Source organism: Prinia subflava, chromosome 1 (genome assembly GCF_021018805.1).
Source record: "Prinia subflava isolate CZ2003 ecotype Zambia chromosome 1, Cam_Psub_1.2, whole genome shotgun sequence".
NCBI classification, from domain to species: domain Eukaryota; kingdom Metazoa; phylum Chordata; class Aves; order Passeriformes; family Cisticolidae; genus Prinia; species Prinia subflava.
In genome coordinates, this window is record NC_086247.1 from 76,750,816 (window position 1) to 77,039,173 (window position 288,358).

The 288,358-nt window shown below is 35.5% G+C and overlaps 1 protein-coding gene across 1 annotated transcript; it reads right to left on the reverse strand.

The window, feature by feature from the left end:
* Nucleotides 1-2,244: 2,244 nt before the first annotated feature.
* On the reverse strand, nt 2,245-164,688 carry CDH18 (cadherin 18). Its single transcript, XM_063400407.1, has 11 exons — nt 163,812-164,688; nt 128,167-128,461; nt 121,673-121,792; nt 64,718-64,885; nt 53,010-53,197; nt 50,423-50,676; nt 37,651-37,787; nt 25,727-25,848; nt 19,146-19,263; nt 8,414-8,665; nt 2,245-7,198 (listed from the first exon to the last, which is right to left on the reverse strand). Exons 1-11 carry the CDS (start codon nt 164,037-164,039, stop codon nt 6,708-6,710), a joined length of 2,373 nt encoding a protein of 790 aa, XP_063256477.1. The 5' UTR covers nt 164,040-164,688; the 3' UTR covers nt 2,245-6,707.
* Nucleotides 164,689-288,358: the final 123,670 nt, after the last annotated feature.

The following is a 288,358-nucleotide window of genomic DNA, read 5'->3' on the forward strand; positions in this document are numbered from 1 at the left end:
TTTCTCAGATGAAAATTTCTGCAGCACAAAGCATTGAAACTATCGTGAAAATGCAAGTTTGATTTAAAAAGTTAATGTAGTTTGTAAGTAGTACAGACTATGAGCCATGTTTACTTCTTTCTGAGAAATCCAAATGTGGTTTACATGACAATCAGGATATGTGTACTTTCATACACTTTTCCCTTCAAGCATAGTTTTTAATCAATAGACCTACACTTACAGAGAAAAAAATAGTTTGCTTAGTAAGAGTGAGCTTTACTTTTCATACACAAGCAGTGTTTGATTTTTGCCCAGCCCAAATCCAATAATGAAATTGGCTGTTAGATGTGTGTGCTCAAGGCTTCAAAACAGGGTTGAATTTTAATTGTAGATGCTTTTTACCCAGATGAGTCCTAGAAGATAAAGGAAAAAATTACTTTTAATCCAAGGATATTAATTCAGATTCAAAGAAACTATGCACAATCTTAAGGTTGAGAGCAATCTAATTTGTTTCAAGACAGTTACTGTGGTAGGTGGATTTGTGTGTAACAACTGCAGAATGTCTCAGAATTGTGTTGACACTGTTAGACAAATGTATTAAAACAGACCCATTCCTGCCTGGAACATAGCAGAAGATTTGGCAGTTCTGATATTTGAGCAGTTCACTTATTGATGTGTACCTGTACTGAGATTTCCATTGAGCTCACCAGATATTTGGGCATTGAACATGCATGATGACAGCATCCACTACGGTGGAAGTTCCTGTGGATCTGATTTTATTCAGCTTTGGCTAGGAATCTATCCCCTTCCAAGGTCTTTGTGTCCTATGATCCTCTAGAGTGCTAATCCCAATGTCTGTTGTTTGCTTTGAGGGTTCTCTGCTAGATGAGAATGTTTCTGCAGATACTGACTTGCCTATCAGTTCTGTTGCATGTACTTCCAGATCAAAATGGATTAAAAGAAAACTAGTGTGGAAATTCTGGTGGATCTTTGGGACTTCCTTGATGGACTTATGAGGAGTTGCAAGAACACATAAATGCTACATGGAATAATGAAATCCACAGAAAAGGTCTGCTATACTCAAAAGCAAAATGTTCTAACTTTTGAAGATTCTCTGTACCTAATTATAAATAATACATTTGCTACATATATACAAGTAGTATGGACTACAAACAAGCTAAAAAAAATTCAGGATAATATAAGATAATGGTAAGTTTTGCTGAGCAAAAGAAAAAAAAAAAAGAAAATTCAGTCTTATATATAAAAGATTATCTAAAGTATTTCTAAAATTTATTTTGAAAGTTTTAAAATTTCAACTGAGGACTAAAACAAATACCATAAAATCTCCCTGAACTTGCATTCAGATTCAGGCTGACAATATTTATCTTGCAAATATTATCTTACCATAATATTTTTTTCTATGGGTCTGTGGTGAGGCACATGAAAATTGCATAGCATGGTGGTACACAATCTAAACTGGCCCATGGACAATAAAGTAGAGTAAGTAGGGTTCAGCAAGAAAATCCTACTTTTGTTTCCTGCCCACCCTAGCTTTATGTTTGAATTTTATGACAGTCTGGGAAAGACAGCCTTGCATGCAATAAGTTTGTTGTGAGCTATGGTATCATTATTTTCTAATATTGCTTGTTGAAAAAGCCTGTTAATTCCTTCGAGTAGGAATGAGTGGTTGCTGTGCACTTTCATTACATGTGCCTGAGCTTGATCATTGTGAATGTTCTTATCTGCTTTTGTCTTCTGTGTCAACTTAGGATAATAACCATGGCTTTTACCACCAATCTGGATTCATGGATATGCAATTCCCCAATTCATTCATCTGGATAATGTATTCATCCAGTAACACTGTATATCCATTTCAGGACAGTGATGGTTGGAGAGGAACAGTTGCCACAAGTAAAAGTACTGAACCATTTAGCAGTTATACTGCAGTTTGTCGTAAAGCATCTTACGGTGTCTCTCTCCAACCCTATCCATCTGTAGCAATAATCATGTGAGACAGTCTTTGAAATAGTGGCACAACCAAGGGACTATACCAGGCATCACAGATCCAGTTCCACTTCCCACACCATTTCTGACACTGGCCCCATTAACACAACTGTGTCACACCTGAGCCACAAAGATGGAGCATCTTTAGATGTTCTGGTTCCTTGGCGAGTATAGAACACAGCAGTGAAGACAAACTAACACGTTCTGGTTGTGATGAGGAATACAATAACCCATCACCATAGCAAAGAGCACATTTTATTTGAAAAATACGAATAAAAGATTTTGTCCCTTTTGTTTATTAAAAGAAAATGTAACAATTTCTGTCAGTAACACTTGCATAAGGAGGTATACTTTACATTACTCTTTTGTTAAAAAAAATATAGATATTTTTGGAGACTTTGGAAAAATAAGAATGGCCCAAAACTTGCAACACACTTCTAATGTTCCTTTGAATGCACTGTGCCATTTATATGTACTGCAAGTACAAGGTCTTAGCACTTCATAATCCACAAAATAGTGCTAGGCAGCATAATTTCATATCCTTCTTTGCATTCAGAATACTCCCTTTGTTAACCTTGCGTGTGCTTATGAGTTTTGTCAATTCCAGACTGGTCCAATGCTTATTTTTTCTAAAGGATGATTTTAAAAAATCTTAGACCACAAACATTTTGTTATTCCTTTTAAATACCAGAAATAATATTTTCCCACAGACATTTTCTTTCAGTATTCACAATTTAAACAACTGCATCAATTGAAACTCAAAATTGTTTGCAGTTATTTTAGTTTTCAAAGAAGAATGCAGAAAAATAAAGTGCATAACAGAGTGAAGTTACTTTCAACTTTTACAGTATTCTATGTGCATGTAATGAAAGGTAACACTGATAAACAAATTATTTTGTTTTCAATGTATGAATCTTAACCCAACACCAGCTGAATTCAAGCTCTTCCTTGTCTTTAAAGTGCATTAAACTACATTTTTGACAGGTTTTATTTTGACAATATAGTTTAATATTTTACAATTCTTATGCTGACCATTCTTTTCAGATTATTTTGACTTTTCAAGATTAGAGCATACCCAGTGCCCTCACCGTTACAAGACAGAGGGTTTATTTGAAGGAATGCAACTAATTATTTTGGTGGAAATGTAGTATTAGTTGAATGGTTGTTGCAGAAATCAAATTGTAAATAGAAAAGCCCTTAAGTATCACTTTGCATGTGCCATTTGACTTTACTCAGAATTTCCAATTTCCAGTTTAAGTCAAATTGGCAGTTTTCAGCATTTAGTTGTTAAGCAGCAACAGGATTACTATTTAGGCTAATAGGAACATATTTGAGAATATGAGTACACAAAAGATCCATGAAAGCTTTAAGCATAGTATATATAATCAGGCTTAACCATAAACTCAGAAAAAGTTTCCCACAATAATTTCACTGAATATATACTTTGTTTAAATCAGTAATGCTACAAAATGATTGTGCCATCCAATGTTAATTTTCTTTCAATTTCAATCTAGGTCAACATAGAATTTCTCAAATATAGTTTGAAGTTGTTTTTAGGACACAAAGGACCAAAGGAAAAAAAAGCGATACTGGGATAATAAAACTCTAAACCTGTTATTTCTGCACTGTGAGGCCTCCTTCTGTGGCCCTGAAGATTTATATTCTGTTATTTGTCATGCAAACAACACGACACTGTGATGTGTATTTGAATAAAACACAGTAAGCATAGCAAGCATGCAGACATATCGTGATAGGAAAGTACATCTGGCGGTCACCGTGGAGAGGACACCAAACAGGACACACCGCAGCGTCACAGAAGCAGCGTCTCAATAACCCTGCAGAGTTTCCAAGGATTCAGGTTTCCTGGGGTACGATGCATGTGCTGTATAGCAGCAAAGAGAGCACCAGGAATGGTGAAAAGGGGATTTATTATTTCTCTGAGATATTACTGACTTCAATGGACCGTTAGTGTAAGGAGTCACTGCACTTGTGTCACTGCACTTCTGTTACCTTTAAGCCTGAACATTCTGTGATATAAATAAAAAAAACAAAACCAAAACAAAACCAAAACCAAAAACCAATGGTACGAACACTGCTTAAAACACAAAACACAATTGATTTTCCCTGCTTTGGTGTAGGGCCAGAGGGAATAGACATAAAGATAACTAATACCTAGTTCTCAAAACTATAATACAACAATGAATGCAATTTTCATGCAGCTGTGATACAAAGTATTATGGTAGTAGTAATGCTGAAACATTTTGTTTTTAACACGCTACTCATACAGTATAAAAATTTAGATGTTGGCATAAAGCAAGTGTGACCTAAATAAAAAGAAAATTTCTCCTAATAAAATCGCACACTACTAATTGCTTTATTTGGGACAAAACTGAAACATATCCTAGTTCTACTCCCAAACAAGACAATAAAAGACAACCATTCTCAGCTTCTGCGTAACTCTTACTGCATCTAACTTCATACTACAGTAAGAATGCCTTCTTAAATGCTTTTCTAAAAGAGTCTGTATTTCATAAAAATATTTAAAAAAACTAACACCAATTATTAAACTACTTTCAAGTCATCAGCAGAGTATCTTAGGGTTCAGGTGTTTTTCCTTACTAAATTTTCTTGTGGGTTCAGATTCTGAAAGATCGAAGAAACATTACAAATTTTAAACAAAATAGTGTACTAAAAAAAAATCCTGGAACTACAGTGCAACTAATACTTTTTAGAGTGTAAAAGTTGCTTACAAAGCTACTTGCTATTTTTTCCAGAAGGTTGTTTAAACCAAAAGCACTCGACTACATCCCAGGAAAAAAAAATCTCCTCAAAGTAAGTTGATCAGAAATTTCATTCCTATTGAGGACCTATCCAACCAGAGAGTAAAGAAAAGAAGGCTTAATGATCTAGTCCACCTATGTGGCCCGCAGTATATCAGCAATAAATATAGACTCTTCTTTACTAACCTGAATGTAAGTGGCACCTAAAATGCAGTGAGAGGAATCTAGTGCATCATACAAATTTGTATCACTCTGCATACCAGACTGGAGAGTAAGAAAAAAGTACAGAGCTTCTATTCTGGACAGTTTTCCAATCAAATGCATACTGGAAGAAGTCCATTTCCCCAAAGTGGAGATACAATTACAAGCAGAGGACTGTTAATAGTGATTGTGAGTATTAGAGGTCATAATCTCTCATGGGATATTATTTTGAATTCCTGGTCCTCTCACAGTATTATCACCAGAAAGACAGAGAAAAGGTTAAAATTTCAAACAAAGGAAAGAAAAAATCAGAATCTGCTAGATGAGGTGCTAAGTAGGCTGCTATGTTAAGCAGAACTGTCTAGCAGCTCTGCTCCTGCAAAGCAAAAAAAAAAAAAAAAAAAGAAAAAAAATGCTGGATTAGGTGTTAAGCAGCCGGCTGTGTTAAGGAGAACTATCATTTCTGCAATGCTACAAAGTTACTAATGTAAGAAATCAATTTACTTAATCCATAGGAACTACAGTAATGGTATATTTCCTTCACTAACTTAAAATGCTCCTGTTTCCATGATGCTTGAAATAGGGAAAAACCATTTTGTTCTCCTGAGATGGCAATTACTCTAAAAGAAATATGTATCAGTACATTGAACTTAAAAGAAGAAAGCATCATCATCTTATTCTCCTTGCTTCAAATTTTGCCATCCCAGTGTCTAACCATCAGCTCTATTTTGCCTTTAGTCACAGAAATAGAGAAACATTACGCTTAAGAACTCTGGGTTTTAAACAGACTGTTGTAGCTTCTGGATTCAGACTAGCAAAAGATTTAAAAAGCCTCAGCTCTTGATGTAAGTGAAGTACAGTGAGCCGAACAACTGCACAGTTTAATGGTGCTGCCATTGCTGTTTTTATTGAAAAAGCCTATGCTTCATCTGCTTCTCTGCATAAAGGGTACTTTGGGCCTATTCCATTTAGATGAATGATGTTCCCATGAAAAGACAAAAAGAAAAAGCACAACACAGGAAACAACAGTTCCTCTAGCACGCAGTAACAGAACAGGTCTGGGGCTATGGGCTAGAGGTGTGTTTGAGCTACGGATAATGATCCCCTCCATCTGTTAGCTGGTTATGGATGACAAGATTATGAAGGACATAATGAAATGACAGCTTGTCAATGCAACCTGCTAAGTCAATAAGATCAATTCATCAAAGGACCATTTATTTAAGAGGACAGGTGTGGCTTATCACCCCTGCAAAGGAAACAGACTGATAGCACTTCTCACACTGATAGTAAACCTCATTGTCTACCTCACATTGGGATCACAAGGCCTAGAGCACAGCTAGAAATGCAACATCACAACCACCTGCAAGAGATTTGATCCTCAGTTAGCTCTCTTCTTAAACAGACATGGCCATAAACTTACTGCAGCTTGGAGCTGTTACACATATTGCAATAAAAATGTCATTTCTTGGCTTTACTTTAGGTATTGTTGCAGATAAGGTACCAGAGACTTTAATGAACAATTTAAAATAATACACAAGGGACAATAGATTCTTTTTTCTGTATTTTCCAAAATTTGTCTTTCTTTCAATTGGAGAACCCAGTTTCAAATATGAAAAGGGCACTTGTTCTACAGCAACTGCATACAACTTACTCAGTTCCAAGTACTGTGTTCACTTTTTTTGTTATCATTGTTGTCATTATCTGTCCAGTTGTTTAGGAATTTCTCTGTTCTGGGAATTACAACTAAGTTGTTCTTTCTGGTTCTACTTCCCCATAGAGTTCAGCTAGCTTCTTGAACTCAGGTCCCCAGTCTCCAAGGTAATTATAATCCTGGTCAGAGTGTGTTGTTGCTGAATCCAGGGAGCTGATAGACCCAGCTTCTGATCTATGACCCTCATAGGCGTATGTCTGCAGGGAGTCATACGGGGGCACACTGGGGTCCAGATCAGCCTCTGCCAGTCTTTGTTTAATGAACTCCTGGACATCTATACTGTCAAGGCTGGAGGAGGGATGATGCCTGGACAGAGGCTTCACTTCAGGACGCACATCCCTCCGGTATTTTAGCTCTTCAGCAGCTGATGGATTCCTCAGTGCTGTGATGTCAAATGCTTCTGTGTCTTCCTCTCCACCGCCCTCATCATCATATGTCACAACATTTTCCCGGACATCTTCTTCTGAAATGATCAAAGGCTCCTTCTTGCTACGTCTTAGGGTGATGAAAAGGACCACAATTGCTAAAGAAAAAACTGCAGATATTAGAGTAGGTTTAAAGTTTACATCTGAATATGCTACAGAAACAGCAGACACTAATACAAAAAAACAGAGGTGTAATATTTTCAGGCTTGTATCTTCAGTATTGATATTTAGGATCATCTGCTACTTAGTTTTTTAGGGATCTCATAAAGGAGATAAATGGAGACAACACTCTTTCAGGTAAATGAAAAATGAGTAACTAAAGTTGGCATTTTTCAGAAGCACAATCCAGAACTTTCAGTCCTTCATTAAAACCAATGTTTAGCATATAAATTGAATTACTATGTAAAAAGGTTTATTTTTTTCTTATGAATATTCAATTTTGTGTAATCAAATACAAAATTACAAGATAAATGTATAGCTACATATTTTAAAACAGCCTTCTGACAAGAAAATACTGAAGTAAGCCGTAAGGAAAGTAGGTCTTAGAAAATGTAGTCTTTGGGAAAAAAAATCCTCAAAATATCCTCTCAGTTACACTGCAATTATTATTGTTTCTTGCCATCTCTACAAGAATGCAGAAAATCATGAGTAGCACAGAGTCATCCATGCAGCAAGTTGTGTCTCTGACAGGAAAAAAACCCAAACTAAAATCAACCAAAATATTAACTAAAGCATAACATTGGAATTGGCCTCAGAAAATAAAAAACCTAAAAAGAGTTGAGGAAATGCACTTGCAATGGCATTCATCTTATGAGTCTGCTTATAATCTCCTGTGTTCCTTGTCCCTGTGGATTATGTTGTGCATTGCTATCAGTTTATTAGAGGTAATTAAGAAATGGCTTTTGTAGGGTGCTAATGATGCTTTTTACAGCATAATGCAAAGCATTGCCCATCTATTTTCTATATTTTTTCACACTGTTCAAGACATGGAATTAGAGTCAGTCTCTTTTTGAAATCTTTCCAAATTACAGAAATAAAGTTCTGCAGTGCTAATTATTTGATAACCTATAAAAAAAAAACCAAAAAAACAAAAACCTACTGGATTCCAGATATTCACAAATGTACTATAAAGGCATTTTTCCCTATTAACTTTAGCTAAACCTTTCCCCTTTAATCACAGCTATGTGTTTCTAATTGACTCCTACTACCAGGCAACCACCGGTTCAAAAGCATACTATGTTGAAACCCAGTGCCCTGCCAGAGTGGGAGAGGCACCGGAGGGATGGCGTTACTTAGTGTTGCCAATGGCTTACCAAGAAGAATGACAATGCAGAGCAGGATGGCGATTAAAGCTCCCGTGCTCAGGCCGGCCGAGGAGAGGAAAGCCTCAGCATGGCAAGTTCTCACTCGCCCGTCTCTCTCACAGGCACAGACGCGGATGGTGAGGGTGCTGCTGCTGCTGAGCGGGGGCACGCCGCCGTCAGAAATCAGAATGGGGAGGTAATAGGTGTCTTGAGTGGTTCGGCTGTATCTCCTTCGTCTCGTCAGGATACTGGCTGTGTTATCTGCAGCATCAAAACCAGAATAACATTTCAGTGAAGTAAAAAATGAAAGGAAAAGAAAAAAGTTATTGACTGCTTGTTTCCCGTCAAATGGAAGCACTGGGCATCTTTAAAACTAGCCAGTCCTGTGGCTAATCTGTGAAAATGCACTATCTAGAATTAAAATTTGTCAGGAAGCCTTTCTGGCCAATAGAGGAAAAAGGAGAGGAGATGGAAAGTAATTAACATTATATAAACAAGAGTATTTAAAACTCTTGTATTTTTTATTGGAATCGAAGTGAACTTTGACAAATATTTTGGGCCCAATTTGCAAGCGTTTTCATCCCATGTTAGCCATTGGTACGCCACATGGACCGTTGTCAATTTGAATACCTGAAATTATGAAGATATCTATTGTGAAACTTTTGTACAACACAAAATCTACTTGATTCTCAGAAGAATATTACAATTTCTTTAGTAAAAGCTAAAATAAGACTTTCGTGTTTTAGTGTTTGCAAAAGGTTTTAAAGTTTAAGTGAGATTTCAGAAAACATCTGAAAGGACAGTGACAAAATATATGCTTTGGAGCTGGAGGAATGGGGAAGGCAAAGGAAAGCAAAGGAAGGGAGAAAAGAGTGAATATTACATGTTCTAAACTAGTAGAGTTCAAAGATAAATGAGAAAGCGAGAGATAGTGACATAAGACTTTGTCACCCTTCCGTTACCTTTGGGTCCATCTGGCATAGACAGACAAGGAAAATCTGTTACTTATTACATACACATTGCAAAAGCCTTCGTAGGCACTAAGGGGGTAGGAGGCTGCCACACATATCCCTTTAAGTCCAAGAAATTAAGAGGCATACAGAGAATGCAGGGGAAGAAATGCTACATCACTATATAGTTATAGCTAATATTCATATGTATAAAATTTATCTTCAGTTTGTTGCCACCACTATGAAATTACCAGCCTCTAAATAAAAGCCGAAGATGAAAAAAAAAAAAGAAAAATGGAGACAGTGACAATTTGAAACACAAGCAGTTAAGGAGAGAGAGAGATGGGAACTGATAAATGGAAAGAGACATTAAAAGAAAAGAGCTTTCTTCTTGTATCGCTTGTCACATGGTTTCCAAATTGTGAGGTTATGAGATTGGAAATTTTGAGCAAACAACAGAAGGGTGATAAGTACTAAATACATCTGCCAGTCTTCTCTTCCCATTAAACACAAACAAGAAATTTTCTTATTTTTCCTTACCACTGTAGCTACAGTATTAATTTGCTTTATCAATCTATGGAAAAATTAAATCCTTGCCACTCTGAAAATCTAGTGCAACAATATAGCCAGTGTGGCATATATTTTCCCATTGGACAGATGCTCGCACATTTGAGTGAAAGAGTTAAGTTTTTGTTTAAACTGGATAAAAGATCTGTTTCAGGTCATTACTCTTCATGCTATACTTTCTGGGAAGCTCTGTGCAAAATTTTAAATCATTCATTTTAACCCACGTTTGTCAATATTTTCTTTTGTATACCATCTGACAGTGATATTTAGAAAACTGGTAATAACATCCCACATCAGCATAATATCATCCCACATCAGCATAATATCATCCCACATCAACGTAATATCACAAGATAATATATTTGGTAACAGGTTTCACACAAGAAATACATATATGAGCTGGGAAGTGATATCATTGCTGCTAAGAACTAAGCACTCAAGTCCTTTAGCTTTACTTCCTCACGTAAGCAACACCCACAACATCCCTCTACAACCCTCCACACTCCCCCATTTTGGAAATATGAAAAAATATCAAATATCCAGCATAGTGAGTTTGCTATAAATCCATTAAGTGCTGTTCTTTTCACTTGGAGTGGGCACAATACAAAGTATTTATTTGTTTGTTTGTTTGTTTGCTGTAGGCCTTGGAGTCCTGATTCTGCTGTTTACATCAAGTTTACTTCTACAAGGTTATGCTTTGATGACTGATGACACCAGTCACTTATTATGCTGTTTATATTCATTCAAGTTACAGAACTTTACTGGAACCAGAATGAGGTGATCATACAGTTCTTTGATCTGAAAAATTGTGACAAAATATAAAAACATCATGTTGGGGAAATCATATTTCCACAAAGACTATAAAGTGTCCTTGATATAACACACTTTGCAAAGTTATTTGTTACACATGCATCCTGCCCCCAAAATATTTTGTATTTTGTCGTTCTGGGCCAACTAGGGCTCTCGTATAGCACCCAAGCACAGTCACTCTTACTAACATACAGCAGTGACCCTTCTCGGGCAGTATGGACAAGAGCGCACCAGGTTTGTTTCCTGCCTCAACCTTATTCCAACAGTATGCTGTTGAGCTGCAATACAACTTCCACATCATTTTGTAAATTCAAAAGAGAAAAAACCCTTAATAATGAAATCTGGGTTCCATTGGGTTCTACACAGAGTCAAGAGGAGGTATAAGGCTGAGTGCCGTGCTTGTTGCCTGTACATAAATGTAAGAAAGAGTGAATGATCCAGATCACAGCTCCAGTAGCAGTGATGAAAATGCTGGCTGACAACAAAAGCATCAGAGACTGAATATAGTGAAGAAAAACTGAGGACTCCTGATCAGGGTTCTTGGAGTAATGATTGAATTTTAGCACAGAGACTATTGGCAAAGATGTAAAGGAAAGAACATCGAAATGTGAGAGTGTATGCTATGAGGATAAATGTGGACAGATGGGAGGAAAAACATATTAAAGCTAAGAGAAAAATAATAAGAGAAAAAAATGAAGAAATGGAAAAATTATACAATTCAATGTTACAGTGAAAAAATGTGAAAAAAGTTATAATTAAACCATGCTTCTCTGTGAGGAAGGCCTTTCCAAACAAAGAACTGATATTTCTATACTGTACATAATAAATACAAGTTAAAAAAATAGACTTTTTTCTTTCAGTGTTGTATTTGTTCATTCAATATGAAATTGTTTTTCTTATATTGTTAACATTATATAACTAAATATAAGATAGAACGAAATATTGGTATAAGTCACAATCAAAGGAAAAAGGGAACCAGTACAACATTTTTAATTTAAAAGAATCGCCATGGTGAATTTTTGTTGTTTGTATTCTCTTGAGTAGTAAGTAGATTTCTGTTGAAACAGATGTTACATGACATACCCAGAAGTTTCTGTAATAACATACCCAGTGATAAGCATTCTCAAAGAAACTGTGTAAAGCTTTCCCTTCAATGAAATTTCAAAAATTTTAACACAAATAAAAACTATGATCTTTCAGACACTGTCTTGGAAGTTTTCTGTTTGAAATATCATCAGAGGTGTTATTTCTCATTATTACTCCATTTAGAGATGGTAACTTAGTGCATTGTGTTTACATAAAAGTAAAATACTGGAAAGTATTTGAACCCTCACATATTATTTTTCTCTCATTAAGTTTCTTAAAATATTTTACAAATACGATATCTGACATTTTTTTGACAAAAGAAAATTTTGTCTGGTTTTCCAAAGGTCACTGAGAATAAAATATAGCAGAAAATTATCAAAGCAAATCACATTGCCATAACAGAGAAATTATGTCTCTGAAGCTCTAGTCAGAGCATCTAGTCAATTCTTGAGGACAATCATATGCAAAGGTATGCCAACAAAATGAATGGATAGAAAAAGTTTAGCCAAACTGCAATATTGACTGCATCCTGAAAACTATTCTGGTGTTCTGAGCTTTCAAATTTTAATTGCTTTTGTTCCTTATCAAAAACCATTATAGCAACACGTTGAGAGAAGAGCTAGAAGGACAGCAACTTTTAAGAGCTTTACCTGGAACAAAAAACCTCACAATCTGTAAAAACCATAGGAAGCCAAGTATAAAGTCTGACACTGATGACTAAGAAAAGAGTTTATTGAAAAGGGGAAAAAAGTTATATCAACAGTGGTAGCTTCAAAGGGAGCCAGAAGTTTATGTACTGACAAATTTCTTTGTTATCAGAAAAAAAATATACGGCAAATAGTCAGGGAAGGCAATCATGTAGGATAGCAGCAATAGCAATAGGATGATAATAACTACAGATCTCATCCTTCTAGGCCTGGAAGGAAAGGCTTTTTTATCTCAATAGATTTAAATGGTTCACTTCACCCCTGAGGAGTATGAAAATAACCAGGACTCACTGGAGATTACTGGATTAAATGCTAAGGAAAACTAACAACTCACACATAGGGAAAAAAATATTTATCTGATATCTTGTGTTGTACATTGATCCATTTCATGATCTAAACCTTCTAATGATCTAAACTTACTCCTGCTTGGGCTGTTCTTTGTAAATATGTCAACTAGAAGTTAAGATTCATCCTAAGTGAGTTTGAGGTTATCCATAGGAAATGCTGCATGGCTGTAACACAGAAACTCTTCACACTCTGAAGATGTCGTAGTTTACTAAGCCAGGCTATACACGGTATACAAGGCTGTTATCACAGCCTTTTTTTCCATCATCTCTGCCTTTTTACCTTGAGCTTCAGAGCTAAATGAAAATCAAGGAAGCAGAGATACAATGATAACACCATGGAAGGTGACTTCTGGAGCACATTAGAAGATGCTCATTTATTATTCACAATTTGAGAATTCCTTTGACACATTACACATTGAAAGCAGAGACAAGAGAAATGGAAGTGAAAAAAAGGAAAGTAAAATCCTGTTTATATCTGCAGGCATATTTCAGTTTTCAGTTCTGCTTGTATCAGCAGTTCAGCTGCTATAAATTTTCTGAGAAGTTATAAACTAATTAAAACCAAAGAAGATATATTGGAATGATTTGCATTTCTTACATTTCTAAAGTTGGAGCCGTTAATTTGTTTATGTGGACTACATGATAGGCATTTCTGTTTCATTTCTTTATTGATAACTCTTGTAAATATTTTTTTCTTTTTTGCTGTCTTCAAAGCTTTTGCCAGTGGGCAAAAAGCTATTATAAGTTTCTAGTTCAGTGGGTAGCAAAACCAAAAAGTAACATAGATCACATTTTTGGCCTGAAATATAGTTATTTGCTTATGGTTGGTTTGTGAATCATCAACACATTGCAGTCCAGAAAAGAAATGCAAGAACCTCTACACTATGCACTAAACTAACTTTACTATCAATCGTACAGGCAACTTTTTAAATCAAAAAATTTTCAAAGATGTTCAGAGCTGTTCAGACAGATGAAGAGGGGAAATGTCTTCCCTCTATTGTAGCTGGTCCCGGTTTTCTGTTATACTCATGGTAGAATTCCTTTTTAACTTCCATATGTTGATTCTGTGATAATACCTACTCAGACATTCAATCCATTTACAGTAACAGTAGACTGTGGACTGTACTTACAGTCACCATGGATGGTGTTAACTTTGTGCTTTCTCAGATACTATTTTTCTCCAGTTACTACTTGTCATCTTTGCAGGATGATATTTTACAGAAGGTCAGCAGTAACTCAGAGTAGCACATAACCAGAACAAGCACGACTCTGTGATGTAAATGAAAGTGGGAGCTATGTGGGTGTTTCCCCCTTTTGATGGGTTGCAAAGTGAGGGCTTCAATCCAACCATTTTAAATACCACTTTAGATGTTTAAGAACAACTAAGACGTGGACTGTTATCTGGCATACTCATTTGCAACTTGAAAGCTCTGAAGTTAATTCACAGAGACATTGTCCAGTATGGCAGGAAATAGGAAGGGCAGAGTGATAAAAAGAAGGTTCTCTAAGAAATTCACACTGGGATGGGATGGGATCAGTTACCCTCTGATTTGCTCTCTATTTGCTCTACATAACAGCAATGATGAGAAAAGTTGATCTCTTTTTTTACTATTTTTTGATCTGCGACACAGGGAAAAAGGTTAATATATATCACAGTCACAATGGATGAATACATTAAAAATTTCATTTTATACAGATGCCGTTGAACTCATTGTACTCTAGATTTTACAGAAAAACATCTCCACTTCTGTGGGTATCAATGGATCTTCTGATATAAAATTAAGAAAATGGAATCTCAAGAATTATAGTATCAGAAAAATGGCATACCTGTATTCCAATTCCAGAATATTCTCCATCACTGAGAATAATCAGAGGGCCAGATCTTTGAGATAAGTGGGCAGAGGGGAAAAATAAATTGGAAATACTTTTGTGATATGAAACCTTTGTCCTGAAGAAATAAAAGAAGAGGAGAACAAATGCTAAGCATTCTCCAAGGAGTTGTTCCTCATTGAAAGTAAGCTAAACTTAGTCTGCTATCAGAAGTCAGCAATCTCAATACATTGAAGTAAGGGAATGCACAGATCTTACTGGCAGTGTTGGGTGAATGTGTGGTAAACTGTGTATCTAGTGATAAAGAATAGCACCAGCAAAGCAGTGCTTTACAGTGCAGAGATTTCTTAAATGTTCTAAGTAAACTGTTTTCTGAGGGTTCAATTTTTTTCATCTCTTGAAAAATATTATGTCAGATCTGAAAGAGAAGTGTGTCTACATATTTATGCTTGGAAATATGATAACAATGACATGTTTATATGAATTTTCCATAAAACTAAAACATTTTGGCAAAAACATCCACAATTCTTTAAGGATCTGGAAAAATATTATTATTTTTAGGGTAAGAAAAAAACCAAAACCAGTACAAGTCTAGAATTCAATACATAGAAACAGATCTATTGGGAGGAACTTGCCACCTTTATTCTGATTTCCCAACGGAAGATGGTTTTACCCCATCTTGTTCTGGGAAGTCTTTATTTGGGATATGCAAAAATAGATATTTCTGATTAGGCAAAGAGTGTAAGTTTATGATATTAGAAAAAGGATTTCAAAATTATCTACAAAAATATCCTAAAAAAGAAAGTGAGGAGATCACAGACAACAATGAAATGAGTTATGTAGAATCTGATCTATATAAAAGCACAGCAAAAAAAATACTTGGCTTCTCAGGTTTTAATATAAATTGTAACCATTTTCTAGGCAGAATAAATTGTAAACAACCCTGTTTTCATTAAAAGACCTTCTTAAGCACAATTCTCAAACAAAAAAAAGAAAGGTTTCTTCTCTGGGTTTTCTCTCTAAAGCTACAGAAAATTATTAAAACTTAATGCATTTTCTTTGTGTAACAAAGAAATTCTATTCCAGCTCTTGTTCTGCCTAGCTTACAGGAGCACAGATACTGCATCATTTTGTTGTCTGTCCTCTTGTTCATACTTGTAAGCCTTTACTCTCTCTGAATAGTATTTCTAAAATATGTAATAAAACTTAAATAGCAACAAAGAATCTCTTGTACCTTAAGAATACAGTAGAGAAAAACTATCATATTCTGTATTTTCCTTCTTTTTTCTTTCAAATGAAAGTTATAGCACAAGCAGACTACAGAAGGGGATCCAAGGAACTCTTAATTTTGCTGGATGTTACATTTGGTATAGCCCTATGACTCCATCCTGACCTACATTTCCCTGTGGGTTTTAAGCTCTGCATTACAAGGGTGAATATTCCAAAAATGGAGATTTAACATTGTATTTTAGAAAATGGACAATTTCAGGCCCAAGAGATAAAAGTTTAACTGGTCAAATGATCAATTATATGGACTGAGGTTTTAATACCTATTTAGTATTAAATAGGTATTAAAATATACCTATTTGCTGAAGCCATTGAATATTATTGAGCTGAATCATACACACACTGGGATTGTACATTGCTGCAGTCTATACAGGTAGATAGTAACAAACTACAAAATCTTATGCTTATACAAGCCTTTGATTTCAGTCGATGTGCATAGATACAAACATAAATATTTTAAGATCCAGTGCACTGCTTTGGAGTATACTGATAATAAATTAATAGGGGTACCTTCATATAAAAGTCTATTTGGGGTCCAAGAAAAAAACACTGCTGTTTTGGGTTATGAAAACAAAGGTGAAAAATGTCTACTGATATTTTAATGAAATGGAACCTTTTTCCTGAAGAAATGAAAAAGAGAGGATGACTGAATCAGAAGGTGACTGCAAGAGAAAGACAGTTTTGTAGAGAGAGATACAGCTACTACTGATTACAATTTTCTATGTGAAATCAAGAATTTGGGTTTTATCATTCTGCAAAACATTATAAAAAAGTCTCTTAAGGCGATTTTTGTAGTTTTTTACTTTAAAAACATAACAAACAAACAAACAAAACCCTCTCAGAATGCCAGCCTTTATAGAACTTGGAAATCCAGAGGTAAAAAGCAGCTGTCCTCTGTTCAGAGCATTTTGATTATTTTTAATGCCTGATGCTCAAAAACATGAGTTTTCAAAAGTGCAAACTTGGCACCGACATAAGAAAAATCTTTTCTGCCCACCTTCTTTCTGCTATTGCCTATAATAGAAAGCAACAAAAATCTGTTTCTGAATAGATGAGAAACATGAAAGTGAAATGCTAGATAGCTGCATATTTTGCATGTACTTCATAGGTGTTTCACTAATATTTTATGTATAGGTTGTGTCACAAAGAAAAGGTCCCAGTAAAAGATAGTGTTTAAACAACAGATTCAAAGTATCTTGTACCAAGCAAAATCATAACTATGAATTTGCTTTTAAGATAAATTTCTTGTTATGGTTTGAGTTAAGCAGTAATTTTTAATTATATAGCCAGTCTGGAAGTTGCATTTTTGGAGTCTCTGCATGTGTGAGAAGTTTTATGCAAGATGCTGAAGGAAGTGCAGAATTTTGTACTTCCTTAGGTGAAATAAAAACATAATGCACTTTTAAGGCTTTTTACCTTAAAAGACACCTTTTTCAGTTACTTATTCTACTTCGCCCCATAAAATCCAACCTAGGGTAGTCCTAACACTCCTTTCAGCTGCTGATTGCTTGCTAAGTCATTGCTCACTGATCTTGGGAAAGTAAAAAAAACCCAAAAAAACAGCAAGTGCTTCCATCCAAATTGAATATTTCTATCCAAAACATCACAATGCTGCATCAAATGCTTGTTAGAAGTTCATGCCCTCTTATAAATCTGTGTAGTTAAATAACTTATGTAGCAGTGAACACACATAATACAGATCAAGCTTTAAATAGGTTCAAAATCATAAAATATCTATTGTGTTACAAACCACAATTTTAGTAGAACTATTCAAAAAAACTTGATATAAATATCTTGTATTGAAATGAACAGGCAAATGATCTTTTGCATGAGATCACAATCTACTGCTCAATGATTTTATTGGAAACATAGACTAAAATACAAAAATTTGTAACAGTATACCTCCTTCATTTCAGGAACAGTCTGTCTTTTTCTATAATGTTCTATCACAATCAGAGTGGGATTGATATATTAATCTTGGAAAGTACTGGAGTCTCACTTAGGGAATATTTTCAAAATATGAATTAGCCCTTCAATATTTATGATTATTTATTAATATTGATCTATATTTATTAACATCTTCTGGAACTTGAATATGAAATCCATTTATGTGTTCCAAATAAATAACATGATTTTTTTTCTGATGTCAGTACAGTTAAATACTGGAAGAGATTCCTTTGGAAGATTAATACAATCTCCTTCTTTGAGTGATTTTACAAACAGATAAAAAAGTCTGTAAAGAATTGTTTCAATATCACTGTATGTACCAAACACACCAATGATGGACTTAATGCATTACAGAGGACTAGCGATGTGTAAGAACTCAAAATGTATTCCACAGCCGTACTACAAATATATAACTGTAAATTAAAACAAATCCCACACACTTCCACACAGGCCCCACAATAGAAAGAAACCCCCACAATACACACATACACAAAATCTCAAGAGGAAAATTTAGACAAACATTTAAAGTTTATTCTTATTTTCATCAGGTTGCAAAGTGTAGACCACAATGTAACATTTGATCAAGAGCAAGGCTGATTTAGGTTTGGGTTTTGGAAAGGTTAGACAGATTTTTCACCCAAGAAATGTTCAGAAACACTTGTTTGAGAGACTCTGAGGGCTGTTTTCCTTCTGGGTCTATCTGTATTAAATTTCTGATTGTAATGTTTAGGTACTTTCTTAGGAATGGCAAGAAGCAATAGACTGTCATGCAGGAACCAAAGAAGGACCTGCTTTTGATGTCCTTCCTATCTGTAAAAGTAAGCATGAATTCCAATTTTTATGCCTCTTAGGGTTTTTTTTATCCTTTAAGCAATAATTGGCAATAAACTTGACAGTACTACACCAAATCAGTGCTAGTCACCTAAAAGTAGGCCAAATTTACATATTTTTCATTAATCCACTTTTCAAAAACATTCCTGAAAGTAGGATGTATAAATGCTGAAATAAAGTGGAATATAAATCCAAAATGCAATATCCTATTCATAGTTTGCAATATATTGTGCACATGTCCTTGATATCCAACAGCTCAGTGATGGCATATTACAGTTTTCTGTTTCTGTCAGGAAATGCATGGAAATTGTTCTGTTCAATTGAGACATCCCAGACAAAATAGAAGCCCATTTCTTTGAGATTTAGGTATTTTATTTACCTTCATTGTTCCTTAGAGTAAAGTTGGGATTCAAAGAAAGCCCTTCATCAAGAGAAAAATGGAATCTTGCACCATTTGCAGAGTTATCTTTGTCAGTAGCAGTGATAGTCTGAATTACCTGAAATAAAAATTAACAGTGAATATGTTGAAACTTGAACTTGAGCCATATAGTACTTGACCTCAGCAGGATGCTAAAGTTTACCTTATTTTAATTTTCTACTTGACCGCTGCTGAATTCAACAGATAAAATGACTCGGTCATGAACTTGATTTCTCTAGCAGGAAATACTTTAGGAACCACACTTCAGAGCCAGGTAAAAGCATCTAAAGAGTCTAAATTTTCTGATGTTTTGATAGAGTCAGGACATGGTGTAGCAATTACCACCATCTGCATTGTATTCTGCTGACTTCCTGAATTACAGTTTTAGCTTAATATCTGTTTTTATGGAGCCAAAAGACTGGCTGAACAGGGATGGTCTATGTGAAGAGTCATCTGCTTGCTGTACTAATAATTAAATGTACTTCAGTATTGATAACAAAAACAATTAATTCAAACATTTCTGTTAACTATATTTCTGCTGAAAAAATCCTCTTAAGAATCAGTTTTAAGTTGCCAGAGAACAGAACAGGAAGAACAGGAGCCACTCCTGTCTTTAGTTTAGTTAGCCCAAAAAGCAACAGAACTGGATGTAGCCAGAACCATGCCTGAGAGAGATATTTCTGAAAGGTAGGACCTTTGCCTTCGAAAGCCCTGGTGTTTTTTTAAATTTACTTTCAACTAAAATTGATCTAAGCGCTTGGAATGTGGGACCAAACAGTATTTCTACCTCTGCTTTCATTTTCGTGCTGGGTCTTGAAACTCAAGTGCTAAAGTGGAATCCAATAAAAGTTGTTCCTGTGATATAGGCAGCAAAGCCCACACAGACTGCTGCACAGAGCTGATAGATATCCTGAGGGAAACATAAAAGGGGGAGGGAAAGTGCTCTTTTCATAAGAATTTTTCTGTTCGGTGTTCAGCTACAGTCTGTCCGGACTGAACCTGAAACATAAACCATACAGACTCCAGTGGCTCAGTCTGTTTTAAAACTGAAATATACCACAGAGTTCTCTACCTCCATTCACATAAGAGAAGCAAAACAAATATATATTTTTAAACCGTGTTCTGATTTGGGCTGGGGTAGAGCCAATTTTCTTCACAGTAGCTGGCATGAGGCTGTGATTTTGATTTGTGCTGGGGAAAGTGTTGGTAACACAGAGATGTATCTGTCATTGCCAAGCAGGGCTTGAACAGTGTCAAGGTCTTTTCTGGTATTTGTACGGCCCCACCTGTGAGGGGGTATGGGTGTAGGAAAAGTTGGGGAGGGGTCACAGCCAGGACAGTTGACCCCAATTGATCAAAAGGATTTTCCATTCCGTATGATGTCATGCTCACTTATAAAGCTGGGGGAAGAAGAAGGAAGGAGGGGATATCTGGAGTGATGGTGTTTGTCTTCCAGAGTCAGCGTTGATACATGTGATGTTGCTCTGCTCTCCCGGAGATGTCTGAACACCTGGCTGCCCATGGGAAGTGGTGATATCCCTGCTATTGTTTGCTTGCACATGCAGCTTTGGCTATACCTATTACACTGTCTCAACCCACAAGCTCTCTCACTTTTACTTTCCTGATTCTCTTCCCCATCCCACTGATGGGGGAGTGAGTGAGTGGCTGTGTGGGGATGAGTTTCCAGCTGGGGTTAAACCATGACAACTCAATAGGGTATAATGCTTATTCCATTTACTATAGGCAGTAAAGTACATTACATTGACTATATACATCTGAGACAATTAACAGTACTTATGATGGTTGCCAATTATATTTTATTAGTTTGTCATAATGCTTTTTGCTGAAGTGGAGCAGAGTAAGATGAATCTGAAAAAAAGCTGAAATATTTATATTCATGCATAAGACTTTTACCAAAGTCATGGCAATATTGGTCAAAAATTTTGGCAAAAGAATTTTTCACTACTGAATTCTGCAAGGTGGCACAACTGTTAGTGAAACTACCATGTCAAACCAGAAATATAGGATTTTCTTAGTTATATATATTTAGTTCATAATGTTGAAACGGTATTTGGCACAGCAGGACAAAAAAAAAGGGCAACGGAAGAATATATTCAAAACTATCAATTTCTGTTATTGTTTAAATACTAAAAATGCTATTAGATACCATACACATCTGTAAAAACTTCAGGTACGACCATAAGAAAAATATATTATTTTATTAAATTCTTTTTCTAAATTTTCATTGTTGTTTCTCAGTGAAATATAAGTCAACTTGCCATGCAGCTTCGGCTTTTATTTGACAGCGTGGTGGATAAATTTTCATCCTGTTTCCCTGTGCTACATAAAACATTCAGTGACATTTTACAGAATGCTACTTCAAGAGCATGACATTCTGCAACAAAAATACCTTTGATCAAGGCCTCGGTGACACATGACTAGTGCAAAAAGTATTTCGTTTTAAGACTAAATTTATAACACAAAATATAGTCTCTATGTTCCCTGATCTCACACATGTAAATTCAAGTATTCCCTGAATTCATTTTACATACATATTTGTATGTAAAAAATATAGCACCACATGGTATCAAATTTATGATTTTCACATAGAAAATAAATATTGTATGTTTAGTAGGATAGGTCAAAACATTTTTAGAGACCTGATTTTAAACAGAAAGTTCACACATTTTCAGAAAACATTTTTAAGACATTCATTCTTCAATGAGAAACAAAAGTATGTGTCATCGTGACATCCAAATGCACTATTAACTCTTTTCTAATTAATTGGCCAAGTACTTAATAGTCTATTAGCAAACATTAGCATGTACCTTGCCAAGCCTGATTAAAATAAATGTGTAGATACATAATCTCAGCTCCAGTAAAGTCCAGCTGACAACACTGATAGGATGAAACTGAAGAGTCATGATATTTTTTAAAGGCAAGACATGATGAGAAAAGAGAATTTCAAGAACTGAGGAGAACTAATTGAAGAGGACAGAGAGCAGGTGTTAAATTCTACTCAGAATTATTTCAGAATTGAATCAATAAACAAGCAAATATATACATGAAAAACACATAACAAAGGCATTCCTTGCCAGCTAACATCGATTTCCTTTTTGGAAGACGGCAAAATGTCATTTTCCTACATTGGCTAAATTTCACAGTAATTCACAAAATCAGTATGTGTTGAGAAGTCAGTATTCTCCAGGTCTGAATGTCATCCAAGATCAAATCATGGCTACTTCATCTACTTTAATATATAATATCAACCAACTTCGCTTGGAATCTGTTCTAGACACTTAGAACACTAGAGAAGTCTATCTTCTCAATTATATGATTACTAAGTGACTAAAGTTAACGCGTCAGTATGGAAATGATTGTCACTTCAAAAGCATTTTCTTTTTGACATGCCTTAGGTTTGGTCATTTAAACTTAAGGCTTAAGCATTAAACAATTGAAGCCTTTTTTTTTTTTTTTTTTTTTTTTTTTTTCCCAAAAAATAGAGCAGTGAAAGGAAAAAAAGCAGGAAACAGGGTCTGAAATTGTATGATTTCACTCCGTGGAAGGGTCTTCTGATAATTAACAACCAAACACAAAAAGTCTTAAGTGACTGTCTACTGGTTAATCTCACACAAAAATTTCAAAAATAGATGTGCTAAGGAAAGAAATAATGAATCTTACAGGACAGTACAAATGGAAGCCCAAGTGAAGCAGACATCCCCAGCAGTACAGAATTTGTAATTTAGGCATAAATCCTATGAAACATTCTTAGAGGATGTTAGATAACTCAAAGTTATACTGTCTTTTCAGTGAACCACCCAACTGGGAACCTTTTCTAGCATATGTAACACTTGTCTTCTTCTGCAATCAGTTTATTTGCCCCTCCCTAATATTTGTTGAACACAATTAACTTTTCTCTTTCATTAGACTAGATGGTAATATCTGAGCAAAAGACATGTACTTTTATGTGTTTTTTTGGCTTTTGCTTAGTGTTACAATTTTTCTGAAATCTTGTTGTGAAATGGAAATAAAAAATGGTTCATAACACATATGTAAAGGAGTTTTTTTAGTTGAAGAACACAGCATCAAGCTGGTCCAGCCTTTGCTATTAAACTACAGCTTGTAGAGTCCCTCATGGTGGCACTAATCCTAGGTGTTAAACTGCAGTGTTGCTGAGGTCAGGAGTCATTCACACGTGCAGCAGTAGCTCAGGGAAAAGTACAAGGCTGACCCAAACAGTGAGCAAATGCTATTGTATCCCTTAAAGACCTTGCCTATAAATTATCATTTGCAAAACTACTATTAGAGAATTAAAAATTCACTACAAAATAATAGCTACTTACCAGCAAAAACAGCCCCATCAAAGAACATTTCTGATACAGCCTCACACTGCATACTTCATCTTATTACTGGTTATAAGAATTTAACATTTATTGTTAAATTATATAATGTTAAAAATAACAGAAAAAGTTGAAATCAGTTGCAATTAATGTTTAAAAGAGTTTTTTCTTACATTAGTTTTTTACAGGTTCTAATTCTCCTATATTTGCCATTATTTGAGGTTTTCAGAACATAATTTTTACTTTAATAAGCATTTAGTTAGAGATATTCAGTTGACAAACAGACTTGCTTGGATTTTCTAGCATCTCAACAAGACCATTGAAGAACACTTTACAGCCATTAGATAAGAGGGAAGGTCCTTGCATACACAATTGCTCTAAAGACAGGAAATAGGATCTGTTCTGTAAATTTTATGTTACACAAGGACAGAAAGCCACAGTGATTTCCTGAGTATGCTGGGCCACTTGTTGATCAGTGTAGTAATAAATGTCTTGTAAAGAGTATGATTATCAGCCCATCAAATCTACTTATGATATTGAATTGTTCAAAGAGGAAGGGCTTCCAATATTCAGTAGACAGGCAATACAAAGATAAATTAAATTTATTATACATAGCCATAAAGTCTTAACTTTACACACATGATGATGATCTCTGATCTATTACCTTTAATGACATTGGTGTCATGGCAGGCATAGTTTTTTGCATTCCATGCTTACTAGTGGTTAAAAAGCAAAGTAATTCTTAGAAATTGCTATGAAAGTACTAAAGATCAAAGCAGAGATTATCATATACTATGAAGCATGAACTATTTTAAGAATTATAAACCATTGCATACTTGCATCTTGAATCTTGATTCTATCTCAAGGTGAGTAGAGAGGGATTGGAGAAAGTTTAAAGGAGGAAAAGATGAATGATCAAAAGCCTGGAAGGGCTTTTTCACCGATTGCCCCAGTTAAGTAGGACTGACTCAGTCTGGACAAAAGACTGCTAAGGAACACCGTGCTAGAGATTTATGCATGTCACAGCGAGAGTAAATAGAGATCAACTGCACTCCCTCTTTCTCTCCCAAGAGAACTGGTAAATATTGATTGAAGACAGGATGGAAAGATTAAAAAAAAGTTTTGGGTCTTATTGACACATGCAATTAAACTACAAAATGTCTTGAGGTAGCAGATACCAAAAATTTATGTTTGTTGTAGGAAAAGTTAGACAGGTTCATATGAGATGGTTATTAAAGGATTATTATAAAATACACAAACCACATTTAGATCAGGAAATTACCTGCAAATGATCTAATACCAGGGGAGTCTTTGTGGTAAGTATCACACACTTGCCCTGTTCCTATGCTGTGCTTTAGGTGCCAGTTTTTGGCTACTGGTGGAGCGAAGATAACTTTGATCAGGCTACAGTCAGATGACATATGGCATTTTTCTAGTCTCAGGTTACAAACAGAAATATGTCACTATGCATTTGTGTACCCTCTTTTAAAAGATCTGATGAAAATAACATTGTTGTTAGTAATATATTCCTTAGGAAAGATATGAGCTCATAATACAACCTGTGTGATATTGCAAAACAAGAACAGTGTTGTGGGTAAAACTCAGTCTATACAGAAAAGCAAAAGAATTTGGCAAAATTGTCAAACCCTGGGCTGCAATGACATGCATTATTCAGAGGAGCAGTGGCTGAAACATGATTCAGCTATTCAGTCACAGTTCTGGCCCTCCCCATGCTCACAGTTGTGAAAAACCCATTCAAGATCTTTTGTGTAATGACACTCCACAGACAAGGGCAACTAACAAAGAAAGAGTGAGGATGTGAGCCATGCTTACCAGCCATTTCAGTGAGCTGCATTTGAAACATTGCTACTGTCTGGCACACAGATGAGAGATGTTAAATCTGCTTCATTCACTTTGTTCAGGATAGTGACTTGTCAAATTTTATCCCTTATCTGACAGGATTAAAGTTTTACCTGTCTTCACAGAATATTGCTTGAGTATATCTTTTGCAGCAACAAGAAAGAGATATTGAAAAGATGCCAACATTTTCTCCATTTTGCCTAATAAAATTAAAATTTCAATCAAATGCAAAATGCTAAAATGAAACCAGAAAGAATTATGGCATGTTCCAAACTTCTGACATATGTGACATTAACAAAGTAATTGTTCTTTATCTCTGGAAGATATAGCTATGAGAGTTACCTGACCAGGCTTTGTATTTTCACAGACGACTACATCATAATCTCTGGCAAGCTCAGGAGGATTGTCATTGACGTCCAGGATTTTAACACCAACTGGAACATGGCTCACTAGCCCAGGATTGTCTGCAAAACACAGGATGATATTAAGCCTTTTGAAATACTCAATATTGCATGCCATCCTCAATTTAAAAGTGGTTTATTAACACAATAACTAGATGAAAACTAGATGCAGCTACAGAAATTTAGGTAACAACATACTAAAATATGTTTGTTGTACTTCATTAACCCTTTTGAAAAAATAGCAATTAATAAGAGTAGGAAGTATGGCATGAGTCTTAAGTCACTTAAATCAAGCTACTCTGGAAATGAACTGGGAGGAAGCTGCTCAACATATACTGTCACACCGTATGCTAAGAAATGATCAATTTCTTGTTCATGAATGTTAAACTGTCATAACAGTATTGAATTAAATCTAATGCAAAAATTATTAAAGCATTTTTCTTTTTCACAGTTCCTAAAGAGTTTAGAAAATAAAATTCAAATATAATAATAAAACGCTTAGGTATATATAATCTTTTCTCAGGCTTGAGTCTTGGTTTCTCACAAGTTACTATGGTATTTCACACAGTAGTTAGTGAGTGTGGCTTTAGCAGAAGAAAAGAAACAAAGTTTAGCAGAAGTGAGTCTGGCTTTTGAACAAAGAAAACAATATTTAAGTATCAATGCCTTAGGCTACGATCTGTACTTTCATGAGAGCTCATCCTCAGAAATATTACACTCTCAAAAAAAACCCCAATATATATAATCCTATCAGTAAGAATACACTTTCCATGATAAAATGGAAAACAAACCAAAAATAATTCTTTCAGTCTGTAACACCCTTGATCTTACCCGTAAGTACTAATGTAATATTACTTTTTGAAAGAATTATGTATTTAAACTTCTTATAATTATCAAATACATGCCTACTGGAGTCCATACAAGTATCAATCAGTTAGATGACAAACTTCATCTTACATTCACCAACTAAATGAGATTATCAGTAGAAGACAGTAAAGTCAGTATTCAAATGGAATAAAATGGGAGAACGGGGTATTATGGATTGACATTTTAAAAGTTCATGTCTCTGGGTGTGTTCAAGAGAATAAGAAAATAAAAAAATAAAAATAATAAAAAAAAATAAAAAAATAAAAATAAAAAAAAAAAAAAATAAAAAAAAAAAAAATAAAAAAAAAAAAAAAAAAAAAAAGAGGAGAGAGAGAGAGAAACACTAGTAGTCCAAGCTTCATTCATGGTGGAATTTCATTCACCATGGTTATTTTGATCATAATTAATCCTTACCATGTTTCTGTTAAAAAGGGTCATTTGTAAAATGCCTTATATTTGTCACACCTTTAATGATCTCTGCTCAAAATTCTGGGAAGCATTGACTAGACACATACTTGGCTTTAAAACCACCAGTGATGTAGGCTCACAATGAAAGAGTATTTGAGAATGTTGAAGTTTATTTGACAAATTGAGAGATCTCCCCTTTTCTGTTTTCACATGGGATACTAGCCAAAGCATCTAGGTCTTAGAAGTTCCCTCAGATTTTTCACATTCTCTTTTTATCTAACATATGTATGTTCACAGAATGACTTTAATTCACTTTTGAAACTTAGTCAATCATTCCCACAAAATGTTAATATAAAGGAGATAAAAAAGTCAACAGAAGATTTAACTAACAGAGGAATGGCATTCTGAATTATAATTACCATTAGAATTTAGAAGAACATGCTCAGAAGACATTTATAGTCTTGAAATATCCATTATCTTGCTAAAATTTTCCTTGAGTGTTTTTTTTTCATCTTTACCTTGACTCTATGAATATCTTTGTAAGAGGTGAACTAAGAGATTAAACTGGTGTATTTATGCAAGAGTGAGGCTTTCTATTGCCATCTAAAAACACCTTTAGTAGAAAACTTTGAAAAGTTTTGAAAAGCCTAGGGATATATAAGTGAGAGAAGAATGACACTTGGCTGTCCACTAAGTATGTGGCAGAAGGAGCCATTTATCTATCTTTGCTGTTTTTTCTGAAGGAAGCAATCTTCTCTCCAGAAGATTTGCAGTTTGAGTATTAATGCAAAAAGATGTTTGTTCCTTTCCTGGGGATAGGTCCAAAGATTGTGCAGAGAAGCACAGGCAGTATAGATTTAACTTTTCTTACTGCTCACTTAAATGTGGTTTGCAACTCATTTAGGTAATATCCTCTATCAGTGTAATCAGTCATTACAAAAAATCAAAGTTTTTAGTTTTTAGTCCAGTGCATGACAAAAAGAGTTAAATAATTCTGTTTGAGTACAATGCTGCAGACCTCTTTGCCCCACCTTGAGTGTCCCTTGTATGGCTGTCACTACTGCCCAGAGCAATCTTACTCAGTCTGTTGGATTTGCAGTAGTTTTACAGAGAGATTTTATGGAGATTCAGAAAGTTTACTTTTATTTCTTTTGCAGCTGTTTCGCAGTATAAATACCTCATCAGTTCGAAAGAGCTCTTTATGCACAAGGTAATATTAGTAACACTCTGGAAGCAGGTACCTCATGGGATCACTGACATTTGCAGGCAAATTTCCATACTGACAGCACTCACTACAAAATGCTAATGGTACAGTATTAACACTGCTTACCAAAACAGTCTTGAACAGTGTGCATACAACATAAATTTGCATGCAAGGCGACAGAGCAGTTTATAATGGGGAAAGAGAATGAGAAGGAATTGAAGGAAAGACAAGGTTTTTACCTTTTTCTTTTTAAGTTTTGATTTTGAGAATCACCATATACTTCAATCTTTTTCAAGAATACAATTCACCTGCAATCTCCAAACCCAGTCTAATAACTGGCACTTTTGATAGCACATTTTTCTTAATTAGACAAATTTCTTGCAGCAGTTTGGCAGATTTCCAGTTTTAAGATAATCGATGCTGACATACATTTCAGGCCTGCAGATTACAAAATATTCTGTGTCCTATTAGCATTATGCCTCAAGAGTCTATTTTTTGAAGTGAATGCTCTCTGTTTTAAGGTGCAACTGAAGTAGAAATATTGCTCTGATTCTCCTATGCTAGCGACTTACTTTCTTATGCTTCAGACCTTTCCCAGAATAAATAGTTTTTCTTCCAGAATACTACACATCTGTAAAGCAAATCAGTTTCATGATCAGATCCTCCATTGGCAAGTCCACTGAATATACAGAAGACCCCAATATACAGAAGCCAGTGTGAAGCCTTGAATCTTCTATTAGTTTCTGTGGGCAAAATTTAAAGCCCCTATATAAGAAGACAGAATTTTAATACTGTTACTGATGTCTGAGACTTACTTTTCACACTAACAAAATTCCCATAGACTTTATGAAAAAAATTCTACCTGAATGACTTTCAGAATCGAAGTCCTGACATCAGCAATCTTTTGTGGGTTTATTTGCTTTTTGCCTTGTTTGTTTATTTGTTTTGTGGTTTTTGGGTTTTTTTGGTTTTTTTAAGTTAGCTAACTGTAGACTGGTTCATAACTGTTTACTATATAAGCCCATTTTGACATCTTTTCAAGACCTTACAATACAAACCAATACTTAGGAAAACCAATACTAGGTCTCTATATCATTACTTTTTAAAGAAAAGTAAAAAGGACTCATCATTTCTCTAATAAAGATTTGTTTTAACACATTAAAAGAATAAACATAGATCCAGGAAGGATAAAAATACACTAGTGAAACACAGCTAAAGTGATGAAAGAATGTCCAACATGCAAATGAGAGTGGCAATATTCACAAAATACTGGGTTTAATTCAGGATGATATACATGTGATAAATTAAATTTTCTGGCAAGAAGAAAATTATGCAGAATCTAAGAATAAGTGTAATGTCCCAGTCTTCTTCTTAAAGGAAGTGAATACTTCTAAATAATGTTACCTGAAGATGGATAGCAAATGTTTTTTTTTTTTTTCTTGTAGCAAAATTTAACTTTATACTGATGAGCACAAAGCTGAAGGCACTGCTCGCTTTTCTTGTCTCACAGTAGTAGTGATAGCACCAGCAACTATAGAAGCAATAGTAATAACCATAGCACTGCAGCAGACCAAAAACATGCAAAGCTTTCAAGCTGGAAACCCTCTCTTGCCTTAATACAAGCAAAATTCTCACATATGATGTTGGTGTTGACTGCAAATGATTAGAACAGGGCACCACTAAATATACTGGTTCTGTGGCCAGAATTGCCCTTTTTGAGATTTCTGCCACAAAGCTTCAAAGGAGGAAATAAATGCTACATGATTCCAAATTCTATCCCTTCTCTGGGGCCCCACCTTGGTAGCTAAGAAGAGCCATACCCTACCCCATTCTCAGATGATAGTGTAGGAATATCTTCATAATAGCTTTTCCCATTAAGAAATGGGAGAAGAAAATCCAACGTGCCTAGAAGCCAATGACTAAACCAATATAAACGGAATAAGCACTGAAATAGGAATTAAAAGCATCATTTCTTGAACAGGATGGAGAACTAACTGCCTTTCAACAACTGTTGGATTGTTTGAATAGCTTTTTTTTGTAGTATTTCCATACTGCATTGATAAGCACATTTAAAAGAACAGCAGATGCTGCTACATCCATACGATTTTTGAAGACTTCCAGGAATTGTTATTCCACCACTTCTCTGGACAGCTTGTTCCAATGCCTGACCACCCTGCCAGTGAAGAAATTTTTCCTAATATCAAGATGAAATCTCCCCGGTACAACTTTAAACCATTTCCTCTAGTCCTCTCACTTGTTAAATCATAGAAGAGACAAACTCCAACCTTGCTGCAACCTCCTCTCAGGCAGTGGTAGAGAGCAATAACATATTTCCTGAGCCTCCTTTTCTCTTCTCCTGGCTAAATGGTTGCATTCAATGATCCTAGAAGTCTTTTCCAACCTTAATAATTAAATGATGCTATAAACATATCGTTGTGATGCATTAGTAGGCAGCTTGCCAAGGCTGAAAGTTAACTGTGTATCCTTGGTGAGTTTGGACAGGGTACCAGTACTGTGCCCAGCTCTCACCAGTAAAAAGGCAGCAGATATCCAGGTCCTTGTCACTACACCATGACCAATACAGTCTCAAAACTCAGACCCTGTAATTTTGTTTCTATAATCTACTTTAATCTCTTCCAGATTTAGGGAAACACTTTTGTGGCAGATTCTGTTTCTTGGAAAAATAAATGTTGCCAATACCAAAAGTCTTTCTGAAACTGAGCTAGCAGGCAGAATGCAAATGAGGTCAAAGATAAAGAATGAATGTGATTTTTTTCCCTTGGTGAAGGTAGGGTTTATAATTTTATTTCTGTTTCTGTAACATATCTATAATCATAAATATATAAAAAATACAAAAGACAATATTTCCCTCTAATGATATTAAAATTTAAATAGTAGTGAATTTCATTGTTTAAGTCTATTCTCTATTGCTACAAAAATATTAGTTTGGAAAAAAAACCAGAGAATAAAAATCACTATGAGGATATTTTATATTTATTGTAAGAAAAAAATTCTTTAAAAAAAAAAACTGAGGCAAAATCTAGCAACAAACTCACTGGTATTAAACAATCATCCTGCTGTTCCCCAGATGCAAATGCTTAGGAGTTTATAAAACTGTAACAGCACTTTTTCTGATTTAGATTACTTCCTTAAAGATATTGTAAAGGAAACATTTTCTAAGAACTAATTATTTGACTCAAGCTGTTAGAGTTATTCTTGGTTATGTGGAAAAATTTAAAATGAGAAAATAAATTGACACAAATCTTTGCTCTTTTCTTTCAGTGTTGCATGCCAGGAAGCTATTCCTCCAAAGACTTATTTCCTTCAGGCAATGCATATGTTTCCTTCATGTATTTCAAAATAAACAGAAAATAAGTGTGTATTTTTGTCTTTTGATTTCACTTTTTGTAAAATAAATCAGCTTAACAGCATTAACATAAATACCATGTATACTTTATATCTCCTTTCTAACTTCAGTTATCCTTCTCCGTAAGACAGCCTCATGTGGTGCTATCAGGAGTAATACATTTTGATACCCTACCCAAATCTTAGTAACTTCTTTTCTGCAAACATAAAATGTGAAAAGGAACTGTCAAATTCTTCTCATAACTTACTGTTTAATGATGGTAATATGGGTAGGAATATGCCTGTGATTCTAAAGAACAGATATAACCACACCTCACCATAACAATACACTTTATCTGTTTATTTGATGTAATTATAGGACTTTCATTATTCAGCATCTCAAGAGGTTTTGTATTTCACTGCTACATATTATTAGTTGTCTCTGTGAATCCTGTTTTCCTCTGAATTATGTAACTATCTTTCTGTTATTGTTGTTACCAATACTTATTAAAAAGTTCTTAGGTTGTAACTAGAAAAGGCACTTCAATGTTTTTTACTCATGTCTCATAAAATAACTGTTCCAAACTTTTATTCTTGTGAGTTATCCCGACTTTTCACCTATTTAAATTCTGAGGAGCGTTTGTTGGCTCTCCATTAAAATGTGTCTAAAAATTATTTCTTTGAGTATTTTTTTGCATTGACTTTTTCCTGGTATCCTTTCCATGGCACATAGGGTATTGCATAGTTTGTCAGTGAAGCACTGTCTACCTCAACATTTTAGTATTTTTTTCCCTGAAGTTCGTATAAGGAATATGCATGGCAAAGTAAATACAGAAGATGTATAAACAAAGACAAATATATATTTTTTGTTGAGGTTTTTTTTCAATATTTGATTTTTTTAAACTCCTTGGAGATTTCTGGGTGTTTTTTTTTTTTTTTTCTGTAGAATCAACTGCATAATTATGTCTCTTCAGTATTTTGATTTCTAATCCATTACAGTTTCAAAGCTCTGTATATACAGTATCCTTTCACGTGATCATTTTTGCTGTCTCTTGATAGGATTTCATTAAGTCTGGGGGATCTGACAGAAGCTGGCATGAAACCCCATTATTTCAGTTGTCCTGTTCTATACAGATTCTCCACAGCTTTACAAATTAAGAACTCTTTATTGACCCTTCAAACATACATTTTTGCACCCACTGTATTCAAGTTGGTCCTTTAAGCAAATACTGGAAAATGGTTTTCCATTTTCAATCACTGCAGAGCATTTTGGAGACACTCAGGAGCACCACAACTCCATCCCCAAACTGTTGATCATCTAATAAACCCAGAAATCCATTCTGTACACTGATATGACAACCAGCTACATAAGAGAAATATGCAAAAACTTCCCCGTAGAAGGCGCTTTTAAAATATTAAAAATATAAGCACCTATCTTGCTTTTAAAAATCACATTTTTAATTAGAAGCACAGTTATTATCCATCTAAATGTCCAGTATTTTTTGAACTCCAATAATAATTTGATGTTAACATCACCTGAAAAACATATCAAAAAGCTGGTTTGCTCTGTTTTCTTCTTTTATTTCTCCTCTACATTAAAAATATAGTTCCCAGTGTCAAAAAAATCACAAAATCATTGATTCTGAAGGTGCCTCCATGGATCTGCAATTTCAACTCCTCTGCTCAAATCTGGATCTACAGTGTACGTTGCTCTGGGCCATGTTCTGTTGGGTTCTGAATGTCTCCAAGACAGAGAATCCACAACCTCTTAATGTGACCAGTTACAACTTTTGAACAATCTCAAAACAAAAACATTTTTCTTATTTGGGTTAAATGGAATTTTCTGTACTTCAGCTTCACACTGCCTCCTGCCATTTTACTGGATACTATGCAGACAAGTCTTTCCTCATGTTGATCATCTTTAGTCACCTCTTACACTCTTCCTAACAGTTCCTTAAGCACACTGATAAGCTATTTCAGAGCCTTCACATCTCCAAGCTGAACAATCTCAGCTTTTTCAGCCCCTCCTCATATGAGAAATACTCTGGTCTTAATGATTTCATGTCCCTTCATTGGACTTAGTCCATTATGTCCATTCTGTACTCAGGAGCCCAGATCTGGGAGCATTCTTTGTGTGGCCTCACCAGGGTTGTATAGAGAGGAAGGGTCACCTCTCTCAGCCTGCTGACAGCAGGTTTTCTCATCCAGTGCAGAATGGCATTGGCCTCCTCTGCCACAAGGGCATATCACTGGCTGATGTCCAGTTTTCAACCACCAGGATCTGCACCACATCCTTCTTTCAAAAGCTGTTCACCTGCCAGCTGGCCCTGCACATGAACTGGTACATAGGATTATTCCTCTCCAAATACTGGACTTGGCATTTGCCGTTATTAAATCTTTCTTCAGGATTTATTTTCCTGTTCTTAAATCTCTCTTCATTTCCTCTTCACCCATTTCTCTAGCCTGCTGAGATCCTTCTTGTTGTCAACATGACAGGCTGATATATCAGCCATTACTGCAGTTTCGTGTCATTTGCAAAGAGGGTGAGAGTGGATGAGACAGCACTCTGATCCACATACCACATCATTAATGAAGAGATGAGAGCATTGTATCCTGCAGAAGCCACTGGCAGTACTTCCTAGTGACTGGACTCCAGCAATTTGGGCTACTGGTTAATAACCCTTTGAACATGCCATTCCAGACAATTTTAAATCCACTTCATCCTTCATTTATCTAGCCCATTCTTCTATGTGTCTTGCTCTTACATGAATCTCTCTCAATCTTCCTTAATTCTTATCAGCTAGGGAGGTAATTTTGGAATTTGAATGACTTCCTATCATTGAGTGCTATCATTATAATGAATTCTAATTGACGGATCCTACCCTAGTCCTTAAAATAGTTCAGCCTTAAGATTTTCCACTTCCAAAGGGACAGACTGTATTCTCAGTATTACTATGTATTCTCAGTATTACTATGACTGTATTTCTTTCCTCTAAATCAGTCTTTCATCTGTTACAAAACATTGTGCATTTGCTTTGTACTTTCCTATTCTCATTACTCCTGTAAAAGACTTGTTCAAAAACCTTGACTAGAGCTAATCAAATTGTATATTCTCCCTCTTTCAAATAGACATTTTAAATTTTTTTCAAAGAATTCTAAGTCAATTAAATGGCAATAATTCTACGTGAATCTGTATTTTAAAGTATTACTACTACTATTAATACTACTACTCCTTCCCCCTGCCCCAGATTTAGCCTCTAGATCGTTCAACACAAACTATATTACTACTTTATCATCTTATTCTGTAATATCACAAAGACTGTTTCAGTACTGAAACAATCAAAGTAGATGCTTCTGGACCTGAAAATTCCACTCTTCCTCCCTGTATGCTGCTGTTTAAGAACAACACATATTAAAGAAAGAAAAGGATTGCCCATACACTCTTACAGTAATGGTGTGCTTTAAGAAGTAACAGCACAAACAGAAAAAAACCTGCTAATTTTTGCATCAGCATTACTCCCACAGAGAAAAGTGGTAGGACTTCCTCAGATTTCAGAGAGGACATTTGACCAATGCAGACAGCATATATCACATGGAGAGATGAAAAGTGAAAGTAAATGTCTTATGAAAGGTTCAGAAAGAATAAGGTTGAAGCATGACGATATCATACAGTTGGGGGTAGAAATATAATGTCAATTCTAAATTTCATTTATATAAAATAAGCCCAGTTACAAACAGTGGCCAAAAGGATGATAGGTAGAAACTGAATTCTATCCATCAGTGAAATGTAGCGCTTAGTTAAGAGAGGAAAACACTTCAAGAAATTAACTACAATCAACACTTCATACCCTCAGAGCATTTCTTCTTGTTGAAGGAATACAATCTTTATGGGCCTTGCATGTTCTGCTGTGTTCTTGGCCAAGGAAATGGTGTCAGAAACTGCAAATGCCTTCTATTATGTCAGGTAAATTTGAGGAATACTACCCTCACAGCTAAATAACACTTTGGTCATAGCCTTTGACTGATATTTCAGCTTTAGTCTTAGTTCTGCAATACCTTGTGCTTGAACTTGAAAGCATAGCACTATAAATTCAATTATTAAGTTCACAGTGGATTTGGAAGAACAACAGTGTTGTAATTTCCAATTTACTGCAGATAAGAAAATGTTTGAGGACGTAGACACAAGGAAAGGCTGTCTGTCATTTAGGCTACCTGTCAGTCTGTCTGTCATCCATCTCTTCTTCACTACTGTCTCTTGCTTTTTTCATAAATGAATTGTTTTTCCAATTGACACTACAGATATACTTATTTTTCCAACCCCAGCTTTAACAGTAACAAAGGCAGTGCAAGAGACAAAAAATCAGATGTCTGTTTTCCTGTAACAAATTGCACCTGAAACAGAGAATTTTAACCAGAGTATCTAAAAACAAAACAAAATAAAACAAAACAAAAAAGGGGGGAAAAAGTATAATTCTTATAATGCATTCCGTTCTGTTTTAGTTATAAACATAATCCTCCTTTTTCATACTATTCTGAGCATGATAAATGGACCAGTACTCTTTTGATTATGTGAAACAAATAATGTGGCGAAAGCTATATTTAAGTTTTATGCAGCTGAGATTTCTTTCTGTAAAATAATTACATTTCAATGGTTTCCAAAAAAGGACTCATGACTACCCCTTTTTTCAGTGTCCCAATGTAGCTTTTAAATAATTTTCTTTTGAATTAACAGTATTCACCTGTTTATGATTATGTTATATTTTATTTCATGCTGAACTGAAATAACACATTCTATATATGACAACACTATCAAGCACACAGGAGTGTTAGTGTTTACTTTTGCGAAGAGCTAATCATAAAATTCTAGATCCTGTTATTTACTATAGAAAAGTACTTAGCCCAAAATGTCAATTTAGTTGTGAATGTAGGTACAATAGTAAGAAACAATTTGTTGTCTTTATGGAATACGTTCATGCTGTCTATTTTGTAGCATGTGCTAGTGCTGTAGTGGCAGAACAGAATAAGTTTTAACCTGGAGATGAAACAGATGATAGTAGGCCTGGCTCAGTGAAGCCAGTGGAACTTGTTAGAGTCTAAACCTGCATTTTATCATTACAAAAAAAAAAAAAGAAAGAAAAACAAAAGAAAGAAAGAAAACAACAAAAAAGGAAAATGAATATACATAAAAGCATTTCACAGTTTTGAACGAAATCAGACACTGAAAAATAGTATCTTGAGTAGTGCTTAGGAGGACTGAATCTATCAATCCAAGGTGGGACCTTTTCTTTCTTCATTTAACTTGTTGAGATTTTAAATTAAAAAATTTTACTGTGGGAAAAATAAAGACCCTGTAATAAAAAGGTTAACTGAACATTCTTTAAACTGTCAATGCATCAAGTAGAAATATTTGTCTCTGACTACTCAGCCAGACGGTTTTTGATCATTGCAGGACTTATCCGAGGCAACGGAAATTCATCAAAGTTAGAGGACTTTCAAATGCACATGTAAGTATTTCTTGTATCTTTACTTGGCAATTTGCCTATTAAAAGGCCAGAGACATAATCAGAAACTACTAGGCATCTGTGAAGCATAAATTAACATTGGCATACAGTCAGCATCCAGTTTGCTAAAATAGTTGATAGTAGATACAAGAAGGAAAGGTTCATTTCTCAGACAGTACTAAATAGTCTTAACTTCTAAGACATATGAGTTGTGAAACACAAGTGGGACAAGCTGTTGATTTTAGGACATTGAATGCTTAGAAATGTTGCTGGGTAACTTGGCAGCATTCTGTGCCATGCAGAGAAATGTGGCAAATTTACACAGGTAGAATCACATAGGCGTGTGGCATTTCTTTAATCGTTCTGTGGAGTTAGAGTATTCACACACACACAGAAAACTCTCCTTTATCCACACTAGCTAAAACCCACTGGTGTTAAAAGGAACATAACATATTAAGGTAGTCTTTCTGAAAATCTGAGAGTGATTATTTTCCTTTCTAATTTTTATTTTTCATACTATGTGCCAAATAAATTATTTACCTATCTCAGATGCAGCCACTGTGATGTTGTACCAAGGTGTCTCCTCTCTGTCAAAGATCTTGGCAGTCTTAATGGTCCCAGTACTAGCATCAATGGTGAAATACCTATCTTCTTCTGTGTTATGATCAATGAAATATCTATGAAGAAATAATAAATATATATTCATTGTAGTATATATAATCCAAAGTAACAGAAAGCTATATAAGAATATTATTTTCAAGCTTTTAAAATCATAGACATATTAAAAAACAAGTTTAAAAAATCAATAATTTGGAGAAACCCAAAGCAACATCATATTTAATTTCTTTCATAATGTTTTATTTTTTTTTGATACATAACAATATTTCCACTGTGAGTCACAAAGCTATAAATTGCTAGCAGGTGGTATTTTGCACAGCAGTATACAACCCTGTCCAAGGAAAGATATAGATGTATTTTGAATAAAAATCATGAAATGGAAAGGCAGAAAAGAAAGCAGATACTAAGATATTATTGTTCAGTTTATTTGCCTGTCACTGCAAACCAGAGTGATCAGCCTCGGTTCCTGCTTTGAAGCCTGCCTCTCTGACATGAGGTCGATGACAAGATGACATAAAAGCCATTTGGAACATAACCATTACAGAGTATGAGAAACATCTGGTTCCCAGAGCAGTCACTGACACTACCCTAGAAGCAAAACTAAACTTCCCTTCTTTACTCCCTTGGGTTCCAGGCCTTTGCTTAGCAGAGAAAGTAAAAGCCTTGAAGTGAGTAATGGCAGCAGAAGGAAAGAACACAAAAGAAGAGATTGACAAGACATTTTTCAGAAAGCTGGGATCATGGCTTTTAACAAATGAAGCAATTACAGAACCCTTCCAAGCCTTCTTAACTAACTCCAGGAAAAAAAAAGAAAATAAAAGGAAAATTATTATTTTATATACCATAACTACTTTCCCTGATAATTTGTCATCCCTGATTTCATTCTGTGAAATTCCATATATATTTAATATATGGAAGGCATATAAAGGTCAAAAATTATTTACTTGTCCCATCTAATTGCTCTTATTTTTACATCACCACATGTGTAATTCCTAGCTAATGAAAAGAGTTGCCAAGCACAAAACAATTAAAAATAAGTTTGATTTATCTCACAATGTACTTATTTATACCAGTTGTGTAAGCCAAAAGCAAACAAACAAACAATTAATTGAATGATATATTAAATGCAGAGATGATGTAAAAAAAGTAGAAGAAAGAAAGCACTTAGCAGGGAGAGTAGAAATCTGCTTTATCTGGGCAAAAGATTGGACACTCAGAAAAGTGTCAGAGGAAAAGCCAGATAAGATTTGGTGACTTAGGTTAGATCTCCCTTACTGAACCAACCTCTCCCACCTGCAAGAAGTATTTACATCTGCCTTACAGTATGCTATCTTGCCTTGTGGAAATCCAGATTTTCTTATTGTGCCTCAAGTATTTTCAGCAGCTAAAGAACCATAATTCAGTCACTGGAAGTCAAAGCAGCCAAAGCTAGGATAGAATATCTTTCTTTTTAACTGTTGTCAATCTTTGAACATCATGAAGAGTGAAAACCCTGCTGTATGACTATGGGAGTTGTTGGAGAGACAGCAGACCCCAGTTCCTACTTATTTTATGTTTCTCTGGAGCAAGGATTGTCCTTGCTGTTTCCCATAAGATAATTCAGAACCTATTGTGCAGTTCATTATTACCAGCATTTTACAATGTGATGATAAAATTTAATTACTTCTCTCCTAGTATAGCTTTGTTTTGACTCTAGGAGTCTCCTGATAGCAACAAGAGTTATTTCCTGAAAAAAAAAGAAATCAGATATTCTTGCTTGACCTATTCTTATGGAATATGTACTGCAAATCCAAATCAGTTTATAATACAAGAGTCTCATTCCTGCAAACATTAAATACTCTGGACAGTGTTTGCTTATTACCAGCATCAGGCACAGTGACTATTCTCTTAGTCATTATTGTGCTGACCACAGAACCATAAAAATAGGCCTATGTATTATTTTTAAACAGTAGCTTTAAAATAAACAGAATTTCATATTGTGGTTCAATGAGAAAAACAAACAAACAACAAAATCCTAAAGCCATATGACCACCCAGCTGATTTTGTGTGTATAAGACTTATTTCACAAGTCACCTCTTCCTCTGAGCAATATAAGTGTAGAACAAAAAAAATATCTGTCCCAAAAATGAAGCTTGTGTAGAAAAACTGATGTTTGATTTTCTGATGAATTGTGATCATCTAATGGTTGATTTTCATAAACATATTGTAAAAGATGGTCTTTTTTTTAACATGAACATATTTTTCTAAATCAGTTTTTTAAGTGTGTTCCACAAAAGCTCAAATCTCTGTTTAAAGAACTTAGCATTGAATGAGTAACTTCCATTGTATTTTCTGTCATTAATTAAAACAAAATAATCCTGTGGTAACTTATTGCACTAACACTTTTACTTCCAGGGATGCTGGAATAACAATTTTTTTTCTAATTTATCCATAGTAGCATTTCTCTTTCATGTGCTAACTTTTGCATATAGTTTGAAATATTCACAGATTGACAATTCTTTTCTTTATCAATTAATAAATGAGTGGTACTTTCTTAGGTTTTCCCATTATTAAAATGTTCAGTTCTCCTCCATTTTTCCAGAGTTTTCCTTAAAATTGTTTTGTGCATCATATCTAAAGCAGCTATTTGCACTTATCTGTTCTCCAACCTTCATCATTGTGACAGTAAAATAAGTTACAGAAGACATTCCCACACGGTAGAAAACCTAGGAATGGTAATTCTGCTTTCAACTGCTTTAAAAATGTTTTGTACAAGAACTCTCTTGGTGAAGCAACTCATTTTTGTCATGTAAGAGGACATTAAGAACAATTTTCACTGTTTTTAAAAAATGCTGGAAAATTTAGACCTTTATAAATACTAGTCACTCATTTATCAACATGTTGAGAATAAAGACCAGATATATTGATAAATAGATCACATTCTAGAGCCAATGATGCTTTACTTAAACTTCTGAATTTATTCCATCTGATTAAAAAATATTACTTTCATCTGGATAATAGTGGCAACAGACACAGTCATTCCCTTCTGCTCCTACCCTTCCCTCCACATCTACTGATTGATGCTTTCTGATGCTTTTTCTAGACCACAAGAAGATACAGTGCAAGTTTTGAATTTCAAAGAGTGATTTCAAAAGAGAGTTTTCACCTTAACTCAGTTGATGGTTTCTGCTCACTTAGAATGCATTAATTCAAAAACTAATTTAAAAATATCCATCTGAGATATTTATTTATAGACATTTACTCATGACAACGCCACGTGACTTAGTATGCTTATAACCACTGCACATTAAATCAGCACATCAGAGCTGCATGGCACATGTTAATAAAGAGACTTAATAACAAGACATGCCTAGATAAACAGCTCTCCAAAAACTGTTTACATGCAAACCAGCAACAGAAACCAATCTGAAAGAAACTTCATTAAAAATGATCATGAATATAGAAAACTTAACAGTCATACTGTGTGAAGATAATCTGAAGGAAATGAAATACAAAAACTGAATCCTGCTAACACTGGGAAATGCAACATGTGCCACTTTTCTATTAGGCAGTGTCAGCAAATGGAAGTACATTCCCAGCTTCATCCATATTCTTCTTCTGACCAAAGCAAGCCACTGGCTTCTCTGGCTTCATTCCTCACTTTCTGCCTTTTAGTGAAGCAGTGGGTCAGTGATGACAGATATTCCCCCCTTTTTTGCTGAAAACTAAAAGCATTTGCGTCAATCAGGAAATAAAGAGAAATATATATGAATGACGGCCCTTGGGCAGAAGGTCATTATGGAACATATAAATCTGCTTTTGGACAGACCCTAACAATGCAAAGATGTCTTAAAATGGAGAAAAAATTCAAAGATGCTAAAGAAGTTTAGAAATAATAATGATCTCCAAACCTTTTAAGAGGGCTTCTGAAGCTAAAAGTCATCATCTCTCAGATTTCAGAGTCTCTCTACCTACATTATTTTCTTAACATTAACACCAGTTTGTCACTGGATAGACACTGGCATAGGCTGTTACTGCTCTGGTATGGGTGTCTCTAGTCACTCTGTTTTAAGGACAAACCTTGACTTTGAACTTTTAAAATAGTTTTGAGATTTATGTTGTCTCTTTCTGGTTTTAATCAAGTCTTTTACTTATCTTTTCATTATGTTATTTTTTATTTATTACTCTATTTATCAACTGCAACAATTAACTGTTACATATGGCTATAAATCTCATCTTGATAGTAAACTTCCAAAGACAAATTTCAGCCAGATGTGAATTCAAAGATTACAGTGCTTCCTTGGACTTTTGTTTTGAGCCAGTTCTCAAATAATAAGTGAAACTGGTTACAAAGAATTACTAAAAAAAGTCCATAGGTGGGGAATAGAACCTTGTCCAACTGATTATATCTTTAAAGACTTATCAGTTAAAAGCCAAATGACATTATAAGGAAACCTTTTCAGTTAAAGATTTAAGCAAGAAACTTTCTCAGAAAGAGATAGGTTTAAAATGAAGAAATTTTTATTTCATTTTGTAAAATATCTTAGGAAAGGAAGAATAAGCAGCTGTGTAGAGTGAGAGAAGAAAGCATACCATGACAAAGAGTAAAAAAACCAACCAGCTGACACTCTCTGTGTTTGACCAGCTGGAGAACAAGAAATGGCCCAAGCTGGGACATAACTTGAGTGCGTGCCTTTTATCTTCTCTTTGCCTCCTGACAGCAGCACTCACAGCCTGGGAAGCAGCAGCAAACCCTTGAAGCCAAATGAGGTGGTGGGAAGTCATTCTGTTGCCATGACTGTCTTGCACTATACTACCTCCATTCCAGGGACAATTTATTTCCCCATAGTTCAAACAAATTCAGCCAGGAGAGAAAAGCAATTGTGAAGTATGAGTCAGAAGTCATGCCAATCAGCAGGTAACCAATTTTCTCCCTGCATCATGTCTAGTACATTTAGGAAACATTTGAAGTTCCAGAGCTCCTTGGCTCCTTGCTACTGAGAACTACAGCCTTCAACTGTGCTTTCCAGGTGTGAAAATTAAATACATTTGAAGATAGCTTGGAGAAGGTATCTGTTTACTGTTCCTTTGCTTTCTTTTCAAACAGACACAGCATAACTTTGAGAAAGATACTGTTCCTCTCACAGCATTTAAAGAAGTTGATCCAATATGCTGTTCCTGGTGCTGGCTGCCAGCTGACATCCATCAGCAATGCCTTCTTGTTTCCATGCAGGACTCCTGGTTCACCTCTCATACTGAAATCTCAGCTCAGCCTGAGTGGCAGTGTTCCATGTCCTCTTCCTAGAGATGGGAGTTGCTGGGTCCCAGGGAACACGGGAGGAGTTGACTGCAGTGAACCACCATCTCCCAGAAAAGCCTCTGAGAGGAAGCTATTACTTGTTTGAATTTTATACAGAAGTCAGCTTCCTGCTCCATTTCTCATTCCCATCCTCCAGCAACCTGCTCATCTCTGCTCACCTTGGACACAGGAAAATTGGAACACTGTTCATTTGAAGGAAAGAAGCCATTTCTGGACACTCATAGTTTCTAACTGGCAGTTTCTGTCTGCATATGTTCATTTTTCCAGCTAATTCATCAGTTAGTGGAGGTTAAGAACAGGCCACATCCTTCAAGGCATAGTTCAGAATTCATAGCAAGATAAAGGTTTGTTTTCTTTTCATGACTTTATGAATTTCTACAGGGGATTATGATTGTTCAAAAGCATTTCGGGTAGATCTGTTGATGGCACAACTATATCTTGTTATATCCAAGTTGCTTTTTATTCAAAGAGATTAACATTCAGATGTTGATAACAAATAAGGTGCAGTCAATGTTACATGAGAAGCACTTTTATTTTCCACTACAAACTGCTACAGCTAGAGTTACTTCTCTACAGTTACACCTACTTTTCTACCTACCAGCTAAAGAATGGCATTCTATTTACATATTATCTTTTTTTTTCTCTACATATTATACAGTAAACCAAAATTAATAGATTTATGCCTATTTATTGGAGTTGCCAGGCTCTATCAAATGACTACACTCTAGACATGTTCAGATATGAAGGCTGACTCTAAAACAATAAAAGACTGTTAATACTTGAGGCATTCTGAAGTCAGTAGAAATTATAGAAATTATAATAAGAATCTATAATTATAGATTCTTCCTAGTCAGAAGAGCTATCAGAATATCTTACCAGTTCCTGCTTAAGGACATGGACATATTTGTGACTGGGAGAACTAGGACACGTAATTTGACAAGAATCAAAACTAATTTGAGGCCTCAGGGGACAAAACAGCAACAGACCACTCACCTCAACACTATAAAGGAAGGTTTTAAAATGTTTTCTCACTGTGAAGTCAGACGGAGTGCAGAAATTGAAGAAAAAAATCCCATCTCTCTCCAGTCATTTAAAATAGGGTGTTCTTTTTGTGTCTCAGTTTACTGACAATCTTAGGGAGAATACCGGAGGTTATGACAGTGTTTTGCTTTGAGATCTCCATTGAGGAGGGCAGATTTCTACGTTTGTCTCCACCAGCACAGGCCTGGCAGGATCTGGAAAATGTGACATGTTCCCCCACGGGCATATGAGGGAGGGATGGTCAGTCTAGAATGGCACTGATCTCAGCAAGCTGTCCTAAACACAGCCAACAAAGAGTCATAGATTCATTAAATCATAGCCTGGGTTGGAAGGGACCTTAGATATCATCTAATTCCAACCTCTCTGACATGGGCAGTGAGACCTTCCCCTAGACCAGATTGCTCAGAGCCCCATCCAACAAGGCCTTAAACATTTCCAGGAATGTGGCACCCTCAACCTCTCCAGGCCACCTTTTTCAATATCTTACCACCCTCATAGTGGAGAATTTTTTTTGCTAATATCTAAGCTAAACCAATTCTCTTTCAGTTTGAAGCCATCCCCTCTCATCCTGACACTACATGCTATTGTAAATAGCCACTCTCCATCTTTCTTGTAGGCTCCCTTCAGGTACTGGGAAGCTGCAATTATGACACCCCAAACAGTCTAACAGTCCACTCACCCAATCCATCTCTTCCAAGTTTAGAGAAAATTATGTTGTGTCGAAGGGCTTATGGAAGACCAGATAAATGACATCTGTAACCCTTCCCTTGTCCACTGATGTAGTCACTCCATCAAGGCCACTAGACTGGTCAGGCAGGATTTGTCCTTAGGGAAGCCATGCTGGCTGTGCACAGGACAGCAGGGAATAAACTGATTTTATTCCTCTTATATGACATTCAAAGAGCAAGTAAGACAAATTAAAATTACTAGGAGAAAGGACTTCTGTATTTTCCAGAAGGGGAACAGTGTTATCCCTTCTCCCTGCTGAGAGTATGGATGAGTAACATAGAAACTGAACTGATCTCAGAGAACAGGGGGGGAGAGGATCTTAACAATATAATTTTAATTTTCAGCCCCTCCTTTTAATCCTTTCATGCAGTTGTCTTGCACCTCTCTTCAATTTGAATCAAAAATTGAGGTTTTATTCTACCTCTAGCAAATTTAAACTTTGCATTAGAAAAGAAGTCCAAAACTTGGATTTTTACGAATACTTTATGTCTTTAAGACTTTGAGAAATAATAATAGGAATCCATAAAACTTACGGGGTTTGTTCTTTTACCTAAATAGGAGCAAGCTTCTTAAAATACCATTTATTGAAAATTCAGATTACTTTCTAAAGGCTGATGACAGAAAGTATTTACCTTCAGATGAATCTAAAAGATGACTATCTTTTACAATCCATGCAGAAAAAGTTAAAGTAAGTTTATATACCTAATACAGGAATTGAAGAAAAAATTCCTATACCACATTATTGTTATAATCATATGCACCTGTAATTCGTTAATTTTTTTAGTATTCTTTCTGAAAGAAGGAAAGAGAAGGTTGTCAATTTAAATTAAAGTAAGACAAGGGAACTATGTATTTATTACAGAGAGCCTCTACATAGCAGGTGTGGTGTAGGAAAGCAAGTTTTTGTACTCATAAGTACATACATGTATTATAACCAAAATGATATATCATCCATTTTAAGGCAAAAACATAAGACCATTAGAAAACTGGGAAGCCAGGATCATGGCTGAGACTGTACTTTTACTCTTCACCAACACAGTTCAAAATTAAAAGTTAATTTGTCGGACAAAATTAATTTAAAAAAAATTAAAATTAATTTTTAGTACAAAATTTAAAAAAAGAAAAAAATAAACCCAAACAAAATCCAAAACAACAGGTTTTTTTCTGACTTCTGTTTCCTATAGCTGATCAATCCTTGTGAATAAAATAAATTATAGTAAGATATATTACAGCCTGATTAGGGTCCAACAGAAAATTCACTTGAATTTCAACATATTAATATAACAAATCAACCTTCCATGCACCAAAAAAAGACAAAGTTGTTTTTAACCAGGCAATTGTAGACCTTCTGAAAAGGGAAGGTGCTTATCTTTCTCATTGTTTAATGCTACTGTCACAGGCAGAGTCCTGATCAGGACCTGCACCTCATTCACAAGAAGTTTTCTGTCAGATACCAGGCAAAGAAAAATTCTTCCCATAAATGTAAACAATCTAAGTGAAACATAATAAGTGGGTGTAAAAAAATGACTAGAGGGGGCAGAAGTCCTATTATTAATGCTCAAAACAGTGATTTACCTCCTGTATCACTGCATGATAAAGTAGCACTCAAAGGAGTGACTTGGCATTTTTTCTATATTCAGTATTTCTATATTTCAGTATTTCTATAATGGGATGTCTTATATCTCAAACTCTACTTTGAAGTGCATAAGGTTAAAAAAAGCTTTCAGTTCTTCATAGTACATTATAAAACCGGGAAGTTATTCTGGAAGAACTGGTCTATGTCACAGAACTACTTTCACTATTGTATCAGAGCTGCAGAAAGCACCATGATCTTAAAATTACGTTTTTGCTCTCTTCTGAATCACTGCCTAGGAGGTGGCTTGAGGAACAGCTGCAGCATTCTTCTTGTCAAAACCTTTCCAGTGGCAACAGACCAGAGGCAGTTGGAAAGCTGCAAGGATCATCTGGAGTACGTGCTGTGGCTGGGCAGACTCACCACCCAAAGATCACCACCTACGGGAAGGTATCAGGGTTTCGAGAGGCGCTGCCCCGCCCTGAGGCACCACTAAAAGCTGAGGGCTGCTCTAAATGTACATAAGCCTCTTGCCAACTAAAAGCTGTTTTCACCCCTAATCTCCATGCACGTTTTCTGTGTATGATTTTGGGAAGAAAAAAAAGATAATTTCTAAATAGATCTAGAGGTTTAAAATGAATAATGGACTAGGAAAAAGTTCTAATTAGAGCATTTAATAGTCATGCTTTCTTTTGTATTGTGTAGGAAGAGATCTTTCAAGGCCCACTTGTACATCAGATATTATAAGACATGACTTAACCCTGACCTTTTCAAGCAACAAAAGGTATGAGTATGGAAGAGGAATACTTGACAAAGCAATGAAAGGGGATTGGTTTCTCACAACTGTTCCAACAAGGCAGTAATACCTGTGACTGAATTACAAATAAGTATGCTTTCTGTTGATTTAGGAAACAGTTTTTAAGGTAAATTTATAAGTGATCTTCAAACACTCAAAATCAAAATTATATTTAAAACTAATACAATCCAGTTTTAATATATTTATTTCTTATGCTTTCTTGTATCTTGCTTTTCATATTTCAGAATAATAGTCTTATTCTAAAACAGAGCATTTGAAAAAGTTTCCCTGAAAATGCATTTCTATCTTTTCAAAGAAAAAAAATCAATTAACTTAAAAAGAAAAATCCTTTAGAACAGTCCAAATTGTCAACCAGATAAGTACTGAATAAAAAGACCTCACCACTTGCTACATTTGATATTACAGAGATTGTTCTACAGGGGTTTAAAGACTAAAACACTAGTACAAGCACTGGCAAAAAGTCAGTGCCCTCTGAAGACTGCTCAGCTCAGGAACAAGGTGAAATCACTGTGATGAAATCGCAGTGAGGAAATAAGGACAAACCCACTTTGTCTCTCTCTACTGATAACAATAGATGCTGCTATTAATTTTTGTGTTCAGTTCAAATAACTTAAGAAGACTTCAATGCTGTTAATTATCTTAACTACATTTCCAGCCACTGTTCTGTATACAAGAATTGTTCCTGCCATCAAAATAAACTGTTACTTAATTGGGCAGTGAACAAATCACAGCACTGTATCTCTTTTAGCAGTTGAACAGCAAAGTGATATGGTTTCAACTGTGTGTGCCTAAATGCTTCATCAATTTCATACACAGTAGTGAGTGTCCTCATAAAGTGAAAAGGATGGACAAGTGGATTAGGAAAGACTGATAAGCAAATTGCTGCTCTGCATCTTATCCTGTAGCCTCACAGTGTTTGGAGATGTATCTAAACCATTTGGATAAGCACTATTCTGTTACGCCCTGCTGCACAGAGATCAGCAGGGCCAGTCCTATCTGTACCTATCTTCCCTGGAGATTGTGATCTCTGCTTTCTAAGAAAGTTACACTGAATCTTTCTGGTTACATTTCTATAATCACTATTTTCATTTTCAATTAACTAGGAATTGTGGGGAAACAAAGAAGAGACTTGACCTCGTTACTTCTGACTATCTTTCTGACTCACCAGGGTTTCAGACAAACAGTGGAGAAATTACCTGCAAAGCAGCACAAAAGGCCGTAAGTGCTCTGCATGGACCCTTCTGAGCAATACAGCCACTTCTGACTGGCTCCTTTGCTCTTCGCTCTGAGTGGAGCATGGGGCAGGACCCTGACTCCAAGTGGAGCAGCAGATAAACCCATGCAGTCTGTCCCACTTCTCAGGTCACACCTCCTCCAACCCATAGTCTTCCAAGCTGTATCAGATCTTCAAACAATACAAAGCTTGTCTGTGCTACATCACCATTTCTGTGTGAATTTGACGTAAGGGAAGGGGGATTGGAGCTGTCCATTCTCAGACCAGCGTTTCTGCTCCCGCAGCAGGAAGGAAGCTCAAGGGAGACTTGAGGGCACACAAACCCAGCCTGGTGTTTAGAGTCCCATACAGCAACACATCAGATCAGGCCTTAGAGAATCAGCATCTTCATAAAAATGACCAATGACATTTGCTGTCAGTTCCACCAAGATGGATAAAGCCTGGCTAGAGTTTGGACCTGGTCACAATACAATGCCAACGACATCTGAGTTGCCACTGCACTTGCCAAACCCCACCAACATGTAACTGAGTGAGAACTGGCTCCCTTCAGATCTTCATGGTTTGGTATGCTGTGTTAGCTCTATATATTTTTCTCAATTGATACACAGAGATATGGAAAGAACAACTCAAAAATATATGTCAGTTGAGAGAAAAACATGATAGACAAAAATAAGATCATTTTTTCCCTTAATTATATGACTAATATAGATACTTAATATTCCTCCCTCAATCACTGGTTACAAATTCAGGTTTGGAAAGGAAAAAAAAAAAGTAAATGCAAAAAGTTCAATATTGAGAATATTTTTCCTTCTGATCCCTCTGTCTCCAAATTACTAGCTGTTTCACCCAGCAAATCTACTTCTGGCCTTCCCAGCCTTTGTACCAACTGCTGCTGCTTTCCTTTTGCCAAAGTTATCTCTTTCTAGACAAAACTGTTATGGGCAACAGACAGTTGAATTATGGACCAACTAGTCAAATCTGCACTTGCCCTTCCTACTCAAAACTTCCATGGCAGTAGTTGGTCTGACTGTGTTAATAGCTTCAGAATCATAGTATTAGAGCTACAGGCATTTGGCAGATATTTTTAGCAAAATTTTATTATGTATGTTATGATTTTGGCAAAAATACTATAATGGAAAATTTTCAAAGGCAATAACTTGCCACTAAGACATTGCATATATTGATTCTCTGACACAAAACATTTTGAATCTTAGACTATTATCACAAATGAACCATAAAACCCTGAAGTTTTCATTGTTCTGAAAATAGTTTCATCTTACCAAGACTATTACACACACCCAGCAGATTTCAACTCAGTCAGGAGACTAAATACACCTAATTAGCTTGAGAAAAACTGCTTTCCAAGGATATAATCATATGATTCCTATGAAGGCTATACAATTATGTCATGAAAAGGAAAAGTATAAAAAATATTTTTGGGGATATTTTTTGGTAACTATTTAAATCTGCTACCACCTTTGACACATAAAGTTCATGTATTGTTCCACCAAATTCATTATTGCACACATTTGATTCTTTTGATACTCCATTGAAGCTGAAGCATATTACAAAATATTGGGTTCACCCTCAAACAAACTTTTATAAAAATGATCCTGCTTGTCTCTAAAAGGAAGATATACCTAAACCTGTTGCTGTCTTGCACAAGCACCTGTGACAACTACTGTGCAGCCAGTGTGCAGAAGGTCAGCACCATTTTGACAGACAGGGGGAAAACAGTGTTATGATATTTAACAGATTTACAGCAGGATACCACTGGAAAATCAGACCTTTACTCAGACGAATGATGGGAATTATAGTGCAAACCAACTAAGGCTGAAGGTTATGTTACTAAATCTAATCTTTACAAACTGATCACGACTCTGTTCTGACCTATGTTTCCCTTTATGCACTAAAATAAAGTCTTCATACATTTACACATAAGCTTGTGAAATTCAATGTCATGATCGAATATTTAATCCATATAATTTGGATTTACTATACCTCACTAAACTGTTTGCAGCGTCAGGATCATGTGCCGTTACTGTGCCAACAGGTGTCCCAATCTTTGCATTTTCATAAACTTCCATGACATAGGCAGGCATGGTGAAGAGCGGGGGTTCATCCACATCGCCAACGATGACCTTCAGCATCGTTACGTCTTTGAACGGTCCCAAGTGCGAAAAGCGAAAATCAAGGTGAGTATTTGCTCCTTCTATATTAAGTGTATATGATTTCTTTTTTTCATAGTTGAGTGGCTGTTGGCGGAAAAAAAAAAATTCTCAGAGCCATTCTGTTCTTCATTTATCCTGCTAGCAACTTAACAACATCTTTTCTGTTTAACTTAAAACATTTCATCATGATACTGGAAAGGGATGATGTTCTTTGATATTCTGGCAGCCACTGCCATGCCTTATATTTAGAAGGATATAAACAAAGGAGGATGGTTTCAATTTTTCTATACAACAGAATATTGGGAAAGATACTAGTTTTGAAAATAACCCAGGGTTTAGAATAAGCCTCAGATTCTACTTTCGCGATAATGTAGTGTCTAGATTTTGTCACCTTTTGGTTTTAATCAGTAAATCCTAAATCCTGAAAAAAGTAGAGATGGATGTATCCTGAATTAAAATAAGTTCACATCTTTAATAAAAAAGTTTCAGAGACAGCAATGAAGACATTAAAATTCCTTTGGGCATCTCTTTTATCCTCAACTGAATAAAAGCTACTTCTTGCAGGAAAATACTCACTTACTGTAAGAGACAGGAACTTTTATAACCAAGTGATCCTTCTAGTGAATGAGGAAGCAGCTGCAGATGTAATCTGTCTACTTCCAAGAGTCTCAAAACAGAGCCATATCATTAAAAGAAATTGCATTTTTATGGAATTTTTCTTTGTTTTTAGAACTAGAATTTTTATTTATTATGGCATGGCAGAATTCCACTGATACCAGCATCATTCTGTGTGGACATGACAGTCTGTCTAACAAAAACTCTTCATCCAAGTTTAAACTGGTATTTCCTGTCAGCCCAAGGAGTGGCAAAGTAGTACATTAGGCAAGACATATAAAGAACTCGATATGCGGCTTGTCACTGTCAGTATGTATTTTGTAGATGAAATCTGCAAAAAATTTGACTGATGATGTATAAGAAAAACTGTTCATGATTTACATACATTCTATATGTTTCTTTGATTTCTCCTCCGTGTACATACGGACAATTAATTAATTCTCTGAACTCTAAAATCATAAGGCTTTTGTGGCCCTCACATTCTCTGTTTCCCTTTCCTGAATGTGAAAATAGAAAGTTTTAAAGGCATGGAAATGTACCATAGCCTGGAAAATCTATTAGTATGCAGGAAAGAGCAGCTAAGTATGCTACTCAAGTCAATTCATAAAGAAATACAGGTTTAATAAATTCAAACTCAGATGTTCTTTAATTTATGGCGTTTTGTTATGAGCAGCAAAATATTGAATAGTGATTTTTATTTCTCTGCAGCATGTATATTCTAAGAGTAAACAGGTTTAAAATGGGACTGCAACTTGTATCTTTTGGAATACTCAGTTTATACTGACAATGACTGAATTAACTTGTACAGAAAGATTATTTTCTCTCTGAAAACACATGAGGAATGACTCAAAGACTTGTAGTAACACAAACTCTTTCTTTTTTCTAGTTCTTTGATCAAACAATAACTTTTTTAAGGGGATAATCTATTCAGATAATCAGGAAAAGCTGACATTTCAAATATAGCCAGAGTTGCTTTTTTGCTTTCATTTTCTCTTTTTCCTTCCTATAACATCTCAATCATTAGTTGTAGCTATAAGGTGAGAGACAGACTTGTCTTGGGTCTCTGAATATGCAAATCATATTTGCATTAACTTAAAATTATCATAACATTGAAGATCATTGTCTTCCCCAGAAAGAAAGCAAAATATTTACATTTTAGATGAATTAAACAGAATTTTTGTTCATGTTTCTTATTTTCCCCAATGAATAATGTCTTTCCATGACAATAACCTTCAGTTCCCAAAAGGAGTTACAGAATTTTATATGAAATAACTATCTCTTTCTTGAACATTTCCAGTTTCATTATACAAAATGGAAGATACAAGGGCTGTTAGACACTTTTTCTGGGAAGTGTGAATGATACTTGCTGACTTGAGGTCAGGAAAATTCTAGCGTATTTTTCTGAAAATCATGACAAATCATCCTTTTTTTGAAGGATGGAGAATAATGGCTTTTACTGAGCTATTTTTTTGGGTTTCCTCCAGTTTCTTACTCAAACAAGGAAATGCATGAGGTAAAGTGGAAATACCTCATGACATTTTGTAATCAACTCTTTGTGGAAGGAACTTTGAGACTGAAGATATATATACATACAAATGATAACTCCGTGATAGCTTTACCAGTAACATTTTAGGTCTTTAGTACAATACTGGATCATTTAGATAGTAGCTGGAAAGTAAATCAAAGAATAACATTCTATGAAAACTGAATTACACATTTATTATCACAGATAAAATTTCTATACCAAGATTCAAGTAGGCTGGGGACAAATGCAGAATTTTCACCCAAATTTTATAGCTTACCTTCTTCAGAGAGAGAATGCCTTCCCTTGTTTCTTTGTCAGTAGATATGGAGAATACCCCAGAGCCATCACCATTTATAATTGTGTACTTCATATCTGCATTTGAACCAGTGTCTGCGTCATTTGCTTTGATTTTGCCAACTGCTGATCCAACTTGAGCCGATTCAGGAACATACAGTTGATAATGTTCTGAGGGGGAAAAAACCAACAAAATAGCAGACATCTGAGTCAATGGAAGAGTATTTACATATTTTGTAAAGTGACAAATAAACCTATGAATTTATTGAGATCCCTGAAAGAATTCAAAACCAAATTGTATTTTATTTGTGATACCTTTATTCCCTATTCAAAATCCAAATTACTTTATGTAGGATTTTAGTTTTCATAGCTCTTGCTGTACATCACATAATACAGGAATTACCTCATACCAGTATTTTTAAAAGTTTATATTCTCCATAACCAAAATATATACTTCACCAACATACAATTAAATGCATGGTCAACTGAATACTTTCGAATTGAAAAATCTGTTGCATTTTTTCCCAAAATCTGATCATTTTTGCAACATTTCGCCAACATTTTCAACATGCAATTTTTACTAAAGAAGAATGTAATAAATCTTAATATTTTACCCTTTTCACAAAAATTTTAACTTCCACCCACAGTAAATGAAAATTAACATGACGGATACAAAGAAGTATTACACATTGGTGCCCAGAAAAATTTTTCTTTACAACTATGACCTTCTTTCAGTGTTTTTGTAAAATTTTTGTTTAATAATAAGTTAAATATTTTTTGAAAGATAATTTTCTTAACTGTCTCTAGGCTTTTAGATAAAATTTTCTAAAAGGTACAAAGTTTTCTTGTGGACAAGAAGCTACCACCAGGAAACAAAAGTGGCAAAGAGACATAACACCATTACATAAACTTCAATCTCCATCTGCAACTAGGCCAGAAAAACAGCTTAAAGATTTCTCCAATAATGTTACCCTTCTAACAGAGCAGGGATTATGAAATCTACCAGAAATGAAAAAAATAATTCACATATCAACAACATCCTAATTTCCCGTCTAAAAAAACCAATCCAAATGCTCCCTAACAGTCTGCAGAGTTTACATCACAATCCAACCACCAACACAGTAAAAAAAGCAAAATAACTTCATTATTATTCATTGTCATTGCACATCTTCTGAAACTGCACCAAGTTCCTTTTATGTTCCTTGAAGGCATTCTGTGACAGTGAGTGCAAGAGTGCAAAACTGAGTGGCAGGACTGTGGATCAGCAGATTTGTAAGTGGACATGTAGAAGTTAATATGTTGTTATGGTTTGCTGGGTTTAAACCAGGCAGCATGACTGCAGAGGTGCCCTTAGTAAGCATGTAGAAAAGAAAGGCATAATTTAAATTGAATTCAGAGATTAAACCTGAGGTGTGTCACAAACCCACTACTGGCTGGATGGATTGAAGAAATTATCAACCAACAGAAGCTGCAATTGAAAAGGGAATAGATATCATCACTAAAATACAGCTGCCTTTACAGACACCTACTAGAAAACAGAAGATTTAATTACAACTTCATCTAATTCCTTGGACAACCATTCCTAAATCTATTTGATTTTTTGGATTCTTTTTTTTTTTTTCATACTAGCCCATAGTACTAGCGAACAAGTGGTGTGATAAGGATGGACAAGTGCACTAATCTTGGTTAGTGTAAAGGAAAAGAGAGGTTTCATAGGAAAACAAAAAATAAATTATTATTCATTTTGGAAATCTTAAGAAAAGAGAAAAATTACAACTTAATGTGTAAAAAATAAAATACCAACACCAATGTAGCAGGACAATTGCTTAATTCAATTAAAACTTACAGTTAATCCTTTGAGGCAATTCTTTGATATGCATTGAAAAGCCACCTACACAAATTTCCAAACAAATGCCCTGCAATGGTTTATGCTTTGATGATGTCAACTAACACTTTTTTATTGCTGGTTTCTTTATTTCATACATAAAATTATAGTAATGGGATGAGACTAATTTCAAAACTTACTTGGTATTAAAATAAATGCAAAATATGGTTTTTTCAACACTTTTCCTCCTCCAAAATGGAAAACATTAAGGCCATTAAGAATATGTTATATAATCAAGCCACTTCAGCAACTGGATGTGCTGTAACTCATATGATAGGGTGATCTAATTGGAGACTTTCAAATAGTTGAGCTTTTTCAAATATTTCTATCTACATGACACTATGCTCCACTTTATAGTCACACCCCAAGTGTTAGCCATCTGTTTCAGAAAATTGTTTTACCGCTACCTGCTTCAAAGACTCTGAAATACTAAAACTTCGAGCAAAACAAATATTTGAAATGACTCATGAATTATGTCAGTTTTTGTAGAACTGAAATGTTAAAAAGATGTAGATAAAATTAAAAGAAAGCTGTTGAAACCCCCAAAACTCTTAGATTGTAAGGTCAGAAATGTCTTCCAACAGGTATTTAACCACTGCTTCACAGAGACAGTCTGACAATATCTCATACAAACGTGAGACAAATAAATAAATACAAAAAATACTATCTAAAAAACCCAAACACACAAGAAGATAAAGTTCAGCAACATGAAGGTTAAACTATATTAAAGACATTTTTTAGGCTAGTGGTGAAACTGGAAATGTGAAACACTAAATCATTGTAAACTTAATTACTAGTAAGAGGAACTGTTGAAAGGCTCAATTGAGCACTGGAACAGACTTCCCAGAGAACAGGTCACATCACCAAGCTTGTCTGAATCCAAGATGGATTTGGACAATGCTCTTAGCTACATGCTCTGACTCCTTGGGTGTTCTCCATTGGGACCTAATGACTCAGATGGGTCTCTTTAAACTCAGCATAACCTGTGATTATGACTCTGTGAATGTTTCCTCGGGCACTGGATAAAGAAAGTTTGATAGGACTGTAAAATATGGGATGTGTATACTGTGAACTTACAGTTCTGTATTGCAAACTATTGAGTCTGTCTCAACCCTCTAAAAAAATTGACTGGGAAGATAGGAGCCCTGACGATCAGCTATTATCAGTCTATAGCAAAACTTTTCCACCAAATTTGACCATGTTGAACAGATTATTCATATGCTTCCAGCATTGCAGACTTCCAGGAGCTGTTGTGAAGCACAAATCTTTTGGAGATGGTCTAATTTTTTCTAGAGGAGCTGGCCTGAATCTTAACTGATTCAGTTCTCAGCTTTTATCACATTCATTCACATGCATTCCCTTTGCTCGTGCTATAAGGAAATTAATACTCTTTTCCAGGTAACGTACTGTATAGGATGTCACTTTGTAGGACTTTAATCCATGCTAATTGAAACATTTTCCAAATTCATGTACATGATCTTCATCTTTCAATAAACTTTATGGCTTACCTGTCATTATAATACAGAAATAATTTATTTTTCTTTAGAACAATATACTTTCATTTCAGTTAGCCTACAGGCAACCTCCAATGATGTGTCTTACTCTCAGAAAAGTAATTTCTCTGTTTGAACCTCTCGAAAAACAAGTGCAACAGTATTTAATGAAGATCAATAGAGCATATTATTGAAATTGATGTATTTATTAATCTATTCTTTCCTGTTGACAATTTTGACTTACTTTTATAGGTTACAATGTCTTCTCAAACAGTAGACATTACCATATTTAACGATGGGAGGGAGAAGAGACATGATATGGAACACCAGCTTGGGAAGAAGTGTTTATTATACTGGAGGGCAGTTTATTATACTGGAGTTTTGCAGAAAGGGACCTGAAAATGATGTTTCAAAGCTTTACTAGACAAGACTCTTAGTAACTTGATCAAACTGAACCTGCTTTAAGCTGGGCTTTGGGTAAGATTACTTTTTCAAGTCTCACGTGAACCTACAATCCTGTCATTTACGAAGGTATATCTCATGTCTTACTGTCTGCCATCTTTGATAAAACTAAAGTGGAGCTTCAGCTGTGGACTGTGCTCAATCTTTCTTGGTGGCTTTCTTTGAGAAAGTTATTCTTCATTCACAGAGCTGCTTATTTTCATTACATGTAATAGATTATGCTGGATTTCTCTTTTGAGACTGCAGTCTTTCTAGAAGCCTATTTGTCACAGCATGTCTTGGCCATATGTCACATGTTCCTTTACTATACTTATTTTTAATATAATAAATCCAATTTTAATCCATCATCATTATGAGTACAGAAACTTTTATGATTGAAGTAGTTAGGTCAGTTTTATATCTACTAATTTTGATCTAAATATTTCTTTTTGATGGCAACATCTCTTTCATAAAAACTAAACTAAGAAATTTTTAAGAAGTGTGTTTGGCTTACTCCCTGGTCAAAAACCCCAATACTATTGCACTTTCTAAATGTACTTGAATTATAAGTGAAGTTACTACTTATTTGCAAACATGACAATCAAAAAACCCTCAAAACTCAAACCTTTCAAACTTTTGCTTGTCTTGGAAGTTTGAAGAACATAGAAACCTTGGGTCAATTAAGAAAAGAAAACAACCCAGCATTCTTCTTTGATACAAGAGACTCCCCTGACTGAAACAAGACTTGTACATCCCAATTCCCCAGCTTTTTACATCTCAGTGTAAAACATGAGTTATGACTGAGATTAAGATTTTAATCCATGATGAGTTTATGTTCCCTGACACTTTGCCTTTAGAAATGGTAACTAAAAGTTCACAAAAACTTTCTGACCTCATAATACTAAACATTTGATCTTGCAGAACAAAAGTATTGTGGCTTCTTGTAAAAGTTTTGATGTTTATACCACTCATAGGTAAAATCAGAAACATCAAGAAAACTGGGTTTCTCCTGTATTTACAGAGTCACTACTTTCCTGTAGGTATTGAATCCCCAAACACATATTTTCTATGCAAATAGCATGGGAAAAACAACATAGGCACTCCATAATAATCACTAATGAGGAACTTAATTGTTGGGTGTGATCTGTAGCAGCCTCTAGAGGCTGTGCTCTGATCAGCATATTTTATGCCATTTAAAGCATGACCATGGCTGCATCAGGCAGTTTGGGTAAAGTAGAGGATAATAGCAACATCTGCAAAAGGGTTAAACTCCATTTCGACTGTGTTTGTTTTGTTGTTTGTATGCTTGCTTTTCCCTGGCACTAGTACAGCTAGGATTGTGATCACACTGGGATTTAACTTCATAAAGGACATGAAAATTAGGGCTTTCCAAACAACACTTCTCAAAATGGAGTTGCTCTGCTCCCAATTCTCCACTCTAACAGAAAAATAAGCAACATTCCCTCATTCCCCAAACCATTACAGTCTTATCCAGAAACCTACAGAAAAACGAACAAATAAACAAAAACAAAAACAAAAACAAAAACAAAAAAAAAAAAAAAAAAAAAAACTGCACTTTTTTTTCTGTGTAGAGATTTTGAAGTTACTTTGATATGCATGATATAAGTAATTCATAATGGATTTGGTACATAAAAATCCTTAATGACAGTATTCAATAAAATTAAATAAGACTCCATGGTAGTGTTATGAGTAAAGTTGATGCACCTAGGTGGTGCTAAAACTCAGTATGTAGGTCACCTATTGATTACAAGTATTTATTCTGACTTTGACATAAATATATTTTTCCCCCATCAAACTTCTTGTAATATTTGAATTCCATAAACTATTCTGTCATAAATTTTATTGTCACGATTTTTCATTAAAGGAGAGTTTTACAATAAGATATTTAATACTCTTGAAAAGTATTATAATTAGTTAATTAAATTTTACAGTAAAAACCGATTACAGAAATCACACTTATTCTGCTCAGGAAAACAGAACATCATGAGATTTCCTATGTGATCAAATGCTGTTAAAAATAACTCATGTCAGATTTCAGTGATATATGAAACAATTTGGCAGCTTTAAATTCAATATTGTGCAAATATCAGAACATACCATTCTTCTCAAAAACAAAAAAGGGGTGGGAAAGAAGACAATTAAACAAATCACTTTAGATAACATTTTCCAGTCTATGGGAGCATACACTCAAAGGCATATATACTTTTCTTTTGTATGTCTTCCTTTTGAACTTAATGAATACATCTCAAGTAATGTGTTTCACATATGTCCAAGGCATCCCACAGATGAATGACTGATTCTAGCACATTACAAAGATACAATATGAGAGAAATTTCAGAAAATCACTCAGATCAGCAGGGCTTGTCTCTTTTACCACTCCCTAAAACAACTTGTTGTCATTGTGCAGCAGCCTTGCTGAGGTGGTGATTCTAAATATTTCTAGAGGATCGATCCCTAACATACTTTTCTGTTTAAAACTACCATCTTCACCAGGTAATATGAGCACACAATAGCAGCTTTCCCCTGTTGCCTTTGCTCCTGGCTGTCACAGTCAGGAGGAAGTTTTCAAAAACTGACAGAAATAGAAACTTGATACCTGCCCCTCATTCTGTTTCCGATGTAACATATTAGCCATTTTCAGAAAAAAAAAAAAGGTCAGGGGCCTTTTGATAACTCTCTGTAAAGGCAGAAAATCAGTATACTGAACACCAATTGTACTCACAAAGGAAGTGTCATTCACTAGGTATCCATTTTGAAAGCTAAGCATGCACTTTAAAACCTCAATCAATTCAACATATATCTACCTTTAAGAATATGTGAGAAGAAAGATACTTTTCAGCACCACAATTATGTTGTGCAACTACTGCATCAAAATGTAATAGTTACACAGATGGGAAGTGATGAGCATGAAATCAGGAAAATGTATTAGTCTAATTATAATGAAAAAAATCCTAAGAAAAAAGCAACCTTTAAAAGTACAATAATGTCTGGACTGAAATTCTTCCTAATACTCCCTGGATATTAGATCATCGCTGGATTTATCAACATGTAGAATCAGAGGCTCATAGAATGGCTTGGTTTGGAAGGCACGTTAAAGACAATCTGGTTTTAACTCCAGTACCATGGACAGGGACACTTGTCACTACACCAGGGTGCTCAGAGCCCCATCCAGCCTGGCCTTGAACACTTCCAGGGACGGGACATGCAAAGCTTCAATGGACATCCTGTGCCAGTGCCTCCTGATACCTAGTCTAAACTTACTCTCTTTCTGTTTAAAAATGTCCCCCCTTCTGATATCATTATCTACCCTTGTAAAAAGTTGTTCTCCATGTTTTTAATAAGTCCTTTTTACGTACTGAATGGCTGCAATGAGGTCTCTCTAAAGCCTTTTCTTTTCCAGGTTGACAGCCTGAGCTCTTTCAGATTGCCTTCATCAATGAGGTGTTCCAGACCTCTGACTGGCTTCATGGCCCTGCTCAGGACTCACTGTAGAAGGTCCACATCTTTCTTGTACTGAGGACTCCAGACCTGGACACAGTACCCAATGTGGAGCCTCCCAAGGGCAGAGTAGAGGAGGACAATCACCTCCCTTGACCTGCGGGGTGCAACTCTTTTGATGTAGCCCAGGATTGCAGCTGGCTTTCTGGACTGCAAGTGCACATTGACTGTTCATGTCCAACTTTTCACCCACCAGAACCTCCATGTCCTTCTCCTCAAGGGTACTCTCACTGAGTTCTTCTTCTAGCTTGTTTTCATGCCTGAGATTGCCCTGACCCAGGTGCACACCTTGCACTTGGACTTCTTGAGCTACATTAGCTTCATATGGTCCCAGTTCTCAAGCCCATAAATGGCACAATGAACAGGATCTGGATTATACTAGGTATGCAAAATCTAATTTAAAAAGGTACTGTTGATTGATATTAGCCATGTTAAGAGAAACCAGTTGTCATGTCCCTATCTTGTTTTACTTAAAATTTGAATTTCCTAGAGACAGAACACTTTTGTAATCCTTTTAATTTAATAGTGTCCAGTAATTTTTAACTCTTGTCCAATATCAGGCAAATCTAACAGAAGGACAGATACCTAAACACATTATGATTCTATAAGCCTCTTAGCAATTACTGGATGAAAAAAGGAAAAAGACCTGCTAAAAAACAATCAGAGAAAATTTTGCTTTCCTCATCACATTTGGCAGGAGCGAAGCAGTAAAAGAGAAGGCAGACAGCCCTGGACTAGTCACCAGGTAGGACACGACAGGCTGCAGCACATGGCAGTGGGGAGTGAGAGGGTGCCCACAGTTCGTGACAGAAAATGATAAACCTCATGACAGGAAATCATGACAGCTGGTTGTACTACATGGAACTGGGGATTCAGAAAGGACCACACTGGACTATGAATTTCAAAAGGGAATGAGTAGCAGATACTTTTACACTCAGTTAGCTAATGAGTTATATTAACAAGGCCAGATAGTGGATATCTTACTAGCACCCAACAGGGTTAATGTCTGCTTCTGGGATATGAGTTTACTTTTTCTGAACTAACAGGACCATATCCATATCATTCCTATTTAAACATGGCTGTGCACTTTTCATACAAGGATATTGTAAAAAGAGAGGCCAAACTAATGATGTATACACATAATTTCACGTTATGTTTACTATTGCCATGAAACTATCAAGCCTCAAAAATTGAGCTTTATGAAAAGTTTTAAATCATGAGTTCTGCTTTATCCTAAGGAATTGAGCTAGATGTATCAAAAACCAAAATCTGCAAATCAGAGTCTAGACACAGCAACCATAGGTCTTCTACACACTGCCCAGAATGTAATCATTAGCACTTGATGTACAAAGCACATCAATAGAAGCCTCTGCCTAGTGTGGTGATCTTGATGCTATCAGAATCTCTTCACACTAAACAACGCAAAACACAGAGAATTTATTCAACTTAAGCAACACCAGAGAGAATTAATGAAAGAAAAGTATACAGAATATTCTGGTGTAGCTCAAGGCTGATAACAGTGCCATTAGAAGATAGAATATCTTCTATCACACTATGAAATAAATTTATGACTATGAAATTAGGGCCCTCAATCATCAATCACATGGATCCATCAGTGGTAAAACTAACAAGAACTGAGAGATGCAAAAATCTTTCCATGCAGAGCACTGTCTGTCAGCTTACAATGAATAGATAGTTCATTTATTACTTGTATCTCGGAAGAAAGGAAATTTATGATGATGAGGAAAAAGAAATCAGTATTATACAAAACACACAAGAAGTAATTGATAACCAAAAAATATGTGAGGTTTCAGGCTATTCTCCTGCTGAATTCACAATCCCTTTTCTACTTTTGAGACATACCACTATTTTGTAATCAGATTTTTTCAGCTATGTTTCCTATACCAGAAATTAGACTGATAAAATTATGCACTCCTGTTTCATATTGTTTCTCCTAGGGGTTTTTTTTATATGTTGGAAAACTGTTGCTCTTCTGTTAGGACTTCCTTTGCAAGAAAGTCAGCTCTATTTAGAATGAATGCAGAGAAAAACACAATAAACCCTTTCAAGCAGATATATTTACAACCTTTCTTTCTAAGTTTTAAGTAGGGGTTTAAAGTATTTATTTAGGGGAAAAAATCCTGCATAACTTACTGCACTTTGCATGTCTAACGAACCCTGATCTAAAGCCAGAAAGGTACAATCTTTTAAATACCTTCACCAAAGTATATCTTTAAATAAAACAAATAATAACAGCATCAATCAGATGTACTTCCCAGCACGTTCTCAAGTAAAGTACTCATACAGTTAGAATCAGATTCAAAACTCACAAGTATGGTAACGGAGAAAAGGAAACTAACCAAAAGAAAGTCTGTGGTTTAGCTGAGGCTCAGCCTGTCCCAAGGGTTATACACTCGATATAGGCAGTTTTGGTTAGCACTTCCCTTGCATTCAATTCTGAATGTGACAAGCCTCAGTAAGTCTCATTTAGCATTCCGTCTAATAAGGAAATTGAAGAGAAATTTAACTGAAAATCATGGCACAAAAAGGAAACAGAGGAAAAATGACAAAAGTTATTTCTTTTAGTGTATGATTCATGTATATAGTTCATGATGGTAAAACAACCTTTTTTAGATCAATTGTATTTTCATTCTCTATTACTAACATGCAGCTACTGATCATTTGCAAGAGGTTTAAAACATAGTTCTTGAAAAGGAATAAAGAAATAATGTCACTCAACTGTGGATAGGAATCTTCTGTAAGGAAAGAAAGCAAATGTTTGTATTCCAGAAGACTAGAAATAACATTTTATGTTAAAAAGAATAAATATTAAAATACAATTTTATTCTGCCTTAATAATTTTTCATTAAATGTGAAATGCTTTGTCATTTTCAATGACATTAGAATCCCCTAAAATGTATAAATTATAACATGAATATTTTATATTTCTTTGATTTCTTAAAAAATATTGAGATAAATGCATATGCCAATGTACATTTCTGCCTGCCAAACAGTTTGTTATCTAAACCTTTCCATTCAAAATAAAAGAGGCCAATTCTTGAAACCTGATAGGTAGGGATCCATTCCTGCATCTGTTAAATTTGCAGGAAACTTAGGATGTTCTTTCTTTTTCATTTAGTTCTTGTTCAAAGATAAACCTTACCTTTTGCCTTTCTAACATTTACGAAGTATTAAACACAACGATGGATGCAATGGAAAATTTGTGGAACATAAAACCAAAAATATTTTATTTAAGGGCTTTTTTCAAAAGCTTTATGTTTTCAAGTCTTTGTGAGGCACAGAGAAGATACTCATTTCTACAACACTTTTAATAAGCCTACTTACTGTTTGGCCGGATTTTATATAATGTGTATTGCCAGGGAGCTTTGTTTTTACTTGGAGCCTTATGATCTATACTATTGTTTATAAATTTTTAAATTTCAACAGCTTAAGGCATTTCCTAGTGGATGTACCTATAGGTACCAGCCCATTATGTTCTACAACAGCTCATACAATGTTTGAGTCCAGATTACAATATTTTTGCTGGCCTAGAGCCAATATGCAGAGAAAATGCATTCATGTTCCAGAAGATTTTTAAATAAATTATTGACTGAATTCAGAATTCCCACAAGATCCCACCTACTGTGTCAAATCAATGTGTACCAAATGAGCTGAATAGAAATTAATGTCCTACTAGTGGTCCCATTAGGATATTCTATTCTGGTATTTACTCATGATATATTCATGTGATAATATTGTTTGAAATCAACATCAACTATTCATTTAACTATGATAAATAGTTACCACCATTATCATTGCTCAAAAATAGTGATAAATATCTTAGATTTTGACCATCTGAAATGTAATAATTTATCTTAAAAGTTTAGTTGGGTATAGAGAAAGCAGAAGAAAAAAATTGATGGATGTATATGGAAGCAGCCAAAGGCATGTTGGATTAAATATTTTAATGAATAGCATTTTGGTGTTATCTACCATATGAAAATCATAATTCCCTCATGGGATCAAAATCGTACAATTATTGAAATATGCATTTAACAAGGCCTGGAGAATCACCCACATATGAGAACAGTGCACATTTGTAGCCCATCTCAATATTATTCAATGGTTAGACTGAAAGAAATTTTTACTGGTTTCAGTATTTTAGTTATGCCATCTCTGTGCCTGACCTGGAAATACTGGAAAATTAAAAAAAATATTGGTGAATCCAAATGCTTTCCAAGCTGCCTTTCCCCCATGAATCTGACTACTAACTGGATTTCGCTAAGAGCTTCTGATTCATCACTGAAAATCAACGTGATTTTCAAATCAGTTATATGTTGAAATTGTACATACTCTGAGGAAACCTGGGTGGATTGTCGTTGACATCTGTGAGTGTGATATTTACAGTTGTTGACCCTGACAGCCCTCCGACCTGCCCAGCCATATCTTTGGCTTGAATGACAACGGAATAATGCTCTCTGGCTTCCCTGTCCATGTTGTGCAAGGCAGTCCTGATGACTCCTGTGAGGGAAAGAAAACAAACAAACAGAAGATCAGGATTAGCTTGTTCAAGCAAGAGCAAAGGCTGGGCATAGCCCTTCTCTAAAGGAAAGGTGGAGCTAAGTTGTTTTCAGTTGTTTGTGTCATATATATATACATATATAAACCCCAACTCCAGATGCCACTAGACAATAAACCTCTTGGATCATATGAATAAATTGAAACAATATTCATTAAATCAATTGTTATATTATTAAATAATTAATCTAACTTATAACATTATGATCCAAAGTTATATTGTCAAAATAACAATGTTTTCTCATGTAACTCTTTAAATAGCTACTTAATAGAAAAACTAATGAATTGGAACTCTTACCCCAAGGAATAAGACACAAGGTGTTTTCTAACAAAAGGTAATTTCTTAATTAATATATCACGTATCTCTTAAAATGACCTAAAAGCTAGATTTTCATATTTCAGCAATCTCAAAAAAAAATAAATTTGTTTTTAATACATGGCAATCATATAGATTTTTGTTTATATTTCACTTAATAATTTTAAAGTAAAAGATAAGGTTTTTTTGTTATTACTGTGTTAGAGACAGAAAACCAAAATTAAATGATCCTAAAGTTCTATTATTTTTTATCTATCATCATCACAATTTTTTTTCACATTTAGTTACCTATACATGTAGAAGCAAAGATTAAGATAAAATTAGGGGCACACAACTTTGTGGGCACAACTTCGCTTAGGAGACATTTTTCACCTATGATGATATCCATAAATTAAACCCTGCTTATTTCTTTGAACACATCATGGAATGAAAAATCATGGAATTCAGTAAAGAGAAATGTCAAGTGCAGTGGTAGAGAACCAGTACATGCTGTGGACAGACTAGCTGGAAAGGAGCTTTTCAGAAAATAATCTGGTGTGTTCCTCAAACTGAATGCAAGCCAGCAATGTGTCCTTGCAGCAAACAAGACCAACATCTTCCCAGGCTGCATCATGAAATGCATTGCTGGAAGGCTGAGGGAGGGGATCCCTCCCTTCTGTTCATCAAATGTGGTCAAAAGTGCTGGGTCCAGTTCTGAGCACAGCAGCACATAAAAGATATTAATAGGCTGGAGTGAGTTTCATAGAAATAAATAAAGATATACGTAAAATGCCCAATCTATTAACAGTACATTTTTAAAGAACTAAAATCTTAGCTTAACTTCTATTGGACTCTGAAAGTGAGCTCTTCCTATAACCAGTAAGTAAATATACCATAGCATTATCAGATGTTGCTGCTGGGTAAATTTTAATCATCTAATAATTACTAATGCAAAGAATCTTAAGTAGTAGATCTACTCTTCTACTCTACTCTTCTGCTCTACTCTTCCAGGGAATTTTATATACAGCACAATTCTCAAGCTACTTTGATTCCCACAGTTTCAGATGATGCAAAAAGTATCTTCCAGAGCATTATTTTTCTTGTATTTTAAAATTACTTTCTTTGAATTTCTTCAATAAAACCATTTAGCCATTACTACATATGAAATAGTATACGAAGCTTATACCATTCTTTCCATTTTGTTCTGAAAGCAAATCAAACAAAAATAAGATCCATGAACAAAGAATAGTTTTTTAAACTATTCATGAAGTTTTTTAATTGTTTTAACACAGTTTTGCACTGTGAGTTACTTTCCATTAGAAGTGTAGTCTTGGACCAAATGGCTAAAAGTAGTGTACCAGTCTGGTTTAATTCATCAGTGTTTTTTTTCTTAAAATGATATTGTTTGAAACAGATCTTTTTTTCCAAAATTGCAATATGATATATTCAAAATAACCACAACTGGTACACATGATAAATTTAGAAAAGAAAATTTACAGAGTCATTTAGATAAAAGGAACTCCTATAATTTAATATGCATTTTCATCAAAATAAATATGGTTCACAAAATCTGGTACTACTGTTCTGCAAACTCATTTTACTAATAAATAGGAATATGGGAATGTACTAGAACTGAGAATGTCCTGCTTTGATTTTCCAAATGAATTGTTCCAGTTTTTTTAACATTGAAACAAAATGTATCATGTTTATGCATATGCATGTAAGAAGTATGGGATTTTTTTAAAGAGCCTTCCATCTCAACTTGTAACAGACCAAATGTAACATGGAACATGTATTTTAGACTATCCTCCCTACTTAGCCACCTGCATTTAAAATCAATTTAAACAAACAGAAATTGACCTGATTTATGCTTATTTTCCACTTTGTTTGCTTCAAGGGGTGTGGTACTGAATCAGGCTTGTAGATAGTTAATAAGGGTTTGTGGATGACTAATCATGACTAATCATTTAATTTCTCTCACTTGCAGCAGATTCCTCTTCTCTGAAAAATGAGACAATGAAATTGGGAAGATTCTTAATTTCAAAACCTTGTATAAACAAAGTTTGGAATACGAAAACTAGTTTTAAAGTTTTGATGGGCTAAAGGCAGAAGGTGAGAGAAGATTTAATTCCCTCTTTTTCCTGGGTTTCATATACATTTATGCATCCTGAAATCATATCATCAGTCTCAGGTATGTAATTACTGTGAGGACCCTAATGCTCTGTCCTTGTCACTAGCAGCTCCACCAACTGTCCTGGCAGTGGGCACTAAAAATAATCTCAAGTTTCACTATTCATCCCAAATGTGTAACGAGAACTTAGTTGCCTTTTTCACTAAGATACTAGTAAATGCTCCAGCAGTTTCTTTTAGAGTAGGAATTGGCCCTGAGTATTTTCTGTATGCTTGGCAGGGGTTCCTACACAGCCCACAAGAACACAGGAACTTAATCTTAAGAAAGACATTTCCCTGACTAAAACAGTTACGAAAAAAAAAAAAAAAAAAAAAAAAAAAAAAAAAAAAAAAAAAGAAGTTGTCACAGGTTTTTTAAATTTAAATACAGCCCTAATTTTGTCTCATACTTTTTAGGCAGCACTGTGACCCTGTTAACCAAATACTTTCAGCTATGCCTTCGGCATTTATCCATCTTTAGTAGGAAAGGAAAAGAAGAAAATTTAAAACTCTAGTTGCAGACATCTTTACAGGTACACCCCATACTGTTTCTGGTATTAAGTAAAGAATTTTTACAGAAGTTTGACTGCTATGTCAAAAATGAAATATAACATATGGAAGGGTAAATCTATTGGAATTGAGCTGAGAAGAACACACAGTTTTGAACCTCTGCCCTCACAAATAGTCACACCTATTCCCATCTTAAAATTATGAGAGGTATGTTCTTCCCACATGGAAGGCTTTCCCAAAACACACATTTTCTTCTAACTTATTTTCTAAGTTTATTCTCCTTTAAAGCACACCAGATTTCCTAGATTTTTTTTTTGTGTGTGTGTGTGTGTGTGTATGTGTGACAATTTTGACAGATTTGGAAAGTACATTTTCCAATTTGAATTTATCTCTCTTGACCATGTGTGATAAGAAACCTACTTATTTTCCAATTAAGATTTGAATACCTTTTTAATTGGAACCTTTTTTTTTTTATTTTTTATATGGGAATACATAACATTGGTGATTGATCTTTAATTGACTAATAAACTTATGGCATTTTTCTCCAGTGACATTCTGAATTAATGAGTCCAGAATTACTGTAGAACCATAGAATCTCTTTATGTGAATAGGACCAATAAGGATAAAGTCCTACCCCCAGCTACTCACAGGACTAACTAGCTACTCATAGGACTAGCTAAATAATATGTCTTATAAGTAATTTTACTTTATAATGCTATTAAATTTAATCATGATTTTCTTGCTCTTGCCCATAACCACATAAGCTTCTTTCTCTGTACTGACAGTTCTTCACAACCTTCTGCAATTAAGGAATTTCCTCATAATGGTTCAGTATTTATCCTCAAAGTATCAAATAAAACTGAAAAAAAAGAACACTGAGATGAAAGATTGATATAATTACTATTATGGATTACTCCTTTTCTTTCCTTTTCCCCAACACCACTGGATTTGAGAAAGCACTGAAAATAACTTTACTTTTGGCAAGTTCTACTTCCCTCTCAGGCTCTCTGAATCCATTCCTGTTACTGAAGTGCAGTCATTACCTTTTCTTTAAACCAAATTTTCTTGAAGATACTTCTATGCTCTGCAGAATCTGACAATGTGTTATGTTGTCTTTTTTAGTATTCTATGAAGAACCGTTTAACTTACATAAAAGAAAAGCTACAACAGAAGGATCTACTGTAACTGACACTGTAAAAATCAAGACTTTTTAGTTCAAGTGCAGACAAATAATAAAATATCTGCCACACTCAGGTACATAGCTATGCATTTACTGAAGTATTTTGCTATATACTTACCTATTAGTCTGGTACGCTTGAAAGAATTTATCACATTACTTACACAAAATAAGAACTCATTTAGATTCAGCAACTACCGCAGAATTTTAGTCTTTATTTTACAGCCTACTCCACAATGATGTCTGAATTGCTCCCAATAAAAAAGCTCTATTTTAATATTTTGAGCTCAGAGGTTTTCTATCTAGTGAGGAAAACAAAAAGAAAACAATCACACAAGTCCAATTTAATGGCAAACTATTTTGTCATGGGGAGTAAGTATTTTTTTGATTGAAAAATTTCCATTCTATTGTTGGAACATCAACCTGGCCACTAGAGATTTGATGAGGGGCCAGTAGGTCACATTTGATCCCCTACATTCTAGTTTCTTATATATCTGTCTTGCCATGATTATAGACAATTATGATTCAAATGTAATTTTAAATTTCTATTCAATAGCTAACTAAATATGGGAGTTTACAATTTACTGAGGGATTTGAAGTGTTGCAGATGGTAATTTCATTAATATTATTCTTTCTTCTGGAATAAAAGCACTATTTTTATCCCTGCTTTTTCTAGGATATGAATTTAGCCTATTTTATTGTAACAATATTCTGAATATATTGTATATATTAAAACACACTTTAAATTCTAATATTATTCTACCTTGAAAGAGAAACACATTTTTTCCATTTTAAGACAGATAATGAAAAAGTCAGCAAACACTTTTTTTCCCCATGAAATTTCAAAATAAAGCTAAAATTTAGAACTCTCAATAGATGTTGACTTGAATTTGTGATTTAGTTCAAGATATAACCATAAACAGAAATCTGCAATATGAAGCTTATGGTCTTACTCCACACTCTGAACTCTTCTATAACAAACATGTTTTTTAATCTAGTCCTTTGACCCACATCTGCTTTATATAACTAACACTTTGTTCCTTTACAGGGCCATACCTACACACTTCAGGGATGAAGGACATAGCACTATAGAAATGATAATTAGTGATCAATTTTCTTCTCTGGTGATGACTACAGTATTGAAAGACTCCCTTAAAGAAAAGTAACATTGACATGAAATACACAAATTCAACATTTAAGGACAACTGTTAAAAAATAAAAAGTACTGAAAAATAGGACTATTTTAAAAGGAAAACAGCAAACATTTTAAAGTAATAGGCTAGAATAACATTCATTTGGTATTAAAAATGAAAAAAAATGTTACTAATGCCTCCTAAATTAAGCAATCTGAAGCAATTTTCACTAACTGAGTGGAAAATACACCGATTTATGTGGCAATTGCATGGAGACCAAATGTAATCATAGCACCTCTCAGTTTTCATAATGGGATAATCAAATTAATTAAATTAAAAATTTGCTGCCATGACACCCCCAGAAAGAGGACAGTAAAACCTAATGTGTGACATGCAAGTGCTGTAATCAAAGGGATATCTGTTATGAAGTAGTCATCCAAACATTTTGCCAGTGGTTGTCTTTTGTTCACTTTGAAACCACACAGAAAGAAGTTGAATAGAATTGGTCTTGCACTGATCTCTGTGGAGCCTTGGAGGAATCTCTTCCTAACTATTCTGTCTTGACAATTACTTTTTTCCTACCTCTCAGGTAGCCAGTTCATAGACATTTAATATTGGCTTTGTTGCGACTAATTGCAGTTTATTTGACTAGAATTGCATGTGCCATGGCAATTATCTTTTTTGACATAACCTGCCATTTCATAAAACAAAGAAATTAGGTTTGTTTACCATGGCTTATTTTTCAGAAAAACACATGGAAAGGTATTACAACTATTCTGATTTTTTAATTGGCTAAATTCTTTCTAGCTTCTCTATTTTCTTTTTTTTTAATCTTTGCCTAAATTTGCTAGCTTCATATTGCAAGTTGTTTTTCTTCGCCTTTTAGAAAACTGACACAAATTTTAATGCTGCAAACTTGCTTATCTATTTTACTCAGGGAGCATCTACTACGCTTCCTAGATTTGGGACCAGACAACAATTATAGTTCCCCCATTGCTATAATTCTGTTCCTAAAAGAGTCAACAATTCAGGGTGAAGAAAAGTGGAAATTCTGCCTTTTTTTAAATGTGCAGATTCTGAAAAGACTTCAAAAAAGAGTAATTCCTCAGAAACTATTTATAAGTCCTGAAAATGTGCTTTCTTTTGAAGTCCAAATTGCACATAAGTTCCTTTATGTTTTTCAGACATAAAAATATAGTTAAGCATTCTTTCAAGCAAATCTCCTACCTGAGTGGTTTTGACCTCTTCTAAAATTGTTTTTCTATTTTTGAACACACATTTTTTTCTACACAAAATTGTTGGAGATATAGTATGGAGAAGTAGAAGAAAGCCTTAAAGACAGACCTAGAATAAAAACATGCCTGTGTCTTGGCAACCTGCCACTATATATTAATTTTCTTCATAATTGTGCCTGATTAAATAATTCAATTTTGACAGAAGAGATTTTGGTACTTTTGCACAGACTCATGAGTTCTTCAGAATTGGAACCCGAATTATTGGCATTTCTATAGCTCTGAAGAAACATGTGGCTAAAAGCCTAAAGGGATAAATTGTCAGATCCTCCACTTTGACCAACATGGTGCTCAAACTCTGATGTGTTCCTGTTAATGTAGTAGGCATGTGTCTCAGATAAAGCCTACAGAAGTATGATGCTACTGCTCTGATGAAAATGTATTTTTCAAGAATTCAATTAAAAATGTATTTAAAAAGCAAAGAAGAATCTGCACCCCAAGGGAGGGGGAACAGAACTATTATTTGCTCTAAGATGGTAACAAGTGACAGCTGGTTGTATAATGGAATGAAACGTTAGGCCAAGATAGCTGTGGAACCTACCTAGATACAGATATATGTGACTGACATACATCTTAATGCCTTTTAGATATTGAACATTTTACTTGTCAGATATGCAAGCAGAGGAACCAAGCAAATGATATCATTGTGGAGGCAAGGGTAAAGAATGCTGGAAGAGATTAAATTACTCATTAAGTGTATTTTCTTCAGATATAAACTTCTTATAGGTGTATTTAATTCTTTGTGAGGAGGAACAACCTAATGACACATGACAAACAAAACAATTAAGTAAAAAGGGGATGTATTCAGTAACCTCTGAACATAGCAGATGGGAATTAAGTACATGAGTCCTCTCAAAGGAAATCACATTTGACAAGAAAGAGTACAAATCAACCTGAAACTATTTATACTCACAAGCTTGGAAATCCTACTCTCTTAAAATAGACTGCTGGTATTGAACATTTCTTCTTCCAATGTCACATGCCCTCTGCTACACAAACATATATTTAATCTATAGCTTGAATGAAAATGACAAAGTAAGACACAGATGAAGGTTAAAGCTGCTAATATTCCAGTAATTATCCAAAGCTCCTTATTACTTCCTTCATAATGAAAGAAAATAAAAATGGAGTCACAGACTTTACTTCATATTTCACATCTACTATTAGTAAATTAATTTGCTTTCATGCAAATAAAACTTTCTGCCTTTAATAAGTACCTAATAATATATCTAAATAATTTGAGATAACTAACATAGTTGCCCATTGTTTTGAATAGTAGTTTGTCTTCTTTTCAAAGTAGATCACTTTGGTAAGAGGCCAAGAAGAGAGACAATGACTATAGGCATAAATCCCCCCTTTCTAATAGGTTCAAAATAGTGTCCAGCTAATTAAAAAACAAAACAAAAACAAACAAACATATAACAACAACTGAATTCAACAAACAGTCTTGAAAATATTCCACATCTAGATGAAATGCTGAATAATTTAATTACAACTGACTGCTGACTGACAAGGTCAAGACATATAATTCACATTATCTGTTAGTAAGAAAACCGACTTAGCCAACAAACCAAGCATTTACACATTGGCTGTGTTCTTTTCTCCCTGTGATACTCACTCCTTACACACCCATGAGCATTCTACTGAACTGCAGTGCTTCATTGACCCTCGCATAATGTGTTAAGGACATTACAGCAGTATAGTATAATACATAATTTTTATAAGTCACTTAGGGTGCAACCTTATTGAGCACTTCAATATGCTTATCTGCCAAGTGTGAATGAAATAAATTGAGACTGGCGTCAATATGCAAATGTGAATAATTTTTTCCATCTATCCCAGGTGTCTGGTTACAAGGAAAACAATTCTGTTAACATCCTATGACAGTGGCCATGCAAACTAATGCCTTTTTAAAGAAAAACTATTAAATTCAATAACCAGCAGAATACCATCAATAAAAAAAACCCAGTTCTTAAATGTGGGAAGTGCTTTTGTGCTAAATTTAGGGTATCAGAGTATAAATATGTATATATGTATATATTATACAACTACCTTAAAATATGAGTAATTGGTTTCCTTAGAGGTCCTTGAAAGAAAAATTCTAGGAAAAAAGGATTATCATAATGTTCTCTTGAAAAGAAAAATTAATGACCAAAAAGTCTATAAATTCTTTGAAACTTCCATACTTGTATAAAAATCTTAATCTATTCATACAATAAAAATATTAGTTCCAACTTTGAGAAATTTGAAGCATAAGAGAAAAATATCTAAGAACTGTACTTCAGATAAACAGAAGGCTGACTAAAGAACCATGGCAGATAACAAATAGATATTTTTGAATGCTGAAAATGTGTCTGTGGTAGCTTTAGGTAAACCACAATTTTCAGAATTTTACTATGGATGCAAAAACAATGGTGAGATATAAATGAAATTTAAAGGAATCTTATCATAAAGAATCTGACACATGTTCACAAGTGTTATTTTCTTTCTTAGACCCAACATCCACAAAATCTTTGTGTATTAGGTGACATAATAGGTAGCTATCGATTTCTGTTGAAATTCAATCAGGAATTATTGACCTGAAAGTCAGATAGATCTAGTCAGAGAAAAGATAAATCTCTACCTGGAAGTATAATAAATCTTACAGATGGCTGAAAACAGCAGTCTTTGTTGTTCATTTGTTATAGTACACTGCTATCAAGAAAATGATTACTGTATTACTGAATTACTGGTGTAACTTGTTGAAAAGAGACACTCTCACACTGCAATAAATTTAAAAAAAATCACAATAAGGTCAAACAAAACATAAAATATGACACAATTCTATACAACTGTTTCTCTTTCTAATTTGAGTGAATACATTAGTCAACAAAGTGCTCAACTTCTGCTGTACATATTACCACTGAACGCATCTCTTCTTGAAACAAACATTGTCTGCATTTGAAATGATTCTGAATTTAGAGAAATTACAAATTTGAAAATTCTAGCTCTGACTCTGAAAAACTCTAACTGGAGCAAGACTGACTTAGGAATAACTGTGTACATTTTGTTCTTTGTCCTGGAAAGGTAATGACTGTCACCCAGCGTGAGGGAAGTTATACAAATGAATCATGAATCAAATCACAAGTACCATAATTTCAAGCACCATATATTACAAACTTCCATGCTAGGTTCTGAAAAAAAAAAAAAAAAAAAAAAAAAAAAAAAAAAAAAAAAAAAAAAAAAAAAAAAATCCTTTTCTTCTTCCTACTTACCATTTTCATTTAAAATTACTCAAAAGTGCAACAGCCTTTGTTTTGTACCCACAGGTTTTAATTTTCTCTATGAGAAAAGAACAAAACCTACTAACTTAAGACTCAACTTACTTGCTCAATCATGAATAAGCTTAATAAACAAAGTGCAAGAAAACAGATCAATAGCAGTGTCAGAGTTTTTTTTTTTCCTTTGCTGGGGTTCTATCTTGTGCAAATCCTGCCTTCTGAGGACCTGGAATGACTTAAAAGAGTGGATCTCCATGTCCTCAGTATGTCCTTTCTAAAGCACATAAAATTTTCTAAAATTATTTTCAATTCCTCCATTTAATTAAAAAAATTCACACATGGACAATGCACATAATAGGCCTACCCTGATTTAGAGCTTGGTACAAAAGGTCTACGATTGCTCTAAGTGCATGTTCTAAATAATGACAGGAAGATTCATTGAAACTTATTCAAACGTACTTGTAAACCAAACATTAAGAAATAAACTTTCAATAGCAAAAAGCAAAGTCATCTTCCCTAACATGTCTGACCTTAAATTATACTGTTACTGCAAATTTGAAATATAAATGAAAAATAATAAAAAAATATTCCCTACTCTACTAACATTTAGGAGGAGTAAGATTGTTTTTTAAAGTTCAGAAGGAAGAAGTCTGTTTATTTAAGATCCAATCACTCACTTTATTTAACTACCTGTTGTCAGGAACACCACATCACAGGCTATATAAAAATACCCCCTTTCTAATTATAATGACAAAATGAAACAGAGATTCAGAGCAGTATACAAGTTTTCATTCATTTCAGTATTATTCCTTAACTGAATGAAGCATAGGAAGAGTTTTACCCAGAGTTTTCTTTATATATGTCTGTATAAGAAGTTCATCCTCTAAATTTAACAAGCATTTCCCTGAATGTGTTGTTTCATTCGCTAAATCTCTAGAATGACCTGAAGTAATGTGAAACAGCATACCTAAAGAAAATTACATGTATCTACATATCTGATAAGTAATTAAAAGAGAATTATCTCATGTACTAGAAAAAAAATAAAAATCCATGGTACCAGGATGAATGGGGGGTCCCAAAACATGGTGGTCAGTTGTTTTTCTAGTGCAGATATTGCAACTATTATCACCTGTCATGTTTGGAACTGTTAAATACTTTTCTTGTCCATCCTCCTTAAGACCTTCTTCAAGTACATACCTGATGAGGTGAGCAGGACCTCACATTGTCAATCATGATGCAGTATAAATCCAGATACTTCATATCAAGGTAACAAAGTTATGCTGACTGACACCACTAAATAATCTTATCTGTTATTTTTAGGCAAAAAGCTTCTTAGTACGATTAGGATTAAGTTGTCAGTCCAATAATCTAGTTCATAAGATTTTCTCTCCACAGGTGTTACTGGTGATGGAAGCTCTATATCAGAGAAAAGTGTCTCATATGAGCAGCTCCTGAGAATCTGGATAATAATTACATTTTGCTTATACTAAAATGTTAATAAAATCCTAGGCAAAGAATAAAATATACATTTGAATCAATATTTTGAGGTCAAGAACAGGATACACAGACAGCATACCTACTTGGGCCATTTGCTTCCTCTAAGGAACAGGCAATTAAATGAAAATCTCTCTTCCTTTACTTCCCATCTTACATTTTAGACTCTCCAGAATCTTTTACCATTTTGTCTTACTAGAGAAAGTTCAGTATGCAAGTGAAGCCCATTATCTGGTACAGGGTCACAGTGATGCTCCAATATACAGCATGCAACAATTACAGAAAGAAGCTCTGTAAGTTGCATACTTCTACCAATGAAACTCTCATGGAGAAATTTATAACTGCACCCTATGAGACAAGATTTAAGTAAAAAAACAGTGTGAATGTAAAATAAAATTCTGAATTTCTAAAACTCAGCTATTGTAAATTCAATCAAATACTGAAAATTAAATAGATCTAAGTCAAGTGATAACTATAAAAAACTATCTATTTCCTGGATCTAGGACAGCTATTTGCAAAAATTAGTTGTGGTAACTCTCAGGAAACTGAAAATTAAAATGAAGGATGAGTATTTTAAGGAATTTCACATTTGCACAAATGCTATGGGTATTTTTCTGCTGTATTTAGGTAGCTCTGCTTTTTCTGTAAGAAAACTTCCAAAATATAATTTCCATGAAGTGAAAATGGTGCACAGTAGCCACTTTAGAATGAGTAGATGTTGCCCATTTGTGTCAACAATAGCTTCTTAATTTTGATTAGAAGCTCTTACACTTGTAAAATTCTTTTTTTGTGACAATCTCCTGTATGGGAGAATCTACAGCTTGACCTCAGAAAATATACTGTCCTAATACCTTATTTTAAATACTTCTAAAGACATTTTTAAAAAGTTGCATTCTGATTTTCAGGAGACAAAAAAGTAAATCTTAATATTATATTTTGACATGCACAAAACTTTCACACGGTGATCCGTAACAGTAATACAGTATCAAATAAGGGTTTTGTGAAATGTGTTATAGAAGTCATTTACAGAAAGACTGAAGAACAGAATTTTAGTACTCCTTTTTAAAGATTTCATTTGTCAAAGGAAAATGACTCATGTATCCTCAGGATCAAGATAATTTAATGCCCTACACATGCATAGTTTGGAAAAGACCTGACTATATTGGTCTGCTTGTAACGAATTCTCTTTTTTAAGAACAAATTATTTGAGGTTCGTAAAAGCTATCTCAGAACATTAAATCTTCTATTTTTGTTCTAATTCTGAAAAAAAATAAAACCCTAGCAAGATAATTTTCTTTACACAATAGCAAGGTAATACAGATAATAGGTGTAATTTTTAACTGTAAATGCCTTAAAAAGGTCATTTAAAAATGCAGCCTGTGATTAGGTGTGCCCACTTGTCTCTGAGAAATCAGCCCTAACCCTGGACAATGAAAATTCAAACCATTTCCTTCACCCTTAGTTTCTCGTATCTATAAAACTGATATGCAAAAGAATATAAAGGATTCAGTCTTTTGATGTAAGCAGGGGACAGTGATTAGATTAGGGAGAAAGAGGGGTTTGATAATTTATTATGCACTGAATAGTTCTACTGCTTATTAACTATTGAAAATTTATGACTGCCTAAGTGATATTGACCAAATGGCAGAACAGTTAAGATGAAAGTTGCAACAGTCCAATGCTGGTCTTTTATTTGTCAGTCAGTTCACCTCTCCTGTGGGTGCCAGGTGAGAATCAAAACCAGGAACTCCCAAGTCCCAGGAAATGAATGCATGTCCACGACAAACTCAGTGCTTCACAGACCAGTAAATGAACTGACTACTTGGGCACACACTTCTTGCCCAGAGCTCCTTCCAATTTTTGTGTGCAAGACATATCATGAAGCATAGCAAATATTTAGGGATGATTAGAAAGCAGGCCAGCCCGCTGACTGCAAAGCAGCCCCTTTGACCCATAGCAATAGTCACTTTATATTTTCAAGTTTAAGAAAGGTGCTGCTCAGGGTATGACTGCTGCATAATGTATGAATATAATTCAAACATAGATTACCACTCCATTTTGATTTCAGGAAAAATGCTGCACTTTAGTGTCCACGGATGCGCAATATCTTCTCTTGCACAGTTTATGGTTGCAGCTCTGTACATTTTACAAGTTCTCACTATTTATTTGAGCTTTACAAACCCAGCACATAGGGAACCTTTTCTGAAGCCATCTTGATTCCACATAAGTGTTTTTAGATACATTTTTGAAAGCTATTTCTAGCAAAGGACTGAAGACATGTCTGTGTATGACAGTCCTGGATAAACGCCATAAATTCCCATAAATCTGTCAAAATGGAATTTTTTATTTTCTTTTTAAAGACTATTGTTATTATAAAGGCATATAAAAAGACTGAGTTGTCACACGAGGGATTTATGAATTAAATTCATATTTTATAACGGAACAAAGGACATCTTGATAATTAGGTATCTATTTACTCAATTTAGTGAACACTATATTCAAACGGACATATTGAGCCAACACTGAGAAAATACATGAAGAACTCAACCTTTTCTTAAGTTTTCTTACTTCAAAAAGTGTTTGTGTTTTTTTTTTTAACTGTCAGCCTTGCGATTATGAAGTCTGAAAGCTACAAAATGCTTTTTTGTATTTGTGCCTCACTATTAAGGCTACACTTTCTCTGGAGGAAATATGGTCTCTTTTTAGTGGTGGAAAATGGAAAATAAAGAAATATATCAATATATTACACAGATATTTTAATGAGCAATACAAACCAAATGCTGGTGTCTGATGTTCTAAAAGTGCTTATAAAAATGCCTATGAATTTCCACGAAATTACAATGTCCCTCAGCTTTACACTGAACAATTCTCAAGTGTCACTTGAAATGAGCTTGTTCAGGAACACATCACATTTCAAGAAATCTTCTGAAATATTCTAAACCCTTTATTATAGATCTTTTTCACATAAGAACTCTTATTAAGGTTATTTAAACACTGCACTACATCATCAAATGTGAGTGGTTCTGTACTGTTAAAAGGACCACTTTTTCTTCTTGTTTGTTTTTTTTCTGTAGCTGCCTATCTTAGTTTGCAGCATGGTGATGTTCCCACTTCTCTGTTTATGGACAATAAATTGAGTTTAATACAATAAGCTTTTATGAACGAAAACAATATTGGCTATAGCATAGAAATGCAAGAGCTGTCAATAACTTATCCAACAAGGACTCAAATAAAAAAGAAAGAGGTAAAGAAAAGAAGGCTATTTCATGCTCCCTTCATGCTGTATATGCGCATGTGTGTACCTGTGTAATGCTCAGTTGTTTCCTTCATCCTTTTGAACTGGGGAAACAAAGGTTATGTCACACACTTATTGTGTGACAATCTAGCCTCTAATGTTCAAATTTATGTAAATTAGAATCTTACACTGTAAACAATGGTGTAAAACTATACTAAAAACTTAGACAAAAAAAGAGAACCAATTTTCCGGGTTGTTTTCAAGATATGTTCTGTATAACCTGTCCAAAACTTTATTCTGATTGGCTTTAAGAATTCTGTGCATTTTCACAATACATAACATATGTAACTAGCTGATGTCCCAGTGAAATATATCCCAGTTTAGATTTACTATTGAGGTACTAAACAGATGATAAGCAGCAGTGTCCTGCACCCAGGGAGTAAAGAGATCTTCCACCATAAACTGAGTCTTTAGATGCTCCATGGTTTGGTGCATCCTAAAAGTAAGGAACTATAACTGACAATGCACAGAGCAACTGCAGTTTGTACATGTAGGTGTCTAATACAGATGAATATATACTTCTGAAAGTACCAGACAGAAAAAGAAGACTCCTTCCTCCACTGAGTAAGATCTTTGTCTACTGTCTCCTAGTATATCTGTGTTTTGTTCTTTACCTATTTTTCCCAGCGATCCATTCAACCCATTCATTTAGCTCATGAGCAAGTATTTTCTTTCCAGGCTAGGCTAATTCTTGCATTTTGTGATAATACTCATTAGTCTCCTCAATAGCTTTTGGTTGATTTTCATCTCATTTAGTATAGACTTAGGAAAAAAAAAATAGAATTTCACATTTTTAATGAAATAGTTACATTTTCCCAGAAAGTAAACCCCAAACAAAATTTGTTATACTTTTTCTCTGAGATGAAAAATAAGCATTTCACTATGCTTATCTCTGGAAGCAATAAAATTATTATATCACTCTGGAAGCAATAAAATTATTATAGTCTCTAACATCCCCTCTCCAACTTATTTACCTGCCTGAATTATTCTTTAACTTCTACATGAATACAATCTAGCAGGATATCAGTTTAAAGCACTAAGTCTTACTTCCCGAGTATAAAGTAAAAGAATCACAGAGAAACAGGACTTCTGCTCCAAAGGATGGATCAACTGTGTTTGAACCATTATTGGCACATGTTGATCTAACATGTTTCAAAGACATCTTTTAAGAAAATTGGCATTTCTTAACAGGCAATGCATTTTAATGCTTTAAAAATCTGATTATATTTTTTTCCTAATGACTAGCCTTAACCTGTCTAGTTACAGCACAGGTTCATTGTTTCTTGTTCTATTTTTCTTGAAACTGAAATTCAGTGAGATACAGATGGGTTAAAATACACATCACTGACTATAAATATACTTTATGGGGTTGTTTTGTTTACATATTCATTTTCATTTTTATTTAAAAAGAGATTCAGAAAGATCATTATAAGCAGAGCCCAAGTTTAAGATAAATACCTTGCTAAATATATATATATATAAGCATACTATCATTGTATAGTATTACCCTCTTCTAAAAAGTTACTTAATGACAGAGAAAGCTACTTTTATATCTTGTTTTACAGTGCACTATCTATAACTATATTTCACCCCCTTCATGGCTGTGTTAACTGACAAGAGTTTACTGCACCATACACTATAGTGTCACATACAGCTTTTGAGCAACACTGAAATAATTTTCCAGACCATTAGATGCATTCCCCACTTAAAAGACTGAGATGCTTATAGTAATGCAGAAGTAATTCAAACAAGTACACACAGCTGCAAACCTGTCAAATGGCAAAACACTGGAAGGAAAATGGGTTTTCAGTCATCACTTATAATCCTTCACTGCAATGCAAAAATTGTGTGTAGTATATGTATTTCCTCATCAGCTGGCATAGTATTGCCTGAAAACAATAGAGTATTTGCAAAGCCTAAAGAATGGAATCAAATTCTGGTTAAATAAACTGACTTCAGAAGGAATTTTGAAGGGAAGTGAAGGACAAATCATCACATTTTTCAAGTCTAAATAATATGTTTTCTCTGGTTTTGTGGTAAATTGTCAGAACTGCTATGGAATTGCTTTAAGTCAGTGAAAAACTGATGAGCCTTCTTGAGAAAAACATGAGCTGATCTCCTTGGTGATCTCACAGTAGGGTCAGACCAGGCCTAATGCTGGAAGGGTGTCTGGGGTGAAGAGGAGGCCTCAAAGCCTCTCAGCAAGGCACAGAAGAGCACCCACATGTCTGTACCAGCTGTCAGCCTCACTGTCCCTCACTGGGCACAAGACTTGTAAATCGAGTCCTTCAATGAGATAAGAATGCTCACAAAGACACTCTGGAGAAAGTCAAACAGCCTTTACTGCTGCCTCAGCAGGCAGAGGAGGTCCAGCGTGTTTGTTTTACCTTTGTATGAACTAAAAATTCTGACTGAAAGTAAATAAGCAAGTGCCGAAGACTATTAAGCCCTATGTATATTTTAACTTTCACACCCCAAAGAATGCAAAGGAAGAGAAATGAGAACATGCCTTACATGTATAAGTCAGTCACCAAAACCCCACCTATATCATGTGATTGTTCCATCTCTTTGGGAAGTGCCAAAATTATAATATAAAAGAAAGAGTTCAGGGTAAAAAGACAGAGAAGGAAAAATTAGTATCTCTACTGGCTCAGTATATATCTATGGACTCCATCTCTCTCTCTCTCCTAAAGGGACACCTTTAGGTGAGCTTTGTTCTGCCAGCTGCATTGGAACAGACACAGGAATACTTGTTACATATATAAATATATATGTGTGTGTGTGTGTGTGTGTATAGTGCTAATAGATCTGTTACTATATTTTGATTTAAAAATATAACTCTCTGTAGTTAGTGCATTTATCACCAGCAATCCTTAATCTGCCATTCTGTTGCATCAATAAACTGCAACAGAACTTGGACCTTTGTGAATAATAAACTTTGTGAACTTGGATTCTGTAAGTTCTCACTGAACTTGGACAGACCTATGGCATCATATTGGGAAACTGCACTATTTGTGGATCAGTAATTGCATGAGTTCTGATTGTATACAACCACACCTATAGTGACAAAATATGGCATTTGTGAATCTGTGGTTGTGAAAGCTCTGACTGAACTCCAGCAGACTTACACTGCTAGATTGGCTATAATCAACTAAGCCCAGCTTCATACAGCCCCTCTGACCCCTGAGAACCAGCTGAAAAGCAGAGAGTTTTATTTTCTGCTACATTTCTATACCCTTAATGCAAGAGATATAAACCACATGGCTACTTTACGTGGATAAATTAATAAGAAAGCCAACTAGAAATAACAATCATTTATTTCATGCACAACTATGGCTTTGTGCCATTATCTCCGTTTATCTCTGCTGTGATTTAAAACATGAAAAGGAAGTGGAATATCTTGACATATGCACTTATGAAGAAACAAAGCAGCAGGACTAAACTTCATGTATGTCCAAAATGATGAGTAGTAAGAAATCCCCAAAGGCATAACTCCTCTGAAACTTTCTCAGAAAGAACACCTACTTAAACAGCTTTAGCACTTGGGGATTTGCAGATTCCTCCAAATTTCTGAAGACCTAAAAATTCATGTGCAATACATCCTAATTATTATTTTGCAAGAGACATCACAGCAGTTGAAACACTGAAAATGTTAGGCAGGATCCTTAATTTATGACTTCCAAAACAATTTCTTAAAAGTTAAAGAATAATTTTAAAAAGAAGTTTTAATGACGGTAGCCTTTACTTCCTTGTTTCGTACTAGGGTTTCTGCTGCCTGAGGGAAAAGGAGCTGGGGGAGCTGGTTGACAGCAGCTGAACATGAGTCAGAATGTGCCAAGAGCATCCTGGCCTGGATCAGCAATAGTGTGGCCAGCAGCACCACGGCAGTGATTGTGCCCCTGTACTTGGCACTGGTGAGTCCACACATCAAATCCTGTGCTCATTTCTGGGCCCCTCACAGCAAGAAGGACATTGAGGTGTTGGAGTGTGTCCAGAGAAGGGCAGCAGAGCCAGTGAAGGGTCTGGAGAGTGAGCCATATGAGGAGCAGCTGAGGCATCTGGGGTTGTTCAGCATGGAGAAAAGGAGTCCCAGGGGAGACCTTATCTCTTATCTACAACAACCTGAAAGCAGGTTCTTCCTCAAACCATAATTGCAAAATACAAATGGAGCTGCCTTCTATTCAACTTAATTATTTTCTGCTCAGGAAGAAAAAAAAAAAGTTTGCTACCAGATTTGGAGGACTTTCAATCTTCCTTTCTCGTAAAACCTTTATATTAGTTCTCAGCTATGCAAGTATGTTTGCATTAAGTCATTAGCTAGATATGTCAGAAGTTGCAAAAAACATCAGTTATCCATACTTCAGTTACTGGCAACTAATCCTTTGTGGACATGGAAAAAATGTAGGAAAAAAATGTCTGGCTAAGACTCTTGATGTCCAGTCTGGCATATATTAAGAATATTTTAAAACTGTTTTTCAAGATCTGTTAAAAGTTTGAAACAGAAAAATATTTCCCCATTCACAGTCATGATAAACATATAACAGCTTCACGATTATTTATGAAAAGAAATAAAAGTCTAAAAATTAATATAGAATATGTTAATTTTTAATTGAATATGTTAATTTTTAGTCTTATTTTTTTAACTGGATCCCCACTTATGTCCATAAAAATAAAATATTACAAAGACCTTAAAAACAGCCCTAATAAAAACAGCTTCTTCACAGAAACAGTGATTGAACATTGGAGTGGGCTGCCCAGGGAGGTAGTGGAGTCACTGTCCCTGGAGGTATTTAAGAAAAGACTAGACATGGCACTTAATACCATGGTCTAGTGGACAAGGTAGTGTTAGGTCATTGGCTGGACTCAATAATCTCAAAGGTTTCTTCAAACCTTGTTCATTCTGTTATTCTGTGATTCTGTAACTGTATGAAATGTTTTGATTTCAGTTATCCAGGCTTTTCAAAAACAATACATACCTTCTAACATAATCATTGTCAACTGTGATGGAAAATTTTATATATCCAAATGCTTGAAAGGGATTTTTTTCTTTCACAAAGTTCTTAGCTTTATGTCTTGATGATTTTGTGGGAAAAAACGTGCGTGTGTGTAACTAAAATGCTTGACTATAGCAACATCCTGCCAGAGGTGACTGTTGGAACCTGTACAGCGTTTTTATATCTAGTACAGAATATAGCACGTTGCCTTGAAAAACTATTCTGTCATCATGCCTGTCTTTCAGGCTGACTGCCTAAAATGTGGTGGAATAACTTTATATTGTTCAAGTTATTTTTTGTTAAAAGCCTTTGATAGCATAGCCCCTAGCAATCTGTCATACTTCCTTCTTGAATCGTGTCCTGAGAAGGAACTATGCTTATATAAACTTGCTCTCTACAGATCGCAGCTAAATCTCCTACTGTATAACAACAAGGTAATTTTATCTGTGCTGACACATTCGCTTAGATTTGTCACTCCTATCACTTTCACTCACCCTTCCCCATCTTATAATAAATTTTGTTACCAACTACAGTATTTTTTAATACGCTGTTTCTGACACTGAAGTGTCTTGATTGCCAGTTTTGCTTAGCTTTTAAATGGTTTGTTAAAACAGAAGAATCATCAAAACATTTGGGTTGGAAGGGACACTTAAAAATCATATAGTCCAACCTCGTTGCAAAGAGCAGGAGACTTTAACATAGATCAGTCTGTTCCGAGCCCTGCCCAAACTAACCATGAATGTTTCCAGAGGTGGAGCATTCACTACCTCTCTGGGCAACATTTTCCAGTGTTTCCTCACTATGGTGGTTTGGCAAGGAAGTGATTTTTCAGGAAGTTATAGCAAAAAACAATTAGTGACTGGCTTTGAAGTGGACAGCTTGATTGACCAATTAAAAAGGTGATACGTCTCTACAAACACACACAGGGTTAAATGTCAGATGATCCCGGGAAATTTCCCTTTCCCTATCTGCCTTGGAAGAGGTAAACTGGCCCCAGCTCCTGGCTCCCGGTGGGCAGTGCCTGACCGGCCCCTGCCTGGGCCAGGCTTTCCCGGGAAGCCTGCCAGGACCGGTGACTCAGAGGCCAGGGGAGGGGAGGAGAATATGCCCCTGGCCCGATCAGGTTTCCATCAGCTGTAAAACATCCTGCCACTAAGCTGTGGGGGCCGAGCCCACCTCCCCCTCCAGTGACTCCTGGGCAGAGGAGGAAAATGGGGGAGGAAAGCCCGACTGGTTGAGAGATCCTGCAGCTGGGACCAAAGGCGGCACCGCAGCCAGGCAGGTGGCCCTGCCACAGCCAGAACCCAAAAATTCTGGCACAGCCCAGGGAGGTCTGACCCTACCACCTTCCATCACCTTTGGCCAGGAAGAACCATCACCCCCTTCTGTAGACCTGGGAGAGATGTCAACTCTTTCCGTACACAAATGAAACTTGCGGAGCACTGATCCTTCTCTGAGCGAGAGGGAAGGGACAGAGTGAACCCTGGAGACACACTCCTTAAGAAGGAAGTCAGTGAAGAGAGAGAGTAAAGGTTGGAAGTGGGAGAAAGGATTGACGAGTTGCCTCATTTAGGCTGGGCTACTCTTGTGAGGTCATGGAGAATGGACTACATTTCCCTGTAACATATGAATGCTGCTTAGGGCGATGCAGAGATCTAGTTATAGCTGTGAACTGATACAACTGAGATTTAATGGATAATTTTGAACAGAGGAAGACAAAGTGATATGAAGCCCTTTGCTCCCAGGGAAAAAGAGATCTCTGTTCCTTGAGATGAAGATGATTCTGGAGATAGAGGAAGAGAACCTTTGTTTTATACTAGAATAGGCATCCTTAAACGGTACCCTAAATAAGTTGATATGGCCCATGAGTGTAGCTAATGGGAAAGCTGCTAATGGGAGAGAATTCACAGTTTGCAGAGTTTTTTTCCAGGAAGCTGCAGATTTGTAACATGGGAGCCACCAGAGGACTGTTTTTTTGTGGTGATGTCTCCATGGGAGTTCTAAGAGAGACTCTTCTCCCTAAGAATTGATGAAACATTATTCTTAAATGGTGAAACTAACTGAAAATCACAGGTTTTGTCTCTTTATGTTGTTAGTGGGAAAGTGAACAGTTTGTGCGTTCTTTTAAGCTTTTGTTTAACAGTTTGTGCGTTCTTTTCTTTTCTCTAAACTTCTTTTAATGCGTTATTAAACCTATCTTTATACCCTTCAAGTCTGAGCCTGCTTTGCTTTTCTCCTAATCCAGTCTTACAGCAGAAAAGACACTCAAACCACTATATCCACTCTCATGGTACAAAATTTCTTCCTTATATTCAGCTATATCTACCCTCTTTCAGTTTAAAATCATTGCCACTTGGATTTCAAGTCTCTGTTAAGAAGTTTCTCTCCCTCTTTCTTGTCAGCCTGGTTTACGTACTGGAAGGCTGCTGTAAGGTTGCCTGAAAGTCTTCTCTTTTCCAGGTTAAACAGTCCTATCTTAGCCTTTCCTCATAAGAGAGTTGCTCCAACCCTCTAATCATCTTGATGGTCATCCTTTGGACTCATCCTACAGGCCCACATATCCTTCCTGTGTTGGGGATACCAGAGCTGGGTGCAGTACAGCAGCTGGCATTTCACCAGAGCAGAGGAGAACTGTCACCTCCTTTCACCTACTGGACAGGGATGGTTGGCTTTTTGGGCTGCAAGGGCATGCTGCTGGCTCATGTCCAGATTTTCATCCACCGGCACCCTCAGTTAGGGATACGTTGTCAGTACAAAATACTTTTCTTACTAGAGGTGAGGCATAAAAGAAATTGCACTGGAAGATGCAATATTGGAGAAATACAAATTTGTAACCAGAACTTAGCTTTGCAGCTAGATCCTATTACTGTCTCTGATAACAAATACACTTCAAAGCCAGAGGTCCATGACACAGTTAAAACCAAGGTGACGCAATACCCTTCAAAGTGACTCTATCAGGAATAAATTCAGCATAAGTGCACAGATGTACAGCTATGCAAGTCTGTAAAAAATGAAACAAAATGAAAATTCAAGGTCTGCATAAGCTTACTGCCTTCTGCAGAAGTAGGCAGAACTGCCTACTGCAGACATGAAGTGCTTTACAAATGCAAAAGAAAAGACTCTCTGATCAACTTAAATACTGTTTGTGGAAATTAAAAGATGTACAGATTTCAGGTGGAAGTGAAAAGACTTTCAAAGCCATTTTATCTTGTTTATTCCATTATATAAGTCTAATTTCAGCAACGTTTGACTTTTAACTTTCTTTGGTGATATATGTATACTTAGTTCAAATGGTCAAGATTCTTTTTTCTTTTTCCATTATTAGCAATGTTCCCATGTTATTTATTAGAATCTGGAGGAATGCTAGCAAGGAAATGAATATGCTGTTCTCCATCCCACCCCTCTCTTTCCCAGCTTTCTCCCCATCTATGAGAACTGCATCTACAGAATATGGTTTCTTTTCCATTCATTATAGGGGCAGGGATGAAGAAACTATAGGTATTGGATAACTGTCAAAACACACAGCAAGAGAAGATGATCTTTTAAACCAGGAGGATCAGGTCACAGATCTCTGCACTGTACAGTGTAGTATGTTTGTCAGAAAAAAGGAGAAGTGAAAAGGGATTGATGAGGGATGATAAATTTACTCATTCTCCACTAGACCACAAAGTGCTGGAGCCCAGTTTTTGAACAAGAAAAACTTGGTATTTCTTTACAGAATACTCAGCTTCTTAAACGGGTATTGGATCTTAGGATAATGCGAGGTATCAGCTACTGGTTGCTAAATAATGCTGACAGTAATTTCACATAAGAAAAAAATAGCTTTCATTTTCTAATACCCTAGCGATAGTTTCCAACTAACCCTTAGCACTGAAGAACATTTTTATTTACTCTTTTCCTTCTCTCTCATCTATCCTCTGCTTTTCCTCCTAAGCCACAAATGCCTTTACTCTAAATTCCAGTAAGTTAACCAAAGGCAGACACTGGCAGATACATTCTTCATACTAATTATGCGTTGCATGCTATGTTTCTCCCATCAAGTGCCTCCCACATATTTGACAAAAACCTTTCAAATCAAAAAGAAGAAAAATGAAAACAAGTCTCAAAGCCAAGCTGTGTGATTGAGAAAATCACTTAACCTAGTGTCACTGAACTACAAAATCAATTAATGTCTTCTATCATCTTCAGAAAGTGCTATCTAACAGGCAGTCTGAAACAAATTATACTATATTTCAATGGAAGTAATTTCTTCCATTTAGGATTAGAATGTAGGTAAATTGACCTTTTTTCTACCTGTTCACAGCATAAGGAAACAGGTCAGTTTTCTTCTGCAAGCCTTTCAAAAAGGTTTTGAACAGCATGCTAGGATAAACCAAGGTGTAATTGAAATTCTGGTTCAGGAACCCACGAAGGAATATTTAACCAAGGTGTAATTTCTATGTAAAGTAAGTTTCCCTAGATGCATTATTGCTACATATAATTTAAACAGTAAAATTGACCTTGCATCTAAATGGATTTAAAGAAAAATCAACCCACACAGTGTCCCTTCAAGTAAACAAATCTTCACAGCTATTTCATTACCATATTCAGTATCTCTGGGGTTTTTTCTGTTTTGGCTTTGCGGATGTGAGCAATCATATTAGTATCAAGTAAATATCTGTTTCTTTTTTCACACCACTTTGCCAAAATTTACCTGACAGATATCTAAGCTCCACAGTGCAAACCACATTTTATGGATTATCCCTTTTCCCTTTCCTCTATTAGTTCAGGAATATAGTAGTTTTTAGAGTAAGCAGAAGCAGATTATTATTATGTCTTTAAACAAAACTTTCTAAAAGCCAGGGAAAGAACTTTGCTGGACTCTCAGTGGAGGCTTGTGTTAGATGCTTAGCTCCACATTTTGAATATGATTGTATTTCTATTTAACTTTCAATTTTGTTGGAAGCTTTTCTGTTTCTCACTTGTTTCTGAATGAAAATGAAGCAGATAATTTTTAGCTGTAACTCCTCACAGCAAAGGTACAGACCATCTTAAAGAATACCTGCTTTTATTTACCATTTTAGTTTGCTGAATTATCTAACATAGCATTTCTTAACTTGAATGAAAATCTGAAGTTAAAAACTGGTAATTTTCAGTAGGAGATCTTGACTGAAATCTACATGAGCCAAATGTGGTTTTGCTGATACATATAAAATGCTGCAAAGCCACTTGACATACTTTCCTTGGGTGTTAACTTATCTAAGACACTGATTTCTAATTTACACTGTGAAGACCAATATTCTGTTGTGCAAAAGAGAAAATATTTGAGCACTGACTTCTTTGCATTCCTTTCTTCCAAACAGGGTCTACACCTTTACTTCTTGCCAGAACCCATTTTCTTGCAGTCACTTCTGTATAACAACACTTACGAGATTGCCATTGACAGGTTTCATGAATGATGTTCTTCAGTCTTCACTTTCTCTTAAATAAAGAGAAAAAAAATACCACTGCTCCATACCTTCTCTTGGTAGGCAAGACAAGGAATAGAATAATGAATTCATTTCTTCTCCTGGGTCCTTAAGTGCCACACTTGGGGATAGTTTTAATGTATGATCCATCCACATTGTATATGCTTAAATTTATTGTTAAATAAGGAAGTAAACCCGTCCACCTTTGATTACTTTTAAAAGGACAGCTATCTCACTTGGATTATCTAAATTATTAAAAGTAAAATTGTTTTAATATCATAAATATGCTAAGTATCCTGATACAGCTCAAAAATATATCCAAATAGGTACAAGTTTAGCAGACAGAAAAACACAGAGAAGACAGCAGATTTCAGAAACCTTTGTATAATAACTCTGAATATGTTATTTGTGCATTTGGTGTAGTTTCCCCTTGTGAAGACAATACATTACTATCATAGGAATGGAATATCAGCAGAGCCAAACAACTTAAAAATTCTGACAACTTTAGATAGCCTTGAACATGTCACAGGGGAGAAAAAAAGAAGAGCGTATCTAAAGGTAGTGTAAAAGTGCAATTTTTTGTTTACTTCAAAAATAAGCAGTGGTCTATGGAGCTCTGTAATTCCTCCTTCATTCTCCTTTTTTCTGTCCCAGAGGCCCCATATTACTGTGACCACCATCCCAGATAAAAGAGCTTTGACACAACTTCAGGTATCTGCCAGAAAAGAATGCTTCTAAATGACACAGAGTGTTACCAAGCTCCAAGGATAGATTTGATTTTTCCACAATAGCGGATATTTATATGTTCAAAGGGGATTTGCTGCAGTGGAACAAGGAGGGAACTACTGCTATGCATTTTTTTTGGGTAAGATATTCTGTCAAAAATTATGTTCACTATCTGAATGAATCGTCAAAACAAGTTATGCATTTCAATTTATACACAAGCTCTGTTCATTGACTTTAATCATAATCACTCCTGCATGAAAATCCTATAATTACATTACATCCTATTTCAAGCAATTGTATCTATTCTTTACATACATTTATATTTAGACACAAGTCTCAACATACTTCTTTTCCTTCCTTTTGATACTTTTAAGAAGTACCCTCTATAAACCTTTACATAAGTATAGAAGTGTGAAATGATAACTGTGAAAAACTATATTAGGATTAAAATTCTTAAATCTTTGTGTTTTCTATGTGAACATCTGCAGGTATGCAAAACCAAGGGGTATGAAAAGCCTGTGATTGATTGCTTAACTGTGAAGAGATGCCACCCACATCAACAGTTGGCAGGAAATTTATTCTTAGTACAAATAGCTTGCAAGTCACATTTATGTTGGGCTGTTTCCTGTGTAGACAAACACTCTGCTGCGCTGATCTTGTTTACCAAGACCTAATGCCCCAAAATTTGTTTGTTGTTCGTTGTTTGATTTTTGTTGTTGTTGTTGTTTCCATTTTTTTCTTTCTTTTCTTTTCATTTTCTAAGCTATGATAAGATATGAAGTGACACAGTGGGAATCTTTATCTTAAGAAAACACTTTTCCTAGTCAGATGAGACTCCATCTTTTTGAGAACTGGCTACTTGTCACATTCACAGCCAGGAATGAATTCTTTACACACTGGGACATACACTAGAAAAATCAGGCAATAAATCTAAATGCTCTCTCTGGATGCAAAGGAGAAACAACTCAGTATTAAAATGCTGAGTTTTTTGTGTTGTTATTACTGGTAAATACATACACGTTGGATAGATTAGCTAAAGAGAACAGTACAGCCTACTAGTCCTATTCTTTTTTTCCAGTGAAGGTCTGGTCTCTAGTTAATAATCAACAAATCAAGTCTCATGGTGTAAAACTGTTTGATGGACCTTTCATTTTTCCACCACGCTGATGGAAAAATTATTTTATTACTGTGAACACAAAGTAGCACTGAGAAAACAGAAACAGACATAGATTTATGAACTACTTTAAAAATGACTATTGATGGAATACAGTAGTTTTTCTTAGAAGCTATCTATTTAAATATTTGTGACCACACCAAAGAACTGAAATAAAAACACACTCAATAGAAACATAAAATACCCTAAATTTCCCTTCCTATCCTGAATTTATTAGTACATAATAAGGTGTGTAACACTGTAGGCTGGTGGGCTTCAGAGTCTGTTCAGTAGCAGAACTGGGCTTCTGCAAGAAAACCCTCAGTATAAAGACATCACCCATACTGAGAGCAGTTTAAATACTTATTCCAAGTAAATCTTTCCTGTATTCTTTATGACAGCTCAAATAAGCCTGGAGGAACTATGACACTACACATGTGAGTAGCCTGTTTCTCATTTCTAATGCTCATTGTTGCAAAAAGCACTCGTACTATCAAGCTGTGTAAATTACATACAGCAAATAATGTACTTGTTGAATTAATTTACTAATCCACTTTCTATTTTATTTTCTGTAACCTTTTTAGAATTTTAATGTTATTCTCAAATTTGTTAATGAATATTGTTCTTAGTCTGTTTTTCTATCAATGCTGACAGTACTGTCATATTTATTGATAGTTTTAAAAAGGTTTATCTAAATATCAGTGGAAAAAGATTCTGTAAAGAGCATGCCACTTTCAGCACAAGATATATATATATATATATATATACACACACAGACATATATATACACACACATATATACATACACACACACACACACATATATAGATAAAAGATTCTTCATAGTTTCCGCACTGCAGCTACTGGGGTTCTTAACATTTGTAGCAGAATGCCTCTTAGCTGCTCCTTTATTCTACAGTTACTAAAATCATAGAATCATTTTGGTTGGAGTAGATCTCTAAGAACATCATGTTCAACCATGAAGCCAGCACTACCAAGTCCACCATTAAATCATGTCCCTAAGAACCATATCCACATATTTTTAAATACATTCAGAGATGGTGACTTACTGATGGGTGTCCCTTTCAGTGAGGAGTTTTTTTCTTAATATCCAATCTAGACCTCTTCTTGTGCAACTTGAGGCCATTTCTTTTGTTCTATTCTTTGGTTACTTGGAAAAAGAGATTGACTCACACCCTCTACAACTTTCTTTCAGTAGAGAGTGAAAAGGTCTCCCATCAGCTTCCTTTTCTCCAGGATAAACAAATTCAGCTAGGTAGCTTGGTCTGCAGTTCCCCTACTAGCATCACTTTGAGCTTGTTTACTGGTTTTATCTGAGTTCCAAGCCCTTTTGAATACTGTGGATAATTTGGATAACTTTGAAAAACATGGATAACTTGTTTGGCTGAGAGGATTTTCTCTTCCCTATAAAAACTTAATTTAAAGTTGTTGCAGGGGTTGGTTTTGGATTTTTGTTTATTTGATTTTTGTTTTGTTTCTCTTGTATAAGTAGGGTTTTTTGTTTGTTCATGGGTTTTGCCTCTTTTAAGCTCATAGAGCCATAGAACAGCCTGGGTTGGAGGGGATCTTTTAAAGGCCATCTAGTTCGAACCCCATACAATAAGCAGGGACATCATCCAGATACTGTCCAACTTGACCTTGAATGTTTCCAGGGATGGGACATCCAGCATCTGTCTGTGCAACCTGGGTCAGTGTTCTAAACAGTAAATTTCAACTTAGAACTTTATTACTAAAATGTAGCATCTTGGAAGATATTTATACAGGTATGATAAGAGGTAACCTCTATATTCTCATTCAGATATGCAATCACGCTACCTTCTAACCAACGAAATATCTTTGCAACTGACGAAGAGAATTACATGCCTCTGGGATGCTGTCTAATGGGACAAAAAATGACTGAAGTACCCATTTGCCTCAAAAAACTACAATGGGATTCAAGACCGAGTAGCAAAGACACAGAACGATAAATTAAACTAGATGAACATATATAAATAACAATTTCAGAAGAAAAAAAAATGAGACAAGGAAAAAGGGATTCAGGGTAAAAATCGTAAGCTATGCTGAAAAACTCATGTTTTTGAGGATTTTAATGTTCCACAGAATCACCAACTTAGGCATGAAAGGGAACAATTTTAAGCTTTTAAACATTTTTTCCTTTGGCATCTCTAATGGACATTTTCTAAAGCTTTTCAAAAGTGTACTTTTGAACTGTACTTCTTCTAAGTATAACAAGTATATATGGAAGAGGCAAGGAGCTCTTCTAGTTAAAACATTAAATTATTTAATTTGGTTTTCATTTAGGTCATATTAAATTTTCTAAAAGTGTAGAAAGCTGAGCTTTAAGGTTCTAGAAAAGCCACAGAAAAAGAGAAAATATGAGCTTAATTTGTTAAAAAAGGGCAGGCTGGGGATCAATGTTACTCATTAATTCCCTGAGATTCAGTAAAATGTAATCTATAAGGAAGTAATAATATTTTTTTTTAATAACTCATTAAAGACTGTTAAAAGATAAAGACTGTAGGCTGCTGGATATCTCCAAGATATTTTTAATAAATAAGGTCTGAATTTTTTCACCAAATTTTGAAGTGAAAAATATTATACTTCAGTCATTCAAGTGAAAATACTCCTGTTACCCAAACTAGGTTTGGACCAGAGCATGCTAAAGCCTATTGTAATTCTCCTCTCCATGTTAACTGGGCATTTGTTCACTTATCTGATTTAACTTTAAATGTCTTCAATAACTAAGCTTGAGCTGGTTTGTCTAGATTTTTTATCAAACTAAGAGAACTGGATACTTCTAGGATTCTTTAGATGTTTCAATGAAATGAGAACTCACAGAAATTCTCATTTCCCCAAAACATAAAAGGATTTGAGGTTGACTAGCTCAGACGATGAAAGGTGTACCCGAACAGTACTTACATTCTGTGATATTTTAGCCTATGGCAATTTCCCAAGTGTTCCAGATCACTCTGTCAGGGTTCATTCTCTCTGTCATTTCCCACTCTGTTAGTATTAAGCAATAATTCAGTGGTAATTACACAATTTCTTCAATCCACTGATAGGTTTTTGCTAATGTACTGCAAAAGGATCATATAAAGACCCAACAACATCTGTCGCTCTTGTACCTCCCTGGAACAGCTGAGAAAATCTGAAAGGTCAATAGATGAAGTTTGCAGGAATATGATAAAACAATTTCTCTTCTACAGCAGCAGTGGACCAAAGTTTCTACCACAGAGTCTTAGCAACTGAGTGTACCCAGTTGAGAAAAAGATATCAACACAGTGGTTGAGAGCTGCTCTGACACTGAAATTTATTTTCTTTTCTTTTCTGTAGGATGTTCCCACCATAGAGATGCACTTAAGATAAATAAAAGTAGTTCAATCTTTCTACTGCCACTATGTGGCATGGAAAGATTTTACTATTATAAACATAGGTAATTATTTTTGTTGAGGTCACAAGTTAATTTGTCTGCTAGGTAGAAATGTTACACCAGTCTCCTAATATGTCAAGAGAGCTGGGAGGTGAAGGGGAGGACCCAGTAGGCATACTTCATGTTGCTATCAGGAATGCAGAAAAGTACAAGAGGGATTCTCTGGTGCTCATGGCTTCACAGCAAGGAAACTCCAGCCCATGGTCTCCATGGAAAACTTCCAGGTTGATATAAAAAACCTGAGATGCAGGAAGAGATTTACAGTCTCACTATGTGGATGACACTGTAGTGTAAAGAGGAAGAATTTTGCAAACTGGAACAAGGGCATATTTTGAGGCAAGAGAAACCTGGACAAAGCCATCAGTCTATAGGTTAATAGTAAAGGAGCCAAGCTGCTGGCACTGGAAACTAAAAAGGTCACAGAACACCAACACTGGCAAGAAGTTCTATAAAAATCTGGGCAGAAAGGTGAAAGATGAGCTACGTGTAGAGAAAGGTACACCACAGAAAATTACACTACAGAAATATATTACACCGTAATGGATAATGTAATACACTACAGAAAAACTACCTAATATCTGCCTATACATACTTGTGGTTAAAACTAAGGAAAGAAAGGTTTTAGTTAATGTTGGCAGCTTTAGATTATAGGAACAATGGCAGCTGAAAAAGAGAATGAAATGTTCAACACATTTGGATATATATTATGAATAGAAGAGAGGATGGCGTGCTACTCATTAAATCTTAATGTGCCCATATTTTGAGTACTGAAGAAGTTCTGGCCTTCTAGTATAAAAAAACACGTATTACTCCAAGCAGAGTTAAGTCAGGAACAGAAATTAACCAGTAGATTGATTGTTCAGTGTAAGTACTTTACAAGGAAGAACTAGAGAGGCTTATATTCTTTGATCTATTGACTGAGAACTGCAGGAAGATACATTCAAGGTTTATGAATGAGGAAGCTAATGCATTTTGCTGCGAAAAACCCCATAGGATTGTGACATAGTTTTATTTGCTTTTTTTATTGTCCTATTATTCTGTATTTCTATTGAAGACAAAGGAGTGTTCAGTGAAACCTCTAAGTCAGGAGACAACACTAAGTTCTACAGGGTAATAAAACGTAAGATAAAATAAGCACTAAACTGTTGTTCAGAAAATTCAACAACATTATAAATGAAGACAACAAATGAAACTCCTAAGAGAGGCTGGTTTGAAAGAGGTAGAAATTCTTTAAAATGCAAGTAGTGAACATTTGGAACTTGCTACCACACAAGAGTAGTAACAAGTTCAGAAATGGCCAAAGTTACAGACAATAGAGTCATAAAAAGATATTATAAAGACTAGGGCAATGAGACAAACCCTTACAACTCTAATGCAACAGTTGTGGATGCTGAGAAAGTATTATAGGAGCAAAAGGTGCCCAAGTTACCCTACTGGCACTATCATCCCTACTGTCAGAAGCAGGATAGTGTGCTAGGTGGACCAGTAACCCATTATTATAAGCTTTTATAATATCTTGATTACTTAAGATTGCTTTGTTCAGGTTTTCCTATTTTACATCTTCTCAGTCAAGACTGAATTATTCATGCATTCATGGCTCAAGTAAAATAAAATCAAATATATCTAATAAAATACAAGCTTAGGTCTAGAGGTAAATTCAGTTATAAGAGATTATGGTAACTTTTACCAAAGGCAAGTCTTAGATGGGTTTTCAATTCCCCTCACTCAGGAATGAAAAACTCTGTGATGTTTTATAGTAATGCAAAACAAAACTAACAAGCAACAAGATAAAGGAATACACATATACACACAAAGAGACAATAACTGAAGGTTTAAATGTCACAAGTGGGCAAATAAAGAACACTAGAATAATACTAGAAACAGAGGACAATATGTAGAGAAGATTTGATCTGTTTCCCTTGGGTAGCTAGTATTTGTGAAATAATAACCCAGGCACTTTGTTTTCCAGAAGCAGGAAACAGAACTAGCAGAGGCTAGGATGAAGAAATTGAGAATACAAATGCAGCACAAAATTACAATAAAAATACCAGAGTCATTATATAGGACTTAAACACAGCAAACAGATATTAATTTTGTTGAATGGATTTGCTTATTTAGTTCACATGTATTTAAGTCTTCGTCTGTCAATAATCAATGCAAAAAACAGCACTAGTTTAATCAGAAAGAAATTAATTTGGCTGGAGGTGAAAATCAGTGTGTGAAAGGATATTGAATTCAACATATAAATAAATTATACTCTCTTCTTCTATCCACATTTTTCTAGTTACATGAATTTGTGCAGTACAATCCTATTATTGGGAACTGAAATTTCAAAACCGTGTTTTCTTAAAAATGTTTTGATTCTAGGAACCACTAAATTCATAACTTGAAGCAGCATGTCTTTCATGAAGTAAAATCTTAGGATTTCACACATTCTGCAGTTCAGAAAATGGGTTAATGACAGAAGCTAAGAAATACTGCAAATTTAATGTATCCGTTTTTGACTGTATTATAAAGAATAAAGACTTGTTTATGATGATTCATTTACTAATAAATTACTAATTTATGATGGTTATGATTTTTATGGAGTACTGCATCCACTTGTGGAGGTCTCAATACATGACATGGAAGTGGGTCTAAAAGAAGACCATTAAAACTATCAGAGGGCTGAAGTAACTCTCCTGTGTGGGCAGGCGCAGAGTGTTTAGACTGTTCAGCCTGGAGTAGGCTCCAGGGAGACTTTACTGTGGCCTTTCTTGATGGAGGCCTAGAGGAAAAGTGGGGACAGACATTTTAGCAAGGCTTGTAGCAGTAGGACTTACATAGACATAGGAGTTTAACATTTTCACAGATTCAGAAGGACTAGAGAATAGATGATAATAGAATGGACTATTTCAGTTGGAAGGGACATGTAATGATCATCCAGTCTAACTGCCTGACCAGTTCAGGGTCCACTAAGTTAAAACATGTTATTAAGGTCATCATCTAAATGCATCTTCAATACTGACACCTCTCCCAGTCTAAACCTTTCCTTGGCCAGTTTTGAACCATTCCCACATATCCTGTCACTGATTATCAAGGAGACGAGCTCGGCACCTACCTCTCTCCTTTGCCTCCTCAGGAAGCTGTAGAGAGCAGTGACGTCACTCCCCACTCTCTTTCTCTCCAAACTAGACAAAATCAAACTCCCCAGCTGCTCCTCCCAGGATATTCCTTCCAGCCCTATCACCAACTTTGTTGCCTGCCTCTGGGCACATTGTAAGACCTTCACATCCTTCGGAAATGGTGGAGCCCAGAAGTTCATACAGTACTGTTGGTAAGGCCACACCAACACTGAATGGGTGGCCTCACCTTGAGTACTGTATGAATTTCTGGGATGGTATGAAGCCAAATAATCACTGCTTTTGACTGGGGATGCCCTTTCTGATGCACCCCAGAATGCAGGATCTATCACTTCTGGATTGCCAGGGCACACACTGCTGACTCATATTGAGCTGCTGCTGACCAGCATCAACAGGTCCCTTTCTACAGGACTGTTGTCCAGAAAATCCTCTCCTAGTTTATACCTGTGTCCAACATTACTCCATCCTAGATGCAGAAACTGACATTTGGACTCATCAAATTTCATCCCATTAATCACAGCCAAGAGCACCAATCTATCTAGATGACACTGAAAAGTCTCCTGTCCCTCAAGAGAGTTTACAGCACCTCTCACTTTGGCATCACCAGCTAACTTGCTAAAGGTGCATTCATTACAGATCACTGATAAACAGATCAAACAGGACTGGCCCTAGAATTACACCTGAGGAACATCATTGGTGACCATCAATACAGCGCCAGCCAGATGTAACCCCATTTACCACACCCCTTTGGGCTCTGCCCTTCAGCTCCTTCTGCTCTCAGTCCACAGCTAACTCATTCATCCCACAGTTGGGAAACTTTTCCAGAAGAATGCTGTGAAGGACAGTACAAAACAGCTTACTACGGACACATGGACTTGTCAATATTCATTTGATGCAGCTGATCCCTTACAATTTCAGTGTCCACAATTGAACAGTCACCCTTCCCACTCCTGTCTGCACCCCTCTCTTCTTCCTTTGACTGCGCAGTCTATTTTTCCTTAAGTAGCTTTCATGACCCCACTTCCACAAAGACCTGAGAAGCGATACTTTTCAGAAGAAGTATTTTCTTTAGAGATATATTTTCAAGGAACTGCACTTTGAAACGTTAAAGGTGTTACTCATTGGAAAACAATTTTACTAAGGATACAAAACCAATGTAGTTACCAAATAAAGACCAGGTTTTTTTCTGAGGGAAATCTTTAAAATGATAAATAAATTTGCAGTTCCTTGTCATAATACTTTTTTTAAATTGCATTAAAAAAAATCCATTTTATTGTCTGATTATGGTTGTGTCAAATAAATTATTAATAACTCACTACTCATCTCAGTGTTGTTTCAGTAATTTAAAACATTTTCATTGAACGGTTCATTTTAAATGTAAATATTATCAATTTAATTAATATTAGGTGTTTGGTTACCCTTTCTGAATACAGAAAATATGGCACATACCCATTGTAATAATAATGAAAGGTTCTAGAATCAGGACAGCTGCTTAAAAATGCCACAAATGTCCTTTTCAGAGAAGAGCCTGTTAATGGAGAAAAAACAACCCCACCTTTACCCTTTGATACAAAATATTTCATGAATAAAAAGTGGAAAGCCAATCTGAGTTGAGACTGCCATCCATGGGTATACTTCACTCACCAATTACAGAGCACTGTTGGCTGTTAAAACTGTTCTTGTCTGTATGGGAAACTGGTAAATCAATTTAAATAGCAAATAAACTTCAGTAAACAAACTTTTAGACAAACTATTTTCAAAATGGAGTTAAAAATTTTCTTACTAAAGATATTAAAACTATGCTATGGCAGTGTAGAAGATTTTCCTTCATTTCTGCAAAAACAATCGTTGTCACTTCCATTTTTTAACCTGAAAGTGCAGCTAAACAATGACAGTCTGGTCATTTTAATGATTACTTTCATGTGCAAAGCACAGGTTCAAACAGCCTAAGCAAAGGAAAATATGAAACTCCATCAAACTACAAAACTACCAATAGTTTCATTGCGTATTAGATAAAATAGACAATGAAATTATTGGTAGTTTTGTAATGCCAGTCCTCAGTTTCTCAACTTTATCATGAATGCACCACAACTAGTTGTATATTTGGTGTCACAGGCTCATTACAAATGATTGTACAAAAATATTTGATGATTTATTTCCACTGAAAAATGATGTTGAAAATGAGTTTGACATTAAATTCTTCCATCTTTTTCCCAACTAATTCTGCAAACAAAATAAACAAACAATTCCCTTAATGCTAAGTTATCAACATTGAAAATGTTGATAACTTTTTTCAGGCTCAACTGCAATGTCCTGTGGTTTCATTGGTGGTTACGCTCATGAACGATATAATTGGGAGGAGTTAAACAGAGAGATGATCTATGCAAGTGTAAAAAGTATTTAATACGTTCTTTTAGAATTAATTGCACAAGATATTTTTCAAAATTAAGTAAAAGTGTAGCTAAAGGAAAGAGAGTACAAATGATACTTTATTGCTATTGACAAAGCAGTCAAGCCAACAACTATCACAGCATAAAATCATGACTTCATAGCTTAGAAAAAAAAGGTTTGATTCAGCTCCAGCTTGCACTGCTGTAATACTTACCATTTAACACATAAGCTAGAGTTTTGTCAGTATGACATCTCACTCCTACCACCTGGGATATCCATTCCAAAATAAAGAGATTTCTTCATCAACATGCAGGGATAGCAGCCAAAATCACTGCTCCATAGCAAAGCAGAAGATTTTCATTTGGTTAGTGGTATCAATTCCAAATGTGTTGTCTATTAGATAATTTGGCAAAAAGTGGAAACACCACAACATTTATTTTCTTTACATCAGTGAAATACAAATCAACTAAGTGGCAAGGTTTGGCAACTATATATACCAACAATATATACCAAGCATGATCTAAGTTTGGCAACTTAGATCATGCTTGGTATATATTAACATGACTCTATTTGCTTTATTAGTATTGTAAGCTTTTTTCTTATTTGTCCATGTAAAAATGGAAATAAGTCAGCTCTTTTTAATACAAAAATAATTAGACCATTTTGTACTTGACAAAAAAAAGACCCACAGTAAGTGGGTTAGTGAGAATGATGATGTTTTAACACATTTTCCAACAAATCAGTAATCAGTGTGTTCTTAAAATGTCAGACAATATCACTACCTGGGTATAATTGATATCATCTACTGTATGCTCCAACCATACTGAAACTTTTTTCCTGACCTTCTAAGATGCAAAAAAGTATGCAATTGTTCATTACCAAAGAGGAGAATGACATGCCCAACTAAGACCATTTCTGAAGATATAACATTTGAATTATTAAAAACAGAAAGGGGAGAATTTATATAACTTTTTTAACAAAAAATGTAATGGGAATGTCAACAGTAACCCATAAGGTAAGTGTCTGCAATAAAATAATTGATGCTTACATGTGCTACCCATGTTATACAACCAACATAACAGTGTCCTTTCACACAGTAAGAAAGAAAATGGGGTATCTGGATTTTGGCTATGTATTAAATATGTTTCCTGACATCAGAGAATATGTCACGAAATAAGATACCAGAATATTTAGTATTATTCACAGACCACTTTACGTCCGTGAGTGAGGAAACCCCAAAACAGGAACAAGAACATTTTTGGTACCAGTGAGATATTTCTTTTGTAGCAGTTTTTAAAGGAAGGAATTATGTGAGGGCACATGGTTTCAAAAACAGAGAATATTGATTTCAAAGAAAGGTATTGCTCATATAAATACAGTCCTAAGGTCCCCACAGATGTAAAAATCATAGACATCATAATGAAATACTTCCATTCTACTTCAGCGAAGGTGTTCACTTATTATTTAATTTTGTAATTTCTTTCATGGTTTCCACAAATTCCCATTTTTTAATGCAGGCCCCTGAAAGACACACAGTTCATATCTATCTCCAAGACGATTCTTATTTTTCTTCAATATCTCATTAAGGATAGTTTTAGCTCTTGTAATTCTGAAAATGATAGCTTTCTAGCTTTCTCAAAAAGTATTAGATGTTTTTTCCTATCTTCCTATTGTCAAATGTCATTTTATTCCTAAATGTGGTCATCTTGTAACTGGCAATATCTGATATTCCAGCCTTTTGAGTGAGCTTTTGCATGCTTTTGTACCTCATGGTTTCTTTATTTTATAAAGTCCATGCATAGCGTTTTATCTCCTATTAGTAGCTAAGAAGGAAGAAATTTCTAGGCCTAATGAAAAAAGAAATCACTTTTCACTAGAAAGAAAACAAGGCTACATGAAGTGTAGGAGTTCACATGTGTAAGACTACAGATTGGAACAGTTAAAAAATCCATTTGCATTATCTTAATCCATTTCATATACATTGAGGCATTAGCCAATGTAAACCAGGCTAGTATTAAAGCTAAGCATGCATACAACTGTTTACAAGATCAGAGCTTTATCTTGGAGTTACAGAAATTAATACACACAAGGAATAAAACCCCCAAAAAATCTACATTTACCAGTTCAAACAGGTCTGGATTATGAAAGTCATGGACTATGATTTTGTACCACTGATAATCAGAGCTATTGTTTAATATATTTGTTGATTTATTCTATCATGCAGAGTATAAATGTAAACACACAATCTCATTTGAGAGAGTAGTTCTAGATAGAGATTTCATAGTAGGTCTTATAATCACATTATATTGTACTGCACAGTCTCTAGTAAGGCCCTCTGATTGCTATCTCTTATTGGCTGTTCAAGCTGGCAGCATCAAAATAACAGAGTAGTCTGAGGGAAATCAAAAGAGAATCCAGGGCTCTGAGATAATTGGTTGAAGAATCAGGACCACAGATATCCTTCAACAAGGAGTAATATTGATAGGAATAGGCAAATCCATCAGGTCAGTACATGGCTCTGAGGCTGGTGTAGGCAGAAAAAACCTGAAGATTTTTGACCATGGGATGATCTATTCAACACCAGTTCACTGAGAGCATTTGACTTTCTAAGAGGAGGAAAAGATTTCTAACACAGGAGTAGCAGAGCTCATTGACAGACCTTGGAAGGGGGAAGGGGAAAATACCAGGCTTGCCAGTGATGAGTAACAGGATGGTGTGACAGATTTTGAGTGAATGAGCACTAGTGGGATATCTCAATCTGCTGCCCAAGTGTTGCCTACAAAGTACCACACCTGAAGTGTTTCTACACTAATGCACACAGCATGAAGAACCAACAAGATGATCTCAAAGCTTTGGCCCAGTCCCAGAGACTTGATATCACTGACATAAGTGAAACCTGCAGGGGTGAGTCCAGTGACTGCAGTGCCCTGTTGGATAGTTAAAAGCTCTTTAGGAGAGGGATAGGGCAGAAGAGGTGGAGGAGTGGCATCGTATGTAATAGAAGGGTTAGAGCATAGGAGCTCACAGTTGGCCCTGGCACAGCTGAGAACCTCTAGGTAAGAATCAAAGGACAAACAACCAATAATTTCAATGTCTTTGTAGGACTCTGCTATAGAATTCCTAGCCAGAACAATGACATTGACAAAATAACCTTTGAGGAACTAAGAGACACTTCCAAGTCAACCACCCTTGCCCTTATGCTGGACTTGAAATCAACTTGGATCACCACACAGCTGGTGCAACCCAGAGCAGAAGATTCTTAAAAAACATAGATGACAACTTTTATGGAACAGGTCCTAAAGGGAGGCAATTTGGAAAGGCGCCCTTCTCGACCTACTGCTTGTCAACAGGGAGGCTCTCGTGAGTGAAATGGTGGTTGGCAGTCATCTTGGCACAATGACCATGAAGGGAACAAGTTTAAAATCTTTGTTGATAGGAGGAAAAGTGCCAGCAAAAGTTCAGCATTGGACAAGAGGAGAACCGACTTCAGGCTGATCAGGGAACTAGTGAGTAAAGTCCCCGGGAAAATGTTTTTGGAGGTGCTGGGGTTCATCAATTCTGGTTACTTTTTAAACATCACCTCCTAAGGGCACAGGATCAGGCTAATGTCTGAAGTCAAAAAATGTCAGAAGTCAAGCAGTCAAGGCAGAAGGCTGGCTTGGCTGAACAGGAATCTTCTCTGGGAAATTAGATGGAAAAGGAAGGTATATGTCCAGTGAAGGCAAGGTCAAGTGGGGGAAGAATACAGAGATACTGCTTGTCCCTTTAGGGAGAAAATTTATGCAGCCAAAGCTTAAATAGTATGCTATTAAGAGTTGACTTAAGCTGGCCACAAATGTGCGGGACAATATGAAGAATTTTTCAAACATATTAATGGTGAAAGGCAGTGTAGAAATAACAGGATGAGGACGGGCACGTCACAAATAGGGACATAGACAAGGCAGAGGTGTCTAATGCAATCTTTGCCCTTGTCTTCAACACAGATGACAGCCAAGAGCATCTCAGTGCCTTGAGCTGGAGGACCACAGTTGTGAGAATGATCAGCAAACTGAACATGAGCTGCCATGTGCCCAGGTGGCCGAGAAGGCTGAGGGCATCCTGGCTTGTACCAGCAATAGTGTGGCCAGCAGGACCAGGGCAGCAACTTTCCCTCTGTACTTGGCACTTTGAATCTTGTGTTCATTGCTGTCCCTCTCACTACAAGAAAGACATTGAGGTGCTGCAGTATGTCCAGAGGACAATAAAGCTGGTGAAGAGACTGGAGGTATTATGAGGAGCAGTTGAAGGAACTGGGGTTGTTTAGCTTGGAAAAAGTTGGCTGAGGGGAGACCTTATTGCCTTCTACAACTACATGACAGGAGGTTGTAGCCAGGTAGATTTGGGTGTATTCTCCCAGGCAACCAGTGAGAAACAAGAGAAAATGGTCTGAAGTTGCATCATGGGGGGTTTAGGTTGGATATTGGTTGAATTACCAGAATACGTGTAGATCTGTCACTTAGAGAAATGGTTTATTGGTGGACTTCACCACTAAGTGTTATGTTAATGGCTGGAGTAGACGTTCTTATAGATCTTTTCCAGCCTAAAGAAATATATGATTCTAAATGGTTCTAAATAATTCTATATTCATATACTACTGTCTTTCTCATTTGGTTTTTGATGTTCTTTTCTTTTTCTTTAACAGTGGCAGAAGAGCTACTTTGAGCATCTTACAACTTGAGCAAGTTTGTACTGGGTAGAGTTTGTCAAATTTTCAGATTTATCTCAGATTTCTAGAGCTGACCTACTGCAGTTTCTCAGTCATGTTATCCATAAAGGCCTCCAAGAATAGCCTTTTATAGATCTTCTCAATAGTAAGCCTATAGAGCTTTTGCTGAAATAACACAATCATCAGACATAACAGTTATATAATAGACCATTTCAGCTTAAATAATAAAATGTATCAATGACTATATGCCTCACAGTGGAACTGTTACTTAATCTCAGATGTAGGTATTGCTATCAGCTCTTTTCGGAATACAGTACAAAACCCTCAAACATCTGAAAGCTGATCCTTTTTTTCCAGTTAGCAGAATTTGTGCCTTACATAATTAATTCAGAGTTAACAGCAGTCTAACCTACCACCTGCCACTAGCAATTTCTAACTTTAAACATGTTACTTCTTATATTATGTTCTTGGTATTACACCCACATTTCCAACAAGCAGAATAGCAAAATTAGATCATTACGTATTACTTCATCAACAGTTACTGAATCATGGAACATAAACTAAAAATAATATGCGAAGGGATTGTCTAAACTGACAAGTAACATAAAAAATGTATTCAAAAGACAAGCAATGAGTTTGTCTGAAGGTTTTCTGTAGAAAATATTTTTCAAAGATAAATGCACTTTCTAATTCACATGGGTGCTTTAGTTCTTTTTCTTGGGCAGGAAAACAGGTGGTTGAGCAGAAAAATTCTTCCTTCTCACTTTTCTGCTAGACAGGAATCCCTTCCACTTAGCAACTTACACTAAACTATCTAAAAAACATTGTGACTGCCAATCTCAGAAATTCATGCAAATCAGAGCTTTGATGCTGGTTTAGACAAACTTCATTTAATTATTTCATAAGTGAAAATTTAAACACACCACTAACAATTCCATTTTGATTCAGAAAAAAAATATATTTTCACCATTTCTTGTAAGATAATTATTCAAATTATCCTCACCAAACCCAGTTATTTTCAGCTAAAATTAAAAGGAAAAAAAATCATAATATCTCTTAAAATATGTTATCATGTGATATTTACAGAGAGACTGAAAAAAAATGAAGGCTTTAAAAATATCATTCTTGTTCAAATAGATTTGACTTTTTTCTTTCTCTTGGTATTTCTAATGGCAGAAAGGAGACACTATAACAAAATCAAACGACACATAAAGAAAATAAAGTACAGTTAGGTCCTGAATTTTTGTCTTAATAACTTCTGATTCAGTACTGAAAGGTTAGACTTCAGAAGCTTAATACAAATGTCACTGAAAAGCAAAAGAAAAATCTCTTTGAAATGAGCAGAGTTTAATCAAATTCTCTACCACTTACTTCTGTTACAGCTAAGTCACTGAAGCAGGCTATCAGTGAGCAATGAAAAAGGAGCAATGCCATCATAATATATTTTGGATTACACTATGGTCTACTAAGCCATTCTCTCAGAACAGTATCATTATCTATCTATCTATCTATCTATCTATCTATCTATCTATCTATCTATCTATCTATCTTGCTGTGAAATTAAATCTATACAACATTGATTTAGAGTGGGAATCAGCAGCTCTTCCTACAGAACCAGATGACACTGCAGTGTTGCACAGGCACGATGATGATTATCACCAGAGAGGAGACACTTTTAACCATGGATATGAGGACCAGTGATCCTCAGACAGACTCCCTTACCATTTGATGGGTATGGGTGTTTCAGTGTCCATGTTATAAGGAACTGGCCAGCACAAACAAATGCTAACATGGAATGCTAGAATCATGTAGGTTGAGAGACCTTTAATATTGATGATCTTAAGACCTTTAAGATTGACAATCTGAATATGACCTTTTCCCACTTCAACTAGTCAAAAAAGAAAAATGCCATCAAAGCCTTTTTCTGCTTTCCTGTTCACTATGTACCAGGCAGGGTCTGGGACCAGAGAATGTCCACAAAAGCCCAGAGCTGCAGGGAACACCAGTCGAAAGGCTGGTTGGTCCCTTCACAACGCTCTGCCCTCAGACCCTGATTGCTCCCGAGGACAGGAAGTACAGATGTGGTCAGGGGACACTGACAGGTTAGAATATGCTGGACTGTCCTTATGCATGTGTAAAGTGAGTGAGCCCTGGAGAAAGCCCCAGATATAAAGTGAATTGAGATAATTATGGCACTCTTGGTGACAGGTACTCTGATACTCTTTTGAGCCAAGGGCAACTTGCAGCATGGCCACATCATTGGCTGGGTTTTAAAAGTACCACAAAAGTTGCAAGTACTGAAAAAGACATGTGTTTGGATATACTTCTAAGTCCTACATCCTCTAATAAAAAAAATTATTTTCCTCTTTACATTTGCATCAATTAATATTTCAACTCATGCTCTACAAGGAGATGTTATTTGTCATAAAATGAATGGTGCAAAATTCCTAGCAATCGATAAAGGATAGATAGTAATGCAGAGAAAATGTAAGGTAGATTAAAAAATCCTAAACCTGACATGAATTTAAAACCACTGCTATTTTTTTACCTATTGCTTTTAATGTTCTTACCACGTAGTACAGCCCTATTAAAAATGAAATTTTCACTAATAATTTAGGATCTTTTAAGTAAAATGGCTGACTTACGAGAAAGCGTAAAGGACATTTGGTTTTGATTTGTTATTCTGCTTCTGCCTAAGAATACAAGTCAGCAGGTACATGAATCATTTTTAATTTTGAGGCCTTGAAATTCACCCTGAGGATTCTCATCAGAAAGAAAGGATCTTCAGAACGAAAAGAAGAAAAAATTAAAATACCACAACGTTGTGGCTGTCATTTGGCAACAGCTGTGAGATGTATTATTAATTGAAAATGAATCAAGAAGAAAAAAACTTGGTAGATTTTGACAGGGAACCTAATGCAGTACTTGGTGAATACAGTAGGTAACCCAAAATAAAGGTTTGTGGAGGCTAGGGCATTCCTAAAGTCTTGCCAGATCGACAAAATTCCTTTGAAGCCAGATTAATCCACTGTCAAATAATATATATCTGTGGTAGTCTTTCACCTCTTGTGTGGTTAGCTGGTCAAGAAAAATAGTCAGTTCCATGTATCTAAGGGTTTGTTTTGGTGGTAATGTGTATCTGACATACAAACCAGTAACAAATTCCCACATCTGGAGGACATTCCTATGAGAAACAAGACATTTATAACTCTTCATATCTTTAAAGAACAATGCACCCTAAGAGAAACACATGGATAGTAAATATCTATCACCCTCTTTTCACCCTGTATCAAATAGTCACAGACTAAGCAATTATATTTAAATTTTCATGTATTTTTAAAGTGTCAATTTACATCTGCTCTTCTCTAAAAAGAAGTAACTCCATAAAATAGATGTTTCAAAATTTATTAAAATTAACAGATGTTGATTTTAGGTATATTTGCTTTTTTTTTTTCAGCAGTCCAGATTAAAAATCCACTTGCAAGATCTTTATCATGGAAAAACTATCAGCAAAAAAGAAGATTTTACCTCAAGAAAAGCAGAAATAAAGAATTTAGAAGAATGATGAATATCCAAAACCTATGTAAATAAACAGTATTTTAAAACTGTTACACAAGACAAATTAATTTCTACTAAAAGTGCTTCATATTACATTGTACTGTCTCTTTAGTTTCCTGAATTAACGAGATATTAGCTGAACAAGAAGATGGTGTCTCAAAACAAATAAATCAGCATGTTGAGTACAAAATGGAGGGCTTTTGTACTTTAATGTATATTTAAATTTTTAACAGTAGTATAGTGTAAAAGTAATCTATCATGATTAGAAAAAAATGTTTTTCCAATCATTATTTTGCCCTCTTTCATGATAGTTCACAAATTATGTTTTTACATCAGCAATTTATAGTTTTATAATTAATCATTTGCCATGGCAGGAATTACAAAAAAAAATTTGAAGACACGTGTTATTTTATTTTTTTTAATGTATTGTATTATTTCTAATAGCTCAGCATACTTTGCAATTGCTGTTTTACCGGAGCATTTTGAAACTCTTGGAGAATGTACTGCACTATACAAATCTGAGGTTAGAGAAAAAAAAAATTGAGTACTTAAAAAAATATAGTATTTTACAACAATTTCTTTCAGAATCCAGAAATGCAGTAAACATACATTATCAGGATTATTGAGAATCTCTTGGAGATAGTATCACACCTGAAACAAATCTAATCTACTTACTAAAACAAATGATTATAAGGAAAGCTCTAGAACCATGATTAAATAGGAGTGTAAAGTTCTGTTAAACAACAGGATAAGCTGTGTTTGATTTTCCTAATTTAAAGTAGTATTCTTTTTTTATTCTTTTCAAAAGGGCAAAGTAAACTAGATATTTACCATAAAGATGTCCACTTTGAAAATGGAGGATTGCTCTTTAAGCACAGAAGAATATTTAAGCAAATGCAAAGGATTGCACAAGTAAACACACTTGTATGTTCTTTCACTGATGCAGTTATTTTCACAAATGCTTAATACATTTCACTATGAATGTAACTTTTAATCAGAGCTGATTACAATTGGATTAAAGCCTAGACTTGGGAAATCCATTCAGATGAAAGGATCTACGCTGTGTTACCAGCCATTGCCATCTCATGTTGAAGACAAAGAAAACAGAGAAAACCTCATCATAGGAGAGATTTCTGAGGAAGAAATAGACTTAGCTTCTAAAGTCCTTCATTGTATTTTTGTCTTCAATTCAAGTAAAGTGAAGTCTAAGTGACATGGTGGTTAGATATATAGGGAATTGTGGCATTTTCTGTTTGAACACTTTTAGATGCAATCTATTGATCTCAAATGTATTTCTTGAAAGAACAGTTTGGGAGAGAATAAAATCCAATTTAATCTACCCACTTCCCTTAGGGTTGCTCCCACTATACTATATCTGCCTCTGGGAGTGTAAGAGCTTTACCAAATTCCAGGCAGGTTTCTTCTCTTGCACCTTTCCTAGTGTTACAGACGGAATTGAACTCTTCCTTGCCAGCACCATAGGCATGCTATGACAGTACTATGTAACAGCAATACTGAGAACTAGCTAAGGAAATAGGAAGGAAATAAGGACCAGCTAAGGAAATAGAAGATCAGCAACTTTAGAATACTTTAATACTGAATCATCATCATAAATATAATAAAAAATTTCATGCTATAATCCTGAAGAGTGTACCAAGAGACAAACAAGACAAAATTATTTGAAAAGAAAACAAAATACTTCTGCTGGGACCTAAATTATAGTCTGCAGACAGAGCTACACTCCTCTGCAATGTGAACACAGTGAACACTGCCGTGAACACAGATCTGCTTCTGCCTCTTGTAGAGTGAGAATTTTCAGAGGCTTTATTTAATGCTTAAAATATTGCATAAGGAATGTACTGACTGCAAATTTGAGAAGCTCTGGTGGTTTTTTGTTTGGTTTGGTTTGGGTTTTTTTAACAAGGGATGGGTTTGCAAATAGTTTTTAAAACGTGAAGAAAAACATCCACCTTACAGAACTTTGTTGACCAAAGCCCTTGTGACTGTCAAGGCACCAGAGAGGCTGGCAGCTTCTAGGGGCCAGGCAGGTGCCAGGTGCCAGGCGGTGGCAGGGCCTGGCAGTGACAGCCTGTTCTGCTTCCAGGCAGGGGCACTGGAGCAGCCCCAGTCCCAGGCCTTGGCACCTCCTTGGGGGCAAGGACCAGGAGACAGGGACAGACCAGCTCAGCCAGGCTGACACATGCTGACTAATCTAACTCCTGGGGGAGAAAAAACCAAACCAAACAACCAACCTTACTATCATTCACAAATCAAGTCATGGAATGTAGGTGTAAGCAAAGATAAGTAAAAAAACCCACAAAAAACCCCCAAACAAACAAACAAAAACCCCATAAAATATAATTAAACAGAATCTTCTACTGCAACTACAGTTACAGAGTCTCAGGAAATCTGATTATAGTTTCACCTAAATTTTAAATTTAGAAATATGATTGCAACTCATAAAGGCAGATACAAAGATATGAAGTGCATTTGCTGGTTGGTTACTGTGTTTGAACAGAGCCTATCTTCATGCACAGAGACCAGGGAAAGCCTAGTTGTACTGCTTCTGCTGCTGCTCCTGGGCTTCACATAGTTGGCAAGGGAACGAAAACACACTCGGGAGCACATTCAGAGGAGATGGACACCACCTAAGGGAAATGGACTAACTTTATTGCAAGGCTTTGCACTCCCCACTCACACAGGCACTGATGGTGTGACTGTGGCAAAGCTGAATGTTCAAGGGAAGACAAATGCTGTCATACAGCTGGCAAATGTTGAATGTCCTGGATAGATGACAAGTTTCTTGGTGTTTTCTGAAATTAATTTCTTTTTCCCCCTCTTGTCAGAACTGAATTACAACAGTCCCCAAATGTCATCTTGGTTATTATCACTGTAAAACTGGTGTAAAAACTGGTTTATACATATATGTTGTGCTTCTTTGTTCATGTAGATGGCCAGATATGAAAGCTGTGTTAATTTTATGAAGTTTTTGTTCAGTTTTTCTTGGGAGGAATCTTAACTGCATATGGATTATTTTTGCTGGTAAAGAATTCTTGACGACTATTTTCTTTATACATAATCTTTGGCAAATAATTGTCATCATACTAGGTTTTTGTTCTGTATGGTTTATTACAAGGCAAGATGTTATCAGACACATTTATTCAAACTGTAACTGAGAACGTATGGGTTATTCTAAGATATGAGACTGATGGAAAACCAGGTGCATCCATATTTGTTGATCTAATGTCGATTATTCATGAATTCTGAGAGTAGCTACTTTTTTAAATCACAGGATTTTTGAACATTAAAAAAAATAAAATAAATGTATTAATAAAAATTATGTAAAAGAAAACGATTCCCTCAACCAGTTCTATATTTGTATTTTCCCTTTCACGTCTTCCACTACTTGTCTTGTCCACTCCAATGAGAATTAGTAAAAAAATCAAAATATGAAAGGTAAAAAATGTGACCTTACTGAAGCTTAATATTGAAGTAATAATATTATTAACACAATATATATGAAAAAAACCCAACAAATGAACACCTTTAAAAATATATATAACCAGTGTATCACCAACCATAAGCAGGCAGTTTAACATTACCAAACCAATGGATAACAGCCCCAGAAACAGAACCTTGGTGACACTTTGCCTCTTTTGCACTGCCACTGCAAAATTTCATTGACACATTTAACTGCATTTCTGAAATTATTATCCTCGACTATAGCAATATCCACAACAGTTTTCAAAAGGGAGAATTAAGCTGGAAAAGGGAAATATGGATCAAGAAGGAGAGATAAGGATGAATTAGGACACTCCTGTGAAGTTCAACCTAATGCCTGGTTCTATATTAATTTCAGTTCCTTATCCAAGAGTTTAAAGGTGTGTGGGGGGAATTTTTTTTTCAATGTCTTAGTGATTCTTTCTTCTAGAAATAAAGCTGAAAATAATAAACCCTTGTGTCTAGAAAAAGGACACCCATTTATTTCTCAGCAATAAAGACTGATCTGTAAAGCTATTGTCAGCATGTGAACTGGTCCTTTGGGGCAGAGCCTTTAAACAGTCCAGTGCATTAATCTTCTGAGTTAGTGTCCTGGTTCTCATCCCAGTTGAGTTAAAAATTACAGTAATGTATTATTTGCTTTAGGGCAAAATCTTATTCATTCTCTTTCCCTAAAGTTAAACACATTTTATCACACATGTAATTTTCATACTTTGTTTGAATGGATGAGCCTTCCTTGTTTAAAAAACCCCAGAAATTAAATTATTGGTTCATATCTTCCTCGTGTAAAGTTCAAAGACACAGAGATAAAAGTGTTTATAAAAATAATTCTACTTGGGAAAAACAGACATTTTACAGGCACTTGCAATGTAATGCTTTCTTCATATCAAGATCTTTAACTTTTCTAATAGATACAGCATGGCAATTTACACCTTTAAAACAGAGCAAACTCCTTACAGCCTTCAGTACCTCTGAAAAGATGTGAATATCTAGAAGTATGAAAAGCCAAGCCTAATAAACATTAAGATTAGAAACCTTTTCCAATGTCTAATAGAAGGTAAAAGCAAAGACTTTAAATGGTGAACAGAGTTCACCATTTTATATCTAAGAGAAAGACCATAAAGGATGTGGCAACAGAATCTATCCTATGCGATCACGTGTGTCTCACTGCTCTCATATGAGAACGACTTGTGGTGGAAGAGCAGCAAATATTTGCCACAGTAGTGTTCACACCACCAGATGAGGAAAGAATAACAAACACAGAAACAAATAAGAGAGGAAAAAAACAAGGAATAGTTTCTTCCCTTTTTCTGAACTCAATCTCCAAAAACACATGGTTCATCTCACAGGAGAAGAAAACCAGGGTTAGAACATCAGGCAATCTCTTTTCCCCAGATTGTCTGCCTCCTATGCCTGTCCTTTTAACTGTATGATGGATGCTGGGAGAGAAAGTGTTGGTAGGTATCAAGCAAAGAAAATACAGTGCCAGAACACTGTTCCTGATGAGTGACCAATCTGTCTCGTGCCCTGCAAAACCTGCTCCAGCAAGTACACCACAAAGTTTCCTGGAGGTGGATGCGGACAATTGCATAAGGATACCTGAGAGGGATGATGTACCAGCAAATATCAGTTACCCTAAGAGAAACTGAGCTAGTTTGAACAGAACATTTTTCTCCTCCTCTTTGTACACTTTTGATTAGCGAAGGACTGTCTTCATTTCTGTGATAATGGAAGAAAAGGTCTAAGCAAAAAGGCTTTTAGTTGTACTAGTGCTCTCAAAGTCTCTAACTGTACCATAATGGAGCCCCAAAAAGTCTAAAAGAAACAGTAGATTTTTCTGCCTGTCTCATGGTCTGAGTTATTCTTTGAATGACTCTTGGGAAAACTGTAGGAGGATATTAGTATCTTGAACACAAAAGACAACTGTGACAATTAAGTCCATTGTTCAGAGAAGTTTTTTCTAAAGTGTCAAAACTGTAGGTGTAGAAAATCCAATATTTACTTAAAACTGAAACCTATAGACATTACAATATTTACTCTTGGCTGAGAGTTGACAGATGACACTCTCACACAAGTGTTCATGACAATATTTTTAGATGAAGCACTCCTTCAAGAATAGAGGAGTGCACTGTACAGTACCTGGTGGAATTAGAAGAACAGTGTAAGACTCTTTCAAATTTTGATTTTGAATTCCTAGTGATCCTCTTGTCAGTGAAGTGTACACATTGGAAAACGTCTACACTAGAGATGTAATTTCTGTTACAACATTTCAGAAATTCCTTAAGGGAAATCAAACATGAAAACCTGAATATGAAATACAGTTCTTAGAACTTCAAGATGAAATTTCAGTTCCCATGCACAAAATCAAGTTATGTTAATCCTACACACTTTTAGAAAAATGTATCACTCATTAAAATAACTAAACTTTTGAACTGATTCTTCACTCTGACCTCCCCTTATTAATGAGTAGAAACCAATCACATATAATTAAGTTGGAATTTTCATCAACAGCTATAAATAAGTGTTCTGCACATGTAAAATTCTGAAGCTGCATCACAGATATTTCCTTATCTAGCTCAAGCAGAACGTATCATAAGCGAAATTTTATGCTTGACAACCTTTTTTGTGAAAAAATTTTTCCTAATATCTAACCAAAACCTTGCCTGGCCACTTTGTGGCCATTTTCTCTTCTCCTATGACTTGTTACTTGTGAGATAGACCTCCACCTTGCTGTATTCTGCCTCCTTTCAGACAGTTGTAGAGACCAATAAGATTTCTTCTCAGCCTCCTTTTCTCCAGACAGGACATCGTCTCCCTCAGCTGCTCCTCGTAAGACTTGTGCTTCAGACCTTTCACCTGCTTCATTGTCCTTAACATACACGGTGTCCAATTACAGTTTAAAAGCCCATGTGCAAAAACTCTGATAGAGGAAGTTAAGTTGACTTTAAGACCACTACAGGAATCTGGGAACTGCCTGTGGTGTCTTAGTTGTGGATTTTAGGGGTTGTCATAAGGTATTCTTTCAGAGCAGAAGCATTTGATTTATGTAAGATATTGCTATAGTACTGTGAGGTCATTTAAATAATATTGGAACCTCTGAGCAAAAAACAGGGAGATGGCTAAACACTTTTCATTTTCATATTCTCTTAGCAATCCAATATGAACTAACCTGTATTTCAGCAGGGAATCACTAATCCCAGTAAAGTTGCTCATTTTAAACAGATGTCACTAAGAAAGATATTTCGACTAAAAGAAGTAAGAATTCTTAATAGGAAAAATAAGGATGCTTGTCCAAGAAATTGACAGAAATTGATTTCTGACATTATCTTCTATCTGATATGATTTTCTATGTATGCAGGGACACAGGGTCATGGTATATCTTATAATTATTTCACTTAGGACAGTAGATTCTTATATGGAACAACATGACAGGCTGTTCTACTAAACCATGAAAAGAGTGCTCCTCTTTTTGAACTGAGAAGTTCATTCAATTTGTCTTTATATCAATATAAATTATCTTGTCTATTATAAGGAGATGCAGTAGACCTTAATTCATTAAATTAATAATTAATATCTCACCACTAAAAGAACTTTATTTTAATAGAATAATTAATTATATTTTTAAGTATTCTTCCTTATTTAGCAATATTAACATTTAAAATACAGTTGATAAAACTTGATAAACAATATATTTTTCTTGTTTTGCAGAGGAGTACACATACAACCCTAAAATTGCACTCTAATTATTATAATGCCACAAAATCTGCTATTCCCATATGAATTATGGCCAAGAACTTTTAAAAATGTATAATAATAGTTACAGATGTGGACAAAAGTCTGGAACTTACAGGGTGGGTAATTGGTGTTTATGAGGCTCATCTCTATGTTTGGAAGCATCTATTCAGCCACTGACTATGTTTATTTACCATTTGTATTGTGCCCTCAGTCAGGAACTAAACCAGATAATCAGTGAATTTCTTGTAGGGATCCTTGAAGCTACTGTTCATATCTTGGGTAGACAGAAAGCAGAAGGAGACTGACATTCATCTCACACTTTGTGGTTAGTCTGGATTAATTTGCAGTGACATTCTTTGATAAATAGAAATATATGTTTTTTTACTATTTAATATCTTAAAGTAAAACAAAAAACAATCTTATACATTACTAAGGTATTTGTAATATTGTTGCTGCAACAGCAGAACATTATAAATACAAATACAAATATGTGAGGTTTTTTCCACATTGAATTCAATGACAAACGAGTTTCTTGTCCTGCCAACGTCTACACTGAAATTCAAAACTGCAATGAATGAAGGTTTAATCTCTTATTTTATAACAGTTGCAGCACTACTGCTGATTTGAAAAGACATATGCCCTACAGATTCCTTCACTCTGTATATTTGGTTCAGAAAGACAGATGTACCTGGGAAGGGCTGTGTGGAACTAACACAGTCCAGATAGTATTTGCCACGTAAGCAGTGGAATTGGACTACAGGTTTCACTTCCATTCCCAAAGCACATATCAATAGAAAGTGGGCTGCTATATCTGCAACAAAAGCACATAGTCTAATTTGAGGTTTCCTCAGAAAACAAAAGAGCTCCTGGGGTTGGGTTACCAGCCAAATGTTGGTGGCTGCTGTTTGATGAGCCACACTTGACATAAGCAAAGAACAAGCAAAGATTGACCCTGGGTCAAGGTTATGGATGAAAAGATCTCATGGTTTGGGAGAGGTGGAATATTGAACTTGCAGTTCAAACTGCAGGAAAAGACTTAATGTATATTTGGGCATCTCAAAACATGCTCAAAATTAGAAGACAGGTAGTGGGAGGGATGTATATGTGAAAAAGTAGGAGCAGCAGAAGGGAGAACCATATTAAAACAATAAGTATCTGAATAAAATATTTGCTCTACTGTTCTCTAATTTTGCTTTTTGTTTTATTTTCTGTTTACAGAGAAGTTAATGATATTCTAAAAATATAAGCATTTCATGTTTTCTGGGATTCCCTGAATATTTTGATTTAAGAAAACTTACGAAATGTATAACCTTTGGAAATATACATAAGATCTAGACATTGACTCCTTTCCTCTCTTTTGCCAGCCTTATTAGTACATTCTTGTTTATAAAATTTCAGCAGTGTTTTGCTGCAGTTGAGGAGGAAAACAAGTAGTAATCAGTAGAGGTTATTGCAGGTAATTATTAGTTACATAACTAGTTACTATTACACTCCACAGCTAATTACCAAAGGAAATTAATAAACAAAAATACAGAGCAATTCATAGAAAGCTGTTCAGTATCAAAGGATTTTGAAAGTCTTAAAACTTTAGGTTATGCATGGAAAATAGTTTTGACATTCACAGCCAAAATTACATAGTTGCATCAAATTTCTATGCAGAGAATTCACATTTTTTCCCCAGAGGAAAACAAAACAAAACACAGGTCCTAGAGTCAATCAACTGATAAACTAGATTGTTGGTAGCCTGATAGAGATGAGGTTACTGCACCTCCCTATTTTTAATCCATGATTTAGAAGCAATGTGAGGTCAAGCAGTGTTTCCACAAGGCACAAACACAGATGCAACACGCAACGGGTGACACACAAATAGGACAGCTCAGCACTCAAACACAAACAGCACAAACAGCCTCATTCTTCTCCAGCTGACTAGAAGGAAGGATGATTTGTAATTGGAAATATACTCACAAACTCAGCATGGATGGCTCCTGTAACTTGCCGTACTTGGTCTATCCAGTAGCCAACACCTGGACTTTGCAATTGGTGCCATCTGGGCATTCAACTCAGGGGCCTGCAGCTGCCCTCCAGCTCCAGGTACAGACCCCATTTTTATCCTGGCGTAGTCACACATCTCCACTCAACCCAGCACGCTTACTGATGCCCCACAGCCTTTCACACAGAGTACGTCCAGTAGCAGTACCTGGACCCCTTGGGCCCTCGGTTCCCAATGCCATCCAGCTGGCTCCTGGCTCCTTGGCTCCCTGGTCTCCCCTTGCCTCAGGCACAGAGGTACACAGCTACAAACAGGGCTCTCAAACCACATACCATACAGTTGCTCTGGACTGGCCTTGGCTCCTCCAACAACTGACTCCCGAGCTTTCTGGTCTGGACTTTTGGCCAAATGGATATCCAACACCCAAACCACTTATCCAGCTTGCTGGCTACTCTAGCCTGAGACCCTGCAGTAAAACTATACTGGCATAGACACTCATGTAATACACAGAGAGTCTGCACGTCCCAGTTTGCTGGCATCAGACACACAGAGCCCTTTGACTCATTGTCCTGCTCCAGCTGCTAGCACTTAAGTCTCCACGCACACATGCATACGAGAGAGACCTTTTACTCGGGAAATGGAGTGATAAATGGAGCGACAAATGGAGCATAATAAAACACAGAACAGACTGCTGATCCAGGACAGGGCATCACCAGATAACAGTGGCCAAGGAAAGCCTGTTTGCATGTGGCTGGCCCCTTTTATCCTCTTACCTCTCCATTTTCTCTTGCTTTTCTCTCCCCACTCCATCTCAATCATCCCTTTCCCTGCCTGTGGTCCTCCCTCTAGATATCCAAAAATAAGTCTACACTATCCCATTCTTATCTGCATCTCATAATATGTCCCATAGCCCTGTAGGCAGTAGCTTTCTCTGTCTGAAGGGTGATCAGGGCAGTGTCTCCTTTTTATTCCTCATGATGAGTTTCAGCCCTGGCCCATACGGCTGAGGCTGCCCTGGGTCAACCCTAGGAGAAGCTCAGGCTCCAGTCTATTTAGGACAAGCTGTTTTACTCTCCCTGTACTGCACCTCTGCCTCACTCTTACTGTGTGGAGAAGAGCCACAGATAAGCTGACAAAGCTGTTCTTCTGCCAAGAACACATTTTCCTACTTCAGAGTTTGTAATTTGGTGCTGTTCCCTTATACTTTAAATTTATGATTTCTATAGCCTTATTCTATAATCTTATTTAAATTATTCTAACCTAAGCTTTTAAAAATCCAAAATGTTAAAGTCTTCAGATATTAAGTTGTTTAAAACTATGTATAGGAAGTACTAAACTAGAAGTAGCAGATTTTAAGATGAGTATTCACACTAGAGCTTGATATCTGTTTCTGATAGCTTCAAGAAAATTTAGTGATCATGATACAAGACCCTTATGCTTCATAAACAGCATTCGGTAATGAATGTCGGGACCTTTCACTTTCCCTTTTTTCCCTCTTTTATACCTCCTTTGTTGTAAAGGAAGCTTTTGTATATAAGTGTAAATTTAGAAGACTTCCAGATAAAGTATAGTTGAGTTGGAATTGAACAATTGAGGTATTAGGAAAAGTAGGTCACAGAAATACTTGCAAATTCAGAAGAGTGATATTTTTAAAAATTGGTCTTAAACCCCAAAAATTCAAAGTGAAATCTCATAGTGAAAAATTATTCTTCAAGACTTTCCCATCTCTTCCAATATTCTTCTTCTTCCCATTTTATCATACCAAATTAAATTAACTGCTATTCTACAACTATAAAAAGGCAACTTATAAAAGCAAAAAGCTTTCTACTGTTTTCTCACTGTTGCACTATTTACCTCATTTTTGCATTTTCATAGACTATGGTATCAGAATAATTTTCATATTCCAGGCAAATATCAAAAAGACTTTAAGTTCATAAAGTGTTATTAAATCCCTGTCAAAGCCTAAGGCTTGAGGAGGGAAAATACACTACCATCTGTTGTTTCATTATAACAATACTATTTCTTGTGTGATACAGACTTGATGCAGAGAATATCCATTATGATTCTTCCCTGCTAAACAGCAGCTCTAGACTACAAGGTCTACACCATTATGAAAATAAAAATGCAAGCCACTGCCTCAGTGTGCCTGAGCAGTTTTAGAAATATGAACTAGGGTTATATTTCTAAGTACCATAAGGACAAGGGAAGCAGGAGGACTGTACCACTGATTTTCCATTCCAAGCCTTTCTAACATAAGCTCAAAAATTCATAGAACATTTTAGGCTGAGACAGACCTTCCTCCAAGGGTTGTGGAGTTTGGTCTCCTAATCAAAGCAGCACTAACCTCAAAGCTCTCATGTAATGAAACCAGTTGCACCTCCAAGTACCACAGAGTTCAGTGTACACAAGCCAAGAAACTTAAATGCCAAAAAAATAAAATGAAAACTATTTACACTACACTTATTTCACTTCAGCACACTTAAAAAGTTATTATTACTCCTTACAGTTAACTAGGGAAAAATATACTGTCCAGTGTGATTCATTTTTCCCCCTCAGTATTAAAGCTTTGATATAGAAAGGGAAAAACAGTTAAAATTATAAAAAAATATATTTTCTTAAATTGTATTTGCCAATTATTGAGGACTTTTAAATAAACACTAAAAATGTATAATCATGTTAATATCATTACCATAATAATGTTCTTCAAAATATCACACTCTAATAACAACTCCCATCACCAAAAGAGATTTTGCCTCTCTTTAAATGAAACAGTTTGGATACTTTATCCATAACTTATACTTTGTGGAAAAGAATTAAAAAAGCATGATGCATAGAGTTTAAGCATAAATATTTCCATTCATTCTACGTCTCAAATCATAGAATGAATTTTCAGTTAAATGGCAATCCTTCAGTTTTATAAAAACACAAATTATAACAATTTATTTTGGTATATGTGCTGAAGCACACATCCAATAATCCTCCCAAGCCTATCCTTCAGGCAAAACAAAGCATTGAAAACCATAATGTGTTAGGCATACTTGAGTCACTTCCTAAACAGAGTCTTAAAAAGATGAAAGAATGCTATTCCAGTTTGGCTGAATGGTTCACATCACGACACAATGCAAAATTAATTCTGTACACGGCAGGCTCATTTTAGTACTCAGCAAAACATAGCAACTTATAAATTTCATAGTGCTAAAGCAAGAAGTAGCCTACAAAAGCAATTAGAAAAAAAGTCATATGTGCGCTGTGTATGTTGCATTTCACCTATCAGATGTAATTAACCGCAAAATATTAGCTAAATCATATCAACAGAAATATAAAATACCCACCTGTTTTGGGGTCAACAGAAAAATATGGCTGTCCCTGAAGAATACTGTACACTACTCTGGCACTGTTTCCATATGTGGGGTCATCTGCATCTGTGGCTGTCACCTGGAGAACAGATGTACCTGTATATGCAGGAAAGTAAACATTAACTTGCAATATATAAAATTTTCTGACAAATATTTTCAAATACATTAAGAAAACCCTCTAAACTCCTCACATTCTAAAACTGAGAGATTATTAGCATTTTCTCTATCCACCATCATTATAGCATTTTTCAAGGAAAAATAGTTACACTCATTTGAAAAATAAATTACCGTTATATATGTATGTTTGAATTGATGACATACCATCAAACTTAAAGAGAAACTACAGAGATGCAAACATAAATAGTAACTACATGGCGTGCATATTTACGTATGTTCACAGACATAGATCACAAACTTGGATATTGACTTCTAAATAACACAGATTTATGGACTTCAGGATTATCTTCATCCACAATACAAATTAATGTTGAAGATTTTAAAATCACTAGTACAAATGCCTCTAAATGAATAAAAGTTGCTAAATGAATAAAAAAAGTCTAGCTATTGGAGGGCATCAAAGATCTGAAAATGAAATGAGTACTAGAACCTTGTTGAGGATGCAATTTAGAAAGATCAGTTCAAAAGACAATTATTTTTATGCTAGTAATAAAAAAACACTAGAAGAATAAAATCACATTTTCTAGCATATCACTAGGTGGGATAAGTTATGAGCAACACTTTTGAGAAAATAAAATGCATAAGTAGATAGAATGGGGAGAAGTGATTTTTTCATTTCAGTGTATTTTTCAAGGCATGTAAGATGAGTCTTTGCTATCACTGCCAAACACTTCCTGTAAGAAATTAGTAAGTGTAAGATTACAAGTTAAAAAAGGCTCAGACTTCATTATATTTGTTTATCTTTATGCAGACACCACTTTTTACAGTCTCCCTGGTCCAGCATTAAAATACCATAATAACAACAGAACAGGCTGCTCTCATGCATCTGCATCTGAAAGCAGATTCTCATCTAAATTAACCACTGAGGTATTGTGTCCACTCTGGGATGTTCAATTTCACATTTAGTGGAGAGGAGAAGTATGCTTTTGGATTGAAACTCTTGATCTCCTTCACTTGTTGCATTTTGATTTGCCTTACAGAACCATTTCAGAGCGTGCTAACTAGACTCCTTCAGACGCAACTAAACCAGGAGAAGTGCTTTGGCAGCACATCTGATTTATTCTGACTGCTAATAGGCACGCAGTCTCAGAGACCAGGCAAGAGCTAATCTAAAATAAGATTTCACAAATACATATGGCATGGACATCAGTTTCTCAGTTCCAGTTATTCAGCTTCTTAATCAATTTCTTTTGCACAGAAACATTTGTTAATTTGCACACCCTCAGTGTACACTTGAATTAGAAATATGTAAAGTCATGGAGCCTCACTCAGGTCCAGCAAATTAAGCATGAAAACCTTCATAGATTTGGTTTCTAACCTCTTTGAGACACTCTTCATTCATTTGTGCCACACTAACTTGGACACTTAGAGCTGCTGTTTGTATCTCTATTGGAGATTTAGTAAAACTTCATACAATTGTGTCTGCATTTTTAAATACAGTGTTTTCTGGACTCTGAAAAGCTCAAGTGTGTACAGTCTCGTAGATAAACATATTAACAAAACAAGTATAAGGATGCCTGGATGACTTTGAAGTTGACTATTGTAATAAAATCAAGCTGGAGCTAGTTGTATGTTCATAATTATTCAGATATTAATGTTAAAAGTAACTAAACTACTGTATTTGTGTTCATGTGAAAAACTAAACAAATGTGAATTAAAGTTTGTGTATTTTTTTCTGCAAATGTTCTAGGACTCAGTTCAGCCCTATTTATTTGCTATCTAAACACAGAATAAGAGGTCACTTCCAGAAGCAGACATTTCCCCCTGTTAGTCCATGACATTGAAATGCTGTAATGATATATTTCTGTAGCCCAGTTTGCAAGTAATTTCTGGCTTGAGAGGAACTTGTATAGTTCAACCTTGTGGAATCACTAAAGATTAATAGGTTATAGATGCACAATGATTTTATTTTGTAGCTACAAAAAAACCCCAACCCATATCCATTCCATTGGTATAGTCAGTCACCTACCAGAGTTTACTATCCAGAATGCTGGGCAACCTCTATACCTTTTTGTCTATAGCTTTTCCATTTTCCAGGAAAACAGTTACCAAGAGTGTGAGTTTCCATTAGCACATTTCCCCAGAACACTAGGAAATCAAGATGTGTCTTGAACATGATAAACATATCTTGGCTATTTCAGAAGGAAAAATCAGAAACAGTGTGATTTCATAATTCTCCCTTCTTTGAAGACTTTCTTCTCTCTCCTTATTTTAAAAGAATCTTAGTGCTTGTATAACTCACTGATGTGAGTGAAAAGAAACAGAGCCTGTGAAAGGCAGCATCTCACATAAGCAGCTGATGGGTCATTTTAGCATGAATGGAATGCCATTGTATCCAAAAAAATTGCCTCAGTCATTTTCTAATACAACTGTATCTCTCTCCCAAGAAACACCCAATAATAGCAATTTACTACTGAATAGTGGCAAAATGTTCTCTTTCTGCCTAAAAGAACCCTAAGAATCACAAATTTTAACTCAATCTCCCACCCTACCTCTCAAACTCTCTTTCAGTTTAGCTTCATGTGGAGTTAAGCTTCAGAAGCTTAACAACTTCGTTATCTCACACAAGCATGCTCAGTATTTTATAAGATATCCCCACACCAGCCTTTTGCCTGACTCTTGCCTGATTTGCTGAGCACCTAGGAAAGGCAGCTTGTGAAAGCTGCAGGTTAGAATGCCTTGCAACAAAAAAAACCAAACCAAACCAAACCAAACCAAAACAAAACAAAAAAAAAGGCAAAGAGGGTACTTTTCCCTTCCAATGACTCCTTTCAAAGTTAGCATCATTCAGGCTCATCTGCATGACGGGTAAATCACAATTCTGAACATATTTCTATCATTTAGATGAACATCATTTTTTGTTGTTGTACTAGGTGTAATGAAAGATTTAGATGGAGAATTACACAGTACTGCTCTCTTGCTATTTTAAATGTTAAAAATTAAAAAAAAAAAAGTGATCAGATACAAAAGATAAGGGTCTAATTTCTCTGAACACCACAAAAAGATATGAATATCAGACCCACACCTTCCATTCTTTCTTTACTAGCTTAATGTGAAAGTTCCTATAAAGAAAAACTGAGTTGTGTTATAAAAGAACTTTGTCACTCCAGTTAGGCAATAAAAACAACTTTTTTTCCCCAACATGAGTCTCTGCTTATCCAGAGTACAACTACCATTTCATATGCTTTCTCACTACATTTCAGAGATTACAATTGGAGCATTCTGTTTTCTTAGTTAATGCTTTATAAAGAGCTGTAAAACATGTCTCTATGCTCTGAATACCACTTTGTAAGCTTTGTCTTTATTTTCTGGTAAAAAAAAAGATTATTTAATTGGGAAACTAAATTTTATTTTTTACTTCAAAATATCTCCATTTGTTTTTTCTTTTTTTTATATATAGTTCACAAGAAAATTTTGTGACGTTATATCTCAAAGAAAAGGTGAAAGGCAATATTGCATTTTTTCTCTCTGAAGACAAATTTTTAATGTTTAATGAGGCAGTTCCATAAAATGTCTATTGAGAATGCAAAGTTTTATGCATCACTTTGCACAGTTGCCTGTACTATTAAATCTCAAATGAATCAATATTGAACAAAAAACTGAAAAGAAATGATAAAAATGTGAAGTTTAATAAACACAGGGATTCTCTGCCTAATTAAAATAATTCTTAGTACTGTCTGAAAACACTAATAAGTCAACAAAATGTGATTTAGTTTCACAACACAGGAAATTAAATAGGCACTTCTAATAAAAATCTTATTTATGAACAACATTGTCTTCCAGATTATTTGAAATGATGATTACTTCACATTGGAATACACTCAAAAGAAGTTCAGAAACATCTACGGTGCTCATTGATTTCTTAAATAGAATTTATTTGGAATACTGTTGTTATCAGAGAATCCCAGAGTGGTTAGGGTTGGAAGGGACATCAACAGGTCATCTAGTTTCACCTCTAAATTACCTCAGCACTAAAAATCTAACATGGAGTGTTTCACTCATTTTGCAGCTACAGTTAACATATATGGAAGTCTTTTACTGATTGAAAAATATTCTTATTTTATTTTAATTTACATAAAGATGACTTTCATAAACCTTAAAACAGACCACAGAGATCTCAATGTAACTGAGTTTTTCATATTACACAAGAAATAATTTCAGATATAAATCTTGGGTCTTGAGACAAATTTTACAGAAAAGTTTCACTGAAGGTATTGAATATATATTTTCTTTCATCTCTCCAAGAATAGTACACAAAGCATAAATAGTATGTTTATGTTGTGTCACAGTGAAAACGGTGATCTGATATTTGCCAGAAAAATTTAAAAAAACCCTTTTCTGTACTTGTCAGTGACTTGAAAAAACAAAAGCCATAAAAGTCCTGCAGCTTTTACAACTAAATTAAGCTCAAGTTGAGGGTAAAATATTACCTAGGATCTTGAGGAGACAAACAAGAACCTGCTGCTGAATAAGCAAAATAATGGAGATCAAAATTAATGCTACTTAGCGTGAGAACTGTTGCAGAGAGACAGCAACTTTGAAAGAGCTTTAAATGATAATGTAAAAATCAGAAGAAATATTGATGTGACCTCCTGAGAAATTCACAGAATAACATCAACAGTTCAGTTATATATAGACTCCACAGCTAAATGTCAAAAAACTGTGCTAATTATAGAACTAATATAAGTGAGAGAGCTATCTCCATCATTTGACACAAAGAATGTATCCTGTGGAAGTAGTAATAGAGATAGTATTCCTGAAATTGAAGACAATAAAAATGCTTTCAGAATGCAACAAATACAAACAAATCAATAGGAGAAAAAAGAGACTAGAGATAATAAATTCAATGAAAATATAATGTATACCTACAACAGAATGCCTGCATGAGAGGATATGAAAATTCAGGTTTATTCACACAACAGAAAAACTTTGTGGAACAGATACTTTAATGATTTGCCTCAAGTACAACCAGTAAAATTTGATTTATAAAACATAAGCATCAATTCTCTATTTTATCAGTTAAACTTCATTAGTTTACCATAATCCACTCTGTTTTATAACACAAAATACCAACCCAGATTATTCAAATCATTCTTTGGAAAAGAGTAACATGTATGATGTAGATTAATAGATTCTGATTACTGCAGAACTAAGACTAACGTTTATATAAGAATGCTCAATATTGAGAAGATGAAAAAAAGAGAAAACTTTCATAAATTTAAGACAAATAAAAAAATTTACATTAGCTACTTTTGATTTTGAAGATAATATTGATCTCTCTTCCACTATCTTTCCTCATAAGCAGAAAGTAAAATGCCTCTAAAGGTAAAGGAAATAATCAATTAAAATGGTTTCCATTAAAGACAAAGAAAACCAAAGAAAGAGAAAGATGGAGTTAAGCATTTTTGGAAACAGTTGCTAAAGGAAATGAATTACTCATTAAGAGAGTCTGTGGTGTAATGGGACATAACCGAGATAAAAGCTTAGATGATACGGAAATGAACTGCAATTCTAACAGCAAGGCTTTGTGCCACAGTGAATTATCAAAGACAGTTGAAGAAGTTTTGTAAAGAGCCACAATATTCTTACTGGAAGCTCAATGCACTCACTGTAGTAATTCACACAACCATGCACTGTTTGCATTGTCCTGGATTTATGATATTACTCACAGAAATACTGCACTTTTGTCCTTGTAAAAAATTCTGTTGGCAATTCCTCTATTAGAGGAAAGTTATAAATTAATTTCAGCACCAGAGAAGTATTAAATAAAGAAAACTGATTGCATAATGCAGTACCTCAAAGAACAAGAATATCTGATCTACGTACTAGGGAAAACCAAATATTGGTACCTTGTTGAACTTCAGTTCACTTTATAATGAACTTGATAAATAAATATATGTCTAAAATAATCTAGGAAACTACTGTTCCTTTGTGATTAATTCTGTGAATTGTATAGACTGCTCATGTAGACATCAGAGAATTCCACAAAGTGTGCAGTTGAATGAGGATATATGAATACATCTTGTTTCTAGAATGGAAACTACAATTTGCCAAAGAAGGTATGTTAAAGCGTTCGAGATTAAGAATGACTCTTCCCTTACAACAAGCATATGTGTGTGCATACTGCTGTCTTACTATGAATGTCACAATTAACATAGTGGCTGTATTTCTTTTATCATCTCTTCCTAACTCCAATATCATACACTCAATGATGTGATGATAACGTTTACAAACAGTATGTGCCATTTGCACTTGCGAAAAGATTGTTGAATAACAGAGTTTGTTCTCCTTACCCATTTCAGACATCTCTGGCACAGTAACAATGTATGGTCCGTCTGTAAATTTTGGTGCGTTGTCGTTGATATCCTGCACTTTGATAATGAACTCAGATTCGGGCTCAAGTGGCTTGTTTGTCCGTCTATCAATAGCTTGGGCATGAAGTACATAGTGTGTCTTCTGCTCTCGATCTAGGCTTTTGGTTGAATGGATGTCTCCAGTTGTGTCATCAATAATAAATATAGTCCCCGCCCCTTCTCCAGTAAGGATGTATTTGACTGATCCATCACCTTTGTCGGAGTTGGAATGCAGCTGTAGAATAGAAACACATAAAGTCATATAAAATTAAAAATTTCATCAATGGTTATTGCACACAAGATATAAAAACTGTAATATTACTGCTAGCACCCTTCTATTATGTTTTCACCCTTCCCAAATCTTGCCATAGTTCTTCATATGATCTTTCTGCCAACCCAGTCATTTTTTTCAAGATAATTTTCCACCTAGCATAGTTCATTTCTTAAACTGGAATTTCTTGGGTTATGCATCTGTTCTAGAAAACTTCCCTTAATCAAGAATATTGTAATACCTGTGATGGTTCTTGTTTTATTTGGTTTTGGTTTTAGTCCTTCTAGCACTTATTTTACAGCACTCATTGCTTGAAACCCTGTCCTAGCCACTAAACTGGATGCATTCCCACCGAGGATTGCCCACTGCAATGATGGTAATTCAGTCCCATCTACATTTTCTTCTGTGGCCCCAAGGACAGCATCAGTTACTGTGAAAGGAAACTGTACACTGAGCCAGTGGCAGATGTCTGTCCAGGATTACTCTATCCCACAAAAAAATGTAGGCATTTTCTTTCAATTTTGTTTATTTTTAGCTATAAAGTTATCTAACTTGTTTGTATTTAAATTACAGTTAAATTATGAAGTTTGACAGAGACTTTCAGCATTTTATAGTTCATAACACCTTGTGCTATGAAATATACATTAAATATATTATAATCTTCCTTTAGTACAGTAAAATTTTAATTTATTGGGGGATGGAGGGGGGAGGGAAGGAAAACCCAGGAAGTAGATTGATGTGTAAAAAAACCCCCATGAAATAGCTTCCCACTGCCTCACTGTTCCTAGCCTGACTTTAAAGAATTTCCTGTTTAGAATAAAAACGAATACGTGTTCTTTGATAAGAAAGGGTGATTTTTATATAAACTGAGAAGTTTAGTGGATTTGCTTTTTTCTTTTTTTCCCTTTGAAACAGCTTTGAGAACGTAATACATTTATTGAGGAGCGCAGTAAGAACAAAGCAACAATGAAGAAATTAACAGCCCCAGGTATTGTGCAGCTATACTGTGATGTGAAATCAGAAAGGAAATTTCTTTATTTTAAGAAGACGTTCATTTTTATCCTTATTCTACTGCCCTGAATATTTTTCAGTATCTGCAGTGTGTCATTACTAAATTTTGATGCAGAATCTGAGCAAAGCAGAAAGAGAATGATAGATATTATTTTTAATTCTTAGGATGCAAGGTGTTACTTTCCTGTTTTCATTCTCAGTTCAAAAACTATAGGGGGTTGGATAGCGAGAAAATAAGACTTGTATGGTAGAAAACATCTTTTTTTTTAACTTAAAACACAAGATACAGAGGTGATGATATTTTCTAACACACTAGGTGTATCTTTTCTTTCTGTGTCTTTATCTTGCCTTTAAAACTACCTTTCTTGTTATTTGTAAAAGGAGTAAGCATATGATGCTTGATGAGATTTTTCATCCTTTCTACTAAATTATTGACATTATGGTGTTGCACATAACTTATGTCTTGTATGGAAGGGGGCTTGAAAGGGGGAAATTTAATAAATTTAAGTTTTTCAACTCATATAAATTTCAGCCCAACTTCAGTCAATGCACTATACACTTATCTGAATAACCAAAACAAAACTGGGACAACCACTGTGGACTCCCCCCCCCTTTTTTTTTTTTCTTTCTTAATCAAAGAAAGAAAGAAGTAGCAAAAGGGTCTGTTTGTTTGTCATGTTTATATATATGTTTATCGGGCAGCAGAACAGTCTTACAAATTTCATTTACAGTAGTCATTGACAAAATTAATCACTTCCTATCCTTAGAATAATACTGTACTCTATTAACAAAGGAATAATTCACTCTGTGTAAAAAACCAAGAATCCAAATTTCCTACAAAGTCAAAATATTATTTGAAGTGATTTATTCCTAAAAGTAAGAGCAGTGGGTATTCTGTATTCTAGTATAGGATCACTGATACTTCAATTTTTCCAAAACAATTGGAGTTGTAGGATTCTTTTGGGATAAAATGAGCCCTCAATGTTAGTGCTTGCAAATGCTAACAACAAAATGACAAATTTGATGAGTTTATGATGCTATAAGGAGTTCAAAATTAAGGAGGTTTTCCATTGTACTTCTCTCCTTTTACCTCTACCGATGTGTATGTAAAAGCATTTCCACGTATACCAAATAGAGATCTCAGCAAAAATCACTGCATTTATAACTGGAATTATGAACGCATGAATCAATTAAAAAATTGCTAGGTAAGAAAAACACAGAATAAGGAACTGCTGTGGAATATAAAAAAAGTAAGGTTCTCCAAATATCAACATAGGTATGCCATTCCAATACCATGCTGCAGAAAGGCACATTCACAAATTCTTTGTGATGGCATGAAATGCGTGGACTGTTTGGAAAATTAGTAACATTAGCTACTTTTTTTATTGTGAAGAAATCACTATTTGTACTTGTCATCAGTGAAGAAAATGCAGATATATTTTGAGTCAGTCGGTTTCAACATCTAACAGGAATAAAAGTTAAGAAATACAAAAGATATTCAGCTGATTTCATGGTCAATAAATGATATGTTATTCCTGCTAAACATTGTGTAACCCAATAAACTTCAACTGAAAAATACAGGCAAGAATATCATCTGAAGTAAACTATGTGCATATTAATAATCATTGAAAGCCTTCCATTTGAAACTCTCTTTTAAACTGCAGTTGTAAGGCAACAACTGAAAAGAAGTAAAAGCTAAAAGAAGTTCCTGCTTCCTTACTTGAGATATGTCCTATATTGTTTGAAATACAACACTTTGATTTATGCCTTTTAATTTCTAATGCTGAATTTTAAACACAGAGGAGGATTTTGCATAGCAAAATGGCATTTTCTTTGTCAGTTGTTTATATTTCAGTTTTCCCTTCAAAGTAAAGATTAAAGAACTGTTTGTCTTCTTTAATTCTTCCATCTTAGTACAAATTGGTCCAAGTAGAAAAATATCAAGCCTTCTCTCAAAGGCTTATTTGCAATACGTGTTGTGCTGAGAGAGCCCCTGGGAATCCCTGCTTAAGACAATGTTTACTAGATTAATGAGAGATTTATGTCCCTGAGCATGGAGCACTTCTCTCTTTCCTCTCTGTACTATGAAATCATCTCCACAACACGAGGGTTACTCCACAAAAGCATTTCCAATTAAAATAAATGTGATTCACCTCTTAGGTTACAAATACATGGTGTGGGAGACTGTATTTCTGCAGTGCTGCCTATAATAGTTTCCAAGAGACATTGAGGGAGAAAAATCTAGCTGGACAATAGCGGCCTTTCTCTCTGCTTGGGACAGCAATAGCTATTTCTCCTTCAGATTAATTTGACACAGATGAGAATGTTAGTAAGCAATGCAAATGCAAGCCAGCTCATGTTTTGTTCAGACCCAACTTATGTCACCTGGGGAAGTCATCTCAAACCAGCTCCCTAGAAAGGGTGTGGCCCACTTGTGACCCACCTGGGGGAGTCTCCAGTGTCCCAGTCCCAGGGAGCTTCCTCACTCTGCTGATCTCTGACAGCAATGTCTCCAATTCTCCAAACTGGAGTCAGTGCAGGCTTCTGAACTCCCTGTGGAAATGTAGACCCTATGCTAAGTGATGGGCTGGCTTCCACAAACATTACTGCTACTTTGGTTATGCTTCCAACCAGGACATATGTGTTTAATACTCTGAATCTGTCCACAACCAGAAGCTGCCAGAATGTATTCAATTTTCATCCCCTTTGGTCATTATTTCTGTCTTTATTTCTCTGATTTTTTTAGGGAAAGAAGAAGCTGAAAATAATAGCGAATGGACAGATCTGGAATATCCCCTTTGTCAACCCAGTGGCCTACACTTCTTGATATATTTAATAAAAAGTTGCATCCAAGAAGATTTATGAGGGTTCCTCAATCATTAACTAGCCCATATCAGCAGTGTATGACTTATTTTGCAGAACAAGGTGTCCCTGTTTTGCTAAGATTTCAACATTTTTCTTCCATCAGTCCATTCAAAAGCTCATTTTCTTTTAGAATTCCAGCAGAAACTGCAGAAGGACTACATTAATCAAAGGCATGATTTGCAGATATTTGCAATTTTTTCAGTTAATGAGTTTTCTTTATATTCTTATATTAGTTTTGATACTATGAATCTTTAAATACTTTTTTGATGCACTAGCACATTAACTGCTGTAAAATGAATTCACAGATTGAAGGCTAATTGCCCACGGAGTACAGTGTTGTTAGTATTCGTAACTGAAAAATGATCAAGTGGCTAAAGCCTAATCACAACCACAAATAGCTGCTGCTGCTTAGTTACTGGCCTTATTCACTACCAGTCAGCTTCATACATCTGCACTGTTTTAGCTGATGTTTAGCCATTTAATACATCCAAATATTTAAACACACCTACTTGTCAAGCAACTGACCACAAAGAGGCAGAAACTACTGGACAATAGGAAAAAGGCCCAAAGGGAAAAAAACACACCAATAGGTACTACAAAACCCATCCAAAAATTGAGAAGAAAGCCAACATCCTACTTCTACTGGGAATGAGGAATGTTAACAACTCAGAGTGATCACCAAGCTCCCCTGCTCTTGCCTCAGAAAAACAAGCTGCAAACAGGAAGCCATGCATGACCAGAAGAGAAAAAGGCCTGGATAACAGGGGGCAATTGTTAAGTAAAAGAGTTGTCCCTTAGTGATTTAACTGCATGACTGCTTCATCCTGTTTGCTTTAGCTGAAAAATCTGCATTCTTGGAGTGTTGTGTGGGTGGCATTTTAAGTGGGCTGCTTATGATTTTTACAGTATTTTTAATTGGACTATCAATGAATTATTGATATAGGATCTGGATATATCTTGTTCCCGAAACAAAAATATTATGAAGAGATTGCCTTACATGAACTAAATTCAAATCTAAGGCTGATTTGAAAAAAACAAGAACTGTTGCAATAACCTAATGAATTTGATCAGAGTTGAAGTGGTTATGTATATAAACACTTAAAGTATTTTGAAATAATTGCATATAATTAAAAAATATTGTTGAAAAACAATAAAAAAACCCCAAACCATATTACACAGGATTTCAAAAGCAAAACCTGAGTTATGGTAGTGACACTACCATTATGTCTTGAATAAATATTGTGTTCTGTTCAGAGAGAACCGAATTCTTTCTAGGAATGTGGCAAGTCTGCTACATTCTTTCTTTATTTTGTTGTCACTGTCAATCAGTTTAACTTGACAAGAGGGAACCACCCCAATACTACTGCAGTAAAGTCCACCAATGAGTGCCCAACCCAGAGGAATGACAAAATTATACCCAAACAACGTGAGCTATGACCTTTAGCAAAACACAGAGGAATACATTATGTTACTTTGCTTTTGTTGCACAGAATGGTTTATTGCCTCACTAAAAACATCAAAATGTAGAGAGATATATAATGAATTAATGGTAGAGCACTAAAACAGTAAGTAAAAATATTTTATTCTTCCCTCTAATAAGATCTGCAGTCATACTGACCTCCTTTGATGTTTAGGTAGACAAAACATTTAATTTAAAAGAAATGTTACAGTAACTTATTAGCAGTAAAAATTGCATTTAAAATTTTTTCTTGATGGTGCACACTGCAAAAGCAGAGTCTAGCTGATACTACTGAAGTGTTCATTGTGTCTATGCAGTAAAAACATTGTCAGATTTGCTGCTGAGTTGCCTCCCTTGGTCTGAGCTATAATATATATTTTAATGAAAGACACTGCTCTGGGCAATGTCACACATTTTGATGGAATTTTCAGAAGGAATCATTAGCCCAGGAGATAACTGTGCTATCCATAGCAGTGTCCACAAATTGACAAGAAGTTATTCCACACCCTTGTCAAACAGAGGAAGAAAATAGAAAACGGCAATTTCCCCCATCTGCTGAATGAGTTTTCTGAGATAGAAGAAAAATAATTGGATTGCAATCATCCAGGAAAAACACAACTGAAACAGTATTAACTGTCCACAATATAACACTATAGCACACAAACATCTGTTCTTGCAAGATGTTTCCGCTTGCAAGCGGCTTCTCTGAAGTCTGCTCCTTTGGTGCAGCCATTAGGAATACTGTAATGGCAGAAGGATGCAGGTGCATAGGCAATCACATCTGAAACAACCTCAGGCATACTAAAGCAACCCCAAGTGGTCAACATTAGCTTCTATTTTCTTTCTACACAGAAGGACTCCAAGGAACGAAAAAGGGAAAAAGAAAAAAGGAAAAAGAGAAAAAAGTAATTCTAAAACAACACAATAAATTGTTATATATAAAACCGTCATTTTGTTTTCAAAGAACATTATATATTTTTAAGAAAAATAGAATCCCAAATTATTCTTTCAGTGTGCTACGTGTCCATACTATGCATCTTCATTATGGAAGGAAAATAATTACACTCTGGTGAAGTTTTCATCTGAACTCTCTTCACAGCAGTAAGCTTTCATTTCAGACATCTTTTACATGGGTAAATGCTGTGATGGGCATAGGAGCTATTCTCTTTTTTTCCCAGCAAGTAGGATTTACATAGTTCATGGGTTTTAGACGTTTTTAAGAGTTTCACAGACTTGAACAAAAGCAAATCACTAAGAAATAAGAAAAAATCATATTTTAAAAAATCAAATCTTCAGTTTTCAGTGCCTCTTCACAATTATTGTCACGAAATCTGACTTTACAATCAATAAATCTGTAGTCATGGTGATAACTTAGATTCCAAGATCCAGTCAGTAGGATCATATATTTGACAGTTTGAATCCAAGTGTCTTGATGATACATTGCTAATCAAATAAGCCCTGACCATGCATCATCACCGTTGTAAGAAGGGGGTTTTGCTTCTGGTTGTGTTACTAAACCATAATGAGGTGGTGATATGCCAGCATAAAGCACTTCTACAAATCTCACCATTCCTATAAATGGGCACCAGCAGTAATGGGAAAAAAAGGCTTTTCAGTGTATGGAACTACTCTTGGGCACAGGTCCTTCAACCCTCTCACACAGACTACTCAAGCTCTGCTTTGTTTGTAAATGCAGCAGCATTCAGCTATACAATCACAGATGCATTACACCTCAAAAATGCCAAAAGCAGCCCTAGGTACCAATTTCATAACTTGCATTATCTGCTCAAGTAAGCCTGCTTTCATATGAAAGAATGTTTGCTTAAGACATTGAAAAAGTCAAGGTCAGAAAAAAACAGTAAGTGCATATATTCTCTGAAAAGACCCACGAGATGCAAGAGTTTGGGGTTTGGAAACTCACTGATGGAGTGAAAAGCTATTCTTCACTGAAAAACATTGCACATTTGTGACAATGATGGAGTAAAAGTAAGTGTAAAAACAGTGTGTTTCCACACACTGTGTCTTCCGACTTTGTACAGGTGCTTTTGACCTTCATTTCTGGTGCTTGTTTGGTCAAGCTACTCTCACTGCATTTATTTTTTTTTTAATGTGTAGAAAGAGAAAATCAAACTCTTCTTTTTCTTTCCATTTCCAGTACAGAGGTAAAAAGGGGAAACATCCCTTGTAATAGGGTCTTCCAAAAAGAAAAGATGTATCTCTTTTACTGAACAGGAATGCCAACCTAAGGATTATTTAGGATTTTTCTATATGTGAAAAAGCTATTAGTTCTCTAAAATCCTGATCAATAAATTTTGTAATGTGTGTAATCTCCACACTTAGAGATTCTTCTGATATTGAGAGTAATAGAAATAGCTCCCTGCATAACATAGCTGTAAGTGTAATAGTACTCAAATCCTTTTTGAAAATACCATTTATTTGTTTGCTTTTCTGTTTGACAGTGCTACAGCTAATACTGTTTACTCTATGAAAGATATGAAGACAGCACATTAATTTTTAAGCTCTGGGAAAACAACTCTGCTGTGTACAAATGTGATATTCTAAATTACTTCTTTTTACTTTGCTCTTCCTAAGAAATACTGTGAAGAGAAAAATAAATGTGTGACTTTCTGGTGTAGTATTTGTGAGCTATGTAAAATCAGCTAGAGGAAATTTTTTGCCAGTGCCCTGATTACTTACTCAATTACAGAGTATGATTAGGAAAAAAATATTATGTGGAAAAGATCAAGGAGAGATAATTAATTTACCAGCTTCCTTTTATCCCATCCTTCCAAAAAACTTTCACACATTTTTCAGTTTGATGTCTTTGAAGCTAATTTGCTGAGAAATTTCTAAGACTCTGTAAAGAAAACAGGTTAGCTACTGTCCAATGGCTTCTATTTCAGGTGAAAAAGTTGTTTCATTCTGAAGAAACTGAAAAGAATGCAGTACCATGTGTCATCAAATACTGCATATACCATTGTTTCAAAAGGATTTACTCTCCATATTTTGTGAACTCCTTATGAAAGCATATTAGTGCATTTTCCAGGTAAAATAAATACATTTTTTCAATATTAAGAAGATTTTTTTCTTTTGGTCACTTTATTTGGTAAAAATTCTTAGTTATATACTTTTGAAACATTAGAAAGTAGTATCATAACATTGAATATCAGAATATTATTCTATTGGGGTATTGATTCACTGCTTATGCAGTATTAAAACCTTAAAATCATGTTCTGGTTTTGCATTTGGAATGTGATTTCATCTCTTTCATATGGTCTACAGCTTTTCTTCTTGTTGAGTGAAACTTATTTGTAAAAAAACCTGCTTCTACATAGACTTTCCATTTCAACTTTCACAACTGATTACCCCTCTTCTGCATCTCTCTTAAAAGAGAGTATGATTTTTTTTTCTGATTATAGACACTTTCCTTCTTCCTCTAATGTAAAACTCTTGTTTGCTAGAAGCAAAAAGTACTACATGACACAGTAAAAAAAAAAAACAAAACTCCGCAACATCATGTTGAGAGACTACTTCCACAAATTTGAAAGATCACCTGTGCCTCAAAATCCATTGATAATGAAAAATGCGAGCTCTGCTACTTTGAACATCTTTGTTGTGTAAGTCAGAAGGTTCATGCTGAGAACAGAAGCTTATTACCAGCCCTTTCCACAGATGTCATGTAATGACTGCAATAACAAAGTGACAAAGTGATCCTGACTGTTACAAAGATGACTATACTTTCACAAGTAGGAATAAAAAAATAGAAACCTTTCAATGCCAGCGAATGGGAATGTAAACAACTTTCCTTAACTTCTTCATGCTTTTTATTGGCTGTTACAAAAACTTTCTGGATCCTATATGAAATGTAAGAACCTTTTCTGTGCATTTCCCTACTTTACACAAGCATTTCCAAGAATAAATACAATTTCTGCGCTCAAGGTTTTTAAGTCAGGTAATTCTTAACTATCAGCAGTACAGTTTTTCAAAGTGATACTGTGCTACTGCTTCTTTTGTCTTTCTAGATTTACCATGACCCACTGCCTTGTATAAAAACCTGAACTGCCACTAGTGAAAGTTTTTAATTTTAAGACATAACAAACCCCTAATTTTTCACATTGTTCCAGACTTACAACTTCCAGACAAGTAAAACAAAAGTTCTGAAAAAGTTTATAAAACAGATTTACATCACAATTAATGACTGACTGGTGTTTTGGAACAGTTCTTGTACAAAGGCCTGGTGTAATGAGTAAAGTTTTGCTGCATTTTTCATCTGACAGTGTACTTGCAAATGCTTCATGGATTTTTTTTCAGCATAGTACAGACAATCTCCATCTTTTCATGGACTACTGCCACTCTTTATTGTGACTGACAACACACAGTCTAACAATGACAACAAGAAAATATGCTAGACTTTTGAAATAGCAACCAAAGAGAACAAGCCATCCAAATTTCCAGAGACTCACAGTTAAATCTGAAATATACTTAATTGTTCCTGTGTTTAACCCATGAAATATCTTTTTTTTAAAAAAAAAGCAGATGTAGTATATTTTTCCATAATGGGATGTAGAAGAAGTATCTGCAAATGACATCATGATGTAAAATCATGTAACATTTGGTATTCTAGTATTGCTTTAGTAAAAGCAATAAAATTTACATTAAAATTTTCCCATATGTTAAAAAACATAGAAAATGTGCAGAAGAATTTATCTTACATAGCTTTAGCTAAATGGATGTTTTATAATTAAATAATATCTTCTTCTCAAAGTTCTACTTTTCTCACTAAAAAATATTTATGTTCTTTGCTGTCCATTGTAAATTCACGTTTCATGCTCGAACTTGTTTTCATTTTTCTGTAGGACAGATATATCTGGACTGTGGAATTATCTTGAATTTAACACAAGAAAAATCTAGTTGAGAACTACTTTCTTCCAGTTACCCTTTAACAGAAGTGTTTAACAGAAAGCATTTCAACAAAGCAAGTCAGAGGCTTATTGATTTATGAAATGAACAGTAATGTAATCTGCATGTTATTTTAAACACAAAATCTATGTTTCTGATTAAGAAAAATTATGCTTTGTTCACTATCATCTAATTCCAATAGGTAGCACCAATGTTTTCTTTTTGTACATGGAAAGAATCCCAGACACGATGTTTCCTTCACTGCTATCACTTACTAAAGTAAGGGATGAAAAGAAATCTGTTAAAATTTGCTCTTTCTCCAGGACCAGTATTCAAACTATATTAAAAGTGAGAAGCATACTATTCATATTTCAAGGCAAGATATTGCACTCCTTAGTGTTTCTTATGGGCATGATGATACATCTATATTGATGTAATTTACCATTAACATTTTGAAGATTTTTCTTTTCAGAGATGCTCTGACACCTTCTCCCTTCTCTAAAAATGTTCAGGCAGAATAGGATTACAATCTCTAAAGCTGTTGGCTGCTAAGAAACAGATACAAATGATTCTTTAAAACAATATGTGTAAAATGACAGGGAAAGCAATATAAAAGTAGTTCATTCTGGGAGGCCATTAAAAGGACCAACAGTAGATATATTACTACACATTCTTGCTAGCAATACAAGAGAGCCTCAATACAGAGCACATAGCATCTTCTTTGGAAGTTCTTTGCATAGTTTATTCATGAACACGTTTTCCATAAAAGACTGTTTTCTTTACATTTAAACACCCCAGGAGGAAGTGCCCATATGTCCCAGCAGAAGATCCATGGATATGATTCTTATCTCCCAGGGTCTTTTTTTATTAACCTAATAGTGAGAACTCCAAAAATATTTATTCTTTTTCCGGAAAAAATAAAAATAATAAAACATATTGTTTGATATTTCAAACACCCACTGAATACAAGATTTCACTTAGTCATCCTAATGTGAGTAAATATTACTCATATAGCTAAAATCCGACTTGTTCCATGTAAGGAATAATCTAGCAGGTTGCTATGTTCAGTGGTGTTATATAGTCCTAGCACAAGAATTTAGGGCAACAAAGATGTCTATTGGTTAGGCAGCAGAAATAAAAATCATATTTTGACAAGGGGTCAACTTTTTTTTTCCTCCCCTCAAAAGATAATTTTAAGATCACGTAATCAGCTGGAAATATGTTCCTTCTGACCCAAACAATGTTGTGCTAAAGAACTAAAGAAAACCCAGACGAATGTTGGGGATGTTGTAAATATCACATTCTCTAAAGGCATGCTCAAGAAAACTCTGGGTAAAACCACAAATGTCTCTTGCTTCCCATCTCATCTGTTAATATAAATAAAGTTTTTGTTCAGACAGAAATCCACATATTGAAGAATTCTGTGTGTGTGCAAGAGAAGCAAACTACAAAATAAGTATTCAACATCACAACAATGTTGATGGTAAGAGTAAAACAAGAAAGCTTTTATCAAAACATTTCCTCTTTAAATGTCAGTGAGATATATTTTGTCTTTCCTAAGAAGGCTAAATTCCTGACTTGACCCAACTAGTAGAGGGAAAAAAAAAAAAAAAAAAAAAAAAATAAAAAGGCTGCATTCTGAAGAACAGACACTTATCATTTTCATTAGAGATTAGTAACACTAGCACAGAAGTGGTTACTTTAAAGCAACTTTTCATCTATCTGGTTCACAACTAATTCCAACAGAAGTTATACTAAAAATATTGCATATGTCTTCTATGACTTGTCATTATGTGTAGTAGATTGGCTTCAAAACTACATTTTCTTTCATTATTTGATGCCTGACTTTTTCTACAATGCATAAAATCAGAAAAAATGTGGAAATTTACTGTATTTTAATATGTTTATTTTTATAAAACCATCAAATGGTAGCAATTAAAAAAAATCATACTAAGAACTTATCAATACAAATATCCTGTGGTCTGAATTACAAAGTCCTTTTGGCTTACATATAGGAGAAGACTTGTTTCCTCTTTAGGCCCAGGCTTAGATACAAATTACGTGAAAATAAACGAAAGGAGATAATTAAGATGAGGCCTACTGAGCCAACCAAATATGCTCCTTCAGATTCCAACATCTGCAGACACCACATAGTAAAATACTACTCAGGTAATACACAGTGCAAGTCTCCAAGCTGTTAATTCACACCAGGTCATGAATGGCAGGGTAAGTTGGTATGAATGGTATGGTTCTCAAAACATTAAATGGTTATTATTTTATTAATTGCTGACTCGGGCTCAGCTGTCTGTGTAAGTAGGGTCAGGGCAGGAGCAGTGAGCTCTCAGGCAAGCTGCAGAGTACTCAGTGGTACTGAAGATCAAAGGGAGAAGCTTCCTGAAGATTTCAGATCTTTCAGAGCAGAATTACTTTTTTTATTATCATTATTATTTAATAAACTGGAGGTGGATTGTTGTATTGAACCTTTACTCCAAAGAGGAAAATCCCACTCTTCAGCCCAGGATATCACACCCTTATCTCATCATGCACTTCTCCTCAGGCTATCTTACATCCCTCTATCTTTCAAAAAGTTTCATCATGCCTCTTCACTTTCCCTCTTGGCGCTCAGTTCTTGTTTGCATCCTGGCCTGTAATGCTCCTGTTCGCATGCTCCATGTGCACTGCAGTTCCTACAACCCCACCTCCAGCAGCATTCACTCTGAATGCACTGATAAACTGCAATGTCAAGGACATACAAAGATTTAAACATGAGATTTTGGCATTTAATTTTTTTGCTGAAGGATATGGAGAATTTTGGATTATGACTGGGGGCAAAACTGCATTGAATAGAGTTATAGAAATATATGTATATTTTCTAATATAAATAAGTCCAAAACTAAAGCTGATTATTTTAAAATTAGGGTAGGCAATGTGGAATTTTCATTGAATTAAGTAATTCAAAGTTAAGGAGGTCTCTGTCTCAGGACCATCTGTGTTTTAGCCTTTCCTAAACAAATCCAAAGGCTCCATGGGCAGGCAAAAAATGCATTTTCGGTTTAAAAATACAACCTGCCCCTACCCACCAAAATATCCACATTTAGTTATGTGAAGACAGGTGTACACATATTTATATATACAGAACACATACAATCTCAGTGAAGTTGAGAAAGACAGCTTTGAAATACAAATATCTTAGAATACTTCACTCACTTTTTGCATTTTCTTTGGAATGGGGAATCAAGACATTTTCCATAATTATACATAGATTTCTAATATAAAAAAGAAAGCTTCCAGCAGTCGTCTCAAAGCACATGATATGGCTGTGATAACAGCTTTGCAGAAAGACACCAAGGACACATTCAGTAAAGCATGAGCTTGCCTACCATTTATTTCCTCGCTGGAAGTGGTGCTTTCAGTATCATGCTGTTATTCAAATAACAATGTGACGGGAATAGTTGCTTGCAAAATTCTGTAAATGCTCAAGGACAAGTGAAGCCTTGTGAAAGCATAATTTAATTAATGACAAAAATCCAGAAAGCGGTTTCATGGCCCACAGTTGAAATTAGTACACCTAGTAACTGATTAATTCCATTTATATCTTACAGAAGTGATGTTCTTGTTTTACCTCTATGTAGTTTTACTTCTTATACTACACGCACCTTGTGAGTTTTGTGAGTTTGTAATTTTTCCTTCTCATGTAAATAATTATTTTTCAAGTTCCATTTGATCTTAAAACTTGTTCCAGGGAAAAATGAAGGCCTGTGAAAGAGAAGCAAAATGCTACCTGATATTAAATCAGCAAACTTCTTTCTACTGAATATGAATTTTTCCCACATACTCCTGACCAGCAGCAAGCACAGCTTACCGTATATGAATGCATCTAATAAAAGAGTTTTCAGTTGGCCTCCAATGCCAGTATGTATTTAGTAAGCAATACAAGATCTTTTTCAGACTAGTCTGAAATCTAGACAATTATCTGGACAATCCTCTCCAACAATAATAACAATATTTACAATCAAAGTATTATTCTGTATGGTAGAGAAACAAAATTTTTCACATTTCTGCTCCCCTGAATCATGAAAAAGGAGGAGAGAGGTGGTATTTCAAAACCTTACCTGGTGAGAGATGCTTGACTATATTATCAGAAATACTCCCCACTAACCAAGTATTTAAAATAACTTTTTTCTGACACTCTTATATAGGAGTTCTCCAAGGAACTTCTGTACGGAAGAGGTACCTCTCTATGCAAAAGATACATTGATTGGCTCAGGGGCTCCAGAAAAAAATCTAGTGGGCCCTGGAATGTCCAGTATAAATGATACAACACCAGGGAAGTTGGGACATTTTCTGATGTGCCAATAATGACTATACACTTAAAAATCATGCTAGGATAGATAACAGTTTCTATCTGATTAGTTCTGGATATTCATTTTAGTTTGTGACGATTCTACTTATTCCCCTCAAACATCCCCAACTTCATAATGTAGTTTCAGTAGTTAATATACAAGTAACTCTAGCTTATGAATAATTGCTTTAGACAAAACAAAAAAATAAACTAAAAAATAAAACCCAAAAAAGCAAAAAAACACCAAAGAATAAACCAAAATAGAAAAAAAAAAAAAAAAAAAGCAGAAAAACTGCAGCAGAACCCCACACCTCAAAAAAAATCCTGACAAACACAAACAGAAAAATGAAAACATGAGCAAAAATGAATAAAGAAATGAACAAGATGATGCAAAAGAATACTGGTTAAATGAGACAGAGTAGGCAAAAATCTTTAAGAAAAGGTTTAGGCATAGCTGGTCCCATAGCAGGCTAACATTATGGAATGAATGATCTTTTGATGTTTCTTTCTGACCTAAAACTCTGTGGCTTTCTAATTTTTAGAAAGCATTTTTGCTATTTCATGTATAAATCATCTCCTTTCAATCTGTTATCCTTCCTTGATTCGAGAAAGGTAAAAGTTCAATTCTATGAATAAATTAGACTCTAACTTTTAAAGGCAGCTTTTATAAAGGGTAGAAAAAGAGTCTATTTTTTTCAGGGAATCATTATTTCATTACACATCAGCAACACTTAATTTATCTTGCAGACAGGAGTGCTGAAATACTACCACAACACATTTTCTTGAATTAAAAAAAAAAAAAATCTGCAAAAAACTCCAAGCATAGAAACAAGGCAGGTTGTTTCCAGTTCAAATTTCTAAAGAGGTGTAAGGCTTGAAAAATAACAAATTTATTCATTTTCTTACGTTTCTTAAAACAGCTATTTATATTTATATTTAGGTTTAGTCCCATATGAATAAGGGGTTTAAATAGAAAAATAATGTGTGATCATACCACTAATATTAGTTTTAGAGAATTTATCATGTGTTGATTATTTGTCTTTCTTAATCTTTATATATATGTATACACGTAACATTCTGCTATACTGTGCAAACACACAATACGAGGTCATCAGAAGAAATTAATCACTTCTGGAAAAGACAACAGAAGGTTTTGCTGAGGTGACAGTTGTGGAGGAACTTTTAAAAAAATAGAATATTTTGAACTCATAGATACTTATTTGTTACAAGTATGTGTGATTTTATCTTCTGCCCATCATTTCAATAACGTGGTGAGACTTCCCGAAATGCTTGGCAATCCTCCCATTAAGAAGAGTTTCGTATTTTCTAATTTTTAAGCAAATCATGACAAAAGCTTCTTTCTCCTTTACAGCTACAAAGCAGAACAGAAATGAAAAAGCTCTTGGATATTTGGATACCGTAAACCAAAATTTTATATTTTTTAAACTTTTTGTAAAAGGCAATGTGAAAACTCTGAAAGATAATGTCAGTCAGCAGGACTACTCAGCTAATAGATGCTATTGAAAATGTACTGACTCTTCAATTAAAAATCCTTTCCATTGTTCTGGCAATCCAAACATCTCAGAGAGGTGACTGTAATTTAAATTAGGATCATTCATTATGGTTCATAATTGCAGTCGGTAACTTAATGGTAAATAAATGGTGAAGCCTCACTCTCCTTTCACAGTCCTCATGCTTCTGGTTCTGGCTGTTATTTCCATCCTGTCAAGTCTTTTTGCACATAATTGTTCCTTGTTCTTTCTACCTGTCTTGTGTAATGACTCACTATTGATCAATGTGGTGCTGTTCTGGCTGCCCTGAGCTATGAGAGAATGCACTTCTGCACGGCTCCTCTTGGCAGTCTCAGACCTCAGCATCTGCTTAGGGACTCAGCAGTACCCTTTAGCAGTGTTCTCTGCTGTTCCACCTCCTGACTCCAGTTGCTGCCTCCCTCCCCTGCCACCCTGTGCTCAGAATACCATATAAATCCTCAAGGCAGAGGAAAAGGAAAAAATATTAATAGGCGTGACTTATTTCAACAAGATGACCATTTGTGAATGGTTTCCAAAAGAGGAAATAGTAATAGTAAGCATCCAAAATTTAAAGATATGAATGCACAAAATTAGGCAGCTTTACAGAAGATAATATTCAGATCCAACATAAAGATGAAATGTCAGAATCTGACCCATAAAAATATACTTGACACCTTTGACAGGAGGAGAAACAAAAAGGAACAGTGACATCTATATAGAATGTGAAATTTGCCTTCTTGTTGCAGGTATTTATCTAGTTTAAGCAAGAAAAGAAAAACTCTCCTCCTAAAATACACATTTAATTTTCCAGTCATACAGTTAAATTCAGAGTTGAACTGGGGCTTATTTTTCCTCCCTGATGTAGAGGTTCATAAATATGTACGAACAAATGTCTTTAGTTCTCAATGTCCCTCCTTGTCAGGAAACTAAGTTCACTATAAAAGGCAAGACATTTACAACTCTCCTAATCAACAAACATGGTAGTTAATTAATTAATCAAGTTCTATTCGTTGTATGTCTCACATGCCAAATAATCCAGTCACATAGCTTCTCAGTGTGTCTTCTGCTGGGCATCCCATCTCTGTAGAATGGGTAAGAATTATTCCTTTACACCTTTTAAAACTCCCAGTGTATGAATAACATAGGTTCTATTATCCATTACCTCATCCAGATCCTGCTACTGCCACATAACAAAGATCTCTCAAACAAAAGTCAGTTCCAAATTTAGCTTCTGACTGTCAGCTGAATGTTAACAAAAACCATAAAGCATTGCTTCAATGCTTAGGAAATTTTCTGAAGTTAGTCAGGGTTCTGTGCAATTGTCAGAAAGTAGAAATACTGATTATGATAAAATCCAAAACTTTAATATTTTAATTTCATTATTCAGAACTCTAATATCTCAGAATTGCAATTTTTTTGTTTTAACTTGAAAAGGAGCAAGGAAAAAATAAATCTTAGTGATCTGCAGATATGGGAACTTCAAATGAATTACAAAAATTGTTCTCCATAGACATTAAATACAAGCCATCCATTTTATTCTCATAGGTAAGCATTTTAATCTGTTTCAAACCTCAGACATCTCATATAACTAATATAAAGCCTAAAGACATCTGTGTTTCTGAAAAAAGGACAGAACTTAAAATACTGGCCCAAAGCAGAAGGCTTTCAAAAAAGTGATGGACTATCATAAGCAAACAAGTTCACTGTAATTTCATGCCTGAAATCTGGCTGACATGAGATTACTCTCTATAAACACTGCATAGTGGTCACTTGGGTCTTTCTGCACTTGCACTTTGTCTTGCTCCTGCAAGCTCTGCTCTGTATTTCCCATGCACTTCTGCTCCACATATGATATTATTCAATGACTAACAGAGGAGAAAGCAAATTCCACATCACTTTATATCCACATATGCTTCCTTAAAACCTCTTACTATACAAAGCTAAGTTATGTTTTGCCCTCTGGAGGAGTTTCATGCAATAAATTTGTAACTGGTTTCTGTCAAAAAGTCTTCAGAGGGTACATGAAACAAACACCAACTAGGACACAGATTTCAACACACAATTACATTGTATATGATTCCTTACAAAATTGTCAGATACAATTTAGAGAAAAAGAATCCAATGATTTGCCATTTACATCAGCTGAGAAACCAGTCTGTGAAATTCAGATCATTGTCACATTAATGTGGTTTGCTAGAGTTTTCTCAGAAATTAAGTGTAACCACATAAACTTCTATAATATGTTAATGTTACATTAGGTGCTAATAATTATCATAGGAGATGCTACACCTACTCTCTGGGAAGCTGCAGATCTCCAACACTTTAGTGCTTACGTTCTCTTCACAAGACAATAGAGATACAGATTTCTCTCTGCACAAAATCTGCACACTGAGAAGAAAACAAGGTAATGGGAGGTGCAGAGCTCCCTTCCATACTGCATGACTACCTGTTAATTATAGGCTTCAGCGGAGTGATGAACACTTCAGGGTAAAACTCTGCTTGTAAAGTCCCTTGTTTTGTGTTCTTGGTTTATGCCTTCAGACATATTTGAACAGACACTGGTAGCAAATCTGCATCTGTCTGATGTAAAATACATTTGTCTGTTGTGGTGCCAAAATCCAGGAAAACTGACAGCCACTCCATGTGTACACATTTTTTAAATTAACATATGATGGAATGGGGAGAAGGGGTTTCTTGATATGTGGTGAACTAATCTTTAAATTAAGATTCAGAAAAATTCTGTGAAGGTGAATTAATTGATATCTCCCAATAATCTTTGGATGCAAGACTGTAGGTAATACAAACCAAAATCATTCACATTTTCCTATCTTGCTCTCCAATAGCAGTACATGTAGCTGTAAAATATTAATGCAATATACAGTCTTGAAAAATACATTATATTGCCAGTTAGTATTTTTCAGAATAAAAAAGATTTGAAGAAAGGTGCATTGAATAGCTTTCAGTCAGCTTCTAGTGCCAACATACATAATGATCATGTATTTATATAATCTTTCATAAAGTGCCAGTGGAGTTGAGGTAATGTGAAGATTGAATCCTCTTAGCCTCCAAAGGATCCACAAGAAGTTGGAGCAAGGTGATCTTTTAGAGTTACAAGTGAATCAACACAAAGAAAGATAAGAAGGCAGTGCACCCACAGATCACTTGAAAGTAGAAACTGCAATGTGAGAAATTTCAGTAGATGAACGGAATCCAGCTGAATAATAAAGACTGAGGAGAAAGCATTTCTGCAAGAGTATGAACAGATTTTTAAAAGTTCACCTCCACTTCCTTAATAATACTGATAATGGGGAAAGTATGCAGGTGTTAGAAAATACAGTAACTGCAACAATTCAACAGAGGGGAATACCATGAGAAATTACGAACATTTCAGAAGAAGTTTATTCAAGGTAAATCAGAAGGGCTAGCAAACTGGAACATACTCCCACACAGAGAAAATTCCTTTTCTGCACTTGGTATTCAAGAAACTGAAACATTATAGATAATTAGATAATTTTTTTAGGAGTATTGTTTTATAACAGTTTGAAATTCTCAGGTTGTTGTTGCGGTTTTTGTTTGTTGTTTTTGGTGGGGTTTTTTGATGTTGTTTTGTTTTGTCGGTTTTGGGGGGAGAAGGATGGGACAGAGACTTATTATAGATATCAGAAATGGGTCTTTCAATTTTCAAGAAAATTTTAAATTATCTTACTACTCAGTATCTACAGTGATATTTTGTGAAACAATCAGAAACATTACTCTAACCATCTGATTTCCACTCAAATACATTTGTATATGCTGCCTAATCAGGTCATATGCATTCCTTCTGCACCTGGAATGGTGAAATCCTGGATGTTTATAAAGACTAGGGAATGAGAGGCTGGAAAGCAGTGCTGTAGAAAGAGATCTGGGGGTCTCCTGGTCAATCACACATTGAATCTGAACCAGCAGTGCCCTGGCAGCCAGGAGGGCCAACCTGTCCTGGGGGCATCAGGAACAGCATGGCCAGGCAGGCAAGGGAGGGGATTGTCCTGCTCTGCTCTGAGCTGGGGCAGCCTCAACTCAAGTGCTGGGGGCAGGTTTGGGTGTCACAACGTAAGAAAAATGTTAAACTATTAGAGAGTGGCAGAAAAAGGTTACAAAGATGGTGAAGGGCTTTGAGGGGAAGCTGTATGAAGAGCAGCTGAGGTCACTTGGTCTGTTCAGCCTGGAGAAGAGGAAACTGAGTGGACATCTCATTGCAGTTGCAACTTCCTTGAGAGGAAGAGGAGTGGCAGGCAGTGATTCTCTTTTCTGTGGTGACCAGTATCAGGACCCAAGGGTACGGCCTAAAATTGTGTCAGGGAAAGTGTAGGCTGGATATTAGAAAAGGGTTTTTCACCCAGACGGTTCTTGGACACTGGAGCAGGCTCCCCAGGGAAGTGATCATAGCACCAAACCTGACAGGGATCAAGAAGTGTTTGGACAATGCTCTCAGGCACATGGTGTGACTCTTAGAATAGGGCTCCTGTGCAGGGCCAGGAGTTGGACTTAGATGATCCTAGTGGGTCCCTTCCAACTCAGCATATTCCATGATTTTATTAACCACTGTAATAATTATCAATATCCCTATTGAAGTTAGGGAAGTATAGTTGAGGGATGTGGAGGTGTCACTAATAAAAAACTATCACTTTCTGCAGTTGATTCACCAAGAGAAAAGTAATACATAATAGATGAAAGACAGTATAGTCCCAGGTAAAACTTTCTATAAGTAAGAAAGTGGCCACAACTAAGAGCAATTACAGAATTTTCACCTAAGAGTGTTTTTATTTTGAACAAGAATATAGAAGGGTTTCACTGGTTTAGGGCTCATACACAGAGGCTTCTCAGTGGGATGTGATTTTCTAATAGTACCTGGGATCTATACCCTAAGGTCAAAACTGGAAAGAAACAAATGGAAAAAGGCAACAATATGATTTAACTCCTAAACAGTGCACTTAACTGGAACTACTGAGTATCACTAGCCACTTGTGAGACAGAACATCTTTTTGGTTTGGGTTGAATTCTTTTTCCTTACAAACTGTAGTCAATATTTAAAGAAATACTACCCTATACTGCACATATTTCAGCTTTTGCCGGGAACCTACATTCAAATTTACATGATCCTTATTGTTAATGACTTAAATAAACTTTGAATGAGTCACTGTAAATTGTAATTTTTCTTCAAGTATGAGAACTATTCCTTGTTCTTGGAAAGAATCCAATCATATCAGTATTGTTGCAGCAGCCCTCTTGTTAGAGGGTAGAAATGATCTGAGACACAAACTTCTCATTTATCACAGCATGAAAAGCATCCTGGTTTATTCCTCTTTACAGCTCAGCCATCCTGACTTCAACCATTCACTGACTCTGGCTGAAGCAAGCTCCTGCTGTAGGTTTCCCTTGCAGCCTCTGACTGCTGGTTATTTCCTGCTGAATTCTGACTGCAGGGATTGGTTTGCAGACTCTGACTGCAGCTTTTACCTGGCTAGACTGTGACTGCAGGCTCCAACAACAGGCTCTAACTGCAGAAGCAGACTGACCTCACAGCAGTGATTCTCTCTCCCCAAGATCCTTCTTCATAAGCCTCTTGTTCCCTCTTCCTCAAGGTTCCTCCTCCATGATCCTCCCTTCAGCAGCTAACCCACTCCCTTTTATCACACTTATCTCTATTGGATATAGCTGTTACTTATCAGGGGCAAGGTCACCTGTATTCCCTTCTCCTACACACTGTGTTTTCATGAAATATAGATAAAAAATTGAGAAACTATTTCTTCCAAATAAAATGTAAAACAATTCTTGCTATTTCTCTTTTAGATATGTAGAGGAACAGTTTTCTAAGAAGGGAGTATGGGCTGGAAATTCTGAATTCATCAGAGATATCCTCTGACACAGTCAAGCTTGTTTAGTGTCACAACAAACCCTTGTGTATAGGTGTGTGGCAGGCAAACGTGATCTCACATTTATCTGAGCTATCTGTATGCTATCTGTATATTTGTGGACATACAACTCTGATTTATTGAATGCATGGCCTTTCTGTCAATGTGTCATAGTTTTTATCTGCTGAATTACCTAAATTAAATATTGAGACACTAATTAGGAGCACTTATGTCACATTAAATATCAAATAATGATATACCAAGCAGTTTCACCAATTCCATACATGAACTGCTGCTTTCTTTATTTTTAGTCTGTCAACGTTTCTTTTTTTTAGTTGGTAAATATTTGGGGAGTTGGGATTTTATGATTTTGGCAGCTTTTTATATGACTTCTACTGCCCATAGAAAGGAAGGAAGGGAAAGAAAGTGAAAAACTATTCCTGGCTCATATTACTTAAAACTGTCTAGGCCACTACCCAACCCACTTCATTTTTTTTTTCCAGGAGTCCTGCCCTATTCAGGTGTTTGTTATACTACTTCCAAAGCCATCCTTTCCCATAAAAAATCCTGTACCCAGAAAGTCAACAGGTATAAAATAATATGAAAATTTGAGAAATGAAGTTGTTATTTGAAAATACGAAGTTTATCAAATAATGTGGCAGATTATCTAATTAGTCACTTCTCATACAGAGACTGTTCTATACATTACATCAGCCTGGTAGCTCTCCTCTGAAATATTTCTTTTGCTGGGGAAAAAATAAGACAATGAGAACCATGCTTTGCATTTGAGATACAGGTGCACTGTGGTTTAATAGAGTCCAACTGGTGGGGTTTTTTTTTCCTTTCCCAATGATTTCTAATATTCAGTTTGTTCACTGGATTGTTTCCAAGCACTTAGCTGATGGAGTTTTATCTTAGAGCGCATAGAACCTCTCAGTCCTTTTAATGAGTGGAAACTTGTCAACACTGTTAAAACTACTCAACTCAGTTGCTGCTCATGTGCCTCATTCTATCTTTATCTGTATTGAATTTCAATCATTCTTGGAAGATCTTTCTGCTGGACTTCACTATGGTTGGTCTTTGGCTTTTTCCTCTCACCTTGATATAATTAATAAAATTTGTCACCTAGCTATTCACTCTGCTTCCCACAAATTGGTTAAAATACTAAGTGGCATTGCTTTTCCCCACATGCAAGTTTTGGGGATTTTTTGGAGATTGTTTTTTGTTCATTTACTGTGTTGCTATAACTGCACGCTTTGGTCCTCAGATACTAAACCAGGTTTAAATATCTATATACCACAGTTATTTGGTTAGGTATTTCTTTCTGGTTTAGTGCAGCAGGTTTTTGTGATAGCTACTGTTCATTTGTTGATTTGCTTCATAGTCTCTTCCACAGTTCCTCAATTTGAGACTTCACCTTTGATGCATTCCTCATAAAATAACTGATCAAGGTCTCACACAGTAAAGAGATGAAAAGGCATTCTTTTAGTTTTCCAGCAAGTCTTGTTTTATTCTCTTCAGATATTTTATGTCCCAGAAGTGTCTTTAGTGTCTTTAGTTACAGCAGCCTCTGATAGACTTCCACATCCTCATGTTTCTAAAGAATTTTTTATTGCCAGTTTTTCCTCAAACTCATTTTAATGGGTTATTTTGCTTTACAATTAACACATAAGATTTCTCAAGCCTTTCTCTCATTTGGAAACAGACTTTTTTTAAAGACTCTGCCTTTATTTGCACTCACTACTGTATGGTTTGGTCATTCTTACCTCCTTTGGCCCCTCATCTTTCTTTCGGGTATTCTGCATTTGCTGCCTGCATTACTTAAGTTTATATTTAGGTCTTCTTTTTAGATTGATGACTCGATAACTTATGAGGCAGACACCTGTTATGCTCAAAGCCTTTTGATATTATGGTTCAAGCTCAGTGTGAAATTCAACCTGTGTTCCAAGGAGTAAGTGAAGTCTCCCATCATTGCTGTAATTTTCCTGTCTTAGAATCTATCTGAACACACTCAACACATCATCAGCAAGTTTGTTATTTCAGTCAGCGGGATAATGATGTTTTCATAGTTTTAATATTACATCTGAAACATCCATACAAATGTTAGATGCTCTTTGATTTGTTGAAAGTTATGTTGCCATGATTTCACCCAATGTATTCAGATGGAAATTATTCATATATCTAGAGTGTGCAAACATTGCTTCTGTAATACTTCCAAATCAAAATTATACTTCTTTAGGCCACTATTGACTTTTACAATTAAGATTTGTAATTAATATTAAGTAGTAATATATATAGCAATAAACACTTATTAAACTCATAAAAAAGTAAAAATGGACCATGCATTTCAAAAGGGATTATATTTACATTAGTTATAAACCTTTTTATTTGCTTTGCAAACATACAGAAACACTTTTGGAAAAAGCTTTCTTATTGTAAGAGAGGGGGCTTGTTGGATAGCACCTCATTTGTCAGTATCACAAGAACATCTCAAGTGAGACCTTTAAATATTATTAAAAGGTCTCTTCAGCAGAATTGTAATTATTAGTATATCTTTCAAATAAAACTTTGAAAAGCTGTCTTTTTAATACTGATAGCTTAACTATGAATTATTATAATTCACAGGGAGACAAAACAAGCACATTTTGGCAACAGTTAAGGTTACATGTATCTGACAACAAAACAGACAAGGATATGCAATGATCTCATGGCACACAAATTAATTATATACTAAGCCTGACAGAAATCCAAAGTGTAAGTTTATGAATACAAACTATTAACTCTAATGATTAGAATTTTGTTTGTTTGTAATCTGATGAAAAAAAAATATTCTAAGAGGAAAAATTAAGACCTGATACCAATGTTCAAATATAGGACAGCTACACCACTATTCCTCAGTAACAGACTTAGGACAAGCTCTTCTGGTGAGTTTATTCCCCAAGCCCTTTAATAATAACTTTTTGCAGAAAGACATTTCTGTAACAGTTCTATCTGCTGTCTTGAATAGCTCCATATAGGCAACCTGTCTTTTAGAAAGCCTCAGCAAAATTCTGGGGAGAGCAGGCTTTTTAGCAAATGGACTCAGGATCACAGGAGTACAAATATGACTTTAAAATTATTCTGCTCTAATCTCAGATGTAAAGATTTATCACTGCTTAGGTTCCTGACTGTATACCATTTTGCATAATCGAAATGCAGATGTCACCTCTGCCCTTTCTTTCCAAACAAAGATGCTCATGTTCTTCTTATTGCTATTTAAAGTAAGTTTAAATTGCAGATGATAAACTTGAAGGAATAACTATTTAAATGAGAGCTAACTGCTTGCCATGAACCAACCAGAGCTAATCCAGCTAGGCAGAAAAAAAAATTAAAAAAACATTCTGAAATAGTGCTTTCATGTTTTTATAGGTTGGAGTTTTCCACTACAATAAGGAAAAAAACCTAATGTATTTTAGAAATTAACACTTAGAACAAAATTTCCTCTCAATAATCATCACTGTGATTTTAGTTGCACAGACTCTTGTCCTGAGTTAAAAAAAGTAAAATTTTCATCTGTTGAAGTCGGTTGGGAGATATTGTTCTTTATCTCTTGTAACTCTAGGGGTAGAAAGAGGCCAGATGCCTTCAGTTAATGGGACAACTGATAACACCAGATATGGCAGTGCCTTCTTATCTCTTCCTCCACCCAGGGACCCTCCTCCGAGGGACATCACCTGTGAATGGGCCATTTAAGGCCTCTCACATGAGTGATAACATCACCTCATTCCATTGTGAGATGTTCCACCCAGTGGGAGGAGCTAAAGCCTTTCCACCAGCATAAACCCAGCAATCCCAAACACCAAGGGAGCCCATTTCCACTGGATTCCCAGAGGATGACTGGACCCTTTTCTTGAGGGTCATCTCTACTTCAATGGAGCCACATCTGTCACTCTGGAGGTCTTACTTCAGGCTGCTTCCAACACCCTGACCAACAGGGTGTCACGTTTGCATTTTGACTGTTACTGGTCCTTTGTACTATTGCATTTGTCTTATTTTATTTTTATTTTATTTTTATCTTTCTTGTTGTTTGTTCTCTATTAAATTGTATTTCTGACTTGGAGTCTCACTGGTTTTGTCTTTAAACCAGCACAACTGTATTATATGATTAGAAATTAGAATTAGAAATTATATGATTAGAAATGACTGAGAACTTTTAGATTTAAACTCTAGTTCTGCTTTACTTCTTATTGTCTCACACATTTTTATTGCCATTAAAAATGTGCTTGTGTTCTAGAATACACACACACAAAAAATTTGGGCATTAGATACAAATTTTCTGTGAGACTTTAAAGATAACATCTAGCCAATGTAACTTCTAAGGCAAAAAAGCAATTGCTGAGAAGGCATCACATTCAAAATGCACAAATCTAAGTAATTATCTTTACAGCTGTACAAAATATGGTACACAAATTACCCTTGCCCATTGAGTCTAGGCATATTGCAGCCTCATATTCACCTTCTTCTGAGATATTTTGGGAACAATTAATAAACTACTAAACCTGAAATTCCTATTCTGTTATAGCATCTTCACCTTAGAAAAGCAAGCCAGAAAAGCACGTTCTGCACAATTTCATTTGACACATTGGTCTAGATGAAAAAAGACCTATTTTTGATGTTCAGTTTACTTCACCTTTTTAAACTTTTGTAGCTTGTTATACAATAAAAATATTTAGACTATAGTTTGAATAATTCAACAGAAGTGTTTCTGTCAGTGTTTAAATAAGCCACATCCAGATAACATTTCATTCTACAAATACATCCTGAAAGAGTTGATAAAGTATATTTAATAGCAAAATGATGTACCAGAATCTTTTAAAAGACAACAAGGCATGTGAGTGTTGAAAGTTACATAGAGAATGAACATGAATGAGCACCTCTCTTTAAATAAGGTCAAGAAGATACTTAAGAAGTAACTGATGTGCTAATTCACACTTGAGTTTATCAGCATACCTTCAGCTTCATTACCTATTGAATTACAATTAGATGATAAATATCCTTAAAGAATAAAGTTACTAAGCTCATGATTAATACAAAAATATGCAGAATTATTTTTTTTCCTCATTGCTACACCTGATGGGTGTAATTGTTGTAACATCTCATTTTATGTCTTTGTTTATTGTTTGTTTTTCTGGTTTTGTTTTGGGTTTTTGTTGTTGTTTTTAAATAGACACTAATTATATGGTCATTTTACGTAGTTTTGATACAAAGACTGTCAGAGGCTAAGAGGCCATGCATTCAGAGTATGGCATAACTAAATATGCAATTACAGAGCAGGCATGTTGTACCACATCAGCTTCGTGGTGGGCCAGACTTGGCTGGCTCCTAAACACCAACCCAGTTCCTCTCTCAGTCTTCTTTCTTGAGATCACAGGGGGAGAAAATGAGATGAAGCAAAGTCATAAATTGGGAAAAAACCAGAATGGTCACTGACTAGTCACTACAAAACATTTAACATGAGGAAATTGAATTCAATTTCTTGGCAATTAAAATAGAGTTGGATGTTGAGGGGAAAAAAAAAAGAAAAAAAATAGAAACAAAAAATCAGAAACAACTTTTCCCACACCAGACTTTTTCACAAGGTCACCTTCAATTCTCTCTTCTCTCCTAGGGGCACATGCAGATGGGGAATGGGGGTCTGCGGTCAGCCCATAGCAGCCCCTCTCTGCATCCTCCCTCCTCACATTTCCCTTCTGCAACGTGAGTCCATTCCAGTGCCCGCAGGAAAGCGCTGCCCCGCTGGGGTCCCTCCCTGGCCCAGGCCCATCCCTGCCAGGTCCCTGCTGCCCCGTCCCCGCTCCCGCTGTCCCCTCGGGGCTGGCAGGGCTGTTCGTGGCTCGGTTCCCCGGCTCAGCCCTGGCTGCCGGGCAGCGTTTTGCCCTCCCTTGGCCGGGCTTTCCCCGGGGGTCTGTCCCGCCCGCCCGTGGCACTTCAATATGTTAAACTGATTCATGACCAAAATAAGGGGAAAAAAAAAAAAGAAAAAAAAAAAAAGAAAAAAAAAAGGAGGGCGTGGTGGTGTATAATTTTGTGTTTTAGTAACCGATGGTTTGTTCCTTCCCCCACCCGGGCTGGTGGTTTAGCCTGAGTTGTCTCCACCCATTAAGCTGTCAGTCTTCCCTGATACCTACCCCTTATTCCCAAATGTTCTCTGTCAATCCTTCCTTGTATCAGCCCCTGCCTGGACTGCCCCTCTGGAAATCCCATATTTTTTGAGGCTCCATTGGTCTGTTTATAATAATCTCCTCCCATTAGCCTCTCCATTGGTTTGTGCTCTGTAAACCCTCACCTTGTGTCCCTTCCCGGTCTGTTGTGGTGTGGGTTTTTGCTTTGAGTTTTCAGGCTAGCTTTCTATTTCATTTGTGTGCTATGATTTAAATTATACATGTTGTTATGTGTCAATTCTCTGTATCCCTGCCTCTGTTTCTAGAACCTTCCTTACCAATCTTCCCTCACTCGATATATCATTTGCTGTTTTGTATCATTACACTGCTTCTGCTATTCCCATTGGATTTAGTTCTGTATCACCCGCCTTAGACTCCTCCCTGAGTGCATTCTCATTGGTTGTTTGCTTTGTATTGCCTGTGTATAAAATCCACGGCGGGACACGTGCTCATGGTCCTTGGGGTTCAGCTTTTCGTTTTTATTCTTCAGTTGCACCTTTAATAAATCTCCTCAGTTTACCCCAAGGCCCGTCTCGCCTCTGCTTCATCTCTGCACCCCAAAAGCAACCGCTGAGACCACTGAAGTTCCTGAGTGGGGAGGAAAAGTCTCCCCGGGGGGAAATGTGTCGCACCCCAACGCTGCCTTGTGTGTCCTGGGAAACGCACAGTGCAACACTGGCCTTCTCCTTATTGGTCACCCTTACCCTAAAATCCCTCCCACATTCTGTCCCCTAAAACTCACTGGAATACCTTTGTTCTTGTCCTGGCCTCTGCGCTTCCTTTGAGCTGTGTTAAGCTCTAATAAATGATTCCTGTGACTGGCATGCTAGGCCCACTTTGGTCCTTTCTACACTGACCCAGCAGTGACTGCTGAGGACTCTTGGGACCCCAGGCTTGTGTCGCGCTCCCGCCAAGCGCCGTATCACCAGGTGCATCACGACAGGAGGGAACAAGGCTAGGTAGGAACAAGGCTGGATTTCCTCTCAAAAATTACTTCTAAACCATTTAACTGAGAAATGGCAGTTCCACACAAAAGATCTTGGTTTCATCTATGTCGTCATTCCATGTAAAGAAGATGTAAAAGTCACAGAACTTGGCTGCTGACGTGGCAAACTCATGAAAGCGTAAGAAGTAAAAAACATATTAAAAAAAAAAAAAAGTTTTGTTCAGAGTTCATCATTATAACTTCAGGGAAAATTAGATCACCTTGACTAAATTATTTTGAACCATTAATTTAAATAACAGTCTTCACATAAAGAGCTGATGTTTTGCAATATAGAACTGACAGACTCTATAAAGCTTCCTTACAAAAACAGTTATTACTTTGACATGTTAGATTTAATGTAGCTGTTTTGACATAAAAGAGCCAGTTTCTTTTTGGTGCAATTTCATGTTGACTTAAATGAAGTTAAACAAGGTAAACACTTTATCCTGTGTCTCTGGACTAGGACTGAACTTCAATATGTTCATGCTTTTCTGTTTCTTTGGTTGGTCTGTCAAAATGCCCCTGTCAGTGCTATGCTTCAGGAAATTTCAGATATAGCTGGACACACTGGAAGAAAGTCAGACTGATCATCAGGCTGATGAAAGCTCTCTGTTCTCTTGAATATGATTTTCCCCCAAATAACCTTTGAATATTTAGAGATTCCACTTAAAAAAACCCCACCAAAACCAAAAATGTAAAAGTCCACTGCATTTTATGACTTGTAGAATTCAAGTAGAATTCAACTTTTTAGTGTGAAACTAAATAACATTTGTCAAATGAAGGTAGGAGGCAGCAAAGTTGTCTGTGAAAACAGAACTCAGGACAGAACAAGTACACATGCATGCATTTTTATTCGGGAAAGCTTTGGGGTTGGAAAGAATATTGAGTTAGCTTTTTGTAAAAATTACAGAAGAAAAGGGGATAGCTAACGTGATATAGGGCCATATAATGTTTACTTTACTGAAATCAACTTTATTCTTTATGTTGATCTTGCTACTACATTTTCCCTAGGTATAGAAGAAAATTATTTTATATAAATACATTATTTGTGAAACTACCAACCTAAAAGGTAGAAAGTGAGATGCATGTTATTTGAGAAGTTGGTTTTGTTGCTGATGCCACTTGTCTACCTTCTTACAGAGGCATGAAAATGTGCAAAATATTTAGACTATGTCATCTATACTTTCATTTTAATTTTATCTGCTATAAAATTAAACTCCTTTTTATCAAAATAAATTTTGGAACTATTTGCTTGTACTAAAAACGCAAAAATGTCTTATATACTTCACTTTTTGTAAACTGTTAAAATTGAATAAAAGCGTTTTAATTGTCAAAATACTATTTGTTTCTTCTTTGGCACTTATTCTAAAACATACATAATGTCCCCTTCTTGTCATTAAATCAGAGATGCAAAATTGTCTTGATATGGTCAGGGATGATTAGACTCACTGTCTTGTATTGGAACTCATTTATTGCAATGACATGTCACATATTACTTTGAAAAAATAATTTTAAATAACAAGTCTGTTATGCTGTATTTATGTTTCCAAGAATAAAATGATAATTTAAAAGAATTACTATTTTGTAAATACAATATAACAACTGGGATTACTTTTCAAATCTAACTTTCAGTACAAACATTTCAAGACATTAATTGTTATTTTCTTCTCCCCTTTCCTGTACTTATACTCATTTCTAGCTGATCCATACTTCCTTATCTCCTACATCAACATAAATCTGAAACTGTTTTGACATTACAGGTAAAGATGTAAGAACAAAGTAAGGCACCATCCCCCAAATTATGGAAGAAAAAAGCAGTTGAAAACCAACACAGATCTGAATACCTGAACAGTCATTCCTGTTTACTCTTTAGAGGAAATCGGAAGTGGATTAAGAGGTATAGGTCTGGTATTTCAGAGATCCAAAGGGTTCACAGGTAAATTTTCAGTCTTATGCATCATATTTCTCAGCTATTTAGTCTTAATAGCATGACTCACTCAGCCCCAAATCCACAGTGATCTGCGTTTTATCACTGCTTATTTACGTCCTCCTCCAAAGTAAAAAGCACAGAAAATGTGTAGTTATGACTTGCTTCCAGTGCAGCTGACATTTAGAAATATCCTTATAAGAAGATATGTCTGGAGACAGAGGTGTGAAGGTTCAAAATAAAGAATGTTACAGACTGAAAAACGTAGTCTGCTTCACTTTTTTCCCAAAATTCTTTATTTGATAGGGTTTTTTTTCCCAAATGTTGAGACAAGAGTTATCTAACCTAGCTACATGCAGAAAATAGAAGAGAAATATCAGCCATGACAACAGAGAAATGTAAAAACTTGCAGTACAACAGCCCAAGTTTTCTATATTTCCACAGGAAAATCTTCGTTCCTCTGAGCTAGTGCAGTAGGTAACTGACTCATCATCACGTCACAGTGCATAAGCTAACCCTGCCTCTTTCTGCACTCATGGCTATTATTTCATTAGAATAATTTACATCAGAGACACACAAAAAACAAGAAGTCTCATATAACTGAAAGCTCAGTCTGTACATTCAAGGTACTTATCTGAGACAAGGATATTTAATCTTCCTCACTCAAATTTTCACAGATTCTGCACTGCAAACAAACCCACACAGACACATACACACACATACTTGCACTTGCAGGTGAATAATGTCTCTGAACTAACATTTCCAGGTACCACTGATCAGTCAGAAGTTTTCCAGAAACTATCCACAAATAGTTAATAATTTTGGTAAAAGAAGTCTTTGTGGTTTTAAACACCTTTAGAGATACCTTTTTAAATGCAAAACTACTTTTTGGGGTTCTTTCATCAGTGAAACACACCGTGAAACACTGAAGACTTACCCCAAGTGCAGCAGCAGGGAACCAGCTCAATTATGCGAGAACCACAGACAATATCTACAAAAGGATCATTTTTCATTTCTACAATAAGCTCATTCTTCCAGGACCTGTGCCTCACCATGTTCCTAGAAAAACCTTGTGAGTATAGTTAATAGGTGTTAATTCTATACAGATTTCAATTCTCCAAATGATATTTTCTTACAGGAAAGGAATAATGACTGAGGAATGGGGTTATGCTTGATATTAAAATATAATGATCATTTGTTGCCCTAATATTGTTTTTTGATGATGGCAGTGAATTAATCCATCCTCTTGACAGTCATTTCACAGTAAGAATGAGAAAGCTTACCATTTTCATTGGAGGCCTACCCTGTTCTTGTCCTCACTGTGCATTTCCGTGACAATCACTGTGAGTGTTGTAACACCACTGTACATTATGACTCCTCTTTCTGTGATGTTACTCCCAAATTGGATACGAAATATGTGAAAGGACAGATCTCAAACAGCAAAACTCTCACCAGTGAAGCAGAGTAGTCTACAGAATTAATAATTGACAGAATTGACAGCATGCTGCCACCCAACAGAAGCCTGGAATAGAAGGGCACTGACTTCCTTTATAACTGAGGGGCTTTGTGTGAAAATTACTTGTCAAATCAAGGCACGCAAAATGAGACCTTGATGAGGTGTGTACAATTAAATGCAACATTAGTAAAAACCCTTTTTTTCTAAAATGTCTGGGGTTTGTGTTAAATGACCATTACTGAAATTTTGCTAATTAATAATATTGGCAGTCTCAGCCAGGCTTTCTCCTCTCCCCTTTTTTTTTTCTTTTTTTTTCTTTTTTTTTTTTTTTCTTAATTAGAAGTATATGCCTGAGCTAATATAATTGATCTTTTCTTCAAATCAGGTCATCAGAATCATCCCACCAAATGGAAAATAGAGTACAGTTGCTTTTAAGTTTCACAAAGCTTTTGCAAAGATAAGCTTAGTAATATTGTGAAGTACTCAGAGTAGAAAATTATGAGCACCAGAAGAAACTATTTGAGGAAAATGGGAGAAAAACTGGTAAGTACAGAGGGAGAAATGTCCTCAAACAAGGCTTGCAGTCACAATTCGACCACAAAGGATTGAAAGAAATTCTATTCATTGATCTCTGTAAATGTGGCATTAATAGACTGGTCAGAGGATGAAAGGAAATATATAATAGTATCATAAGAACATAAAATTGAAAGGGACCATACTGAATCAAGGCTTCTGTTCTGGCATGCAATCATGTCTATAAATGCTCTCATAAAGACAAATCTGCTGTAATTTGAAACACCTTCGAATTTTGTTTTCTTTCTTCCTGTTAGTAGCCTCTTTCAGAATCTGACATTCTTGTTTTCATTCTAAATTAACTCGATGTTAATTCTAAATTAACTCATGACCATCAAAACCTTATTTTTCCAAGTAAAATTGCAATCAACTTTAATATCTTATTTTTCATCATGGTTTCTTCTGAGGTGTATTTATAGAATATTATGTGCCCTCCTCTATTATTTGTGGAAGTAATTAAACAAACCTAAGTTATTCTCCATTACTATGCCAGCTATAATGTTCAATTCTTCCTGTCCAACTTCACATATAAATCCATTTTTCTTGGCCAAAAGTAACCAGAATAGCAAATAGGTTAACATTATTTTCCACAACGGCTTCAGTGCTCTTTATCCCTGTTTTTTATATATCAGCCTTTGCAGATTAGTATCATATTCATGTTCTTTAAGGCATGATATTAGATCTGGTAACCAGATCTAATGACTCTTCCTCTGTCAATTACAATAGATAATTAGTGTACAACAGAAATTCATTACATTGTTCTGTATTCCTGAGGTTTACTCTTTATTTCTATATCCAAATCATAATATCTAGCTTTTTCTAGACAATGTTTTGATTCTCCTGCATAGCTTTGTGTCAACAATAATCTTGCAAAAATTTTTCTATTCCAAAATAATTTATGAAAATGTTAATTGGTGTAAAGTGGTCTGAAGGCATATCTCCTCATCCTCTTACCCATTCTATTTCAATGCAAAACACTGCCTCCATTTAGAAAGGTCCTTTCTCAGTTTACATTTCCCTCACATATCCCAATAATTTTTGGTATTCTCAAATACTCAGTATTTTACAAAGTTTGGCATAACAGAATATTTTTTCAGCCTTTGTGTTGTCTCTTAAATACAGTTGTTCCACTTCCTATTTTTAGTTCAGATGATACTGTTCAAATTTGGAAGGCCTCACTACCAGACATCTGTTATTTCAGAAGCTACTGGTTTTCTTGTATATCTTTTTACAATATAATTTTGAGAATTCCCAGTTTCAAGGGAAGCTAAAATTAAATAATTCTTTTTCCATGCCCCCTTCCCCATTAACTATCTTTCTTTATCCCTCATATTCTATGCATTTCTCTGATTTCATTAAGAAAATTGGTAGTCGCGTAGGTTATCTAATAAAAAAATTCTATCATAATGCAGCAAGACAGTCTTCAGGAGAGCAAAACTTCCTCTGTCATATATCATCGGTTAAAGCTGCACAGAGAGTTTTGTGTTATTTAATGCAAAGTTAAAACCCAGGCTCTATGGACAACATTACACATGATGAATCAGACTTCAGCTGGCCAGGCTTCAGTTCAATTACATTAGTCTGAACTTTATATCTGGAGCTCACTCTATATAGCAGCACATAAATGCAGGGCTTGTTCTCACAGTCTTCTGAGGAACTCTAACAAGTAACACACCTTGTGTCTCGTCCTATGAAAAACGCCACAGAGGATTTCCTTTTGGAGGAGACCTTTTCCACCCTACACTCAGAGTGGAATGAATATCCTATGGATCTTAGATTGCATTTGTAATATTCCCTGAAGCAGAACTGAATGTAATTCTGAAATAGTCTGGAAAAGCAATTTGCAGTGACCCCATGCATTTAGGGTTATGGAAATTGATGTAACAGGATCAACTGCACTCACTCTATGTTTAGCTGAGTTCAGAAGAAAAACTATTCTATCATATTTTAGTATCTTCATCCTATATACGTCTATTTATCTTTCTGATAATAAACACAGTATACACCAGGCAGCTGGCAAGTTCACTGTAAATATATGTAGCAATCCAAGAGATGTCTTTCTTTAAACAAGGAGGTGCCATCCAAGGAGATAAATTATTTGCCTCTCATCAGTGCCACATTTCAGGGGATGGAAAAAAAAAAAAAACAAAGCCAAAAGAAAACAACTACCTTACCTTTCCTACATACTGAGGATCTGGTCCCATGTGTTCTTCTAAAACAAAGAACTGATTCCACACCCATCCACGCTTTGGACGATGATGCACTTCTGTTTCGCCTTCTATGTGTTTGGTTTGATTTCTGGTCACCTTGATGGAGCCATGGTGAGCAGCTCCATAACACCTCTGCACAAAACAGAGACAAACTAGGACTGGGCAGATACAAGATGTACTTGTAATTCTCATTGTAGGATAAGATTCCTGTTCAAGGTTTACTTTCTCTTGTCCTTTTCAGCTGTAATCCTTCAGTAAGTTCCCGAGAGAGAAGGTGAAGTCTGCTTCAGAAGTACAGTCCAAATTGGGTTTTTCTCCTTGTTCATGGTTTATCTGCCCATTTGGGAAAGCCCAATTTATATTTACATTATGAAAAGCTGACTGGAAAAACTGGTATTTCTTCTGAGGTCTTCACAATAGAGTTCCACAGCCGACCATTTTCTATCTAATATGAAAAGGAAAGAAAAACACTTACTCATCACTAAAACCAGGAATTTTCATGTTTCTGACCTTAGATTACACTAAAAGTTGTACTAAGCAGTCAGTCAAAGACTGTAATTGGAACTAAAATTTCTTTTCTATCCTTTCTGTAAAAGTACTTCCTGATTGTTTATGTTAAAGTACTATTAGACTTAGCGTGGCTCTCACAAGCTGTGAAAACACATCATTGAAACCTGGATGATTCAGAACAGTTCCTCTGGCTTTTACCTACAAGTCATTGACCTGATCTGTCAATAGAACAAAATCACTGCTATAGTGTCATTGAACAGTGATCGCTAAATCATTAATCTTTGATGTTCTATACACCACACAGACATCCAGCTTGATGAAAAATCACTAGTCTATAATGGATTGTGAAAAAATGCCTCCAAAATGGGCTTTGAAAATTCTGAGTCCATACTAGAGCAAACTGACAGGAAGCTTCAGTCAAAATGTGCAATTTTATACCTTGTGCTTTATGTAAGTCCCAACCAACAGCACCTAGGACATCATAAAATTATGTAATACTGACAGGAAGGTCATGTTGTTTTCACATCAGTACTTTCAGTATATTGACAATATTTTCTCAACCTCAAAAAGGAAAATGTAACCATTTATACTACAATAGTAAAATGTGAATATATGTGGAAGTTGATGTAGTGCTTAAAGCCAAGTACATTGAAAGTAAAATATTTCTTCAAACTTAGAGAAACAGTCACAGTATGGTAATTATTTGTTCAGTTAGCTGATGATGTCAAAGATTATCTTCATATCGGTCAGTCCATCAGGAGTCTGAAAGCTTGCAACCAAAGCTACAAAAATTGGAATCTTCCAATATTGGTTTTCTTTGAATATCATAAAGCTACATAAATAGAAACATAAGCTACATAAACAGAAACAAAATTAAACGAATTTTTTTTTCTTGGCTTCATAAGAACCCAACAGAATAAATTCAAAATCCCTAAAAAAGAACTGAACAGGAATTCAGAAATCAGACAGAAAAATACTGCAGAGGAAGAACATTTATTAGGTGTTTTTGGCTAGAATATTTTTGAACTTATGTTTCTCTCAAGTCCATAACGGAAGCCCAAACCTCTTAGCTGCAAACAATTCCTCATCAGAACAATAGAAGAATTTTTTAAGACTACTGCACATTAGAAATAGAAAGGATGCATTTTCCATTGCTAGTACTCAGTTCAGAACAGTAGTTTTTGCTGAGATTAGGAAAAAAAATCAGTCTCTTGTGGCTGTGCAGGAGCTCAAAAAGAAACTCTGTATGGCATTTTCAACTGAAGAAATTAATTTTTAGACATTTAGCATTATCCTACTTCTTGTTTCCATAGCACTGTAGTCTCCCCTCAATCCCTGTGAAGTCCAAGACACCACTCCCTTAAAATCCTGGCATTTCATCTCAGAAGAGATCTATACAACATGAAGAATTATTATCTCTTATAAGTTCAAATGTGATTTAATAGAAATTTTTCTTTACAGTTAAATGTTGCATGATACCTAAGATCAGGGACACAATACAGACTTTCTGGGTCTCACATTTGTTTCTGAGTATATCATGCTTCATTCTTTTATTTTCCTTGACTTTCTGCATTCTTTGCTGATCCTTGTTAGAAACAATTTTTTACCTTGAGGCATGCAGTTTCCTTGTATAGATTTCTATATATACAGATGAGCTATTTGAATAGATTAGTCATTGTTATACTTTAGATGTACATTAAAATTAAGAAGTATCTTGCAAAATATTAACGTTTTAGTTTTATCCATTCAAGCATTATTTTCCTTCCCTTTGTTTCCATCCTGAGAAATGCCTGGGAGCCATTCATAAGACCACAAGCAGCAGGTAATAACTTAAAAATGGTATGTAAAGTACATTGAGGTTTCTCAGAATAGCACATTAAAATGTATTTTAGATTATTACTACTAAACTTTCTTTTACAAAAACTGTGGAGATAGTTGTGCTGAAAAATTCTTGCTTCATAAAAATGTATATGAGTGCAGAAGCTACCAACAAATCAAGATTTACTAAACAGAATTTTGTTTCTCTTCCCTCTCAGAAGTCATCCACAGGAAATAAAAAACAAAACCAAACCAAAACAACCAAGATGGAGCCTGCAAACTGTTATGCCACAGTTACATATGAGCCAGAACAAATATTAACATTGTATGATAAGCATAGATATAGATATAGATATATGTGTGTATATGAGTATAATATATGTTATAAATAATATACATTTATATTACAGTATTAAATATAATAATATATTGGAACAAATGAGATTAAAAAGTTCAGCGAAATATGAAGGGCTTTTTCATCTTACAAAAGATCTGTTCATCCTAGCATTAACATTAACTATGAGGCAATACATTTTTTTTAGTAAAGCCACTATTTTATTAAATTCAATTAAGAGATTTAATTTTAAGCACCTGAACCCAAAATTAATGTTTTAAAATCCTTTATTCTGAACAAATATCCGTAGTAGTTGTCATAATAATAATAACAATAGTAAAAACAATAATAACAACAACAGCAGCAGGAAAAAAATATCATTACAATGATATCTACTTCCTGTTATAATCATACTTAGAAGTTCATGCCTTCAACAGTTCCTGAATTGTACATGAAGCCTAAAGAATCATTTCCAATAAGACAAATTCAGCAATTAAAAGAGGAGGGGTTTTGAAGATTCTTTGAGGTTTTACACCTCTGGTAAACATCTTTAAAGTCAAAGCCTAATTAATGCTCAGTACAAAGATCCTTATTCAGCAGTCTCCTACTAAAGGTCTAGAATAAGCATTTAATAAAAACCTGATGCCCACCCCAAAAGAAACCTCAAATCTACCTTGAAGACAGCAGAGTGTGTCTACAGGGGAAGTTCAGATGGAAACACTTCACACGGTTAACACAGAAGAGACAGTAAAACAAAGACTAGAAAACTGTGAACAGAGGGGGAAAAAAAAAGAAATTGACTTTCTGAAATCCCTTGAATTAAAGCTAACATACTGAGATGCTGCCTGCTCATTGCTCTTGTCTGCAGCTTCAGAGTAAGTGTCCTGATTTATGGCTTTTGTTATAAAGATGCATGCAACTGCAGAGTAGACTTGTATTATAGCCATCTCCTGAGGGCCCTCAGGAAAATGAGTTATGTTGCTCAAGAGACTGTCAGAGTGAGTTAAAATTAAAATAAAGAATTAGATATGATGAGGTGGGAAAGTTCCACCAGCATTGCTGAAAATTATTACAGCACAGTAGTTACTGCTTAGTGTAAGACACTGTAATGAATGCCCAGGAAACTAATAGGAGCACAGTGATGCAAAATGTCTGTGCTTCACCACCACGAGGAGATGCATCCTTTGTAATGGGTACTAGCCCTGAATCTCAGTGTCCCGTATCTCCCATCAAACTGATCCACATTTGAATCCTTCTGAAGGATCAAGTTTTGCAAATGCACATTCAGCACAGTTCAACTTATCTTTTATACATCCCTTTTCAGTTCCGTGGTGACAGAGTGACAATTAGCTGTGAAGCTTGTCGCTTGTCATAAATTACATTGCTCATATGCTTTCTGACTTCCCTCTCTGCCCTCTGCCCTGTAAATCTCCCATCAGAGAAAAAAAAATTGATTATCAAAATCTGAACAGTTTCAAATCACTGTCATTGTTTATATATATATAAAAATCACCAATAAAAATCTTAATTCCTGGATTGCCTCTGTTTACTGTTTATTGCCAGTATTACATGCTTCAGCACTGCAGAAACAATGGTGTATTGACCTGCAGACCAAAGGCAGAATAATGCACTAGTATCACAAAGGAAAACTGAATGTGATTTTTGTTATATCATTTGAATGAGATTTTGATAGATTGCCAAGAGAATATACAGTATTCCTGAAGACCTCAGATAACTGGCAGAAAAAAAAAAAGTGACATCTCTAGGCAGGTGAAGGAAAGTTGTTCATCTGTAGTTAATCTCCATTCTCTACTCACAAGGCTGGTAGAGCTGAACTATGGGAAGTTACACAATAAACTGAAGCACCAAGTTCTTCAGAGCCTAGGTAATAGGGACACAGTATATAATTGTCTGTCTTCTGCACATGCTAGTCAATCTGACAGAAGTAGTGACAAAACTATTTTGGGACACATTTAAAACTGTATTACATGTTATTGTCTTGCCTCTTTATTGTTTTTAATTGCAGCTAAGTGTATGACAGGGAAAACTGAGAAAACTCTAATAAAATTGCTTGAAATAATAGTGATTCCAACAACCAAAAATGTTTTGACTATAGTTCTATATTGACAGACCTTCTAGAAATGGGAAACTGGACTCTTTTTTACTTCTATAGCATAAGGGAATTTCCATTAATTGGTAAGATAATTGCATGCAATATCAAACTCCTAAATTATTGCTGAATACCAGTGTTTCATGTTTACACACAGCATTTTGGTAAAGAGCATATCTACTCACAAAATCCCCAAAAGTGTCTACCGTAATCTAGTACCAACTATTACTTTACTTATGAAATTATTCTACATAGACTGCCCTTTATAAAAGAAATAGAAGCAAGAAGAAGAAGAAGAAGAAAAAAAGCACCTCCATGAAAAATATTGTTCTTTCATATAAGACAACAGAACTTCTCTTGTCTGAAGAAAAACATGGGTAGGGAAATCAAAAAAGCAACAAATAATCAGACATTATTTAAAAAATAGCATAAAAAAGAGAAATATACAAAAGAGACACTGAGAAATCACTGGAATACAAATCAAGACAGAGAAGCAGACTGGAAAGTTCAAGGGGAAATAGCTGAAGCTGTTAAAGAAGATGTAAAAAATCCAGCAGTACAATGTCTATGGAATGTAAGAAATATGTTTAATACAGTTCAAGAGAAAGACAGTTGAATAAAGAAAATATGAATAGGGAACAAAAATCATGACACAAAATTCCACAAGGAATACAAATTTTTAGAATTTGGGATGCTGAAATTGGCAAGAGAAGCACAAAGCTGGTATATTTTTCCCTACAATTTTTACATTCCATTACCCAAAAAGCTCTTCTAACTTCCACATTTTCACATAAAATTCACAGATCAAGCCAACTGACACAGATCAAGCCAACTAACATGTTTGATATCAATAAAAAATTTAAAAAATACTTAATTAAAAAAAACAATATAAGGACAACTGTACAGGCTTAATGATCACAGGCTGTTATGCAGTATGTCCAATAGCTGGGATATTCTTAGAGTCAATATACAGTCAGAGAAACACATTCTACAAAATTAATTACTTACATGAGTACATCACTCTTGCTGACACTGCCCAAATGAAAATCAAGAAAAGGAAAAGAAATTACCTTTTTTTGGTTCTTTTTTGGTTTTCTTCCTCCCCCTTTATCTCCTATCTACCCACAAGGAAAAGAACAATTATACCAAAAGCTCAAGAAGAAACAAAAAAAAGCAGCCATACTCCAGAATATTATTAAAGAAATGTAAATCACATATTTTTGGGAATTCTAAAACAGCCAAAACAAAACAACAGAGACTCTGAAAAGGAGCTTACATAACAGAAAGCCAATCTGGCATTACAGATGTGGGTTATACATGCCCCAATGTTGTAATTAAAACCCAAAATAATAAATACCAAAGAGTAGTCACTGCAAAGGTAAAAATAAGTTTCTCTCCCTGCTGGATTTTTCAAAGGTAACAGCAGCATTTAGCCGCAGAGTTAGCATTAAGTGATTTTAAATTATTTCAGATAGCCAACTGTGATGGATTTTTCAACACCATCCTGACTGACATACATACATCAAATAATCCATACTTAGGAGACTCCATTCCTCCTACTGGCTTGGAGCTCCACAGAGACAATGTCAGAAGCCTTCAATAATTCTACAGGTTGTAGCACCTAGGATTTCTTCCAAAGGTGTTCACAATCCAGGCTATTTTTTAAAGTTTAAAACTTTCTCTTTTTCTCTTTCCAATTTTTCTTCCATTGGAGGCAGATACTATTTCCAAATATTCCTTTTACCTTCAGTTATATATTTCATAAGGTTGATTGATATATTTTTCTAAATTAATATTTCTTGTTTTAGTGACTCGGCTCCAGTAGCTTTGAAGTAACAGAAACTAATATATTACTATTCTGTAAAGATCACAGAAAATAAGGCTTAGGCATTTTTTGGATTAACAACTGCTGAATAAGTAATTAGCTTTTAATTAATTCAGTAGTTTTCAGAGGCCTAAATGAAAGTTAGTGGGTTTGTTTGTATTTGCATTATACGTTTGGTTTTAGACAGTTTGTACCTAATCCTTTAATCCAGTACAAGTATGGACTCTTCTTTATTTCTAGCACATAAGGTTAGTCAGATCCTTTCCACTGTAAAAATATTGTATAATTTTAATTGTATCTTGAATAATGAGGAAGATCAGGGATGAGATCATCAGCATTAACACCCTGAGTTTTCTAGGGCTTTTTTTTGTTTGTTTTGTGGGATTTTTTGTTTGTTTGGTTTTGGATTTGTTTGTTTGTTTGTTGTTTTTTGTTTAGTTTTTTGTTTGTTTGTTTTGTTTGTTGTTGTTTGTTTGTTTTAATTTTGTCAAGATGAAAATTTCAAAACCTTCCTTTAAAATCCTAGCTGCCTAGGATTTTAGCTGCCTAGTCCTAGTAATCAGCCAGCATTAGTTTGCTTCAGATCCTAGATAAAAGTGAATTTTCTTTTTCTTTTCTTTTTTTTTTTCACTTTCATCTCCAGTATAGGAAATAATTACACTATTCAGAGTCTAGACTGCATGGTAACTTAGTAAGCATTAAAAACTTACCTGGTTGGCTGAAACAGGTTACATCAGTTAAAGCTGGGGTCACAAAAGAAAACGGACATCATATGAATAAGAGCTTTTGCAATCTCATTGCTGTCTACAACTTCCTCACCAGGGGAAGCAGAGGGGCCAACACTGATCTGTTCTCTCTGCTGACCAGTGACCTGAGAAAATGGCATGTACTTGTGCCAAGAGAGGTTTAGGCTGGATGTTAGGAAAATTATCTTCACCTAAGGGGTGGCTGGCTCTGGAACAGCCTCCCCAGAGAAGTGGTCACATCATCAAGCCTGTCAGAGTTCCAGAAATATTTGGGAAATGCTCTCAGACTCAGGTGTGACATTTGGGGGTGTCCTGTGCAGGGCCAGGGCTTGCTGGTCCTTGTGGGTCCCTTCAAACCCAAGATACTCCATGATTCTACAATTATGAATAGAAAAGGTGTCACATTCCTTACAGAAGGAGGCATGAACTCCAGTTCTGATTTTGTTATGAAGAGAGTTGTAAGGACAGCCTAACAGCACCTGCAATTAAAAGAGCACAGAAATGCTGAACCAGTGCAAGAAGTTCTGGCCAAATACCTTCCCTCTTGGATTAAAGGAGATTAGTCATGTGTTTTATCTAAATGGACTTCACTGGGGGAAAAAAAACCCCATTGGAATCCTACCTAAATGTACCATGAGGATGAAAGAAGTGTGAAAAGCCAAATGAGGCTTAGAAGATAAATAGTCACCAAAAAAAACCCCAAAAACATATTAAAAGTTTTAATGTTGCTTATGACAAAAGAAACTCCTGAATATTTACTGGGCTAGGATTTGATATGTCTTTCCTTTTTTTGAAAAATAGACTGTCAAGGCTGTTGTGTGCCAACATTCCTTTGTGTCTTAAAATAGCAGATTTAATAGGAGTTCAAGGAATTTGTAAAGATCAATGTGAACTCATGATCAGGGTATTTTCTTCTGGTACTGTGCATAGCTTATCACTAAACAGAAGCTTTAATGGATTTCTTAATGGATAGCATCAACTGAAGGACCACTCACAAAAAATGAAAACCAGCCACATTACACTAGGTGACTTGACTAATCCAGCACCTTATATGGCCAAGGAGATTCATAATAAAGGGTCCAAATAAAGATTCTAGGCACACTGACTCCCAATATGGCACAAAAATTTAAAAAATAATTAAAAAAAAAAAAAAATTAAAAAAAAAAGAAGGGAAAGGAAAAGGGAAAAGAAAAGGGAAAGGAAAAGAAAAAGGGAAAGAAAAAGGGAAAGAAAAAGAAACCTCAACGACAGAAAACCCTCTGACTACTTTAAAAAATGTTATTCAAAGAAGAATCAAAACAAGTTTTAATCAAAACAACAATAAAATAAAAAAGAATTATGGGGGGGAGTCTTTTTTATATACAAAAATATTCCATTTTTATATACAAACCATCAATGCTCCGTAACAAAATCCTATCAGCCTTTGAAATTTTCATTAGAAGAGGGATTATCATTGCCAGACTACAAACAGATGGGTCACATAAGATGCTCGCTTTCTGAAAATATATCAGAACCACTATGCAATCAAAGTTATATTGTCATAGCAGGATTTTTAAAAGTTCATCTAATTGATGCTTTGGTTAGATGATGTGCAAGATGAGTTGTGTTCTGCTATGCTGTCTTTTACGCTAAATGTGAGTGGTTAACTGTAGAGATGACTTAAGGCTCCTTGATTTTTGAAAAAACATTGAAGGTGGTTATTAGAAGGCATTCTAATATTTATAAATAGGCACAGGAAATTATTAAACACTACAAACCAATGGATTTGATACCCTGTTGACCAAACACATTTTATGGAAGAGTTAAATGAGTTATAAAACAGATGGACAAAAAGGGCTCTGAAAAGTTTGCCAACAAGACTGAGTAAGTTCTTAACCTGCTAACAGCACTGCATGTATACAGGCAATTAATGCTACAATGAACAAGTAATCTAAACATGACATTAAAACAAGATTAAGGGATTCAGTGCCATCCTCAGTTAGCATACAAAACTATTTGTATGCTAGTTTGTATGATAGTTTCCATATCACTACGATAAGCAGTGATATGGAAACTACAGGATAAGAGAAATGAAATGACATGACCAACGACCGAAGAAATATTTTTGCAGCTATACCCATATGATTTGCACAGCGAGTGACTGTCAGAAGCACAACACAGTAACAACACAATTAGTCAGATAAAATCCAACCACTGTTTCTGTAAACATAATTGCACAAACGGTTGTTCTAGCCATTACCTGCTGTGAAAGGAACAACTGTGAAACACAGAGAGATGATTCATTAATCTGACTCACGTCTCTCCCTTTTCCTCAACCAGAAAACAATTCATCTACATTTATATCTGGGATCTATGTATCTAGTCAAGGGCAATACAGGTATGCAAGACAGTGAAAAGGTCCTGTTATATCCCCAAAGCAGCAGAGGCTTTTCTTCTGTGCCATTTCTATTCCCAAGGTACTTGCTAGCAGAATAAAGATCTCACTGATTTATTGACGCATTCCTCCCATATATTAAAGTCAGGTCACCCAATCAGGGAACAAAGCAAATACATGAGACACTGATGAGCAATTACTTAGTTTAAATAGAAAGAACTTGCAATAGCCCACTTGTGTATAATCCACATGTACTGTTTGTCCTAACAGATTATCTCTCAAAAATGAATAGCAAGAGCTCCTCTGAGCACTATGGTAGCATCCATTGACTGGCAAAAAATAAAGAAATGGAAGAGAGATCTAATGCACATGTTTGAGGTTTCAGAAGCAGTTAAAGGCATTTACCTCTTGTTCTTTTCTAGCACTGCACTTTAAATTCCTTAAAATCATGGACACTATTAATAATATTGTTACAGAAATCTTAGTAATACATACTATACAGTATTTATGTATTTTGGGGAGTTTCTAGGCTGCACACAACTAACTGCAGAGGAATTTGTTGCCTGGGTTAAGCTAAATGAATAACTGTTCAAAAAACACCAAATATGGCAGAACAACAGGCAACAGAGAAGTTAGAGTCAACCACGAGGAATGGCTCAGTTTCACAGAGACCTGCGAGAGAAGCAGCTGAATTCCAGACATCATTCTAGAAGCATATGGGGCTTTTTTGGAGAGTCAAGTCTTTCAAAGTCCACAGCCCAGATGACCATCTGAGTACTCCTCTTTAAAGCTGAGACTACCTAGGTAATGTTACCAGAGATACTGAGTTTGAGTATACTTTTAGAAAAACTAAGACAAATGAGGAAAAGGTAACTGCGGGCAGTGATAAAGACATCACACTTTAACTCAGATGTCCTTAAGTCTATGATTTCTCCTGAGACATTTCTTTGGCCAAACATACTAAAATCACTGTTAACCACACAACCTCACTACTCTGATGTCTCCACCTAGATATGCATATTGTATGCGTGTATTTATGTGAACAAAATTTCTACAAGCTCCCATCTTTCAGTAGTTGCACTTGTCAGTTTAAATTTCTAACTAAATCTTCCCTGATTAATTAATTTTTGCCCAGTTTTCCATTTCCAGTACTCAAAGTTATGGATGGAAAAAAGAAAAAAAAACCCCAAAAAACAGAAAAAGAAAACTCCAAAATCAAACACCCCCAATCATTAAAAACTCTTTATAGGTACTATCAATAAATTTCAGTTCATCAACTGAATTCAAATTTGTTTAATCTTAATAATCTGAACACGAGAAAGAACTTCTTTACTTGTGGGGACAACCAAGCACTGGAATGGATTGCCGTGGACTCTGTGTACTCTCCGTCCCCAGAGATATTCAAGAACCATCTGGACACAATCCTGTGCCACGTGCTCTAGGATGACCCTGCTTGATCTGGGAGGCTGGACCAGATGACCCACTATGGTTCCTTCCAGCCTGACTCAGTCTGTGGTTCTGTAATCTTGCAGTTTTTCTATCAGAAAGTAAAAATTAACTTGTATGCACGTTGTTTTGCATTGTTTACATTTATGCATTTTTTTTTCTTTCTTTAAGGCGAGGGGAATGCATAAACAGGATGAGTGGAATGTTTTTTTCTCTTAAGAAACTGCATTATACATCATAGTATTTTTAAAACAGGTAAAAATAACTATAAAAATAACAGTGCACTTGTTAAATAACAGTTCAGTTATCAGTGGAAGTCAATATTGACATGAGGAAAATGGTGACTTGTTTTTTCTAACATCTATGCATATTATCACCACTTTTATTCTCAGGATGGCAAAAGGACACCAAATCAACAACAAAAAAATTCAACTGTTTCAATTTTGATTCATGTATCAGTACCTTTGAACACGTAATATTTCATTATATTAATTAATGAATGTTGGTATATTACAATTTTTTTAAAAAAAATAGTTTTGTGCTAATACTAAAACACGCAAAGTCATGTTCATTCTCACTCATCTTTTCAGAGCAGAAAGACTTATTTCCAGGCTTTTATTTCAGATTGTTCTTTACTGTTTTTCTTAAGCTTCTTTTCTGAGGTAGAGAGCCTGTTCTTCATACCAGCCAACATAGGCTTTTATAACTTTTATGTTACTCCTCCTTTTTTTTTTTTTTTTTTTTTTTTTTTTTTTTTTTTTTTTTTTTTTTTTTTGTCCAGATATAAGTCACCTCAGTTCTCCCTTGAAAAGTTCTCTGTTATTCTTGAATAGGGATTTTTAATTTAAACCAAAGTCAGACCTTACTAATGATCTTACAATTAATTTGGGTTTCATACAGTGGACAATTTTCACAATTTTGTTTTAAGATTTAAATAGCAAATTGTGTTAAATACACTAATCCCACTGATATGCCACAGATTTTGTACATGCAACTTTATTTCATGCTTATGAAAACTTTAGCTTTCATTCTGGTCCTGACAACTTCACAGGAACATATAAACAGATAGGTAAACAGAGGTTTAATGTTCAAGCCATAACATCAGCAAATCCTCAGAAACAGAAGGGGAAAGAGAATCTAGGTTAATCAGTAGGATCATGTCTTAGGTTCTGATTGAGCAAACAAAAAAAGACTTACTTAACTTTAGGCTTATTAAAGAAAAGCTCATTCACATTAATTGGCTTGTCTGACTAAAACTTAGCTTAAAATGGAACATTTTAAATATCATGTAATTGGTGTTTTAATGGTGCTAGAAGAACAGCTTTTATACACAGACAATATTTTATGTATAAATTCACCAGGAAAACTTAAGAATGCGCAATTCAAAATGTTTCAAAATATGTTTATCTTCCATTATCACAATAATAGTCTAATCATAGGTAAGATCTTGTAAGATCATTTCGAGGTTTTTTTGTAAATAAAAGGGATGGTATGGTATGTTATACGAGACTTTCCACTGTGGGTTGAAGATTTTCAAGGTATCATTTACCATGCGCTTATCAGAAAAAAAAAAAAAAAAAATAAAAGTTTTGCACAGAGAGAGCCTCAAACTTACACATTTTCTGGAGTTAGCTTTTTTCCTGCAAGTGAGCAGGGTGAGGGTTTAGTGATATTGAGCATTACTAAAAGAGCACCAAAGAAAGAACTCAAGGACTAGCAAAATTGCACTCTCACTTTAAGATGGAAAGCATTTCAGCAAGGATCCATATCTGAGCAAGGACTCATATCTCATTCTCATTTTGAGCCTTATTTGACAGTCCTTACACTGTGTTCAGAGTAATCTATGCAAGCAAGTCATGAAAACTGTAAACTAAGATACCTAAATAAACATGAAAACTATCTTTGAACAGGTTTCAGTAAGTTGTATCCTACTTATGGAAGTAGTAATTAAACAGTTACTAGGGAGAGTATAATTTAAGGAGTGATAGAACAATGAAAAAGAAATTTTAAAGTGCAACAGCTTCTGGGTTTTGATTTCGTTTTTTGTTTCGTTTTGGTTTTGGTTTTTTTTAATGATGCTTGGAATACATAGTATGAAAACAATCAAGACAAATAGTAACTAAAATTGTGTACCCATAATTTCATCTGTAACCTACTACTTTTGATTAAAGCAAATAAGTATTTCTCTGTTAAGAGTTCGTGAATTTCTACATATTCTAACACAGAGCTACTGTCACTAGATATGGATTGGGCTGTTTGTGAGGCTACTTGCAAAATCTCATCAGGCTTTGAGAATAAAAAGGATGGATTTATCAACAAGCAACAATGTTCAGCAGAAAACAGATCATTATCAAAAAAATAAAAAACAACAAAAAAGAAACCAAAACAACAACTAAAAATAAACAAAAAACCCCCCCACACACAACCAAAAGCTATCCAAAGTGATAGGAAAAGCTTAAAAAGCTAATAAAAGTTCATAATCCTGATCTGATGCAGATTTAATAGCATTAAGGAAGCTTTAGACCTCTTTCTTCCTTGTAGTGAAATTGTTTGCACAGGAGGCTAAGGCAACTTAGCACATAGAAGACTAAGGGGCCTCTCTTTAACCCCAGCTGATCTTTAACCCCAGGTGATGGCTGATGGAATAAGAGCTTTTATAGCAACTATAGTTCCATCCCAAACCCCATCCTATATTGGAGAAACAGCAGTGAAATAATTTTTGAAGGAGCAGAACAAAGCTGCATTTTTTTCATGGTTACGAAGTCACCTCCTACACACCATCATTACCATCCTCATCATCATGCAGCTTGCTGTAACTTTAAAACTTGCATAAAGTTTTGTTTCTAAAACTGAATTGTGAGCTGCTGACATTACTGGGTTTATGCACATCTTGAGACTGAACAGAGTCTGTAAAAGACACTTGTGTCAGATCTGAGCAACACTGACAGGTGTTAAACACTTGTGCCTCCCCTTGCATGCAAATGAAGGGCTCTAATATGATTATTGCAATAATGCAGATTTACAAGTGAGAAGGAAAAGAGACACATGAAAAGATACACACAGAGAACAAAATATCCAGTAAAGAATGTCACATTCAGTGCTTAATCCAAAGGTAATGAAAATAAATGATACTGAAGAATTGACACAATTCTGAATTGACACTGATGACATATTGGAGTAATATATTTTGTAGTATTTCTTCTAAATAAAAAAAGGCAAAAAGAACAGTCATCTGTTTTACTATTCCAAAGAGTTAAATATTCTGTTTTTGTAATCTAGGGAACCTATTTGTGTAAGGTATGAAATCTATAAAATAGTAAATTCTAAGTTTTATAGATTGCGTTAGCTTTTGTAACAATTTACCTAACACTTTCTGCCACATTTCATGAAAACAGATATGCTTGATCTCAGTTAATTATATAAATAGAGAGAAAATAGTAAACAGGAGTTCAATATTATACTATACTACAAACATTACTCTTGGAAAGAACTGGGGAAAGGACAAAGGACTGAAATTAATTAAACTGCAATCTTCTACAAATATTTTCATAATCAATTATGTTGATCAGTTTGGACGCCAAAATTTAAATTAACAAAAAGTGTGTTGTATGGTTATTTATTTAAATTTTATATTTCAAAATCTGAATTTTGTATTTTATTTAGGAACATATAAAGCTCAGTTGAATTACATAATGTATATATAATAAAAAAAATGAAAAAAATAAAACTAAAGGGGAAAATGTAATCAGAAAGTTTTTAAAAAAATGTTTCCAACATAATTTCTTGATGCTTACATTTCCAGTTTTTCTGTCTGTAAATGGAAAATACATATCAGAGCGATTATTTTTGTGAACAGCATCTCTCCAGCTCTGACAGCAAAGGACTGAGCTTGGGCTCCACAACATGACCAGGCACTTGGATTAAAGGCCAGTGCTCCCTTCACTGTGCTCAAACACCACATGTGCACTCATGCATGTGTAAGCCAACCTTCTAAGAACTCATCCCAGTGTATTGGTACTATACCAGTGATACCTGCATCAATACCTGATATTGCCAATCAGGGACATCTCCCTCTGTAACAAAAGGTCAAGAACAGACCAACATGTTATCAAGAGACAGAGTTCAACCCTGTTCATTTCACTGTGCATTCAAACACGTGTCTGAGACATACAGCCTGAGGAAACAGGAGCTTTAGTGCATGAACTAGGGCATTTGGTATGCAGTCCCCCCATTTAAAAGAGGTTCTTAAAGGATAAGTATATGCCATATATACACTGTAAGATGATGCCCTTAACATACCTTGGATAGAAAATCATTCAGTGATACAATCTTCACAGACCAGTGAAAGCAATAATTAACTTATTTTAGCTAATAGATAAAAACAAATGCAAAGCACTGATATGTCTCAATAATTATGGGTCCTAAACACTACCTAGCCATAATTCCTTCTGGTAAATATCCTAATAATTTTTACCATACCCTTCAAGTCTTTTGCCTTACACATGAAAGAAAGCCAGTTTTCCACTGTAACTAAATTTTGTCCAAAACCCAATTATACAGCTAAACATAATATAATCTTGTGGATTGTAGTGGGTTTTTTCCCCCCATTTCATCCTCTGCTCTTCACTATTTTTATTATGTTTGCTGTAACAAGTAAATTTTTTTTTGGTGCAATCTGGTTATATACATACACCATCTTATTCTAAACACAAGCATTCTAAATAGAGGGAAAAAATCTCTCTGCATTTCTAAAATTCACTTTCTGCTGCACATCTACTTTCTCTTGATAGCAAAGAAAAAAGAAACAAACCCCCCCACACACTTCTTCACAACCAATATTTTAGAATAAAGAAGTTATAGACAGGTGGAGTTCCATCTCATACACTGCAGCTGCTTTTAGCAATAGTGCTATAAAAGTAACTCACTAGAGATCACACTTTTTTCTAATTCATTTTTACTGCGTTTTCACCAGGGAGAAAGGAAATGGGACTCCAGGGAAGCTGACTACACATGCTAGTGGTAAGACACAGCCTAAAAGATGCGAATCATTCCATATGTACAAAAGTAAATGACTGAAAGCAAACAATTTATGAGACAATTGTACTTGTATCTATTTCAACACTTGACCATAAAATCCAATGCATCAAAAATTTACATGTCAAAATAGCATGCACCACCAGAATAACATCAACACACAAAAATCCAGCTCATTTTAGTTTTTCAGTATTTCTTAAATAAACACAGTAACAGCTATGTACTACTGATGTCAATATACTCCCACGCTGCACAATTACAGACCATCAGAACAACTGTTCATCACTGAACACTCTCAGTAATCATGAACCTTCTCATATGCACAGACAAGGCCCCAAACAGCTAATGTCAAAGTAATCAGTCTTTGTCGCTGACACAAACTCACTCATACGTGTTGCAGTTGTGTCCTGAAAAATAGTCTTTAGGGAAATACAGGAAAAAATATTCTACAGGCTCATAACACAAGCACTTTGTCTCACCTTTTCAATTAAATTTCTTAATAAGAACATAATTAGTGCCAAGTGCATAGAAAAACCCTTAGGCAGCAACCCCTCTGATCCTGCTAGACCAGGTAAGATTTTTAAGAGTAACCTAGGATCAGAATCTTGTTTCTGAGAACAAGATCATCAGCTATTCACTGCTCACAAAATTCAAATAAAGGGATTATAAGTCTTGCAATCTTCATCATTCTGTCCAACATCTTACTCAGGTCTTTTGGTTTCACTTCTATGATACCAACAATTCAGTGACTGCTGTCTACCACACAGCCTTGACATTGATTAATTAATACAGTATTACAGCTACGTCCCCATGGCAACTTGTTTTCAGATAATTTCTCAAGCCATATTTCTAACAGCCACAGGAGATGTCCTATAATATCACAGTCATTCCTAAAATATGTAATATTTATTTAAAAACAAAGCAAAACAAACCACCTATTGTGCCATTAAAATCCCACAACCCTTCCAGTTTGTGTAATTTGTCATTTTTCTCCCTTTTTCAGTTCCGCCGTTCCTTTCTAGCAAACCAGTATTCATTACTCAGGAGCTGAAGTTAGCTTCCATCCAAAATGCAAGGAGACAGCAGAGGAAGGTGTGCAGTCCCTCAGAGGCAGAAGTATTGAAACTAAATTTTGTGGATGGAAGAAGTTTGCGGCTAGGCAAGAAAGATGATTTCCTTCAACACTCAGAAGCTATTGAAATTTGTGGTCCACTTCCTCTGGTTTTCCTCTCATTTCCTGCCATCTCATTTCAATCTAGCTCATTTAATGGACAAAAAACCCCTTATCTTTTTGGCTGAATCAGTTTTTCTCTGGCTATTGTGCTGCATCTGACTTCCCAAGGAAATAAATGAGCATCAGACATCATACAAAAATGCCAGAGAAAACATAGCTGAGAGCCATACATCTACTAGCAGTGAACAAGAAGATTGATTTGACTGGGTCTAATCTGCATCCTAGGTACATCCTCACAAAAAAAAAAAAACAAACAAACACACTCCTTCCAGCTAGTCCTATTCTACTAAAACATGACACTGTTATTTTACTTTCCTACAGTGCTGCTTGCTGCTCTAAAAAGATCAATATTCTGTGTATTCATAAAGATGCAGAGAGTAGCTTGTTCCACTGTCAGAGAGGTCTTATAGCATTCTCCTTCCCTGCACCTGCGTATAAACAAAAGACACTAGAGTATATCAAAGCCTTGTTCATATTACTTAAGCTAACAAAAGTACAACCAAGTATTATGAACTGCCTCAGCTGCTGTAATATTTTCAATTGTAAGAAGTGCAAAAATTTCATTTTAAACTATATTGTTGAAGTAATCAAATTTTAATGTGTTACATATTAGGTGCAAAGTTTAAATATTTTTCTTGTGTGTCTATCCTTGAACAACAGCTTAAGTTCATAATACACTCACAAATATGTCTAAACACTTCTAAGACTGAGTTTCATACATTAGTGTTCAAGCTCAGTTTCTCACATCCAAATCTATCCTGTACCATTCATTATTATATAGTGGTTTTTGCTGCAGAGGTATTTTCTACTGTGGAGAAGTTGAAAGCAGTTAACACCTGCATTTTAAAATTTAAATTTTAATTTGACGTGAATCAAAAAAGCATTAGAATTAACAGACAAGCATGCTGCAAACAAAGCTGACAGTCATTTTTAGTATAAAACAGAGCAGAGTTTTTAATAGCATGCAAATACTGTTGACAGGCATGTCTTTATTCAATTAGTTCCTACTTTCCAAGGGCAGAGTTGTGTACGTATATCCAAACTGTGTTTTCTAATTTTAGAGACTTTGTATATTGAATATTTAAAACTACTTAGTATCCAAATCAATTTAACAGAATGTCACTTAAGGTATTTTTCAGTGTTGGTTTTCAATAATTTATATTGTATACCTCAACACTGTTCATGACCTGATCCATAATTACATCCAAGCAGATCTCTTGGCCTTCTTTTTGAAGTACTTCAGAGTAGTTATATTTCTATGTGTGCACATTTTGTATGCCTCTCAGTATTATAAAAGTTTCATGCCAATCCATCTGCATATCCTATTTACTTTTGTGGCTAAAATAGCAGGTAAAACTGGCACTTACTGTTCAGTGGTTATAGGGCACTTCTCCACTCCTCCTTTTCTAAATGACTTGCCAAATCAAACCTACTGCCTCTTTAGCTGCTGGGAAACAAAAACAAAAAAACCCACACACATGTCAGAATTCAAGGAACTGAGGGAGAGGGCATTTTACTAAAAAAATCTCTTTCAGGGAAAATAAAGAGCAGTGTAATTGTGATATTAAAACTTCATTTTTTGTCATAACATCTAACAAGAATTTCTGAAAAAAAAACCCCTTTAGACATCTTTAGACAACAAGAACCCAAAACAACAAAAAACAAACAAAAAAAAACACACACAAAAAAACCCCACCAAAAAACCCAGAAAAAATATATTAACAATATAAAAATAAACATAACACCAGCTCAATTATTTGTCTTTTTACCAAACTGTGAACCATCATAAATTCAACAAGAAATTATATTTTCCAATGTTTTCTCCACTGGTCAAGTGTATTAATGGATTAGCCAAGGCTTTTCCACCAACATAGTAGTATCGATTTTTATTTTATTCAAATGTTTACCCTTTGATACAGAATTAAGCTTCTTTGAAAACACTTTTTTTTTTTTTTAATATATAACACTTGCAAATTTCCACTGGAGAAAATGCAATTTAAAAAAAGGCAACTGTAAGAAACACATTTGCTGAAGTACCTGCAAGCTGCTGATTGCTTAGCATTCCCCAAAGGTGTCAATGAGCAATGCAGTCCTAACATTGGCTATTCAACAGAGTTACTAAGAGCTGTGATTCTAGCACAAATAAAATGTGCTGGAATTATTCCTATAACACGAGTGTGATGAAGCACCTACAATTTACAGTTAGCCTCATTTACAAGACACCAAGATGGCATCTTAAAAAATTCAAATTTGAATAGTCCTTTCAAACTTAATATATATTAGATATGCCACTGTGTGGAGCACAATTCTCTTTCACAAGTTATGTAAAATTCATCAAGACTAAAACATGAAATATTTCCTTTCTGAAACAATTTTCTTTCTGAAAGTCAGCATCGTTCTCATACCACTTGTTAAGACCAGACACAGCTTTTAAATCACCACCACCAGCTACAAAATGTTTTTCTATTTGCAGCAGCTGGTGGCAATACTGAGAGACAACATGAAGACCCCTGTTGCACTACACAATCACTCCTTACACACTGCAAAGAGACAGCCCCTGCACTGCACAGGTGGAAATGTATTAAAAAATGTATTTTTGAAGAGAAGCCTTCCCTGAATTAATATGGCTATTATTTCTACGTTACAAACAGAAAAATGAGGCATGCCAAATTTCATGGGGTAAAATCTACTTGCAGGCAACATTCAGATAAAATGAGATCTGAACATCTCAACCCACACTACTTGGGTAACTTTGCACAGGATAGAAACGTAGATGAGCTGCTACTAACTTCATATCCTTGCAAGGTTACATTAAATTTTTATCAAGAAAATAAATTTTTATTTATTTTTCATTGGGAGTAATATTTTTTCAACTTTCTGTTATTCACATTTGTATTCTTGCACTGCAGGAAACTTGAATTTAGAGATGAGAGATCCTGAAAAAAAAAAAAAAAGCCTCTTTTCTGAAGATAGAGTACTTAATCAAGTTCTTAATTAATTTGCCTTCCTCACCTATTTCAATTTAATGTCATCATTCTCATCTCCAGAATGACACCTGCCAGTACAGCTGTTTTACTTGGCATTTCTGTGTGCGCTCAAGTCCTGCAAAATGAAAAAAGAGTTAGAGTCGAGACACAACAGAGGGGCACAAACCAAGACATTATTGGGGTTGTTCCATGCTCTGATTCCCAAGGCTACTCCAGGAAAAATAAAATATTATTGCTACAATATTGCAGAAGAGACCTGGGAAAAAATGTCAAGGAATAGAATGGGCAAAAGAGTTTCCTATCTTCTTTTTTAGAACTCCTAGAGAGAATAAGACAAAGGAAATTGCAAACCAACAGAAAAACAGAAGAGGGAAAGTAGGGCCTTGGGGCTACCAACCAGTTTTGCCATTAGATCACAGGGAAAAGCACAAGTGAGATATGCTGCAAGACACCTGTCTGCTACTGTACATAACATAGGGTGATTATGGAAAAGGTGGTGACAAGTATTTTACTAGGGCCTGTTGATATACAACAAGGGATCATGATTTTAAACTGAAAGAAGGTAGATTTAGACAGGATGCAAGGAAGAAGCTTTTTACAATGACATAGTAAAACACTGGAACAGGTTGCTCAGAGAGGTTGTGGATGCCCCACCCCTGGAAACATTCAAGGTCAGGTTGGATGGGACTCTGAGCAACCTGATTTAGTTGAAGATGTCCCTGCTTATTGCATGGAAGTTGGACTAGATGACCTTTAAAGATCATTTCTAACCCAAACATTCTATGATTTTATGATTCCGTGATCTGTGTGGAAGCAGCTATTTACCCTTAAGGAAACACTTAGCTAAGGAACTGGTTCAGGAAAAAAAAAACCAAAAAACCAAAGTTAACAGAGAGTTATCAAGGAGATCTGTAGCATGTGAAAGAGATGACATTAAAGCAGCTTAACAGATTTAGAAGGCCAAGACAAATTGTTTGAATGATAAACTGTAAAAGAACAATCTGAAAAGGCTCTCTTCAGCATTTTGGTATTTTCTTATTGTTTAATATCACCAAATGATGAAAACAGAGTGGGCTAAGCAATCTGCCCAATAGAACCAAGCTTTTAACACTCAATCTCCAGTGGCTGGACCTCAGCTACCTACACGTCTGCCACCTTCTGTATTCCATATAGTGTTGTGTATCTTTTGCAGTAAGAGGGCTTGAATGATAACCTGCTCTTCTTTTAGCTTCTCAGTACAGAATACTATAAGATTTATTTGGCAAATTATTTTAAAAAAACCTATTTAATAATGAAAAAATAGTAATGATTAAAAGAAATGATGTATTTGTGTTCTTGAGCTCTAATAAAATAAAGCGTGCCTCATTCCATTAGTTACTGTAACTATGCTTATTTCAATCAAATAGAGAAACATTCCCCTTCTCACAGAGACAGCAAGAGATATGAGTTTATAACTCTACTTATAAACATTAGGGTAATTCCTGCAGGTTTCTTGGGTTGAGGCCAGTGATTTATCTGTTCTTTCTAAAATGAGTATGGGCTCCACAATTTCTACTAGACACTATTGCAACATCAAGCATAGCCTGTCTACTTATTAGGACAATCCACTAACTTTGCTTATTTCTGTCCTCCAGCTTGCCTTCCTCATCCTGCATTCTTTCTTTGTTGTGTAAGAGCTTACTGATATTATAATCAAGACTATAAACTTACACTCTAGAAATGGCTTAACTTTACCAGATCAAATGTTATTCTTGGGCAGAAATAAAAAGCTTATTAAATGATTTCAGATACCAATTACTTTATTTGAAAACATCCATGTACGGTGTCTCTTAGAAGATGTTGAATGCTCTGTATTCCTACAGATGTCCTTCATAAGCTTGCAATTTGTATCATTCTTAGTGAAGAATATAGTTAGTATGACCTATCCATCTGCTTTGTATAATTATTAATATTTTCTCAATTGTTCTGTTGAAAATTATGGTGTAGCATCACAAATCCAGTTGTAATACACCTAATTATAATCTCTGCTAACAGAATGATCCTAAATGATGCTCTGGAAGTCTAAAATATTTATAAAATGGGGGCACAGGAGAAAGGAAAACAGTTTAATTAACAGATGTATTTTCAGTGCTTGCTAAGGAAAGGCTGCTTATATATTCATCAATCCTGCCAGTGACTGACAGAGGAAACTTGTAGGAAACAACTTCTGGGAATCAAATGAAACTGCTGAAATGCTGTTTTTGAAAGGTTTATTAAAATTATTTCTTAAGTCACCTCTCCACTATACAGAATTTATTATTACTCGGGAGAAACAAACACTGTACGTGTTTATTCTTCTTGCTTATGCTTAAAGAAAAAAAAAAAACAAGCATCTGAAACAATTTAGTACATCTTTTGAGCAAGTGCTAGACAAAATAGTGTGCAATCAAAGCCTTGACTTGAACCATGAGAGGCTTCATTCCTTGAGTGGCTCCAGTAATTGCAGTGGGCTTACCAGAGAAACAGGCTCATTGTACAGAGCAGAACACACTGCACTAAATTTTGTGGTCTGCTACACACCCCTGAGCAGAGCAAGGAATCATGTTTTAACTCATATTCCAACTGTGCCAACAAAAAAGCTCCTTGAAGATTAAGAAAAGATATTCAACGCTACCTTCTGTGTCTTGAAGAAAATAAAAGATACCAATAACAATTTTAAAAAAATGACATATATTATCAATTAAATTTGAAGTGAGCAAGACCAGGGTTTTTTGTTTGTTTGTTTGTTTTTTTCTCTAATTCTTGCCTGAGATACAGCAGAGTAAGATCACTAAGATCATTTGCCTTCAGCAAAGCTTAAGGCTGGAAGCTTTCAGGTCTCTGTTAGGTGCATACATTACCCAGTGTGATATTCTTGTTTCTATACTTAGCTGGAATCCCACTGAGCAAATAGATTGCATGTGCAAGAGCAGAGCAAAATCAGGCTTTTAGTGTGAGAATTTTTCTCCTTACACTGGCTGGGAGAAAAGAAAGAAGATTTGAAGTATAAAATAATAAATGTTTATCATTTCAGGGCATCAATTTACCAGGCAAATGTGCAGCATGTTTTAAGAAGCTTTTATCTAAGGTTTACACATAATCAACATTAACTAAACACTTATACAACATAAAAACATTAAATATCAAGAAGTACTGGAAATAAATAAGTCACTTACAAGCTAAGCAAATCACTTAACTCTATTTCAGTGTAGTTTAGTCACCGTGAAAACAGAACAAAGAAAATAAGCTACCATCTGACATCAGTACTTTTAAATTCTCAGAGCAAGGGGAAAAAACCAAGTACATTGCTGTAAAGTGCACTGTAACCTCCCAAACCTTCAGGCTGTTTTTGCATTCCATGTAGAGAAGCACAGGAATCTTTAAACCCAGTGGCATTTTGGTGCCTTATACTATGACACTGAGACATGAACACATGATGTAGGCAGACTTCCAACTCCATGGATTTAACACCCAAGGCCTGGAAAACCTGTGATTTACAACATTCTTAATGAAATTCAGGAAATGGTCTACAAAAACTTTCTATGAAATTACTCTAATTAAATATATTTCTGATTAAGTGTTTTGCCTTGAGGTACTCAGTAACTTCTGTGCCTCAGTCTTTTTTGGAAAACTAGTGTTCAGGAATCACAGACCTCTTTGTCCAGTGGCAAAGTCTGGAGTAAGGAAGACATTGTTGGTGGACGAGAATCATATTAGGGAAATTCTAAATAATCTGAAACTATATAGGCCCATGAAGGCTGACAGAAAGCACCCACAAATACTGTGGGAACTGGCTGATGCCATTGTGTGGCAATCAGAAGAGGTTCTTGAAGACTGGGATAAAGCAAATATCTTCAAGAGGGACAAAGGAAAGATCCAGGAATCTACAGTTTGATCAACCTCACTTCCACCACCGGTATGGTGATGGAGCATCTAATGCTGGAAAACATAAAAGACAAGAAAATTATCAGGAGCAGTCAGCATGGATTTATGAAGTGGAAATTGAGGTTAACCAACCTGATTGCCCCTAATAATGAGGAGACTAGCTTGGTAGCTCAGGGAGGAGCAGTCGGTGTTGATTACTTCATCCTCATCAAGGAGGCTTTTGACACTCCTGTAACATCTTCACAGACAAGCTGATGAAGAATGGGTTGTGTAAGTGCAGTGAGGTGGATTGAAAGCTGGCTGATGGGCCAGGCAGAGAGGGTTGTGGTAAGCAGTACAAAGCCCAGTACTATTTACATCTTCATAAATGACATGAAAAATGGGACACAATCCACTTTTCTGGGGATTGCAGATGATATAAAACCAGGAGTGGGTGGAGGGCATGAGAGATGAACCAGATGGTTGTGGTGCCACTCAGTAGGATGTTACAGGCAGGAGAAATGGGTAGGGAGTAATATCAGGAATTTCAGCAAGAAAAAATGTCATGTCTTGCAACTGGGGAGGAATATGTTCATTTAAATGACAGATCATTCAGAGAAAAAAATATTTAACGCCCAATTCCCTGAGGTAGGTGCATAGAAGTATGATGTATGCCAGAAGAATGCTAGCTAGTTTCCTGTGCAGTCAACTGTTATCATGCTTGAATTCAAACACAAGCAAGTAATCTTGGTTTCTGCTGGTTTATGTGGTTTTTGTCACATATTGAAAGTTTTCAAGTGACCAAAATCCCTCTGGCAATGAATGCTAATAAATATAATGATTCATGAAATGACATGACTTAGCTTTACCCTTCAAGAGCCAATGCTGCCCAGTCTACAAGCAGATACGTTCTACTGATACAGAAATTGTAAGCTATGTGTGCACCCTAGCAGGGAATTCCAGGGACTTGTCCATAGGTAAAGTCTTCTATATAGCTCTGATGATGCAAACAGATTATCTGGCTGAACTGAATGATTTCCCTATATTACAGATTTTAGACCTTCAAGACAATTTTGCCACAAGAAAGGGATAGATGAACAGTTTTGGTACTAACAGTAGAGTTAGAGAGTAAGACAATCAAAATGCTTCAATTTCCTCAGAATTAAACATCCTAACACAGTTCAGGCTAGCATTCTCAGCAGTAATGCCAATAAATAAGCACAAACTTGTAATTTCTTTATCAACTTTTTTACACATTTTCACATATCATGAACACTTGAAGCTTTTTCCTGTGCTTCTGTTAGTTTACTTTCTCATTATGTCTAGGGAGGGGTGATCTCAGCATGTAATACATCTGTATGAAATGTTATCATTCAGTTATTCTATAGAGATCTTTGTAGCACACAATTTTAAAGTACAGATTGTTATACAGTGTTAACTCATATGTAATGAAATGTAAGAGGCCACCAAGTGTGCTTTGTAAATTACCTTACAAAACCTTTTGAGCAAGTGTAATTTGAGGTTTAAGACAAGCAGAAACAGTGTTAAGCCTGACTGCCATTTTGACAGCATAGATATAATTCAGCTCAAGGACTGAGCAACAAACAACTTGATGCAAGGCTTGTGCAGCAAGGATAACTGCAATGCCTCTCATTTTAGCCTAAAAATGTTTTAAACTGTGTAGTCTAGATGGTTTTGAATGCTGTAGATAGATGCTAGCACTTGGATTTACCTTAACTTTGCGTTAGTTGAGTTTGATTAGCAGCAACTGGATAACAAACTAGCCCTTACCTAAGCGTGTCTAAAATCTGTAAACTAGATCCTGGAAAAGCTTAACAAGAACCCCCAGACACAGATTTCTTCCTACTTCTCTGGGGCTGTAGTGAGAATGGATATAGAAAGTTGATACTACAGGGCCAATGGAATCAGGAGCATCTCCTGGTGACTGCTGTTGACCTTGAGGAATCCCTGGGACACAGTAAGATTTTCAGGTACACACTTAAGCCTCTAGTTTTATAGAAGTATAACTGCGAAGGATTTTGTATTGAGGTTTGACATCTAGATGTCTTAGAGCAAATAACAAAATTATAAATGGCACTAAAAGTTTAAATCAGCTGCAAATATTAGCCTTTTACTCTAATCTCTACTTTCCTTAAAACAAGATTTACTTCAAAGGATTCAGAAAAAGGTAGGCAAAAACTTATTAATGGACAAAGTCAAAGCTGGCTTTCTAAACTTTTTTCAGTCTCAAAGGCCCAAATGCTCTGTTGAGAGAAGAGAACAATTTCTACAAAAATGTCAATCTGATAGACAAAAATTGAATATGATCATTTTTGTCTCTATAGCAGGAAAAAAATGGTTTTTATAAAATGTCCTTCAATGGTGTAAAGTTTGCAAATACCTTTGTGTAAATCCACAAAGAGTATGCTTATTGTCTCAAAGTTCTTACATTCTGCTTTCACAAAGGCTGCAATGCAGAAAGAAAGGACAATTCATATCAATTCAGGCTTGAAAAATTAGGGGACAAGCTCTAAAATAACTCAAGATTATTTTAATAAAGATTATTTATATAATAACTAAATAACATTATATAAGGTAAAGCTAAAAAATGCTTTCCTGTTGCTAGAAAACACCATCTGCAAGGATAGTTAACTCACACGGGTAGTTAACTTGGATGATTAACTAAACACAATTAGTCATTAAAACGAACTCTTAGTTATTAGTCATTAGTCATTAGAACTAACTCTTAGTCCTGCTTTCTTTTATTTCTTGTTATTTTATACTGTTGCACATTTTTACATCAAACTGTAATTTTCATTATTTTTCCAGTGTTTTGCATGCAGTCCTAAAGTCACATGAAAAATAAAGGTCTGCAAGGGAGGTTCTTCAGTGACTTGACATGGTGTTCTTCAATGGCTGTCACCATTCTAATCTTGTTAATGTGAAAACGTAAAAGCTCGTGGTTTTGTGTTAGAAAACTGCCATTTCAAACAACAGATGAGATTCCTTATATATTTCACTGTATCGCTTCCCTTTTCTTTGCTATGGATATGACACATCCTGTTCCTATTTAAACAGTGTGCAAGTTAGATGGAAGAACCTGGTGATGAGTTTTCTTTTTAGCTGAACATAGAGTTATAGTTGGATGCAAACAAGATTATCTGTTTGAATCCACACCTTGGAAGGTAACCTATCCTCCCTCACAGGGTCAATTCTAACACAGAGGCAGCCCTCAGAAAAAGCACATGCTTTTTGCTCAAGCAGGTTCCCAAATAAGGATCTGAAGACACTACATCAATAATTTATAATCAAAAAGAACAGAAAAAAAAATTACCAAAGACTTGAATAGCCAGTAACAATATGTGTTGGAGGAAAAAAAAAAGCAAAGAAGAAAATACTTACTTTTCCCAATACAACTTCTGTGGTGTTAGAAGTGAGATCTCTACAGAGATACTCCTAATAATTGAATCACACATTAAAAACCAACCAACCAACCAAACAAGCAAACAAAAACCAAACCAAAACCAAACCAAACCAAAAAACCCCACTACCTTGCAAAATTTATCCATTTACCTCTATATTATTTATCAATTCACAATTCTTCAGCTGATTTTTAAGTTATCAGGCAGGGACTGTTATTCCTCTCTTGAGTATTTTAACGCCATCAACAGTTTACTCCCAAACCTGAAAAAAAATAAAACATACAAAGTTTGCTCCACCTTCTCTTGCAGTCTGGGTGGATCCCTCCATAACATGATTCTCCATCACTGAAAATCATCATATATTCTATGTCAAGTCCCAGGGTTTAGCCTCATAGCTCAATAGAATAAAAAAAAACTTCAATATAATTTCCCTCAAAGGCTGGATTCTAAAGGCATTCCCTGTTTCAACCAGAAATGTAATTCTCTCTGATCCAGAAAACCATTCCTTTCCCTCAGCTTACATCCCCATCAGCTTACACACCCATCTCTCAGTATAACTCAAAGATAAATGCCCTGGAATTGTACAGCCAGATTTTTGCATCTGTGACTGAAATTGCTCAGGAAAAGGACTTGACATATTTTTTTGCAAAAGCCAGAGAGGCTGCTGGTTCACACAGCATGAAGCTGACTTGAGCTCAATGAGAAAATCATTTGCCAATTTTAAAATCTTCCCAACCATCAACCAACTCCTCCTCTCCACCTCACCCTCAACTATTACGGCCAAGTAGTTGAGTCAATCAATCAAGTTTAGTATTTGTGAAACCACCATTTTGTAAGAAGTTATTAGAGGATTCTCAGGTACGCCACACCCTGACTATCATGTCTGAAAGTCATTAGCCTGCAATGCTTTAAGCAAAATAGTGCAAACAGAAAATTTCAGAATACATAACAAAACTGTAAAAAATAGTTACAGCATTCTGCTTAATGTTAGAATAGCCCTTCGATATGTATAATTATAAGACTATTTTTGTTTCATCTATGTTTAAATTATATTCATTCCATGGAGGGCATGTTTTAAGAAAATTTCCATTCACTCATGGAACTTAGTTAAATTGACTTCAAAGTATTTATTTTCTCTCAACTATATCATTACTTTCATGTAACTGTCAACTGAATATGCTCAAATATGTAATTTTAGGCTGTACTATAAAGAAATCTGTGAATAGGACATCTTCCCAGCAGATTTATTAACTGACAGCTAATGGGAAGTAAAATTATAGCTACAGTCTGAGCCTCTGTCCTGCACAAAGTCTTACAATAAATCTCACAGAAAGGTCACCTCCCTCAGTCCATCTCTAGGTAGAAAACAACAACACCACAGCTATTAACGTGTCCCTGGCTATAATTTTGACAATTTTGACAGTCAAGAGTCTAAGGTTTATCAAGATGCTGTTGAAGTTGCAGTTAACAACAACATATAAAAACTTATGTCTCCACTACTTCAGTATCAAGAATTATCAATAAATTTCTATAAATACTTATTTCTTTTAATTGACATTAATAATGCTTATAGTCCTTTATTGATATAATGTAAGTACATACGCCTGCTCATGTACTTTAGGCACATTAAAAGAAATGAAGTTTTCATTTCTGAAAGGGCTTGAGACTAAGTACAGTACAATCATTACAGTTAAACAGAAACAATTACATTTTGTTCTTCATAGAAAAATAAACCTCTGGTTTTTATTTATGTATTTCCTTAGAGCCCAGAATTCTTGGCATATAAACAGCATTGGAATATTTTGTCCAGATAAGAGTACATTACTCAGTTCAATGGATAAAAAAAAAGACTACAACAAACCAAGCCAACCAAAAAACCTCAATGCCTCCATTAAAATCCATGTCAGCTTTAATTACCGCTGGGAGTTTATTTATTTATATCCTCAGATATTCAGATATTTTTACTAGAAGCAGAATACACTCCTACTGCTAGAAATATTAGTGACTAAGGATGCTTGCTGCAAATTCACTTGCAGGCTAACCAGGAACATTTTTGTTATTTCTTTCTGTTTAAATAGTGCAGTGAAATAACAAAGTGATATTAGAGTCCTGGCTCTACTTCCAATAAAATCATATATTATTTTAATAAGAATGCAGGAAATGGTTTTCACTTAAGGATGCTCTGACGTAACAAAAATATTTGTCATGCAAAAAGCTACATTGATTTAGCCACTGTGAAAATCAAAATATGGTCAAAAAGCCAGCACTGTATGATTGGGTTTTGTTCCACTTATTTGTACACACATCATAAATAATTAACAAATGTTCAATTTTTTTGACAGTAGAGTTCAATTCAGATGAAGTCAGAAGCATCTTCAGAGCTTATCCTGATACTTCTGCATATAGTCCTTTTCTGAAAATAAGAAGGTAAAACTCACAAGCTTCTAACAGGAGCTTTTCCGTACCACTTTTGTTATTTGTGCCAGAAACAAACTGACAGTGCTGCATTTCAGTTTCCATCTGGTTTCTCAGAAATATAGCAAAGTTTTAGATTCAAACAATAAATGAACCTCTAAGATTAAAAGTTAGGTACTTTAAATATTTATTTATACTCATGGCAGTTTGTTCTCTTTTTTTAATGATGTATCTTATTTTAAGCAGTGATTATAGAGCAGTAGAATTACAAAGTCTCAAGGGACCCCTTTTCAAAGTAAGGACAAGGAGATCAGCATATTCAGGTATTTGTCCAGTCAAAATTTCCAAAAATTTCCAAAATTTAACCAAAATTTCCCATGCACCAGCTGTATCCATTGTATTTTGCTATATTGTCATGCACCATTAAGAATCCATCTCCTGTACACTGTCATTTAGTAGCTGAAGAGAGCAGTAAGACCCTCCCTGCAGCTTATCTTCTTAGGACAATACAAATCCAGCTCTCTTAACCTCTTCTCATTCATCATGTACTGCAATCCTCCCACCATCTCAGTATCTTCTTGTTGAGTTTTCTCCAAGACATCAATGTATTTTATGTAAACGAGGTGCTCAAACTGCACACAATACTCTAGATGTAGTCCCACAAGTGCTTAATAGAGCAGGAGGTTTACTGCTCTCAGCTTATTTCTTCTTTCTTACTAAAATTCTGGGGAATGCAGTTGGCTTTCTTTTCTTGGCTTTCTTTACCAAGACCTGCTCATGACCTTCTCTACAAAGATGTTTTCTGCCTTGCTGGCACCAAGCCCATACTGCTGCACGGCAAATTATTCCAACCTAAATGCAAGACTCAGCATTCACTTTTTGTTGAAATCCATGAACTTTCTGTCAGTTTGACCTTTTTCATGTCCTCTGTCATTAAATCCTCTGCCCCACTAAGCAATGGACACAGTCTTCCTAGGCTGCCTTTGCTGCCAATGCACTCACAAAAGTCAACCTTGTTTCTTTTACAGTTCTTGATCCAAGTGAGCTACTGCTTTCCTGACCTCACCGCTACACACTTGGACAATGCTTTTGTTACTTCTGACAGTAAGACCATCCCAAATTCTACCTTCTCTGGACATTCTAGTTTTGCTTATCTCCAGTCAAGATTCTTCAGTTCACCCTTTTGGGTCTTCTGCAATACCTGTGTGGCTTCTTTCTGCATACTGGCATAGACCACTCTAATTGCTGACATTGTCTTTGAAGGTCAATCAGCTCCCCATGGCACATCCATTCTCCAGTTCAGACTCTTATGGGATCCTGCCAAGATGATTCCTGAACAACCAAAGCTGTTTCTCTCCAAGTCCATGTGAGTCTATTTGCCTTTTAAACTTTACAGTCTCATGGTCACTGCAATTAAGGGACCTTCCTATCTTTTTGTTTTGATGCCTCAATTTTGTAACTCTTACAGAAGCTAAGCTAACCCCGAGCACTCAATTATCAGAGGTCAGCTTTGGGAGGAAAAAAAAAAAAAAAAAAAAAAAAGAGAACACTACTTTAAATGTGGTTTCTGAGCCTGGACAGTATAATGAAATAATGTTTTAGATCTTTCTTGCACGCTAAAGGAAAAATCCTCCTGATTTGCTTTTTAAATTTAAGCTAGAATTCTAACATAATTTTTTTGCTGCTAGAAACTGGAGCTTAAGAAAACACACATAACATAGGAAAAAAGCATTGATGGAATGTTTTTCTCTCACACACTTTCAGGAGGAGTTGACTAGTTTACATGCCAAATGATGCTTCCAGAAAAGATCTTTTAAAATAAAGACAAGAGGAACAGAGTGACAGAATGGAAAAAGGCCACAAAAGCAAAAAAAAAAAAGTTTATACAAAGTATATAAACACATCAGTTCCTCCTTTCTTCTCATGGTTGCCCCGTATTTAATTTGCTGTTCATTCATCTGTGCAGGCTGGAACAAACAGTCTCAGTCTTTGCTGTTTGCTTACACTCTGCCTTGGATGACCAAGACCCCATGAACATGGATCTGGCAGTTTGCTACTATACAAATATTTTGTCTGTAGACTAGACTAAAGATAGTGAGCATGGCCACTGTTTTAACAGCATCCAAAATACATGTTTAGAACAGACAAGCCTACTCTGAATTCTAAATACTCCATTAAGATCTTCCCCAGGGTTCTCCAGCACCTTCAGAGGCATTGTTAGTCGATAAGAAGCATGAAGATCACAGCTAAGGAAGCTAGATTTATTCAGGTTAAAAATGTTAACTAGGGAGAATAGGATCACTACAAGTTACCTCAAATAAAGCTGGAACTGTAACTAAGAATAAAAGAAAATTTATTTTGCATGTTCTTCGGTGCACTTTTTTACTGTCTCTGCTAAAGACACAGGTATAAGCAAATCACCTCAGTCATCTCAATTTATTGAGTCCACAAATCATCCTGTCTAATGAACATAACTTGCATGACTTTATATGTTCAGTAGAAAGCAGTGTGCAGTAGCAAGCTCACAGAAGGATATAAAATTGTCTCACATAATCATTCCTTGATGAAATACATTGACTTTTTCCAATTTTAAGGAAGCTCCTCAAATGTGATATGCAAAATGTAACAACCATGCAGAGAGGTCAAATTATCTAGGGTTAGCTCTCTGTGTGTTTGTTTCTTTGGACTCACTCCAAATTACAGAAATAGAAATTAATAATTTATTGTACCTATACAGGAATACAAGTTCTCATTCACTAAGCTAGCATGCACTTCTTGTGGTTTGCTTTATTTTGAAAAGACTTATAAAATATTAACAAAGGTATCAAAAGAAACTATTAAAATACCAGTTTTATTTTTAGGTCTTTGTTATACTTACTTGAACACTCCACAATAAATAAAGGCTAATACTAATCATGTTTTCCCTACTTAGAAAAGATCCACAGTGGCATAGGTATAATCACAGCTGTATCAGTAAGAAAATTTTCTCTTATTTTTAAGGCTCATCATTAAGGGAAATTTTAGGAACAATGGTGTTCAAGGCTTCTTTAAGAACAAATGTCAAAATCTGCTGCTGTCATAATTCTAGAAACAAGGTATATGTAAAACAAAGAAATTCCTTCAAGAGGTACATAATCAAATATCTTTTCTCTATTTAGTTTTTCCCATATTGTACCCTGTAACATAAACAAGTATTTATTTTGTCCTTGTGATATCTCTTTAACATCTAAGTCTGCATAACAGCAAAGTAAATAATCATGCTTCAGGACAACACCCAAAAATACAACAGCACACAGGGTTCTGTTCATGTATTGTATCTAGTTCACAAAACTGAGTTAAAGACAAAAATATCCTCCATCAGATAACTCATCCCCTCTCTGCGGCTTTTATGTGTATTCATCATATTTGACTTTAATTTGTGTGACAGCTGTTGTGAAATGAGGTTATTAGAGAAATACTCTCAAAAATGATGCTATTTACTGAGAAAAATCAGTGGAGATTTTTTGCTTTGGACAGAGCAAAGTATCTTGTGTGTGTAATACTAATTCACCAAAGTTGCAAAACATAAAAATAAATAACTATTTGTTTGGATTAATGTCGATTACTTGAATGGGCTGAAAGAGTCCTTCAGATTTGGCTGAACAGAGAACACTGAATCAAATTAAAATTGGAATCTCTCTATATATAGCAGAACCTGTCTCCTTGCTGTATATACACATAATAGTGAAAAACATGGAACTGGGAAAAGGTCACACGAGAATGAAAAAGTGCATATTTTTAATAAGCCACTTATTTATATCTGAACATGCCCAAATTTCTGTCCATCTATGTGTATCCATGATATATTCTACATCAATTTGATTCAGGTTTTGCCTTCAGACTGTATTTATATTCCTGCATATAAACAGCTTTTCTGTGCCTTAGTGTACTATTCTCATTGGTCTCCCTCGAATTTCTTCCATTCAAACAGCAGAAAATATAGGGGCGCTCTGCATTTGAATTGGAGGGCTCAGTTACAGGAACAGATAACTGAATTAAACATACAATTTTTCCAGTTCATTCTGGAAATGGTTCAGTTGTGACTGTAGCAGTGTATTTCATCTACAGTGAACCCTGCTGCACTTTTCACAACAGAAGATTCAGGACAGGATTTCTCCCGCTTGCTCAAGGAGTTGGGTCTTAAAATCAGAACACTTCATCAAAAGTGATTCCTTCCAGTGAGATCCACCTCATGTCATTTAAAACCCATCCTTTGCTAGTCATTTCAGGAAGTTGAATGAGCAACACAGATCTTTAACCAGCTTCAGCAGTGACCCTTTCTATGAGGGTGTGGGTGTCATTACTGCAAAGACAGCATGGTGTGAACAGACTGAGGAACAGACCTCATACTTTAGTGCAGGGAAGACTTTTCTGATGTTCTTTTCTCTTCTTTAACACAAAACAAAGCCAGCTGTTTTCACTCTGGTTTAAAAACTGAATGACCTTTGAAATACTATTTATTATTACTACAACTTCACCTTTCTTTTTTTTTAATCACCAGTGATTTAATAATTTAAGAGAATTAAAAACTTAGGATTCCTTTTATACAAGTGTACATCAAGGTCCAGTAGAAAAAGGTCTTTCTTCTCCTCAGGCCATTTGAACAAACCCTTCATGTGTGAAATGTAAATGGAACCAACAAATTCAAGTATAGGATCAGTCAGTATCTGACACTGTCATTATGACAAAAGGATCAATATAAATCACATCCTATAAAAACATCTTTGATGACTTTGTGTGCTGAAAGGTTCAGGGGTTTTGATTTTTGCTTCTTTAAATACCAAATCTAAAATACAGTCAGATAATCACATAGGCAGCAACTAATCCTGCAGCTTTCCCTTTTTACAAATGTGCATTGCAGTTTGTCTATAGTCATGTAAAAAGTAGCAGAGAGAACAAGAATGGAAAAACAGTAATAAATAAGGGTCTGTGAGACTCAGGTTTCAACACAACATCAATAAGCCTCTTCATGCCTCAGTTATCAGAGAATCACAGAATGGGTCAGGTTGGAAAGGACCACAGGGCTCATCTGGTCCAACCTCCCTTGCTCAAGCAGGGTTATCCCAGTGCACATGGCACAGGATTGTGTCCAGAAAGTTCTTGAATATCTCCATTATATCTATAGTTTCTTGGATGGAGTTGTGGAACTCCAAACTCTGGACAATCAATTAAATCAAAATAGGGTAAACAGAATTCCACTGATGGTACTGCCAAAAGAGACAAGCATCCCTTTAATGAAGGGAAAGAGCAATCACAGACACACTGAGGTGACAGCTGGGGTTTTGATGACTGTAATACAGGGGTAAAAGGTCTTTTGGGGACAGTTAGTTTACAGGGTATTTTTATGCCTAATCATTTGTGATCTGAATTATTTAGGAAGCATCTTTCGTCTTTTTTCTGTATACCCTGTAGCTCCAAAGAACTCAAGAAATTTTTCTATGAATATGATATTAAACATGTTATAAAAAGAGAAAAAATGAATTAATTTGAATCTTATGAGTTGGTGGAGAAAAACAGGAATAAATGCTTGTCATATTGTAATCAGTTTGATTGGTATGATTGACTTCAATGGTATTAACTTAACATCCCTGTTTCCTGCAAATTTTGTTGTTTTCTTCTTCTCTCAAACAATTTCTGAAGAAATAGCTCACAGCTTTTTAATAAATGGAGCAGAAAACACACATCAGAACAAAATAAGTGACTTGGTTCATAAAATCCTTGATTCCTTGGAGAAAAAAAAAGGCATGCAGATGAGGAGGACCCCTTACTTTGTGCCAGTGACTGAAAGAAATTTCATGTGTGAAACTCAGAAAATATAGTACAAGTGCAAATAGCCAATGAAGGCCTACACATTTCATGGATATAAAAGAAACAATGTTTGAGATTTTGCACAGGTGAAATCCTCACTTTCAGTCATGCTCACATTTCCAGGTAGACTAAGGAGGGGATAGGAATGGGAGGCAGGGAAAACTCCTTATCTGCAAAAACCCCCCATGTGTTACATAGTACCTCAAGGTTCTAGGTTAAAGGAGACTCTTCCTGTGATGCCTGGAATCATGGCTGAATGTCCACTGGTCCCAGGAATTATGGAAATTACTCTTGGTTGACAGATAAAAAGGAGCAAAACTCAAACCCCACTATAACCAAATTAACTAAGAAGGCAACCTGCCTTCTTGGATGTTTTCTTCTATAACAGTTCCTGCAACTGTTTTATACATTATGTGTAATTAAAAAAAAAAAAAAGGAAATGTTCAACAAAGCCTGCTCTAATGAGCTCAAAGAACTTGTATAAAACTGAGCTGAGCAGATGGAATTTCAGCTCTTGGCTGAAGACAAAGTTTCAATTCAACACTCCTATGTTCTTCAAATGTTAGTCTATAATATTTACTCTTGTGGTTTCCTCAATTGTAAAGAGGGTAACTTAAAATATTAACTCTGAAGCATGTACAGAATTTTTGCACACACACATTAACACACAGAGTATATAACAATAATTCATTACTTTTTAATTGTATTGTACCTTCTCTTTTATTCTTATCTGCCTTGAAATATTTCTGATTTGGTCTGAATTATAAGGACACAAAATTCAGAAGAGAAGCTCAAAATATTACTACATAAACCAGCAAAAATAACCTACCTTCCAAGACAAAAAATGTTTCATTTTAAATGTCTATCTACCCTTTTGACCGCCTTATTCCTCACTAACACATCAACATTATTCTAAGATTAAAGATTATGGTCTTTTAGAAAGAATAATAAAAAAAAAAGGGCTGAGGAAGCAGTTTTATCATTCCATTATGTTGATACCTGTGAAAATCTGTAAAATAATGAGATTTTAATTTCCTCTTCATTTTGCCTGGATTCTTGATTTTTTTCACCTTAGGTGTGGGGGGTTTTTGTTTGTTTTGGTTTTTTGTAACTACTAAGCATTCACATGGAATACCATCAATCTTTTTCAAATATACTAGTAATTTTTAAGACGGTTGTACTAGCAACAAAATAAATGGGTTTCCATTCTTTAATTTAGGATATTGAGGAGCAACAACCTAAATAACCATTAAGGGTCATGCCCAAAGTAAATTCATGAGCAGAACCCTATTATTTTGCCAAGGATACAAGTAAATCCCACCATATTCAAAAGAAAATTAGTACAGAGAATGAAGGTCTCAGGTCACAAAACTCTGTTTTCCACTCACATAGTCACCAGCTGAATCAGGTCAGAATGTTTTTGTTGTAGAATGCTTCAATTCTGTAGAAAATTGCTGTTGTATACATCTACATTAGAATGTTACCTTCTTCTTTTCAATTTTTTTTCACAAATATTTGAAAATAAATTTTATTAGTCATATTTTAAGCAAAAAAATCAGTCATTTGATGATTTCAATGACTTGAGGCTACATTTTTCCAGAAGTTTTCATTTTGTTCTAAAATAATGTTTTCCTCTTTTGACCATCAAAACCAGGAAAAATTAAAAACTGAAAGATTTTAGTATCACATAGGAAAATTGAGAGTATAGACTTGAAAAATGATAATACAAATAAAAAAATCAGAAATATTAAATAATAACAAAAAATATCTAAGTCTCTATAATTTTAAAATCTCTCATGCTTGGAAAGGTCTTCCTCATTGAAGTTGTATCATGCCAAGTAACTCTTTTGTCACAGATGAGCAGTAAATTTATATTTATTTTTTCAGAAATGCACAAGAAAATGCATTATTTTTCAAAATTAACAGTTGTAATCTGTTAGACTACTGAAAGTCAGAGGAAAAAGACAACATAATACTACAAGATGGGAAACATGCTCCATTGTAGAAAAAAGTTATTGCTGCAAAACAAAACTTTATTATTAGGAGACGAATAATCAAAGAAAAAAATATTATTTAGCTACTTTGTTGTTTGTATTTGAAGCAAATATTTTATGGACATATATGAACTTAGGAAAAGAAACTATGTTCAAATATTTTTCCTATTCAGAGCTGGGATATAACATTATATGAAATTTTATAATCATATTGCTGTTCTGATAAGAGAGAAAATTGTCTTTCATACAAAAATGATGCAGTTTTCTGTAGTTTTCTGTCAGGTTACAGGAAAACATTGGTGTTTTCCATGAGTGACTCTAACATTGATGTTAGGCCCCTGTACTACAGCTTGGGATTTTGATGGTGACCAGACCACCCTACCAGAACCCACACTGCTCCATGCTACAGAATAAGTGGCCCAGCTGGATGAGTGCCCAGAACTTAAGGTATCTGTTTTCTATCTTCATGATTAGTGACAAGGCATAAATTGAATACTTAAAGGAGTGTAAATGTTCTCAAACTGATTCTTAGTATGCAAAAATCATCCTACTAAATTATCTTCTTGGCTGACATGGTGAAATGTGTGATCTGGCAGAAGGTATGGCTCTAGCTTTGCTTAAATGAATGCATCAGCTTTCACAGTGTTCTAGGAAAGGAATTACAATAATCTGTGATGGCTCTGAAGATAAAGTGTGTCAGTGTCACTGTGAGTTATTTCATGCATAGGCTGCAGAAAAGAACAAGGCATTTGTACAAAATACTCAGTTAATTGCAGAAAAAAATCCCATTCTCTAAAATAGAACAGATCATTTAGTTTATTTATTGAGTAGACTGATTTTACTGCTGTGATATATTTCACATTTTCTCAAATAATAATTTTATAAAGGCGTTATGCCTCTTCCTACTCCCCCATTTTGCTTTGGAAGGAAACATACCTGTACAGAGCCTAAGATACACTAACAGTCATAGTAAATAATCAACTCAGCTATGGATAAAATTGAGTTGCACAATGGAGCGTTCACTTACAGTACTTAAATGCATAGCCCAAACTATAACTTCGTTTAAATTTGAGAAAAGATTAAGAGCTAGCATTAGTCTTTACAAATAAACATGTGCATTAAAACCAAACTAAACAACACCAAAAAACAACAACAAAACAACAACCACCAAAACAAAACAAAACAGAACAAAACAAAACATAAGAAACGAAGTGAGTAAATCTCTGTGAAGTTGGAGAGCATGAAATGTTGGCTATTAACTGCAGACATTGTGGGTGAGAGGTCTTTATAAAAGCCTGAGAGAACGTGGTAAAAGCAACAGCTACAAGTTATCCCCTGATATTTATGAAAAGATGTCATATATAACATAAAAAAAAAATCCACACAGAAAAATATCCTCTTGTTGAGATCTACACTTCACTTAAAAGTTTCCATTGTCACTACCAGATTCACCATGCAGATTATGTTTATGACTTAGTGTTAGCTTGGCTACCCTGTAATTCAGTAGAACAATGGTAAATTGAAGTCAGGGGCTTTTTAAAATTTGGTTGAAGTGTTACAAGTGAAGGCAGAGTAGTTGATGATATCAAAAGTGTACTTGAAATACTCCTTGCTCTTAATTTTCGTTGCTCTTCTAAGTTTGGTACAACATTTCATGTAATACAGGACTACTACCATGAACTGTCACTTGAATCTTCTTTTCTCTCACCTTCAGTATCAAGGACAGTAACTCATAGAAGTAGGGATAATTTTCTCACTCTACAATCCTGATAGTATTACAAGACATACTCAGGAAATTAATCTGTTTTGGAACGCAAAAAAAAAATTGTATGTATGCACTTTATAGAAAACAATGCCCATACCAAGGATATTTAAGATATGAGGATTTCTCTTCTCTTTTTTTCCCTAAATTGAAAATATTGAATTTGAAGTTAAACTCATGAGTTGCAATTACCTACACATACTGCAGGTAAACCTTTTTTTTTATTTGTTGCTATGAAAATTAAGTGATAGATTCATTACATAGTCCTTTCTGTTTGTTTGGTTGGTTTTTGTTTTCATTTTAATAAGAAAATTTATATAAATCACAATCATCCTGAATTTTTTTTTTTTTTTTTGGCATGGTGCCAACTTCTGGCTGACAGATAGAACTTACTTGCCTATTTCCTTGTTTCAATATGTCTATTTAGTTATGCCGGGCGGGGGGGAAGCATATCCAGGACTATTCTTAAACTTATTTGTCAGAATACTAATTATTCTTGTGTCCTAGAAAGAAATATCCAACAAGATTAACACTCACACACATCCTCTTACCATACTCACTTGCTAAATCAGAAGTTTCTATTTATCCCCCTTTTCTTACCCATTAAGACTGCAAAGTAGCTCTCTCTAATCTATCTTTAACACAGTGTGCAAGTACCAATCCAACATCCGTTTCTCACTTCCTGAAAAGCAATCAATGCTACTACTCAGTCTGGTCAAGTACAAGTTCTACAAGTTCTTTAATAATGGCAAAGAGACAAAACTGGAGGCTTTCAATACATTCAAAGGATGAGGATAAATAAACAGGCCAAGATTTACAAAAATTACCTTGCTTTTGGAAGAACAAGAAAGAGTCTTGTAAGACCTGTAGTGGCTACTGATACACAAACAAATTTTTGAGCAAGGGAAACACTTAAAACTCCTTTCCTGTAACACCTTGCAGTCCACTGCAAATTTGCAGGTTAACCATGTCAGTACCCTGAATAACAGGAGTTTAGTTATTCAGTTCAGCACTGTAGGATCTAGGAAGTATTTCACAAGTAGATTCAAGTGCAAATGTATTTTGGTTAATGATAGCTGGATATCATTCTGAAAGACTGGGAAATCACACATACACAACAGCCATAATGCTGTTTTGTTTATAAGTACATACTTAAATAAATATGAAAAGCACAGTCACAACAAGTTGTTTCAGGGGCCTTTTGAAAGCAAACTGAAAATATAATTTACACAAGGCCATGTTGTTTCCTGAGACATAGAATACAAGGATTGAAAGCATAGCAAGTCTACTACACCTAAATAATTTTCAAGAGCCTTAAATGCATCTGTTAAACACATCAGCAGAGTGATAATGAGCACTCTGGTAAAAGCTCAGTAAGTCAGTCAGACCCGACTGAGACAGATTAGAGCTTTCAGTTGAAATGTACCTACTACCAAGAATTCTGTTTATCTTATATTCTCCAAACACTTCTATCATGTTTGTCAAAGCTATTTAATGTAAATCAACTCTTCAGGAGCCAAAAGCCAGGAAAAAAAATCTATAACTATACAGGGAGCTATAGAGTTACACAGCTACTACCTCAGTATTTGTAAATCAAAGTTGTAATGAAAGACTTGAAAATTAATTTGAAGATATTGCTGTTGCTACATCTTAAGCAAGAAGAAAAATGTGGAGCAATACAGAAATTTGCTGAACATATAAACTCATGGAAAGCCAAGATACTAAGGTAAGCCTGATAGAAAATATATTCTGTCCAATGCTTTGTACATTAAACTCATTGTTCTTTCTAAAGCAGATAGATCCAAATTGATCCCAATTGTAGAAGCTATTCCATCTTGTACAATGCAGTAAGCTCTTAATGCATAACGAGTAGCACTAATGAGCAGTAGGCAAAAATTACGAACAACGATGCCTTTGTGCAACTGTTTATGTCACAGAAAAAGAAGAGGGTTTTCACTGTTTACATTCTGGGAAAAAAAGATACTCTCTATGAACAGTATTTGTACAAGGTGTATGGTAAGATTGACTTGAGTCAACAATGTCACTGATGGCCAGAAAGGTCACCCCTGTCCTGGGGAGCATTAAGCATGGTAGAGCTGACCAGCTGAAAGAAGGGATTTTTTGCACTGGCATGACCTCACCTCAGCACTTTGTACAGTTCCGGGCTCCACAATATCAAAAGAATAAAACAAAAACAGAATTTGTTCAAAGGAGGGCAACAAAGATGGTGAAAGGCTTAGAAGGTATGACTTAAGAGACTATGTGTGCTCTTCTTAGAGAAGACTGAGGGATGCCTCATCCCCCTGCTTTGAGGAGGGACAGAGAAGGACTTGGTGATCTCTTCTCTCTGTTGTCTGGTGACCCAGCATGAGGGAATGGCTTAAAGCTGCATCATGGAATATTCAGATTGGATATCAGGAAAGAATTCTTTACTGAGATGGTGGTCAAGCACAGGGGAATCAGTCATGGCCCCATGCCTGTAAGTATTTAAGAAAGGGTTGGACAAACCCTGTAGGTATGTGGTTTAAGTTTTAGACTGGCGGGAACATTTTCTGTTTAGAGTCAGGAGCTGGACTTTATAATTGTCTCTACAAACTCAGGGTATTTCCTGATTTTGTGAAATACAATGATTTTAAACCCTTATACATTTTTTAAAATGTCTCATGTAGTTGATAAAATTTTGTGCTCTTAGGACCTTAGGTTGCGTTTTTCAGATACAGTTTTCAATGAATAATTTCGAAAAGCATGTGATTTCACATGAGCAGAAAACAAGACATTTTCATGTGGTAAAACATCTTAATTATTTATGTAAACCTCCTTAAAAACCAGTGTTGATAGTTTGATTAGAACAGATGGTTCAACAATTGCATTTAAAGCAATATTCTCAGATGCTAAAATGTTTTACCAATTTTTTTTTTTGTTTATTTCCCAAAACATACAGTTCAGGATTAGAAAAAAAAAGCAGGCAGGTGTTCCATTTCTATTCAGACTGAAGTGATATCATTATGCAAAGGTCTAGTTGGAGATTTTAATGAAAAAACATTCTAACATTCTAATGAAAAACAGTTCCCATTACAGAGTAATAAACTATATGATCACAAGGACTTTTTTATTCAAGCTTTCTGCTCCCTAAAAAACAGACCACTTATGAAAAGAAAGAAGTAGTTGTTGTCAAGTGCAGTGAAAATCAAAATGGAAAAGTTTCCAGGTATTTACATACAAAACAAGCATCATGCTCACCTTCTGGCCCAGAGAAAGTGCTGGCTTATTGCAACTGGTTACAACAGAATCAACACCCACTGGCCCTTCGCTGAAAATTTTAAAATTTTGATGGTTTGATTTAGGTGGTGATATAATTTAAGTACAAAATAATGAATAACCATGAAAGTTTACCTTAAACAGGAAACTTTCAAACTCCCATACTAGTTAGGAAGACAAATAAATAAATAAATAGTAGTGCTAATATTATTAAAATCACGTATGTGAAAGTAGTGATGGAAGATTTTTTATGATGTGAAAATTAACTAAGTCCTTAAGTTATGCTTTTTTAAAAAAGTAGTTTAATTACTCTAAATTATAATTTCAGAGCTTCAAATTTTTTCAAGATCTGATACTCTTAACTACAAGCACAAATTCAGACTAATGCTTTGCAAATATTTATACACAGAAATAATCCTAAATCAATGTCTTTTATAGGACAAAATTGCAGCTCTTGGAGTCTGATTTTCTGCTATTTTCATCAATACTTGTGCTAAGGCTTTAAAAAATAATGTATTCGCTCCCTACACAACCTCATGCAAAATCTATTCATTTTTCATTCTCTATCCAAAACTAGACTGTTTCAGAGCTTGATTCTGCTATCTGAGTCTTTCTTTACTTTGTTGTCAGCTAGTCTGTGAACCATGGTGTGGAGAGTCTCCCATCTTCTGCTTAAGCATAATCACTGAAGTGTTGAAAAAACTACTATTTAAATTATGCTATCTGTAACTTCCGGGCTACCCACATTTGATTTTTAGGAAGTGACTATCAGATAAAGTTTGCCATTAGTATGTTTTGGTGATAGTGCTATGTTATGCATGCATTCAAGATATTGCTAAGTAACTCTTGCCTATATTGAGACACGATATTTATAATTCATTGTATTGAACAGCACAACTCCTTTTGTTTGTATGTAAGAAAAAAAGATGAATTATTTTTTAAGCAAGAACTCTGTAAATAATTTGTTTTGAATAAGTATTTGATGGCAAAATGATGTTTCACATGATGTCAATAATGTTTGCCTTATATTTTCCATAAAGTATTAAAATTCTTATTTTTACAGTCCATAAATTCTCATACTTCTGGCAGATTCCTTCTCTTATGTCCACGTTCACTCTCTTCACCTGGTAGTCAAAGCATTTCTACTTTTGGTCAGTTTTGATATTTGTTTTCTGTATTTAAAGTTCATTTTCTTCCTGAGTTCTCATATTGGAAGGTTCTAAACACTTTACATATGTAGAATTTGATTTCAGTTATCAGTATTCCATTCAGAATTATGTTTTGCTTCAGCTACTGGCTGATATTTTCTAATTCATTCAAATTGCAATTCTAAAAGATCCTACATAGCTTTTCAGCTACTTTCAATGTATAAACATACTGCAAGAGAAGAAGAAAACAATCACAATTATACTCCAGAAGTTTCAACCAAGTCCAATAAAGGAAATGACACAATCTCCTTCCATATGTACTAGCATAACTGAGGAATAACTTTACCATTTTGTGGAAGCACTTTGGGATAACTTTGAATGGCTTCTAGTCCAGCAATAAATAAGAAAGAAAATTGCTTGCACTGTTTTTCACTGGTATATTAACAAATAAAAAACCCCAAACATACAAGATATTTATAAAATCATATTTTTACAGCGGGAATAGCAAAAAATGCATCATTTGAAGTCCTTTTTAATTGCCAACCATCTTAACTTTGAAGCCTGTCCCTTTGTGATGCAATTAGCACCTTGTTTCACAGCAGCCCTGGAAAGATCAGAACTACATAGCTATATCATAATATATAGCTAAATCAAAAGAACTCGAGTATTTTCCCTATTGTGGGATATTTAGTAGAAGGTGTTATTACACAGCATTCCTTTCTCCTAGAAGCAGTACTTATTTTTGTAATATTGATAGGATATTTTATATCTTTGAGCCTTCTAGCCATCTGTGAAACTTGGCAAGAACTGGCCAATGGTTTAAAAAGTTGTTAGCAATGGAGGAGGGCAGGATAACAGACAGACATATAGACAGGATGTATTATTAGATTAGGTGTTAGACCATACCTGAATTAGACCACGTGTGTTAGCAATGGTTTTATTTCCTGATACTTTTCAATGTCTGTTAGAAATCATCTCCATATGCCAATAAAAAGTAATTTTAACTAAAATACAGATTGCATTTCTTGCATCTGAGTGTCCTTTTATATGTGGTTCCCCTTCTTACAGAAGAAGCTCAAAATAAAAGCCGTAAAAGGAATCTAATCATATTAAATTATCTCAGCTCAGGTATCAACCAAACATATGGAACATGCTGCCAGATCTGAATCAAAACTAAGGTTAGGTCTTTTGGATGCATTCCCTTTACTGATAAAACACCCCCCTGTGTAGAACTAACTACTGTCTGATCATTACAAGTGCAAAATAATCAGAGTATTCCAATACGGAATGAGCACCAAGGATGTCTGGTACCTAAAGTAGTCCATTACCTATCCAGTAAAGGACACAATTATGATGGTTATTATACACTAGCTGCTTCTAATAAGTGACATTTGCAAGTGGATTACCCAGAAAACATATATTCAGGTCCTTGCCAAGAAACAGGTTCTGCTGGCAGAAGAAACATCATCTGAAATCGTATTTTAATACTGCAAAATAGTCAAACAACTGATAATACTATCTGCCTCACGTTGTTCATTAGCCAATACAAACCTCATAAATTTTATACAGTTATCTGAGCAATCAGCACACACTATCTCAAGTTATAATTATCCACTAAATATTAAAAGTTTCTCTGTTCCAGGCAATTTAGCTGGTCAAATAATATTGGCTGTCTTGCACAGTGAGGATTCACAAAATTTCACCAAAATACACTAAAACAACCTCTGTTCTTTAATTTCCAGGACAAAATGTAAGAACGTCGCAAAAGGGGATTGCCATTTTTCTGTTTCTTGGGAGTAACATATAGACATATATTGTACATATATGTACACCATACTACTGACAGCACTTTTTTTTTCATTAAGAAAGAAATCATAAAAGTATAAACAGAATAATTTAAAATTTATTAAGAAAAAGGGAGGGTTAAGTATGTAAGGTACTCCTCATAATTCAAGCCTATAAATGATGTACAACTGAGTGACTTGGTACTCCTAACAGAAGTTAGCATCGAGAGAGTAAGAGAAAGAGGAAGAAAGACAATCCATGCTGTATGGTTAGTACAACAGTTCAGGTGCATAACCCCCATACAGATTTACACACACAACTTTAGTCTAATAAACTTTTTATGAGCTATGGAAAAGAAAAAGCAGTGTTATAAAAGAAAATAGGTTTTTAAAGGGTGTCAGGATATGCCTAGCCTTCAATATTTCTCAATACATAGATATGTTGAATCCCAAGATTCTGTAGGGGTCAGGAACACTGACTTCAACTAGTATTTGGAAAAGGCATTAAACTTCCCTCTCAAATGCCATTTCAACAATATTTTCTATCTACTCTTAGTGAGAAAATATTCTTTGAAATAAACACTGTATAGGGTCATATATACAGAATTTGCAGAAATAGCCATTACAGCAGAGCTCAGTTAATAAATTGGATGTTCCTCACACTGTAAATAATTTTAAGTTTACACTTTCATTTTCCACCTCTGAAAACTGACATAATTTGCAAACTTCACCTGCCAGAAAGCCTGTGGTGCAACTCTTTTCATATAGCAGCATTTGTCACAATCACAAGCTTTTCAGGCATAAAAATCCCCACCAACAAAAACAAACTCCAGTCTCTGTGACAAATAGGATATTTCATGTGAAAAATGTTTTGCACATCACTTCCTTCCTAGATCTGATGACTCACAGGACAACACAAAACCCTTTTCCCAAGCACAGGGGACACGGCAAATAGAGAACAGCAACTTTGAATAGGTGCAAATTAAGTGTTTTCATTAAGATCTGCTCATCAGAAGTAGCACAGTAGTAAATAGTAGCATAGATTCTGCATATCATCCATTACATACTCACTGACTTTTCATAACACAGTGGTATTTTTTTTAAGGTAACCAACGATAGGACAAGAGGGTTAGGCTCAGGTCGCACCAGGGATGGTTTAGACTGGATTGTAGGAAAAGTTCTTCACTGTAGTAGTGTGTGATTTGTTCAGTTTTGTTCTGTATGTTTTATTCAAGCTGATTGTACAAATGGTTCATTGTATGTACCACTGTTCTGTCCCCCAATGGTTCATTCCTGAAAAACCCGTAGCTGACAGTTAGCTGTCAATCCCTTTCTCCCCTTCCCTGGAGCCCCGCCAGTCATCTTGGGGCCCTGCCTCAGAGCTAGAAAGTTCTGTGAGGGGCATTGAGTGATAGGCCAGATCCAAAGGAAGTCCTGCCTTTTCCCCTGCGTATGGTTCCTGAAAGTGCCACTCACCTCTGTAACCACTCCCAGGTGCATGCTGATTTGTTGATCTCCTCTCACCACCCATCGCACCACCCCCAAATAAAAAGGGCTGTCACACAACCAGACACAACTCTCTCTGAGCAGTTTCTGAGGGGTGGGGATGTGTTCCATGACCCTCCAATAAGCATCTTGGAACTTCTCCACAGACTCTTTCCTTCATTTCTCCACTGCAGTTGCACCTCTCCAACAGTGCCTCTGACGATGGCTCAAGGAGCCAAGGACCGGCAGGGATTGGCCGAGCTTGCGCGCCTTGCTCGCCGTTCCTTAGGCTTGCCGCGGTGTCGGAGCTAGCCCGGGCAGGCTTGGGACCTCCTCTCGAGGCACCGCGGCAGCGCGCTGAAAGGGTGGTCAGACAGTGGAACAGACTGCCCAGGGAGGTGTTGGAGTCATCATCCCCGGAGGTATTAAACAGACCCACAGATGTGACATTCAGGGAGATGGTTTAATGGTGGACTTGGCAGTGTTAGGCCAATGGTTGGACTCAATTATCTTGAAGGTGTTTTCCAACATAAATGACACTTCGTCCTTTCAAGGTTTTCTCTTACAAGTTAGACATGTATCATCTGTGATATCAGAGGCAACACAATGAAGAAATACTTTAAGTTAAGTAAAAAAAAAAAAAAAAAAAAAAAAAAAGCAAACAATTTTGCACCACCATCTTGGCTAATTCTCCCATTTGTATTAAAAAGTTCTGTAAGGTCTGTCTGAAGTGGCCAATCCTTCCAGAGATACTTCTATCCTTAGATAAGTAAAAGGTAGTCTCTTCCTTTCTCTTCCCTTAAATTTTCATTTTACTGCCATACTAAGAATGGCACCCAAAGGCAACATGCTGACAGATAAATTTTATTTTCTGTTACTCCTGATTCCATTGGCAAGCATTTGTTTTCCTCACCAACTATGCAGGTGCTCTGGTCTCATAAATTTTCTTTCAAACTCAGAAGAATTAGAATTTTGATCCATTTCGTCTCTGTGCTGTAATTATGACAATAGTATCAAGACCAAATGAAAGCATTAACAAGAGGAAATCAATGGAATTTAAAGTTTCAATTGCATTTTATTTCTCTAGCAAAAGGAGAATTAGCAAATGATACAATGTGACACACAGAAATTATCAAAAAGCCAATATTTGGCTTTCTGTAAGTCATTGTACAAAGGATATGTTGGAAACTTTCAGAGTTCTTATTAGAAGTAAGTGGCTGTTTATGAATATTGACATTATAAGCCATTCATTAGTCTCAGTTCTAGGAGGATGTGGGACCAAATTACCTATAAACTTACTTAGACTGCAAAATTTTGCTTAGAATTTTGCATGAATTAATTTTAAGTGGTGTTTTTCACAGCTTTATAAAAGAAATTACTTTCTTTCTTAGCTCCATTAAAACATATTTACTGAGTTATGGACTCCACAGCATGAAAAATTTAACTGATTGAGTGAGTTCAAATTACTAACTATTGATTTCTCTTGACTTTGAAAACATGATGACATCTGTGGGCAGACATTTCCAGCTTGACAGTATTTAAAGTGGCCCTGGAAAAGGAAAGACAAAACTCTCTAATATCACATCCCTGTTACAGCTATGTCAACAGAGAGTTCAACAAATGACGAAGAAGATGGTGAAGGATCTGGAGCATCTCTCCTACAAGAAAAGATCAGAGAACTGGAACTGTTCTTCTTAGAGAAGAAAATGCTCAGATTGGATTTTATCTGAAGGAAAAGAATGAATAAGAGGGAAACAGACTGTTATGAGTGCTGCCCAGTGACAGGGCAAGAGGCAGCAGGCACAAACTGAAAAATAGGAAATTCCAAATGAACACAAGAAACACTTATTCACTGCAGTAAGGCAGGCTGTCCACTGAGGTCATAAAGTCTTCTGTGGAAATATTCACCATCCAATGGGATAAATTCCCAGGCAAGATGCTGCAGCTCATCACACTTTAGCTGGGGGAACAAATCACATGACCTCAAGAGGTCCTTTCCAACCCACAAGATTCTTTGTCTCCCTACATTTAAAAGGTCTTCTATCAAAGGTATTTACATACACATATACATATACATGGTTATACACACAACACCACACTAGGAATTATATATAAATAACAAATGCTCTAAAGAATTATGAGACACAGCAAATCCAACAAAAGTTTTTTAATTTTAATTTAAACAGTACATTATCCCTCTCCGTGCATTATATTAACAGGGGCCTGTAAGAGGTATCATAGTGCAAACAGTGTATGAAAGAAAATACTAATGGCCATAAGGTGAAATATATTAAAAAAAATTTAAAAAATAGTGTCTAGTGTCTTGCTCAGTTTGCCATCTTCCTGTGAATATAAAGGCAAAAATGTATGAATGTAAGTTAATTGTTTGAGTTTTATAATTTAAGAACATCTCTGTAAATCCCTAAGCAGTAATGATCCAATGATTATGAACATGCTGTATAATAAAAAAAAAATAGTCATAAAATTTCTTCAATATTCAGAATCCAAGTGAGATTCCTCTCAGTTTGGTTGGCACATGTCACAAGTCTTTCAAGCCATACAGACAAAGTTTAGACATATACTTCTGCAAAATACTTAGCTGTACCACAGATAAAGAAAGCTCCTTACTTGAAGCTCTAGGCAATTAATTAGCTTGTGCCTTTGGTATAATTAGCCTCTTAGACATTACAGAGCAGTTGCACTAAGACTGATGTATACAATCCCAGCCTAACAGAAAAGGAATAAGCATTCTGATAAACCTGACTCTTAGGACAAAAAACATTCCTGAGGTAAAACAAAGCCTACAGCCCCAAGGAATCCGTACATGTGAGAGTTTGATGTAGAATTCTTCCAGTATAATCTCCTAGACTTCAAGCTCACACTTGCAGCTCTACTCCTACATCTCTAGAGGAAGACCTAGATTTCATTTTGATCAGGTGACTATAAAATCTGATCTATAATTTGGGCAGTAAGAGTAAGTGATACAACAGAAGAGAACAACATTTAAAATGAAGTGGGCGAACAGTGAAGATGGTGAGAATTGTGGCTAGATATGTCTGAGATCTTTTGTGACTAAACAAACTTCTTTTAGCTTAAATGTGTCTCTGTACATCGACATTTCCATATATGAAATTCCATGCAGTCGTTGACATAATTTAACACTCTTTTTGTGGTAACAATCAAAACAGACAAGAGGTTCAGAAGTTGACTCAAGCTTCTATGCAAATATTTTTACTCTTGAACTGGATAAATCTAATCATCTCAGACATTTCTGATCATCAACATACCCATTGTTTTTCAATTACAGTTTTACTAGACATAATTGCCATAACTACCCTTTCAGTCATGGGAATCTATAATTAAAGCTGTATGTTTATGCAGTTTTTTATAAAGCTATTTCAAACATGAGCAGCTTTTTTCTCTTTAGCGGGGAAAAACAATTAATCAAGTAAAACAGAGAACTTACTTAGGTTACCACTTCTGCCCACACTTACACAAAGGTCACTTGCTGAATTACCAGAGTAGTGCAAGTTATGTGCTTATTTTCTGCCTTTTAATGCGTACACAAACACTGCATGTCAGACACCATTTTGTGACAAAAACAGATAAAGGATGACATGAAGTGTCAACACCTTTCCATATGGTATTTACAAAAAAAAAAGATATGCTTTATATATATATACAAAATATATCACATACGCAGACTAGATTATTCTTCAGCACCGGCAATCAATGGGGCTGAGAAAATCTATGCACTTAACGTGTGCGTGACATCCTAATCAGTAGTAAATAAAAGACCTTGCTGACAACATTGGATATAATCAGGCAATGAGAAGAATGCAAATTGTATTTAAAAAAAAAAGTTTTAAGGAACAATAAAATGTGCTTCAAAAGCCAAAACATGTAAATAAAGGTAGAGTGATTAACAGAGGTGACTTTGAACATTGGGTATAGACTGCATTATTTTGCACAAACTGACCTCAAAGCACAAAGTTTTAAATTTAGTTTGTACATTAAAATACACATTTTTTTAATCTTATTGTTTATCTAAACTCAAAACCATACTGTTTGCAACTTTAAAATACAAAAAAAAAAGTTTCAGATATATATTCAGTAGACATAATCAATTGTGAAACTCTTAATGTGTTCTACAAGTTAGGTAAGAACGTACTAACAAACCACATAAGCAACTGCAAGGCAACTGGCAACTGTTGCAAAGGCAACAGTTTGACTTTAGATAGACATCCTTTCCAAATGTCAACTCGTAAATCACCTCAGGATATAATACGTTTTTCACTCAGAAAATAAAAGCAAGGTACACTTTAGAAATGTGTGTCTTGGGCTGAAGAGCATGTAATTCAAAAGAATGGTATTTATGACCTATGCTCAAGCCGAGAGGTAGAAATCATCATAAATCATCACAATTCACAGTAGTACATATCAGACATCTGATGAGCTTCATTGCAACAATTCTGACTGCTTTTCTTCCAATATTCTGTTCATTTACATGATGGAGTAAATTGGAATAAATCCATACAATGAGTAAACACCACATAAGATTACGGAAGTGTTGACGTATTCTTGCTGAATTGCATCACAGCTGCATGACACAAACACCTTAGAGTGCTAAGCTAGGTGCTTGCCTCCTGTATCTCAGGCTCATCTGAAATATAGATATAGATATATAGATATAGATATATAAATATATCTCCATCAGATTTAGCCTTCCTTTCATACAATGGAAAAAATCTATATGAAATAAGAAGTCTGTAAGAATGTCCACATCCAACATAATTCATAATCAGTCTTTATTAACCCATAAGTTAAGATCTGCTGACAATATATCTGTGACATAAAATGCACCTCTGGTTTCCAAATTAGAATGCTGCATTCTATATTAAAAGGTTAAATCCATTATTTAGATGTATCTAACACATTTGGTATTAAATTAGCCTTCTTTATTATCCTAATGAGAAATTTTCTAAATTTTTAAAACAGATGGGTGCTAGTTACTCAAAAATATAATTTGAAGGCTTTATTAAAAATTAATCAAATGTTTGGGCTAAACCTCCCTGTTCTAGATTCTAACACATTTAGAACAGTGCAATACTTTGACTAACCAGCACAATAAAGGAGGAGATATTTTAATGAAGAATTAGCCTTGTAATAGTGAAATGTATAATCACATGATTTATCATTAATAAAAATTACATATTTTTAAAAACCATTAAGAGTTATTTGGGGGATATTTTCATGGTTTTACTCTTGTTAAACACAAGAAACGTTTTACAGAGTTACGAGAAAATAAATCATGCATTGGTATTTCCCCTGGAAGTGCCTTGCACAGCAAGTCCTAAGACCTACTCTAAGACTGTAAGTAAAATCGTACAGTGTCATACCAAGATTTTATTCCCTCTGATATAATATCTGACATGGGATATTTATGATAAAACAAAAATATATAAAAAACAGAAATATACTGCAGCCAAACCCTGAAGTAATTACTGATTTTAAAATGCTATGAAAAGAATTGTTCCATGAACTAAATTGCTTTTATGCAACAGTGTGAGAATACAACAAGGTTCATTTTTCTCCCTTTCTTTTTCTGATTACTTTGCTGCTCTTACTGACACAGTATAATACATACTATATTAATGACCTAACCAAGAAAAAAATTCTAGACTATTAGTTACTTTCAGATTATGAGACATTTTTTTGCTCTTTCCACAGCATTAAGTTTAAAAAATTCGGGGAGTTTGAATTTCCTTCAGTGCTAACCTTAATCAAGACATTTATTTTTCTTCAAATTATCCGATATCACAAGACAAGTGAAGTGTAGCCAAGACAACTTATATCCTAATGTAAGTCACATTCCTTATTATTGTGCAGTTTGACCAAAATTTAAGACAATGGAAGTGGATATTTGTTTAAACATCCAAAGATTCTACAGATGTGTAAAAAACTCTTCCCATGTCCTGAATACTCACACAAGTGGTTGCATGTTTTGCACATGCTTAGGTATCCTCTTAACAATCACTCTAAGACATTTTTTCCCATGTTAATATTTTCATACAAGTTCTGAAAGCAGTCTGTGTGAAGTCTTTTACCTTTGAAATCTCTAGAGAGATCCTTTTTTGTGGTAATCTGCAATCCTGAGCCAGGGCAACACACTGGACAAATCCAGTTTCTTCTTTTTTGGTTTTACGTTTTCAAATAAAACCAAACCACAACAAAGCAAACAAAATCTAGTAACAATAAAACTAATTCTAATCATAGTCCTTGTAAAAAAAAAATATTTTAACCTCTTTATGACAAGGTTAAATCTGAATTACAGCTGACTTGCTTTAGGCTCTTCTTTCATCGCTGGTTGTATTTCTCAGACAAAACACTGTTGCATAAGCACTGCTAGCTTTGACAGCCTACCTGTATTTTGGACTCGGGTCCAACAGGGCTAATTTCTTTCCCTTTCAATACTCTTGAAGATAGCTTCTAACCTATCCAGAAGACATGCTTGACATCTTGACATCCTTCACTCTTTGGCACTCCTTTAAGCATTGTTTCACCTCTTCAGATGTGACTTTGTTAAGACAAGGTTATCCTACAATAATAATCAACTGCTTCAGGATTTGTGATAATAGAAAAGGAAAAGAAAAGCCTTTCTTCTAAAAGATATAAGAACAAAAAGAAATCCCATGGAGGGAAAAAAAAAGCAAGATTAAAAATATATATATTTTTTCCACAAGTTTTAGTTGCTAAACCACCTATAGTCAAGGAACAATCCATTTGAGAAGAAAATATGACCTTCCACTCTGTGCCTTTTATCTTGGTTGTGCTTTGTGGATATTTTTATAGATCTAACAACTGAACCTTTCAGTTTTGTGTCAACTGTGTCACATATATTGAAAGGAAAGAAGCTACAACATTGAGTCTTAGATGCTCTTTTAGCCTTTGTCACCTACTTGTCAGCAGGTTACCCAATTCTGATTCTCTACAGGTTTATCTGGGTGTCCAGCATTACAGACTGACTTACTCCATCACTGCAACAGAATTAGACACACTATATAAAGTTAAGAATCCGTGAAAGTGGAGATCAATGCCTAGATCTTTCTCTCTTTATGATTTTCAGTAAGTCTGTAACACTATACAGGTATGATCAGTAATGATTTTTACAAAGGAAATCTCTCACATCTCTGTAAGGAAACGAAACTTGATCTGTATAGTAAACTTTCTGTGATTACAAATGTTTGTTAAAATTTGTGTTCTGAAAAACTGTAACCTCAGAGCAAAAGTTAAATTGCTGTAGCTAGCTAAAGCATAAAACAGATCTGAGCCAGGAAAGAAATCTCCTATGATTTTATCAGCTTCAACCAGTTACCTGTATCTACTGTTAAAATAAATGAAAGTGTAACAGTCTCTCAAAAGTGCACTTTTTAAAGCTATAACCTTTTTTTTCCTTTTATTTAATAACTAGACTGCTATATCTAGCCACAAAAACTTTTTCATTATTTAATGGGTAAGCTCTAGACCCACTAGAACATGGGAACTATGCATACAAATTTAGTGAATGTAATTTAAAGGATTCTTATAATTATTAAAAATAACAATAATATGATGAGATGAAGACACTACAGCACCTGTGTCTTTCCACATATATTTTTTGAGAGTTTATCAGAAAAACAGCCTTCATATAAGCATATACAAGCATATGTCCACCTAGGTATATAACCCCTTTTATCTTCCAAAGTAAGCGTGCATTTCTGAAAGACATGCCAAAGAACATTTAACCATATTTTCACCACAAGAGTAGTGGAAGCCATGACCAACGCCTCATAACTTCCAGGGTAATATCTGACTAGATATTTTTGAGGAGAAAAAGAAGTAAATCCTTAGATTTAAACAAAATTATTTCAGCTGCACCATTACCTGCAGACACAACAATGACTTTTGAAAGCAATGATGCACAATTTCAGGTAACACCAGGAATTACTGGAAAGAATGAAAAAAAAAAAATCTCAAGAGAGATTTCTGCCCATGTTCTCAAGCTTTTTTGGAGTTACATTCTATGAAGCTGTTTAGACTTCATTGATGCTGCATCAGGAATTAATCAGCAAAATTTCTGGCTCATTATCTTCAGAGTTAATTCTTGAGAGACCTGTTCATTAAGCAGGGTTCTTTCCTCAGTTCTCTAAACTTATTTAAAATAAAAACTAATCTCATATTGAGGCATCACTACCCACTTGCTCATGGGATAAAAATATAATGTTACAAGGAAGAAAATTTTCATTTGAATCCAATCACAGCAAGACAAAAAGCAAAAAAGGAAATCTAGAAAGAAATATTTTTATCATCAAATCTATGACATATTTTCCTAGTTTTCCACCCATCTTTTCACACTTCTAGAACTACACAGTTGTTACTAGCTTTCTTTTTGGCTGACAGCGAGTTAACTCAAAAAGCAAAAAGTTGCCATTCACAACATGACCCAGTTGCTAATTAGCACCTTCCTTCTGATGGTGTTGCTGCCTCTAGGTCCACCAGCTTAACTTCATGAACAGTCAGAGCTGGTGTTGACCAAAATGTTTAGTGTTTAAATTAAATTTTGCTTTTAAGTGCAAGATATTTTACAAACACGTGGTAAGGAGATCCTAAAAATGCAATCTACTGTCAGACAGGTGGCTATAATACTCTTTTAGAGATTGGCTGGGGTTTTAAGAAAAAAAAAACAACCTATGTCTTATGGAACTAAAAAAATAAGATCAAAACTCCTCAGATTTTTATGCTACCTTGCATTTATGGAATAACCAAAACCAGTAAAAATATGAAACCATGAGAATTCTCACAGGCCATGTGACAGCATGTAATAAAACTATATCCTTAGAAGATAATTTTTTTCCAGGACTGGCTACATTAATACAATTCTGTAGGAAGTAGCTGAAGTAGCGAAGCATCTACTGAACACAGCAGCATATAAAATTCACTATGCAATTCTTCCCCTTCCTTGGTCCTCTTATGGTTACAAAAGCTAACTCCAGAGCTTATGTGTTGGACAGATGTAAACCCTGTCTCTAGGAACACAGTTGTTGCCAGGTCCCACAGACCTTGTAAAAGTTAGGCAGTGGTTCAGACCCTTTGGATATTTATCTAACCAAGACCAATCATTAAACACACATAAACATTGACTGCTACACACGCTAAAAATTGCTCTCTTAGGAAAGTAAGGAAACAGCAAATTCACCTTCTTCTTGGGCTCCAGACCCATGGTCTCGCCAAAAGTATGCACTTCCTCTCTGCTTGCTTCAAATAAAATTTATTCTCTGCTCATTTCAGAACACCTAGAAATAAGAAAGGAGATCTCACTGAGATAGTATTGGAATTATTCATTTAACATAGTCACTTTCCAGAAACTGGATTAGGAGTTGTTTGTAGTTCTGGTTCTGTACAAGAGATCATAAATTTCAGACAGGATTATCAAAGGCATTTGCAAAGCAGCATTACTGATGTTAATGCAGCAGTTTTAACCCTTCAAGTTAGATATAAGAAAAGCTGTTATTAATCAACACCAGAGAGATGCCATATTTCCTTTCTCCATGGTCAGCAGTCTGTAATAAGTTCAAAAAGATAACACACTGCTTTCTTGGAAAAGAAGAAAAAGGTATGAGTGAAGCTTTTACTCTTATAATCTCTGTCTGGATAGAATACACTCTTATTTCTATGTTGGGAAGAAAACAAAAATCTAAATTAACTTTCTCATTCAAAAAAGTAGAAAAGAAGGTGTTTCTAAGAGGCACTACAACAGCAAAAATGATATACTGTATGTGATGCTTCCAAGAAAGAGAAACATTTGATTATTTTAAAGTAGCTGGCCAGAGCTGGCAGTTGAACTCAATTATGATTCTATCTGGTGCCAGCTAATACATTAAATATTATTTGAGAGAAGATGAAATACAGTAGTCCATGCAAATCAGAATGGAAAGGCCTCTCACTAAGCTGATGCTGAGCTGCACCTTGCCCATGAATAGGTCATGCATTCAAGATAAAAAAACCTAATGCATTAAAACTAAAGGATAAAGTCAACTTAGCAGAATAATATAAAAGTACTTTTGTTTCAAAAATAGACTCCTGCAGAACTTAAAGCAGAAAAACATATAATACAGTATTGTTCTCTTTGTAAAAGGTCACAAATAATTAAAAAGGTTATATTAATGTAATGTCTGCATTGTTTTCTGTGTCCATCTGCAAGAGACCTATTTTCTCTACACTGTTTAGCATATGCTGGGAACAGATAACAATCAGGTTGTTTGAGATTTCTCCAAAGGTTGCACAATGCACTACACATGTAACATTTGTTTAGGATTATCAAAAGCTGCAGTGAAAATTAGAAAATTAATAAACATGTACAGAAATGGAGCAGTAGAATTGGTCCTTTAGGGCAGTTGATTCTTCCTTATGCTTAATGCCAGCTAGGCCCCAACCCACTAAGAAAAGCACTACAGATTAGTATTTTCTGCCAGGCCATGCTGCAAATTAACGCTCTTAATTGTACTGGCATGGGGCTCGAGGGGAAAAACTAATTCTAAACTCAGAGAAATCAGAAGAAAGACTTTAATTCTGCTCTACTAAGCAAGAGGGTTATCTTAGAAATTAGGAAATATTTTAAGCACACAAAGAATGTTTCCGTCATCATTATTTTCTAGAATGATCTGTTGTCCATCTGAGCATTTTTGTTTCACGGGCTTAAACTTCTTTCCTTCAGATGGTACTCTGGTACCAAACAAGTCTTTGGCCCTCCTGATCATCACTTTTTTTCTGTATCTTACTCCAAGATGACATAAATATTTTGTTTCACCTTCACAGGCTCATTTTTCCTTTGGCCTTAATGATTTAAAATTCTATAAATCAATTCTGCTCTCACCATTATGACAAACAAGTTACTTACCCTTCTTGTGCTCCAAATCTTGAATTTTTCCATTCACTTATGCTCTTGCCTCTCCATAAATACTCTTACCTCTCTCAGAATTATATCTATTTTTGAAGAAGGGTATTTGATTCACTAATCATTGCGAGTAACAAAAGTATCTTTTTAAAATGGGTCTATCTCTCTAACTTAGTTTCTCCAGTTACTGAAGTTTGAAGTGGACATTCACATCCAAAGTGACTAGAAATGAGCACTTAATAGATGCAGTACATCCCCCAAGTCAGCAGAATATAGAGCTGAAGACGTAGAACTGAATTTATTCCTGTGAAATCACCAATAGCTCCACAGAATTCTACAGATTGCTATTTCTAAGAAATTTCAAATTATAAAGTCAACACTTACTGCAATAGGACTGCAGAATGAGCAATAAGAGCAAGAAATGTAGGTTGGAAGGACTTTTGAAGATCCAAAAAGTTCAGATTCCTCCCGAAGGCATGGCAACATTCTAAGTTTTATTGGGTTGCTTTTTGGGCCATGTCCAGATGAATTTTAAAAACCTCTCTGTCCGGAGGTCTCTCTCTAAGAAACTTGTCCCAGTGCTTAACCTTGCTCCCTGTGAAAAGCTACCTCTTCAAATCCAGTAGGAGTCCCCTCCATTGACCCTTGTGGCCACTGCCCCCTGCCCTGTTGCTGTGCTCCTCCCAGGGGAGCCTGGCACTGACTCCTCTACTGCTGCAAGGAGCTCCCTGCAGTGCCCTTTCTCTTGTCTCCTGGCAATGCAACCTCCAGAACCTCGAGGCCTCCCACTCATCACTATATTTTCTTGACCTCCTTCCTGTTTTGGAGCACTGCAAGTTTGGCACAGCTGTTCCACTGCCGTGGAAGAGAAGAATTCTGTGCCCCAACCCTGCTGCTGTGCCTCCCCTTCCTTGCTATGAGGATACTTTCCACCTGTAATTCATGGTCCACCATATCCCCATGCCCCTTTCCATGTGACTCTTGGCAGCCAGGCTGCCATTGCACTGGGTAATCCAAAATTAGATGCAGAACTTCTGCTGAGCTGTCTGCATGAAACATATTTATACAGAGTTTTAAGACATACTCCTGTCCTAAGAAACTTAAGCCTAAACTAGGTGAGACAAGTAGATGAGACAGGATTAAAAACAAATAAACAAACAAACCCCAAATAAACAAACAAAATAACAAACCCCAAACAAACAAACCAAAAACACAAACACACACAAAAAAACCCAAAAACAAACCAAAATAAACCAAAACACAAAAAAAACCCAAAAACCAAACCAACCAAACAAACAAAAACCCAAAACCAAACAAACAAACACACACAAACAAAAACAAACAAACAAACAAAAACAAACAAACAAACAAAACCACCACACCTGTTCAAGACAGACAAGTCATTAAAAAGAAGGTCGGTTAAAAGTTTTGGGACAGATTCAGAGGGACCATGAGGACAAATGCAAATTCAGGAGCTTCTGTTCACAGTGTGGAAGACAGATAATTGAGAGACTCAAATGCAGAATTGAATGAGAGAAATAAAGCAATAGTATTAGAGGGCTACCTGACTGTAAGGTATAAGAACAAAAAAATATATTGAAAGCAAAATAAGATTATGTGTAACCTTAGGCCTACCACTCATGTCTTCATTCAGCTATTATTTTTCACTTCTGAGATTCCAATTAGGCAACATCAAAGATACTACAAGCCACTTTGGGTACAAAAAGGTCTTCAAAAGGAGAAGTAGTACTGCAGTGTGTCTGTACTGTCTGACAAGGAAGAGTTCAATAAACCTCTCCTGCACTTGAACAATGAGGAGTGAAAAGTATAACCTTAAAATATAAGTGATGGAAAGAAATAAGCATGTGCCTGAAAAGAAATCTCAAATTCATCATCCTAAGCTTTCAAAGACAAACTTTAAACAAAATGGAGAGAGCTGAAAATACCTATTCATTTTGCTTGTGAGAAAAACCAATCTCTCGTGCCTTTAGGCAGTGCAGAATTATGTGGTCTTTTGAACTGAAAAAGTGAAAACTGTAGAGGATCAGACTGAAAAAGTGTTAAGATACCAGTCTCACAGGGCCTTTGGGAATCTACTCAATAACAGTATTTTTGAGATGTCACACACAGGAATGGTATATTTGTTGTAGTTATATACAACTTGCAGAGTAACCCAATAAAAATGAAAGGATGTGTATGCAACAAGGAATAGAGTCAAAGACAAAGGAAATATTTGCATGGGAACATGTAACACATGTAACACATCAAGACCCATCATTTTAAGGCAAATTGTAAAGAAAGAAGGTAAAACAAACGAGCAAATAAAAAGACAAAAGCCACCAAATAAAACCCCCACATCAAACTGATAACTTTCAACTGGGCTATGCTATAAGAAATACTAAGTGGAAAAACATTAATCTGTTTCAAATATTGAAAAGTTGTTCTGATGAGTAGTGCTCTTTCCCCCAGTTTATGTAAAGATTTGACATCCAGAATTCATTTAGTCCTTACAGCAAGAAGAAATCACTTTATCATAAAAAAGGCAGACACTAGCAACTGGATGAGGACCAGTTTCTTAAATCTGTAAAGGTTATTACAGCACTACTGCTACAGCTGTTGCAGAGTTGCAAAAAGGACAAGAGTTGTATCCTACATCCAAAAATGAAATGCATATATATATATCTATATGTCTGAAGAAAGCTTTTAAAATAAGTCCTCATGTTGACCTTGTTGAGAAGACCTGCCTTCCTGAAGACAAATTTTGGTGCACTACATTCAGGCTACAAAAATGGTGGCAGCTGTGCAGAAGCCCTTTTATCTCTATGATGGGAAGGTTAGTAACAACAGAATCCACCTCTATTACAGAAATTCTTTCTGTGCTGTTAAGCAGAAGCATCAATAAAAAGCTGAGGCCATTGGCTGAGGATGTGAAGATATCTCAAGATTGAGATCCAACTCAATATGCAAATATATTTTGCCCCAGTGAGCCGAAATTAGGCAGAATATAGTTATAATTTTCAATATCTACTATATTGCTTATGATATCATAAAAAGTATTTACAAATCCTGATTGTTTGGTCTAAGCCTGTAATCCTCTTTAGGAGTAGGATATCTACTGCATAAATCTTGAGGGGGGAAAAATCAACTTCTTTATATGGGAACCTGTAAAACTTACTACATCTTCTTGTGAAAAGAAAGAGATAAGAAGGCATAAAGGAGCTGACTCTAATTGACACCTTTCCTACAATAATCTGGAATAATACTTAAAGCAGAGAAAAAAAAAAAGGTTTAATCATGCTCTTCTTTTCTTGTATCATATGCCAAAAAAAGGTTTCAATCTTTCTTAAATGCCATACTTTTACTTGCTTATTGAATTCTTTATTTCATCTCTTTTATCCTTTACTTTTTACACTTTTTAATCAATTGCTAAAATTGGTCAGCAGAACTGCACATCAGGTACACAACACTTCCTTTTATTGGCATGAGATACATGGGAGACGGGAGCTCAAAGGCCACTCATTGTGTGCAGTCCATAAGCTATCATTTCCTGCAGACAATGTATGTTCACAGTTATTGCAGGAATGAGGCCAAATTTGATTTAAACTATCCATTTGAAGTTCCTTGTTTCTGCAATTATTTAAAGTCCATCTTTGTTCCAAATATAATGTTCTCTAACATCAGGACCCTACAAAAATGGAGCAAAGAACTTGGACCTTTAATGTAGCTACAGCTAAAATAAAGACAGAAGTGAAAATATAGAGTGGGCAGTAATGAAAAAAATCATTAAAAAGTGTAAAGACATAAGGAAAAAACTGGGAAGACAAGAACTCAGCAGGAATAACCATTGCCCCATCCTCAGATGTCATGGAGGTCCACAATTACCTGCCTGAGTGGTAGCTGTGTGATGTTCTGGGACTCAGCAGGACCTCACATTGAAATAATCAGGCATTAGAGCATTCTGCCTGCGAGACGCTTACCTACCTAATGTTTCTATCAGAAAATAAATTGATGTGTACTCATAAATTCAGTAAACTTCTTGCTTGCAAGTCTCTGGGGATGGTAAGAGGTGTTCAAATAAAAAATGACACAGTAGAGAAAGAGAACAGAAAAAAAAAAAAGAATGGTTTGATTAAAGAGTTATCTATCAGTTTAAATTTACTAAAAGTGCGGTTTTTAGAATAAGAAAATGAAGTTGACCTTCAGGTTTTGCAAAAGATAAACAACATTGCCAATTCAGAAAATCAGTTCATACTTTTAAGTCTCAATGTTGATAAAACAGTATTTTTCAAGCACCTGCTTCATTTTGAATCTGGCTTACGAAAGCATAGAGAAGAGCAAAATGCTTCCTTTAGAGGTAACACTGTATGTGGATATTACAGAAATGTCATTATAAAAAGCTTTGGTGTCACAGCAAGATCACCAGCAATCTACAAAGATTGACTAGACAGACTGACAGGCTAAAGACCTTGTCTACAAGTCAATTTGTATGACACTCTTTTTCCAGTTTTCATTTTCCTGAATACAGTGTTGTTGCCAGAATGTTGGCAATCTTCAGAAGATTAAAAAAATGTTGTATTGATGTGCCTCTAATTAGCTTGCATATGCCATAAACTTACTTTAATATTGACTAATATTTTTCAAAAAACATAAATCTGAATCTAAATAATGCTGATTTAGAGGGGGGAGAGGTCAAGTACCAAATTACATTAATTCATGAGCCTTAATTTTAATGAATTCTTTGAAGTCCCAAACAAAAAGTTTGCAAGTTGCCCTTTAATACAAGAGTGAAACCACTCATCTTTCACCTGGTATAAAATATGAGTGTTAAATATACAAGCATTTATGTTTTGGGATTCTTCCAAAGTTAAGTAATGTTCTGCTTTTAAAGCAAAATTATAGCTATATGTCGCAAAAAATATATGTCCTCACAAGTCCCAAAACTTGTAACAAATCCATTTAAATGAATCATGTGCATGGAAACACTTTTGAGTTTTGCTCTGCAGGGGAGTCACAACAGTCATTAAAATATATTAAGCTTCACAATAAATAGAGCAAGTGCTCATTATAACATAATGAGTAAATTATCACACAATGGTCCTGTGGAGGAAACTCATCGCAGTTCAAGAATGTTATACCTCTTTTTCTTAAAAAAAAATCCAAACAAACATAAATGGGGACATGTCCTGTTTCAGTTCAGAACTAGAAAATTTACAGGTATGTTGACATGACATAGCATAGCCAACACGCTACCATAATGCAAGAACATGAGCCCAACTGGCTTCAGTAGCACAGCAGGCACTAACAGCTTTAGAAAATCAGTCATCACCTGACCTGTATAGTCTAAAAGAGCTCAAGTTCATTAGCCTTCAAGTCACAATGCAAGGCTACATAGTCAATTGTCTTCCTGCTGGCTTTCCTTGAGAGGTATTTATAAACCTCTTGAATAGGTTTTCATCCAGGAGGCTACTTCTCAGAGGTTCTTACAAAGGAACATCCCTCTGGTCATCTTTTCCATTCATCTGCCTCATGGCTAAAGAAATATTAGCAAAATAATGGTGCCCTATTTTTATTTCCCTGCATCCAGCCTGTTGCTCCCCTAACTTTCTCCGCTTTAGAGCTGGAACGTGACAAACCTTCCTATGAAATGACACAGCTCTCTAATCCGGTAGAAAATTAACCCAGGAAAAAAAAAAAGGTTCTAGGGAAAAGCAGCAACTTATTTGCTGAATAATATTGCATACGTTCTCCATAAGCTCTGAGGATCAGTTCTCTGGTAACACATATCCATCTGTGAACTCCTCCTTCACAGATCAAGATGTCTCCAACATCATGTTTCTCAGTTTAAACCTGGCTGGTATTAGAATTATGCAGTTGTTTGAGTGGGATCTGAGAAACATAAAGTCCTCCTCCAGGAAAATATTCATTTCACATGATCACTCCCCCTAAGTCCTCAAAACCTACTGTCCAATTTATAGCACACAAGTGGCATGCACCATCAAGCTAGTGCATTTATATCTCAGCAGGAAGTTGGGGACTCAACCACAGCACTTGGTCAGCTCTGGGGTCTCACTCCCTGTCCAAAAGCTGTGCGCAGTCTGCATGCCCATAATGTGCCTGCTAAACACCTGGAAAGAGGTACCTGCTGCTTGAAGGGACTTGTGGCAGCAGGTCACATCATCTGTGCCAGGGTCAGTAACTGTCTTCCCACTCTGCTGCCACTTGGGACAGTTCTGGTACACCTATTCTTTTAATGCACAGGAACTGTATGCCTTGGATAGTTGCCTCGAGAGTATACAAGATAACAAATAAACCCAGTTTAGGAAACACTAGACCTTTTATGAATCAATTATTACTGTGAATACTCTGGCAGTCTGTAGCTGGCACTGGAAGAAACTTAGCCAGCTAGAAGTGTTGAGCTCCACTTGAAAAACATTAACGTGCTGGTTGTCTTGGCATTTTCCAAACCTTTGGAAAGGTTTCTAGTACAAAGTTACACAAGATTTCAAAGTGTTAGTTGTTCATCCATTGAAAATGAATGAGTATAGGAACAAACATTATACTTTTTCACCAGTTCTCTAGAAGTTTCTTAAGTGGTTCATAACTTAAAAAAAACCCCAACAACAACAAAAGCTAAACATTCAATGAATGGATTATTTTACACCTTCCCTCCTGCAAACAGAAAAATATTTAAGATGTCTCTAGCCTGACTAGTCAAGATAATAACTCTGAGCTCAAATTCACTAATATGAATGCAAGAATTCATGCTTTAATGAACAGCAAATATATAACAAATTTTCTTCATCAGCAAAGTGTGTGGATATTGCATGTAATAAATGATGCGTAGCTTTTTTCTTGATTTTATTACTCCAGTAAGAAAGCTTATTATTTATTGAAAGACCAAATGTAAAATATACAAGAAATAGTGACTGAGGATTGTAAGGCAGACATAAATTGCTTTCCCAGTATTTTTAAATATTGGGTGTTGCCATGAGCAGTTAATGGCTAACATGCTACAATGCTCATATGCCCCAGTTTTATTTCACTTATCCTGAAAGCCAAGATTTTACATTTAGAACAGTCAGCACTTCCCAGGTGCTAATACAATACATCAATGTTAAAAATACCTTTTTACAGTCAAATGAAATCTTTCTCACTATTGAATGAACTAAAGGAGCTACCTCCCTTTTAACAACTACTGTTTTCTTCCAATAAGCAGAAACACATGCATACACACTCCAACAGCCTGAAAATTAATAGCACATTACTGGCCTGACACCATTGCTAAACTACTAATTTTTTCACTAATTATAGGAAGGTTTTCTACTGAAGGGGCACTTGTATGTTACATATAGAACAGGACACATTGAGACAGTCTCAAACCTCTGAATATCTCAAATGCTTGCCCTGCAATTATAGAGATTGTATTCATGTTGCTGTTTTTTTAAATTATTTGTTCTATCAATTGTTGTATCATCAACAGCAGAACACGACTGAAAGTTTAACTGAATATAAGCCTGAGAAATTTCACCCCAAATGAAGTGTCATCTTAAACCTCCTCCAAACAGCTGCCCAATACATAAATGTTTACAAGATTATTTTCTCTGGTATAATTACTGAAAACGAAAAAAAACACAGTTTCTTGAACCAAACAATTTTCCTTCTCAGCTTTTGTACCACCCAGCAAGAAGGAGATAAAAAATAAACAGAATTCAAATCCAAATGTATGACTTTTGTAGAACAATATACTACTGATTTGGTTAACTAATCATAGAATTCAAAAAATCACTTCATATAATAACAAAAATGCATATTCCCATCTGTGAATATAACACAGCTTGGGCCAAAAAAGTCTCAGTCTGATGCCACGCAATGTTACCAGTAATTTTTTCATGCTTTTAGAGTACCAAACATTGCATTTTTTAAAAGTTAATATTCATTTCTTTGTACCTTCTCAAAGAATATGTGTGTGTACATGCACCACATATACACCCATAACTGTGGTGTAAGAGCTTAATGGCAATTAATTACAAAACAACACAGCACGTGATAGAGACACTGGAACAGGCTGCCCAAGGAAGATGTCAATGTCCCACTGGTGACAGAGTTCAAGGCTTTGAGTAACCTGGACTAGTGGAAGATGGCTACGCTCATGGCAGGGCAAAGCACATTGGATTAAATGTTCTTCAAAGGTCCCTTTCAACCCAAACCGTTTCATGATTCTATGATACACCAGCAAAGACCAAAACAAGGAGTCAATCAAATAAAGAGTTGGTTGTTTTCAACAGGAATACTGCACAGGGAGAAGACGTGCTGGGAAGTATTTAGACCACCTATACTGAAGCCTCCACTACTATGTCACTAGCAGGGGGAGGCAGATTTCTCCGAAGAATGGTTCAAAGCAACTGAAGTACATGAAAACCTTGAATACATCTGATTTGCAAAAACCCAATTCACTGTCCCCATCTGAGAGGACCTGAATGAGGAAATGGCAGTTGCCACTTCTCCGTCCATCAGACTGTCCTAAGGAAAAACCTGATAGTCCTATCACCTCACCCATCCCATCTGCTAAGTCAAGATAATGTGGCTGATCCCTCTTGTAAGGTAATTTCAGGGTACAATATTACAGTAGACTATGGAAAGAGCAAAAATCTCACAGATCCTCACTACAGTCCTGTGGCAGAAATGCAGCTGGTACCTCAGCTAGCTTGGATATTTTTACACCACACTTCACAGCCTTGAAAATTTGTCCTTGTAAGCACTGGATAAATTGTACTGAAACCTAGGTAAGGTGAAGTGAGAATGGAATAATTTGTCTGTGACCTAAATAGACTCCCTTTTGCAAAAAGATCTGCTTAAAAGAAGCAAGCAATTTCACAAGGAGTGGGGAGTAAAGTAATGCTTTGTCTTTTCTATGATAAGAAATCCAGCTTTAACTACTCAGGTTTGAACAAAAACATAAATGACAATTGCCATCAAGCAAAACTATAATTCTTACAGGCCTCAAGCAACTGCTGAATGTATTTTCATTATATAAGGACTGCAGATGTGCAAATGCTACCAAGTTGCTTGTCACTTACTTATAGAGCTACATGACTATGTTATTCTGGCTCTGTTCAATCTACAAAGACACTATTTAAAAAAAAAAACAAACCCCAAACCAAACCCCTGAAACAACTTCCTCCACCTAAACACAACCCCTAAACAGGAGATCAGCCTTATTCACTCCTTTCAAATCTCAAACTGGTTTATTTTAAATTCTCTTGATTCTCTTTGTGCATATTAAAACCAGTTTAAAAAAAGAAAAGTAGTGGTACATCATTAAAACTATCTTTTAAAACATTTCAGTATTAACTGTTTTTCTGATAAAACGCGGCTTTGGAAGAAAAAAAATCTTATCCTGCCAATCTTTGTTCTCCCTTATACGCTACATGGTTTGTTAAGCCCTCAATTCAGAAGCTTCTAAAAAATTCCACTTCCATTTCTTGAATTTCCAAATTCCACATAGCTTCATTTGCTGGAAAGGAATAGCAAAATTGTGTATAATTCAAAACTGGAGGAATAGAGTAATGGAGACAATAACACTTCAGTATTAGCTTCTGTGATATTTTTCTAAAACAGTATCATGCAATATTCATTCTTCATTCTGTAATTATTTTGCAATGCACATGTCATATATGAAGTTAGAGAGTGTTTTAGGGACTTGTCCAAGTCTGTCCATCAAGTATATGATGAAGTTTAAGCACTTCACCCTGATTTATCACCCTATATGCATACTATTTAAACTGCATCTCTACTGATCATGGAAAATAAGTTTTCCACTATAATTAATGCTGGTGAGATACACTTACTGGATTACATAGACCTTTGTAGGCTGTGGTGGGATTTTCATATGGAGTTTCTTCTTATGACTTTCTCACATGTATCATCTTCCTCTAAGAGAAGATGCGTAGAATCTCTTCTATGAGTGCAACCACTTTATGGTTTTGGGGAGCTTTTGCTATGTGTATTGTCCCCTTCCTGCCCTGTCAGTTGCCACCTTTATTTTGCATTTCCTATAAGCAATGAAACTGTGCCCCATGGTGTCATGATGGTTGATTTAGGCCCCTTTGCAGGACAGGTCTGCCAGGGCTAACTAGCTGTTAGCTGTCCAAACAGGAGCTCATGTTCATCTGCATGGAACAGATGACTCACTGGTATTTAGCTGGTTTTATTCAATCTGATAAGACTGATAATTTCTAGTGCTAATTGTATTAACAGAAATGCAGCTCTTAACCAGGAGCAGGAGCTATAGTTAACAGAATTTTTCATACCTTTCAAGTTTCATTTATCAGCTAGAGATAAAAGTTGAACTCTTCCATACAACCATATTGAGAAATAGTAATTCAGTTCCTCATATTTTTCATGTTTAGAGCTCACATGTTAAATGTTTCAGCACCCAGAGACAAAAGTATTTAAAAAAAAAAATAGTCCCTTTAAAATACAGATTATTCCCTGAAGGGTATTATGTAAATTTTGCGCACACAGGAATGTCAGTTCTGGTGCTGTAACAACTGTGCCTCTCTGGCATGCACACATGCACCCTCATACACTAATTTTGGATGTTCAAGACATTTATCCCCAGTTGTTTTATAACTTTGCATATGCTCACCAGAACTACTACCATGAATTAACACAGCATGCACCAGTGAAGTGGCTGAGTTACAGTCTCTGCATTGCAGGACAAAACCACTAAACAACATTTTTAATGTAGGTAGTAAAGAACAATGCTCTCAAATTAAACTAATTGAGGAATTAAACTAGACAAAGTATAAAAACTTTGACTGGCATTTTGTCCTAATAGCGGACTCAACAATCCTATCCCAGAAAGTCTTACAGGATCTTCAATACCTGTAAGTGGAAGGCATTTATTTTTGAATCTCATCTGTAAACGGTCCAGTCAGCAGCACAGTGCCCCCTAAGCCACGCTTGTGCACTGGATTTGCTCCTATTTAAAGGAAAGTGCTGTCTGACACACACTATTTCTCCAGTCAATTTTTAGAAAAAGCAGGTAACAATTAATGTGTTGGTTTGGTTGTTTTCTTGATTTGTTTGGTAGGTTTTTTGTTGGATTGTTTGTTTGGTTTCTGTTTGGTTGCCATTTTCTAAGCAGAAATGAAAAAGTTATTTATTGTAGTCCTTAAGTAGGATGATTAGTAACTTTAACCACAAAGGATAATTATTACATTGTTTACATAGGTATACATTAAAAAAAAAAAAGAGCCACACCTAATTTGCATTAGGTAACTATACCATACTATGTCTTCAGAAAAGTGAAATGAAATGAAATTAAATATTCTGTCAAAGGCAGTGATTAGGGAAGCCTTTTGGTTATTTCTCTAAATTTTCTTACCTTTACAGTTAGGCAAAATGTCAAACATGTGCCAAACTTTTAAATTAATTCTGTATTTGCCCTGAAGACAAACATTTACTATTATTCAGTAGAAGAACGATTTATGCAAAAGAAAGGTTTCAGTGTTTTCACATAACTGTGTAAGGTTGACTGCAGCGCAGAAGTAAAGATTTGGATAGGAAGGAGCTATGCCTAGTGTCTCAGAATGAAAAATGCATTCTGTACCTTGAATATAGGCAGTGATTTTATCACCTGTGCTAACTGAAGTCATAATTTTACCTCTGTTTTCCATTGTATTTCTTTTGATCATGAAAAAGTAATGGGGCATTGATGCACATGAAATTGAATTTATCCCAACCCCTAATCCGAATGATAAACTACATTAAAATATAAGCAATGCTCATACTGCTTTAGAGATCCAGAAAGAGAAATAAATGCAGACATCTACGTTTGCCACATTCCATTGGCTTCTGTACCCCGTCCTCCTTGTATCTTGTCACTCATGTACAAAAACAGAGACTCTCACAGGCACACACAGATGCATACACACACACACCGGTTCAGGACTGTGTTGTTTTCAAAGACACACATTAGCAAAGTCATCCTAAGGAACTCCTTGCTTTCCAAAACACTCACTTCCAGACCACTGACAGTTCCATCAGTCAAAATGTGGTGTGAACTAAAGGCTCATAGTAGTTTTTGTTCCTGAGGAAGGGTACTATTGGGGTGGGCTAAGGGGAAATGTAGAGAGGATTTATTTCTGCCTGTGCATTATTTACAGTGCCCTTTACACAAAGTAAAGTTAGGTGACTGCTTAAGCTTTAACAAGCAGCTAAAGGTAAATCTGCAGGAGATCTGCTGCTGCTGCATTTTCAATCCTCAGCTATCACATATAATGTTACAAGCATGGGGGGGGGGGGGGGGAGGAGGGGGGAGAAAAAAAGCCCCAAACGCTGAAACTGCTATTCAAATACCGAGCTTCACATATAGTTCAACATGGCATGCGGTTTTATTGTATAAAAAGGCTCACACATGTGAGTGGAGCTAAAGAATCTGCTTGCCGTCACCATTAGAATGCATCTGCCCATTATCCCCATAAGTTAAGGAGCAGAACTGTAGGTATTACCACCACGGTCACACACAAACACATACACAGAGCGCCGCTACCTTTCTATGCCTGTATTTTGCAGGTCCCTTTGCAACTGCCTCGGAAACGCAAACACGTTTCTACAGCACCACAAGGGTAAGGCTTACGTACCAGCGGCAACTTTAACACAGACAAATTACAGGCTGTGCACCCACTACGACAGCATTATTGCACAAAATATTTTGCGCTACTTAGAAGGCTGTGTTAGCGGCACCGCTGTCCAGAAATATCCATGTTGCCACACATTAAAGTGTCATTTTATTTAAGCCTTACCTTGGCTGACTTGCCCTAACTGGTGACAAGGCACTTTAATTTATAAGAAGCAAATGGGGACTTTTCGCAGTGCTGGCGGCACAGCTGCTCGCCGTCCTCAGAGAGGTACCCGGCCCCGGCTCCGCATCCCTCGGAGCCCGAGCCCCGCGCCGCCGCTCCTGCAGCGCCGGCAGCCCGGGCGATTGGCCGCGCCGCCCGCCCGCCCCCGCCCCGCTCCGCGCCCGCCCCCCTCCTTCTCCCCTCCCCGCCTTGTTTTCCCCGTTCCCAGCACTTCGGGGACGCAAGCAGCCTCCTGCGCGCAATGGCAGACGCGGGCTAGCCCCGGCTCTCGGACAGATGCGCGATTCATCCATCCATCCATTCATACATCCGTCCCTCCGTCCCTCCGTCCTCCCGTACCGACATGACCGCTGCGTTCGGGCACGGGGATATCTTTGTCCGGTAACTGCGCGGCGGCTGCGAACGCCCTGTTCGTGCTTGAGGTGCAGAAGAAGGACGGCTCCAGCTTGGTGACAGCGAGCCCCTCGATTCGGGGCCGGGAAGGGGGGCCGGGAGCCGGGAGGGCTGGACTGCTGAGCGGGGCGGGAGTGCACAGAAGGGGCGCACCACCGAAAGCGGGCAGCACGGCACTGCTGAGGCAAGCCGGCGATAAATTTTCCTATTTCTGTGCAAAGTCGTCACAGCCTGCTAAACATTGCACTGCCGGCTCGTTCATCAGCCGTCCACATGGTCCGGCTGTAGGATTCATACCGAACGATGCCCTTTAATGCCTCCTTCCAATCCTGGTGGGGCACAGGAGGTGTCACATTAGCAAACCCATCCCCTACCAGATCAGCCCCACTCCTTTAAAGATTTCCTGCTGTCTAAGACCCTTATATTCATATCACTACACCAGTGACTGTAAGTTGGTGGAAAATTTGTGCCCTTTCAGGCTGGTCTGGATCAAGACAGGCTGGCTGATGCAAAAGTAATTCAAAAATCTGGACCCTGTATAGCATCTTTACTCCAAACACACCTTATTCGGAATTAATGGCATTCTCCTGATTCAGGGTTTCAGGAATGGGGCAACCGTGTCAGACTCCGCTTACTCAACCTGCTAAAGCAGCATATTAAAAATGTAATTAACATATAAGTGAAAGCCCTGGCACATTCCCTGCTGGTGCAAAGAAACCTTGCTTCCAGCCAGCACGACATGTACCCTGGAGTGAGCCATGAAACCGGAGTGTGCTTGAGTCCCAAAGCGCCGGCAGGAAACGACAGGATGAAAGAAAAAGAAAAGAAAGCTACTGCCTTTTCTTTTTTTTTTTTTTTTAATGTATTATGGGTCAGAAGCTGCATCTGAAGTATAAATGATAGGTACCACATGTACAAATGATCTAGATTTGAAAAGCAGAGCTGAAAAGAGTAATTCTACAATTTAACATAACCAGAAGGGAAGCTGTTACACCAGATTAGATGGAAAGAACAACACTGCTCACTGAGATCACTTGGACTGCTGGATTTTGAGAACTTTTCAAACAAAATTGCTCTGAGCTCCTCAGCAATATACATTAAAAATGATTTTGCTAGCAGGATAGGGAATTGATGGCAAGAAGCAGCTAGTTGTTTGAATTTGGGGGTTGTAAGCTCTTGGTGGGAATGAAATAGAAGCTGTTTCAATTTGCTATTTATACGTGCTCTGGCTTGCAGCTGCAGCACATATGAATCAATGCTTTAATACACAGTCTTCAGAGTGTTCTCTCTCATGCAACTTCTGTTAGGTTGTGCATAGCTCCAGATTCAGACAGATCTCATGATCTGGGGGATGGGCTGCTTCTATCCAGATGCTTTCACTATTTTACTGCACTATGGCAGAAGCAAATTTTTAATCTTCTTGCCAGGGAAGTAATTGTAGTAGTAACTGGCAGGGGGGAAAAAGGAGGGGAAAAATAGAGTGAAAAGACATTTTTCCTTTCATTCTCTTAAGGTCCATACAGTTTAATATGAAAAGGAATTCATGTCAAACCATCCTCCAAAGATTCCCACCTCAGTGCATAAAGTGAAAGGGATAGAATATAGGTTTACCTTTCAGCCTACCTACCGTTGGATGAAATGCTGCTTAGGTGTAAGAACCCAGGGATATTTTATTTTGAGGTCGTTTCTCAGTAAATTCCAGTGAATACGACAGAGTTATGAATATTCACCAGATACTCAGAGCATATGTCATCAACTCATTTGTTTCTGCAATAAGATGTTTGACAAGCAGAGGGAAGTCTTGATGTTTCAGAAAGAAGGTGAAAATCTGCAATTCTTTCTTCATATATATATAAAATAAATACATGCACATGCATTTGTATTGATATATTTCAGACACTTCTCACAACCAGGAGTAAAGAATATCTGTTTAAAGAGATTATATCCAGTATTGCAGGCTAATTTGATATACAATGATCAAAGTTTTCTTAAGAATTCAAAATTATGTCATTTCAAGGAAAAAGCTGACAGTTTGAAAAAACTAGCTTCAATGAACTCTGACATTTCTTTTAAGCCTACATTTTAAGACTAAATACTGAGATTTGGTGTTACTGATGTTAGGTCAATCCTTTCATCAGTTTGAATGCTAAAAGAGTTTGAATTTGTTATGGGGAAATAAAGTCTGATGAAAAGAACCTCAAAATGAAGTTACTGTCTGGGACTGCAGCAGTATTCCCAAAGGAATTACAGGGAAAATTGGATATAACCCTTGAAGTCATTGTATGCATGGGTCTTGCGAAAGGAATCCAGCAGACTTACACAATTCTAGCAATTCTACAGTATTTCAAAATACAGAACTTCATAAATCACGTTGAATAAGTTCCCTTCCTGGACTCGAGAGCTTGAGACAAGGATTACAGGGGCAGAAGAAGACAAGGGACTCTTTTTGTCCCTTCTAACTTATGGACTTGCTATGTTTAAAAGCAATGATGAAAACGACATAGACCAGTTATGAAGGAAATATATAGCTGTACCAAAAGTAAACTAGCTTCTACAGAGTTAAAAAAAAAACCAAACAACATTTCTTTGCTGCTCCAGTTAATAAGTTATAGAACATGCTCACAAAATCAGTCTCTCTTTGGGGGTGCTTAATATGCTAAACATGAATTGATTGTCTTGCAGGTAACTGCTAGAGAACTATTCATCCAGCTAACATTCAACCAATTAGAACAACACTAAGTGGTTCATTAATACAAAAAGTAATGAAAATTCCAAGTCATTTATAGATTACAATGTTCTTGTACACAAGATAGAAAGATGAGGAATGGCTAAGATCATATTGGGATAAAGACTTTGCCAAGTTTAAGTCCAACCCTTTCTTTATCTTAAGCACTCTAATAGCTGCAGCCAAAGAAAATTAGCTCAGTCGTTGCCAAGAACCTCTGCTCACACACTGAGTGCAATTGCACTGGGAATTTTCATGTTCTTGTTAAAGAACACCAGGGAATAACATAGTAATCCCTACCTCCAGCAGCAACTTCTCAGTCTACAAAAATTTACAGACCCCTTCCCTTTTTCCCAGTTTTGAAAGAGCGAAAACATAGCATTCTCCATTTCCTGCCACAAATTTCACATCCTCAAGTCATTATTTTTCTTCTCAGCTGCAGTGCATAAGAACTAGTCCCAGGCATATGCCTGAGATCATATTTGACACACTCTACCAATCTCTGTTTCTTGTCTTAGAAGATGAACATTTTTATTTGCTGAGTTATTAATAAACATTCTTACCACTACTAATTAATGGAGAAATTATTTTCTGAAAAGTTTACATATGATTTACTAATGGTTGTCCAAAAATACTTCAATAAGTGGAATTAACAATTCGGCCTTAAGTTTAAAAACAAATAAAAACAATATGTCAAGTTAAATATAAAAATAACGTATATAGTTTGATGATGCATCACAATGTGACATAATTGGCTCATCACACTACTGCAATTTCTATTTTAAAGAGGACTGAAATATAGTAAAATGTAAAATTGCAAAAAATAATTTTGACATCAAATGCACTTACAATATTGATACATTTTTATCTTTACATAACTAACAGAAAATCATACCAAAAGAGATCACGGCAGTCAAAATTTTCATTTTCTGATATGTAACAGTGGGACAGAAATTTTTAATTTGTCTAGTAAATGAACGTACAACTGAGCTATCTCCATGTTCCTAATGAAGACTCTCTGGAGGTTTCTGATATCATGCCTCTATATTTTTATTTTTAATTTGGAAATGTTCACAAATATTCAGAGGAAATAGGATTAAGACAATTTATTTTGCATATGGTCTCTCTGAATATTCTGTAAGGCATGCATCTCATCTAGAAAATTTAAATAGTTGATTAGAAAAAGTGAATTTTTAGTCCAGGATAGCAAATTCTACACTATACTAATTGCAGAGGGAATGGCACTGCTGATACTGCCTTGGCTCCTTCTACACTAAGTATCACTGGAGTATTTTCTAATAAAACAACAACAGCTGTTCCTAGATATATGATGCCAATAACAGTTGCCAGTCACAAAAACTTGTGATAATATAGTCACTTGCCTTTACAGTTCCATGAAACAGCAGGCAAAATATACTGACTTGGAGAAAACATAATGCCTGGCATTTTGCTACATGTTACCATAAAACTCTGAGCTAATCAGTCCCTTCCTGAATGAAGGAAAGATAGGGGAAAAAAATATAAAGGGCCACAAAAGAATAGCATGGTGTGTCAGTCTCTCAGTCTCTGCATGGAAACAGACAAGGAAGAAGACTCAGCTGTAGTGAAGTAATTAACTTAGACATTAGTAGATCTTTCTGCCCATCATGTGGAATTTCACACTAATGTTTATAATGGACACCATTCAATCAAGAAACTTGCTTAATAGGGGTGTTTCCTAGGAAACGAATACAGTTGCGTAATTGTAGATCATGCACTGACCAGTGTAAAAAACGATACATCCTGTTAACTGTATAATGTTCATGCGTAATAGGTGGCATTTTTGTAAGTTTAAACCTGCCAATGAAATTATCTTTATGTTTTTGAAATTAATGTAGGCAAAAATAAACCTTTTTCATACACAGCCTGTATTAAATCCTCACAGGTCAAGATTCTCTCTGAATTGTTGCAAATGGTTATTCAGATACTCCATGTAAAATATCAGGTACAAATATGTCCTATTTCAAATTATGAACATTATCTTTGGAGGAGTTTGGCTCTTACAGCTGGTTGTGAGATACAACTTTCTTTCCCACTGTAACGAGCTTTAACAAATTTTTGCTTAGAGGTAGGAAAATACTAACAAGCAAAGGCTCCTGGGACAATATAACAACAGATTTTCATATTATCAACCAAAACAATATTATTTCGGGGGCATATTATGTGTTTTTAATCTTTACTAAGATAAAGAAATTGCTTCTCTCAGTCTGAGCATTCAGTACACTAATGGCATATCAAAAAAAGGAGGAATGTAAAATGTTACAAGACGATGATGATGCAACTTCTACTGAAGTTGGAATATCCTTTCCATTGAAACCATAATACTGAATGATGGTGAAGATATGTGAAGAAAAAAATGAGTAATTTTTGATAATGGAATCTTCACTGAAACTTAGCAGTCCTCCTGTACTCCCTGTACTATAGCTGTATTTATATATAGCTGTATTCTTTTTTAGCACTTCTTCTAATATAAAGACATGTACAGATGTTGTTTTGCTCCTTCCAAAAAGGTGCATGACCAACAACATATTTAAATATAGCAATATAAGCTTATAGTTTCATGCCCAGTCAGTGGGCACAACTGAGAGGAGTCTGGTTTCATCTTCCTTACCTCCCCTGCTTCATCAGGTACTTTTATATTTTGCTAAGACCTCTCCAGAGCCACCTTGTCTCCGGGCCAAACAGCAGCAGCTCTGTACTTCACCTGATTCTGATGGATGTTCTGATCCATGAAAGAGGTACGTGACTGTTTGCTGCACTTTCTCTGGTTTGTGCTCATGTCTTGGGTACTGGGGGGTAAAGAACGGGACTCAGCACTCCAGATGGGTCTCATCAGGACCAAGGCAATGGACAACTTCTCCTAAGCTGCTGATCATGCTCTTCTAATGCAGCCTGGGATTCTGCTGGCCTTCTTTGTCACAAGGGGAAAAATGTGCACTATATTTTAGTAGTCGTGTCTTGTAATTATATCCAGCGCTAACGTAGTATCAAAGTTGAATTTTGAAATTTGCTGAGCTTTGTAGTAGAGGTCCTAGTTGTCGAATCACCTATAATTTGTGCGACAATAGTGTTTAGTACAGGACTGTAGAGTCAGTCAATGTCTAATCCCAGTGGTTCTCTTAACTGGATTGATGTAATTTCCAATTAGAGTAGGAAAAAAAATACACCTGTGTTTCTGAAAGAGGAAGAAAATGAGGGGAAGAGAAACAAAGGATGAACTTGGTAGCTTCCAAATTCTGAAACCTTAGATTGACAGCATTTTTATTTAGAAGTGTGAAATAAGAAAACAAGGTTAAAAGCCATATAATGCTGTCCACAGGGGCACCCCTCAGCACTGTATCTGATGGGGGTTCTCCCCCATAAAAGGTAATGTGTAGGCACAATATCCTTCCTACACTGAAGTGCCTAGCCTTGTGTGTCTATCCCCCTCCAGTGTGCTTAGCACAAGTGGTAGATCATAGATTTTATTGAAGGTTTAAAAATTCCAGTGGAGATAAGTCTCTGGTATCACCAAGGTAAAAACCTCTCCCTAATGCCCCTCTGTTTCATTCCTCTAGCCAGGCAATAAGACAACTGAAGAAATGGAAATGAGAGTCAAGAAACAAATTGATTCTTACTCTCCTTATTTTTATGTAAAGAAATATTGCAGTTCTACAAGCCAAGTATCTGCTTCCATGTAGGTAATGACATGGCTGCCATTTATTTAATAAAACCACCATCTACTGGAATACTTCTCAGGATGTGCTTTTCTTTTGCCATTTACTTATTAGTGCTCACCGTAATTAGTTAGAAATAAGAAAAGAAGTTTATTATTAGCATAATCTGTTTAATAGGCCAAATAAGCAACAAGAAATAACCTTGTGTTAGATGGTGGCAAGCAATGAAGAAGAGACATATGTTTGTTCTGTTCCCCAAATATAAACAGAACACAGAGTTTCCCTGAATAATAAATTTACTTTCATTTTAATTAAAACAGAACATTTAGTTACATTTCCTCTGTTGTTTCAAAGAATTAAATAGATAAATGGCTAGCAGAAGAAAAAATGACACCATTTTCTTTAGTGCTCCAACTGCACTCACAACCGATTACTACCCATCTGTTCACTAAAGGTGTAGGAAAGGCACGTCATATAAAGCCTTATTCCCTTAAAAAGGCTTGCTAAAATACTTTGGTTTTGATCCCATATCTTCCAAAATGAAAAAAAACTTTTTCAAAAAGTAGATTTTTTTTTAGTTCTGTTTTGGTATAACATTAGATAAGCTATTTTATTTTTGTTTTATTCTTCTGATTCTTTCCACTATTAAATAAAAGCTCCTAGAGAGTGGCTCCCCTTGAGGAAATCATTGCCATGGCAATTCTATAGATACTAGGCAAGAAGGAACCATTAAGTAAACAGTCACATGCAAGACAAGACAAAAGACTCCACTCACTTCCTCTGGTAGGAAGCCTAACAACTGAGGTTTGATTGATGCATATAGTCCAGGAAGGTTCTAATTTTGCTTTAAGAAACTGAAGAACTGAATTATGAGACACTTCCCTTGGTATTTTTCTTTTCTAATGGTTAATGGTTAATGGTTAATGGCTCCTGTATTTGGTAACTCAGTTTACTGGCTTTCAGGAGTTTTTAAGAAAATACGTTCCATCTACTGATAAAATGCCTCATTTTTCAGTCATTTTAGAGGTATTTAGGTAAATGGGAGAAATACAAAACAGGACAGGATACATTCAGCAGTGTCAAGCGGAGAGACTGTCATCATTGGGGAGATCCTGCCTGCTACAGAATAACTGAAAGGTTTGGGTGGAAAAAGACCTTTAAAGGTCTTTTAGTTCTTTAAAGGTCTTTAAAAGTCTTTAAAGGTCTTTTAGTTCTTTAAAGGTCTTTGCCCATGCCCCTGCCATGGGCAGGCACACCTTCTGCTAGGTCATGTTCCTCAAAGCACCATCCAAGATGGACTTGAACACTTCCAGCAGTGAGCATCCACAACTTCTCTTAGGAACCTGTGCCAGTGCCTCACTACCCTCCCAGTGAAGAATAAGTCACATCTAAATGTACCCTCTTTTATCTTAAAGCCATTGTCCCTTGTCTTAGTACTACATCCCCTTGTCATAATTTGTAGGCGTTTTTACATGGAAGATTGCTGTAAAGCCTCTCTGGACTCATCTGGCTGAACAACCCCAACTCTCTCAGCCTGTCTTCACAGGAGAGGTGCTTCAGCCCTTTGATCATCTTTGTTGCTCTCCTCTGGCCTCTGGCCTCACTCCACCAGGCCTATGTCCTTATTATGCTGGCGTGCCCAGAGTTAGACTCAGTATTCCAGGCAGGATCTCACGAGAGCAGACTAGAGGGGGAGAATCACCTTCCTAAACCTGCTTGTCGTGTTTCTTTTGATGCAGTTCAGGATGCAATTGGCTGTCTGGGCTGCAAGTGTACATTGCTATCTATTAAACAAACAGAGAAATTCTTCAGCAGCTGAAAAATGGCAAAAGATATCCATCTTCCAAAAACATTAAGAAGGAAGATCTACAGAACCACAAGGCTGGTCAACCTTACTTGCATCCTTATATAATTTATAGAGCAAGCTGTCCTCAAAAAGCTTTTCAGGACAGCAGCCTGACTTGGATTGGCAAGTGTGGATTTACCAAGAGAAAATCTTGCCTGACCAACTTGTCCTCTCTGATGAAACAACTGGATGTAGACAGCAGGGAAAATACCTTCCCTCGACCTGACTAAAGCTTTTGACACTTTCTCTCCCAATATCCCCACAGTCATACTAAGGATTTTATTGGTTGGATGGAACATAAGGTAGTGAAAGTCTGGCTGGACTGCAAGACCCTGAGAATCACATGCATCAAGAAGTCGGTATTGGTCTAGAAGCTATCTAGCATCTTTGTCAACAACATGAACAATAGGACAGCATGCAAGTTGACAGATGAAACTGCATTGGAGCTTTCTTTGAAACTGCAAAACTAAGCTAAATATATTAAAAAACATATCAGTACTTCCTTTTTCTTTTCCTGTATTGGCAATAGCAAAAAATTTTTGCTTGTTAGTCACCTATAAAATCTTTGTGTGCCAGTCACCCAATGAACCAGCCAGTCTCATTTCTCACATGGTAAGAAATTCTGTTTGTTAACTGTGCTAAAGACCAGCAAGTCAAATTCTTAGATTTATAGGATCTGCAACAAGAAAAAAATTGCAGAAATTTTCATGTATTACGAAAAGGGCTGGACTTACTTATATGGATGCAAATAACAGATTACACAAACAGATTACTGGTTTCACAATATTCATTTTTAGTGCAGCAGAAAAGCATGATCTAAACCCATAACACTATTTAAAATTATGATTGATAAGGAAGAGTTAAACAGTTGTTCCTTAAAGAATTTTTCGGATAAAAATATTTAACAACTTTTTCAAAGCTAAAAGTTTACTTTCTCTTTCTAGTCCTTTTAATATAGGGGTATAGATAACTGTTTTTTTATAATTCTTCTAAATGATTCAATAGAAGTGGAGCTTCATTGCTGTAAATGAAAACTCAGTGTACACTATGCATAAATTCATGCATATAACATTTCACTGCCTGTGTTTTAACAGTTACAGTATGTAGACTATTGTATATTCAGATGTTTTAAGATTATACTAGGTAATATTAATTTCATTTAATATTAATTTGATTTTGACCTTACATGCTGTGTTGTACCATATCTAAAAATATTTTTATCAGTGGCATTTAATGGAATCAGTACATCACCATGACCTAAATGAATAGGCAAAAATCAATCTCCAGCACTGTTTTTTTTTATCCCAACGCAATATCAGTATTAATAAACACACATTATTAAATTCCAACATAGACATTATTAAAGTTTTTATTTCCATGTCCAAGACCTATGTCCTTTAATATGCCTTTCAATTAATAATGTATTTTTTAATTTCTTTGCGTATGCTGTAGTGTGTTTTTTTAAGTCTGTGTACTGTAAAAAGATTCATAAGTATCACCAAAGTTGGAAGATACTTCCACCTGTTATCTAATGTTAGTTATTAATGCACTTCTGTTAATTTTCTGGAAGCCTAAGTTCAAAGAGCCTGTTACAGAACATACACTTTCAAAACTGGTTAGGGGACAACTCAGACTTTTCTGCTGGAAAGTGTAGAATTTCTCGGAAGTCCTCATATTGCTAAGGGGAAAGAAGAAGGATCCAGAAGCAGAGACACTGCATGAGAGCAGCTGCCTTTCAAGGTTGTCCAAAACCTTTCCCAAGCCTAGAGGGGGAAGGCAAATCATGTATGAAGTGCATCAGCCATCTGCACTGGTGTGATCCCAAGGGGAACTGCACACCTGAGGGCAGCAAGGCATGCAGCAATCACACAAACTGCTGGCACTGCATGCATTACACCAACCACCACAAGCTAACCCAGGAGTAGATACAAGGGAAAGGTGCTTGAATACCTACAGCCCATGTCACAGGCTTATATTTGCAAGAAAATTATTGATACACAAAAATTTTCTTCTAGTTTTTTTTTTCTTCTTTAACCTCATCACACTCCTATTTCCTGTGAGTAGAGTTTGCTTCTCATTTTTACAATGGAAAAGAACTCTTAAAAACCTCTTGCTGAGTTAGATTTATTCAGTGAGTTTATCAGTACAACAGAACCGGGAAACACACAGCCCTTAGCGTCTTTAAAGGGTGAGCAAACACTGGGGATAGCTCTGGAAGGGAGAACACATCAGAAGGCAAAGCCATCTGGCTTTCAGACCAGCAAAAGCCAGCTCCAGAACTGATAGATATGATAGCTTTAAACTGCTGATAGCAGGGACAAGCATTCATATAAATGGATGAATTATAAAATTCTACAGTCAACTTAAAAAGCCTTGGTAGAATTTTGACAAGAGTTAGGAAAAGGGTTATTTTTTTTTCAAAAAATGTCATTTCTTTCACTACACTTTTCCCTCAAACAAAAATAATTAAGTAGAATTCAAAAGTTTTTTAAATCAAATCAAACACTAGTACCTGATGCAGAAAAAGGAACTATTTTATTCTTAATGCTACCATCATTGAAGCATTTAAAACACCTTAAATGTAACTAAAGTAATAACTGTACAATAATCACACATAGACAGGAAAATCTGCAAATAAAAACTTCCACTGAATAATTTTAAAAAATATTTGGTTTTCAGCAAAAATTCACAGTAATATCTGAAAACCAGTATTTCTTAGCTATTCTTAAAACAAATCTTAGTTTTATTCTGCAATGGAAAGAAAGTCAACCATCTGTATACTGAAATTGATTCTGATTTTGAATGTCTTGTATGTTATACAGTGTATCAAAATAGGATCTCATGTCTTCACTATTGATGTGATCTTGTGAGTTTTCAAAAAAAGAAAAGATCAAATAGGCCTAACTATGAAAAGAATGATCAAGAAGTTATGTTTATTGATGCATAACATGCCAAAATTTAGGACTGTTAAACTGATGAATCATGTCAGTCTACTGTGACTAAAAAATGTTAATGTAGATACTATTTCATAATGTCAAGGAAATACCAAGAACCAGTCATAGCTGATTATTTTTAGAAATTCAAATCTTATTAGTGCCTTAGAGATACCACCGGTTTTGTGCACTATGAGGTTTCCTCCCATGTAGTTCTTAGGTAAACCCGAAACATTTTCTGAAAGACATTTCTGGCTTACCTTAAGGTAAATAGTGTCTTTACAACATGTTGCAGGTATCAATATGCTTTAAGCACTAGTCTGTCTTTTCAGCTAGCACATTTTCTTGAAGACTAACATGTTGAACTGATATTTTGAATGAGAGGCTCTAGAGACAAAATGAACAAAATGGTCTTCATTCACAATCTTTTGAAGGACAAAACTGGAATTATAGAGTTTACACTCCTGGCTTGCCTGATAAGTTGGATATAACTGCCAGTATAATAAAGTTTAGTCAGTGTCAATGATGATATCCTCAAAACTGAAGACACTCTCCCCCATGTTTCATAGCAGCCAGATGAAAGATGCACAATTGTCAACAATATACTTTTGCTTTTTACCTATTGAGATAGTCTTCAGACAAATTCTGAAATCAGTTTATTTCTTTCCTCTGATTAAAGAAGCAGGCAAAACAGACTGTAAAGCCTCCAGATATGAAATTCTTATTTCTGTAGTATCTTTAGCTTCATTATGACCCTCTCCTTCTGTTGCCCTTTCCCACCATTTGGTTTCTCAGTGTATCAGAATGTGGGAAAGTGGCTGGGGGTAAAATCAGAGAAAACGGAGAAGTTATATTCACACCCTCACAGGAGTCAGTACAGAATACAGAATCATGCCTGATTTCCCCACACAAGACATGCTAAGGAAAATGAAATGAAGTGTGGAGTAGAGTGGAAACACTGCAGCCGGGCTTTGTTAAAATCCTTGCAAGGGAGGGACCTTGGTGGTACCTTATAGCTGACAATCCCCATATCAGGTGTTAATCAAGGGAAGAAAAGATGTCTTTCTGTTGAACCAGCAACCATAGGGAGATCACAGATGTCGTACTGATGCACACCTCCATCCCAAAGCTACCTGTCTCCAAAGTTACCACCACCCCTCACAGAGAAGCATTCTATATTTTATTGACTATATCTTAGTCAATAAAGTCACTGACCAATCAGTGACAAACGTATGTACTACTGGAGCTACTCCAGCTCCACCTAGACATAAAGAAATAGTATAAAAGTAAGTTAAGAATGGGAGAAAGTTACAGAAGACTCGCTTGTAATTTTTGGAATCAGTCAATGGGCTGAACCTGTCTTCTTCCCCATAGGGATTCCTATCAGGTAGAACTGTACTATTATGTGTGCTGAATGATTATCTGAAGCCAGCTTGTGTTAGGGATTAGAACTTGTCAGTGCATTACTCTGAATACATTTTTTCAGTCTGATACTATCACTGACAATCCGTAAACCTTAACCTGTCACAATCATATTAATAAAGAGTGTTCTGTGAACTGTTAGTGTGTGTCCTTCACGGGTGCTGGCAGTCACTGTCAGCAAGTAACATACTCAAATAAAGATGTGGAGACCTGGGAGGGGGTCTCTCTGTTGGCTTGTGACCCTGACCAAGTCAGTCCGATCACACTGATCCAGAAGACTGTTCAGTGAAGGATCCCCACAACTGGATGCTGACAGACTGGTTGGACACAGGATCTCAGCTTTCTTGGGATGCTGACTGTCTTTATCAACACAGAAGGTTTGAGGAAATCCCTTTTCACATGACACAGTATCCTGTGCTGTGTTGCCTAATAGCAAATGAGAGCTTCAATATCTATTTTTTCAGTGGAACACACGGTCATTATTTTTATCACTTTGTAGAATTTTTTATTTCTTTCTTTACATTCCACTGATTTCAGTGCTATCATACACCGCAAAAGAGACACTGGTGCTTTATACAATTTTAGTTTTTGTCATCATAATACTAGATTGGCCCCTGGATTCTAAAAAGGTTCATATGCATGGCCAAATTATTTTAGAGTGAGCAGCTTCCATGATTGCAGTGACTTTCCATGCACTTGCAGGATCTCTAAAAGGTTTCTGCTGATCTGCTTGAAATAGTTTGCTTTTAGAACATTTAAGTAGTTTAGATTTTACAAATGTTATCACCAACTTCAACTTTCATACACATACTACTATTTCTTAATTAGTTAAAATAATATTTTCATATTTAGCAGGAATCACTTGTGACAAAAAAAAAGACTTTTTTGTAATCTGTATATTTTCTACAACACTAGAAAAAAAATCTCCAGCAACAAACTGGAGATTATTTTGATATGAACACTAGAGATACATTAAAATAATTAATGTTAAATATTTTACAAACTCAAGATCAAGTCCAGTATGGTCTTACACTGAGGAACTCCATAGCACATTCAATTCACTATTAGCTCCACTGAATCTATAATAAGTGAGAGTTTGCCAACTCTTTACTTCTAAACCAAGATTTAAATCATCTACTTTGAACTGTGTCAACATGATTAATTACAGAAAAAACTCATTAGTGGGACCTCTTAAAAATACAGAGATTAATGGAATGGGAATTGGGAATTAAATTCTGCTACTGTTAAAAATTTTCACAGTTGTTTCCACATGCCATTTACAAATTTATATTATAGTTGGTGGCCGTCTAGCAGTTGGATCACTGTAGAAAGATGGAAATGTGTCAGCAGATTTAAGACAGACAAAATAACACTTATATCTTCAGCATACAAATTGGAGGTAAAATAGTCCTTCTGTGGAAATTTATTTTCTGTACGTGAAAAGTATTACACTGTTCTGCAAGTTCTAGGAGTAAACAACTGTCAGACAATGTAGCTCTACAAGGATACATGTGTATACATCTGACTGCCAAATCAAGGAAAAGGTACACCACGCTAAAGCGAAGATACTGAGATGCACTCAAAAAAGTGAAATGATTCTGAAATGATTCAAGGTAACTTCTCTATATATCTGTCAAAGGATCTTATGCAATATACAATGTTTAGGGTTTTGGTTGCTTTTTGGGTTTTTTTTCATTATTTCTGTCTTATTTCTAGGGTTGGAACAGAGATATATTTGTATTTTATTCCCTTGAAAAATTATACCGTTCAATTCCTTAGCCTTTCTTATACAGGCTACTTTTTGACAGAAATAGTAAAACCTTATTTTTAAGCCTTTTTGTCTGCCACTAGCTCTTGCAGAATTTCAGTGAACTCTATATGCCCTCAGTATTAAAATTTCATCTTTATCTTTCAGTACTGATGTTTTTAATAGGTGTTAAATAAAGTTAGGTTCAGAGCTTTCAGGTATTATTTTTATTCATACTATATCCTCTTTTAGTGTCAATGTAAAATTATTTGATTTTTCTTCTAAATCACTATTTTTCATTCTTTCCTGTTTGCATTTTTTCCCTTTGTTCTCAGTATAGGAAATGTGACCTTAAAAATATTTACTGTTTTTTTCTTTCTGTGGAGATTTGTTTTGTTTGCTCTCACATTCTGAAATTCACATAACTTCTTACATGCATTTGTATTCCTGACATGTTTTTTACCTTTTTTCCTTTATTTTTTTCTGAGTAAGGTTGCTACAGCATTATGTTATTCCTTGAAGACCAAGAAAAGACCTCTTTTAGCTATAAGAACTCTGTTAGAATAAAATTCATATTTTAGGCTCCTTACCTATGCTCTTCCTTTTCAAAGGAATGGGTAGATTAAAAAGTTAAAAGAAAAAGGTTCTATCCCTTTTCGCTCTTTGCAATTGTCGCTTCAAACAATTGTTGCTGACTACCAAGATTCTTTAAAGTTGGCTATACTGAAGAGGAGGAGAATGAGATTGACAACTTTAATCCCCAAACACAATGGCCCATTCTATTGCCAAAGTACAGCAAGTTCTTTGTGGTCTGTGCAGAGAGCTTTCCTGAGAATTGATGGGGACCATAAAGTGAGCTACTGCTTTCATTACATTGCACTTCAAATGCAAGATGTATTTCTCTAGCTGCATCTTCTCTGATATAAATACAAACCTAAATTTACTTGTGCATTTCTGCACAAAGTAGTACATCACACAAATGCTTGCAAGATAATGAGTGACAAAACAGCAAGAATGAGTGCTCTTTTTGGCATAAGTGCAGGCTAATACAAACATAAATGCTTCTGAAATTGGTTTAGGGTGACTGGTCTTTGGAAAACAACTTATCAGAATGGCATAGAAGATTTCCTTGAATTCAAAATACATTAGATAAAAATTTTCAAGGGAGATAATTGACTGATGAAGCAAGAATTATATGTCTTTGTTTCACAAGAAGGAAAGGAAGTTTGTCTGGGATGATCTGAAGAGACAGAAATAGATGAAGTTATCCCATATGAAACATTCTCTAAAAAAAACCTCGAGAAACAAAGATCTCAGCCTCCACAATTTTTTTTTTTTGCATACATTTTTACAGAGCCTGACTGACCCCTCAGACTTGATTATCTGCTGCCCACTTTACAGAGAGATGCAACAAGAAGGATAAAAAGTTTACCATATAACAAACTACTCTAATTTAAATTGAATTACTGAGAAGTCTGACCTTTAATACTGTGGTATACCATGTTCTTCAGATAAAATTATGCAAATCAGATCATTGGGATATTTATTATCTCTTATCTCTGGATATATTACTAAAGCTCATTGCTTGAAATAAATGGGATTTCAGTATTTCTTTAAATTCTTCGATGAAAATACAAGTATATATCTTCTTTTTTAAAAAAACCCAAACCTTAAGGAGGAAAAAAAGCAGAGAAGGAAAATTTACAAGAAGTTCCTATTCGCATCTAGTTAGACACAATAGGAGCTGATGAAACAGTGAAATGGTACAGTGATCATTAAGATGATGCAGTTGTACTTTTGTGAGTAGATCCCATTTTCTATGCCTCCAAAACACTGGAGCCCAAGCGTTTCTCCCCAGTATACATATACAGTTTTGAAGGGAGGGTGCAAAGAAGAGGGAGCTCAGTGGTGCCTGATGGCAGGACCAGAGGCAATGTCGCAAACTGAAATGCAGGAGGTTCCCTCTGAACATCAGGAAACAGTTTGTCAGCTGTGAAGGTGACAAAGGTTGGCCAATCAGTGGCAAAGGTTGCCCAGAGAGATGGTGGAGTATCTATCCTTGCAAATACGCAAAAGTTGCCTGGACATGGTCTTGGAGAACACAATCTAGGTGTTCCTGCCTAGCATAGAGTTTGGATTGGGTGAGCTCCAGAGGTATCTGCAAACTTCAGCCCTCCTGTGATTCTGGTATTCTGTTCCTTTGATCTGAAGTTATTTCTGTTTGTCACCAAGCAAAGCCAATCTAATTTCATGTTATATCAATTTATCTAATTTCAGCCATTAGCACACAAAAGGCTATCCTCATCTTGGACAGTTCTAGTGTCTGTGGTGTGTGGTCTCTGCCTGATTCCCCTCCTTGTTCTGATACTATCTCCCTTCCCAAAGTGTGAAGCAAAACCTTCAGAGAGTTTTCCACCAGAAATTGGTAACTGCTACTACTTCCTGACAGTCCTCAAGTCTTGAGTTTTTCACCATGTTTGTACACCACTGCTGTTTTTTCAGTATTTAATCTTACGCTTTTTTCTTCCTCCATTTCCAGCAGTAATTACCCATCAGTTTCCTTGTAAAGTGCCACTTCCCTCTCTTTTTCTTCTCAAGTCATTTAAAAATAATAGGAAAACCTGAAATTTAATCAAATCCGTGTATCTGTTCTCATACTCTAATTGAAATGCCAATAAAGAGACTATCAAATAGAGCACTAGTTACTGCATTAAGGCAAGGAAGGCATAAACAAACAAGGCTCCTCATTTTAAGTCTGAGCAAATCAATCAAAAGTTTGAACTCGAATGTTAGAGGTGAAACCCTAATTTTGAGCTTATTCCTTGTATTCTGTCCTCCTGACCTGATGTTAAGAAACTCTGGTAAATGTTTCTGAGAAAGAGGTGTTCTTGAAGTTTTGTTTCAAGATATAGATGTTTTCCAGTCTCACTTCTCAGGGTTTCTATGACAATTGAAGTTGTCAATTACCTTTCAATATTTAAATATAATACATGACCTTTTTCATACTTTATGTATCGATTTTCTAAAATTTCAGGTATTTTAAACATAGTTCTATATATATTTTAATTATAATTCTTTATTTTCTACACTATGATAGAACAAACATACTATACAAATAATAAACAAGATTTAGGACAGAAGATTTAAAAGGGATTGCTTATTCACAAAATATTCAATTACAAATATTCCCTCTCACCTAGCTCTTGAACAATTCACATTTTGTGGAGTTCTCATAGTCTGAAAGGAAATCTGAAAGACAGAAATGGTTCTTTAGGAAAGCTACCCTGTCTTCTGATGGTTAAAATACTTTACCAAGCAAAAACACCTTAGAGTGGAGAAAGCATAGAAAATTTTTAAAAAACCACTGTAGTTTCTGCACTAGAACAGCCATCAGTATTCTGTATTTTAGTGATGCTGATGTAATGACTATACAGTGCAAAAGCTGCAACCCATGGACTCAAGATAGTAAAGGAAAGCACAGTAGGAAAAAAATAAACAAATGACTAGTGACTAGTGCAGACAGGGAAGTGCACATAGATATGCAGACTCTGAGCATGCTACGGCTGCTCTGTAGATCTGCATTATCACAACCCAGTAGCAATCATTAGATCTCCTTCTCTGCTGTAAGCTACAGGCCTGTGAGTGTAGGACAAGCTAATGAGATAAGTATTTTAAGGAAAAGATACAACAAACAAACAAACAGACAACCAGACCTCTCCCCCAATGCCCCAAACCAACAAAACACACCAAGAAAATGATTCAAATTTCTTTCTTTAAAACCTATTTTATCTTTACAGTAGTGATATGCCTTCTATTTTCTTTACCTTTATTAATTCAGTTTCATTAATTATCTTAACAGCTAAAATGCAGATATTAGTACAATGGTAATTTTGGACAACTTTCAATCAATCACATTGTTACACTTTGTCACCAAGGCTGATAAAACCTGTCATTTTCAGTTATCTTGTCTATTGACACTGTTCATATATCTAAAGATTATGCTGGACTAAATTGAACTCTTCAACTCTCATTTCAGGTGACTTATTTTTCTCATCTTGGATAATTCTTGTACCTTATTTTTAGAAGTATTGCATAGCTCCCTTCACATCTTTTTACCACTAAAATGACCTGAGAGATACACTAGATTTTAGCAGTGGCCTTTCTTTGTGTGTGCAGAAATAATATCGCTTTCTCATAATCGTTTTTTTTTGGTCCCATTCCTGCACATTTAAGGGCCAATTCAGGGTGGTTTTTTTCCTTTGTCATATTAGAGTATTGAAACTTATTTTTGAGGTAATTTTCTGTGACAATTCATTAGCAGTTTCCAGAGAGAGTAATTTTTAGAAAAAAGTGTGCCATCATAAAAGAAGACTGAATCATGAAAGAACCTAATTTTGGAGTAATAAATTTCCTTCTGTTGCTCTAATTTCATTAGGAGATAGAGTAGAGGATCATTCTACTAGCTGTGTGTTGCCTTTCTCACAATTCACTGTATAACCAATATATATTTAACCTGCATGCTCTCCTAGTATTTATTTGATATACAATTTACCAATACAAGATTATGGACAAACCTTAATTACTCTGACTTCTACTAAACATTATCAAGTAGCCTTGATTCCTAGGAGATATTTTTCTTTCCCCTCAGGTAATCCTGAAGTCACCTCTCTAATGAACTATTTTACAATTTCATTTTTGAATCTGCCTAATATGAGATGATACATAAAACAAGTTTTCTTAAATCAAAATACTGCTGATAAAGCAGATAATTTAGAGGATTTGAGCAGCTGTATGAACTCAAACACATGTATCAATTAGATATTTGACATGGATTCAAGAATATCTTGTTTATAAACACATAATTTATACAACTAAGATGGGTTCATGCTAATGACATACAGTATTTCCAAAATAGTGTTACGAAACTTAAATGATTTCCAGGGAACTGCATCAGACTAACTAGTCTATACAGATCCCAAAGCTTTATCTTTGTCTATACTGCCCCATCTTCTAAGTATTTATCTTGTTGAAAGAATAGTACTAGCAGTCTAAAATCATTCAAAACACTCTTGAAAGATGTGTCATCTCAAGTTGCTCATGGGCTCCTATTTGAATACCTTTGACTCCAGCTGATGTTATGTCCTCCTTCACTACAGATGAAACTCTTCAGCCATTCAAGAAAGAGGGCATCTGTTCTTCTGTTCACACAGGTCTCTGCCTAAAAGGGTGAGCATGGGGAGTAGTCTACATCTGACTACAGAGTCTACATAACAATTGCAAAATCAGAGCAGACTGAGTTTTCTGGGTCTGTCCAGTGTCAGTGTAGTAAAGCAAAAATTAATTCTGGCCTTAAGGCAGGGGAGAAGACCAGCTGTCAGCACAGAGATGGAATAAGCATTTCTAAGTGGGAATCAGTTCCTCTTCTGCTTGAAGAAGACTGCTATAAAAATATCCTAGTGAAATATATTTCCGTTCCAAGAATATATGGTATAAATTTTAAAAAAGAGCCATCATATGAAATTGAGAACAGAGTTTTATACAAATTTAAGTAGGCAGGAAAGTAATGTAATTAGCATATACATTTAAGATAAATGTTATGAATGTTACATTTGTTTTCAAAATATGTTGACACTTTGCACGTACAAATTACAAAATTGAATTATCCATATGTATAAAAGTTACATTTACATAAAATGTATTTCAATACAAAATTCACTGTATGAAGAATTTCTTGCATTAGGTCCTGGATGCATAAGATGCAAGAAGCTGAAATGAAATTTACTGAAGTCAAAAGTCTTCCCCCCATGCCAGTAAAAGAAAACAAAATACTTTTAGTATTGAATGTTCTGTTATTTTTTGAAGTAAAATTTAATTTAGTGTTCAGTCAACCACGTTATGGTTTAAGGCAGGATATGCACTATTTTTGAAATTATAATTAAGTTCCACATAACAAAGATTGTATGTACCAATATTGAAAGAAATGAAGTATTGATATTTGTCCTATAGCTGCAAAAATACACCAAAAATTGAATGTGACAAAACAAACTCTCAGGGTTTCTCTTCTCTCCCTGTTCAATTCCTATAGGCAAATTTCTGCCTGCAAAATAAAAAGCAACCAAATCTAAATAGAAGAGAAGATGCTGGCTTACATAATCCTAAGTACAAACTCATTTCTTAAAGAAACTCAAAAAACCCATATGCATGAACTTGGATTTTAACTACAGCTCTATTTAATGACAGCAATTCTTAAAACATATTAGTCTCTTCACATAATTTATTTTTGACAGTATCATATTTTAGTTTTAGAGTAATTTTGATATTCTGTGTCTTGTAAAGAATAAATACTTCCAGGCTAATTGGTTTCATTCTGTTTATTCCATTTGGTAAGATATACCATTAGATGCAAGAAGCTCATAGGTTCCTAGTACTAAGTGTTCAGCTTAGCATGGTTGTGATCTTGTGAGGTTTTTTTTGGTAGATTCCGCTTTGATTTTTGTGACCTGAAACGTCTTTGCCTTTAATACCTCTTTGGTGCCAGCATTTTTATTTCTTTTCAAGAACAGAAAACACAGCTATACTGGATGACTTTTTAGAGCTCTTTAAACCCTCTACTTTTTTACTGTACCAATCTAGTGGCTGAATGTTTATGATTATTATTAATGTGAAAAGCAGTTGAGGACAGGCTAATTACCTCTCCACACAGGTAGGGGTGGTTGTTATATATTGTTAAGCACCAGATGGTAGATTACTTTTACGTTTGTAGCCAAGTGAGAAGGCATTAGATGGACTGGGCTAGGCAGCACAAGGACTGTCTATCACTGCTGTGTCTACCTTCGGACAAAAAAATAACACTTTGATTCCAACTTTCCCATTTAAGTGAAAAAGAGAAAAGGTATGATGAAATTTCCATAAAGACTGCAGAAAGTTTTTACTAAACTGTTCTGACCCCAAGCAGAAAGAGATATCTTGCTGGGATAGTAACATTGAGATTAAGAAAAAAGGAGACAGAGTAACTTCTTACCAATGTAACACAGTATTTCAAGTTGTACATTTCCCATTTAAAAATATGGCTTCCACCACTTTGTCATTTTTTGTAACTTGCCAAAGAGAAATATATTGTAAAAGGACAAGGATCCAAATATTGAAATACTGCACACATTGCAGAGCTGTCACAATACCAATGAGCATCCATCATACCTCGCACATCAACCTCTACACTACAAACCAAACAGGCTTCCTAACATTCTTAATATAACTTTATTTCTTCTCTTTTTCTCCCAAATTCCTGGACGCTCTTCCTTCTGTTATCTTGGGAATGTAGGAAGAAGTGAGGAAAGGGTATAAAACATCATCTCAAAGCCAGAATTGCTGCTAATATAGCAGCAGTAAACATATGGTAGTTTGGAAAAGACTGGCTTCTGCTGTTTTTAGATTATGGTACTCTGGGTTGATTCGGATTGTGTTCTATGTCAAAAAACTGCTGAACAATGGGGCATAGGTTCTTTGGTTTTGATCAGTTAGTTACTAAACTGACAAAGGAAGGGCTTTTTTTAAAAAGGATTTTGATAACACATTACAATTTTTACTCCCACTTTCTTATTATAAGAAAGATTTCTCTAATTTCCAACATCTCAGCAGATACTCCCTTGGAAACAGTCAAAATCAAAGCACAGCCAAAGTGAATATGAGTTTAGATATAAATCCAAACAGAAAATTCTTTTAGACATTCATTTAATCAAAAACCAATGTTCATACTACTTATAGGCAGAGAAACTGTACAATTTGTCCTCGTTCTGGCTAGAGAGACACTGCACTGCTGGAGACATCAAAAAGTAAAAACTAAAAACAAAGACTTTCCAAGCACTACAGCTCAGCTAATCAGCACTGGTTCACAATTAAATAAAACAATTCAGCATATAACCCCAATTATCCAGACATCTGGAAAGACATAAGAAAACTTTAGATAATTGGAGAAGTCTGCTGGCAGGCTTACAAATTCCCTGATCCCAAACACAGAGTTCAAACTTTCTAACAGCCTTCTCCTGCTTGGGTGCCAAGGCTCAGTGGAAGAAGTTGCATTTGGTTCTGGAGTACATGCCTTGTAAGGAGGATCAAATTTGGATTTAATGACTCGAGCTCAAACTCCTCTGTGGTTGTGTCTGACTACTCCTGTCTTATGTTCTGGACTAAACTATGAAACCCCAATTTTCTTTCTACATATTCTTACCATCCTGGGGATTAAGAATTTTAAGAGGTCAGGAAATGAGAGGGTTTGGGAAAGCAAGAGGCTACCAACACCTTACAGACAAAATTATAGTGTTATTCAAGTTGATGTATTTTCTGACACAAAGTCCAGTGGAACTGAGATTCCATTCCTTGATATCACTACCATAACTGATTAACTACAATTAGATTTCCAGGTGTGTCAGATCCCCAACCCTGTCAAACACATTTATATGCACATGATCCCTATTTAAATGTGCTGTCTACTATCTTTAGAGTGCTCTATGTACCCTCATTAGTACAAGACTCCTTCAGCCTACAAAGCTTTGCCTTTTTAATTTATTATGGAGGGAACTAGATGGCAGAGGACTGAAGGACAGCAAAGCCCAAAGGTCAAAAATAAAACCTGAGGAGAGACTGTCCTATCAATCCCCTAGCAAGCCCACGAGTCACCAGCTGTCCAGTTTTCAGCAGAGACTCCTTAGCACCTCCTAAGGCAGATGGCTGCAGAAGGATTAGCTTAGACTTCAAGTTTTCTTTACAGTTCAACCGTCCCAAGCACTAACTTTCTGTTTAGTTTGGTAAATGTCCTCCATGTTTCAAAAAAGCCAGGCTCCTGATAAAGAACGGAATTCTGCAAGCAAACGTTTTTCTGCTCCTGAAGAAAAGCCAGGGCTTTAGTGTTCCTCAGCTACAATCAAGAATTGATTTAACCTTAAGCCTCCATTGCTCTGTTTGAATGATAAATTTTGATTTTTATTTGAGGAGTAAAAAAAAAAAAAAAAAAAAAAAAAAAAAAAAAAAAAAAAAAAGAAACTACATGTGACAGTGTGATAGAGTGATTGATAGTTATATAGATTATTTCATACCACTAAGTTAGGGTGTGACTTTTAATCCTAATGATTTTATTGTATTAAAATACAAGGATGACAAGTTGCAATATGCACAGCACATTTAGTAAATGAAATATCGTTGCATGCTGATCTGTGCCTGTCAGTGATGTAAATGTTGAGCACAAAATTGTCCCCTTCACATGGCATAGATGCAATCCCTATGCCTTGATACAGTGCAGCTGAGGAGACCGGCTGCATATGACATTTGGGATTGAGAAATTTAGAGAAGGCTGCTGAACTGTGTTGGGAATAAATGGACTGATAATGTTTAGCTTGGAGGTAGAAGCAGGAGGCTAAAATCCCTATAACTCCCTCTTAAATTATCTTGTCCAGTAAAGGTAAAATCTGCATACAAGACCTCAAACATGAGAAAATGAAGAATAAATTAACATTATATTACCGAGGTTTGTTCCTAAACACGCCTGGGATCAACACCAGAAAACGGCCATATAGTTTCTCAAAAGAGTAGCAGACTTCAGCAAATCTATCATGTACAACTTAAATCTCAGTTCCCTTCCCACAATTTTTTTCTCGAAGTGACTAAAAGCCATAAACTATGCCAAAATTTTAGTAAGAGTTCAAAAAATTTAATAGAATTTTCTGAGAATCTGAATCTGAAATACTACAAGAATATTTTTCCACCCTCTTGCTATTTTTGTAGTCCTGAAGTTGGTAGAAACAACCCACTTGATGTATTCATTGTGAAGCTCACATTCAGTACACTTGGGTACAACTAATACTTAGAATTACCACTGCCAGAAGATACGTATCAAATAATAAAGAACAGTATGTGCAAGATGTGATGCCTCTGCTTGCAAAGAAACTGTTCCTGCTGTCCCTTGGGAGAGCTGAAATTTAACCAGTGCCAAGTACTGGAGAGGACTACTTTAGTTTTTTTAAGGTAAACATCAAATACATTTTAAGATGCAAACTGAATCAAACCAGAAGCAATGATCTTTTTCTTCCTGCATGACTGGGTCACTGTCAGAGTTAAGTGAATTAAATGCATAATTTATTAAATGGTCTCTCTGAGCACTGAAATCTGTCAGAATTTAAACAGATTCAGTTTGCCGTCATTACATCATAAGGAGAGGATAATTTTAATTATTTTCTTCCTTTTTCTATTTAATGCTGTCCACAGGATAATTTTTACAGACATCCTTCAACTGCTCTTTTATGAGTGGAAACTTCAGTGTGTTTTATTACCAGGACACAAGATCCAGCTTTTATAAGTCCTACCTCATAAACACTTGAGGCAAGAGCTCTCAAACACTTTGTGGGGATCGTGTATTGATTGTCTCATTGATAAATGGTTATGTGCTGAAGAATGAGTTTCAGAATTTATCCCAAATCCTTGTTTTATCCAAATCTCCAAATCAAATGGTAGTATTACTCCAAGACAAAAAAGGAAACTTTGGTGGAAAAACTCTTGCAAAGCAATAGGTTTCACACTAAACACTACTGACACTGATAGTGACAACATTCAAGAAAATGTGAGGATGGTACAATGCACTGAGCCACAAATTGCTTTGATGTAAACAACCCCTCCACGAGACAAGTACTGCTCTTACTGTGAGTAAGAAAATTAAGATAAATGTTTATTACTGGTTTTAACATCTCTGAGATTACTTTCATCTTGCTGTCATGTAGGTAGACTTGTTTTCCCAGAGAGAACTCCCTGCAGAGTTGGCATGCTGGGATCAGCTGGCTAGAGAAAAAGAAAGAGGGGAAGCACACTAATTCAATTAGTGGGGGCACCCAGGAGGGCTGACATTGTCTTCCTTTGCTGAAATCTATTTTTCTCCTGTTGGCCTTTTGCCACCTCATCTATTGGAAAGCAAAATAATGACCTCAGATCATTCACCTGTTTTCTAATGTCTTAAAGGAAGAAATAGATTTCTGATGTTTAATGCGGATGGTGAAAAAGGGCAGCTGGTTTGAAATCAAGTTTTAAGATTCTTAAGAGCAAGTTCTCGATTTAAAGGGTATACATCTTTTCTTTTTAAAGAACAAGAAGCTCCCATACACATTTCAAGATAAAATTATTTTATATGTGAAAAATGCATTATTGGCGATTGATGAGAGACGGGAAGACTGATTCGGTGATCAGAATTCGATTTTACTCAGGTTTTCCAAAAGCTTATATACTATTTCAGACAGGTTAATCATTTCTACTACAATAATCAGGTTAAAAATCACACAGAAAACTCATGCATTTTACAACAACTCTTTGCTTGCAGAAGTTGATTGAATCTTCTCTCTTCCCGTAAGCAGGTGTAATCCCATCTCCTGTAATTTTCACAGTTCTGTTGGTTCCTGCCATGGCATCTTGGTTATCAAACCAGATATGCTAATCAAGTCTGTTTGACTCTCTGTCTTGTGTATTCCCAGAATGCATGTGAAGAGTATAAATGTGAACGTAATATTTGGTGTAAAGTTGACAGATTACACAGCTCTGTTTTCCTCAGCACATTATGAAGAAAAGGTCTTAAAGGCTGAAAGAGTAAAAAGCAGAGGAAGGAAGACCAGGGGCTGAGGATGGTGCCTTCAGAGGCTGTGTCTTTCTTTCTTTGGGCTTCTTTATGGCCTTCTTCCATCATCTGCAACACTTCTAGCCATCTTATTAGTGGCACAGACTCAGTTCTACAGAGTGGGTAAAATGTACCTTGTAACATCTACCTGTTCCTCTGAAGCTCTAAAAATCTCTCTAAGGCCAACTCCTCATCCCCAGCTTCACAGATGAAGAAATTATTCTTGAAGGTGCAAAATTTTTGTGACTGAAGCCCCAATGCTTTGCCATTTAGGAGAGCCACATATTCTGCTCCTGTTGCAAGAACCCTACCTTTGATTTTTTGTTCTTCTAGATATGATGCGAATAAAATGATGCAAATAAAATTTGAAATTTCTTATGATATTGTTATCAGATTCAAAAAAATGTCTACTAGAATTAATGATTAAGAGGAGGCGAAAGAATTAAAATTTCCTGTATTTAATTTTTTTCCCCAAAGAGATGCAGCTGTCTTCTCCTACACTTCTGCCCCCTTATAAACACCAAGACATTATCTGTCATTTTGCTGTGAGGGAGCTTTTCTTTCTCCTGAGGGTAGGAGGAAAGCAGAGTTGTGGGATTTCTTTTCATGTTGTTAAAACCAGAAATATAGAGAGCTTCGGAAAAACCCAACAACCTTCTCACTTGAAGATGAAAGCATCTCAGCTTTATGACAGCTTGCCAATTATATAGAAAGAGTAAAACAATATCACGAGGTTATATTTAATTGGCTAACATGTAGTATGTGTGCACAAATAGTAAATAAACAAAAAAAAGATATTGATATGAAGTATTTTTCATTTAGGCGAATTGTAATTATTTAAATCCTGTTTAATTCCTCTACAGTGGACAGCAGCATATTTTCTGATCCTGTAGATCAAATTAAAGAAATTTATTTTCAATAGACAAATAAATAACACTTGACTAACAAAGTATATGTAATAGCTCCTACAAATAAATAGCCATACAAAATGTAATATTTACACAGGACCCAGTCCTATTTTACAAGAGTGCAAAAGATGCTTCCTTTTATAGTTTTTTTGTGATAAGCACATTTATGTCATTAAGCATAATCTACCACCATTTTCACATTTATGCTCTACACGCAGGCAAACGCTGTTGCAGTGCTTAATTGGAACCACAGCTGTAAAGTGATGGAGTATCCAAAAGTACAATTACTGTTAGAGCTAGGGGCTACTGTAGTCTGTAAAATTTGCATCAAGACACTGTAACTGTTAATGAAGCTTCTGATTACCCAATTCTTTTTTTTTTTTTTTTTGTGAGAAGCTGACTGCATCAGGAATCACATGTTTGCATGTCTCTTTTGCTCATTTTTCCTGTCCCAAAATTGCTTTCTTCTATGCCCTGCAGTCCTATAGGTTTCTAAAACACTAAGCATATTGTGGGTTTGTTTAAACAAGTTTAACAATCATTTCAGACACAGTGTTACTATGATACTCTTCCGATATCATTATAGAAATGCAAATGCTGTTATTCATTGCTGCTAAGAGCATCCTGCTGAACATGAGTAACTTTACAGGTAGTTTTCAGTTTGGAAAAGGAGTACTGATTCACAATAGGGTTTCAATTCAGCAGTCTACTTCCAAGATTAATGAGACTATCAAATTAAAAATGAACCCTCTCTACCAGCTTAATTAAGCAAATCATGCTTGCTGGTTTTATTCTCCACTTCAGAGGAGAGCAGGGTTGTCTTGCTTAATTTCACTACTAGCAGCTATCCTCACATAGTCTGAATGTTACTGCTTCAGTGGTACTGTCTCCAGCACACCACACCATGCTCTGATATCAGGTCCATTATATAACCCAACACAGAACAAAATAATTCAGCTGCATTTACTGGTTCTTTAGTACTTGCAGATGTGTCATTATAGGTACTACCAGTCCACCCACTTCCACATCGGACACACGTCTGCTCTCTCTATTTAACATTCACAGCCCTGCACTGCCCATTGTACAAGACAAACTCTAGTGATGCTTCCAATCTCTTTCTTGTGTAAAGTCAAACCCCCAGTTTGAGTGCAGTGCTGCTGAAACCACTGAGAAAAACGACACCATGGCAGTTGCCTTTGACTCTGACTTTTTGAATTTTTAAATATTTTAAGTTTAATGGAAAGATTTAATTATTGCTAGCTCCCTGCCCATTTGCAGGACTACATTTATACTGCATTGCTGTGACAACTACAATTTTTTACCTAAGAAAGGTATGTCTACAGCATAAATAACAAAGTTTAGTATTACTCATGTCAGACATCTGTAGAAAATGAAATTTGTAATACCAAGCATTATCCTAAGAAATCTGCTCAAGAAGCTCTCCAAAAAAGAAACAGTACTTTACCAAACAATCTGTATGATGGATTAAAAATTAATTAGTCCACTCAATTGCCAGATAGTGGAAAATCTGGAAATTAGTCATTAGCAATTGGAAGTGAAGGAATTATTAAAAATAACAACAACAAAGTAACACAAATGATTCCCTAATTGTTAGCATATGATGTATACTGACAACCTGAAAAATCATATTAAATGAAGATGAAAAAGTTGCCATGTCACATGATAAAATTACCGAGTAACAGAATCTCCATCCAATGGACCAGTTTAGCTCTTTTAAATTGAGATTTTTGACCATGAGTAAGTGTTTCCATAAAAAGAGTCAGAAAGAAACAACAAAATTCAGGCAATTATGTATTTCAAAAGCACAATTTTGCAAACCATCTATTTTTAGAGTGTGGAGTGGCTATCTTCTAATAAAAATTCCATAGAGGATAATGAAGATATTACACAAATAATTAATTAATTCTCCTTTACATTTTTCTTGCTTGTGTGTTTATTTAACCCAGTAAAAACATTTATGATGTTAAAAAGTGATTAATAAAAAAAATAAATTAAAAGATGCTAAAAGAACTGTGTATATCCTTTAAGATACAGCAATAATTGCCAATATCAAGTAAAACAATAATACTGGCATGAATTTTCATAGACATTGATTCAATGAACAGCAGCAGCATTCTGTATTCTGGATGCAGCACCACAACTACAAAATTAAGCAGTAGAGGTGAAACACACTTTTCAATTTCCACATATTAAAGCTATGGAATGCTCTTTGGAGATATCACAATATGAAGCTGTGCCCAGTGAAATTTGAGGTTCAAATAGGAGTTGAGCCCTTTCAATTGCTTACAGCTCTAAGGCAGCACCACAGTCTATCAATTTTCAACTCAAAAAAGTAAATGTCTGCTCCATTAAAAAAAAAAAAAAAAAAAAAAAAAAAAAAAAAAAACAAAAAAAACCAACCCTAAATAAATTCAAAACAGCAATTTTGTAGTTGAGATAAAATATACTGATTGTCACTCTGAGATGTCATTTGGCAGCTTAACATAAATGGTCAAGACTTACTAAAGTCCTTTCCTGGCAGTCCATAATCACACAGAGGAATTTTTTTGCTGGTGAGGAAATTCTTATCTTTGGGCTGTTGCTGCTGCTGTTGGGTGGTTCCTGCTATCCAATTCTCTCTCTATTTTTGTGTAACACCCAACAGACGCTATCTGAACCATTGTGACCTAGTTTGCAGAAATAATCATGGAAAAAAGAACAAAGAGGAGTGAGGAAGGGTGAGGGAAGGGTGATTATTTTTTATCTGTTTTCTGTTCAGCTTTTTAAACTATCCCATTGTGGTACCAGAGGAATACCAATGCCAGCAATGAGGAAAGCAACACAAGAATGAGACAAGGAGAATAATAAACCACTCTTTTTCAGCAATATCCCACATTTTGCTCTCAATTGTACTGAGAGAGAATGTTCAAGTACCAAGAGACACATAAAGAGTAAGTGTGAAGAACTCTTTCATCTTAATTCCCATGCTTTCAGTATTTCATTTTGTCATATTATGTTGCATATTTCTTTAATTTTTAATCACCAGAGTGCCATATCTTTGCATTGGTAATTTAATTTCAAATAATCACAGTATTAAAAACATAAAATAATCTATATTACTGTTTAATTACTTCGTGCTAAGTAAATTTTAAATACTCTAAGTATCAAGACACAAGTATAACTGTCTTGAAGATCTTGTATTACAGTGCTTTATATGAAGCTAGATATGTCAATACTTCATTTTCCCTACTAATTGATTGACATGACGTTCAAAGAAGAAAAAAATCATAGTAAATAAGATGAAGCAACTGCCTTGTAAGAAAAGAGTTAACAATCTATGACTCTTTAGCTTACAGGGACTTGAGAGGGGCTTTGCTAACCAAGGTTTACTAACACTTACAGTGGTAAGCTGAACATACAGCTATTATTTATCCTATCCTGACAAAACCGAAGTACATGGTGCCTGACAAGCTGCTTGGAGATTGCTTAAAGAAAGGGAAGAATGTGCCACTCTACAGAGCAAACACAGAATGATTGAAATGCGGAGCCCTGGAAGGCTCTGATAGCCAGCTGTATTGGCGTGCTCAGAAAAGAATCTGACAGAAGCGGCAGATGAAGTCAACAAGTGTTAATGCTGGGAGGGGACTGGCCCACAGGAGGCGGCCAAGTTCACCTGCCTTCCCCCTCCTCCCTTTCGAATATCTTCTCCTACCACCACTAGGAGAGCAGTGGTGCAGGAGAGCATTTCAGCACTTCCAGCCAGTCATGGTCCCATCCTCAAGAGACAAAGCTCTGGGTTAAAAGGAGCGCTGCTCCGACAAATAACAGAAATCCTTCCTTCTCATCCTGTCCTGCAGTTCTTGCCACTGCGCTGAATTACTCTTTAATTGTTAGTTTTCGATAATGCTTGATTTTCTTTTACATGTGACAGAGCAAAGGCAAAGATGGCTTCACTTATTCTTAAGTCAAAGAATAAATTTAAACTTTTCATTGCGAAGTTCAGAACACATCTGCATGATACGTTTCTTATTTGCATTAATTTAAATAATTTTCTACTTTCACTCAGTGATAAGACAATTATACAGACTGATAAATTATGGACTGTTACACCTTTGTGTTTTTCACTGCAGTGCTATGCTCTAAACCGACACTGTCTTCCACTGCTTTAAGAAAAGATAGCTCCTTCTAAAATATAAATCCAGAATTACTGTTTTGAGACAGATATAATTTACTTATCTTTCAAAGTTGATATATATTCTTGTACAGGACTATTCACTCACTAGTGGTTTTCTCTTAGACCGTGATAAGATGGAAAATATTTATGGGTTTACAGAATTGATCTGTCTATATATATATGTGGGACATTTAATGGAAAATTGGCTGTATTTGTTTTGTGGGACAGCACAGGCTGTTACATTCCAGAGTGGGGTACTTTAAAATTACAGATAGCTGTTCACTACAAAATTTAAAATGCCTTTGAAGCAATTGATTTGGTAAAACTCCCAGATGAATTGGTAGGCAACTTTAGTTGTTAAAAAGGAAGTATTTTCTCCTTCTAAATTGTGTCCTAAATTTCCTCCTTCTAAATTTTTGAGTGATTCAAAAAGCATACAAAGATAACGTGTAAGATCCCATTCTGATCCAAACACATTCTTCCAAATTCCTTCCATCTACAAACATGGAGGTGTCAAATCTTTCCACAGGATACTTTCCTTGGTCTTCCACAAATACTCAGAAAAGTGAACACTGTTTTCTATAGGCATGTTGATTATTTTTCTCAGTTAGAATAATTGATATCTTTGGTTTAAAGCCAGGTATTTGTCAAAGGTAAACAGAATATGAAAAGTTTAAAGTATTAGAAAAAAAGACTTGGAAATCTTCTTAGAAGGATTTTAATACATTTTTATCTCTTAGTTTATCTACGAAATTCTTAGCATCTACAGGACCTGACCATAGTTATTGAAACAGGGTGCTGTACTGCAGAAGTCACACAAACCAATGTGTTTAATTGTGACAAAAATGACAAGGAAAGGTGAAAGAGTTTGTTTAATCATGTTTTTCCTCTAAGTCCTAGTGCCTAAAATACCTGGCCAAGGAGAACATGGCTGAATTTCTGTTTCTTAAAAGGACTACTGCATATCGATTCTCTGTATCCTTTTCAATTTAAAATATATTATAAAAGTAAAAATTCTGAAACATGATTTATATTCATTACAACAACAGAATGAGTGTGGGTTTGTGCCATAATTGACTCCTTTGACAATAATTGAAATATTTAATGCAATTTCATAAGGAGCATTTGGCTCAGCAATCTGAATGTAGACCAGACAGAATAATCAGTAGAAGAAGAGGAACTCCAACAGAAGAGAAGGAACTACAAGAATGTAGGTTCTGTGCTTTCTGAAGTATCTATACAGTATGCCCACTGAAAGCTTTGTTTTCCCCCTTCCTTATTCCCCAGTGATATTTATAAGGAATATCTATTTCCAATCTGCATAACTCAAGGACTCTACCATAGGTTAAGAATTATTTCTGTAGCTAATCCTTGACACTGTTTTAGAGAGTACACTTGCGTGAGTTGCAACATGCAAATTTCTATGAAACCATAGAAACTATGACAATCAAACTGTGAATAAATAGAACTCATGAGATGGATGTCATCACCATAAATGATAGCTGAACATTTGAACCTCCTTTCTGTACATATTTTCTTTTCCCCTGTCTTTGTTCTGCAGTGAATTGTAGTACTCAAGAAGATAAGCTGGGAAACCATGAAGCCCAAAGATTAAGTCTAGGAAATATAATTGAAACACACCATATTCTTCTACATAAGGTTAACCCATATAGAAAAATCAATCTCCCTTGCTCTGTGTCCCACAACAACAACAATAGCTGCACAGTAGAAATGGAGGCATTCATATCTGTCTTGCACCTCCTTAGTCTGCAGGAGAGGGGTAAGGTGGCAAGGGAATGGAGGGAACAACACACAGTACACCACATTATAAAGAAAATAAATGAAACAAAAATTTACTAACAAGTTAATAACCTTAATTAAGTATATTTTGGCAATTTTGTTTTTTATTTTTGTTTAAATCGAGTGCAGTCAAATCAGCACATCTGCTGTATTTCAAGTTCAGCATCTTGACTTGTTAGTAAAAAACAAAATTGCCAAAATATACTTAATTATAATCCCACATGTTAAAAGACATTACAGAAAATAGGTTTATTACCACCACTCTCACTGTTTAATAACTATGCTTAAAAATGTCCAAAAAGATTAAAATATTAACACCAAAATAAAGAAGAGATTTTTATCAACAAATTACCAACAAAATTGCCTCAAACCCCTGCAGACTTCTAGTTCCTTCTAAATTATTAATAAAATACATGCTAATAATCTGACATAGTCGATGGCCTAAAAATAAATATGTTCAAAATTTTATAACATTTTTCTCAATATCTCAATAAAACGAAGAGTACTGACTTCTGATGCACCAGCCAAAGTCTGTTCTTGCTGAGCTCGAAAGGCAAGTATTTGATTTCCATCAATGTAGTGATTGTGAGTATCAAAGAAATTTAAACTGCTCTAAAGGAGATCAGAAAAACTACTGTCAGTGGCATTTCTTTATACTTGTATTGATGTAACAGGATTAATATATCCTTGGGGATATGATCACCCGCCATCTCACAAAAAATTATCCTACACAAGGCAATAAGCATGAATCTAATACTATCTGAGAGGATTGAAGCTTCCATTACTGTCCATTTTCCTCCACTTCTCCTGTCCAAATAACAAATCTGATTTCTAAGAGATGATTGCTAAAATACAGTCTCCTGCAATGATAGTCTTTCCCCCATGAAATTATATGAATATGCCAGAAAACAGCATCCTGCATGCTTGGATGTAAAGCAGTTTGATGCCAGGAGCAATCCATACCTTCACTGCCATCTTCTGATTTACAAAGCCCTGTCAGTTCACATCCTGTGATTTTATTTCACCTGTAAATCTATGGCCGAATATGCGACACTGTCTGTCTGATTGGTTTACATTTCCCCATCTTTATCTTGCCATGGGGAACTCTATGATAAACTACATTCTCCATCAGAGGACCGAAACATTCCATTGCAATCAGGGCAGATACCTGCAGGCACCAACAGAGCTCAACTGCCCAGACCTGCCCCACCAGGGACCCTCGTTCGTGTGCTCATGGATCTGGGGGCATCTAGACCAGGACTGAGACAGATGCTCTTCTCAGAGGTACAACTTTTCCCAGTCCTGCTCCTGGCTGTGCCTTCACTGTCATTAGGATTTTCCAGACTAGGTTTCAGGCCTGGCTTGCTAATTCATCTTTTTTGGATTGCTGACTGCTGGATGGTCTTGCCTGTCCACCAGTGGGAATTCACTCCCAGATTTCTCACTGTGGTGGACCAGCCCCAAAACCCATACTGGAGCAACATGAAGGTAGCTGTCCCTCCAGTAAATATAGTCTTATCACCCATCTCACTGTCAATGAGACCTTTTTTGATTTTCAGATCCTTATTCACCTTTCAACGTAAAAAAAAGAAAATAGACACTATTTTTGAAGTCTTTAATTTGTTAAAATATGCTTTTCATCCTCACTTTACATAAAATACTGATGACAGTATATGGCAGCAAGACCATATTTAGGTCCTTTGAAAACTGCAAAAGATATTTTAAGTTATTTTCACATAAATCTAAAATGAAAAGATATTGTAAGTTATTAGTGACCTTGTGCAAATGTGCATTAAAAGATTTTCATGTGAACAGCATAGATATTACAAAGAACTATATCATCTTTGAACTTTTTAATGTGGGCATGTTTATAGATAGCTTAAGAACATCTATATTCTACCTTCTAAACTAATTTTTGATGAATAGAGTTCTAGTGAAAGAAAGAATATGCTATTAATATTTGCCAAACTTGAAAATTGTTCATGTCGTACTTTCCCTTATTGCAAATATTTAATGTTGCCTTTAGCCAAAACTTAGAAAGACAATACAGTCCATGTAAAGATATAGAATGGATCAAGTTTAACACTTAAAAAACCCCACTAATTTTATACAGTTAACCAGAAGCTGAAAGAGAAGGGAAAATATAGATAAAATTATTGAAGTTTGATGTCATTGTACTCTGTAAAAATACTGCTAAAACCCCTGTATGGTTATCTGGGTATTTTAGTTGGAAGCAGAAGGCTGGGATCAATCTTTAGAAGACACTGTCTTCAACTCGATGGGGCAATTTCTCTTTGCCATCAGAATCGCAGTAAACTTCTGGCTGTGACTGGGGACAAACAGACAATACCACATAGTAAAGTTCTCATATCTGCATAAAAAGAGCATGGACTAACTAGGCAAAAGAAAAATCATATGAAAAATGAATGCCCTTTGATGCTTACATTTCTTGGTAGGACAGAAGTGAAGTGCTGGAGTATGAATCCCCCTGGGCAAAATCCACAGAGGCCCAGGATTGCTCAGAAATGTGAGGATTGAATTAGAATCTTCAGAAAAACTAAAATATATAAATCCACATAGACATGAGGTAGAAACGCAAGTTTAGTTTTAATTAGAGACTGAAGTAGCTAGTAAAAACAGGACCTAAAACCTAGTTTAAAACTCAGTAGCTTTGCCTTTTGCAAAGATAGGTAAACTCTGGACATAATGAAAACAATGTAACCTTGCTAAACATTCCTAGATAGAACAAATAGAATTATATACAAAGAATTTGTGTTTGCCTTTGTACATAAATTTTGGCTTAGGATACATGCAACATTGTAAGAAACCTCATGTTTAATCCTGATTGGCTAAAAATAGAACAAAATGCACTGAGAATGCTAGAACACACACACGGCCCACAGAACATCACAAATGCTGCTGTTATTGCTATTGCTGCCACTGCTGCTGATAAAGACACTCACGGGACACAGACAGCGGGCGCTGTCTCTGCTGCTGTTGGCTGCAGCTTCTGCTTGGGACTTAGACAGTCTGTGTTAGAGGCTTTCTGCACACTGGCTTGGACTGTAAAAACTCTGCCTTCATGAGGCTGATTTAGCCATGCAATAAAGGACTTTGCTTGTACAACTACCCATCATCATAGTCTTCAACAAAGATGCCCCAAAAACTTGACATTGAAGCATAGCCTGTCTTTCTATCAACTAATAAAGGAATACATCTAAGACTCTAGGAAAACATGATGTTTTATGGTCTACTTATGTTTTCACAGATGTTCTAAATACCTTAGGGCTTTTTTTTTAAACATGCTTGCATATTATGCAAGGAGTTGTGAAAATTTGGTAAGATTTAATTAGCATTTGAAAACATCCAGACAAATATTTGAACCATATTTTGCAGTAATGGTAACGGACACCTCTGAAAGCATATTCAGCAACTAGGTACCTAGTTCCTATTTATTGCCTTTGTAGGTATAGAGTATTCTAGGGAACTAAAAAAAAAGAACATCACCCTGCGAGGCTGAAAAATTCAAATTAAGTGACATCTATAACCATCCTATCACACTCTACTAGCTTTATTGCTCTTCAATCAGAATTTCAGTAATAATTTGTTTGGCATCTCAACTGAGAATGAGAGAAATGGAGATGGTCAAAAGTGCCTGAGTAAACAGATTATCCTTTCTCAGCTCATGACATAGTTTCATGCTTAAAAACTCAAACCATAATTCTGTATGAAGGCACCACAGGTAACTGAACCTTTGAATAGAAAACTTTTACTGGAACTCAGGTCAAAAATCAGAGCTGGTGAGCTTTGGAAAAAGGGCTGGAAAAACAGGAACTACAAGGATGTCATGAAGTTATGCATGGATAAAACTAAACACATAATACCTAAAGGCCCTAAACATTTTTTTTAATGTAAATTCTGTAAATACATCAGCAATAAAAGGGGAGTTAAGGACAATTTTCATTCTTTAATGCATGCAGAAGGAAACATAATGACAAAGTATAAGGAAAAGACTGCCTTCTTTCCCTCAATCTTTAAATGTAAAATAGTTGTTCTCAAAGTGCCTGGTCCTCTGAGCTGAAAGACAGGAACAAGGAGCAAAATGAAGCCTCCATAATCCTAGGGGAAATGATCAGCTACAGCACTCAGGAGTGTGAAGGGCTGGGTGGAATCCACCCAAAGGTACTCAGGAAGCTGGCAGAAGTGCTTGCAGTGCTGCTTCCCATAATTTACCCTCAGTCTTGTCAGGCCTGTCAACCTGACCTCAGTGCCTGGAAAGATTATGAACAACATCATCTAGAGTGTCAGCACATGGCATATGCGGGACAACCAGGGAATAAGGCCTAGCCAGCATGGGTTTATGAAAAGCAGGTCATGCTTGAGCGACCTGCTCTCTTTCTATGACAGTGACTAGATTAGTGGATGATGGAAAGGCCATGGATGTTCTTTACCTGAACTTAAGCAAAACTTCTGACACTGTTTCCTGCAATGTTCTGGAGAAACCAGGTTCTCATGGCTTTTATAGGTATACCATTCATTAGGAAAAAAAAAAAAAAAAACCCAACTGGATGGCTGGGTCTAAAGGGTGGTGGTGACTGTAATTAAGTCCAGTTGGCAACTGGTCAAAATTGCTTTTCTCTGTGGGGTTCAGGTAAAGGGATAAATATTTTTAATATCTTTACCAATGACCTGGACGAGGGAATTGAGTTAATCCTAAGTCAATTTGCAGATAACACCAAGTTGGGCTGGAGTGTCAATGTGTTGACACACACAACAGGAAGGCTCTACACAGGCTGGATTGACAGGCTGAAGTTTATTGTATGAAGTTCAACAAGGCCTAGTCCCGAGTCTTTCATTTGGGGCACAAGTCCAGGCAGTGCTATAGACTGGGAGAAAAACAGCTGAGTGGAAAAGCACCTGGGGGTGCTGGTCAACAGCCAGCTGAACATGAGCCAGAGTGTGGCCAGGTGGCCAAGAATCAAAGTATGATTTGTTCTACAAAGTTCTAAATTCTCTAAGTCCTTAACTTACTCATGGTACTAAAAAAACCTAAGAGGTGCTTTCAATTTTTCATCTCCATAGCTTCAAACATCAAAATTACACTGTAGTGCAGCAGTGAATGATCAGTAAGAGAACTTAATGTTCCGAAGTCAAGCTGACCAGTAAGTGTCAGAAGCAAGTTGTGGAGACATGCAGTCATTACCACAAATAGTATCTTTATCACACATTAATGGAAAAGCTACAGGACAAATCAGTTAAGCATTCTACCAATCTGGAAAGAAAGACAGCATTTTCAAACAAACACTAGGTACAGATAATCATAAAACAATGCAGGTTGGAAGGGACCTCATGAAATCTGACATCCCCACCCCAGCTCAAAGCAACATAAAATGATCACATTTCTTAAGAGAAATGGGGAAAACACATAATTTAAACTTCCACCTTGAAAATGCTATGTTCCACTAAAAGTAAAATAATAGAAATGTAAAATTCATCTTGCTTATTGAGTCAGGAAATGAAACTCCTATTTTTATCTCATTAACTGGTTAACCCTGAGTGTAAAAACAGAGTGTGCACTGCACTCTTCGTCTTCAGAACTAAACACAGAGAATGGATCTGACTCTTCCTTGGAGTCCCAGAGCCAGCTAAACAGAGAAAGGTAATCCCACTGGAAATTAGGTTCTTGTACTGTTTGATGTTTATGTGTTTTTCCCAGACCAGGCTGCTTTTGCTTTCTGATATAATATCTATTGCTGTTTAGCTTAACTTAACACGTTGGAACAATTAATGGATATGTTATTAATGGATATATATTCCTCATTAATGGACAATAATAAAATCCTAAGATCACAACTACTTTTTTTATCAAGCAAAAGTATCAAAATACAGTTAATCACTCCAAAGACATTTAGATGAAGAAATACACAAGTCTTTTATATTTTTATATGAAATGGTTAAATAAATAAGCAAGTCCAGAGAAACTTGGTCCATACCAATTTATTATGATGTACTTGCACAATGTCCCTTATTATAAGGAGATGGTCAAAGTCTACAAAATGTAGTTACCATAAATGGTCATTTTACAAAACTACATTACTGTCCTGTTGCTTGAAGTATAATGCCTTATCATGCTCAAATTCCTGTATCCAGGAAACAGGAATAAAACTATCTCAAATTACACATACATTGTGATTATAGAGCACTTTGAGGTCTATAACTCAGAACCGTTTTCTACAGCAATTTTGAAATAGGGTGGTTATGTAAAGGAAACAATGTGAATGTTCAGGCCAATGAAAATCCACAAGATTTTCATTGATGGAAATAGTAAGCTTTTGAGAGTTTGCAGCTTTATTTACAGACTGCATGCTACATTCTTAAGTTCTAAGCCCTCTTGCTTGGAGGGTACACTAGCAACAACTACAAATACTGGCCACATTAGAAAGTATAATAGAAACAGATAACAGAGAGAAGCTATCAGTGTTGTGGACTCTATAACCACAATGTACATTTTTTCTTGGCATCTACTTCTAATTTCATCCTGTAATGAAGCACCACATAACAGCCAGAAAATATGGGCTTCCAGAGAACATCTTCCAGTTTATTCTTCTCTAAAATGGAATAATGTTGAAATCGCTCAGTGACAGAAAGCAAAAAGTGACAGTTGTTAAAGACAGACCTGCTCCAAACACACTCCCACAGATATTTTACAAATAAACAACAGGTGAAATTCAGATTGAATATATGCAAACCTCTTAAATTTCAGAGTGAACTTCTTTAACCCTTATAAAAATGTATAGGGGGAGAAGAACGGTGCCTTCATTGACTGACCTCTGAATGTCTTTAAATAGAGCTCAAATCTCTGAAAATAAACTGATGTCTACCTTGAAAAATTTATCTAAAATTAGAGAACTGTTTTCTCATATTTACTTAAGAACAAAAGCATTCCTCTCTAAGAACAGATCAAGGGTTACCAACCTATCAGTATACATCTACTTAAATTTAAACATTTGACACTGAAATGATGAAATGTTATTTCATCTAACCTGGTTGAAGATTTGCAGATTTTCTACTCTGTCCCTGAGAAGAATAGTATAATAAGTAAACATTGTCAATTCATTTAATAAATCCTGGAGAAAGATTATGAAATATTAAGAATTACCTTCCTGTATTGTGCTTAGGCACATTGATAGATGCATCTTTTCACAAAAACTGAACGTGCAAATGTTGCCTAAGATCAAAAATGTTCACAGTAGGAAAAGATTTTTTTCTAACTATTCTATATAATTTTGTGGAAATTTTTTTCCAGTTAAAAGTTTAAAACCATATTAGAATTCAATATTCAATAAAAAAATTAAGTCCCCTACACAGAAGAATTCTCATTTACTTGACACATACCTTTTGCCCTTCATAAGCTAACCTTAAAAGAAGAATGCAGAAACTGAGATGATATGCTTATTATGCATGTCAGAGGAGTTCAAAGAAGATCCAGGGGAAAACAACCATTTGAAAGCTAAATTCCAAATTCTCCAGAATTTTCAGAAGGAGAAGAATAAGTCACAGAGAATTTCATCTCTGGTTTCCAGTTCTTGAATCATTCAGTTTTGTCAATAGCAACTTCAAAGACATTTTCATTTGCCACAATTATGCAGTCTTGCGTCTGTATATTTTAGTTGCTCAGTAATAATAAAAAAAAAACCCAACAAAAATATCCAACTATGAAAACTTGTTTGCACTGCAATTATACAAAAAAATAAAACCTTATCCACTCTCATATCAGGTTTTTCTCAGTTATTTGTGAAAAATAGGCATTTTCACAGGTGAAACAGTGCCATCTTGTGTATTATGGACTTTTTCACTTGTCAAAGAAATATTTTTCCCAAGGGACATTGATATTTTTTCCCCAGAGAATGATACCAAGACCCGTAGTTAAAGTTTGAAATTTTCTGATGAAACAGTTGTTCAAGTTGATCAGTAAGCCACATTAAAATCATACCTTCCATTGAAGAAGAAAAATGAAAACCAGTTTTCAAATTAAACACTATAGGGAAGTTAGATTCAGTTCTTCACAAATACATTTTAGTCTTGTAATTTCTTAGACTGCAGTGCCTCTGCATAATGGTTTTGATTCAGTTTTAATTAACAGGTTTTAGCTTTAATTTATATAGGATGGATCTCCATTTAGTTGATGCCCCTATATAACTCCTTATCATACAATTTCAAAAGTGTTGACCATCATTGAAATGAAAAAGCCAAAACAAATCTTACTTTCAGTTTATAGATACTATTATAAGCTCTTATTGTTGTAGACAACTGGAAATATTAAATTGGTACTATAGCATTCCTATATCATATAAAAATGAGCAAGTAATAATTTTAGTTAATGGTTCACATTTGCATTCCTTTGAATGTCAAAAAACTCTAAACCTTACAAACAAGCCCATTAAGAAAACTCTGTTTAACAAATGCTAATGTGGATTCAGAATAATTAATAACTCTAGAGCAGCTCTTGATGAGTGCTTTCATAATTTTAAAATTGTGTGGTGACATGTACTGTCTATAATTTGGGTAGCTGTCTTAACAGTTGACAATTCAATGCTTTTTGTATCCATAAAATTAATTCCTGCTTAATAACTCACAACTTGCTCATAAAAGCAAGCTGAAGCTGTAAATAGTACAAGAAATTCAGCAATAATGATAAAATGAATATACTTTAAAAATGGAGCTAAATACATCACCTATTTCTATAATTTTGAAATTTCAGTATTTCTTAAACTTCTTGTAATATGGCACGAATATTAGAAAACTTTTAAAACACAGAGTTTTGTAATCACAGATAAACACACTGCATTATCCAGCCACATGTTTCAAATAAAAACAACTATTGTCTGAAAGGAAGATTTCTGGGGAATAAAACACTAGACAAATGGCAAGATTGAATGTCATGAGTTGATATGCACCCTAAAGGTAATTATGAACTGAATCATGTTTAGATTAGGAAATAAAAACCCTGTCTATCACAGGCATAATCTCAGGAGTACTCTATGTCACACTTTTATCTTTCTGCACTGAAACTGCTAGAAATATAATTCTAGAAAAATTTGTATTCAAAGACCAAATGTAATTTGACACGTTGCATATCAAGGAATTTTACTGAGATTAAGGAATAAAGAATGGAAACCTTTATGTCTTCTCTCTATTTCCCATGCACCGAGTAATATACACATCTCTAAACCAATGAAACTATGGCAATCAAGACTGATTTTCTGCTCACACTTTACTTGCAAATCACAACCCTTAAGATTTCTAAAATTTTCAGGATCTAGGATCTCACTAAGGAGAATAAACTCTCAAAAGATTCAAACAGATATTGACACATTTCAAAATATTAAATATGTCACTCAGCTCCTAGAAGCAATCTTGGTGATGGGAATCCCAAGCCCCAGAAACTACCGAAGTGTGGGATTGCATTTTATGGAAATGGTTTGCTCTAGCTCACCCCTGGAAAATGTATGGTTTATCCCAAGTCTGTATCCTCCCTGCAGTATTGTGTATCTGTAACCTCATTGGCTGGGGAATGTTACCGCGCCCCTTTGAACCTCTGTGATAAGAATGCAAATGCAGGGGTCTCGCCCTCTTTGCCCCCCTTCCCCCTGGAGGTCTTCGGACGCTCCCCTTTCCCTCTTCTCCCTTCCCCCTCTCCCCTTCCCTTCCCCCACTCCCACAGGACCATGCTCCCTGCCTGGAGTGGGACTCTGAATAAACCCTCACCTCATCAGCACCCACCGGCATCTGAAGCCTCTTTGCCTGCCAGCACGAGAACACCCACGACCCTAGAGCCTGGGGGGCTCCCGGGGAACCCTCCCCAGGATCCCCCCCAAAATAAAAACTACAACACAGAAGAGCCCTGAAACAGAGATGAGATTTCAAGTATTACACCAAATAATTTAATCTTCTCTGGGCATAGGTTGACACAAGGGCAAAAAGGTAATGAAGTAGCGTAACACTGAAATGAACAGCAGTTGCAGTTAATGGGGGAAGGTGCTTGCTGTAGGTAAACAAAACTGCTTTGCAGGGAGGAGATGGTGAAAGCAAGTGTCTCTAGGTGAAAACCTAAGACCCATGGGCTTAGTTCTCAGTTTTGCTAAATTTCTATCACTACAATTGACATATCCACTATATATTTCTACATATGTAAATGCACGTAAATGCACACACGTAAGTATACGTGCGTCTTCTATGTATACTTACGACATGTATGCATATTAAGTCATAACATAAAAATGTTACAACTTACAGACTTTATTTGCAAGCAGAGGTAATCCATTTAGACAGAAAGACACTGACCTCAGGGTCCAAAGTGTTTTGAACAACTTGTTCAATACTTTACCACACCCCTATCCTACCTGATCCTCCATTTTTTTAATGTATTAATAGGCTTATAAGTCCATATAACTTTATGCTTTAAAAAGATGAAATTTTAAAAGTTGCTTTGCATATCATCAGACAAAAAGCAGTCACTAAAAAAATATCCATTAAAAGAAAGTCAAAGCACACCTGTAAGTTTGATATTGCTTTTAAATCACATTTCAACAATTTCCGCAAAGGTCATTTTGTTGTTAAAATGCAAAAACAAATCTTTAAGGATGACAAGCCAACAATGTTGGCAGTACAGATTTTTCTAGCTGTACTGAATGTAGTAGAGGTCACTACGTGCTAATTTACTCTAGCTTCTTTACATAGAATAAAAAGAAAAAAAAACCCTAAATTTTACAATCACGCAATATTAAAAAAACCACTTTGCTTATGTATATAAGTTCAATATAAAGTTGCATTTAAAATACATTAAAATATTATTAAAATATGCTTGAATAGTTTGCATGCTACTGTTTGGACGTTGCAGAAATATGAGTAATTCAATTATATGATTATCTGTGATGACTAACTTGACATACACCAGGCATACATTAGAAATAAAATAGGTGCTACTCCATAAGCATTTAGTGACTTTATTTAGATTTCAATCAAGCTCGCATGAAAGTGAGAGCTCCATGTTATGATTATAACACACAGTGTTTTCTGCACCAGCTACAAAATTAGATCCTATCACAATAATAAGCAGTAGCCTGTATTTTAAGCTTTAAGAAGCATGCAAGTTAGGATCTTAAAACATGACATTCTAATATTTGCATAGATCATATTCAAACTGGTGGTTGTGTATCTGGGGTATTTGCAGTGACAAGCATCCTCTTAAAATAAGTAAAACTTTTAAAATTTATGTCCAAGGGCTATTAGGAAGCTCAAGAGCTGGTTTTACCTTTATAATTGTATTCTCTTCCTTTTGTGTTTGTGCATCATGCAGTAAAGGCTTCTGACCACATAAATTAATTTTGAAGTTAGAAGACTTTGTATATATTTGCATTACCAAGGGTGACTTATTAGAAATTCCTGGGTCAATCATTCACATATCCATCTAATAGTCACAAAAAATCAATTTTGTCTAGGATCTCAAAGTTGATTTTAAAAGTTTTCAAAACACTGCTGATTATTTCTTTACTTTTTTTAGATTTACTTCCTGTCTTTCAAAACCTGATGATGGCCTGAAAATCCAGGCAACTTGGAAATAACTTGTAATAAGAAGGATGTCTGTCTCTTCATTCTCATACCCATTGCCTTCCTCTGGAAGCTCTTTAACAGCTTAAAGTAATTTTTGCATTCTGACACCCAAAATTGCACACAGAACTCAGTGTGAGGCTGCCCCAGTGCAGAAAATACAGAGAGGGACCAGTATTTGATAGTTCTGTTCTCAGAAATGGTTCCCAATAATCGTTGCTACCAGTGGTACAAGAACTGTGCTTGAATTGGGAAAAGTTGTAAAGTCGTACAGACAGTAATAATTCGCCTACAGAGGTACCCAAAACAACCAAACATTCCAAACAAAACAGAACAAAATTCTAAGAAACCCAACAGAGATATTCTGATTTCAATGAAAATTCAGCCTTCAAATTTGCTGCTCTTTCATTTAATATTTTCCCTCAGGAATAATGATCAGATTGTTGTCATAACTCCAGTATAAACCAGTATAAACTTTTTTGTTTTCAAAGTAATATATGTAATGAGCTACATGTCCTCACTATGTTACTTACCAATTAAGACTAAATGTGTGAAAGTCAAGTGAACATGACAAATGGATACCGGTCAGACCCACTTGAAGAATTATCAGTCATTGGGATTTCTAGACCTTCAAGCCTTCGTAAAGAACACTCACCTCAAGTAGTCCACTATGTTTTGGTGAAGAGGACAACACTATATGACAATATCATAATATATTATTATGATAATATCAAACTCCTCTCATTTCCATTAGCCAGTTTTCCACATAAATGTCTTTCAAAATGCTGAAGAATATTTATGTGAACCTCATTTCCCCTTTTCATCTGTGTTTTGATAACACAATTATCAGCCACTGCTATGGCACATTGGAGCTGGCATTTTAAGGAGATTCTAATGACATGCAGCAAAGCTTAGACTCTCCAGATGATAAACATAACTGAACCAGAATTTCCATTCTCCTCAACTACCATTCACTATGTATCGTGCTCAAAGATGGCACAGTGCTGCACCCATAAGTGAAATACTTGAGATCAAATTAGTTCTCAGAACAAACACACATACAATTAGAACAAATATGCTGATTATTGGAAGAACATCTGGGGAAAAAATAAATAAATAAAATTCTAGGCAATTAAATATTTCAAATATTCATGGCAGAGGATATAGAAAACATAAACACTAAGACCAGCACTGCTGCTGACTTGAAATATCTTCAACCCAGACTGGTGGGTTATGTCACTGAATATATATAGAAACAGTATATTATAGTTACTATCATTAACTTTGTATTTCATAAGGAAATTGCTGTTTAGACCTTGTAATTAAGATAATGATCTACTTATTTTAGAAACAGGAGGAAGAGGGAGAAACCATTTCTAAATACACTTGAGAACACTATTTTTTTTGTCTCAAATAAATATAATTGAACTAAACCCAAAGAATTTCTACTCATACTGCCTAATCTTTATATTGTGCAACTATGAAACTGGTCCCGCTTCTATAATCTCATGAAATTTGTTTCCCTACAAGTGGAGAATCCAAACTTAATTCTAGCCTCATCACAGCACATTTCCTGAAGAATGGTACCAGAACAGGATCTTCTCAAAAGGTATGTTTTTAATGGAAAGACAGAAATGTGAATCACAAAACCTTAAGCAAGATATATATTAAGGAGGGAAAAAAGTGATTCAACTTTTATATTAAAATGAAAGAGACTAGAAGCTCCAAAATATAGGCTGTAACAAAAGGTGTAAAGAGATAGATATTTTTCACAGTGATGTATTTAAACCACTCTCCTATTACACAATTTTATTCAATAAAGGAAAGCAAATTAGAGCTCTAGCTGATGTTCAAGTGCACCTTTAAAACGGAATTAATTCAGCGTTATTCACATTTTTGTAAAGGTTCCAATGTCTTCCTCCTCTCACTTTATCATCTTCACTTTTGTGTGTATGTGTATTTAGGTAGAGACTGTTAATAATATAGGTTTTTAGTATAGCATAAAATTCAAGTCCTGAAAACATACTGAAGAGCTTCAAATGTGCCATAAAACAAATTATCTGTCCAATTGTTCTATTTCCCAAGTAAAAAGGCTTCAACTATCTCACACATTACAGCAACCCCTTTTTTGGGGAAGCATTTCTTGATATTTAGCATTGTATCTCCTATTTCTGCAGTGTGCCTCAGTAGTTAGTGACAAAGTATTATTCCAGGAGTCCTGCATGTTATAGTCTTTTATCCAAGGTAATGCTTGTTAACAGTTTGTTGTCCAAATATAAATGCTTAAAATCACTCTTATTTACATCATTTATGCTTAAGACAAGGGACTGCCGTCACTGGAAGCACATAGTAGGTACAGCTTTAATGAGACATGGTAAAAGAGGTCCACCCATTCATTAGGATCACTGAAAGTCAATTTTAAAATTCCCCAAAATCTCCCATAATGTAACAGAATACACCACGTGATGAAGACAGCTTCTCCAGAAGATTAAAAAAATAAACTCCTTCGACATGTTCTGATGTAACTCATGCTTTAGTATACAAATATGTTTAGGTGTAATAATCAGAGTATAAGCACGCTGATCAATTTTATGCACCAAGTTTCTGAATATTTAATGGAATCTTTCATACCAGTATTTCAGGATTAGTTAAATTTTGCAAACACAGGGGTTATCACCATTTGAGCTATGCAGTGTGTGCTGGAGCAGCTGTTCCAACAGGGGCACAACCACACTCTGAACTTTTGGTTTTCTGGTATTTCCCTCCCCTTGTGGAGGTGGACAATCAAGGGTGCCCTGAATGACACATGACAGTAGCTGAATGGAGTCCCAAGCGCTCAACGCACTGAAATACTGGTGAAGAGGGCAGTGAAGGAGACAGAGCCTGGATCATCCCTTTGGTACCCAGTGAAAGGTCAGGAGATAATGGGCACAAATTAAATTACAATAAGATATATTTAAACCTAAGAAATAACAAAAATTTTCACTATGGAGGTTATTAAACACTGTTACAGATTCTGAAAAATTTCAATATCCTTTGAGATATTCAGAACCTGAGTAAATACAGCCCCAGACAAATCTGACTTAGTTCAACACAGCTCTACACTTTCTACTACACATTTCTCTCCTCCTCATCCTTTCTATGTTTTATAGTAACTCAAGAGATTTGGACACCAGCAAACGTAAAAAAAAAAAAAAAAAAAAAAAAAAAAAAAAAAAAAAAAAAAAAAAAGAGAGAGGGAATTCCTTGCATAATAACAACTCCTGAAGCAGTAGTTTTACATTACCCAGTATAGTGAGATTATAAAAACAACTGGTCAAACTAGTGAAACATAGTGAAACAATATTTTAGCACTTCTACACAAGTTTTCCAACACTGCTACCACATAATATTTTTCAGACTGAAGAGCTGTAAATTTAGGCCATGATGACATAATACTTTGATGTATATGACAAGTGCCTGTCAGTTAGTATTTACCTTTTTTTTTTTCTCCTTAATAAAATAAATCAAATGTCATTGTTTTGAACCTGAGTTATTAAGAAAATTTATTAAGAAGGCTATGGCTCAAAGAAAGTTAGAATTTTAATCTTTTTAATTTTTATTATTTTTAGGATTCAATAACTTGTCCCTAATAACAGGGTATGCCACCTCTGCTCACCACTGCTTTGAAAACTGGCTAATATTTAAAATGTGGATCAGTGAAAACCAGCAATGTATCATGTCAAAAGGATGTGTCTGTTGATTGCTGCTGTGATGAGTGCTAGGTCATGCTTTAATTAAATTTCTCATTAATGATCTGAAAAAAAAGTAAAGACTATGCTAATGAGATTCACATTTCCAAACTGAAAGATGCCTTACCAACGAAACAACACAGGAAAGTTTGAAATGTCACTAAGGAAAATATCTTGTGGTTGATTTGGAATATTTTGCATTTTCTGGCAGATATTTGAAAAATCAAGTGCAGGAATGAAAATTTAACTCAGTGTGGTGGTTTTTTTCTTCCTTTTTGAACCAATGTGAAAATGACCAGGGAATAATGGTAACAGAATGGATAGATAATTGAGATTTAAGAAAAGGTAAAAAGGTATCCTAGATTTAGGCTGACATTATTAAACTAAGAAAGTTTATACCAGTCCAAGAGGAATTCTATTACAGATTTTCAACCAACTTTTTCACTTACAGGAGAAACATCAAATACTTTAGTAAATAATTCTTTGTCAAAAGATGTTTGAATGCCACAGTGAGAAAAATGCTATGGCAATATTAAGAAAATACTTTAAAGGTTTGGTGAAAAACATTTCTGTCATGCAGATGTATCTAAGTAAATGTTTAAACCAAAATCAAAATATTTTTAACTTTATGATAGAAAACACACCTTCTATGTGTCCTTATTATATATCATTATATTACCCAAATATTTCTAAAATTTCTGTTGAATTTCATCTCTACTGAAGTAGAAGACAAAGCTTGCTGGTCCTTTGATTTTTAAAACTTTCTAAAAGTGACAGTTTAGATGAAACACAAAATTTGGCACTAGAAGTAACAGAAGGCTACCAGTTTTTCCTGAGATACTAAGCAATTATCTTTTAATCTAGTTCACTTTAAGAATTTTCCTTCAAAAAATAAAATTTGAAATAAAGTCCATGATAGTTTCAGTAGTGTTTGCAATGATAATAACTGTTATACCCAATACAGGAAAACATATTACAGAATGTATGAAAACTATATTAACTGCATTGGTTTATTAAATGAAAGCTTTTTTTTGCTATTGATGTACTCAGATGATGAAAATGAATTTTGAATTTTCTTGTCAGTTGCAGTTTAAGAAATCTCATTCATGTTACAGGAATGTGGTTTGTGCTTAATTTACCTTAAGCAGAGGTTAAATTTCTATAACCTTTGCAGTTCTGTTAACACTTTTTCCTACTCAGGAATCTTAATGAATTCCTCTTTCTATCACTAAATTACATGGGTCTACATTTAATTATGAGAGCACTTACTAAATGAAATAGAGGATAAATGAACTCTCATTTAACCTTAACACCACTTGAAAACCATAGATATCAAAGATGAATAATAAGCTTAAACCTTCTTCCTCTGGAACCATGAGAATTACTCTATCAAGAAGAAACACAGTTAGACAGTTAGGATTTGGCAGACTATGCAACTATGACCAAGTTACTTCTTATTCTGTAATTGATCATGTAATATAACAAAATGTAAATTATGCAGGCAATTGAAAAGTATCACATCAGAGAATTTTCAGATCACCTGAGGAAGACCTTGTGGAAGGATAATTTTAATTTGTTCCATGAAATGGAAGCCTGGACATTGTATGTTAATTAGAAAACTCCCCAGCAAGAGAATACCACAGAATTTTTAAGAAGTGATTTCACTAAGCTGATTTAACCTTTAGAGGCTGTCCTTAGTACACATGCATTTTCTCTTTTTCTTGCTTAGAAGTAAATATATCAAAAGACAGAATTTTAGAAATTCAAAGTACCCCAGATAAGGCAGAATGACACAATGCTGCTGAATACCAGGATGTTAATTAATTTGATTTGTTTTGTATTCTTTAAGGTATTTATTTAACTCTGTATCATGTTCTGGTTGCAATTTATAGGCATTCCAGTCTTAAAAAAAACAAACAGAAAAAACCCCACAAAACAAAAACAAACAAATGACCAAACCAGACACTTCTGACTTGCTACACAAAGAAGTCAAATCCCATTGAATGAAACATCATACTCACTGTCAAATTCTAAACCAAATGACCTTATAAGAGAAAACTTCCTGAAATACACAAACACTAACAAAGAGGTTTCAGTACAATATATCTGTTGTATTTCTCAAGTAGAAGCCATTTATATACATAACATTCATTATACTTCTAACATAAACAATCATATGGTAACATATTTCCTTCAAATTCTGATCCCTTCTAAATGAAATACCATTCTGCAATTTTCAGGGTGGGGAAATGGGACTAGAAAAGACTTTGTGTTGTGCCTGGAATACTAACTACTAAGCCACAGGTTCTAAAACTAAAGGAAAAAAACTCCAAAACAACAAAAACAAATGGAAATGGAAATGACCCTCCCTTCTCAACCATTCCTCACTGGAAGGAAATTTAACTTTAATATATCACTTTAAAAGAGTTTGTTCAATGTTAATTGGAACCACTCATTAATACAGTACTGAAAGATTTCTGGGATGGATGGGTTTTTTCCCCCTTCACATGCTTTAACTGCAGTTTTCAGTCAGCTGTCAGTTACATAATGTTAAAAACATAAGCTAGCTTGATTACAGAAGGAGTTTAGGCATGTTTCAACAGCAAAGTCATGTGCATATAGAGCGTTGAGTGGGTGCTGGCTTGAAAATATTTACATTCTACCCTCATCTGCACCAGTGACCTTCTGTTTCTCAATGAAATCCTGTATGTCTATTTTGAAAACCTCTAGTAATGTGTTGTTGTTATCTGTGTTTTTTGCTTTATAAACTCGCTCCCTTATTACCTTTTAAAATTAAGATTAGTCAGTCTCCCCAAAATAGTCATCCAACCTTTCTCCCAGAACAGTCACAATTGTAAGATGATATATAAATCACCTTGGACAACAAATAAAACACATCTGCTTTACCCATTGATAAATTGCATTGATTTTATTTTTTTAATTTACTTGAAACATTCAGAGTAAAAACAATTTTGCATCACATTAGGAAAGATCCCAAGAATAAATATATATTGTGGAACTTAGCAATTCAGATTTACACTACAGAATCATATAATCTGCTGATGTTAAGTGTAAATCTTTTTAATAGGGATTATACATGTCTATCAATTATTAAACCCTTCATGTATAATGCATTTCTTTTTCAAATTTGGATGATGTATAAGCCCTCTTTCAAAAAAAGTTAGTTTTGTTTATCCACTTATTTGCTTATATTGAAACATGAGTTCCAGTTGAGGTCAGTGGAACTAAGAAGAGGGGCTAAAATCTATGCAGTTGTCTTCTATTTTCTAGGTATCAATAATTATTTCACTGGTGTAATGTAGTATATTGCAGGGATGCACAAAGTCTCTTAATTCAGATGCCTTGAGGAATTTTGGGATCTAAATCACAAAGAACTAAAATCCTCTATGTATTCTGAAAAATTTTGACAGGAATGAAAATCAAAAGCTCCTCACTCTAGCTACTTACACAAAATGTAAACCAAACTGTTCATGAATAGATCACTAGTTTAATTCAACTAGAAAAAATATTAAAATATTCATTAAAATTCTGACATGTAATTTTTTCAACTTATGATTCTTCATTGCATCAAGGAGAAATTGATTAACTTATAGCCAATGCAGAAATTTAATAGAAGCAAAGCCTGAGGGGGTCACATAATTATCTCAAGATAAAATCCTAAAAAAAAGAAGAAAAAAAAAAACAATATGAAGAAATAGTCTCAACCATTGCAAAGTGTTTTATCAGTCAAGGAGACTCTAGCAAAACTAAGGATTTCTAAGAAACTAAAACTCTGTTCTGGGACTTGCTCTTTGGAGAGCTGTACTGATACCAGCCAAAGTCAACAATGATGAATTGGGATCCCTTTAAAAAGAACTTTGGGCACTGCTGTAGAAAGTGAGTTAAAAAGTGACAAGCATGTACAGACAATGACATACCTATATGAGACTGCAGCAAAACTAAAAGTAAACGACTGCCCAATTTATTTCTGAAATGTTGGTACAAGTTGCCCTGAATAAAAGGTTTGAAAGAGAAGAGAAAAAGCTTGTGTGAGCAGACCAACAGGTATTTATTGGTGTTTGTCAATGTTTTTTCTGTTAGCTGACATATGTGCTTCAGGAGTGGAGGAAGGTGAGAGAGTGAGAAATCTGTCCCCATGTTTTAAAAAAAAATGAGGAAAACCATGGAAGTTTCTTCTTTTCATTTGTTTCGTTTTCTGTTTGGTGGTGGTGAGGTGGTTTCGTTCTTAGATTTTTGTTTTGTTGGTTGAATTTTTTTTTATTGTTTTTGTTAAAGTGATACTGCATGCTTCTGAAAGCCACAGGAATAGAACTTATGATGACAAACATCTATCTAGCTCTTCAGGTGAATATGTCTTTACAGAGAACATATAATAGAAATTTCCAAATATTTATATTCATCTCATTAGACTGTATGAAGTATCCAGCTTATCTCTCTTTTATCCATTCAAACTACTGCATGGCTGGAAATTCTGGGCAGCAGCTGTGTTCTCACTCACTATTCAATTTCTGCTCACAATTTTAGCTCTGGAAGAAAATGAGATAAAACCCCTGGCTAATGACTAGTAAGATGACCTGTCAATGGTTGTTAGTATTCACTGCTTTTCAAATGATAACATATATTGCACAGAAACACAAGCCAT

Bases quoted from the DNA above. Each gene is read 5' to 3' on its own strand.
- CDH18 (XM_063400407.1), bottom strand. From the start codon at position 164,039: ATGAGAATTACAAGTACATCTTGTATCTGCCCAGTCCTAGTTTGTCTC. The intron at 64,886-121,672 runs GTGGGTATTTTA...TTTCCCTCACAG, and splicing joins TTCTGTTGACCCCAAAACAG to GAGTCATCAGGACTGCCTTG. The intron at 53,198-64,717 runs GTATGTACAATT...TTTCCCCCTCAG, and splicing joins TCCACCCAGGTTTCCTCAGA to AACATTATCAACTGTATGTT.